The sequence below is a fragment of the Halichoerus grypus genome, chromosome 5, assembly GCF_964656455.1.
Source record: "Halichoerus grypus chromosome 5, mHalGry1.hap1.1, whole genome shotgun sequence".
Classification (NCBI taxonomy): domain Eukaryota; kingdom Metazoa; phylum Chordata; class Mammalia; order Carnivora; family Phocidae; genus Halichoerus; species Halichoerus grypus.
In genome coordinates, this window is record NC_135716.1 from 109,225,747 (window position 1) to 109,495,303 (window position 269,557).

General features: G+C 40.3%; 2 protein-coding genes, 1 non-coding gene and 1 pseudogene across 10 annotated transcripts; 2 read left to right on the plus strand and 2 right to left on the minus strand.

Moving 5' to 3' along the window:
• Nucleotides 1-14,452: 14,452 nt before the first annotated feature.
• On the minus strand, nucleotides 14,453-111,741 carry TLCD4 (TLC domain containing 4). Of its 5 annotated transcripts, XM_078072728.1 has the most exons (8): nucleotides 111,617-111,741; nucleotides 110,942-111,135; nucleotides 63,925-64,090; nucleotides 59,728-59,817; nucleotides 57,712-57,770; nucleotides 55,435-55,529; nucleotides 36,076-36,149; nucleotides 14,453-20,413 (listed from the first exon to the last, which is right to left on the minus strand). In XM_078072728.1, the coding sequence occupies exons 3-8, from the start codon at nucleotides 64,077-64,079 to the stop codon at nucleotides 20,095-20,097; spliced, it is 792 nt and encodes a 263-aa protein (XP_077928854.1). In that variant the 5' UTR covers nucleotides 64,080-64,090; nucleotides 110,942-111,135; nucleotides 111,617-111,741; the 3' UTR covers nucleotides 14,453-20,094. The 5 variants fall into 5 exon arrangements, with proteins under 5 accessions (XP_077928854.1, XP_077928857.1, XP_077928856.1 ...); XM_078072731.1 differs by lacking the exons at nucleotides 110,942-111,135; nucleotides 111,617-111,741 and adding an exon at nucleotides 86,569-86,590; XM_078072730.1 differs by lacking the exons at nucleotides 110,942-111,135; nucleotides 111,617-111,741 and adding an exon at nucleotides 86,482-86,573.
• LOC118554829 (phosphatidylinositol N-acetylglucosaminyltransferase subunit P pseudogene) lies at nucleotides 90,411-92,363 on the plus strand (annotated as a pseudogene).
• Nucleotides 111,742-118,772: 7,031 nt separating the features above from the next.
• On the plus strand, nucleotides 118,773-241,105 carry ALG14 (ALG14 UDP-N-acetylglucosaminyltransferase subunit). 4 transcript variants are annotated; one of them, XM_036122674.2, is made up of 4 exons: nucleotides 118,773-119,039; nucleotides 123,555-123,706; nucleotides 162,969-163,100; nucleotides 227,840-228,778. In XM_036122674.2, the coding sequence occupies exons 1-4, from the start codon at nucleotides 118,904-118,906 to the stop codon at nucleotides 228,068-228,070; spliced, it is 651 nt and encodes a 216-aa protein (XP_035978567.1). In that variant the 5' UTR covers nucleotides 118,773-118,903; the 3' UTR covers nucleotides 228,071-228,778. The 4 variants fall into 4 exon arrangements, with proteins under 4 accessions (XP_035978567.1, XP_035978568.1, XP_035978572.1 ...); XM_036122675.2 differs by lacking the exon at nucleotides 227,840-228,778 and adding an exon at nucleotides 240,708-241,105 and having other exon boundaries at nucleotides 118,775-119,039; XM_036122679.2 differs by lacking the exon at nucleotides 227,840-228,778 and adding an exon at nucleotides 240,703-240,837 and having other exon boundaries at nucleotides 118,784-119,039.
• LOC118554855 (U6 spliceosomal RNA) lies at nucleotides 187,024-187,130 on the minus strand. The gene has a single exon (XR_004926691.1). It is a non-coding gene; the product is annotated as a U6 spliceosomal RNA (small nuclear RNA).
• Nucleotides 241,106-269,557: the final 28,452 nt, after the last annotated feature.

Sequence of the window (269,557 nt, forward strand, 5' to 3'; positions counted from 1 at the left end):
GGACTGGTGTCTCCTGACCCTACCCTGGGCCCTGACTTCTCTTCTTGGGTCTTAGGTCTCAGCTATTCCTCCGCAGCCAGGCATCTCTCTGGCTCACTGGCAACTCTGGCTGCCTAACCCACCTCTGGGAACTGCAGCCCTGCAGAGAGACAGATAAGCTAAAAAATAAAAACAGAAAAAGTAGCTATAACCCTAATGCCCAATCTATGGTCCTACTGTCTTCTATCAGACCAGCGAGGGCATCCCAACACCATCCATCAAACTGCAGGACCAGTCTTCAATGGTGATACCCTGTGGACTCAAAGGCAATAGACTCATCTGATTCAAGTGCTCTCTCCACTTGATGCCTGAAAGAGGACAGACGCACAAATCTCCCCATTCTTGGGTTGAATCTGTACCTGCCATTATTGGAAATTACTGAGGAAGAAAAGTATGGAAACTGCTTACTAGCATGGACTCAATTTATTAAGCAAAACGTGTGGTCCCACATTTGTAAATTTGTGAAGGTCACACCAGTCACACAAGTTTTGCTCTTTCTGCCTAACACGTAAATATTGCCATTTTTGAAGATTTTGTGCTTCACCTAGATAATTCCATCCAATCTGTCACTTTATTATCTCCAAGTTATATTACTCCAAGGGAAAAAAAAAAGGCAATAATACTTTTCTTCTAAAATGTATCGAGAAAAAGAAAAGCACCTCTTGACCTCCAGGAATTGGCCTGGTACTATCAGCTAGGCCTTGGGGCTCTCCTGTTGAACATCAACAATTTTATAGAACCAGCATCAGACAAGGCTGCTTTGTGACCATGATGGGGCAGGACAATAAAAAAAAAAAAAAGGCAACTCCATCATCATCTTTGCACACAGACATAACATAAACATTGTGCAAGCCACAGAAATTAAACATCCTTCTAGCCTGCCTGGTATGAGTGACTGGTGTTTCTTTGCCAATTATAGCCTATCCTCCACCTAGTCTTCTCTCTTTTTAGGTTATATTTATTAAGATACCCAATCATAGAATTACCTGTCTCCCGACAACATCCAATCCTAAGCACAGCCCCACTTCCTCAAAGTCTCCCCAAATCACTTAACACAAGCCCAAATCCTATACTGTGGAGACATCCCACAGTTCCCCATGGTATGCATTCTTCCTTTCTGCCATGAGTACTAAGCCCAATTTGTTCACTCACAAGTATGTTTCTGGTGGTCTTTGGCTGGATGGCATTGGCACTATTTTCTACTATATGTAAGTAAAATACTAAATACATATATATTATTACTTATGTGATTATGTGACTTTAAGAATGATAGGAAGTCACATGAACATCCAATGTACATTGATATGCAGCCAGCATTTACCAACTAATTAAGCACTGCTTTTTATCATTTCACTGTGTTTTTTTAATATTATTTATTACATATTAAAGATTTATACTCACCACTGGATTCTCCTGGTTCTATCCGGACAGAAGGAAGTTTTGGCTTGCTTGTTTTAAAGGAGAGTTCTACATAGGTGTGTGATCATATGTAGCTCAAATACCAGCTCCCTGCCCTACTTAGGAAGCACCAGCTCCTGGGGGACATTTATAGCGTGTAGTACAGGATGGACACAGCACCTCATACAGTGAGAAGACTCAGATGCTGGACTCATCCTGCAGAAGCAGGAGCCCACAGTTTCTCTCAGAGTATTTGTGCTTGTGTTACGTCAACTCCTCTGTTTTCTCCCATCTAGGTAAAGTCTACAGACAACATCTTTGTTTAGGTGGATTGTTTGTGGAAATTGGAGAAGGGCCAAGTTTTGCCTCTGAGTTCATTCCATAAATTGTGGGAAAGTCCTTGGGTTTTCAGAGGCTACAGAATTAGTGATGTGTTTTGGCCTAATTTTATCTAGATCTTGAGAGGAAAAAGAAGCTTTCTGTTGACATCTGGGTTGTACACATAATCTGAAAAATACGTTGAGACTTTTTGAGCTACAGCAGAGAATGGAACTTTTTTTTTAATTTAAATTCAATTAATTAACATATAATGTATTATTTGTTTCCGGGGTTACATTATGGACTATTTGAGGATGGACTGTTCTTTCCAATCCTTGCTACTCAAAGTGGGGATCAAGATACAACAGCATTGGCATGAATCCCTTAGAAGCTTATTAGAAACACGAATTCCAATCAACCCCAGGATCAACCCTACAAAAACCCCAGACCTACTGAATGAGAATCTGCATTTGAATAAAGCTCTTGATTCTTTGTAAGCACAATGAGAAGAACTGAGTCTGGTACTATATCTCACTCATACTTAAAGGAGAGAGAGGACAGAAAGAAGGAAGGCAGGCAATCTTATTTTGAAAGCTCTTATGCTAGGTTATCAGTAAATGAGTATTTGAGATCTTTAAACACGAGGAGATAATAAGGAAAATATTTTTAATTCAAATTCATAAGTGTTATATAGTCCATGAAATGCTCTTTTTGTTTGTTTCATTTGTTCTCTAATAGCTCATATTATTGTCACAAAATTTCTCCCAACTAATAAATAATATTAAAAAAACACAGTGAAGTGATAAAAAGCAGTGCACACTCAAAACTACAAATGAAATCATCTTTTTCTATTACTTACTTAATTTGACATTAAAAATGTTGCCAACTTTGACCTAAAAAATTAAGGGCATCAATATTCTCTTTCTTAGCTATGCAGATCAGCACTGCAGTTTTTACATATTATTTCCCTTTGATTTGTTTATGTTTTTAAGGTGCTATTGTTGTTAATATTCTCCACCGGAGTTGGGCACCAACTTTCATTTTGTTTTGGTGGGAAGTAAGTTGCCAAAAATAAACTATTAAGTCAATATTCACTTTTAATTTTGGATCCCTTAACATTGTGCAATAAAATTATAAGCACCCTTCAAAATTGTTTTCAGGCTTTGGTAAAATTTAAGAAACGCTAGAGGTCACAATGACATTTGATAATGAACCTTCTGCCGAAGTAATCCTGTTGATATAAGTACTTTGAAAGTTCTAAGTGCTGTGCTGGCTCTCATCCTCCTTACCCAAGATAAGAGAATGTTGAAAGTGCTCACACTCCAGCAACCTCAAGAACACAATAAACAGAGAGCACTAGCCTCTGGGATAAAGACTTACTTAAATTTAATTGCACTTCTCCTCAATGTTTGCTGAAGAGCAAGAAGTTCCCCAAGATATTCAACTATTAACTACAATGTTTTTATTTCCAGGAAATAAAAAATTATGTGAGGACCACACACCTTTGAAATAATATTTGTTACAGGAAATTATATTTTTTTCACTGAATCTGTAGGATGTTTATTATTTAAATGTTTGTTATTTAAATCATTTAATTGATAGATCCAGTATTTAAATTTAAATTGTTCAGCATTCTACAAATGAACCCACCAGACTTGTACAGATTACCCTGCCTCAATATTTCGTGTGAAGGGTCTCATTAGTCAGACTCCAGCCTCAGCTTTCCACCAGCATTCTGCTCAAAATAAAGGGGGCCCTGAATAGATACAATTCCAAGCACACCAGAAAGCCTCATTCTTCCACAGAACCATAATTAGGCAATTGTTATTTATCATTAATTTATTAAAGACTTTCCTTCCCTACAATTAAATAATATTTTTAAACACCAGCCTGAAAATAATGTGTTCTGGGGGGAGAGGGAGAGAGAGGTTAAAAAGTACAGCAGAAAGTAAGTGTTTCAAATGTTTTAGAACAAACTTTTAAATCTAATATTCTAAAGCGAGGGAGGGGTGTTGGTTCCCCTTTTGGGTGAATCCAAGAAGGGTCCAGCAAGGGATTTTGCTCATTATTTTCCTTCTAAAAGCTCATATTCTTTATATTAAGCTACTGTTAAAACAACCATTGGGAGCACACATTCATATGGTTTTATCTTAAGTAAACTTTTTATTTATATATAGCATCCAGAAGTTTGTACAAATCACATGAATTTTACCAAATGAACTTACCCATGTAACCAGCACTGAGATCAAGAGACAGAACATTGCCAGAATCCCAGAAGCTTCCATCCTGCCCCCTCCCCATCATTACCCAGCCCCTGTCCCTCTCCAAGGTAACTGTTAACATCATAGATTAGTTTTGCCTGTTTTTGAAATGTATGTAAATGGAATTATATGGTATTAACTCTTTGTATCTGTCTTCTTTCACTCAACAATAACATGAGTTCATGTGATTAACCCATATTATTTCTTGAAATTGTAGTTCATACATTCTCATTGCTGTGTAGTATTCCATTGTGGGAATAGATAGGGAATGGGTTTTCCATTCTAGTATTGATGACATTTGGGTTGTTTCCAGTTTGGGGCTATTATGAATCATGCTGCTACATATATGGTTTCAAAGCCAAAGCAATATAATCAGTTTGAATAAGGAAAAGTTTGTCAGATACTTTCCTTTTCATTATTTTCCTCTAAAAAAATTAAGCTATTGGATTAGATAGAACAGAGTTGAAACTTAGAGGCTAACATTCTATAATCCTACAGTATCTTGCTAATAATTTCTTCTTTTCATAAAAAGTCGTCAGCTTATCAACTGCATTAGTTTCTACTGCTGCCATAACAAATTACCACAAATTTGGTGGCTTAAAGCAACACGAATTTATTCTGTTACAGTTCTGGAGTTGGAAGTCCAGAATGGGTCTTAAGGAGCTAAAATCAAAGCCCTTGGCAAGGCTGCATTCCTTCTGGAGGATCTAGGAGAGACTGTTCCTTCCCTTTTCCAGCCTCTAGAGGCTGCCCATGTTCTTCATCTCACAGCCTCCAACCAGTAATCCCATCCCTCCCATCTGTGCCTCTGGTCACATCTCCTTCCTCTTCTCCTATATAGATCTTCCTCAATTTATGATGAGGTTATCTCCTGATAAGCCCATCATAAATTGAAAATAACATAAGTAAAAAATGCATTAATACACCTAACCTACTGCACATCGTATCTCAGCCTAGCCTACCCTGAACGTGCTCAGAACACCGACATTAGTCTACAGTTGAGTAAAATCATCTCACACAAAGCCTATTTTATAATAAAGTGGTGAATATCTCATGTAATTTATTGAATACTGTACTGAAAGTGAGAAACAGAATGGCTGAAATGGTACAAAATGGTTATAAGTATATCGGTTGTTTACCCTTGTGATCACATGGCTGACTGGGAGCTGGGGCTGCTGCTCCCCAGCATCACAAGAGAGTATCACACTGCATGTCGCTAGCCTGGGAAAAGAGCAAAATTCAGAATTCGAAGCACAGTTTCTACTGGATGCATATTGCTTTCACACCATTGTAAGGTTGAAAAATTGTAAGTTGAACCACTGTGCGTCAAGAACCATCTGTAATATAAGAACTCCTGTGATTACACTGGATGCATCTGCAGAACCCTGTATAATCAAGATCCTCACTCACATCTGCAAAGTTCCTTTTGCTATGTAGAGTAACATTCACAGATTACAGGGATTAGGACATAGACACCTTTGGAGGGCCATTATCAGCCTACCACAACAACCCTCTGAAATTATGTTCAGCTCCCCATTCCCCAGTACACTCTGCTCTTCCCACCTCACTGAAGGAAAGCAGAAATTCAATGTCCTTTTATTCCGTGATCTCAACTCAAAACCATTTATAATGTAAATTCCTGGAGAGTAGAAAGTGACCGGTTCTACTGCTGTTTCTGTACCAACCCAATAATCTCTGATGCTTAGTGGCCATTCAGTGACTATTGGTTGGTTGAATGAGCTCATGAAGGACTATTCCCTACATCCTTACGTCTCCCTGGTAGGTGAGAAGCAGCCATGTTACACGCACGGACCTGGGGATGGGTGCCTGCAGCTCTGGTTTTACCCCATACGCTGGTCTTAACCTCCATTTCCTCATCTGATAAATGAGGTGGCTGGCACAGGTAATATCTAGAGTACCTGGCCACTACTAGCATTCATTTTAAGTGGAAACAATAGTGACGATATACTGTAAAGTGAAAAGGAGAGAACTCAAAATTCTGTAAATGGTATGATTCAAATTGACTGTAAAACTATGTACCATATTAACATAAATGATGATAGAAAGGGAAACTGCGTTTGGGGTATATGGGCACAGTACTATCTTCACAATATTTCAGTCTATTTAAACTGTTAGACGTTTACTTTTTAAAAGTTGTCTGATGGTGAGATTGGATTATAAACTCCTTGAGGGTAAGGACCATGTTCTTCCTCATGTTTACATAAAGCCTAAGACAATGCTTCAACAGAACGACTAGTAAGTGTTGAAGTGTAAGAGAAAGTATTTTTGTGGATTTAAGGTTACTATAGACACAGTATCTAATAGTCATTAGAACCATGAAATAAGCTTTGTTGTATGTAAAGGCCAACTAGGCTTGATGAAATCACTGGTCATCAAGGAATGGGGTCAGGAAGGAGGTTTCAAAGTTTATAGCTTTTTTTTTTTAAAGATTTTATTTTATTTGAGAGAGAGAGAATGAGAGACAGAGAGCATGAGAGGGAGGAGGGTCAGAGGGAGAAGCAGACTCCCTGCTGAGCAGGGAGCCGGATGCGGGCCTCGATCCCGGGACTCCAGGATCATGACCTGAGGCAAAGGCAGTCGCCTAACCAACTGAGCCACCCAGGTGCCCCTAAAGTTTATAGCTTTTAAAGGGGTGTACCAAAATGAAGCATGAAGGAGCCCAGAAATGACACATGTAATTTGGAAAAGCATGTTTAGTTATTATTTTATATTTGAAAAAAATTTTTAATCCTGTACCCAGGATTCTCAATAGGTATGGAGATGAGTGTTGGAGTGTATATGGAGTATATACATCCAAATCTGGGCACATATACAAAACTGATTGAAAAATATAATGTAATCATATGTGTGGGTATTTAAAGTTCGAGAAATAGTGGACTAAATCACTGGGTTTCCCATTAAAATCACCTTATTATTACAAAAATAAAGCTACTCATTAAACATCAATTACCATGAACCTCACTGTCTCCAAATCCACTGATTAGCTCTAAACTGTTTACCTAATTCCAATCCCAAACAATTATCTGTATAAAAGCTTAGGTGAAGACCAGAAAAAAAGTGCATAGAAAAAGTTACCCTAAGGAAACATTAAAAAAAATTAATCACAGTCATTTTTATGTGGCTAGACCATGGATTCCATTTCTTTCCCTTTTAGTTAGCAGGTTTTATTTCCTATGATGAAAATAAAATTAATATTTTTAAAGTATTCTTAAGAGTCTACATAAAAAGATTTTTTGTTCGTTTGTACTTCAAGCAATTAATATTACAAATATTCTATATGCTCATGAACATGTATAATTGGAATTATTCAAAGTGTTTAAAGAAGATTTCTTGATTTCCCCTCCACCCCTCCCATAAAACATATTCCTTCCTTGGTCTTTCCCATCTCAGGATATAAGACCATCCTCCCATTTGTTCAAGCCAAAATCATAGAAAATCATCATTTATCAGGCTCTTTTCCTTACCTCCTCACAAGTCCATCAATAACCACTGTCAGCTCTACTTCTAAAATATACCCTGAATCTGTTCATTTCTCTCCATCTCTACTGTCAGCACGTTAGTCTGAGCCAGCATTTTACAAAAACTGTGAGTTGCAACCCATTGATGAGTTATGAAATCAGTTTAGTGGGTGACAACCAGTATTTCTTCTTTTACGGTGAAATCGAATAGCAAATCTCAGAGTGCATCACTCATGGTTAAGGGGATTGTCTCATGAAATTTTTGTTTATGCATATGTATTTATGTACTGAGTCACCACATAAAATATGTGTCTTCTTGGGTGTTGTGCTAAAAAATGTTTGAAAGCCTGCATGTAAGCCCACATCATTTTCCCCTGGACTGCTTAAAACCTGGAATGCTTATTCTAAGCATGATGAAAAGCCAAAACCTTACAACAACCCAGTGTGATCTGTGCCTGCTTACCTCTCCGACCACATCTTCTCTTTCGCCTCCCCTCACTAACCATTCTCCCATCACAGTGGTTTCCTTTACGTGAAACACACCAAAGTATCTCCACCTTGGGGACTTTGCACCTGCTATTTCCCCGACCTAGCACGCTCATCACAACGCTTGCAGATTCCGCCTGGTCTTAGTGCCAGGGTCATCTCCACAAAGTGGCCCTTCTAAAATGCCTCCAAATCCCCACTATCTTTTCTTTCTTTCCCAGCACTTATTATTACCTGAAATTACCTGGTATATTTCTTTTTTTTTTTTTTTCCAGGCTTGTTTACTGTTGTTCTCCAACGGCTAGAATGTGAGTTCTAGAGAGCAGAGCCTTCCTTGTCTACATTGTTCACTGATGTCCTCCAGAGCCTAAAATAGAGCCTGGCACATAGTAAGTGCTGACTAGATGTTTTTTGATGGCATGATTTACTGTATGTGAAACACTATGCAAGATCTGGAATCAAAGAGGAAAGACATACCCACAGAGTCACTTGACATATATATGCTTTCCTGCTCCTTACCTCGCCCTTCCAGCTCCCTGGGGAGGACTTGACAGTTTTGTTCACCATTTATACCCTCTGCTTGCATGGTACCTGGTACCTAAAGTGTCAATGTTTTTAAAGTGAGGGCGCCTGGGTGGCTCAGTTGCTTAAGCGACTGCCTTCGGCTCAGGTCATGATCCTGGAGTCCCTGGATCGAGTCCCGCATCGGGCTCCCTGCTTGGCAGGGAGTCTGCTTCTCCCTCTGACCCTCCCCCCTCTCATGTGCTCGCTCGCTCTCATTCTCTCTCTCTCAAATAAATAAAAATCTTTAAAAAAAAAAAAAAAAAAAAAAGTGAATGACTGATTCCATGAATTTGTGGTGGCTCCAATTACACAGAGTTGAACGATTTTCCAGCAGGTTTCTGGAGCCTGAGTTAAACATACAAAATGTAGGCATTTGGTTAGATATGGAATAAGGATATTTAAGAGTTGAAGCTAATGTCATGAAAGGGATGGACAGTGGAGAGTAGACTTCTTTTTGGCTTCACATTTTTAATACACAGCTTAGATGCCTTTCTAAAAAGAATGGTCCAAAGTTATAAAAGTTTTTAGTTTAGTCATTTTTAAAGAACAAAATTAATATGCTGGCACATCCATTTTCTCACTCCATTCTTTAGAACATAAATCCCAATTAGCACTTATTTTTACTCATTAGAATGCTAAGGAATCATTCACATTTTCCCCTAGAGCAATGCAGATTTACTTATTACTTTTCTTCATGACATGTTGTCTCAGAGAGTCCATCTACTGACTGTAAAAACCCAGAGTGGATCTTTACTATAGATAACTCCATTATCAGTCAGCCGAAAACCAATAAAGTTACAGGAAACAACTAAGTGTACCACCCAACTAAGTCACAGACAACAAACGTCAGAATAGTTTCCCCATCCCAGTTCATCCTGGCCTTGACTTCGCACAGAGCCCACCAGATAACCCTAGCAGGCCATGTTTAGGGTCACTAAGAACACAGAAATCTTATGGAAAGTCTGATTACCCAGTACTGAGTCAACGGAGGTAATTGACCCATTAGTGGTAGACTGGCTTCTCAAGATAATTGGAGGATTTAGAGTTTTTGTTTTGGTGAGCAAGGAATAAATAACTTACTATTTACATTTTCATTAGTCATCCCCTTTCCTTTCTGATTATATTTTCTTGTGGGAAATAAAGAAAATGGGTTCCATTTTTGAATACCATGATCAAGATGTTTATATCTTTCAAAGGTTAACACTAGGAAGAGTATTAAAAAAATCAACTTGGCTTCAAGTATAGTGGGAAAGTACATCATTAAAACTTTATCTCTTTTCCCGAAGAATCTTGAAGCAGTCAGCAAATATTACACTCAGACTCTTTTGGCTAGGTTCATTGATCGCAAGTGATAACATCTCCTCTTGCAAGTGAGGAAGATGGAGTCATAAACAAGGGGCCTTACTCAAGGGCACATAGTCACAATCAAAGTTAGAATTTAAGCCACCTCCAAAAACTTATGCAACTGAAACCAATATTCTAGAATTGCTAGCTGACAGGAATTTTGCTCATAGCCTGCCATAACCCGGGCTATCCCCCAACCTTGATTCTAATTACTCTTATCATAGAATGATTGAACTTGAAAGAAAAGGGGCCTTCAATTTACCCAGTTGAACTCCTCACCTTACGTGAAAAAACAAATGCCAAGAGGGTGAAAACACTTGCCTACACTGGTCACTAGTAGGTGGTGAGCTGGAACTGGAATCCAGGTTTTCAGACTCCCAGATGAAGTCTTTCCACCATGTTACTCAAAATAACAAAGTCTGTGCAGAAGCCTGAGGAGGGTTGAGCTCCCACTACTTGCCCCAGCCAGTGGGGGTGGCTGAACTAATTTCTTTGAGTGAAAACATAACAGCTTGGCTATGGCCATAGAAGCTTCTCCAGGACAGAAAGTTCTGAGATCCAGGCTCAGTCAAGAATGAATTTATTTATCCTGGTTATTCCAAGAACTCACTTGGCAATCTAGCCAGTGCTTAATAAATATTAACATGATTTGGGGTGCCCAGGTGGCTCAGTCAGTTAAGTGTCTGACTCTTGATTTTCGCTCAGGTCATGATCTCAGGGTCATGAGATCGAGTCTTGCGTCGGGCTCCATGCTCAGCATGGAGTCTGCTTGTCCTTCTCCCTCTGCTCCTCTCCCTGCTCTCTCTGAAATAAAATCTTTAAAAATATATGCAAATTAACATGATTTAATGAATGTATTCTTCTTTACTCTACCTGAACATGTTTTGTTTTTAGTGGAGAAAAAAAAGAATCAATTCTCTTAATATGTGTCTTGAGGATAAAGTAGGTGACAGATCTGTGAGAGGCAAGGGCCTCCAGGCTTGAGGCATAGGAAGTGTAAGGGCATGCAGCTTGGATGCACTGGCTGGAAGTGGAATGGATAGGATGGGGTAAATTCACTGAGAACTTTAAATTTGGTTGAAGTAGTTTAGACTTGGGAGTAGAGTATTCTCAGAATATTCAGAAATTCTGAGCAAGGTTGTGACACATTGAAGATGTGTTTGAAAATGAGTCAGTCAGTAGCATGTGTGACAGATGGGCGGGGAGAAGAGTATGTAGTGGGAGAGACCAATTAGGAGACTATATGGTAGTCCAAGAGAGAACGTTTTAGAGTGCTTCTCCATGTCACCTTCCTAGCAATTCAGACACAGAAATTGGAGACCTAACACATGCATGGCAGCCTCCCTGCACCTGCTCCAGGTTACACGGGCTTCTGCTCTCTGCTTTGAACTTTGCCCCCCTACTCCCACCATCCAATGACCACCTCACCTGGACAGTCATACCCCCTGCAAGGCTGCAGCTTTCTCCGTCTGCAGCAGCCTCCAACTACCGGACCTGCAGCCAGATTCCCTGGAAGGGCCTTATTCTCGGGGCATCATCTCTAGACCTTACCCAAGCTCTTTGACTAGAGAAGGCGGGGCTGACACCATGGGCAGCACTGAGTCATGAGGACAGAGAGCAGACCTGAAAGGGCTGTGGGGAAACTATGGGTCAGTGACAGTCAGGAACCTGGAATACACAGATACAAGGGGTCGAGGCAAGACCGTGGTTCAGAAATGAGCAAAGCAATGGAAGCCACAACAGTGAGGCACTTTGAGACTTTTTCTTTCCCCCAGAATGAATTCTTCACATGGCCGTTATGTTAGAAGTCTACCAGAGGCTCCCTCCGCTCTTCCAACTACTGTTCCTTACCTTTCCTCATTTACAGAAAAACGCCTGAGACCCTGACTTCCCTCTTTCCTCTCATCCACACCGTCCCCTTAAGAGCTGCCACCAGTCATTCTCCAACCTCCCACTGAGTCCTTGGCTCCCCATGTTCTGACATCACTTCCAGTGGCATCTGTCACCTCTCAGTTCCACAGCCTTATTTGTGAGCTATGTTCAGTTTTTCTAAATCCTTCTGGTTCTCCCTTTGCAATATTTAGCAGATCTGGCCCTTTTGTTTTTCTTCCTTGTCCAAGCCACACATCAGGCTTAACCACTTTGCAGTTGCTTGGCCAATTTCTCCATCACTAGCCTATTTCTGTACTCCCATTCATCTGACACTGAGAATCTCCCTCAGATGCCATTCCGATCACATTACTAAGCCTTAAAGCTACACTTGCTCTGTTCTAATTGCTCTGTTTCAAGTTAAAGCTCTTTCTCACAGGATGGGAAAGTTGGAAGGAATGTTGGAGATAGCAAAACTAAGACTCGCAGAGATTAAAATACTTCTTCACAGGTACCTTTGACTCTTGGGCAAACTGCTTTTTTCTAATTTACAATTCAAACAAAACCCTACCCTCTTGTGTCACATCCATTCATACAACCTTTCTGTCCACAGCACAGTATACTTTTATTTATTTTTTAAAGACTTTATTTATTTGACACAGAGAGAGGGAACACAAGCAGGGGGAACAGCAGAGAGAGGGAGAACCAGGCTCCCCGCTGGGCAAGGAGCCCGAACGGGACTCGATTCCAGGATCCTGGGATCATGACCTGAGCCGAAGGCGGACGCTTAACGACTGAGCCACCCAAGCGACTCCACAGTATACTTTTAAAACTGCTCCTTTCATCTTCTAAAACCTCTCATGATGAGCCTGACAACACAAATTATTCCACAAAGCTTCATTGTTGGGCATAGCTGGCTCTTTTGTAACTACAACAGACCAAGACTTGGGGTCTTCTACAGACTCAGGCAGCCTACTAGAATCCCTGCTGCATGGGGGTGCCCCCTCACTCCCGCCTCTGCATGGAGGCATCTGTCAGCAGTGGGTGACGCTGCCAAGATAGACAGATGACAGTCACACACCATACCTGCACATCTACACACACATATATAAAGACAAACACCATGATTTCACTCAAGTGGAATTTAAGAAAGAAAACAAATGGTTACTGGAGGGGAGGTGGGCAGGGGATGGGGAGGGGATGGGTTAAATGGGTGATGGGGATGAAGGAGGACACTTAGGATGAGCACTGGGTGTTTTATGTAAGTGATGAATCACTAAATTCTACACCAGAAACCAATACTGCACTGCATGTTAACTGGAATTTAAACAAAGAACTGAAGAAAAAAAGGCATATATAATGAATGTTTATATTGCATTTTAATAACTTCCTGTAATCTGTACAGGAATTCCATTATATTCATTTTTCGTAAGTTCATGTCACCCAAAATACAATGTTTACCTACATAGCATTTTCTTACTTTGTTTTTCCTAATCTCTGAAGTCTTTTATCTTTTTTCTGTGTCATTCTTCCCAAATTTCTATCTGTCCTTGAACTTTATCCATAGAAATGCAGCCCATCATCGATATTGCCTTCCATTTCTCCCTACAAGTCCCCTTCTTCGAAAGTTCTGCTCAGGTAATTTCTGGAATGGTATAATCAATGATTTGGTGAGATGACAAGACCAGATGTGGCAGAATTTAGCTGGAGGTAGATGAAAAAAGGAAGAGGCTATTTAGCCAATGGGAGAGTCAAGCTCCAAGCCTAGGAGCACTGTGCCATAAGAACAATGGGCTACTCCAGCAGATGTGGTGTGCATAGGCCTTATTTCAAGAGTCCAATTTGTGAGAAGCACCTAGGAACAGATATCAGTTACTAGAATGGGGAAAATTGCAAATTTGCCAACTTGCTTATTTTGTGCATGTTTAAGGACCATTGACAGGGAGAGAACGCAGTTAACTTTGGTAAAGACTAGGAAATAAAGGGTGGCTCATCTTTGAGACAGCCTGAGGTGTGAGAGAGAGCACCCACTTACACTTGCTTAGAGGCGTTCTGAATCCTTGTAATTTTACCTGTGGCCTATCTCCACTAACAGCTGTGGCTGCTATTTTAATTTTGAAATTCAGCTGTTCCTTTGCCAGTCTTGACACAACATTTTAGGCATGTTCTGAAGCATGACTCATGATAAGCTCTCCAAAGGCCAAACCACTTCAGTATTCTATTCAATTAGCTCTCTGCTTTCTGATATACTGGATATTCTCGGACCAAGATGCAAGATTAAGACCATGGGTAATTTGAGAAGGGAAGCATTCCAGCCAAGACATTAGGCAAAACACACTCAAGACCACATGAGAGGCCTAAAGGACATGGGGAAGGAGATTAAAAACATAACTGCCAAAGTTTTACTTAATCTAAAAGAGCCTATTGATTAGATAGCACCATTCCTTCCATCAACAAGCATGACTACAATGTTTGCTATGTCTCCTGGTTTCTTATAAGGCAGAGACCTAAGGGAGGAAAGGGAGGGAAGAGGGTAAACAAGCTCTATAAACATCTTGAAGAATAAATATTAGCTTTAGGATAAATATTAGCTTTAGGATTCAAGAGCTAGGAGAGATGATTTGATTTGAGGAAAGTAATTTTTATCATCTATTCATTAATTGCTGTTAAAGTGTGCACTTTGTAGACTCAAACTTTTGCACTAAATAATTATGATTTTATTAATTTTTTTTTCCACAAAATACAAAGCTTTGCACCACATTAATGTTCTAACACAGGAAAATCTCAAGGTTTTCATTGGGAGGAGGGATGATTTATATATGCAGGATATTGATTTTATACACATTCTTAAAATTAATATTAAATAAAATTTGTCATGACAAAGGAATGCCAACCTTGTAGAACATGCAGATTATTGCTTAGAACTTGCATATACTTTAAACTGACACACATACAAATAAAGAATACAAACATTTTAAAATTTTAAGGGAATTACCTAGAGATATTAATTAATCCCATTCAAATTAAGCACAACCAGACAGCAAAGAATACTAAATTGCTATTTTAATTGTTGATAAATCTGAGTAACACTGATTTATAAATTACCAAGTCTCACATTTTGTAAATAAGACAAAGTTCTTCATTCAGCCTTATGGAAATAAATTAGGAGATGTGTTCTCAAAATGTTAAATGTATTTTGAAAGACTTCCAAAATCTTTATAACAATTACATAGTAAGGTTGTATATTCCCCCCCAGAAATGTGTATATCACTAGAGCTATCACATTTGCTGCAATCTTCAAGTAGCTTTTTCAAATGAAATCTATGTCTAAAAGTTATTATTACAAATTCTAATAATTACCAAAAAACCTCATTAACTCATCCTAGGTACAAGTTACTAAGAGAGTATTATCTACGCAAAAATTCCTTAAGTAAAAAGTAGACATAATTATACTAGAAGCAAACCAAGCAAGAAACAGAAAAATATATAGCATATTTTATTTACAGTTATATTTTTAGGCTTCATTAACCAAGAAGTAGCAAATACCTAAGCACACTTCATTACAGAAAGAATTATGTAAAGATATAAAGAAAAAAATATACAGACGATGATTAACGAGTTTTCAGCCAGAGGTATTGTATTTATATCTTTAAGATTTAGAAATATTTCTCATTGTTTTTGGTCTTAAATATAGGGCCTGATACCGAAACTGTCTACAGTTTGCTGTAGACATTTTCAATGCAAACAAACGGTTTACGGTATAACCAACAAGGGAATCAGTGTAAACATTTTCAATGCAAACAAACCAATCTTTAGCAGCTAGCCTTCAGTTCTTCATTGCTATCCAAAATATCTTCAAATAAAGGTGCAACTTACTACCAAGGCTGGTAGAGGAAGTTTGAGGTCCGGGCTAGAAAAGGATAGGGCTCAAGTCCTTGGGTGTTGCATTCGTAAAACGTGCTGAGTAATCCACTTGCTGGTAAGCTTGTTTTTAAAAGAAACATGACCATAACTAAATTGGCTCAATTAAAGAGCAGGACTCAGGAATGCTGCCACAGACCAGCAGCCCCTCCTCCTAACAGCCTCATAACAGAGCTACCTCAGTTCCTCCTGCTGCCATGGGGTCTAAGGAAGAACACTTAGATAATTTACAGGCCTACAATGAATCCCTAGCTGAAACATAGATAAAGCTCTTACTGCTAAGCCAGTTTAAGAGACTACAGATGTTTCTCAATAAAACCATTACCTTATTAGCCTTGTTTCATCTTGTAACAAGTATTATTAAATACTAAATGGCTTCCGATAGCCTCTTAGCAATTATGGTTTGCTGACCTCTACTTAAACTTACTGCAATGCTTTTTTTTTTCAATGGAAGAACATACTTGAAAACTTTGAAGTTTGCTGCAATAGACCAGAAAGCTTATGGGTATGGGGAAGCCTCAAAAGTTGATGTTGAAAGGTGCTAGCATAAGGGATGGAGGTGCTGGTAAAGTCTTAAGGGCATTAGGAGGATGAGTTGGAAGGGCTGGAAGGATTCAGAGAAAAAGTTCTAGATGAGGGAGGGGCATTATGCCTTTTAAGGGAAAATCAGCCGCAGTGTCTCCAACTCCAGGTCTTGCTGGCTTCTCATTGTTCTCACACATACCCCATGTGCTTCACGTGAAAAGTCCCTTGCAGTAGCTTTAGTGTGCCTGTTGTCAACCAAGCTGTGGTTAAGGCTGGGAGGTTTGTGTGTGCGCCCAGGGTCTCTAGACACAGGAGGGGTCTCACTGCTGTGCTGGTTCGTACGTGCGGAGAAACACTGTGCCACATTTCTGATAAAATTATACGAGTTTGCTTCTTCTGGAACCCAAGACACACAAATACATAGTCTTCCATGAAGTGTAACTGATGATGTCAACAATTACATGGACTTTTCAATTTCAAGCAACAGACTAAACCACTGAAAGCCAATTTGTAGGCATACTTCCATATTGGAGTTAAGAGTAACCTAGAAACTGAAATTTATTCAAACATTTATTTTAATAGTGCCTTTTGGAACATGTTTATTTCCCTTAAAAACTTAACAGAATAAACATGAATATTACAACACTTTCCCCTAGATATCTCCACGACAAGACTGTTTCTAATGCATGATGACAAATGGTGTAACCAACCATAAAGCTGGTCCTTTACAACCGTGAAGAACCATTCTGCAAACACCCAACGCACCTCACAGAGTGTACAATTTAAAAACCGACACTTTAGCAAAAAGTTGAGTTAAATAGATTAAAATTTAGAAAAGAATTTGATTCAAACACCTATAAATGAGGCAGTTTTTAAAACTAGACCTTTACAATAGTACTGCGGCATCCATGGTATGTCAGTCACCCTTAGGAATGGTAAAGACATTATTACTTCTCTAAACATAGCACTAGCCCATGAAACAACACAACTAAACAGTTGGAATAAAGATTGCATCTTAACTTACTATAAGGTATCAACTTATGCAGGAGTTAGTTTCTTTGCACTCATATGTAACTCCATTTTGAGTTTTAAATAAATGCAAACAATACCCACTGGAAAGATTTCAGACACAAGAATGCAAATTGTACAAATTCAAGCTCATAATTTTCAAATTCTCCCAAATAAAATATCAGATGCAGAGTCTATGATCTTGCATGCTATTTAGTTGATTTTCATTCACTTTCAAAATTTTGTAAGAATTTTTATTTTTTAGACTACTACACATTCAAATAACATCTTTATAGTTACAGGTTGTCACTAATCTTTTTCTATAAAAATAGAGTTGCTTAAAAATTTATACCAATTTGCTTTAATTTTCTACAAATATTTTAATAGTTGTTAAATTCAGAATGCCTAATAGAATCATTTAAATTAATCCAGGTAGTCAAAATACTTAATATGAAAAATGTCTAGCAAAAGTTTGTCATTTAATAAATGATAAATTCATCACTGAATAAATGATATGTTATGTCTTTAACTCCTTGTATCTTAGGTAGGTGCATATAATCACAGAACAGTGAAATAGCTCCTATAAAGATCTGACTTAAAGTAGTATGGCAGTTTGTAGTGTCTTTTCCATTTCATGCATGTTGTACAAGGAAATACGTAGCTTCTACTTTTGGATATTGAATGTGGATGTTGAATTAGCTGTCATGCAGTCAGCATAAAATAAGAATTGCTGACTAAGGGATTAATGAACTTTAGTTCAAAGCATTGATATTTTAAACATTTGTTTTGTGAACAGCTATACTAATGAAAATGCTGCCAATGAAAGTAAAAATAAAGTTTTAAGCATGAAATAGCAACTACAAAAACTGAAACTGCTATATGGAAACTCACTAATTAGTGAGTTTTATATTACAATACATTGCAATATATTGCTTTATATTGTCTTCATTTTGATGGTGGGTTTAAAATCTGTGTTCAGAAACTATAGAAATATCCCCAGAGTCAAAAATATTTATTTCAAGTTTTGTTTTTTTTAAAGTAATTTCCAAAATAGTTTTCTAATATAAATGTTTTCCTTTTAAAAATCCAGTTTTCTTGCAAAAGAGCAAGAAAAGAGCAAGATAAAACCATGTGCTTTCCTACCCCCTCTCAACAACCAATATGCACTTAAGTGCCTATGATGTCAAAGGCACTAAATTTGGTAACAAATTATCAATGTAATATTAGCTTTAAAAACAAATACCTATACTTTACATTACTTTAATTAAGTCTTTCAAAAATAAGTGTACCTACTATAAGCCAATCAATTTGATTTTCTCACCGAGTTATTGACTGAGATTTCAATGTAAATGTTCTAAATGTTCTAAATGTTCTAAAACTTATCAGGCTCTCTCTGCATTAGACAGCCAGATCAAATCAAATCAAAGTCTGATCCAGCCAGCCAGCCTCCCTTCACCATCATAACATGGACAATGAAAGTGAGTCATTCTCCTGCCAACTGAGAAACTGAGTGGATTAGATCTTTTGGTTTGGGTTCAATTAAACTCAAGCAGCCGTCACTGATTAAATTTCTTTCTTTCTTAGGTAAGAACAATCATTAAAATCAAGTACTTGAGAAAAATAAATAAAGGCAATAATAGCTAATTATATAATTCTATATTGGGGTTGTAAGAACCAAAGAAAAAGCAAACATATACTTACACATACACAAAAAAACCCAAAACCAAAAAACCGGAGTCACCAGCCATAAATTTATCATCACGTGAGACAAGGATATTAATAATCGGAATACTTGGATTAAATTATCTATTTTTTTTTCCTGTCCTTCAGGAAAGACAGAAATTCAAAGCACTCAAAATGCTGGTTAAGCAAGCATAGGTGTAAACTGTGACTAAAATGTGAATACTGATTTTTTGGAGTTTTGGTCTCATTAAGAAGAGGCCTACGTCATATTAGGAGCATGACAAATATATACTGCATTAACACTTTGGTACTGATGATGTTGGGTTCTGAACTTAGGGGAGGTTTTACAAATAGAAATAATATATTTTTCATGGAAAAAGTGCAAGGGAAACAGAGACAGCAGTGTTAAAGCTTTTTTCTTAATGATTCCTCCTATTAGCCTAAAAATGACCTATTAGTCATCTATAACATGCTTTTAGAAAGAGGAATTCATCTCTTAAGGAGCTCTGTAAGATCTCTTAAGCCTTACTACAAATAAAAAAGCAGTAGTTTGATAAAATGTTAAAAATAGAAATAATAAAGTGATGTCTGAAAAATCTAAAAATTAAAGAAGTATTTTCCATGACTGAACTAATTAAATATTCCCAAAGTAAGCAAAATACTTCATCATTCATAAATGATAGCATATCTAAACAAAAAATACATCATTTCTAATAGCCTAAGAAAAGAACATTTCAACAATTTAGAAATTAAACCCTAAACGGGTATTGACAGCCACAGTAAGAAATGAGTGCAGTACAACAAAGTGTTGAGAGCTATTTACAAATTTAAAAGCAGTTCCCATTCTTTCAGCAAAATTGGTGACATAAAACCAAGTGCAACCAATTAGCATAGTCATCTTTTCACAGAGAAAAATACCAATGCAGGTTAACAGATTTCTGAAAAGATTCACCACTATATTTATAATTTTTTATTTAAACCTTTAAGATTTTATCCATGCTTATAATGCAGAAGAAAATCAGAAATCTTGGAATAAAAACTAAGTTTTAGTTTCTCTTTTCTAAAGGTTAAAAAAAAAAAGCACTGAAACCCTCGATAACAAATATAATTAATAAGAAGTACAAGAACATGCCAAGAATTCATCCTATCAGTAGATATAACATGGACAGTATGGAAGTATGCTTATCAGTAGCCCACCTTTAGTCAAGTTTTCCATTCTGAAGACTACTTTTGGCTTTCTCTTGTCTGAGGAGAGAGATGACTTTGATGCAACCCTTTGTAATTTTGATCATCCACATGACATTCATCCCATCCAAAATAGCACAAGTAAAGATCCAGGAACATTGGATTAAAAATCCAAGCCTTATGTAGGCTTCTGTTCCAATCACGGAATAAATGTAACCATAAAAAGGAGGTATTGAGACAATCCGTACGATGAAGAACACCACTGTCATGAGTATTCCATTGATGACGTTAGCCTTGGAAAACTTAGGATACTTCAGAGCTTCAAAGAACCACCTGGAAAAAATTTTTAAAAGCATCACATTTACTCTGCATCTCCAAAGATTAACCATTTTAAATGTTTTTAGTTTTTAAAATTCAGTGAACATCCTCCTAAGATTTATATAGAGAGGCAAAGGGCCTAGAATAGCCAACACAATACTGAAAAGGAAGAAAGCTGGCAGACTCATACTACCCACTTTCAAGACTTACTTACTATATAAAGCTACAGTATTCAAGACAGCATAGCATTGGTGAAAGAACAAATGATCAAAAGTGTTAGCCCAGAAATAGATCCATACAAATATACTCAACTGATTTTTGACTACAGTGTAAAGGTAATTCAATGGAGAAGGAATAGTTTTCCTAACAAACAGCTAGAACAATTGGATATTCATATGCAGAAAAATGAACCTAGGCAGAGCACATTTTACACAAAAATTAACTCAAAATAAGCCACAGCCTTAAACATAAAATGAAAAACTCTGAAACTTCTAGAAGAAAACATAGGAAAAAATCTGCATGATCTTGGGTTTGGTGATCGTACTTTAGATATAACACCAAAAGCACAACTATAGAAAAAAATAGTTACTAAAAATATTGTTACTAAAATTAAAAACTTACTCTATGAAAGGCACTGTTAAAACAGAATTAAAAAAAAAACAGAATAAAAAGACATCCATGCACTGGGAGAAAATATTTACAAAATACATATAGGATAAAGTACTTGTATCCAAAATATAAAAAGAAGTCTTAAAACTCAATAATAAGGCAACAACCCAATTAAAACATGGGCAAAATACCTTAAATACCTCATCAAAGAAGATATACAAAGGAAAATAAGAATATGATAAGATGTTCAACATCATTTGTCATTAGAAAACTGTAAATTAAAACTATGAGATATATATATACATATATATACATATATATACATATCTATAAAAATGATTAAAATCCAAAATTCTGGCAATACCAATTGCTGGCAAGGATATGGAGCAACAGGAATTCTAAAGCCTTGCTGGTGAGAATAAAATGGTAAAGCCACTTTGGAAAACAATATGGCAGTTATAACACTAAACATATTCATAGCACACAATCCAGCAATCACTCTCCTAGGTATTTTTCCAACTGATTTTAAAATTTGTGTCCACACAAAAAATCGCATGCAAATGTTTACACCAGGTTTACTTATAATTGCAAAAAACTGGAAGCAAGCAAGCAACCAAGATGTTATTCAGTAGGTGAATGGAGGGGGCGCCTGGGTGGCTCAGTTGGTTAACCGTCTGCCTTCAGCTCAGGTCATGAGCTCAGGGTCCTGGGATCGAACCCTATGTTGGGCTCTCTGCTCATCTGGGAGTCTGCTTCTCCCTCTCACTCTTCGTCTGTGCTCTCCCCCGTCTCTCTCAAATAAACAAAATCTTAAAAAAAAAAAAAACTGAATGGATAAGCAAATTGTGGTATATCCACACAATGGAATGCCATTCAGCAATAAAAAGGACGAACTATCAATTTACATAACCACATGGATGAATCTTAAATGCATATTATTAAATGAAAGAAGCCAGTCTGAAAATGCTATCCACATTATGATTCCATTTCTATAACATTCCAGAAAATGCAAAACTATAAAGACAGAAAACAGGTCAGTAGTTGCCAGAGGTTCAGGGAGAGAGGAAAAGGGTAGAGTAAGTGAAGCATAGGAGGTATTTTAGGGTGGTGAAACAATTCCGTATAATATTGTAGTGGTGAATATATGATGTTATGCATTTGTCAAAATCCACAGAACAGCATGAAGAGTGTGTACAAATTTTAAAATGTCAGTTAGGAGATTGGGGGTGCCAGGATGGAATCTAGACTGTGACAGAAGAATCTAACTGCTTTACAAATACATACATAACCTCACTGTAGGAAGTGGAGTAAAAACAGGTGATCTAAGTAACTCTGAAAATGTATGGTAGCTGTAAGACTAAAGACAAAACAAAACTGTACACAGGCACTGTACTCTAGTTGATAAAGTTGTGTGTCATGGAAGAACAGGTTAACAATTCTGAAACCATTATACATATATATATATACACATATATATTGGGATTTAACAAATAAGTACATGTGTTTGATGGTGAAGTGGGGACCAGGTGTCTTACTGTTGGAGTGCAAAGTTACAGACAAGTGAGTGGAAGAGCCTAGATTGATCCATATTATACTGGATTAGAGTTGAAAACATCAGTATGAACTCATTTAGCTTAATACAGATATAAATACGGATGCAGCAGGACTAATTATAGTTAGCTATGTACCCTATGTATACACAGGTTAGTATACTTCCAAGTGGTCACCTGGGAGAGCATAGTAACAATGATGCCCCAGTAGTAATGAGCACACCCAGGGCCTAGATCTTGGTCTCTAATACCATTCTCCAATAAAAGGAACCAGGGCTCCTTGAGACATGGCTGATTCTAGGGCTGGAACAGAGAATATACAATATGAATCTAGCGTATTTTTTACTGCCAGAAAGTAAGGAAGTACTTAAAAAACAAAATGATGAGGTTATATCAAAGGGACACAGAAACCAACTGAAAGAGCTCAATGGCTAAAGTTGTACCGTTTTGAACAAATAATAAATAAATAATGTGGTACTGGATTTAAAACACCTGAAGTATAAAATAAATATCCATGAATCCATAGTAATATAAATGAATGAAGGAATGAGTGATTAGAAAAGATAAATATCCTATGCAGAATAATTACAAATAATTTCTGTAGATACTGCACTCTCAATGAGATAAGGCATAACTTCCCGCTCCTCAAGAGGGGAGCTAAATAATAGTGACTTCCTTCTAGAGTTCAGGATAGAAGGCAGGTGGGATAGAAAGAGTAACTTTAAAATTGAGAAATCTGACAAACCCTACTTCAGCCAGGTGAACAGGAAAACATCAACGGTGATAAGTCATGTTTATAGCAGGGAGGCCTGATACGTTGTCATGAGAATGGCACTTTACTTCTGTAGTCTTCCTCCCAAAACCCCATAACCCGAGTCTAATCATGAGAAAAACATCAGACAAACCCAAAGTGAGAAATACTCCACAAAACACCTGACCAGTACCCAAAAACACCTCAAAAACAACGAAAGTCTGAGAGACCGTCACAACAAAGAGGAGTCTAAGGAGATACAACTAAATGTAATGTGGTATCCTGGATGGGGTCCTGAGACAGAAAAAGGACATTAGGTAAAAATTAAGGAAATCTGAATACAGTACAGACTTGGTTAATAATAACGTATCAATATTTGTTCATGAATTGTGACAAATTTACCCTACTAATGTAAGATATTAATAGGGGAAACTGGGTGTGGGGTGTATAGGGACCTTCTGTATCATCCTTGCAACTTTTCTATGAGTCTAAAATTATTCTCAAAGTTTATTTTTAAAAAGTCCATATTTTCTCTGTTCTTTCTGCTCCTTGAAAAAGATCTTGTTGAATTTTACCTCATTGTTTAGAGATTAAATGGTAAATGTAGTAAAATATATCCATGTATCTGAATATTTAATTTGACTGAATGAGTTATGACTAAGCTAGAAACTGCTTAACCTCAGTAACTAAAACTTAACAGTGAGGAAAACCTTAAAATATTTTACTAAGAGAGATCAAAAGATCAAGTAGGAGTAATTGGTAGGATAAGAGGTGTATTACAATTTATAAGTATATGTAGTGTGAAAAGAGAAAAGCCCAATTATTCAAGTCAATTAAAAGAGAAACTATTTAAAATAGGCAGCAATGGTCAAATTAATAAAATATCACAAACAGGAAAAGTGTCACTGAAGCAGGAAAGTCCAAATCCTTTGTTCTAATCCAGATCTCCTATCCTCCAGTCTTCTCTACTCCAAAGACTTCCCTTGTTAACCTCAGCCATTCATTTCTTAGACTATATGGTGGCCTTGGGATTATCAGAAATGCTATCCCTCAAATGACCAATCGCTTTCTCATCACAACTCTTAGCACCCCATATTTCACTTTACCCAGTTCTACCTAAACCTATTCTTCAACCACCCAACTCTCAAATCCCTCACTATCAGCCTCTAGACCTTGATTACTTCCTTTCCCACCTCCCTGAATTCAGTTAACTTCAGAACACATAATCAGCACCCTCAGGTCTCTTGCCACTTCCCCCATCCCACCCACCCTGCCTGCCTCCAACCTCTTATCACACCAGCTTTCCCAGGCATGTAGTATACATTGCAGGTGCGTGCTGTACTCTGCAACCAGGATGCCTAGGTTCAGAGCCTGCTTCTCTCACTGTTACTGACTTCTACATCTCAGTTTTCTCTCTACAAAACTGGGGACGATGATAGGAACTCCCTTCTGCTATGAAGCTGTTACGACACATAGTAAGAAACTCCCCACTAAGAATTCAAGAAATAATTATTAGTCACCAATACTGAGAGTAAGATAAATGGCAGGGACAACTATAATTTAAAGAGAGCTGCACTTCAGTTGAATTCTCAAATTTCCTTCACGGTCTTAATTACTTAACTCCACACTCCATAAAATTGCTTCCAACCTCTGTCTCACCATTCAAGTTACTTTCCTTCCTCATTCTTTTCTATTTCTCAGTCCCTTCAGAGGAACTGGCCTCTTCCAACTACTGAGATAGTAGAGTCCATCAACCATGAATTCCTCAAACTCTGATCTCAAGGTCTCAAAACTTCTTTTCAGGCACCTTTACCTTCATACTCAGATAAAGAGGTTTCTCTTGCTCTCTCCAACGCTAATTGCTTCCCTGCCCATGATCAGGACCCCACTCCACCTTGTGGGACTTTATCCCATTCCCCTTGCTCCACCTAGATGGATTCTTTCGTCTTTCTCACCAACATGCTCAATTCTTCCTAATCCAAAAATCTCTCCTCTGCTTGTCTTCCTATCACACTTTTTGAAAGAGAAGTCAACAGTATATTCACATTCTTGCTATACTTCACAACCCAGTACAATATGATTACATTCCCCTACAAAAGAAACTGGTCACCAGTGGCTTCCCCATACCCAAGACAGTGGGTTTGTCTTAGCCTTCATTGTAAGTCACCTTTCTATAGCATACAACATTGCCAACCATCATACTTCCATCTCTCCTGACCTCCATGATACTATTTTCCTCTTGGTTCCTTAACTACACTTTCTCAAACTCTACTTCCTCTGCCTGTCTCTTAAATATTTGTGCCTCCCAAGCACCATTCCCTTCTATATGTGCTACCAAGGCCATTTCATCCACTCTCAAGGGCTCAACACCCTAACACAAATCTCTAATTTCAAGTCCTCTCTCAAGGTCTACTTGTAGTTCCAGATTTTTAATTTATTGTTGAACATTTTCACCTCATTTATTGGTGAGAATTTCACAAATTCTCAAGTATGCCCCAAACTCAACATGCCTAAAACCAATACCCTTCTCCTTGCCTAACCACTCCTCCTACCACAGAAAACTGCCTGTTTCTCTTCTGATCCTCCCAATCATTTGTGGGGTTTTTGATAGATGGAAACATTTTTATTTTCATGAATAAACTCCATTTTCATATAAAAATTAAGGAATTTGCACAAGCAAACTTTCACAATAACACTAAGCCAGAGAAAATTGGTTTGTGTAATTAAATGGTTATATTTCAGAGAGCTGGATAAGACTGGAAAGAGCCCAAAGGCCATCTTTTCAATTCAGTTTGTATGTTATTGTGTCATGAGCATCCCAATGTTTGCTTTTTCTTTGCTTAAATCCAGGTCTTTCTGTGGAAAGTGTGTGTGTGTGTGTGTGGTCTGTAGATTTATTTTTAAAACTGAAGTATAATTGACATACCGTGGTATATTAGTTTCAAGTGTACAGCATAGTGGTTCCACATTTGTACACACTGGGAACCGATCATCACAATAAGTCTAGTTAATGTCTATCATCATACAAAGTTGATACAACATTATTGATTGTATTCCCCATGCTGTACCTTACATCCCCACTCATTTTATAACTGGAAATTTATACCTACCAATCCTTCCAAACTTTATCAGTGGCATCACCAATCACTTAGTTATCCAAATCAGAAACTTACAGTCATCCTAGACTATGCCTAAAGTCTGTAACCAAGCCCTATCCATTTCATTTCCTAAAATTCTCCCTTATCCTTCCCTGATTCATTCCATTCCCACTGCTGCCGTTACAGTTTTTGGTTCTCAGTATCTCTTACATCTATGACTACAACAACTCAACTGGTCTCCCCTGACTCAACCTTTCTAGACTTTGCTCTTCTCACAAGTCCTAGACTGTATTTAGTCCAGAATACTTATACTTTGTGTTCTCTAAGCACTTCATGCACTTTCTAAATTTTTGGTTGTGTAGGAAGGTGATTATCTACAAATCCAGACTTAAAGAACTTGTCCTTTGGCTTTACTATGCAATCACCATATTTATCTTCTGCCAATTTTTTCATGTTACCAGTGCCTGGTCTTTAAGCCAGACTCATTCATTCATTCACTCATTTATAATTTTTTAGACAGAGAGAGAGAGCGCGCTCCCGTGTGAGCAAACGGGAGGGGCAGAAAGAGGGAGAGAGAGAATCTCAAGCAGGCTCCATGCCCAGCATGGAGCCTCACTCAGGGCTCGATCTCATGACCCTGAGATCATGACCTGGGCTGAAATCAAAAGTTGGACACTTAACCAACTGAGCCACCCAGGCACCCCAAGCCAGTCTCTTTTAAAAGAAAGAGCTCATATATTAATTCAAGGTGAAATATTTACATAGTTGCTCTTATCTTCCTCTCTCACACCAGAAGGGCCACTTCTTTTGATGGAATCTACTTCTCACCTAATTCAAACACTTTCATTCCAACAAATAAAGGCTAACAGTTTTTGAATATATGTATTGAAGCTGAGAGGGAAAGGGGCAGGAGGAAGAAAGAAGACATGCATGTGGAAAGAAAGGACAGAGGGAAAACTCTTTTACCCACCATCTACAGTTATTACTAAGTCAAGGTATACAAGAAAAGATAGCAAATTGTATGTGTTTATAATCCTCAGCCAACCCCATAGAGAACAATCTGTCTTTGGTCATTTAGCACTTCTTTCTCCCACTGCCCTTCCAAACAAATCTGAACCTTTCAATTATGTCCTGGGAATTAACTGTGCAGAGTGTGGTACTAACTACAAATAGTATAAAAACAAGGTACTATTTGGTATAATTCACATCTGGAAAAAGCAGAAGGGGCTCCTTGCAGGTAGAGAAAGAAAGAAAAAAGTGAGAACCGAGGATGGAAGCAAAAAAATCAATCCCTACACAGCACCTTTGGTGAGTTTTTGGAGTTTGGAGTTGAGGGTCAGAAGTTTGAATGAGCCTTGGGAAAGCTGCAGGGTCCGGGAGATACTGTGAGTTCAAGAGGAGCGAAGAGAATTTTAAGAAGTGTTGCTGTGAGTAACAAACTGGACCTTTGTTGACATCCTTGGAAAAACTCCAATAAGGTTTTGGATGGCTGTACTGATTCTGGGACTCTACACAGAGACTGGGCAGTGAGTTGACCGTAGTTGTATCTTGGTTGCAAATGTCATCCTTTCAGGCATGTAAACATTGGAATTTAATAAATATTAACTCTGAAATTTTACGGATTCAGAAACTTAAATTTAGAAAAGTTGCCTTCTGCCCCAATGTTATTTTGACTCCCCTTCTTCTTCTAAACTATTCCTTCATTATCTACTCTTCCTTATCTTATACTTCCATTCTAGACACTCAACTTTATCGTTTAAATGCCATCTTTTCTCATGGCTTCAAATGTCACCTCTATCTGATCATTTCAAAATTCCTCTCTGTACCTCTTACTACATTTCCACTCAGATGCTCTGTCTGTCCTCTCACCTAACATCTCCAAACCAAACCCACCACTTAACCTCCAGGCTTCCTCTTGTCTCCTCATCTCTTTTCATGGGCCCATTCCTCAAAGGTACAGCAGAGAAGTTATCCTACACTCATCCCTTTTCTCTATCTCTAATTTCTCATCCATTGCCAATTTCACTTTTTCTTCCCTGAAATCTCTATTTTGTCATCTTTTCTCTATCCCCACAGCCTAATTTGGACTCCTATTTATTTTCTGGACTAATGAAATTACACCATTCATGCACATAACTAAGAACTGTCTGCTAACCTTCTAACCCAATCTTTTTCCTCCAGTCTTCCAATCTATCCTACAAATAACCAAAAACTACAATTACTCAGTGCTATTTTCAGAATGACTTCCTCCACTAGACTATATTCTCATTATCCACCAGGTCAAGTTCAGTCAGCTCTCTCTGACACTCAACACCCTCTATGTCTATCTACCCTCCTCCTAGACATATTCTTTGATCCTACAAGTTTGGGTTTCCCTTTCATACAGCATGTTTATTCCACTTTTTAAAAACTTATGTTAATTCCTTCCTCCTTGAATGGAGGCCCTCCCCTCACCATCCATTTCTAAAAACATCCTAAAACATTTTAAGAATATGTCCTGCTTTCTCTGTGAAGGCTTACATGACAAATATCAATCAAAAATAGGTCTTAAAATGTGGTCCATGCACTCCTGAGACTTTTTTGGAGGGTGTACAAGAGAAAATTATTTTTATAATAATATTAAAATATTATCCACTTTGCTTCTTGTGCTGACTTCTACAATGACGGTGCAAAACACTGGTAGATAAAATTACTGTCATCTTAGCACAAATCACAGCAATGGCACAAAATGGTACTAGTGGACATTGTATTCTTTACCGCCACACTTGCAATTAAAAACAAAACAAGGGAGTAAAAAAAAAAAAAGTTACAGAAGGGGGAAAAACTGGTTTCACTTAAGAATGTCCCTGATGAAGACCAGTAATTTCATTGCATCATGACCTCTGAGTACATCTTTTTAATATTCTGTGTGATAAAATGAGAAGTATACATAACACACTTCTGCTTCAAAGTACAACAGCTGTCTGAAGGAAAAAACCCTTGAATGATGATTTGAATTATGAGCTAAACTACATGCCTTTTCCATGGAACACCATTTTTACTTGAAAAAAAACTGAAAAACTATGTTATTTAGACTTGGGTATTTGGCAGGCATTTTCTCAAAAATGAAAAGTGAGTTTGTCACATCGAGAAAAGAAGCTTGTCAGTATTTGTTGCCAGTAACAAAATTTGAACTTTCAAATGAAAATCAGAATTTTGGAAAAATTTTATCTGGAAAAAGACTCTGATAGCCTCCCAATGCTTAGAGACTTTTTAAATAAGATCAGTGGTGATATTAACTAATGTGAGGTTTTTTTAATATTACTAATAAATGTACCAACACTTGGAAGGCCTACATAACTCAGTGGACCAAATAACCAAATGACCAAGGCATGATGTTATACAATTATGCATGGGCAAAAGATTCAAAGCACAGAGAGACCAATGAATTTGAATGTAACTATGTATGGAAAGTTTGCTGATATAATTTCAGATTCTACATTTAACTAACCTTTAAGAAACTACTTCTTGGTATATTTTGGTGTAATGTTAAAGAAGAATATCCTTGAATACTTGAAAAGGCTACTCAAATACTTCTATCTTTTCCTATTACATTATTAACTCTGAGAGGCCGGGGTTTTTTTTCATATGCTTCAACCAAAACAACATTTCACAACAGACTGAAAACAGAGACAGCCTTGAGAATCCAGATAAATACCACCATGCTAGACATTAGGAAGATTTGCAAAAATGTACATCCATGATACTGTTCCCACTACAATTTTTTTCATTTTGGCAACGTAGTAATTTTTCACAAAAAAATACACATTATGTTAATATAAAATATCATTGTTACTATTAAATGAACTAATAAATATTTTTAATGTTGCAGTTTTAATTTCCAATCTGGCAAATATCAATAGATATAAGCCCACAGGAAATAAAAGTTCATTCAGGTCCTCAATAATTTATGAGATCAACAAGTTTGAAAACAGCTGTTTTATACCATTAATACCAGCACTTTTTTCTTTCCCCTTTTCATATAACAACTTGTTTTACTAGCTCATTATTTCATATTTTTAAGTCCTACTTTTTCAAACATAGACGTGACACCAGACACCATACTAGAAGGTCCCGGAAGGCAGACACTGGGACATTTAAGTACTGAGGAGGTATTTAGGAAATACTGAATTAACATATTAAGGAGCATATGTACAAAGTTCTTACAAACTATTTAATTTTAATAGCAATGCATAAATATGTCCTCATGGCAATTAAAGGCATTTAGGCAAGAGAGAAGTTACCACCATTATAAAAAGAAACCTGATACATGGGTATAACTCAGCAGCAGAAATGTAATTGAAGCCCAGGTGTCTAAGCTTTATTTCAGTCTTCTTTTCCTCTGTAACCCACCACATGCATCCCATGTGCCTTCTTAAATTATACAAAGCTTTAAAATAGAGAAAACCTAAAAATATCACAAAGAAAACAATTAACCAACAGAAAACTCTAACAGAGCTTAAGTAGCTGCACTCAATTTTGTTATGATCTCCTTGTTGTTGCATTATACCATTTCTTGTTCACATTCCAACCACACTTCTCCTTTTCTTAATTTACTAAAGATTCAAGGCTTTTAGATACAGGTATAGAATTAAACTATTTCTAACTTTACGAGTTCTCAAAGAGTTTCCAACAAAAACAAACTGAAGTTCCTTTAAGCATCAGACCTAATTTTCTCCTGCTTCAAAATCTCCTATTTTGAATCATATTTAAGAGATGGACATTGCTAGAGCTTAACTGATCACCTCTTGGGGGTCATTTTTTCAAAAAGTAATTAAATGGGTACTATGTGCCAGACAGTGAGTGCTGGACCATGCAAAGTTTAACAAAATTTTGCCCCTGATCTAATGAAACACAGAGATGAGTAAGAAACAGAAAATGAGAGAGAGAGAGAATATTATCATAAAATACACTAATCATAATGGTGTAACTCTACGTCACTATTATGGAAGCACAGGTGAGGGACACCCAACCGGACCTGAGAGAGGTGGGGTTTAGTGATGGAAATAATCCTTAGGCTGAGTCCTGAAGGAGGAGTAAGGAGCCAGGAGACCTTTCCAGCACATGGACAAGCTGGAATGAGAGGAGATTTTTGAGGGGGGAAAATGTGGCAGAAAGAATAACAGATGTAACAGAAAAAGTTCTGTATCCCATTAAAGAGTCCATGTTTTATCCTGTAAGCAGCCAGAGTCACGGAGGGGATTCAACCAGGGGGGCTGCATGTTCATTGTTGTGTTTTAGAGAGATCATCATAGAAGAGAATAATACAGAAGCGAAATAAAAGGGAAACAGGATTGGAGACAGGTAGACAGTCTATCTAGAGCAGGAATCAGCAAACTTCTTCCACAAAGAGCCAGAGAGTGGACATAAGGTAATAGGCTTTGGAAACCGTACAGTCTCTGTCCCAACAAATGGACTCCGCTGTTGTAGTGTAACAGCGGTCATGTGAACAAAGGTGCATAGCTGTGCCCCAATAAAACTTTATTTACAAAAAACAGCAGTGGGTTTGGCCCTTGAGCCTTAGTTTGCCAACCCCCAGTCTAGAACAGCACTGTCCAAAAAAACTTTCTGCAATAATGAAAATGTTCTATAGATGTGCTACCCAATTCAGTAGACTCCAGCCACGTGGGGCTATCCAGCACTTGAAATGTTACAAGTTAGACTGAGGAACTGAATTTTGAATTTAATTTAATCTAATTTAAATGTAAATAATTACATGTGGCTTGTGGTTACCCTATTGGGCAGGACAGGGTTAGAAGCTGGTACAGGGGCCTAGACAAGAGATGATGGGCACTGAGAGCAGAGGTGGAGAGTCAGTGGCCAAGGCAAGAAATATTTAGGAGGTTATCTGGTAGGACCTAATGATGGACCAAATGTAGGTGAGGAAGAAGCACTCAAAGATGATTCCCACATGTGGAGCAGGAGTGACCGAGAGAATGGCTGGGCCACATGCTGAACAAGAGAATACAAAAGACTACAGAGGGAAATATGCTGCATTCTATTTTAGACATGTTGAATTTGTTGTGCCACCTGGGAGGAGAAAACACTTGGCTATCATACAAAGGAGTAGGTAGTATTAAATATGCTCTTTTTAAAGACAAAGCAACTGTAGTACAGGGATGTTAAATAACAGCTCAGGTCAGGGCAAGTTAAGTGGCAAGGGTGAATTACAACTTGAGTTTATCTGGTTTTAAAATTCATGCATGGTCCATTACACAAAAATGAGCAAGTAGGTAGTAGCTGACCTTGAAAGGAGAACTCACCCCAGGGAGAAGCATGGAGATCAGTGGGCCCAGAAGAGAGCCTCAGGGAACACCAGCATTTATAGAACCATGTCTTACCAAGGAGGCTGAGAAAGTATGGTCAGAGACATACAAGGACTGGATGAGTGCAGTGTCATGAAAGCAAAGGGAGCTGGGCCGTACAAGGAGGTGACCAACAGCATCGAGTCCACAGAGAGACACAATGAGATAGGCACCAAAGGGAGTTTGCTGGATTTTGCAACTGGAAGTCACTGGTGACTCTAATGAAACAGTTCCAGCAACAGAAGAGGAAGCCTAATTTTAGTGAGTTAAAGAGCAAAAAAAGATACAATAAAGTAGAGAAAGCAAGTATAAACTACGCGCTTCCAGTGTTCACCGGGTTTTTGCGTGTTGAATATGTACGACATTTAGCACTTCCTGAACATATACCAAATGGCAAGCACCATGCCAGGTGCTTTATATACGTAATCTCATTGAATATTCACAACAAACGGTGAAGCATCATTATCATCATCATCCCTGTTTTATAGCTACGAAACCAGGCTCAGAGACATTAAATAATCTTCCACTCATATACAAGGCTAAGTGGGAGAGCTTGGATTTGAATGCAGGTCGTTTGACTTCAAAGTACATGCTCTTTGCTCTATACTTTCACATTATCAGTCTTTGAGGATTGCAGAATTATTATTTTAAAAATTTAAATGGCCAAGCCCAAGAAACCGATTATCTTCTTGAAGAAATAAGATTACACCATCTGAAATATGGGCAAACAAAATAAGAGTGAATAAGTAAAACTTGGGAAAGAAAAGCTTCAGCAGCAGATCTGTAATCTATTCTCTCCTGTTTTGGGGGTGGAAGGACCACTCTTCCCCTGCCCCCACCACCTTTGGCAAAAAAAAAAAAAAAATCAGGTTAGGGGCACCTGGGTGGCTCAGTCGGTTAAGTGTCTGCCTTCGGCTCAGGTCATGATCCCGGGGTCCTGGGATTGAGCCCCGCAGCGGGCTCCCTGCTCAGCAGGGAATCTGCTTCTCCCTCTGACCCTCTGCCCACTTCGTGCTCTCTCTCTCTTTCACTCTCTTTCTCTCAAATAAATAAATACTTTTTTTTTTTTTAAAGATCAGGCTAATTGCTTGGTGAACATACTAATGACAGATGTCCTGATAAACAGACTAATGGTATTTGTTGCAGGAGAGTCTCATCCATGGAATGCTTTCAGGATATACCTAGTCTAGGACTGCTTATGGCAAACAAACCTAGAATGTATGGATTTATGGGGTCTGACCCCGTGGGGAATGTTACATAAGCTATGTAACTATCTGAGTATCAAATGGAGACGTTCCATAATCAAGAGAGCTCCTTCTATATCTGCAATATGAACTACTCATACTGCTTTAGCCCTCATAGATAACCTTATTCCAGAGTCTGCCCAATGCAAAAAGGACCCAGGGAGCCATTCTGATGGTCCTGAAAATCTCCCTGCTTCGCCAGTGCCTCGTGATTACCTGGATCCTTGGCTTAATATAGGGTACACTCTCTAACCCACGCAAGTCTAATTTGACAGCCCCAATTCTCTGGGTTATCTCTGTACTAAGTCACAAAAGGGCTACATGCAATCATGGGAGCCTCCCCTGGCTTTGGGACTTTGACCGAAGATTTTAAAGATAGGCAAATTTTTCAAAGATGGAAGGGAAATTAAGGATGTGAATAAGGGAAGAAACTCAAGAACCACTCACAGGTGCATGAGACAGTAAGGGTTCAAAACTGACTCTAATGAACAGTAAGAAGTAAGGCTGGAAACACATGGAGCACATTATAGTGAACCTCAAAGTTAGAGAAGAGTCTAAACAGGATGCAGTTTCTGGAAGAAAATAAATAAGGTCCAGAAAGTGGATCACAGGGAGGATTTCTTTGGCAGCACTGTGAAGAAAGGACTGAAGAGAGGGTGAATCTGGAAGGAGGAAAGTCAGTCAGAAGGCTATGGCAGTGGACTGAACTGTGGAGATCCTGAAGGCCCTCACCTAGGACCATGGATATGGAGTGAAAGGAACAGCTAACTTTACACAGGAAAGATATCCAAAAGATATCAGCAGACCTCATTAAATGACAAGGTCTAAGGGTCATACAGCACCATAGTAAATCCATTGGCAAATATGAGCATCTACCTCCCTCCATGAGGTGGAGCTTAATTTCCTTTCTCCCTCACCCCCTTGAGGGTGGGCTATCCTTCGTATCTTGCTTTTAAAGAATAGAGTAAGGAAAAGAAAAAATTTCACAGTGGAGAAACCTGGCAAACACCACCTTAACCGTGTGATGCCAAGTTCACATCCCCAGTGATGTGGACATCAAGTACCTCCTAACATGATGTGATGAGAAGGGCACTTTGCCTCCATGGGATTCCTTCCAAAACCCCAACACCTCCACCTAGTCTTAAGAAAAACAGACAAATCCAGACTGAGGGAAGTTTACAGAATAACTGGACAGTACTTCTTAACACTGTCAAAGTCAGGAAAAACAGGGAAAGACTCAGAAACTGTTACAGACCACAGGAGACTGGGAAGACACGAAACTAAAGCAATGTCGCAATCTGGACTGAGTCCTAGAACAAAAAGAAAACACTAAGGGAAAAACTGATGCAATTCCACAAAGCCTGGAGTTCACTTAACAGTGATGTATAAATGCTGGTTTCTTAAGTTTCAACAAATGGTCCATGTTATCAGCAATAGGGAAAACCAGGTGGAGGAGGATATGGGCGTTCCTATGCTATCTTGGCAACTTTTCTGTAAATCTAAAATTAGAAGACAATTTTTTTTTAAATGAGGGATGAAGGTAATGTCGCTATCAGATTTGGGGAAGAGGATTAAGCTGGTGTCAAGAATGTGAACTGGAGGGGCGCCTGGGTGGCTCAGTCGTTAAGCGTCTGCCTTCGGCTCAGGTCATGATCCCAGGGTCCTGGGATTGAGCCCCGCATCAGGCTTCCTGCTCAGCATGGAGCCTGCTTCTCCCTCTCCCTCTGTCCCTCCACCTGCTTGTTCTCTCTCTCTCTCTCAATCTGTCAAATAAATAAATAAAAAATCTTTAAAAAAAAAAGAAAAAGAATGTGAACTGGACCCAAGATGAACCCAAGTATAACAAAGCATCGCCATCCTTCAAAGAGAGCTCTGTTCAAAAGCTAGGACCACCACTTTCTACCTAGGGGGTCCTGGATAAGTTTCTCTCACCTTCCCAAGGCTTGGTTTCCTCATTTGCACGGATAATAATTCATACCACATATTCTCATTTTTATTTAGTAGATTTAGGATCTTGGGAAAAATTTCCCCAAACTAAAAGGAAACAACACAAGTTTAAAATAATGAGATTAGTCACCTACCGCTGATTCACAAAAGGGCTGGAAAGTTCTGCAAGCAGGCGAAAATTCCCAATGTATGCCAGGACTCCATCCCCCTGGATGATAAACATAAAACACAATGTCAGGGAGGACATGCTTATCAACATTTCCAAATATTAAAGGAACATTCAATAACTTCTCAGCATAAAATAACAATTGATATCAAAACAGACCAAGTCTCCTAGCTGATTTTCTTCTTTATGAGAATTTAGAAATGTCACTAGAATTTTACAATATTTTTAAAAGACAGCATATTGTACACTTATGTTCACCTATAAAAACAGATTTTAAGCAGTTGTCCCATGTTGAACTAATGAATTCGGCAAACAGCCATTGGTAACAGCATTCTCAAATTACTGTAGAAATAATTATCAAAGTAGTGTGAATTTCAGAAGTTGAGGAATTTTATAGCAATTAAATACCTAATAGAAACTCATTTTTATGTCCATTAATAAAAATCTCAAAAGTGTACTTAACATCTTAAATAACAATATGTAAGCCTGTGAGCAGATGCGTATTTGCCAAACGTAACAGCATATGCTAAAACTTATGTATCACATTTGACCTGAAAAATATATTTGTCAATCAGAAGATCCTACAGCTAAAACACGCACTCTCAGGACCTCTCTGAATTTAGAAACATAATGCCTAGTACATTGTATGAATTTAATAATAGGAAAAGTAGAGCAGAGTTAATAAACTCTGAAGAACAAAGAAGTATACATTAGAAAGAAGAACAAAAGTATACATTCCAAAAATATCGTGTAATTTAAAAAGAAATAGTCCTACCTGCCCCCAAAACATTATACATGGAACTTCAGAAACCCTATTCCTACAAGCTATACCATGCTGCCTTCCAAATGGGAACAATATAAAGCAATAAAAAAAAAATGAACTTTTTATTTGAAGATTTTCAGTTCTTCTCCATGGAAATTATTTTAGGGATTAAAAATTCAGAGCTGGTTACACAAATTAGCTTTTCCAAGACTAATCTAGAACTTTTTATAATCTCAAACTCACTGGCCTTAGTGAAACTGAAATGTGTGATGAGGAGGAACGGAAGGAAGAGGGACAAAGGGCAAAGACAATGGGTAAGGTGAGTATTGTGCACAGGGGATGATCAACTTTAAAGTCAGCCAAGACACAGGCACATCACTCCAAAAACACGTGACAACATATGAGAAATAATTACTCACATGTGTTATTACTTTAACAGAGAACTATGAAGAATCGATGTTTATCTGAAATTATGTATTGTTCTGTACTATTTACTTTTCTGTTACAATAAGAGCTTGTTATTTAAACAAACAGTAAGATTAGTTAATAGTGGTAATTAGTAGTAATTAAGAATAGGACAATTTAACAAATAAAATGTGTGAAAACTTATTTATTTATTTATTTAGAGAGGGGGCAAAGGGAAAGTTGGAAGGGGAGGAGCAGAGGGAGAGAGAATCTTAAGCAGGCTCCACACCCAATGCAGAGCCAAGCGAATCACAATCTCAACAACCTGAGATCATGACCTGAGCCAAGATCAAGAGTCAGATGCTTAACCAACTGAGCCACCCAGGTGCCCCAATATTTTTATGTTCTTTTCTGCCCTTTTATTTAACTATTTTTCTGGATATTTAAATTTAGTAGGCTATATTATTGTATATTTTAAGAAACATACGTCTGAGACTTTGTAAAAGGGGAATGTAAATACAATGGGACTAAACAGTTGTTATCCATATTTAATAAAAAATAGGAACATCTTCTTATCCATGATACAGTAGCATATTTTTACTCTTCCAATACTACTTCTCTGAACTGCCTGTAGCCTTTAGGTAAGGTATATATTATGTTTTTGCCTTTTTTTTTTTTCCAGGAATGAACTAGAGTCCAACATAAAATTCACTGGCTTAAAGCTCTGCTCTTAGAAGTCCATATTACTGGTATCAGTCCAACAGGATGACCTCAACCTAAATATTTTAAGAAAGGTGTGAGCTTAAAATACTTAAGATCTTACTTCCTAGCAACAGCAGGCTTTTTAGAGTTACAAGAATTAAGTTCGCAGCTCTCGTGAAAAGGTCCACCCACTTTGAACCTACAGGCTTGTTCTGCTAGACCAGCTATTTGTCTCCAAGGTCCTTTGCATGTATAAATGCATCATATAGACTACCCATTTGTAAAATATCCATCCTTTTTCAACACTCCAAAGCATACTGGATGGAGTTAACAGTTCTAGTAAAGAAAATCCTGTTCAATGTAGCTACTCTTTTCTGGTAACATTTCTGAGTTCAGAAGCAGTCTTATTTCCCCAAAATGAGTCATTATTCCATTGTATGAGTGTTCGTCACAACGTGTACACCACATTAAGCAACTAAGGTTCGGATTGTTCATCCTTTTCTGGCCGCTTTACCAGGTGCCTTAGGACTCACCAGACACTAGAGAAACGGTACATAAATACCCATTTATTTAATGTAATAACTTTTTTGCCTTCTCATCCTCAATTATTTCCAAATTACAGAAGGACACTCTCCTTGCCTCACACTCTAAACATGTGATTGTGCAGCTGGCCATCCTTTGCTAGCAACAATCGTAGCTGTGTTGTAGGCACATGTCTATGGAGGTCATCTCCTTCCATTTGCATAAAGTCAAAACTCTCACTGGTCTTGCAGGTTTTGAGGAAGCTAAAGGTGAGAACTTTCATTACGAAAGCCTCAACATCAGAGGTAAGCAAATCACATCCCTTTTTAGCATTGTACTATGCAAGGTGTGGAAGACGTTTCCCAGGTAGTATCTTTTCATTTTCTTTGGTAAGAAGTTTATAGACTGAATGGAACTTGCCAAGTTTACATTTGCACTGTCTGCCAAATATGCAGACAGACTGAGCAAAATCTAATTCATATATGAACAATACATCAACAATTTTTGTTTTATGTGGTTTCTTTATAATCTTTACAGGAATCAAAAATTCAACTTGAAACTCCATTTTTCAAATCAAAGTACCTAAGAGCTAGGGAAACATCTTTGTGTTGCTGTGATTCCATGCAACACTTGATAGAGTGAAGAAAGTATGATTGTTGGTAAGATCCAACAGAATCAGCTCTCCATGTGTAAGAAGCCAACACATCTGTTATCAAAATTTAACCTTTTTTCACCAACAGGATGTTTTAGTTGCAACCTCTGAATCAGGAAATGTAACTTTCGTCAGTTTCATAGACTGATCAAGGGAAAAAACAAAATGTGTATATCCATGTGATAGGTCTATGTTAATTCAGTGCCTACTATTTTCAACTGAGCGACAATGTCTTTTTGGAAGATGAAAAAGTACAGATGGATTTAGATGCACCTGCCTGTCTCATTCCAGACTTGTGAGACTCACTCTCTGCAGTCTTTTACATCCCCATCTCTACCAGGCCCATATTAGTTTGCTAGAGCTGCCATAACAAAGTACCACAGGCTGGGTGGCTTAAACAACAGAAAGTTACTGTCTTACAGTTCTGGAGGCTAGAAGTCCGAGATCAAGGTGTTGGCAGACCCATGCTCCTTCTGAAGGTTCTAGGAAAGGATCTGCTCCAGGCCTCTCTCCTAGCTTCTTGCAGTTCCTTGGCTTCTGGCAGCCCAACTCCAATCTTCACGTGACATTTTCCCTGTGCGCCTATCTGTGTCCAAATTTCCCCTTTTTATAAGGATTCCAGTCATATTGGATTAAGGACCCATCCTACTCAACTATGACCTCATTTTCACTTAACTAATTACATCTGTATTTACTCTATTTCCAAATAAAGTCACAGTCAGAGGTAGTAAGACTTAGAACCTCAACAAATCAATTTGGGGGCGGAATATAATTCAATCCATAACAATGTCCAATCCCAAATTCTTTTCTGCATATTGTGCAGTATGGTCTGTTTTGGTTATCTAATTCCCTAATGCATGTGTCTTTCTACCCATCTATAATAACATATCATTATATACTAATATATGTAATAATATATATTATACATATTTCCATATATAATAACTATACCCTTCTTTACTGGTAATGATGGAGCATTCTGGTGTTGGTATCATAACTATTCTCATTCTCATTATCTGAACTTCCAATGGACAACGATGACTGTTAATGCTTTGATTACAACATACTTCAGTTGCATCATTCAGCGTAATGTGATAATGAATGATCCATTATTTCTGTGATTTGCAAATCATGGTTGCCATGATTTTTTTGCATCACAGGAAAAGATTTCACAGGATGTGAGATTTTCAGTGGTAAAATGGTAAAACCCGGATGGATTTGGGCAGGCCACTCCCATCTTTGTTTTATTATGAATTTTATTATAATGAATTCCAAATGGCAGGTGAACTTTTTCATTTTAATACATAATCAAAATCACATTCCCAGTGATGAGAAAAGAGGAATGAAAAAAGAGTAAACCTCTCTAACTCATCTAGCACAAAGAAGCACTTTCAAGATAATAGGAAACAAACTGTCTTTCATATTCCAAGTTCCTGGATGTTTCGTGGACTTATTTTTTAATTTTGATGATATGTTTGAAGTTTAGGTGTTTCCAAAGGAAGTGGTTGGAATGTTTCAGTTAAGAAAAGGTCAGAAAAATAAGTAATTGTGTTCAGTTGGAGATCATCCCAGGAAAATTAAAAAGCTGAAATGTCCTGCTTTTCTCTTACCATAGTTAAATTCTGCAGTGAGTAGAGCAAGGGAGAAGAGCTTTGAAAATAGCGTACAGGTAGAACATGACTCTTGGAGAGGCAAAAAATGCAAGGAAAATAGTTACTTTAGTGAGATTCTTACTTGAGGCAGACATACAAAAATCTTAGAAATATTTTTACTAGGACAATCCTCTATTATAATGAATTCATGTATGTAATAAACGTTTACTCTTATTTTTAAAGATAAATTCTCTCATTTATGACATTGCCTTTCCGCCCTCAGTTAAAGACAGCTCTTCTTCCAATCTATTTTTTCTAACAATCTTCTTCTGTTTAGTTGTTTTAAATCTATGGCATTCTAGGTAACTATATCCAATGTTTAGAGGGTATGACAGACCAAACTGCTGTAAAGTATGAATTAATACATTCCAAAGGTCAGCCAAAGTCTTGCTAAATTACTTACTGTACCTTTCAAATAAATCATTTTTCCAAAGATGAGATCCAATACTGAAATTTTTTTTAAGTTTTTGTGATTTCTAAAATATTTTCAAGCGGGCACACCAAAGTCATGCAAAATATTGAAATAATATCATAGCAACAGTTTTACTCTCAAACTTCAAGAAACAATTTTAAATATTTCTCTCTAGTGAACTTTAAAAATACAAAAAAATATGAAATATACTAAGGTTTTGTTTTTTTGTTTTTTGTTTTTTAAGATTTTATTTATTTGACAGATAGAAAGAGAGCACAAGTAGGCAGAGTGGCAGGCAGAGGGAAAGGGAGAAGCAGGCTCTCCGCTGAGCAGGGAGCCGGATGTGGGGCTCGATCCCAGGACCCCAGGATCATGACCTGAGCCGAAGGCAGCCGCTTAACTGACTGAGCCACCCAGGTGCCCCAATATACTAAGGTTTTTTGAGAGTTTAGAAAATTATTTCTTCTAACTCCTTTCAAATTGGTATAAAATTAAAAGTAACTATTAACCAAAGTACCAGGTTAATAGGAGATAAAACCTGACTTTATGATAGTCTTTAAATATTAAAAGTTACTAGTAAAAATTATAAATTTGATATGTTGCTTTCATCTCAATTTAGCCAAAATGCAGTATCACCACACTTTGAAAAGACTTTCTCTTGAGTTTATAAAAATTGGGCACAGCATCCTGGCTTTTCTTATAACCTCTTTAACCTCTTTCCAAAGAAAATGGTTAGTTCTCTCATTTCGAACCCACTGGTTCTCAAAGTGTGGTCCCCAGACTAGCAGCATCAGCATCACCTGGAAATTCACTAGATACGCATATCTCAGGCCCCATCACAGACCTACTGAATCAGAACCCCTGGGGGTCAGATGAGCAACTGAGTTTTAACAGGCCTTCTAAGTGATTCCAATATTCACTAAAGTTAGAGAACCACTGTCCTAGCTTACAAATGACCTACGAATCTCTAAGCCCTTGGGGAAACTACCTCCCTACTTCTCTGAAACTGTAATTAGTGAAGATTTACAAAGCCCCCCATCAGATCCCACAGCATTATGAAGGCAGACCAGCTACATCCCTCTACAAGTATTTCCTGACTCCTTAATCCCCAGCGGGGTGAAGTGTCTCAACAGATCTCTCTGCTTGTCAGGATGCTTACCCCTGCAAATATCTATATTCCTTGTGTCTCTTTTACAGTTCTATCCATAAAGCCTAGTGCAGTGCCTGGCCCATATTTCCCGAGTTGAACCTCACCTGCTCCTCAGTGTGAAGCAAGCAGAATCACCTCCAAAACCAAAATCCTAAGAGTCCTACAAACCTATTTCTGAGTGGGTGAGCACTCTGATGAGAATATTAGTATTCCATTCTAAAAGAAAAGGAGAAAAATATCTAGATTTTAATTTTGTAAAGAGATCAGTAGCAAAGAATTAGAGGTCATCATAAATGTGTTATGATAAAAAGTCTGATATTTAATTTCTAAAACTTGATACATTTACATTAGTGAAGCAAGACAGAAAAAAAGTGGATAGACAAGTAAAAAAAAAAAAAAACAAGAACACCAATTCGGAGAGAATCTTGCACTCCTATGTTCATTGTAGCATTATTTACAACAGCCAAGATATGGAAGCAACCTAAGTGCCCATCAACAGATGAATGGCTAAAGAAGATGTGGTGTATATATACACAATGGAATATTATTCAGCCATAAAAAAAAAAAAATGAAACCTTGCCATATGTGAGAACATGGACAGACTGGACCTAGAGAATTTTATGGTAAGTTAAATGTCAGAGAAAGACGAATACCATATGATTTCACTTATATGTGGAATCTAAAAAAAACAAAACAAATGAACAAGCAAAACAGAACAGAAACAGACCCACAGATACAAAGAACAAACCAATTCATGGTTGCCAGAGGAAAAGGGTATTGGTGAGGGAGGGGGAGGGTGGCAAAACGGGTGAAGGGAGTTAAGAGGTACAAACTTTCGGTTATAAAATAAGTAAGTCATAAAGATGTAATGTACAGCAAGGGGATTAGAGTCAATTATATTGTAATAACTTTATATGGTGACGGATGGTACTAGACTTAACATGGAGATCATTTGGTAATATATAAAAATATAAAATCATGATGATGTAAGCCTGAAACTAATAAGATACTGTATGTCAACTATATTTTAATTAAAAAAAAAAGAGGTAGGAGAATTTGATCTAGCTATGGATCAGAAGGGAAGCAGGTTATCAATGAGCATGCCAGCAAACTAAGGAGCCCTTTATTAACTGCATGACCTTGTGGCTGTTACTGAATTTCTCTAACCCCATTTCCAGATCTCTATAAATACAGTGAATACTTTTTACTAGAGCTGATGTTAGGAGTGTGTGGCTGCCGCCGCCACCTTCCTCATCTTCCCCGTTTTGTGGAACAGTGGAATGACAGGGTTAGAATTAACTGATAGATGGAAGTGTCTAAGAATGCCCTTTGATTATTACCACTGTATCCCGATGCTGATGGCAGAATTTCCATAAATATTTCTTGGCTGGCTGACTGTTAGAATCTTTCAAAACCTTTTTCTATTTGGGGAATTCATTATGATAATTAAGCAATTAATCTGGAGAGGCAGGGATAGTCAGTAAATGATCACAGCCTGGGGCATGGAGGCCAGGATTTGAACCCTAGCTCTCCTGGGTGACTTTGGGCGAAGCTGATCTAAATTTCAGTTTCTCCATTTGTCAAATGGGCATAATACCATCTTTATGACAGAACTGATGTGAGAATAAGATGAGCTATGTACTAATGGCAGCCAAGAAAAATATGAAAACAGAAAAGGCACTCAAAAAGTGAAAAAAATTTGTAGTTAAAGGTGAAATTGAACCTAGTACTTTTTCATACCATGATTAGAAAGATTAATTAAGTTTCAGGACAAGTCCTAAAAGGCCTATTCCTTCCTGTCTATGTATTAGTCTTCAGCTCACTGATACTTGGGTGACTTCACAGGAATGAAGGGCCCAGCTGAGGAAGAGATAAGATGAATGACACATCACCATCACAATTAATGAGGACTGAATGTGGGCTCACTATTGCCATTTCACTATAAAACATAAATTATGTCAACACATCACTCCTCAGAAAGTGGTTAATGTTACTTTCTGTTGCAGAAAAAAATCCAATTTCAAAAGGAAAAGAAATACTTCTAAGGGTTAACTGTTTTATTCACAGAATAGGTTATGCCAACTTTCTACCTCACAACCATACTTCACCCAACCCAAACTTCACTCTGTTCATGACAACTTTATGTTCATTACCATCACAATGTAGGATTGAAATGGCCTCTGAAGATGGCCTACTTCTATTACCCACAGATTTTTTAATCCCATCTACCAAAGCTCTTCCAATTTGCCCTTCAGCCTGGACAACTCCATGGTGAGAAGTGCAGCATCTCCGAAAGCTGCCTTGGGAGCCATCTTGGGATTGCTATTCAAAAGTTCCAGAACTACTGCACCCTCTCTGACTTCCACTCGCCAGTCCTACTTCTCTGATCCTGGCAGTCCAAAATCTCTTCTTCACATGATAACCCTTCAAATATTTAGAGACAGAACATGTCTATCTTCTTTCCAGGTACCATTTCCAATTTGCTCAGAAAATTCTGGTCTACCGTCTTCAGAGTTCCTGAGCCTTATTAACTGCCAGTCTTCAGAAAACAAAAACAAAGAGAACAAACAACAAAAACCAACCAATCTCTTGGTGAAAAGAACCATTTGCACACAATAATCTCTACACAGTAACCAGTTAAATCACATACGCACATACATCTTTTGGAAGGCACAGGATAACCTTCCAAAGAGAATTTTAGCAGAACATATAAATATACCTAAAAATGTACATACCACTTGCCCAGAATTTCCACTCTACAGAATTATTCTTTGAAAATAATTGTGTATGGCACAAATATGAAAAGATATAAGGCTGTTCACTTGATTTATACATAATGGTGAAACTCAGAACAAACACATAACAATAGGGAATTGGTTAAATATGATTATATATCCACATGCCACCAAAAGAGATAATGATCCAACCAGATGGCCTGAGAATGAAAACATTTTCAGAACTTACAAAAGACTTAGAGAATTTACCTCCTTCCCACTCTTCCTTAGGAAATCATTTGAGGTTATGCTGCAATACAATGAATGAGTGAACCAAGAAAGACAGACATGGGATCCAGGAAACAGTGGCCCCACACTAGGAAAGTCATGGCAGGAAGTCCAGGACACTGGGCAGCAGACCTAGAGAGCAATCTGTTCACGCTGCAGTGGAGAATGGAGGGCGCCAAGGGCTGGGAAAAGATGATCGCAGAGATGCAATGCTATCCTCCAGAATATTGAACAACTCAAATGTTAAACGTTAAATGATAAAGGCAAATGTTGCAAGAAAAAAAGGGAGGCATCAGAAACTCTAAGCAAAAATTAGACAGGAAATGTAATCTTGCTTGTGCAGTGAACTCTTTTAATATAATCGTCATAAACATGTATTCATTTTCTCTGTGTAGGATCAACTAGATATAAAGGAAAACTTAATATGATTACGGAGTAAAAGGTAAACAGCTTAAAATCCTGGCAAGACAAAAGTCCAAGTACAAAGGACAGAAATTGAGAAGTGAAGTAGACACAAAAGGAAGAATAGGAGCACTAATATCTTCACCTTAAAAAGTATCAAGAGGTGCTACAGAACCAGAAATAAAAGTTTTCAGAGGAAGTTAGAAACTAAAACTCCTTTCACAACAATGAAAGGAAGAAGGGCAAGGAAATAGAGGTGTGAGCATTAAATTCTTATCTGTCATAGCAAGAAGATAATATTCTCTAACAATGACAAATAAGATGTGGGTGACAGTCTCTGAAGATGGCCAGCACCAATTCCTTCCCTCCCTGTATGTGCACAACGCTCCTCATAGCAGGAGGTGGGCTTTTATTTTCCTCCCCTTGAATCTAGGCTGCCCTAGAAAGCTCACTTGACCACCAGAATACAGTGGAAGTAACATTCTGGGTCCTTCTGAAGCGAGGTCATGAGAAGCCCTGCAGTTTCGTCCTGAGAAGCCCAAGGCACACGGACGGGCCACATATGGGAGCGGTAGGTAGCAACCCTGCTGAGGTCCCAGCAGAGAGGCAGCATCAATTGCCAGCTACTGGAATGAGCCCCTTTCCACCCAGTTGAGCCTTTAGGGGATTGCAGTCCCAACTGCTACCTAACAGCACCCACATGAGAGACCCCACGCAAGAACTGCCCTGCTTTCTTTCCTTTTTTTTTTTTTTAATATCATTAAGAACTCATTGAGTCAATGCGTTTCAATGGCCACAGCAGTTATTCTAATTGATGATCAAAATGTCACATTTTTAGCCAACAGGACAACCTTCATGTTGGTTACTGTGTCCTTTTGACACAACCCCATTAGTCTTTGATAGGTTCCTTGCTTTCTGACATAAGATTACCAGAGTTATTTTGTTGTATGCAATACTTCAATATGTAAAACAAATTTTAAATTTTAGTTTTGACCCCATTTTTGCAATATATAGTCATACACAGAATGCTATTTTTGACTTATGCATACACACATAAGACAAAAATAGAAATACACTCCTAAATGTAAATGGTAATTAAGTAAACATAGTTATCTCTGGGTTGTGGGATTGGGTTTTTTTTTCTTTTTGCTTGTCAATGTTTTCTAATCCTCCAATAAAAATGAATGACCTAATTAGTATTTTTTCAAATGGCCTCTGTTTATGTATTATTTTTCATAGCTTTTTAAATTACAATGTTGCTATAAGGGGCCTTAACCACTGTTTTCCAAATGTATACTTCTGTGGTTCTCTTTCTACCCTTCTGAAGTTCTCCTGTGCCTCTTGTAGAGGATCATCCTTCTGGCCCCTGACCTTGCCCTTGACCACCCTGCCTCCACAAGACAAACCTTAACTTCTAATGGCATATGGGCCCCTCTCCCCTGGGACAGCCATGCTATCGCCACAAACGTCATAGCGTCTAAAAGTTATCTTTCTGCCAGTGTCTCCCATTTCCTTCCATAGTATCACACTCCTCTAGTGCTCTGGGTCATTTTGCCCTCTTCATTCCCTTCATTCTCTGAAATCCAAATTAGTCACCATGCTCTATTGATTACAAAATAGCTTTTAGATTTTTCTTCTTCATTAATATGACCACCACCATAACCACCAAAATTAAATTCTTCATAATCTATCACCTATATTTATTCTGAGAACCTCCTAGAATATATCCTCCCCCATGCAGTATTTTTTCTACATATCATCATCAGCTTTACCTTCCTAATATGCCAATTGTATCAAGTTATAGGCTGGTGAGTTGGAATGTTCATTCCACCAGGTGACCCCATCTGACTCATCCAAATGTACAACCACTACCAGGCGCACACAGACCCCATACCCTGACAACCCAAGTCCTTACTTCCACCCCTGAAGATCTGACCTCTTCTCCTCGGTGATTTTCCTCATGTCTTCCGACCTAGGAAGCTCTCCCCAACTCTTTGCTGCCGACCTAAACATAATTTTTTTTTTTGAGGTTGCGTGTAAGTCCCATCTATCACAAAAGCTTTCTTGGGAAATTCAAAAAAGCACAAATATATATAGGAAAATTTATGTACAACTTATATTCACTGTAAGAATATACATCAAGTATTGTCAGTAGTTATCCCTGAAGAATCAGACCTAGAAAACATTATACTTAACTAAGCATTATATTTCAACAAACTTAGAATTTTGTTTACAAATATCCACATTCAGACACAAAATTAATAGAAATTAACACACTCATTTTTCCATTCCCTAAATTGCTAGAGCATTACTGATTTATCAGTGGGTGATGTATTATTTGCATTTTTCGATAGTTTCCTATGCTTAACTCTTAGCTAGCTAACGGAATCCCACAGGTTCTATCATATCTTCATCCCCTACCCCCACAGCTCCTTAGTTCACAACCACACAGGGGTGTAGAACTATGCTTCAGTCATCTTGCATCTACACTTTCTGCTCCTGTCCATCAATGACTGGCCCCATGTTTAACCCAGTATACCTGTGAGAGCATTAAGCGTGGCACACACTTAGGGGCATAGGTAACCATTAGATAAGCTTTAGGTCATGTGTAATTCCTCATTACCTCATCCCCCACTCTCCTACTCAAAAAAACCTACTGAAATACAAATGAGGTAGATGTTATTAAAGGGAGAGGTGAAAGGTTGAAGTCTACTCTAATATTTTTAGATAAATGAATTACATATTTTGACACTTTACTGTTAGTGAATTTATGACAAAACTCACAACTCACTTCTGGCCAGTATGGGGTTTCCACCTCTACCATCTACCTTTGAGGAGCTTTGCCTATAGTAAAACTCGTACTTGCCTTGGCCTCTACACGACTCTATGAGGGAAAACAAAACAGGATTTGTCTGATCCCTTCTGGAGCTTAAAAGAAAATTCTCCTTTTAGCCAGTGATTATGAAAATCTGGATTTTCTTATCACGGGAAATTTAATTTTCTTCAGCTGAGAGTGGCTAGGGTTAGAGCTTTAGAAGGTAAGGGAGAAGGGTAACTAAAATGATCATGCACATACTCCTGTTAGCATGGTTTTAGATACTGTGCCGCCGTCAATGGCCTGGCGTGGGATGGGCACCCTATCCCACCACCAGGGCTGGAGAGAAGTTCCAGGCATCCGAAACTGGACACCTGTGTAAAAATGTGACTGTGTTCGGCAGTAGCAATAATGAGGTGCTTTTTCATAGGTTATTACACTGACCTGGAGCCTTAACACATTTCCATGGAAACCCTTTTCAGAGTACCATCAATCTAAAAATGAGATTTGGGAACAAAATCCATCCTATATTTAATAACTATTTGCTGAATTTTAATCATTCAAGGCTTTTGATTATTTATTTATAAGGCAATCGAAGGTCTGAGCTAACACACAGGACTGGATTGCCAAATCAGATTCATGTGAAACCGTGATCTTATCTGGTATTAAGCTTTACTAAATGTTCCAAAGATTGAGGCCATCAAATTATTCAGAGGACAAAGAGAGAGGTGGGGGACATCAAAGGCACCTGGTAAGCCAGATCTTCCCTCTGTTGGACAGGCAGCTCTGGCCCAGAAGAAATGAAGGTTCACGAAGTTCCCCACAAAACAGTGAGAGTTTAACTTGTAAAACATCTCCGTCCTCTACCCCCAGAAAGTTGTACAGCCGAGAGGGCATTCTCCAAGGAGGAAGGCCTCACAGCTCCTATGTTCACATTACCATATAATCTTCTCTTTTTAATATTTTATTTATTTATTTGAGAGAGAGAGAGAGAACTTGGAGGGAGAGGCAGAGGGAGAAGCAGGCTCCCCACTGAGCAAGGAGCCTGATGTGGGTCCTGGGATCGACCTGAGCCGAAGGCAGAGGCTTAATGACTGAGCCATCCAGGCGCCCCACGTTACCATATGATCTTTAGCCAGGGATATCTTAAAGGCATTTCAGAGTTAAGGTCTCCTCCTCCTAACAGAGGTCAGTACTCTGTTTACTCAAGGGTCCTGCTGACAAGATTAGACGGGAGTCACCTGCCCTCCTTTCTCACCCTCCCTTTCTTCCAAGAAGCAAACGGATTTGCAGGCCAGCTGCTTTCACCCCTTCCTTCCAGGGTTACTTAAGAACTTGGTGACAGAACTTAGCTTATTCTTACTTACCCATTCCCTAGCTCCCCAGCATTAGAACCAAATCAGATCATTTTAACAAAACAGCTGAATCAACAGAATCTCAGAATAAAACTTCAAAGATACTTTAGTGTAAACTCCTACCCAAAGTTTCTACTTACTATATATCTATTTTCATATCTATCTGATTGAAGATATCTTACGGTAGAACTATTTTAAAAGGCCACTGTTATAATCATCTATTTATTTACTGGGGATGTCTCTTCTGTAAAACAGAAGTCTGACCTTCCTCTCTTTTACTGTCCCCAGAGGTCCCAGTTCAAACACCTGAATTAACCCAGAATAAATCTACTCTTCTTCCATTTAATAGTGCTCTCACATTCCCAAGGGTATTTCCAAACTACCATGTCCTACAATTTATCTTTTGTAGGCTGACCTCTCTGGGTCCTTCAACTGTCACAGGACAATAGCTTCCTAATCTAATCTCCACTGTTATCTGGCAGCCCCTCCCCCACACCAGGCATATGCAAGGTCCGGGACACCAGATAATGAGCTTGGGTGTGGTCTAACCAGGAAAACTGTCATTTTTGTTTGAATTGGATGCTCTGCCTCCCCTAATAGAGTCTAAATTTGAAACCAGCTTTCTTTTAAAGCAGATGTGACATGCTATTGGTACAACTGAAGTTTTGGTCATTTATCACCTCTGGGTCATTCTTCCCTTCTTATACATTGTCACACCTAAATGCAAAACCTAACATTTATCACTGTTAGGTTCCATCTATTTGTTTCAGCCTATTGCTCCAGCCTGAAAATGTAATATATCATCCAGCATATTATTAGGTCTCCTTCCTAGCCTTGTTTCAGTCATTTGACAGGCCTTGTTAAAAAAAAAATGTGGTAAAATATACGTAACATTAAATTTACCCTTTTAACTACTTTTAAGTGTTTAAGTCTCCAAAGTTTTTCATATCCCCAAACTGAAACTCTCACCCATTCAACAGTAACTTTATCTCCTGCACCCAGCCCCTGGTAACTATTCTGTGTCCATGGATTTGAGTATTCCAGCACATCACATAAGGAGGATCATATGGTAAGACTGCTTTTTAAAAAACCTAGTTAAGAACAAAATATTGACTCAGGTACACATGGCAATGCTCTCAGCTGACATCTATTTTATCATCACACATAAGTCCAATATATGAACTGTTTTGTTTTCTGGTATTGAAAGGAAATAGGCTTCAAAAACCAGGCCAGGTTAGAGAGAGAAAGGGAAACAGTTCTAAGATAATCTAACTAGGCAAATCTGAGGGGATGCTCTGTGCCCACAAAAGAGCATGAAGCAGCAACCACAGGGCAAGGAGGGAACAGCTAGCCTTGAACTCCTCTTAAACCAAAACAGAGGAAGGTCTTAAGGAGCCTGGTTATGTTCATCAAATAGGGGGAACAGTCACATGAGGTATTCTATAATAAAAAGTAAATATTAAAGCAAATTCCAAAAATCCAAACACAACATATATTTGTGTGTATGTAGGTCTTTACATGTATGTACACACATATATCACATATTTTTTAAATGGCCACTTAACATTTTTACCACGACTAATCCCTTAATTAGTAGTAAGAGTTACAAGCTAATTGTATAACTGTGGCTGCATATAGATTTAAATAAGTAAGCTATACAAATACTAATAAAACAGTTTTTTTTTTTAATTTTCCTCACCATATTTTCTTTTACTTTTTTTTCAATTAACATATAATGTATTATTTGTTTCAGGCTAATAAAACAATTTCTCAGACTGACTTCTGCCTGTCTATTGCTCATTACAGTATAAGAAAAGTTGACAATGTTTTATTTCAGTAGAAAAAAGGTTAACATGTTATTCCAGTTTTTAAAATATTTTCTTTGATTTAAATATTTAACGTGTTTTATGCATATGTAAATTTAGTGGGGAACAGAAATCACACAGACCTTACTATTGAATCTTGCTTTAGTAAGCTATATTAGGTGGCTATTTTAATACATACCTAGTCAACAAAAGTGTTAAATTTTGGAAATTATCTTTTGAAATGTTGCTCTAACAGCTATGATAGTTACCTAAAATTTTTCTTTAAGACTATCCTAATGGGAGAAAAGGAGGAAATACATTATTTATGTGTAACTGAGAACAGGCAACACTATTCAAGTCATCTTAAAACATTTTAACAGTTTAACACTGTTAATGATAAACTGTTGGTGAGTCATGGCATTTCTTTCATGGCACTTCTGTGGAAATTCTTCTTTAGACTAAAACTAAGACTGATATTTTTCTAATTCTTCTCTCCTGATATACATTACAGCTTTACCTTTTCTGACATAACAAGTCTTTCATTTTTCAATACCACTTCATAAATACTTGCTTGCAAAATGTTTTTAAAATGTAGACACTGGGGTATAACATTAAACAAGAAACAAATTCTCACCCTCAAGGTATCACACTGCGGCTAATTCCCTTAAATAAATACACTGAGAGCCTTGGAAACCAAATTTTCTTCCTCAATTGCAGCTGCATGGTTTAATGATTAGATTCCAGGGTAGTTTAATAATGCAGAGGAGTTGGGGAAAGTATGTATAGTGGTGCTCTTTTCAAGTTCAAAAGTTTTCCAAGTATACTCTAACTTTTATCTAAAGGTGTGATTTGATTGGGGAATGGCGTGATCCACAAGAAACACAGAAAAAAATGAAGGTTACCAAAGAGATCAGAACAGGAGTACAAAAGACAGTGGTTTATCCTTAAAAATAGGATGTTAAAGCATAATTGTATTCTCGTCCCTTATGATAAGAAATTATCCTGTCACATTTCCCCTAATAATTAGTATCCTGACTGAGGGGGGGGAAAGGTGAATACTAGGAAAAAATCTGTAGGATTTTTACCTTTCTATATAGACAGAAGAGAAGATTCCTTAAGCTCTAAGTTACTCTACCAGAGAATTTTAAAACTCCAATAAATATACTGGAGAGAGGTACAAAAATAGTGATCAAGACATTATATAACCTATATATAACCTATTAAATAACCTATATTTAAGAGGATCTTACTTTTCAACTATTCAGTAGAGCATACATTTAAAGCCTACAGATAACTTGTCTCTAAGTTTTAGTTACAATTAGACAATCTTTTGGGGTGTCTGGTTGTCTCAGTCAGAAGAGCATGTGACTCTTGATTTCAGGGTTGTGAGTTCAAGCCCCACATTGGGTGGAGCAATAATTTAAATAAATAAATTAAAAAAAAAAAGAAAACCTTTTAAGAAAAGAGGTTACTATAAACAGCTTAAATAGTTGCATACTTCTCAAGTCAAAATGCTTCCACATACCAGTTCTCATCATGTAAGTGAAGAAATTCATAAAAGTTTATACAAAATAAGAGTAGTTGTTGCTGTTATTATTTTGTTAACCTTACTTAAATTGCACAAAGTGACATGGGAATTTACTGCATGGAACAAAAATTTTTCTATAGTTTAAACAGGAAATGTAAAATCTATAAATGACAAAGGATCACTACATCTATAAGCATTTATTTATTTTCTAATTTTTTTCTGTTTCCCTCTGAATAGATTCACTTTAATCAGATAAATTTACCTCATACCATTCATGTATTTTATACAACAGAACATAGGAAGCCACCAAAAAAGCAATCATCCCCAGAAAACACTGCGGTTGATTTTCTTATCAATAAGGCAAGAGTTAATTTCTTTGCACTTTGATTTTTTTTTTAATAAAGGCATAAAAGTCCAAAGAGAAAACAGTATTCATCCCACATAATTAAATACTCAACCCACCAATCCACACACAGCCAGCCTTTTGCCAAGCCTGGGATTCAGGGGCCGAGCAAGAACAGCAGCTCGTCGTATTCACATTTCCAAATGCACATAAGTGACCTGTTATCGTTCATCGGCTTATATTCTTTTCATAGCACTAATGGTTATTTGTGACGCATGTTCAGAGAACATACTTCTGCACTGCAGCATGATATTAAACTCACATGGGCACCCACACATTCTTCCCAGATTTAATCAGTATTTTGTTAGTCAGCTTTCATGTTTTTTTAAGCAAGTGGTTAGGAAGCAAGTGCTTGTACACCAAAAACTTAAGACCTGTGAAAGGTAAAAGTCTATATTTTATAACGACTTATAATCTATTAAAATCTAAAAAGAAGACAAACAGTAGGAAATGCCAGTAAAAATAGCCTATTGGTTCAGAAAAATAAAGTGATTAATGATACCTTTTGGGTATACATAAGCACTTATTTATAGCATTAAAACCAGCATAGTTTTTTTAAACATTTATATTAATTTATGACTTCATGGGTGATAAAGAGAGATATTTTTATATATCTGATTCTTGCAGAAATAATGCCAAATTGACATCTTATTCACCAGCTATCTGTGTGTGGGTCAATATAAAGTGGAAGAATATTATTAATACACATTTATATTAATTTTTTTAAAAACCCTCCAAATAATCACAGATGTCCAGTAATATAAGGATTTTAGTAATACCAAATAAGAAAAAAAAATCCAGTGGTTATATTTAAGTTTTAAAAAGGAGAAAACATGGAATGGTATACCATACTATTACATAAAATTTATATTATTCTAGGGATACCTGGGTAGCTCAGTCAATTAAGTGGCTGACTCTTGATTTCAGCTCAGGTCATGATCTCAGGGTTGTGAGACTGAGCTGAGCTTGGAGCCTGTTTCTCTCCCTCCCTCCCTGCCCCTCCCCCCTGCTCTCTCTCTCTTGCATGCATGCACACGTGTACACTCTCTCTCTCTAAAAAAAAAAAAAATTTATATTATTCTAGTTTACATATGTCTATTATTTCCAAATATCTATTTGGGGACTGTTGGCATATCTAGGTTGAAAAACAACTGATTGTAGAGAAACCTAACAAACATACAAGGGATATAAAATTGCTAATTTACAAATATATAATGTAGAAAAATAATTTTAGACATAAAACTTAATATGCATTACTGCCTGAGATTTGCTGTGAGTACCCTCTATTAGCTCAGTCTTGGAATTCTGATGAAGTCTCTGAGCAAGACTCCCCCACTGCTCCAGCCTACTTAAATGTAATTACATATATACATGTAAATGCACAAGAATTAAACAGAAAAGAAATATTGTAGTTGGTTATATAAGAACCTATTCCTAGCTCTGGCTGTTAAGTCATAAATGCATCTAGAGAGACAGGCAAATAGCAATAGCTACGTGATCCTAAAGGTTTTAAGTGAAAATTTGAGAAATTGGGGTTATCTGCCTTAAATTTTATGAATCCAAATAGACACACTAATACAAACACACAAGTCATTGTTTTTGTTAATAAACAAGATAACACATCACAACAGTGATCCCTGAAAGCATCTGGAGTTGGTCTTTATAAATTGAGAACTGTAAGTTTCGATTTCTGTTCACCCTTAAGTCATCACTCCCCATCTTGTCTACTTGTCAGGCTACTGTAAATCCTGGCACTCACCAGTACAAAGTGGTATGCATACAGCGCGGTACAATGGTGAATTATAAAATATTTGTCACCAATCACTTTCCAATACAAAATGAGAATCAACAAATCTGAAAGAAGGAAAAATAAGTGAGATATTACATAGGAAGAAGGCTGTACTGTTTTCCCAGTGTATTTAACTTTCCTCCTTAACAACTTGTCACAGTCCATACTAGCCCACTGCACTTTGTTCATACTTCGCTAGTCCAGTTACCCACCTTATTGTAAAGTACCTGCTTCCACACGACTGTTTCCCCCACTCTACTGTGACCTCCCAGGATGAGGACCAGGTGTGGGAATCCAGCACAGTGCCCACCACACAGGTAATATATTGGTTGAAAGTGCAAATGAATAACTTGTTTCCAGGGTTAAATAAAACGGAAATGTTACTGAATAAAAATAATTTTTAAATAAGCTTAAATTACTGATGTTTGTGACTACAACAACTCACACAGATAAAATGGTTGGAGAAAAGGTACAAAATGACCAACTCATTTATAACACAAATTCAACAAACTATATTTAAAAATTAACAAAGGATATGATTAAATATTAATTCAAAATAGCAACAAAAACAAAAACAAGAACTAAAACTATTAAAAAGATATGCAAAGAAAGAGGTCAAGGCCTCAATTTCTCCTTAAGAGATCCTGAAACTAAACACCATGATTCAGAAAATAGTTTCCCTTTACAAAACAGAATGTTTAACAAAACAGAAACTTCTCAAAATGTTAACACAACTATGTTCTCCATGTGAAAGGCAGACATGGAGACAAATGGCTATCATGGATGGAAACCAGGGAAGGATTCAAGGCTTATGGGACTGGAGCTTATATAATATAGGAACCTTCTTTTATATATTAAAAAAATGAAAATTACTGATACAACATTAGATGTGAATATTTATTTTAAAAAAAGTGATCAGATTATAAATTTTAAAGAGAAAACAAACAGTACAAATGTGGAAATCAAGAAAATATAACACTATTAGTAACTGACTGCATGATAGACCTCTCTAGATATATTTTCCCGACGAATTGTGGCTGTACCCTCTTTGGTCACCAATTTCTATGATAATGACCTTGTAATATTTTCCATAGAGAAAATAAAAAGAATTCACTTTTCATTCAGCTTGGTTTAGAAAAGTCGGTTTCAGTTCATAATTCTTATTTTTAAGTGCTTCAGAGTATTATATTATTTGGGGAAACCTTTATCAAGTTTCTTTCATACAAGACTTTCTGGGTGGTGACTACTCTCTGAACGGACAAGGCTCATGAAGCGGTGCGAGAGGTGTACTATAAATTGTGTGTCATCCTTGTCAATGACAGCATTTTGTGCCAAACAAGCAAATCTTTTTCCAATGTATTCACATGATTCACTCTTCTTTTAATTGGGCCATCAAATAATCCAATCACCTATTCACTATTTTAATTTGAAATTTATCTCTTCCTCCTAATGAATTACTGTGTTTTGGTATAATTTAATCTTTTTGTTATAATTCACTTCTTGATGGCAGAAAATTTTCTATTGAGTCCACCACTCATCTTTACCACTTTTGTTTCATATCCCATTATTTTTATTTGTATTTTTCAGCTATTTATTAAATTTAAAAATTATATAATAGGGTTCCCTATATAAAATGTCCAAATCAGGTGTCTGTTCTTTTTCTCTTGTCTTACAGAGACTGTCTAGAATGTCTTTTCAAAAAGTTTAAATGGTATATTCTCACTTAATTTCTCCTTTGTCTCATAGTATAGAAGGCTATTCCAACCCCTTCCCACAGGAGGAGAAATATGACAGAGGGAAACATGGAGTAGAAAGAGTCCATGATCTTAACTGATCATGGCTAAAACAGTTTCCTTTTGTGAACTTTCCCCAAACAATACAAAACTGCAAGCACAGGAACACATTTCAAGGGCCCTTACAAGTGAGAGAAACCTTGATGCTTAAACTTCATTAGCTTCCCAGGAATTCCACCTGAGAGACCCTGTAGACCAAAATATGGACCATTGCTAGTAAAAAAATACCCAGGCCTAACTGAGGCCCCACTCTGCAGCTCTATCGTCAAAGAGAACCAGAGAGCCAACAGGAAAAATGTTTCATGTTCTACCATCACAGCAGGTATTTTTTTCCTCTTATGGGTCCTACAAGTGACTTCTCCAATAAATAAACCAAAAGCATAGACTATGTATTCTTTGTAAAATCCCATGAGTACTTTAAAAAGAAACAGAGAGTGGCCAACATATCACATACCAGAAATGAGGTAGCCAGAAGCAATAGAGATATTCACTTTCACAAGCGATGAATCACCCCTATAAATATTAAAAAAAAAAAAAAAAAAAAGATTCCCTTTTTTTAGCACATGGTTATAAATGACAGCTACATTTTTTTTCCTATTGAGAAATGTAATTAAAATGCTTTCTATAGATTCTTGAATGGTAAATTGTCATTTGTACCAGGCCCTGTGTTAGCTTGAAATACTTCTAACTGCACAAATAATCATAATTTCTTATATTAGCTATAAGTTTTATATAAATAATTTTACCAAAAGATAACTTTTTATAAATGTGTTCTCATATGATTTGTTTGTGAAAGAATTCAAATGAATTTCCAGATGCTGGCTGGCTTTTGTTTTTGTTTGTTTTTGTTTTTTATTCCTTATTCTAAATCAGAGATTCAAATACTCAAGAAATCATCTAGCCTGCCCCTGATCTTAAGGCAATATACTAGATCAGTATCACTTTACTGATGACTGGAGAGATCTGCCTATTGTCACACAACTAGAAAATGGTCACACAGGACAGTTTAATCCTGCTGTTTTGACACCTATATATATCAAGATCCTACAATTTGCCCTAATAATTATCTTTACTCCAAGAAACAAATACGAACTATCAGTCTTGTGTCTGGTTTATAATGTAAACTACTGCTGAAATGAACACAAAATTAAACTGATAACAGCTAAACTGCAAATGGAAAGGTTTAGCAGAAGTTCTGTCTACTTTACAAATTCTGATCTGCAAATATGACCCAGGAAAATTGAACCTGGACTAAACTGCAGCATTAAAGAAAATGTAAAAAGACAAAAAATTATACTATGGGGCGCCTGGGTGGCTCAGTTGTTAAGCGTCTGCCTTGGGCTCGGGTCATGTTCCCAGGGTCCTGGGATCGAGCCCTGCATCGGGCTCCCTGCTCAGCAGGAAGCCTGCTTCTTCTCCCTTTCCCACTCCCCCTGCTTATGTTCCCTCTCTCGCTGTGTCCCTGTCAAATAAATAAATAAAATCTTTAAAAAAAAATTATACTATGTAAAAGTTTGATAAGGACAAAAATTGATCAGTGAATTAAATCTTTGTCATAAAATTTATCTCCCAAAAGAACTGGTTATGTTGACAATCATTACCACAATAAAATTAGGAGAAAAAACTCAGAAACAGTTTAGGTAGATTACATAAAAACCTCATCATGGAATTAACACTAAATTGATTCACTTTGAAAAATACCTTCCCAAAGAAAATTTATCAATACTGGTAGAATTCTGATGGGCATAATTCTGTATTTATTAAAATGATATTGCTGCAAACAGTCAAAAATTAAATTGTCCCACATCCTCCAGAGTCCATATCTACTACATTTATGCAGTGCTTTCGCAAACATACCTCATCTCTCAAACTAAGCTGAACTAAGCCTTCTTGTATAATGCCAGGAAATACAGTTTGCAATATCTCTGCCATTGGAATGACATTTAAAATTTTCAAAGAGTGATCTTGGAAATTATCCTATTATTGCTGAACATCGTTATTATCAGTATTTCAAATCTTCTCATGTGGTACTAACTTCCTCTTACATGGACATCTATAATCCTCATTTTATCTTTGAGATCAAATGATGGGTTAAACACAAGACTGAGTCTTAAGTAGATTATTATCCAACTTGACTATCCTATCTCAATAGTTAACTCATTTTTGCTCAGAACAGTGGTTACAACAACTTGGTTTTACTCACTAACTCAGTATAAATGTTTACATCATCATCATATTCTCCCTGTCTTGGATAACAATTGTGATACTAGTACAAAGTGGCCCTCATTATTTGTATTCAAATATAAAATAAATCCTTTTATTGCACCTTGCTGAAATAAGTCTGAACACAAGCATTTTAATAAAACATGCGCCATCAATATGTTTTCCATTTGAAAGTAAGAAATGTTCTTATTAATAATTAATATCAAAACATCAATCAAATTGACTATATTGAAAAGAAACAGCTTACCAAAGTGGATCAGCCTTTGCAACCTCATCAAAAATCAAAATGTACAGGCCAAAAAGCCCAACCACCAAAGAATGGCATGTAGATCCTACCCTGAAATGAAACAAAATACATACAAAGATTTTAGATTCTTTGCAATGAACTGTAATTCTGTCAAGACATATAACATTTTGAAGAAGTTAAATCTGGAAGCATTTAAATATAGGAATGGAGTACATCTAAGAGTATAATACAAAATTGCCATTTAGAAATCCAAGGGCTATGAGTTTACTTTGGAATTAATAACAAGAAAGATGCCCAGGTCTACAGTTTCCTGCTAGAAAATTGTGGAATCACTTATTGGTTAAAAATTCCAAAGCAGGGGTGCCTGGGGGGCTCATTCAATGCATCCGACTTGATCTCAGCTCAGGTCTTGATCTCAGGGTCGTTGAGTTCAAGCCCCATGTTGCGCTCCACACTGGGCATGGAGCCTAGTTCAAAAAAAAAAGAAAAAAAAAGTTCAAAGCAGAAGTTTATCTGATGATGCAGCTGACAGAGTTCTGTACAGATAGACGGCAACTGGCAAGTCCACTGCCCAGCACCTTGCTCCAAGCCCCATCCCTACCAGCATCACTGCAGCATTAGTTTCCTGCTCCAATCAGTGAGGAATAACTTCCAAATCTACTGACCTTAACCAATTCTAAATCCTTGAATCAGAATTTGAATGGATCGTGAAATGAAAATGTATTGCCTTGGAGATTTCAGTGTTAAATGCACATTCCCATGCATGCTACACTTGGTTCCTGTAACCAATCCATGAGAAAGCTAGAGCAGCTATTATTAGTCTCTTTTTATCATTATTATGAAACCACTTCTAAATAGAAAAATTGAGGACCATGAATTTATACAGAAAATCTATTTTTAAAAGAAATGCTCAAGTGAAAGCAAAATGTTCACGAGATCCAGGCTGAATTTTCTTTTATAGAAGGAATAAGGTTTAGATGAAAAACATCAGTTTCTATGAACATATCTTGCTAATAATTTAATGGATTAACCCAACACCCAAGCTCTACGATATGCTACTTAAAGAAGTCTACATAGGATACAATATCTTTATTCACACAATGAAAAAGTTTATAAGAAATGAAGTTTCTTTTCTCTTCATTAGAATAAAGGATAAAAGGAACAGCAAAATTTTCTTTAGAAATTAATAGGATGTAATAAATTTCTGTCTAAAATATGACCCCAAATCTTTAACAGTGACATATATCAACCAATATGAAGCTTGATATTAGAAAATCTTATTGTAACTTGAAAAATCAATATGCTTGATCTAATAGATGATGTGGGCCTAAATAGATATATCATGTTAAATCAAATCATATTTAAATGATCAAAGATCCTCACTAATTTAAAGGCACTGACAAAGAATACTTTGCAATACCAAAGGAACATTTTAACGTGTGAATAGTTAACCCAATTTATCTGGTTTACAAGTCTGGAATTTTCATGCCAAACATACCTATATTCCAAACATAGCTGTTTAAGGATGTAAGTTCTTTTACGTCAAATAAGACACTCCATCTAAATACTCATACAACCAGCTTTCTATTGCCATTCAAAAAGTCTATGAAAGCAGAAAGTACAACCTCTCACTAACTTGTTTTAGTGTTTAATAAACTTATATCAAAAAGCTTCCCCTTGGAAAAATGAGAACTTTTTGTTCCTGATACTCAGCCCTCAAATTCCCTTTGTGTTGAAATGTTACATGGTAAATGGGAAGGATTACAAGCCCTTAGCTGATGGAAATGGCATATAATTCATGAGAGAAAAGTTAAATCTTATTTGGATCAGGAAAAGCAAATACCGTCTGCTTACATACTCTCCTGCATTAAAAGTCTATACTTTCAGAAACTTCTGTTTAGTAAACATTTCACAGTCTATTCTTTAAAATCAGACTCTTGGCAAAGCAGGGTGTAGATTCCTTACTGTCTAAAATGAAACACCAAAATGCTACCCAAAAGAAAATTTTTTTTTTCCAAAGAAGATTAAAAAGAAATGTTTGTGCTAATAAATAGACAGGGAGATAATGGAAATAATGACCATTGTAGAATAGCAATTTAAAGTTACTGATTTAACCATTTGCAAGTAGTAGGGGTATTACCAATAGAAATTATATAGCCCAAACAGACAAGAGTTAAAAATTAGAGAAGCGGATTTTAAAATTAGGAGTATTTCAACACAATAGGACTTTCTATACCATAGAAAACAAGTGGATATAAGAAAATGTTTTTTAATTGTAAGATAAATAATACCTGTAAGTATGTATTTTTTTTCTGAAAAAGCAACAATTAAGTACAGCAATTTATCACTTATATTTAATTAAACTGTCACTCTCAGGTGTGAATTTTTTGGTGAGTTGTTTTTCCTCCTGTCCTTTTTCTACTGTAGGGCTTAGACCATGCATTGTTCAGAGACTCTTTCCTGATTATTAGTAAGAATTATGTGGGTTGTGTTGATCTGGGTGTTTCAAGACTGGAAGGTGGATTTCAAGACATATACATGTACTTTACTCAAAAAGCAGCAAATCTTTTTTCTTTCTTTACACTCTACCTCACAGCTTAAGTCTCATGTAAACCAAACTGGAGTGGGAACAGGAGTAAATGTGAGAGAGAAACAGAGAGAACTCCATTTGAATAGGGTAATGAATCTTCTATAATCCCAGACTCCTTTTTCAAATAGGAACTCGGGTTTCCCAAATGGTGATTCTGTGCACCACAGAATGGCAGTGATAAGACTGAATAATGCAAAGTATTTTTCAATTTCATTTCATTTCATCTTTGCCTCTATCTCTGTACCGTCCCTATTTCTTTGGCTTGCTGCTCTCCAAGATTCAAATGCCCTTACCTACCCTAACCATGGTGAAAGGGAAACGAAAATAGTTCAAAATTTACTCTCAGAAAATCTGTCTCCCATCCCGCTCCTCGCCTCTTCTTCTCTTTCCCTCTTCTACCTACCTTCATGTTAGAAAGGGTTTTAAAAAATAATGGCTAGTATCTTTTGTATCCCACTTGTGAACAACATCTTTGTACTATTTTTAAGACAAAAAAAAAATCATACTTCTTATTTTTCAAAACTACATGGAGAAATAATTCTCACTTTTTGGGTAAAAGGAGCTACATAGCATGTATGAACCGGAAAAATCAATGTAAGGTGCAAGAGGAAACAACTGAAGTCTTAATCACAATCTGAGTTACAAAGTGGATGCCTACAAACCAGCTTGGCTCAAAGATAAGGGATTTCCTGTCAAATGTGACCATTCTCAAATAAATACTTAGACTCTGGCAGAAGTTAATTCTAAAAGGAAATTGCAATGAAAAATAATTATAGCAATTTTAGAGACCTGCTGAATTCATTTTATAGTTGGCGTTAACTTCAAGTAAGTAACAACAAAAAATATACCCATAGCTGCTCCAATTCACCAGTTTGCAAATGCATGGTGACGTGGGGGCGGAAAGCTCTCAAGCACGTGAAACGGTCATCAGAGTCATTTTGTGTTTGAAATGTTGTGAAAGGTTAATGAGTTGCACACACAAAAAATCTGTAAGCCAACTAATTAAAATTCCCACAGATTTCTATACCCTTATAGGTACTACTCATTTTACATTTTTTTCTTTTGTCTTAAATAAAATCTAAAAAGCAATTTTTACTTTAACAAAAAAAATAGGTTCCGATGGGCTCTGAATTATAATGAAAAGTTCATCAAAAGAGAGATACAGATGTGCTAACCATATACCACACTCTGGTACAGCATTTAACTGCCCCCAGTCTGGCTAAGCCAGCCAACACTATATATAGGCTACTCACAGCCCCAGCTAACATTCACTTCTGCGATCACTTCCAGAGAGCACGTGTTTGTTATCATGAACGTTTCAGAGAAGAATGCAAAACAGGACTCTTCTGCAGTCAGCTGGAGTCTCCTTAACCTTCCATGCTTCCCCAGAAAGTTCAATTTTTCCTAACATCTTTCAATAGAAGACTTTTTATAATTTTCTTGTATGAGATCTATCTACTTACTTTCCTTTCATTCGTAAGGTCAAATAAAAGATCTGACCTTAAATTTTGTTAGATCTTAAATGAAAGATTTTTGGGGAATATTTTAAACAGTTTTATTTCATAAAACTAACTTTTTAAAATCAGTTACATTTTCAGATGCTTTACCTTGAGTTCCATTCAATCTTCTTCTCAAAGCTGAGACTATTAAAACCTGGAGAAACTTTTGCTGAAAACCAGAAACTTATAAAGTAGAAAAGAAGCTGAAAGGTGAGAAAGCTGGTAAAAACAGTGCTGAAGATCAGTTTGGTGTTGGTGTCCATATTTCTTCAACCTGTTAAGAAAAAACAATGGCTTTCAATTGCTTTAAATTCTTCATAAGAAATCTAAATTAATTTTTTTATTTTAAGAGTATGTGCTTATATTTTTAGTAATTTATCTTAATTTAGCACAAATATAAGAATACAAAGAAACTAATAGACCTTTAATTCTTTACCAGCTATTTGTCGTGTATCTTGTATTTGTATTTAAAATAAAAAAGGGAAAACTTATCCTAAATATCTCACTGTTATCAATTTTAGAAGGCAAATTTAACAGCATGATTTTCAAAATTATCTAAGTCTTTGAGTTTAACATTAAGAGGGCATTTCAAGTACTATAACTGAAGGTATTCTTTTAGTAACATTTTTAATTAAACTTAGGAAAAATCACCTGATTTCTCTATGCCTCAACTTCCTCATCTATAAAATGAGTCCATTAGATAATTTCTAGAAACAATTAGGCCAAAATCATTATAAAGCTAAGATTATCTACAATATCAAAACAAAAAATAATTACATTATAAAAACTAACTGTACAGTGAGACAAATGACATTTAAAACAAAATTAAAATCTTAATAAGAATAATACCATCTTAGAAAAGAACCATACCACTGTTGCTGCTTAAATTAGTATTTAACTTTTAAAAAGTATTCTGCAATCCCACACATCCTTGGACCAAAAATCCTCAGTGACTTTGTATCTCTAAAATAAAAGATTTTTATAAAAGAGTTTCAGGTTTTAAGGGTAGAGTTAGCAGAAAGAATAGTAATATGCATATATACACATTCAGAGTATTTTTTCCTATCACTGAACTGAACTTTATTTGGACCCTAAAAATCTTAGGAACATTCAGACCAAAAGAAAGCCACTAAAGCATTTGCTCATATCCAGCAAATACAGCATTTCTAGAAATGGCTCCAGCTTTGATAGAGCTGACCCTCAAATGAAAAGGAAATGAATCGATACATATTTCCAGCTGCCTAATGTGAAGAAATAAAGTCCCCTACTGAAGCCAATTCACTAGAGAAAAGCCAAGTCATTGACTGCACTAGCAATAACCCCACTTCATTCCCTTCCAACCAGGACCTTGTAATAAGAATCAGGCTCCCACAGGGCCCCTTCTGACAGAACTCATGTGTCTGTAATGAGTTCTTTCCCCATTCTTTCTTTCTGGTGTGTGTGCTCAGTAAAAATATTGATATTACAATTCTTCTCCATGAGATTCCATTAACTTTATTGCTCATTTACTTTTTTTTTTAATTCAACATGTGTTTTAGGGTATTAAAAATTTAATTTGTGATCTTTTAGCCTAGGTTTAATATTAACCAATACATAAAAGTTTTGTACATAAATTAAACATCATTATAATTCACTAAGTGAGATGTAAAAGGGAAAATGGTTTTCTAAGATTAAAGCAAATGGGGAACTGGAGGCCAGGTGGGCAGATAAATGAAGAAAATGAAACCAGTAACCAGAAAAGAGTGGAGAGTGTAAACCAAAGGGTTCTGTATGTTCCCTGCTAGTCCTGGAGGGTGGCTGGACATGAGCTACTTACTTACTTTTGTTAAAATTCAACTATATAATGAGCATTTGTTTCATCAATGTTTGCTAAAGTTATATTATAGAACAGTAGGTATCACACAACATTATCCATTTTATGAACTATTAACTAGTACATTAACAAAGAAGCACTCGAACAACTCACCATTAAGAAATTCCTCATTCCTACTGGAAGAACAAACATTATTAAAATGGCTGCACTACCCAAAGCAATCTACCCATTTAATGCAATCCCTATCAAAATACCACCAGCATTTTTCACTGAGCTAGAACAAACAATCCTAAAATTTCTTTGGAACCACAAAAGACCCCGAATAGCCAGAGGAATATTGAAAAAGAAAAGTAAAGCTGGAGGCATCAGGATTCTGGACTTCAAGTTATATTACAAAGCTGTCATCATTAAGACAGTATGATACTGGCACAAAAACAGACACCTAGATCAATGGAACAGAATAGAGAGCCCAGAAATGGACCCACAACTATGTGGTCAACTAATCTTCAACAAAGCTGGAAAGAATATCCAATGGAAAAAGGATAGTCTCCTCAACAAATGGTGTTGGGAATACTGGACCACTTTCTTACACTGTAGACAGAAGTAAATTCAAAATGGAGAAAAGACCTAAACGTGAGACAGGAAACCATCAAAATCCTAGAGGAGAACACAGGCAGCAACCTCTTCAACCTCAGCCACAGCAACTTCTTCCTAGAAACATCGCCAAAGGCAAGGGAAACAAAAGCAATAATGAACTACTGGGACTTCATCAAGATAAAAAGCTTCTGCACAGTGAAAGAAACAATCAACAAAAGTAAAAGGCAGCCTAGGAATGGGAGAAGATACTTGCAAATGACATATCAGATAAAGGGCTAGTATCCAAAATCCATAAAGAACTTATCAAACTCAACACCCAAAAAACAAATAATCCAGTTAAGAAATGGGCAGAAGACATGAATAGACATTTTTCCAAAGAAGACACAGATGGCTAACAGACACATGAAAAGATGCTCAACATCACTCGGCATTAGGGAAATACAAATCAAAACCATGATGAGGTATCACCTCATCCCTATCAGAATGACTAACATTAACAACACAGGAAACAACAGATGTTGGTGAGTATGCAGAGAAAGGGGAACCCTCTTACACTGTTGGTGGGAATACAGACTGGTGCAGCCACTCTGGAAAATAGTATGGAGGTTCCTCAAAAAGTTAAAAACAGAATTACCCTACGACCCAGCAATTACACTACTGAGTTTTTACCCAAACAATACAACGGATACTGATTCAAAGGGGCACATGCTCCGATGTTTACAGCAGCACTATCAACAATAGCCAAATTATGGAAGAGTCCAAATGTCCATCGACTGATGAATGGTTAAAGAAGAGGTGGTACAGACACACACACACACACACACACAATGGAATACCACTCAGGCATCAAAAGAATGAAATCTTGCCATTTGCAACGACCTGGATGGAGCTAGAGTGTATTACGCTAAGCAAAATAAGTCAGTTGGAGAAAGACAAATACCATACGATTTCACTAACACATGGAATTTAGGAAACAAAACAGATGAACACGTGGGAAGGCGGAAAAAAGAGAGAGGGAAGCAAACCATAAGAAACTTTTTTTTTTTAAGATTTTATTTAACTGAGAGAGAGGGAGAAGGAGAGAGAAACAGAGAGAGCACGTGCGCGTGCACAAGCAGGGGGGGAGGGGCGAAGGGAGAGGGAGATGCCGAGCTCAATGTGGAGTTCAATCCCAGGACCCTGAGATGATGACCTGAGCCCAAGGCAGATGCTTAACCAACTGAGCCACCCAGGCACCCCACCATAAGAGACTCAATGACAGAGAAAAAACCCTGGGTTGATGGAGGGATGGGGGTAGGAAACGACTAAATGGGTGATGGGTATTAAGGAGGGAACTTGTGATGAGCACTGGCTGTTACAGGTAAGGGATGAAACACTAAATTCTACTCCTGAAACCAATATTACACTATATGTTAACTAACTAGAATTTAAATAACAATTTGGAAGAAAAAAAGAAGAAATTCCTCATTCCTAAAAAAGCCAGTTTTTGTTAAGTCTTTGTTATACTGGTTATTTTATATTTTTAATAGATATACTTTCACTTAACTGGGGTCTTTAGGGTACATGTTTGAGTCTCCCTTTGCAAAAATGTTTCATTTAAAACTAAAGAGCTCCATATAGTCGAGTTGTGGCTTCTATTAAAGGCTCAACAGACAGAAGCTATAATTAAATTGTTCTACTCCCAGCTTTGCTTCTTATTAAGCAGCTGCTTGCTTCATCAGTCATGCCAAATCAAGGACAAATCCAGTGATTTTTTTTTATATGTATTTCCCCAGAAAACCAAGGCTTCTGGTAGAAAGCAAATGCTCCTCTTCACTGAATCAGGCAAGAAAAGGGGAAAATGGATAAAAACCAAACAATGCTCATTACTGACATAGATTGAGAACCTTGGTGAGTTAGGTGACTATTAAGTAGAAGAATACACCGTAAAGATAGAAAAGTATCATGGTTTGGTTCATGCACCTCTACATGTGGCTGGGATACTACCCTAGGAAGGAACAGCCAGAACAGAAGTGGGAAATATTTCTGTGGCAATTTACAAGGGGAGTGTCTAGACATGAACTTTACAATGTAATTAGCCCATCTTGATTCACACCAAAGAAACTCTTCCAGTGGCCTCCTGAATACAAATGATATTTGAATGTTTTCTCCCAAGACAGTTTCCATAAACTTTAATTCAAGCAGGTTTCTTAGAAGAAAAACATGAAAAGGTTTGAAGTACACCTCTCCACCATTAACTTATAATAACCCTTCTCCGGCAGGACTCCCAGAGGCAGGGCCACTGGAAACAGCACAGCCAGGATGACTCAGCCCTCACTTCAGCCAACAGTTCATCCGACATCTGTCACATGTCCACCAGACAGGCCCTGGGCCAGAACTCAGAATACAAAATGGGGAACATGCTTATAGGCCAGGAGGGAAGCAAAGAAACCGATCACCACCACACAGAGTGCCAAGCTCAGGGTGCTAAGGGGGTATTCCCTGTTTTCAGTGAAATAAACACCCAGCAGAGAGGACACATAAACAAGTGAGGAGATACCAGAAGGTATTCACTGTAAACCAACAGGACATCTTCTCTTCTATTAAAATCCGAAAACCCTTTAATGCTGAAGTGTAAGACTCAGTTCCACCAGCTGAGTCTCGAACTACTGACTTGGGAACACAAAGATTATTCTCATTGCCCATGTTCATTATTTCCTTGTAATACAAGGGCTTCTCTAGGGAGTATATCAGAATTACCAATGCCACCTCAAAACACATACACAACTTCACTCTTTTCCATTCTGACACAACATGAACCACTGCAGAGTGGTTAGCAGTAAAAACATTAACATGAAGAGGAAATGGTCTCGTGGGGTTGTCTTTAAGGGCAGAAAGGAAGGGGAAGCTGGGAGGAACAACTCCTTTTGATTAGCATTCCTTTTCCCATCTTTCGTGAGCTCCCTTTCCTGTTTCCCACACTGATTCCAACACTCACTGGTCTCAAATCTCCGGTTCTCTCTCTCTTATAAGATATGGTTTCTTCCTATTTCACAAAAAAATGGAGGCTGTCAAGCATGAACTCCCTCAGTGTCGCAATGTCTACGACCTCCCCTGCCCCAACACAGAACCTCTTCTTTGCACACTATAGGGTCTGCCTAGGTGTATGCCCCACACCTTCAACATGGCTTAAGTGGTCTGTAACCAAACGTCCCCCAGCATACCAGCCCTGGATGGTCACCTTCCCTCCCAATGGCTCCATGTGGGCATCCTGGAGGCCCCATAGGCTCTACATGACCCGAGCCAAACTTAATTCGAAACCAGTCCTTTCCCCAGGGTTCTATATATCAGAGAATGGTAGTATCATCCACCACACTTCCCCCATCTTCCAGTCTAGAATAGTTCAGTCACTCTGGTCCCTTTCCTATCCCTTATTCCCACAATTAATTGACTGCCAAATCCTGGCAGACTGAAGAATAGCAAATGAAGGATAACTTGATTCCAGGAAAGTTCTGAAAGTTCCTCATGACAGCCTTATGAGTAATATAAACAAATGTGGCTGGAAAACAAAATTAGGTAAATCCAGAGCTAGTTGAAAAACTAGAAGCAGCAATGCAGATCAACGATCTGAAACAGACTTGAGAAATATCTCCTGCTATCCCATAAGGTTCTCTTTTTTGGGTCTGTATTAGTAACATTTTTTAATAAATATTTACATGGTACTCAATCTGCATATAATGCAGAGCTGGGAAAGATAGCTAATATAATGGGTTAACTGGGAAAGATAGCTAATATAATGGGTTAACTGGGAAAGATAGCTAATATAATGGGCTAACAGAATCAGGATTCTAAATTATCTTCATAAGCTGAAATAGTGAGTCCAAATCAGAAAGAAAAAGTATAATAGGAATAAATGTTTTAAAGGCAATACCTAAGTACCTAAGTATAGGATTTAGTATAATAGCTACATAACACACACACACACACACACACACACACACACTGGAAGCTTTGGCATTTTAAGTTACACAAACCAATGAGAGATACTGTAATGAAGATACAAATAACAACAAAAAACCCCACCAAACTTCAGGCTCATTTATAGTCAGCGTAAACGTGTACCTTTGGATCAAGATACTTATCAGTCCCACTTTACTCTGAATTAATCACATGCCATGGGAACAAGATTACTTAGGACTCAAGAGCATTCTTCAAACATCTTCACTGTCATGTGGAAAAGTGGAAGAGGGAACTTATTCTGCATTACTCAAAATGGCACAAATGGGCAAAAATTACAGGGAGGGAAGAGTTCAGCTTAATTTAAGGAAGAACCTTCTAACAATTTAGAAGTGCCCAAGTATCCATCACAGCAGTGGTAAAAGGACATCAAGGGGGTGGACCCGAGTCTTTGAGACCCCCTCAAAGAAAGATTCTGGGATTCTAGGACTGAACTGAACTTTGGTATCTAAGAAGACAATTTTGCATAAAACACTATATAAGCTTCTCAACAGTCTATCATTTAGGTTTTTAAAAAAATCAAAATTACATATGTAGGAAAATATTAAGTACATATAACTCGGTGGGGCATACACAGACTTAGTCGCAGTCTTGAGATTGAACCTTATTCCACCGCTTGCTGTGTGACCTGGGACAGATAACTAAATTTGCCTTACCTAACCTCAGTTCCCTGTAAAACGGAGGTAACAGTACTAACTTGGCATGGCTGTCATGGGGCATAAACCAAATGCTTGTTGGACACTTAGAACAGTACTTGGCATTTGGTGCACATTCAGTTAAGTTTCTGCTTCTACCATCATCCGTCCCCAGCAGCAAGAGGGCATGCAATTTCTGGGTCTGTCACCACTCCAGCCAAGGGCAACAAGACCATTGTCTAGCCACTAAGGCCCCTAACTCATCCCTGTTTACATTAGTCAACACTCACACATGCAGGCAGACCCCAGTGCAGAAACCTATCCTCTACCAGGTGACTATTCCTGTCATGCTTCTAAGTTCCTTCCCAGCAGCCACCTGATCCGGCCCCTCACTTTGTTCCCCCCTCAAACCCTTCCACTAGGCCCCCTGAAGCTGTTACTCTATGCCCAGGAAACAGATCACTACCCTTTGCCTCTCCTCTGTGTGCTCTTAAGACCACCCCCCTCCCCTGCAGCCCTCTCAGGTCATGGCTGCCTGGTCTCCCACACTTTGGAGTCAGGAGGTGGCCCTATGTCCTCTTTGCTCCTCACAGTCTCCTTCAGGCACTACTCCTCTCATCCCCTGCCCCTCGTAAACACCCACCCTGCTATTTAGTTGTACCACCTCTCCCTCTCCTCACTGGTATTATATTCCAACCTCCTGGACATTTCCTCCCAGTCAGAGACTTTGGTCCTGGTTTGCCGATGTCCCCAAGCCCTGATATCATCCCGAGTGACTTCTTATTCTGTCCAAGGCACAGGTTTCCTTAACAACTCAGTCCTCCTTTCTTCATGGGAAATGGCACCTCTTCCATGCCACCTCAACCACTCATGGACCTTTACTGTCCCTTACTCACTGTTTTTCTGCCTCCACAATAACACCTCAAGTATTCTTCTGTTGACCTTTCCTTCAAGTGTGCTCAGTATTACATTTCGAGTCCACTGAATTCTTGGCTCAGTCCCAACCCACTAGCCCTTTCCTGTGTTTTACTTCCCTGTTTAATCAGCTTAGATCCTAGAGCCCATCATTTCAGTAATACTCTTACTAACACCCTACATTCCTTTTCCACTGCCAAGAGCTGGCAAAACTCCAACCCCAGAACTGCTCAACTATTTACTCAGCGATGAGCCCTAAACAATCAGAGCACTGTTGGGAAGTGTCACACACCAGAAGGGATTGGGGCTGGTGAGTGAGAAATGGCAGAGGGATCAGAGGGCCCTCAACACTGTGGGGCACTCCCACCACACTGCCCCAGCTGACCAATCCTCTCACACGCCACCATTCATTTTCCAAGTCATCCCTACTTTTCAAACCTCTAACCAGCCACCCCATTCTCAACAGATAACGCCCACCCGACCTCACAAAAGAATAGAAGCCGACATAGGAAAACACGATCACACTATCAACCGCACAAACTACCTGCATCTTCACCCATCTGTCCTTCCACCTCAGGTCAACCTCTCCAACCCGTGCACTTTGGATCCATCCTTTCTGGCTGCCTTGGGAATCTTCTGCTCCCCATGATCCTTTATTCTCTGCAACTAGATCTTTCTATTGGCTTTTAAACAGGCTCAAGTTCTCAGTAGAAACAAAAATCAACAAATCCACCACCTCTTCTTTAATCCGACAGTTTTCTCGCTTGCCCTCTCTCCCCCTCCCCCCACTCCCTTAAAGGACAAAGTTCTAGAAAGGTGTACCCATACTATCATCATTTCTCATCTCTCTAGATCTTTAGCCCACTCCATTCTTGTCCCCACCTTCATCACTCCCCTGAAATAGCTATCCCTAATGTCAACAATGACTCCTACATTTGGCCTGCATGTTACCTGAACTCTCAGAAACATCAGACACTACTGACCCTTTCTCCTTGTAATATTTCCTTTCCTGTGCTTCCCTAACACCTTACTTCATCCTCAGTCCAGCCACTAAGTAACAGAATTCCCTAAGGTCCAATCCCAGACCCTCTTCTCTCTACTTGTTTCCTGTGTGATTTCATCTATACCTGTGACATCAGTATCGCTTACATGCAGAAGAATCTCAAGTTTAACCTCTCCATCCCAGATGTCTCCTCCAAGCTCCTGATGTGTATAGCCAACTGCCTACTTGTCAGTACCACACAGCATTTCAAAGGCATCTCAAACCAAGCTCATGACCTGACCCCTAAACTTGGTCCTCTTCTAGGTTCTTCATCTCATGGTAGCACTATACCTCCAGATTGGACAGCCTGAACCCAGGAGCCCTCCTTTCATAACTTGCTTTCTGTACATCCCTACTATGCCCCATAATCCAATCCACCAAGTCCTATGGTAGAAGTCCCACTTCTTAAATAGCTTTCAAAAACATCCATTTTTTTCTAGCTTATGACCATCACTTTTCTGGACTGTCTGCAAACCAGAAGACTATCTCCAAACAAACTGGAGGACTCCAGGGGAATCTTCATTAAAAGCTGCCTCTGATCATGTCACCTCCTCACCTACCCCCAACTTAAAACCATCAATGGTTTCCAAGTGCTCTTAACGAGGACTCTACTTTTTCCAGCCTCAACTGTCAGTTACAGCTGCAATTTAAATGAATGTTTCCTTCCCCCAGTGAAATGTGAGCCCCATGAAGGCGGGAAACATGGACATTTTTCCCCTCACCACTGCATCCCCATACCTAACACTGGCCTGCCACATAGCATGTGCTCAATACATGTTTATTAAATAAAATAATAACAGGCATTCATATTCTTACATGGGCTTTCCATTCTGCTAGTATCTCGTCAGCAAGAGGTCCCTCATTTTGCAGTATAGTCAGAATACTGGAAAAAAGAATATTCTAAATTGACAACCCTTGTATTATAGCAGGAAAACATATTTACTTCAAAAGGATCCTCACCTCAAATGTCTAAGAGCAAGGAATACTGACCAATATTATAAAGTGAACTAATACTGAATATGTGTTTTTGTCCATTTGTATTGCTCTAACAAAATACCACAGACTGGGTGGCTTATAAACATCAGAAATTTATTGTTGCCCACAGTTCTGGAAGCTGAAAATCTGAGATCAGGGTACCAGCATGGTTTGGTGAGGGCCTTCTTCCAGGTCATAGACTTCACATGGCAGAAGGGGCAAGACAGCTCAGTGGGGTCTCTTACAAGAGCTCTAATCCCACTCATGAGGGCTCTACCCTCATGACCTAATCACTTCCCAAAGGCCCTACCTGCTGCTACCACCACCTCTGGGGATTAGGATTTCAACATATGAATTTGCAGGGTGGGGTGGGGGGGGGGCGGCGGGACACAAACATTTAGATCATAACAGTAGCATATACGGTTTCTCCATCCCAAACTCCTTATAACAAATAGTATGTGTTCAAAGGTTTCATAATAATTACAATTTGCACTGTATTTTCATACTCTTATCAACTACAGGAATACTTATTTATTGATTTAGCTACATCAGTAGGCCTAACATGTTCCAAGTGTTTTAAAAGTCTCTATTTGCAAACTGAAAGCTATTTATAAATGAACACATGACTGCAGAAGATATCTACCAAACCAAACAAACAAAAACCCTATCAAAAAAGTCATACCTGCACCTCACCCAATCATTCGAGGTTTTGAGGTTTTTTGTTTTTGTTGTTTTTGTTTTTTAAGATTTTACTTATTTGAGAGAGAGCCAGAAAGAGAGGGGGTGGGGGGAGGATCAGAGGCAAAGGGAAAAGCAGGCTCTCCCCTGAGCAGGGAGCCTGATATGGGACTCGATCCCAGGACCCCAGGATCATGACCTGAGCCAAAGGCAGACGCTTAACCGACTGAGCCACCCAGACACCCCCATTCTGGTTTTGTTTGCATTTTCATATGGGTGGTACACTGCAATTATCTGCCTAAATGCTCGTGAAACATCAATAATTAACCAGAGACAATAAAACCCCCCTCAGTAAAGGATAACTATCTCAATACCCACTCTTATCTTTTTATTCATGTGAAAACCATTAAACATCTAATCAAATATGTACAGAGCTCTCAACTAACTACCATTATAGTTTTGGGGTTTTATTGTCATTACTATTATTTTAATTCTGTATTGAGAGCTATATGAAAAAAGTTAGGAAAATTATGCGCAGAAAACATTCCACCTCTTTTCCTTTTCTGAGCATCAAGTCCAAGAACCATTAGCACTAATGTGAAAGTCTACGGGAAGCCAGCTACATAAAAGTCAACTTAACTTCCATAAATCCTCCAATATTCATGGTACTGCTTTTTAAACAGAAGCAATGGGAAAAAAATGGGAGACTAAACCAGGCAAGGCTAAGGAACCCTATATTAATATGATTAAATCACACTCCCTTTCTCACAGATATGATGTTACTTAAGGTTTAAAAAGGAACTGCTCGTGATGATAGCAAAGACTTCTTGTTCCTCCCTGTCACTAAGGGAATCCTTTGTATTTTTCCCATTCCTTCACTCCTTTTTCTTCCAAGAGCATACAACAGAATTCAAGTTAAAGAGACACTGTTTGATTCTGTCTGTTACACACCCTGGCAATGCAATGGACACCTCCCTGAAACAATTCTTTTGGATTACAAATCGTTTTAATGATAATAAAAAATAAAATATTTAAGGTTACATATTCATACATTTCTAACTGGCCTTTATTTTCCCCACCATCCTATGTAATAATTACAATCATGGCATGTATGAACAGGAGGGAGGCTGAAATTCTGTTCCCCAAACTGGTGCTGTTTGAGGAACCCACTCAGTGACTGTGGGGTGCCCCCATCTTGCCACAACTCAGAGAACTGTTGTAACAGCTAATTCATATTGCTATGGATCTCTTTAGTCCAAGATTTCCCTTTTATCTGTCTCCTTACATCCTATGCTAAAAGCCTTCTAGATCTTTCTCTGGTGCCTCTCATCCAGTGTTTTTCAAATGTTCATATCCCAGAGCTTCTCCCTCCCCCTCTCACATGTACACAATACTTTCTCCATATATATTCTTATTCCAACCAGTCAAGAAGATTCTGTAGTCTTCCCTTTTACAGTTTGGTTGTGTGTGTGTGTGTGTGTGTGTGTGTGTGTGTGTGTGTGTGTGTGTGTGTGTGTGTGTATGTGTTGGGGGGGAGCGGGGGAGGGATTGGTATTTTTTCACACAGCCCAGACTCCCCACCAAGACATTCTGGCACAGTGTGTGTGTTGGGGAGGGGGGGGAAGCATTATCCCAGCTCCTTAAGCTCTCCCTGAGAATTCCTGCTCTTTCAAGAAATAATTTCTCTCCTTGGTTTCCCATAGCACTTGATCAGGTCTCCCTTCTATTACAGGTATTTTTAATCAGGATTTTTTTTAGAGATTTTATTTATTTATTTGACAGAGAGAGATGCAGCGAGAGAGGGAACACAAGCAGGGGGAGTGGGAGAGGGAGAAGCAGGCTTCCAGCCCATGCGGGGCTCGATCCCAGGATCTGGGATCATGACCTGAGCCGAAGGCAGACACTTAACAACTGAGCCACCCAGGTGCGCCTTTAATTAGGGTTTTAATAAAACATTTATTCTTATTTTCCTAGCTTATGTTTTATTTACACTTTTTACATGTTCTGGCTACTAACTTAAAAATAAATAAAATGAGGGCGCCTGGGTGGCTCAGTTGGTTAAGCGACTGCCTTTGGCTCAGGTCATGATCCTGGAGTCCCTGGATCGAGTCCCGCATCGGGCTCCCTGCTCGGCAGGGAGTCTGCTACTCCCTCTGACCCTCCCCCCTCTCATGTGCTTGCTCTCTCTCATTCTCTCTCTCTCAAATAAATAAATAAAAAATCTTTAAAAAATAAATAAATAAATAAATAAAATGAAATCTAATACAGTTAATCTGTGCTGTGTCAACTTTTTAAGTTTTTTGTCTTATTTACATTTTTTTATTTCATTTTACATGAAATGACTCTCTGATACGGGATTTGTTTTTATAATGCCTACCAAGAAGTGTGGCTGCAAGGGAATGACGGTGGGAAAAGGCCACCTTCCCCAGCTCTCCCCACTGCTCTGCTGGTTCCTGACCCCCAACACACCGAGAATTCTCCCCTTAGAAATTCAGTCCATTTTCTAGGACCTTAAAGCTCAGAGTACAGAGAGCACATTTTATTTACTTTGTAAACGTTTCCTAGCATCTCACCCCACTTAAAACTTTTATAAAGAAGTCTGTGTTTTGCAAACCTAAGAGCTCCAATGACAGCCACTGAATTTTGGATAAATCAGAATGCCTTAAGCCAGGAGACAATAGTAATTGGAAGATCATACACATATAGTACTTGACACAAATAATAAGCGGTTGGAAGCGTGTACAATTTGAGGGCCCATCTTTAAGGAAATCAACATTTCAAATACAACACACTCCCCAAGCCTTAGAAGAGGTTAGTGAGGGCCCTACAGCTGACGCAGAGGCCAGATGGCACTGTGTCACCTGGGGAATTCGGGAAGAAGAATGAGGTTCTGCAGCCAACCTCTACCCAACCTCCGATGTCCTTACTTCCCTGCAATTCCCTTCCTGGAAGAAGCCTCTTGGCTTGCAACATCTCTTGGCTTTTTGCCAACACTGTGAAATCAAGGAAAAGCTGGACAGAGCAAGATTTTTCCAAATATGTTTTGTTCTTTCTCTAAAGGAATCACTGCCGAGCAAGCTGGGAAATCAGAACCTACGGAGACAAAGGTCCTTCTCACCTTTGAACAGTCAATCCGATTACCTCTGAGAGAGTCCCTGGGATGCAGGGAAGTGCCCGAAGCAGGCTCAAAGTCTGCCTGCCTTCCACGTCTCTCTCTTTTTGCGGGCTCCCCACAGGAACCAGAAACAGCACTGAATAGGTTAAAAGAGCTGAAGAACAATTTAGCAAATTTCTCTCACCTGTTCAGTCTTAAAATGCATTCCATTCAACTAGAGAGAAAGCTAGAATCAAATCCTACTCCCAGGATTTGTCAAGTGGTCATGGGCAAGAAGAACATGACCTTTCTGACTTACAAGTCCTATGAAAGGGGATAAGAAGGCCTCTGCTGCAAGACGGTTGTCCGGCTTGAGTGAGATGAATTAAATGCACCGAACACAGGGCTTGGCACATGCAGCCACTTGTGGTAATTCCCTGCTAGTGCGACATTGCCACGCCTGTCACCCAGAGGTGGAGTCTATGTGTCTGCCCCCAGGAATCTGAGCTGGCCTTGCCACCTGCTGCCAAGGGATGAGTAGAAGAGAGGCTGTGAGGATCCCGGAGCCTCAGTGGGCCTCAGAAGACCTAGCAACATCCTTTTGCTCGCTTGAGTGTTGCTCTAAACCTGAAAGAAACAGGTCTAGTCTACTGGAGCACGAGAGATCACCTAGAGAACGGAGACGCCCAGCGGACAGACAGCACTCAGTACAAGCCACCAGCCACGCCGGAAAGCCCACTCCCATCTTCCAGCCCAGTGCACCCTCCAGCTGCATGCAGCCGTATGAATGAGCCTATCACCAGCAGGGTAACCGCCCAGCTACACACAGAATCCTGAGAAATAATAAATCATTGTTTTAAGCCACTAGGTTTGGGGGTGGTTATTCAGGAGTACATCAACACACCACTCAAAAAAGATTAGCACTTGCTATCACCACCTTTTCCTAACCAAGCAAGGTTACACCCATCTCTCAAATGGTACCAAGTCACAGAGGGATAGGATATTCGGTATCCGAAGCAATGCGATCATTTCCCCCTCCTTTTAACCTATGGCCTAGGGGCCCTGCAGCTTGTCTACACCTCTGATCTGATTGGGAGATACAGTGGCTTAAATGAGAAGAAGCCAAGGAGTTTCTAAATTCTCTCTATGACCTTTCATGCTGTTCCCTAAGGGCCACTTAAAACCCTACCAAGGTACATCGAGAGCGGTTTCTCTTCTCTTCTGATGTCTTCCCGTAAGATTGCCTTTGCCAACTGCACTGTTTCCCAATAAACATGATATTTACCAGCCTGATGATATCTGTTTGACACTTGTCAGGCAGCCAAAAAAATCTGAACACAGTGACATTTTTCCCTGAACTGTTTCTCAGGCTATGAGGTGATGTGCAAAACAATCACATGAGGCTTTGGGTGACCTCAAGGTTAACATTTACTACAAACCTCAAGTTTAAATTCAGGGTAGGTCCTGTAAAAGTACCTCAGCTTGACCCACAGACTTGGGAATAAAGAACTGTTCTGGGACAATGTTCTGAGGTAAGACTTGAGTGAATGTGGCCATGGAAACACAGACCCAGGTGGCTCCTGACATTTGAACTTTCCCAGCTTCACAAAACAAGGCCACACTGCCCCAACCTGTAGATCTCGGAGTCCTGCTGACACTCTCTTATGGTACAACCTGGTAATAACGGAGAGCTCGGAGATGCTCTCAGGATTTCTTGGAATGGTGGCTCGGAGCCTTTCTCACTGGTGGAGCTCATCAATGTGAACACACACCATCCTTCCTGCACGCCCCAACTACAGACTTGTGCATGTGTGTTTTCATTCGTTGCTACAGTTCTGATACATTAATGCCATGTAAACATCCTCACTTCTTGGAGGTGGCTGAGGGGATGGGTGAAATAGGTGGATCGGGGAATTGAGGAGTGCACCTGTCGTGACAAGGGCCAGGTGAAGTATGGAAGTGTTGAATCACTACACTGTACACTTGAAACTAATATGACACTGTATGGTAACTGGAATTTAAATAAAAACTTTAAAAATAAATAAATAAACATCCTCACTTCTTGCTTTGTAAGTTGCAAGCCTAGAAATCCTGGGCAAGTGGGTTCTACTCACAGAAACTCTACTAAAATGATATATTCTGTACTACCTTATAGAAAAAAAAATTGTCTAAGAACAATACCAGATTGCTGTTTTCATCTGTCCTCTTAAAGCTCTCTCTGGATTAAACCCATGAACTTCCCCCTCACCCTAATGACCTTTCACTGAGGACTGCCAAGGCATGATACCCCTGACTAGCACTGAGGAACATGGTATGAAATGGCATCATAAGGCAAGGTCGCTAGGTTTTGCTGTACCACACTGGGGACGTCGTTGAGAATGCTGGCCGTTGCAAATGCAGTGTTCTCTGGCTGAAAATTCAAAGGAGAAATTCCTCTCACCTCCTAGAATCAGGAATAGATGGATTTCTCCAATTTGGTTTCTCTTCGGGACACCTTGAAGCTCGTTCGTGGACTCCTTGCCTCTTCCCTTACTGTTTTGTAATTTGTTATATGCTGGAATGCTTGCAGCCAGAACTTCAAAGTACACTAACCAACCTCAGTCATAACTCCATCTTATTTTCCTTTGGCTTATTTTTCTTTCTCGTCCTAAATTTGCTGTATCTTATCCTACTGTATGCATCTCTGTAAGCCATCCCAAATCACTTTTGCATTCAGGTAGGGTATAAATAAAACTAAAGATACTGTCATCAGCATATATGCCTAGTTCTCCTACTCCAGCTGGTGAGCTCTTGTCAGCGAGGGCTGTGCACCTGCCCCACTATGAAATCCGTACAGTGTCCACTGCTATCCTTTTACTGCTCAATGAATATCTGGGGAAGTAAATGGTAGAATAAGTAAATTTTGATAGTACTATGTTAACTGAATTATAAAATAAGCAGTATAGCTAATGATTTTATCTTTTATTCTCAAAACACAAATGTGTCAAAGGAGGCAGGTACAAGGGTGTTTACTACAACATTGGAAGCAGCTCTCAGGGCCCCTGACGGGAACGATTACACATGCTGGTGCAGTCACAGTATCCGAGGCTACACACACATTTAAACACACAAGACGAGACAGAAGGGCATTCACCCATCACACACTATGGGGTGGAAAAAAAAAAAGAGCAGGCAGTGAAATAATACATTTTTCATAAATACCTAACTGCCTTTTTTGGCATTTGTACAGAAGAAGGGCTATACCCCCAAACTGCTACCTGGCTGTATTTGGGAGTGAAATCAGGGGAAATGGTAGCTGGAGAAAGGGGAAGAGGTGAACTGTCATTCTCTTGAGTATTGGTTGTCTTCATGGTTTTTCCTTATGTTATTTATGACAAGAAAGTTTCACTTTGTAATTAAAAAATAAAAAACACTGAAAAAAACATGTAGCAACTTCAGGTTATAAAGCATTCTTGAATCGTCAAAACGTCTAATGTCTCAAGGGTTTGGTGGGGAGATATTAAGCTGGGATCCTCCAAACAAGCGGCCTTTGTTCCGTGGCAAGGCCTTCCCTCAGAGCAACTTGGCCTCCCTTCCTTAGAGCCTTCATCCTGCCATGGATTCCTCCACAAAGCAGGGAAGAAATTGATGCGTTTAGTGACATACATACAGGTTTTTAAAATATGAAAAGGCAAAAAATCTTTCTCAATCAGAACACAGCTGTAGTCTTTACAAGTCCTTAAAATAGCATATAACAAATTACAAAACATTTAAATTCTTAATTGTCTCAATGTTTTCTTACATGTATTAGAGCAAAACACATTAACTGAGCAAGACTAGTTTGGGGAATTATGTCCCTAAAATGTTAACACTTTAAAGGGGGAGCGTTTAATCGTTCTAAATTTTTTTGTATTTGACTCAATAAATACATAACAAATAGGGAGAAGTTTTCTATGCCTTCAAAATGTACTTTTGGAAGGCTTTTTTTTTTTTTTTAAGCCTAACTGGAGAAAACTAATTGAATTAACTTGACCAAGACAGATTCTCCATGTCCCCAAAATGTAAAAAATCCCAAATCAAAACCAATGTATAAACCCATCAATGAATGGTTATTTCTCAGGTGGCCATGGCAGGATCCGGCGGCCACCAGCACCGCACAGGCCAGGATCCCAACACCGGATTCTACTGGAATGGTCAGGCGGACACCGGTAAGTCCACAGCTCAGAGATAACATCAGAGAAAGCACTAGATATATACAGGACAGCCGAGGAGAAGGAACGTGAAGCACTGAAAACATCTCACCTAAGGTAAGAAAATCAAACAAAGCAAGGATGGGTCAAAGGGCGGATCTGACTAGGCAGAATGTGGATGACAAACACAAGCAAGTAAACAAGCAACCCCAGTGAACTAACACCTGTGCACTCTGCCCTCCACGCTTTGTTGTACGTGCTCACTGGTGACAACGCCAGGTGTATGAGTCAGGTGTTAATTGTTATGAAAAGGCAATCAAAGGCATGCAGATAAACTCTGCCCTTGATTAACTCCAGGGCATGGTTACTAGAAATTAGCTCAAGGATGCTGCCTCTCCTATTTCCCCAAGAAGCTTTTTTGGCGATTCCGAAGACTATGAATAAGGATTCCAGTCTGATGGTGAAACAGACATCTAAGGAAGCTTTGATAATCTAAGCCTTTTACACAGGGTAATGAGAATACGTTTTCAATTCTCTGTAAGACAGCTAATTTCCTAATGAGTTTCATCAGCAATGGGGTTTTGCAACAACACAACCCATCCACTTCTGTAAGAACTTCTCAAAGCTGTAAGGGGAGTTATGAGCCCACACACTGCACTATGAGCCCCTCTGTTCCCCATCCAGCTGATGAAAGTGGGCATGGCCTAAATCCACCAGCCAATGTGTTCTGGACCTACTTGTCCTCTTTAACCTACAGAGAAAAATCTGCTTTAAAGACACTGTTTTCAAATCCAAGTTTACTCCTTCCACGCTTCCTTTTTCCTCAAAGCCAACTATTCTGCTTTGAAGTGAAGAGAACCGGTAGGAGGAAGTGCCCCCTTTGCACCTGTCCATCCAGCTGCCTTCATCAACGTGAGTCCTGCACCCATGTGACCCCAGATGAGTTCCCACACTCCCTCCTGTCCCCACCCACAGGGGTCCAGATTTCCCAATCAATTCTATGTTCCCCTCCAGCATCTCCAACCTGAATGCAACCTGTTTATCTATCCACTAGGCAAATGAGTTCCAAACAGTGGACTCTGATCCACTAACAAATGAGGATTTTTCAGAACACTGAATAGGAACAGAAAGCACAGAAACAGAAACAGAAAACAGAATGCTGTACACAGTAAGGGTACATATTGTTTCATGAAAACGGTTTCAGATGTACTTATACTTGCTTATGTCCTGGGTCATGGTGCAAAAACCCATTTCGTACTGTGTTGTAAAATCCAAAAACGTTTGAAACACTGCTTTACACAAGCCTTTGTCCCCTTAGTCAGACTACCCCCTTGCTCTCGGTCCCACTGCTCCGCAACTCCCTTCCTCATGCTGGCCCAAGCTCTGAACAGACTTCCAGCTGTCTTCTTCACCCGCTGTTCTCACAAAACTTGGCCTTTTACAATGATTCACAAGCTCCTTCTCATGTGTCCAAAGGACTGCCTTCTCCTTGAACAGACTAATGTTTTGAGAAAAGAAAAAATCCTTTGCTATTCCTGCCTTCTTTTCAGGTCTGGGATCTGCTTGCAGAACATCCAACTGTCTCACTATGAATAACAAACCTCAGAGCAGTAGGACTTCTTTGTATACTACCTTTCTTCTCCAACAAGAAAAAACACCACCAGAGTCACTTGCACAATGCCTTAGGTTTTCTCACAAAATTAACCTCGCTTTCCTGATGGAACGCATTCCCTGGTGTCATACATTCGGTGCCTGATACCAGTGCCAGGTAAATACAGCTCACCCGAGTAGTGAGTTAAAGTCTGGTTCCCATCCTCGAGAACAGATGGTTAGCCCACCTCCATATTGCCATCTTCTTCCTCTTGCAAGGCAAAGGGAAGGAGGGAAAGCACAGCAAGGTGGCTGTACACGGTGGTGGCATCCTCTCCTCTCTCAAGGACGAGGGCACAAGCTGTCCAGCACAATTCCACCACCCCCTGCCCCTCGCTTCTGCCCTCCCTTGTCCAACCGCCCACAATTCTCACCCAGACAATTAATTCATTCTCTTCCTCCACAGAAAAACTCGCTTTCTGTATCTTCCTGTAGACTGTTCCGTTTACTTTTTTCAGCCAAAAGGACTATCCTACTTTTTAACCTTCCAAGAGATATCAAAGCTAAACGGAGCCTTCATCTGTAGGATATGGGACATTAATTTGAGAAGAAGGGAGCGGCGAGACTCTGAGGTCTGAAGGCTGCTTCTGCAACCTGCTGGGTTTCCGCTCACACTGGGGATGCCAGCTTTCAGGGTGGGACATAAACACAGGGTGGGCCTCTTTCAGAGCCCCGGGGAGGAGAGAGCTGCCCTGGACTCAGAAGGGCAAGAAACACGTTCCGAGGGAACTAGAGAGAAGGGGAGGTCCTATCTAGGGCACATTCCAGAACTGGCCTGGAAGCTCCACTACTAGTCCCTTTCTGCAACCCAACCCCTGTCCCACTTCCTAGTGGGGAATACAGGGCTCCTTCACTACCTCTCTGGTTGCCCCATTATTAGGCAGGCCCTCCAAACCTCCCAAGTCACCATGTCCTCCTCCCTACTCCTTTGCTGGGAATGCTCTTCATCCACCTAGCACTGAGTTAGGTCTCTGGTAACTCCTGCTCCCAAGGCCTCTGTTTACCTTGGTGATCAAATCAATCTCTCTCTGACGGAGATTTCGGAGAAGGAAGGAAAAGATAGGCCAACTCTTGCAGCCATGCTCCAGGGTCTATTGAGAAGACCCAGCTTCTTTGGGTTAGCTTTGGCCCTTGACCCCTGCCATTCCTAGGCACCTCCAAGTACACAGCTTTAGTTGAGAAGAGCCATGATTCTTTCCAACAAAGTCAGAGGCTTAGAGTTAAAGGAATAGGAACAGAAAGCTCATAGAGTAAACAATTATGACTGCCTGAACCGCTGGATGCCAGGTGCCCAGCTCCAGACAGGTAAAATTTGTACAAGATCACACAGTAAGGATTCCAGCGCTGGACGGAGGTTTTGTGGCAAAAAAATTCGCAGGGGTAGAAAGAAAAGCAGCACTCTGTAAATATATTCTCTGGATCATCTGATGGCACAGGAGGGGGGAGGTGGCAAGTCAGCTAAAGTCCACCGTTCCTGGAGCCATTCTTTCCAATTGTCTAGCATGGCAGGAGTCCACTTTTCTAATTTAGTGCCATCCCTACAATTTAAGGAAAAGATTAACACAGGGGAAAAAAATTCTCTACTTCACACTTAGAGGGGAACTGAGATACTCTGTCACATTACCTTAACTGGCTACATAAAGATGAGCTGCTTTCCAACCTATACCATGTGCTCACACAGCAGTATCTCTCTCAACACACACACAGTCCAAGATCGATTTTTCTCAACTTCATTAACGACTGAGTGAAGATTTTACTAAAATGACAGCTTGTTTCCTGCTTCACACATCAACTCCTAATATCCACACAAACTCTCCCATCTTGTTCCCAAACTGGTATCGGAGTCATTTAAACACTGTCAAAGATCACTCTTTAGGAACAATTTTATAATTTCACATAAAAATGTGTGCTACATTAACACTCCCATGTATATATACAACGGAGAAAAAAAAAAAAAATACTGGCAGCAACAGTGACCCTTTAATGAACTTCGACAACTCAAAGTACTTTCAGAGAGGTTTTCCCACCCTCTTGGGGCTGTAGGAAAATGCGCGCGTTACGGATCCCATTTCATGGCTGGGTAAACCGAGGTTCTCGGTTTAATAAACTTGGTGGGGTTACAATGGTAGAGCTGTAAATAGAGCCCAGTCCCTTTCCCACTAGACCCTTCAGTATGAGGTGGCTAAAAATGGGACGCACTTGAGAACTACAAGGGTGAATAAAAGCGTCTTGTTTTATTTAGTTGGGGGTTGGCCGGAGAGGGCGAGACTTACCCACTTGATGCACCTGATTGTGTACCGGCCCCTAACAAGAAAAGCTTTCCCTGGCTGCCCCACGCACCCACCCCTTTGAGCTGAGACCCGGGAGGCTCCCCGGGCAGACCTAGCAGCACGAATCGCGCACCTGGGGGCGCGAGTGGAACACCGGGCGTACGGGCGGCGCGGGGCCGCGGGCCCCGGGACACAGTCAGCGCCGCAAGCGGCGCAGGAGCCCGCGGGGCCCGGAGGATGCTGCGCGGCCGCACACACCTGCTGCAGCCCGCCCGGGCGCCCCTGGCCGCCTCCCGCGCTCGGGACACCCACCCAGCTCCGGGCGCCGGAGCCCGCGGCCGCGCTAGGCCGGGGGCGGGAAGCCGCGGCGCCCCTGCCCGCGGGCTGTGCTCGGCGGCGCGGGGGAACCGCGGTGCAAAAGCGAGCCCGCCCTTTTCCCCCGAACCCCCTCCAAACAGCGTCACCTGTGCCGGGTCCCGGGGCGACTCGCGCGCGGGCGGCGGCTGCACCGGGCCGGGGAGGGCGGCGGGTGCTTACAGAAGCCTGGTCATCCGGCCCGGCCTGAGGGCTGGCGCCGGCCAGAGTCGCCCCGCGAGATGCTCGGCAGGAGCCAGGGGAGCCGCAGGGCCCCGGGCCGCTTGGAGGAGCGGTCACAGAGACTACAGCTACCGCCGCGGCCGCCGCGCCCGCCCGGACTGCGGGCTCGGGTTACCGCAGAGCGGCTCCTTAAAGGGGCCGCGGCCGCTCGGGCTCCGGCTCCCGCTCCGGCTCGCGGCGGCTGCGACCCGCGGCCAAAGTGGGCGGGGCCCCGAGACCAGCTGTAGGGCCGACCTTCGCGTGCTGGGCCTGGGGTCCCGGAAAGGGCTCAGAAACGGGAACACCCAAGGCGGGCTGCAGTGGGATCCTGGAACAACACACCTCGCCAGGGACAGGGCGTGCGGCTCCTCCGCTTCCCAAAGCAGGGAGCAAAACTAGCAAGTGAGGGGAACGGTCCGAGTCCGCCTCCGCAGCGGCCAGTACCTGGGCTCGCCACGTAACCGAAATTCTTTTCAGATTATGAATTTATATTAACAGAAAGGAGGTAAAAACGCAATTGCAGATTTTTCATGCCACGTCTGACTTGGCCAAAGCCAAGTCCGCCCGGTTCTTGCTAGGGGTTGCAGGTGCAGTCCAAACTGGGTAGGGGGCGTGTGTGAAAGAGGCCGGTTCTCTTGCAGCAGCCTCCTCCGGATCCCTGAAAAACACCCTAGAGTGCACTAGCACTCCACCTACACATAACGCCTGGAACCCCTCTGCTGTCAGGGTGGGGAAACAGGATTTGAATTTTTGGTGCCGGCAGAGAATTCCAAGTCGCCCAATGCACAAAGTTTGCCATTCAACAGTAGCTCTTCTGACCTGCTAAGTACAGCCTCAAAAACCTGCAAATGATCTGCATTAACATGATGGAATTGTTTTGAATAAAACAATGAAGAGGTATAGTTAGGCTGTTACAATTTGCGAAAAGTAATCACAAATACTTTTTTTGGAAAGAGGTGGGTTCTAATGTTAATTAGCAGGCACCACCTTAATAATGTAGGGCAGTTATTTTAAGAAACGCCTATCAGTGGAGCTAATATGTTTTACCTAATATTTACATGCACACAAATACACGTTAGCTAACCGAACCTCCCTGAGGCTCAATTTCTTCACCTATAAAATGGGGATAATAATTCATAGTTACCTCTGGAGACCCCAGTCTTGGCAAATGTACTTCAGACTGACCTAGAAAGACAAAACCTGTTTTACCCTACAGGGACGGCAGCCTGCCTGCAGTCAAGCAGGGTAGAAGATCCTGCAGGCCCCCAGTGCATATCTCCTTTTTGTCCCCAGGGTTCTCAGGAGTGCCCTTTGACCACAACCCGTCCCATCATACTTGCTTCACAGGGTCCTCAACAACTTTGGTTTGCCCCACACCTGCCTTACGCATTCGTGTGCTAGATCATAACGCTGCGGAGGCAGGATGTTTGTGCGTGCTCATCTGTGGGGTAAGCCCTCCGTGTACAGATTGCACATGTCCTCTCGGGACTCTGCCTCAAGGTATCACCTCCAGACCCTCCCCTACGCTTGTCTCCAGTGGCTGATAGTTGCTCTGTTTTTTCCTGATAAATGCACCATCATTATATGTTTAATATGCATATTTTCTTAACACCCACAGCAGCAGCCAAAGCCAAGTAAACCCACAAAAAATCCACTCTATACTCTATGTCCCACTACATTCCTTCATGTCAGGCCTCTGCAAATGCACCACCAAATCTGCAGGATTGTTGCGAGATTATACAGAGCATGTTAAGTGAATACATCAAGGACAAGGCCTGAGATAAGGAAAGGAATTCAGTAAATATTAGAATTTTGAAACTTTTAAACTAATCAAAACTCAATGACCTTAGGAGGTAAAAAACTGTATCAATTGCATATTTTTCTTCAAAATTGTAATGCAGCTTAATTTCTTTAAAAATATTCATTTCATTATTCACATTTAAGTCTCTAATTATTCTTAACTTTGTTTTACCAATTCTCTCTTTCCAAGGACAGTTCCCCCAAATTCCGTTATTTACTGTCTTAAGTTTTTCTGCTTGTTAACTGTGAGGTATCAAAGCTGAACTACACTCCTTATACATTTGTTCACTGAAACAGTTCAGAGAAATGAAAATTATTTCTTTCTTTAAAAAGAGAAAAAATACAAAAATTTTTTGAGGCAAATTTTCCTGATAAAAAAATGTTTTGCATATGCTCAAAACAAGAAATATGGTTTATTGTATTTGTTCCTCTCTATGTAATGTATCTTTTTTCTGTATGTGTGTGTTTTTTTTAATTCCAGTATGATTAACGTACAGTGTTATATTAATTTCAGGTGAGCAATATAGTGCCTCAACAATTATATACATTGCTCATCATGGGTGTACTCTTAATCCCCCTCACCTATTTCACCCATCCTCACACACACACATATACATACACACACCATATCTCCTTTATCCATTCATCTATCGAACATCTGGGTTGTTTCCATAATTTGGCTATTGTAAATAATGCTGCAATAAACGTAAGGGTGCAAGTATCTTTTCAAATTAGTGTTTTCATACTCTTTGGGTAAATACCAGTAGTGGAATTACTGGATCATATGGTAATTCAATTCTTCATTTTTTGAGGCACCTCCATACTATTTTCCACAGTGGCTGCACCAGTTTGCATTCCGACCAACAGTGCACAAAGGTTCCTTTTTCTCAACATCCTTGCCAACACTTGTTTGTTTTTTTGATTTTAGCCATTCAGACAGGTGTGAGATGATATCTCATTGCGGTTTTGATTTGCATTTCTCTGATGGTGAGTGCTGTTGAGCATCTTTTCATATGTCTGTTGGCCATCAGCACGTCTTCTTTGGAGAAATGTCTGTTCATGTCTTCTGCCCTTTTTTTAATGGATTATTTGGTTTTTTGGTGTTGAGATGTATACATTCTTTACATATTTTGGATACTAACCCTTTATTGGATATGTCATTTGCAAGCATTTTCTCCCATTCAGTGGGTTGTCTTTTAGTTTGGTTGACCGTTTCCTTTGCTGTGCAGAAGCTTTTTATTTTGATGTCGTCCCAGTAATTTATTTTTGCTTTTGTTTCCCTTGCCTTAGAAGACATATCTAGAAAAATGTTGCTATAGCCGATGTCAGAGAAATTACTGCCTGTGTTATCTTCTAGGACTTTTTTATAGCTTCAGTTCTCACATTTAGGTCTTCAATCCATTTTGAGCTTATTTTTGTGTATGGTGTAAGAAAGCAGTCCAGTTTCATTCTTTTGCATGTAGCTGTGCAGTTTTCCCAATACCATTTGTTGAAGACAAATTTTCCTGATAAATTTGTTTCCAAAAATTCCTAAACTACTAAATAGAGACAACTGTTTAGAAAACTGAGACCAAAAGCTGCTTCTTTCTAAAATAACAAGATAATTAACACAGAAGTATTTTGGAAAATTGCCTCAATTCTCCACTCTGCTCTGTTAGTGAAGATATAACCAAAATAACACCAAGCATTTTGATCAGAAAGATTTAGTTAAAAATTAATAACCCGTTACTACTTTTTAAATTATTATTGATAGTTTTAATGTATCAAGAATTTGTGAGGGTTTTTTTTGTTGTTTTTTTTTTAGTATTTAAAAGTCCTTTTGGGGTGCCTGGGTGGCTCACTCAGTTAAGCAACTGCCTTTGGCTCAGGTCATGAAGCACCCCCCCTCAATCAAGCTCTCTGCTCAGCAGGGAGCCTACTTCTCCCCCTCCTCTGCCTGCCACTCCCTCTGTTTGTGCTCTCTCCCTGTCAAATAAATAAATAAAAACAATTAAAAATAAAGTCCTTTCATTTGTTTTTCAGAATTTTTCAAGAAAAAACTATTTCAGGATATTACCAATGGCTAGCTCTGGGTGGGTGAGATCCTTATGTCATTTGTGTTCTTTTTGCTTATTTTATGTGACTTTTTCCTATAATACGTATATATTGCTTTTGTGTGCATTTTTATTTTTAATGAAAGTAATACATATAAGTGAATATTCAAATAGTTCATAAAGGCTTATAACAAAAACACCCAAGTCCCATCAGCCCCTTGACCAACTTCCCCCCACCTAGCTTCTAGCTTCGCCCCATGTTCCACATAACCCTACTAGGTTATTTCCTAACAATATGCTTACACCAATGTTTCCTGACTTTCATTTTTAGACATTATTTATTGACTTCTTGTCATGGTATTTGAGGATTTAGCCCTTTCACACGTACCACCATCACCACTTTCCCCTCACCCTTCTTCCTTCTCACACAGCTACATCACTTCTGTTCAAATCAATAATTTGTATTTTTATCATCCTGTCAATGTAAATACAGTGCATTGCTGAATCAAGTAAGGTGCCATGATAGTGCTGCTCTTGAAAATCTCCTGTTGTCCCTGGAGTTAATAATTGCCTTCCTTTTTCACTTACTTTTTTTTTTAATGTATCTAACCCGAATTTTATCCAGATGCTTCAACCTATCTATCAAATGCCCATCGGTATCTTCCAATGCCCAAACATTAGAAATTCACTCTCTTACTTTGCTAAAGCACAGATTTCAGTAGTTTACTCAGAGCGTGTGCATTGAAGGTAAATTTTTTAGCGTGCTTGCATGTCTGAAAATGTCTGTATTCTATTCTCATCCTCCACTGATAATTTCGGTAAGCTGAAGATCATTTTCCCTCAGCATTTTAAAAGCACTGTTCCACTGTCTTTTACTTCCAGTGTTGCCACTGAAATAAATATGCCTAATGCCTTTCTGGTACCCCTTCCTCTGTATCTGGTCTATTCTTCATTCTAGAATCTTCCCATTACCTTTATGTCCGAAATTTCACAATGATGTGCCTTGTGCCTTAGAATGGGCCTTTTTTCTTTGATTGTGCTGGACTCCCAGGGGTGCTTTCAATCTTACCGGCAAATTTTTTCCTTTATTATTTTTTTACTAATTTCCTCCTTCTCATTTTCTATGTTCTCTCTTTGTGAACTCTTGTCAGCAGGATGTTGGGACTTTATTATTCTCCAGATCGATTGTCCTTTTATCCCACTGATTATCTCTACAGCTTTTCTTTTCTTTTTTCTTTTTTTTTTTTTTTTTTAATTTAAGTAGGCTCCACATACCAGCATGGAGCCCAACACAGGGCCAAAATCATGACCCTGAGATTAAGACCTGAGCTGATATCAAGAGTTGGATGCTTAACTGAGCCACCCAGGCACCTCATCTTTTCTATGATCTATTGTCTGAGACAGAGGTTCTCAACTGGGGTGGGGGTGGGAGGTGTTGATTCTCCCCACCCCAGCCATTTGGCAATATCTGCTGATGCTTTTGGTTGTCATCACAGGGAAAGGGGGCATGCATGGGTACTTAGTGAGTAGAGGCCAGGGAGGCTGCTAACCCTGTTACAATGCATAGCCTCCCACAGCAAAGAATTTCTAATCCCAAATGTCAGTCATGCCAAGATTGAGAAATCGTGGACCGGGAGAATTACTTAGCTTTATCTTCCAACCTTGTACTGAAGCTTCTATATCAAACATATTTTTGGCACAGGATGGCAGTGTGCAGTGGTTTAGGCTGGGAAAAAATCTGCAGAGGCAGTGCCCATAGCAAAACGATGAGGCTACAACAGACCCATGATGAAGGGGAGTAAATCACTGACGATGATTCTTTCTTTCCCACAGACTGTCTAAGGCCACAGGGAAAATGGTGGAAAATTCACCATCACCATTGCCAGAAAGAGCTATTTATGGTTTTGTTCTTTTTTTAAGCTCCCAATTTGGCTTCATACTATATCTTGTGTGGGCTTTTATTCCTGAACCTTGCCTAAACTCCTTAGGCTTAACTTATTGGCCTCAAAAATACTGGGTGGTTGCATTGCCTGTCTACCTCCTCATTACCATAGTAATTGGTTATGTACTGTTATTTGGAATAAACATGATGAGTACCTCTCCACTGAACTCCATTCATACAATCATAGATAACTATGCTAAAAATCAACAGCAGAAGAAATATCAAGAAGAGGCCATCCCAGCATTAAGGGATATTCTTATTAGTGAAGTAAACCAAATGTTCTTTCTTGCAGCCGAAGATCTTTACGCCAAAAACTAAACTGTATGTAGACTAACACCAAACACTTACTACAAGTTTTTGATGTAATAATTTTGACCATAGCTATTTTGACAATCTTATTAATAACTGATATTGAAATATAAAAAAGCTGCACTTCTCTTAGATTAAATTCCATTAATCTTATAAATGTTCTCGCATATTAGTTATTAATAGACAGAATAAATAAAATACTGCATTACCATTAAAAAAAAAATCTTTTTTTCCCATTCTCTGATCAGACCTTTTGTTACGGGAACTCTCCATCAAAAGATAAAACTCCTTTCTCCAGAAAAGAAACTTCATACTTCACAGAGGGATTGTGTTAATGGTCGGATGGTCAGTATGACATGCATGAAAGCACAATGGCTGTATGAGGGGCAAGAAGGGACCCAGTGGCCTCCAAGAGCTTTGTAAACAACTGTAGGGCAATTCTTCAGGCTTGTACCTCACTCCTGCCTTCCATGGTACACCGACCACCAAGTGCTAAGGCTCCTCAAAGCACTTTGATTAGCCCTTCTTCCACTTTGTCAAGTCAGTTATCTCTATTCCGTCCAACTTCTGGTTTCCAAAATTTACTGAAATCTCTCATCGACTGTAGACTTTTCTCCTCTTTTCTTTTTCCTTATGGATTATATCTTGTAAACCCCTTTCCACACTACCTACACTACGCGTACCACTTTGCAAAAAATAAGGATAAACAAAATAAGATTTAAATAACAGAAAGGGATCCAATACAGAGAAAGGGAAAGATGTCAATCTATTTTTCTTAAATTTCTAACTTGTTTTTTAATTGTGCCAAAATATCTTCATGAATTTTTTTAAAAATTTTACAGATTAGTAGAAATTGAAATTAACAATCAGTAGCTTATGTTCATAACTTTTTTTCTGTTCTATAATCTTATTTATTCCTTTCTTCTTTTCTTTTTTATTGAAGCATAGTTGACACACAATGTTACATTAGTTTCAGATGTACAACATAGTGATTCAACAACTTTATACATTATGCTGTGCTTATCATAAGTGTAGTTACCATCTGTCACCATACAACACTATTATAATACCTTTGATTATATTCCTTATAATTTTCATTTCATTTTCATTTCATAACATTCATTCAATTCACCTTTCATTGCCATGACTTACTCATTCCATAACTGGAAGCCTGTATCTCCCACTCCCCTTCACCCATTTTGCCCATCCCTCACCTCTGGCAACCATCAGTTTGTTCTCTGTGTTTATGGATCTAGTTTTGCTTTGTTTGGTTGGTTGGTTTTTTAGATTTGACATATTAAGTGAAATCATACGGTATTTGTCTTTATCTGACTTATTTCACTAAGCATAATGCCCTCTAGGTCCCTCCATGTTGTCACAAATGGCAAAATCTCATTCTTTTTTATGACTAAATAATATTCCACATCTTCTTTATCCATTCATTTATCAATGGACACTTAGGTTGCTTCCATATTTTGGTTATTGTAAATAATGCTGCAATAATATATTTATAACTTTTAGACCAGTTTGTTGAATATCCTCCCAGATACTTTTTCATGCATACTTATACATACTTTGATTTTTTTTAAACAATAACAAAAAGGACTAAAACATAGACATTATTTTGTAATTGCTCAGACTATTCCATTCAATGGATGCACCATAGTGTATTTTACCAATCCATTACTGCTAGATATTTATGGACCTTACTGTTGGACCAAATTTTCACTTTTCCAGGTAGAGCAAAGTAGTAATGTCTGACTAGAAATTAATTCTAAGATTCAAAGCTAGTTTAGATTGAATGGGGAAACACTGGAGGGTTCCTGCTCAGGTCAAGAGGAGAACAAGGGAATATATGCTAATATCTCACTGCTAAAACAGTGATACTTGAAGTATCAGTCAAGGGAACTAGTAAAAGAGAGAAAGTAAAAACATAACTACTGGGAAAAAAGATTATACAGTTGTCATTCTTTGTGGATTATATGATTACATACCTAGGAAACCCAAGAAAATCAACTGAGAAAATATATAAACAACAGAAAATTAAGTATGGAAGCAGGATACAAAATTAATTTATGAAAATCTGTGACATATATGTATATGTGTATACGTGTGTGTACATATAAATACATACATATATGCACATGTGTTTATTTGAAACATGAAAAACCCATGTATCATGATAAAAATCAGAATATATTCCTTATCCTAGTTCTAGGAACAAATATGTTTTTTAAAAAATGAAGTTGATAGTTGAATTATTCATAAGTCATTTTCATAGGCCTTATAGAGAAATACAACTTTGGAATTTAGAAATATTCCTTAGTATAAACATCTCCTGCCCCACCGATCCTCTGACAAACATATTCAATTCCAAATCAAATTTCTGTAGTGATGTAAATCTACTACTTTGTTGGTCATATATGTTCACCTGCACTATTCATATGATCTATCCGAAAAATAACTAAAAAGAGAAAAACAAGAGAAATTTTCATGAGAGTATTTTTTAATATACATATTATCTCCCTTATTATGTCCCAATCAAATTGGTCTCTTCATGTCATTATAATGATTGTTCACACAATATAGTATTACTATAATCAATCCACTCCCATACATCTAAATCATGTTCATCACTAACTTAAGTTCCTGTTTTTAGACCCTCCATATACAAAGTTAAAAGCATCAAGAAAATGTATATGCTGCATTCAGATCTCCCACTTAATCTTGAGGTCTGTATTCTTTGCCTTTTGGTAAAAACAACACATTTTTGCCCTCCAGCAAGGAAGTTTTAAAAAATTACCATCTCTTTTCCAAATACTTTTGTTATACTTTACAATATACTAAGAATTTTTTTTTATTTTAAAAAGAAGGCAATCTAGTTTTAATTAAAAAGAAATCATCTTGTGGAAATGTATTTTCCACAAGGAAAGGAATGGTTCTAGTCCCAGATTTTAAAATTCTCATTGGTAGAAAATACAAGGTAAAAAATAATGTTTGAAAGACTGTTACAATTAAATGTCTTCAAACTTTGTCAAATATGTTTCACAACAATATGTGGAGTTTCCCCAAATGCTAACATAATGTCTAAGAACCAAAAAGTAGGAAGAAATGGATTGTGGGGTAAGGAAAATGTTAACTATTAGTACTAATTATATATAACATATTAGAAACTATGATATCAATAACGAAAAGACCATCAGGATGTTTAACTTAATCACTGAATTCTCCCCCTAAAATATAAATCAAGCATTTTGCAAAAATACTATATACACCAAATTGAAATGTCCAAATTTTTTTTAGCATAGCAGTTACTTCTTTTGATGTAAAGAGGAAGGTCGCTTTTCCCCCTAAACATTTAGATATAAGCTGAAGTCTTCAGAATTTGGACGCTTGGCAATGACCAGTTTGCAGATGGACTACTACGTGCAGTGGCTCTCCACGTCCCTGCAAGGCTACATGACCCACCAACAACAGTCACCTCTGACTCCCTTCCTGCCCCACAGAAGCACTCACCGCCCGCATCGTAGCAACCATCACTGCGCTAGGCTCCCCTGCTCCGGCCTCATTCCTGTAACTTCTCATTGACCTCTATTACTATCATTAGTGAGAAAATAATAAATATTGTCTGAATTTAGAAATAAATAAGACCATATGTTCATCCAAAGTCCAGCAGAGTTCTGGACAAGTGCCTCATTATCAAAGCCCAGCACCAAAAGAAAAGGCAACATTATGGTCCATCAGAGTCCAGAGCACAAGTGAGAGTCTCACAACTGTGTTTTGGGAGTTCACTCACTAAAGATACCTGGATTTTCAGTTGCTTGGAGACAGAGTGTCTGTCTTGTGCGTCTTTGCACCTGACACCGCACCCTGCAAAGGTGGCGGGTTCTGCATATATTCTCCTCCCTCACCTATCTTCCCCGCGTTCCTCAGCTTGCTAAGGAAGTCCTTTCAGAATTCAAAGTTCTACAGCTCAGGGAGAGTCGTAACTGATCATCTATATCTACAGAGGGAAAGAGCAAAGGAATGACATACTTCCCCTCACTTTTTATCCTGAGCAATTACCCAAAGGTAATAAAAGGCAATCAAGTGATTTAAAGAACTACTTTGCCTTTCCTTTTAGAGCTCCTACAGAGGAACTGACCTCTGGTTTGCAAAGGAAGTCCTGTACCACATGGCATTTTAAAAACTATCAGGATTTGGCTTTTAAAACAGTTTTATGCACACAGTATTCTACTGGTACAGAAGGAGAAAGTAGTCCCCCGATGTATCAATGTAGAGGTGAGAGGAATTCAATTTCAATTCACTCTGTCTTAACCCAAATTATCAATTCTTTCAACAAAAAACACACACTGTAAGAGCATCACGGGAGACTTTTAAAACAATTGTGTAGGGGCGCCTGGGCAGCTCAGTCATGCTCACACAGTTGTGGGGGTTTGGATTCACAAGAGTAGCATCTGTTAGGAGGAAAGCATGCTCATATCTACAGGGATATTTAGTTGTGCCAGCAAATTGCAGTTGCTTAAACAACTTTCTCCCTCATTCCCTTCCTCCCCTCTTCCTGTCCCTCTCTTCTTCCTTCTCTCTTTCCGTCCTTTCTCTGATTCTTTTTTTTTTTTAAGATTTTTTATTTATTTGTTTGACAGAGAGAGACACAGCGAGAGAGAGAACACAAGCAGGGGGAGTGGGAAAGGGAGAAGCAAGCTTCCCGCGAAGCAGGGAGCCCGATGACGGGCTCAATCCCAGGACGCTGGGATCGTGACCTGAGCAGAAGGCAGACTCTTAATGACTGAGCCACCCAGGCGCCCCCTCTCATTCTTTGATGCAGGTTTTTACTTTATTTCATGTTTTTTAAAGATTTTATTTGGGGTGTCTGGGTGGCTCAATCGTTAAGCCTGGGATTGAGCCCGTCATCGGGCTCCCTGCTTCGCGGGAAGCTTGCTTCTCCCTTTCCCACTCCCCCTGCTTGTGTTCCCTCTCTCGCTGTGTCTCTCTCTGTCAAATAAATAAATAAAATCTTTAAAAAATAAATAAAATAATTGCGTAAATTATGATTGCTAGTTATATAAGAAATTCTTGAGAAATAAGTAACTATAATCAACAGTTAAAAACACCAACTGTTTACATTCAACATTTGTTATATTGATTTGGAAGGTGGAGGGGACAAACAGAGCTAAAGTTCAAAACCACTTGTCTCCTAAACAATGTAGATGTGGGTTTTGTTGTTTTGTTTTGTAGATCTGCCCTTCTTCAGTGTGTAATGACCATTATAACAAGAAAACTAATCATTCTTTGAATTTGGAAATCAATATAAAAATACAAAGCGTTAACTCACTGACATCCTGTCATCACTTCATCATTCTGAACCCAGAACTCAGCCCTTCCACTAGTTTCCATAGAAAATTATCTCCAAGAAGTTCATGATTTCCTCCTCCCCAACTTTACCTAAAATTAAGGAGTTCCTGGGGAGTAGACTGGCCCACCAGCTCTGTGTTCTCTCTCTTCTTCCCTACATGGGAATTGAAGGAGTATCTTCTGTTGCTTAAACTCCTTGGAGTTTCACTGCTTGCCTAAAGTAGCTCTTCCAAACAAATGCAGCACTATCCCTAAAATAAGTCCTGGGAAACACATTCTTCAACTTGATCCCCTTCCTTTGCTCTCATTTTTCAATAAGCTCTTGTATACTCCTAGCCCTTGACCTCTCATCTCTAAGTTTTGATGATTGCTCGCACCCAATAATACATGGGCTTTTCTGCTTTAGTTCTGAGCTCTAAGGTCTGCAATTAACTTTGCTCAGTTCACTTCCACCTGCTCCTTGCAATGACCTCCTCCAATTTGGACCCTATCTCAGCTTTGCCTTATCTCTGTCCTCTCTATTCTCCCAAACACTGACATGCATCTACTATCAACTCAACTTACACAATATCTGTCTAACACTCTCTTTCTTGAGCTCCAGATTTTTATTACCAATATCCTACCTTGTGTTCCAGGTTCATCAAATGCAATAAAATAGAACTCATCATCGCCCTTCCTCCCCATACTCTTTTTTCTCACTTTTCTCAGTCATCATGCCTCTAATCACCAAGCCCAAGAAACCTCCATTTTCCTAGATTCTCCCCACTTGCTTAGTCCTCTGTAACCATGTAGACACCAAATTCTATCAATTCTACTTGCTAAAGATCTTCCATATATTTACCTCCTCTACCCTTCCTCTTTCACTCCCCAAGTTTAGGCCTATATACCTTCCCAGACAATCTCTGATGTCTCTCTGGCATCTTTCCTCTTTGAGCCTTCGTATACCAGGATAATAACTTCTCTTCCCATGTTCTCCCAGTGCTTAGTACCACATGTTTCACACACAACAGAGCCTCAATAAATATTCATTAGTTAGGGAAGAGACTTCAAATCCTTGTGATCTCACATCTTTCCTTTCCTTGGCATTCAGAGATTGCCTCTGTCTCTCCAATCTCATGCTTCTTCGGGATTCTCCTAACTTGCCATTGATTATTTTCTTATTCTTTCACTTTTGGTCAAAGCTTTCTATTATTCTTTATTGCCTATCAAATAAATGAATGGCATGGAAGTCTTCCATTCTAGCTCAAACCTATCTTTCCAGTCTCATGGTTCATATTCTCCCTCTCACATTCTTTGCTCAGTCTAGCTAAATCCAGCCACTAGCCATTCCCCAAACATGCTGTGCATTTTCCTGACTCCTCGCTTTTGCCCATGCTGCTTCCAACACATAGAATGTCTTTTCTTCCCCTCTTTCCCTGTCAAAAGTATTCCTAGTTTTAAGACCCACTTTCTTCATAAAACTTACAGATTCCTCCAGACAGAATTTCTTTCTTCCTCTTCTCTCCTTCTTTAAAACTTAGTTTACGATTTGCTTTGTACAAGTATTTTATTTCTTCTACCAAAAAAGTTGTTCAAAGCAGTGTTTTCAAACCACCTGAAACAGAATAACTGGAGTCTTGTTAAAAAACAAAAACAAAACAAAAACCCTCCCGAATCAGAGTTTCGGAAGGGAGCACTAAGAACCCTGCAACCTGAAAGCAAGTGCCCCAGGAGAGTGCGCAATGAAGCCGGAGACCTTGAAACTGCAGAAATGGGCCTTGACGTCAGTCAGACTGGAAGTTGCATTCCAGTTATGTCTCTGTTAAAAGATAATTCTCAGAAAAAGCTAATAAAACCATGACTCTGATACAGATAGAAAAGAAAAAAAAAGTTAAAGATTTCACTTAACTCATTCAATGAGGTAACCAGGCAGATGTCGTAACCTGTTCAGAAGAGAATCTGAAAGAAACGCATTCATACAGGGTTGTAAAATGGTTCAGACATGATGAAAGGCTACCATAAGATAATCCAGAAGGATGTGCAATAGCTCAAAGACAATGAAAAGAGTCAGATGACCTAGAAGATGTCCTTTAGGCAATGCAGAGTTTTCCACTGAGACGTAAGATTTTTTTCTATACCTCTTGCTAGCTGTGTGACTTTGAGTATGTTACTTAACTTCCCTGAGCCTCAGTTACTTTTTCTTAAAATAAGATTTCATAATTTAAAAAAAAATCTTAAGGCGGATAATACTTACCTAATACTGCTCTTGTGAGAATTAAGTGAGTTAAGGAGCACCAAGCCCTCAGGACAATGTTGACTACATGATACTCGATAAACATGACATAGTAGTACTAGTACCAGTGGTAGTGTTACCACTAGCTAGAAGCTTTTTGGGACCCTTTCTTGTTTCCTAATAAATGTATTCATTCAATCAATCAACCAATGTGCATAAAATACCTATTCGTGCTAGGTTTGGGTGGATAATAAAATAGTCTCTGTCATCAAGGAGTCCAGGCCAGCCAAGGAGATGAGAACCTAGGTCAATAATTACATGGGATACAATAAGTGAAAATAAAAGTATGTGAGCACAATTGACAACATGGCTAACCATGTGTGGAAGGTACAGAATGCTTACAGAAAAGCATTATCAAGGGGAATGTAAGCTGAATCTTGAAGGATGAGTAGGAAATCGCTAAGCACAGTGTGCTAACAAATATTGTGCTAGATCATTACATATGTTAACCTTATTTAACTCACATAAGAGCCATACAATAATAGCTCACTCTAATTGAGTACTTACTATGTGTCAGGTGCTGTTTTAAATAACCATCATTATCTTATTTTATGAAGAAAAAAATCCTGAGGCTTAGAGAAACCAAGTAACTTCCCTAAGATGATATAGTCAGTGAGTGGCAAAGCCATGATTATTGCCAGATAACCTCGTTCCAAAGTGTAGGAAATATCACCTCAATTTACTAATGAAGAATCAAACCTAGAGAGATGATGAGATCTCCTAGAGAAACTGATTAGAAATTGGGTCCCTGGTTTTAAAGGACAGGCAGATGGGAAGGAAAATACTCCAGAAAGAGGGAGAACATACAAAACCCTGGAAGTATGGAGGAGCTTAGCATGGCTCCAGGAACCAGAGATGTTTGGAACTCAATATGCATTTATGGAAACAAAGATAAAGCCCCTGGGGGTGCCTGGGTGGTTCAGTCAGTTAAGTGGCTGCCTTCAGCTCAGCTCATGATCTCAGGGTCCTGAGATCGAGCCCCACATCGGGCTCCCTGCTCAGTGAGGAGTCTGCTTCTCCCTCTCCCTCTGCTGCTCCCCCTGCTTGTGCTCTCTCACTCATTCTCTCTCAAATAAATAAATAAATAAAATAAAATAAAATAAAATAAAATAAAATAGTAAAGCCGCTAAAGTAGGCAGGGACTGTGAGAAAGAAATTATAGCATACTAACTTTTGCAGACCCTGCTCAGGAAGTTATGCAGAAACTATGACAGATTTTAAGCGAAGGAATGAGATCAAAGGTTTAGAAACTGGAGGCAAGGCAAACAGTTATGAGACAGCAAAGACTAGTATTATTGAGATCAAGATTTTTGAACTCCAACAACCTGCCACTTATCATAACCTCAGGAAAGAGAACCTCTTTGAGCCAGAGTCTCCTCATCTGTAAAATGAATATAATAATAGCGTCACCACGAGGCTTAAATGAAAGAAGGTAGGTAAGCACCTGCTAATGTACTCCAGATCTAATAGGCATTCAATAAATGATGGTGGTAGTATTAACAGTTGTTTATTTCTACTTTTGTTGTGATGCAAATATAATGAGACCTAGTTTAGGCCTTTTTGAAGGAAGAACATGTTAAATACATACTCTTTTACCTAGGTTGTTTGATTTGTTCAGACATAGTAGATTGATCCGTTCAGACATAGTAGACTGATATAGACAGCAAAGTCCCAGGAGCACAAAAAGAATCAGATTTCAGGAATGGCGTGAGGTTAAGGGTTCAGTTTATCAAACGTTTCTTGTGTCCCTACCGTGGGTGTCTAACACTGTAGTAAGTGGTACGTATCTAAAAATAGTTAAGACACAATCTCTTTTCACAAGGAGTCATCCGTCTACAATATAGTTATTTTGGATGATGCCTGGCCTCCTCTCTTATTTACAGCCTCACCCTCCCTTAACGTCTGTTATTTACACTACTCTTGTAGAAATGATCTTGGTTTCCCTACCTGGTTACCTGCCCTCCTCCCCGACCTTGGACTACTTCCTTTCCTGGCTACTCCAGCTGGACACGTCAGACTACACCTGTTTGATCCAAACCTATTCTCAGTACCCTGGTTCGAAGACACCTCGCTCCTATAGGGAAGTTAAACCAATTTTCTCAACAGCTGGTGCTAGAATTCTTTTCAGAGGAAAACACCTTGAGGAGTCCTTGTGAGTAGACGGTATGATTGAGGAATGAGGTTAGCAAGAGACAGGATCATAACAGACAAAATGTTCTACTTCAGAAATTCAGCTGGGGGTATGGAAGAAATGGCTAGAGAAGAGAAGAGAAAGAGAAAAAAGACAGAGGAACTTCACTGTATACCTAAAATACCTTTTAAAATGTATAATGCTCTATCTTACTTGCATTTCTTTGACTCCCCTCGTGTCTTCCAAATCTTTAGTAAGCCTTCCATAATCCCCAAGCCCCCACACCTCCCCACAAACACATAGACAATGTGAGAAGGTTGGGCGGGGATGGGTAAGTGAAGAAATCATGGATCCAAGTGCCACGGCTAGAAGACAAAAGGAGCAGAATGAGACAGCACACCCAGAACAACGACACAGCCATAACTGAACCCATCAGTAGGAGCAAGGCCCAAGGTAATGCTAAAATCACAGATATCTGGGAAATTGGCAGAACATACCAGCAGGTACTGTACTTTATTTAAAAGTTGTGTAATAGGGGCTTGAACCAATCTTAACTAGGTAAAAAGCAAAACAGATTATCTCAGCTGGTCATGATTTCTTCAGTGTCATTGATGATTTGGTACCAACTCCATAGGTCTGCCTTTCCAACATACCTACTGCCTTCCTCAAAGGTGGCCACCACTGTCTTACCCAGTTACTGCAACAGTCTCCTTGAGATCAGCATTTTTTTTTTAACTTAATTTATTTATTTAAATAGAACAAGCAGGGCGGGGAGGAAGAGAGAGAGAATGTCCAGCAGGTTCCACGCTCAGCAGAGCCCAACTCGGGGCTCAATCCCAGGACCCCAAGATCATGACATGAGCCAAAATCAAGAGGCGGACACTTGACTGAGCCACCCAGGAGCCCCAGCAGACATTTTCTTAAAGGGCCAGATAGGCAGTTACTCTACTCTGCACTGAAGGCCTGGAAGCAGCTATAGACAGTAAAAATGAATGGGTTTGGTTGTGTTCCAATAAAACTTTTTTACAAAATCAGGTAGGGGACTTTCTATCCTGCCCCTTCTGTTCTCCACATTTTAGAGTACTCTTTCAAAATGTCACTCCTCTGTATAAACACTTGTCTTCCCATTAACCTCAGGATAAAGTCCAAATTCCTTAACAAGGTAAATTTAAATTTCATACCATTATCTCCTCTCTAGCCATTTCTGGCTTCAATTTTCAGCACTACTGAACTGCTTTAAATTCCCCAGGTTCCTGGTTCTCTCTTCCTTCCATGCATCTGCCTATGCTGTTCTTTGGCCTGTAATCTTCCTCTCTTCCCCACTCCACTGATTAGTTGATCCCTACTCATCTAAATTTCAAGTTTCACATTAAGTCTAACTTCCTCCAGGAAGATTTCCCTGATCCCTAAATTCTCACAAAGTGTTGAGTGGCTGGTTTAATTGTCTGAATCTCCTGTTAGTTTGAAGCTCTGTGAGGAAACTGATCTGCCATTCATCATTGTATTCCAAGGTACTCAATAAATAACTGGATTCTTGACTGATCAGGAAAGAAAAGACAAGAACCAACCTAAAAATGAAGGGGGCCCTCAAAGGCTAATTGGTGGCACATAAGCTGAGATTTGTTTGAACTGTTTCTTTTAATCCAAAATCTGCTCCTAAAGCATTTTCTGCTTTGCTCTTGTAGCTTGCAGAGAGGGTTAGGAAATACACATTACATCATCCACACTTTCTGATGCTGGAACCAAAGCCCTGTAGGGTTTCATTTCTACCTTGGTTTCCAAACTTAATCTGTTCACCCTCTCCTTGGCACCTGATCTCTTACCTCACATCCTGTTTCCAGTCTTGTATATGGTGTACCTTATACCTGGTAATTATCCTTGCAGAGAGATACTGGCTTGCCTTTCTAACCAATCCTCACATTTCAGATATCATGTAGGGGGCATATTCTATATGTCAGGCTCATGGGGCTTCCTCTATAAGCCAGGCCTACAGGACTTAATCACTCAATCCTCAGGCTAGCCTCGCAATGATGTTCTCAGAGATTTCCTTTTATTATTTCTACTCTACAGTTGACAAAAGGAAGACTTAAAAGGAGTAAGTAACTTGTGAAAGAAAATGGCAGAGCTGGGACAGAAGGGAGGAAAGTCTGACTGCCAAGCTCGAGTTTCTGAGCTCATACTACTTTACAGTTCCTCTGGGACCACATCTGCTTCCCCCTGTGAGTGCTGTTCCTGCCCAAGCCCTGAAGTCTTCTATGGCGCTCCTGCATGTTTCATCCTGAACCTCACGGACAGTGTGGCTGAATTCAAGTCCGTCAGAATCACTGATACTTCTGGAGCACAGTCACTGTGCTCGGCCCTGTTTATGTATGACCTCATTTAACCTGCACAGACCCTAATATGAAAGATAAGGTTAGCTCTGTTTTATGGAGACGGAAGCAGAGGCACAAAGAGGTAAAATAATGTGTCCAAGGTCACATAATTAGTAATGGGAGAACCTAGGATTTACACCTAGACACTCTGACTCCACAACCCGCATTCCTAGGCAAGAAGAGAATACACAGGTAGGTAAAAGAGAGCTCCTCAGGCCTCATAGGATGACATGAAAATATGGGTGAGGTTGAATGATTCGGGTTTTAATCATCCCGGATAGGAGATCATTAACTAAGGATGTCTCAGTCATTGCTGCCTAAAACAAACTGTCACCAAACTTCATGGCTTAAAACAGTAATCATTTATTAGCTGACAATTCTGTGGGTCAACAATTTGGGCTGGACTTGGCTGAGAAATTCTGCTGGTTTTGCCTGGGCTCACTCATCTGGTGACAGTCAGCTGTGGCAGCTTGGCAGGAGCCTGATGGTCCAAGATGGTTTCTCAAGGGTCAAGGCCAGCTTCATGGGCATGCAACTTGTGCTGAGTTTATTGTTCTGCATTCCTGTCTCCTTAAGAATCTTCTGAGATTCTGAATAATTATGGGAAAGGGAGGCTACTGGGACTTGTACATTCCAAGTCATGCTGGTGGTTGATGTGGATGCCAGCTGGGCATCTTTATCCACATAGCCTCTCATCCTCAAAGAGGCTAGCCCATGTTTCTTCACATGATGACAGGAGCTTTCCAAGACAGTGACAGCAAAGCCTGCAAGGCTTCTTCAGCTCTGGGCTCACAATTCCCACATCATCACTTCTGCTGCATTTTACTGATCAAAGCAAATCACAAAGCAAACCCAGATACTAGGAGGTGGAAATCCAGAGTCCACTCCTTGAGGGGAAGAACAGAAAAGTCACAGTGCAAGAGGGCATGTATGGTGAGGATGGGCCGAGTTTGTGACTATGAATTGCAATCTCTCACAGATTAGGTACATGTTTAAGCAAAAATAACTTCAGTCTCGGACATGTTATGATTAAGATTTCTCCTATGGTCAATCCATGCAAAGGTATCCAATACAGCTGACCCTTGAACAGCATGGGGATTAGGGAGCCATGCAGTCAAAAATCTGCATATAAACTTTGATTCCCCAAAAACTGAACTATTAATAGCCTATTGTTGACTGGAAGCTTTACCAATAACATAAACAGTCGATTAACACGTATTTTGTACGTTATATGTATTATATACTGTATTCTTCTAATAAAGTAAGCTAGAGAAAAGAAAATGTTAAGAAAATTGTGAGGGAGAGAAAATATATTTACAGTACTATACTGTAAAAAAATCTGCATATAAGTGGACCCGTACATATTGTTCAAGGGTTAACTGTATTTGCATAATATAGGTCTAGAACATAAAAGAGAATCCTGGTTGGACATACAAATTTGACAGCTGACAACAGGCAGGTGATAGGTTTCTGAATAAATAAATCAGAACCTCCAGGAAGACTGCATGTATTAAGGCAAAGATAAACAAAGAGGTTCACTCAATCCTTCAGACTACCCAACTGTTTGAGTGCTCTCTTCTTCCCATGTATCTCAACCTCTCTCTCTAAGGGAGAGGGCCGATCCAGTTTCTGTAGCCAGTTCAAAGTCCAGTATCTCTGGGGAAAGTACTTTGGAGACTAGGGTGGCCCACAGTTCTTCTCTATTATGTCTAGATGTGGCTACACATAGTCCAATAATTATAAACTAAAAAGAAATTACTTGATACCCACACTGAACCCAATATGCAATGGTGGAGCAGGAATACAATTAACCACAATAAAAACTTCCATTTCCAAAAGGACAGAATGGGAAACATGCAATGACCAGTAGCCCTTCATAGTTTTCTTTCCAGAAAGAAATTCCTGCCCTGGCCATGGAAGAAATTCCCTGATTAAAATCCCATCTGGATGTGTTTGCTTATACCCATAGTGCCCCTGGGTTTACCACTCTAGGAGGTTCTTCCTTGTCCATTATTCTCCAGGTTCAAAATTTAAGTGAAAATTGGAGTGTATGCTTTCCTGGAAATGGCTTGAGGACACAATGATTTGCTTTTGCAGGTCAGATTTCCGGTTTCTTTAGCAATAAAATTTCCTCAAAATCTTTGCAGGCATCTATGCTATTCATCTCCAGTCTGTTACATGCGACCGAAACTATACCCAAAGTTCTTTTCTGGACCGAGCTTTTAAACCTTCTTATTCTCTAGTTTTTATGCTTTACTCCTTCCTCTTCTCATTGTTTTAATGTCGGCTACTTTGAGGTAAAACTTTAAAAACTAAGTGAGGGTAACACCACTAATCTGACCTTTGCTGCAAGGCTAGATCTTTTTGGCTGAGGAATCTTAATAGGTGGGCGTTTTTCGTATCTGAAAAACAGTCTTCTCCTGTTTGGACCATAGAAACAATTGGATTTTCCAACACTGTGAGGCCCCAATTTTCTATACACTGTATTTTCTTCCATCTTTCCTTGCAAACCCATCATTTCTTATGTGAGCTCATTTCTTTCTTGAAAAACCTTCCTAAACTAGCCAAGGAGCAACAATTACATTCTTATTCTGGTTCTTTCCAAATGCTTCCTCTAAAATTCAGTGATACAAGAAACATGGTCAGTCTTCCAAATTGAGTAGTGAGATTTTTACAGAACATCTTGCAATGGCATTACAAGAATCACCAGTTTTCCAGCCTGCAAGAGCTGTTTCCTCGCTGCCAAGGGTCTGACCACCTAGGTAATGCTATATGTTTTAAGACTTTGTTAGAAGTCCCCCATCTCCAGGTATCAATTTTTGTATTAGAGTAAAGGCTTAACTTGCTGTAATAGAGACCCCAGAAAGCAGTGGAAATGAAAGTAAAGAAGTGAAAAATGAAAATAAAGAAGACAAAAGTGTCTTTCCGTCTCACATAATAGTTGGGCCTAGACTGACAGGACACTCTGTTCTATGAGGTCATTCAGGACCCAGATTCCTTCTATCTTGTTGTCCCCCCACCCCGGGATGTCTTCCTCATCTCCATGGTTACAGATGGTCATAGACACGTCCATGAAGGAGATGACAAGCGGTGCAAGGCAAGCTGTCTTCTTTTACAAACGTAAGGCCAAAGTTGTACTCACCACTTCTAGTTATAGTCCATCAGCAAGAATGTCCCCACAAAATCATAGCTAGCTGTAAAGGAGGACAAGGAGTCTCGGGCTGAGCAAACATGCACCAGAGGGAGGAGAATGGATGTTATGCTGGCAGCCATTCATCTGCCACGAGAAGTAAGAAGAAAAGATTCCCAAGGTTAAGAACCCTCAGAGATACAAAGACCAAAATGGGGTAAATAAGGATTTTGTTTCTTAGAGGGAACAAGAATGGCAGTATGAAAAAAGAATACATGAAAGGGAAAATCCAGCTGGTGGCTACCTAAGTTTCCATTTTATTATTTCTAGCATTTTCTAAATATATTTTTAAAGTTTTTTTTTTTATTATCTTAAAGGAGGTAGAAAGAGAAAAACTTAAAGATAGAAAAATAGTGATGTGAGGAGAATCAGAAGAAAATGGAGTAATGAACATCAATGGAAGAAAAAAAATTTCAATTGCCTGAAAGAAGACGAGAGAGGCCAGAAAAGGAAATGCTCTTTGGACTTGAAAATCTAGAGGTTACTGGTGCATAACTATGGCAGAAGCTAGAATACAGCAAATTAAGGAGTGAAAATGAACAAAGGAGGGCGCCTGGGTGGCTCAGTTGGTTAGGCGACTGCCTTCGGCTCAGGTCATGATCCTGGAGTCCCTGGATCGAGTCCCGCATCGGGCTCCCTGCTCGGCGGGGAGTCTGCTTCTCCCTCTCACCCTCCCCCCTCTCATGTGCTCTCTCTCTCATTCTCTCTCTCTCAAATAAAAAAAAAAAAATCTTAAAAAAAAAAAAGAAAATTAACAAAGGAAAATGAGACAGCAAACACGGACTAGTCTCTTTTAAGAACACTGAATTTTTAGGAAAAAAAAGATAAGGTGGTAACTAGTCATGACAAGCTGCACTTGCAAGTAGACTAAGATGAGAACCAGCCCCCAGGGACCATAGCGGGTTCTGGAGACTAGGGTGGCCCACAGTTTGAGCTGCCCAGCATACATATAATGTGTAACTTGAACAGCTGGAATAGCAGAGCGCTCTGCATGTTAGGCTGGTCAAGTTCTCCCAAAGTTCAGAACTACTCTTGGATATGGTGGTTGCATTCTATAGTCATGGGGTCTTGGGGCCTCCAGAGACAGCGCCTCCACCTACCTCCAGTCTCATAGTCAGAAACTGTCACTTCTACGCGAGATAGACAGCTTGCTCACTGGAGAATCAAGGATCCAAGCTGGGTGTGGAAATGAAGGACACAAAACACCTCAGCACAGCTGGAGTTTGGGCAAACCCCCTCCTTTAGAATATCAATGGAGGGGGGGCAATACATCAGTAAATATGAATGGACAAAAGGGATATGAATCAGCAATAGTAAAACAAACTTTGGGCACTTTTGTTTGGCAGATTAAACTGAAAATATGACTCCCTGCTATCCCAAACCCCCATAAAAAGAGACCCAGAGTTGACAAATTCTAATTAAAGTTGGTGCTGTTTCTTTAAAGTGGCAGAGAAAGTAGCAATCTCTGTTCTGATACTATAAGGCCAAAATTCTTTTAAGAAAAGGATATTTCATGGAGAAAGGATTGGATTGGATTGTCTCTGAGGAAAATAATTGTGTTGTAATGTGTGCTTATATTTTAGATAGCATAGAGATCACTGTGGTGGGAAGAAACAACTATTGGGAGATTTACCTTCACCCTTAGTCATGAGACTTAAGCCCATTATCCTCTGGAGTCCCAAATGACTGAGGGAAATAAAAAAAAAAGAATGCTCATTCAGATGAAGTCTGGCACTGAGATATGGGAAAAGAAACTAAGGGATAAAACATCCTTTGGTGGGAAGTGGTTGAATATTTCTGAAGGATGAGAGGGGCCACTAGACTGAGAGACTAAGAAGAAATGCAACAAAATGGGGAAAAGGCATCTGAAAGTTCCTTTCTTGGGTGGTTTGTTAGGTCTTTTCAGAAAGTTATTGCAGAGCTATATGGTGGTGGTTGACAGGGAAGATTGGCTAAGATAGAGCAAACCTAATGTATCCCATTTATTTGCAAGTTTTATCAGAGGAAGGCTCTGTTGTTTCCTCTTGTAGGAGCAAGTCAGGTCAGCACAAATTCAACCAAGCTCTTAAACACTCAGACACTCTTTGGGTTGGTATATTATAGAGGTATCCTTTATGCATAAGACAATGTCATTCTAGGGCAAGGCCTGTGTCAGTCAATACCTATTCTGTAGTGTTGAGAGGGCCACGCTTCCTCTGCATGCTGAGAGGAACCTCCATATGTTAGGAGTCCACCAAGAATCGGCTGCCTGGCTACCTGCTCAGATGACCACCTCTCAACACTTGAAATAGAACTTTGCTCCGGGCTCACCAGAAGGCTTCATGAAACAGCCCAATTGCATAAAAATAGATTGGGAATGGAAAAACACTCTGGCAAAAGCATAAAGGTGTGGTTGAAGACTGGAGTGCCATTTTCATGTGGTTGGGCTGGTAGTTTAAAGGAGTTATGCTGAGCCAGACTGATGGAGGGTTTTATTGATTTTGCTTTTATTTTTTAATGGGGGAGACTTGAGCATTATAGGCTAAGGATAAAGACACGGCGAAAGTCAGTGGTTAGAGACTCAGGAAAGAGGGGACATAATTGATGGAGGACACTGACCATAAGAGGTTTTGTTTAGTGTATAGCACCTATTCAGAAAGGAAAATTTAGAGATTCTTTTAAATTTCTAAGTTAAGACGCAGGCATTCCACAGTTTCCTAGGTAAATATTCATCAAGTATTACAAAGTAATAAGACTTTCTCAGGTTCATTTAAATTGTCTTTTAACTTACTCCAAAACAAATATAACCAGCAAAGATCCCACTGGAGTACTGGTGTGGAGAAGAGAAGCTTAAGTTTGGGAAACAGCTAAGTCATTTGAGATTTCTATCAAAAATTATTGTTGGTAAATTAACAAGCCTGTTTGTAACAAATTGAGAAGGGATTCACAATAAAGAGGGCACCTAATGTTGATGAAAGATGAACAGGCTATTAAATAAAGCTTGCAGAAGCTGATAAGAAACCAGGTTAGGACGCCTGGGTGGCTCAGTTGTTGAGTATCTGCCTTCAGCTCAGGTCATGATCCCAGGGTCCTGGGATCGAGCCCCGCATCGGGCTCCCTGCTCGGCGGGAAGCCTGCTTCTCCCTTTCCCACTCCCCCTGCTTGTGTCCCCTCTCTCGCTGTGTCTCTCTCTGTCAAATAAATAAATAAAGTCTTTAAAAAAAAAAAAAAAGAAACCAGGTTAGAGGGCACAGCAAGAGTTATTTACCTGCTGTGGTGAAATGTAGTCATATACTATTTACACAACACTTGCAGGAGAAAATAACACTAACCTTTAAGTAGCACATCTGTATATTTCATTCTTCTTATCCTCTTCTTAAGGTATGATGGTTTCTGCAGTAAGTACCTTCCCTAGGTAACATCACCATATTCCTGAGGCCACTAGATGGCCACAGTACATCCACAGGAAGTCCAATCAAAGCAGCAGTAGTGATGAGTTAGCGTGGTAAAGCCTCAACTTCCTCACCTACAAAATGGGGATAATAATAGTACTTAAGTTCATAGGAGGCTGTGAGAGGTGGTTGAGAAAGTTTATGAATGCCTACTGAATGGTAGTCTGCATGTTTTATCACACATGTGAATTTCACAGGAACAATGTATAGTCAGAGAAGAGAGAAGGTATAATCTGTGTGTTTCTACCAAGGACAAAGAGTTCTGTGGCAGCAAAAAAGGATTTGGGAAAGACAGGGTAGAAAGCGCAGATGTACAGTGAGGAAAAGACAGACCTGATAGGTGTGCCAGGCAGAGGCTCTGCAGGGAGGGGGGGTTGGGACGAGAAGAAAATTAATTTGCAAGACTTCAAAGACAAGCAGTGTTTAGTGCAGAAATAGAATTGTTTCTGACTTCATTTATAGGTCTAAAACTGAAAATATGGTAACTGAAAATTAAAGGAGCCATTATGGTTGTGGTTGTCATTAATGAACAGTATGACGTGGCGTGATACTTACCGTGATAGTCTGGGAATGTATTTTTAAATAAGATTTTACTGTCTTGCTAAATTTGGAACTGATAAGGCATTTTGTGTGTGTAGAGGGCTGAAGCTGAATTTATAAACATATCTGGAAAGATATACCTGCGATAAATGAGCATAAAGAGAATAAAATTAATGTATCTAGTTAATTTCACTGCAAATTTATCTTAAGCAAGGCATGAATCAAGAGTTATTATATACAGAGAGACAGACAAACAGACATGCCTATTTAATCTAGTATCCTTTTGGAATGCACTTGGAGAAAAAGCTAGAAAACAGAAAAGCAATTCTTAACTGGAATATGAAAAACCCACTTTTTTTTTTTTTTTTGGTAGGCTTTACACCCAACACGGAGCTTGAACTCACAACACCCTAGATCAAGAGTCATGTGCTCTACCGACTGAGCCAGGCAAGTGCCCCTGAAAACGTCACTTTTTAAAAAATCCTTTGCCTCCTATTTAGCTCTAATTTTATAAAGGAAAAGTCAGTCATAGTAAAGTAGATTTCTATCTTTCTTTCCTTAATATATAGCATAACAGGGGTGCCTGGGTGGCTCAGTTGTTTAGCGTCTGCCTTCGGCTCAGGTCATGATCCCAAGGTCCTGGGATCAAGTCCCACATCGGGCTCCCTGCTCAGCCAGGAGCCTGCTTCTCCCTCTGCAACTCTCCCTGCTTGTGCACGTGCTCTCTCTCATTCTCTCTCTCTGTGTGTCAAATAAATAAACAAAATCTTTAAAAAAATAATATATAGCATAACAGCTGATATAAATATATGATAAATTCTTTTAATGATACTGTGGAAGGGAAGAGTATGAGCTTTTTGGAATCCTGACTGCCAATTCCTGGCTTTCTGACCCAGAGCAAATGACCTCTCTGTACCTTAGTATCTTCATTTGTAAAATGGGATCATTATAATGCCTACCTCATTAGAGTTATTGTGAGAATTAGTTAATTCACGTTCTCAGTGCCTGGCATACAGTAAGCGCACAGGAAATGCCAATTAAATATTAACAATGGCCTTAGCCTTCAAGGGTTAGCATTCAAGGAATCCTAGCAAGTGGCTTCATCCCGGAAAAGGTTGCAACTTAAACATACATTAGTATATTTGACAAGGAAAAAAAGTCTTGTCTATGGATTTGGATTGTACTGGGACAATTTCTGTCACCTATCCTACCACACCTTCCAGAAGATCTTTAATGGTAAGACATACAACCATCAGTCCTGGTGGCCACAGCTCTGTCTATGGCCCAGACTAAGAACTCCCTTCCAGCTTTACCTTGTCACGGGCACACATAATGCTGACCAAAGTGGTGTTCTTGGCTCTGGCAGAAGAGCTTCAGTCTTTATCTGTACTTTACCACCTTCATTAGGACTGAAGATTGTTGACCTCTGCTGAGGAGGGGCCTACATGCCAGGGTCCCTAGTGGCCCATACTCCAAGGCAGCCCATGAAAGCATGGGTTGGGTGATTTTTCTCTAGGAGGCCCTGTTAAGAGGTATGCAATTCACATAGTCAGGCTCATTGTTGAGTCACTGCTTGGGTATTAACTGTTACTGCCTTACCACTGCATCCCAGTACCTAGCCCAGTGAGCTGCACATATTAGGGACTCATAGAACTGAACTGAAATGAATTGAGAGCCTGCGCTCAACCCTATTTACTCCAAGCCCCAGAAGCCTCCCAGATTAGCTATTATCATCCTGATTCTTATCTCCATGGTTACTTTTAAATTCCCCCAATCTGACCCAACTCCCATTCCTCACCACCCTTCAAACCCTTCACGGCATACTTTGGACCTCCTAATCTGTCACCTGCAAACTTCCCTTATATCTTCAACTTCTTTTTGAATGACTTCTCCACTTCCCTGTAGAAGCTGAAGACTTGCTCCTCAATATGTCTCTCAAATGGAGGCCATTTGTTTCTCACACACCCACAGAAGGTGGGGAAACTCTCGATCCACATCACTGCTTCCAAACCATTTCTCCTTCTTTTAAAAACTCTAGCTCCTTTGAAGTTCCTGTCATGCAGTTGGACCACCCCAACAAGATATAGATGGCACACTTATATTAAGTTGAGGATGATTTAATAAAGGGATGATTTACAGAGGTGTGAATGAGGGAAGGAAGGCACAAGGGATAGTGCAGTCACTGAGGGCTAGGAACAGTGGAACTTTCACCCCCCCCTTGGCCTGAAGGAATGAGGAAAGGGAGCTCTGGGGCCCAGGACAGAGAGGTATAGAAGCCATGTTGAAGAGCAGAGTCCTCCCCCTCCCCCCCATTCAGGGACACAGCCTCCCTACATCAGATCTGCTGAGGCTCCCCATTGGCCAAACCCAACCAGAACCAGATAGCAAGGAAACTGATTGAATCCATAGGTTTCAGCTCCCATGGCTGGGTGGGGTGGGGAAGAGTGAATCTTGAGGGACAAATGGAAGATATCCTGCTTATACCCAAAGTTCTTTTTGGTTGCTATCATCTTCCAAACTTTTACTTTTTGTAAAAGGCGAAAGATTTATGCGATCTGAAGAGAAACCAGAGTATCCAAACTTTTACTTTTTGAAAACTTGAGCTCATCTTCCTCTCCACCCCTTAGTGACTTTGGCATTCATGTAGTGGCCCCTGTATCTTTTTCATCCATTCTTATAGTGACACCCTAAAAACTACTATCAGTAATAACACAATATTGACTTCAAGCATCCCACCCTCTGACCACCACCTCTTATCTCTACAGTTCACTGGCTCTAGTTCTTTCATTGCAATTTTTCAACCTTCTTTAGGCTTCCAATCCCCTGACCTTAAACTCTGCCACTATTTCACTCTCCTACCTTTACCCTCCTGTCTTCACTTCCCACTATGTCCAGAGAAAGTTCCATGGACCTTGCTCCCTTAAGAATCTTACCTCGCTAATGTATTCACCTGTCAAAAATCTAACTTTGGTTAAAGCCAACTATCTGCCTTTTCCAGTGGGGAAAAAGACATAAAATTATGCTGAATGGTTTCTCTCTAAATTTGTTATCACATGCTTCAAATGCGCATTCCAAACTGCCCAGAAATCCTACGCCGATCCTGGTGAATATGCCAATTACTTTTCAAGATGATTGTTTCCTAACTTCTTTCTCCTCAAGCCTCTCACACTCTGTACCCCATATCCCCACACCCTCCCCTCATCTATTCACCACCAATTCTGTAAACCTCCCAGCACCTGCATTATATCCCTGCCTTATATCCTGTCACCACGGGATAAGGGTCCCTCCTCCTATCAAAGCCCAACCCCTCCACTTGTGTTGTACATTCCAACCCTCATCTTTTGAAGAACTTTGTTCCTACTCTCTCATTCCCTTTCTCTCCTGTATCAATTTTCCTCCACTGGATCATTTTAAAATTCAAATTAATATGTCCAGTAACTCCCATCTTAAAAAATAAGTTTCCTCAATTCCAAATTCTCCTTCATTTCTCATCTAATTTCTCCATTCCCCTTCAAAGAAAAACTTGAAATAATTGTCTATAGACACTGCTTTTCTTCATCTCCCATTCTCTCTTCTGCCCATTTCCAACTGCCTTCTACAACCACCATTCCATGGAAATGCTGCTCTCACTTAACTCCTCAGTGATGAATTTGTTTTCAAGTCATCTGATTCCCAACTATGAACAGCATGTGACATAGCGGACCACACTCCCATTCTTGAATCATTTTCCTCTCTTGGTTTTTGTGGCCACCACTCTTTCCTGATTTTCCTTCTATCTCCCTGGCTTGCCCTTCTCTATCTTCCTTGCTGGCTAAATCTCCCTTACTAGACCGCCAAATGTTAATGACCCCATATTCTTCTCAATCCTGAGCTGTCCGATAGAGTAGCCACTAGCCACGTGTGTCTATTTAAATTTAAAATAATTTAAATGAAGTAAAATTAAGATTTAGTTCCTAATCGCACTAGCCACATTTCAAGTGCTCAATAGACACATGTAGATAGTGAGCAACATGGCCATAAAACCTTCACATTGTTGCAGAAAGTTCTATTGCACAGGATTGACCTAGACTCCTCCCTAGGTGATCTCACCCAGTCTCGTGGCTTTCAGTACCATGTATACGCTGACTTCTAAATTTATAACTCTAGCTCTGACCCAAGCTTCAGATTTGTACACGAAACTACCTATTTGACATAATCACTTAGATGTCTAACAGGCTAGTCAAACTAACATCCAAAACAGAACACTTCATTTTCATCCTCTCCTCCCCTGTGTCTACCCACAAAAGCTTGTTTCTCTTCCTGTCCATCTATTCTTAGCAAATGACACCATCCAACCAGTTTTGAAGCCAAAACTCTAGGAGCCATCTTGATGCCCAATATCTAAGCCATCAATGAGTCTTAACAACTCTATCCATAAAATGTATCTCAAATCTTCTTTCCAAACCCTCTTCTCTCTCCACTATCATCTTTCTAGTCTAAGTTTCTTGTCTGGGCTATTGTCCTATTCATACGAGATCTCCTGTACCTAAATCTAGCACATAGCAGGTGCTCATTAAATATGTTGAATAAATGAACAAGCACAATCCTACTGAATAGTGCAAAATAATTTTAACTTTTTTAATATTCATGAATAATAGATATTTGCCATAAAAGCTTAGAAAATAGATTTAAGAAGATAATAAAAATCGCTTCCCAGACAGATTACTTACAACTGGCTATGGCTCAATATCATTACTCATTTTGTCAATTATTAATACATTTTTCATGCTCTCACAGCACTATAATTTACTTCCATGCATCTGTAATCTGTGTTGTCAGTGCAATTTAATCCCCAAGAGAAATTTTAGTTGCCGCTTCTTGTCACTCAGCCTTGCCTTTCCTGATTAATCCAGTACAGCTTCTTGACCTCGGATTACCTACACATTTTGTGCCTGTCACAGACCAGTAGACATTTTGTTAGGAGTTCCCAACTTTGTTCCTGTCCCAGCCTGCCACCTAGCTCCTCTCTGCACTCAACTTCCTTGTCAGAAACACTGAACGGTTTGACCCTAGCCTTAATTCAAAATAACTCTACCAATAATTCTAAACAATGTCTGCTCCTCCTCCCTCTTTGATTCACTGCATTTACTGGCAGCCCTAAATGCTTGATCAGCCCCATTCATTCAGCTGCATGCCAATGTGATCAAGAGGATATTTCCTACAGATACAAGCAATTATTGAAGTGAGGCGATGGGGTAAAGGAGAACGCAAGAGTGTCTTCCGAGACCTGCAGTCTAGTAATTATTAATATGCTTGCCATCTGCATTCCCTGTGTCAGGTTACAAAGCCATCTGGGACACAACATTTTCACAGCAATCCAAACACTATTATTTGCCTAACCAACAATCATCTCTCCTCTACCCTCCTCCAACTTCCTTCTCCAAGAGACCTTTGTGGTCAGTACCCACCCTCCACCAAATAACCAGATACAACAGGTAGCTGTATGCCATGCTCCACCCTGCCCCAGCCAGCTTTGAGGTCTCATTCCTTTTATGAATAAGTAAGTGATATAAATATAGCCAGAGAGTGTGAAAGAAAGTCTGTGAGGGGTTCGGGGAAAAAGTTTCCTCACCCTTAAAAAGAAAGACCCAATGACAAGATAATGTCCTTTTTTGGCTCCGGAAATTTCCTCATCTGGATGTAATTTCTGAGACGCTAACATCTTCTTTGAAGTATAAGGGGAGAGTTTTAGGTTGAAGCCATTGCTGGAAATGGCAGAGTGGGCAGATGAAAGAAAACTACATCCTTTGTAATATACTTAAGTTGTTTTTTATACTGTGCCAGAGGCCCTACCCCTGGACTTTGAACTATGTATTTATAAGCCCAGGGGATTCTGATTTCATCAAAATCTGAGGCACTGAATTCTATGCCCACAACTATAAACTTTCTCCACCACTTCCTAGCTAAGAAATCTTAGGCAAACTATATTACTTTTATAGAATCTGTGTCTTTGTCCTTAAAGAGGGAAATAATATTCACCTTTTGGCCTTATTGTGAGGATGTAGGGTTAAGACGATTCGAATGGAAGACTGAATATGGGAAGCGCTATGAGATCCATTAACCAGAAAATGATGCTACCAAGTCCCTAAATGCTTCCCAAACTTGACTGCTGATAGAAACTGACACATTGGTTAAATAACCTGATCCCAGCCCTCTCCTGAGAGACTGCATTTTAAAAGACACATTCTAGGCTCTAGGCAAGTGTGAGAATCAAGTAAGTCTGAACTTAGCAAAAGAATACACAATGTAATACTCCTATGCCAGAGTTAGGATTTCTGGTTTCTAAATCTAGATCTGCCACTATTTCAAGTGAGCAAGTTGTTTCATCTTTCAGGACCTATTTATTCATCTATATACTTGCCCTGTCTAACCTACAGTCTGTACGGGACTGATGGCAAATTACACTTGGGGTGAGGGGACTTCTGTAATCTCAGTATTTTTATATTGCTGCAATGTGGATTACACAGGCAACAGAATATAAGCAAAACTGGGATTAGGGGATGTGTTGGCTTTGTAGTACAATTAACTGAATATTCATTGTAGGACGCTGCCTTCTCTATCCTGCTACCTTGAGTCACTGAGCTTCCACTCCTCTCAGGATCATGGCATAATTGGAGGTGATCACCCTCGGCCACTCTGATCGCACAGATCTGTGAAAATGCCTAGAAAAGTTAAAAACACGAGTGTCGGGAAAGAGATTCTGATGAGGGCCCTAAATTTACTTTTTTGTATTAAGGTAACTTTTACTGGCAAGCACAGTACTGTCTTCATGTTGCAACAGACACTTTTCCCTTGGCATTTAAAAAGGAAGGAAAGAAAAGAAAGAGAAAGAAAAGGAAAAAAGAAAGGAAGGAAGGAAGGAAGGAAGGAAGAAAAAAGGCGATGTATGCTATTGGCCTCAGGTGGAATTCACAAAGTTAGTGGCGCGGGAACACCTCCTAACTTGGGAGCTCCGGAGCCTTTGGGGTGCACAGGTGGCCTGACCTCGTCACGGGTGGAAATCACACTTCTCCTGCGTTTAACTTGCCGAATTTCAGTTTATGCTTGGGAGGCAGCCGCATGGAATCCGGTAGGGAAGCCACCAAAGTCCCCAGAGCCAGCACTTCCGCCTCCCGCCCTGAACTTCTCCTAGCGCGGACAAGCCCCGCCCATCAAGAGGCTCGACACGCCCCGTTTGCGTCCCCGCAGAGCCCGTACTTCTTGAACTTTGACTGCTTCCGAGCGGCGGCGCGGGGGGATAGTACGCATGCGTCGTTTCTTTGCATGGCTAGCGTCCTTATCCTAGCGGCGGCGGGAGCTGCGGTGGCCGCGCTGCTGGCACTGCGGCTGTGGGTAGTGCTCCATTCTCAGGTCCTGGTGCCCCGTCAGTCTCTCAGTCTCTTGGTGGTGGCTGGGTCCGGTAAGTATTGAGGCGGTGACTGTCGAGCCTGGGTCGGTCACTACAAACCCCAGAGTACACCGCGACTCTCTCCTCTAGTCTCCTTAGTACTTTTTGGAGCATTGCATGCTGAGATTTGTAGTTTCTTTGTGTTAACCGGAACCGGTCAGCCCAGGGGCGAAATTCTGGTTTGCTGACGCGGCCCAAGCATCTTTTAAGGACAAATGAGTAACTTACGCTTGTCTGTAATTAAGCTTCCACGTAGCGTGTATTATTCTAACAAATTATTATTGAGCAGAGAGGACGCAGAAGCCTTATGATGCTAACTTACAATTTTCCTGATTAAAAATAGCTGTTTTGCATCCTTAATCTAGGCATTTTGTATTTAGTTTAGGAATCACGAATACTAGATGATAAATGAGGCAAAGTGAATTGTCACATTTATGAATATACAAATCCATGAGGTTAGAAACAATTATCTACTGACCATAGAACAATACACATTTCAGAATATTGTGTCAGCATATGAACAACAAGCTGCCCTATCAGGTAATACAATTTAACAGAGTCTACCAGCTCTGCAGGCCCTCACAATAAGTTCTGACAGAGACAGATATACTGTGTACACTTAGAAATGCTAGGAGATTGTATCCAGTTAGAATAATATTTACGGTATGAGCAAATGTTCTAAACTGATGTTCAAGTATAACTCATTACTTTTTTCAGTTAACATATGTTGAGCCTTCGGGGAATCCAGGCACTGTGCTAAGCTCTGGAAATAACAAAACTGACTACTACTACTACTTGCCACAGAGTGGTGACTAGGTAGTTAAGCAGTGTGAAAGGTACAAGGATACAGCAGTGAATGAAAAGGAGATTATAGAAAAACTAACAGAAAACAAAAAACAAAACAAAATGTGTACTTGTTATAATCTGGGAAGTATAGGCTGCTATGGCAGTCTTCAGGAAGGGCACCGTTTTATCTGAACTTGAGACAGGAAAATTCTTGGAACAAGTGATGTCTAAACTGAGACTTGAAAGATGACCAGGAAAGAACCAAAGAGGCTTTGAGGACTGGGAAGGTGTGAAAAGAAGTTGATAGCGCTTGGAACGGCCAGAGGTGGGAGGGCACTGTTGCTTTGAGTTCCATGTGGCGCGGTAAGCCCAGTGCAGATCCCAAAGGGCGTTGTAAACCATGCTCTATAAAGCTATTGGCACTACTCCACTGCTTTATAGTATGTAGGGGTTAGGACCACAGGCCCTAGATTGACATAATCCTGGAGTTGAATCACATCTTTGCCGCTTACTGACTTGGTGATCTTGGGCAAATTAGTTAACCTCACTGAACTTTCTGTTTCCACCTTGAAAAATATGGGATGAGAAGAGGAGAGATTAAATGTAATATTAAAAGTGTTTAGCAAAGTGCTTGGCATATAATAAGCATTTAATAAATGGTGACTGTTGTTAGTCCTGGTAGCAAAGGATCTTTTAAAATGCTTTTGAGTGGAGAGTGACCCAATTAAATATAAACTTTTTACAAAGATCCTTCAGCCAGCATTGTCAAGAGAATGTTTTGACAAAGACTGAGGCAGGGAAACAAGTAGGAACTTGCGGTTTGAAAGCGGGGGATGAAGGAAGGAAAGGCTCAGGAATGATGTCCAGGTTTCTGTCTTGAACAAATAGATGAATGGATGTTAGAGCCATTCGCTTGACAGTATTAGATTTGGTGGACTGGGAACCAAAATTAAGATTGAGAATTAGTCTGGCAAGTGGTGCCTTTGTCATTCAAACCATTCAGGGTAGGGAGAGGTCAAGGACCTCAAAGAATCTTCCAAGTCAAAGAAAGACTTGTAATCAGACAAATAGTTTAATAGTTCATGGCCAGGATTTTGGAGGAGGGGAAGGCATTTTTCAGTGTTTACCGTGAATACCAAAAAATGTCTAATCTTTAGATTCCATAAAATATGATTAATCAACCACATATTTTCAAAGAACATCAATCAAAATTACTACTTTTCTTTGAAATATCATATGATTTCCTTAGGCAAATTTTAGATTTAATACCAAATGCTCATCTACCCATTCATTCAATTATAGGAGTGCCTACTGTTTTCAAGGCACTGAAGATCAGCAGTAACAAAATGAACAGAAGTCCCTGCCATCATCGTGCTTACCTTCTAGTGGAGCAAGGGTTAGGGGAGACAAAAACAAAAGAAATAAATAGACTGCATATTAAATTATATGGTGATAAATATTATGAGGTAGGGGAAGGAGGTTGCATTTTAGACAGAATTGTAAGGAAAAGCTCCCGGGGGAGATGACAGATACCCAACAACAGCAAGGAGGCCAGAGTGGCTGGAATAGACTTAAGCCAGGTAGAAGCAGAAGAGGTCTATGAGGTAACAAAGTAAGGGGTCAAATTATAAGATGCCTTTTATTGCATGTGAAAAGGGAAGCCAGTGGAGGGTTTTGAGCAGAGGTAAATTGATCAACTCTCTCTAACAGAATCACACTGGGTGCTGTGTTGAGAATAGACTGATGTAGACACTTGAATAGACAAGCGGAGCTGGGGGAGCAGACCAGGAAATCGTGGTCATAATTGATGTGAGGGTGATGTGGCTTGGAGCAGGGTAATAGCAAAGGAGATGTGGTGGGGGGGGGGGAGAGATTGGATTCTAGATATATTTTAAAGTAAAACTGAGAAGATTTTGTTCCCAAAGAATATATCTTAATAAAAGAGTAAAATGGAAGACAAAGCCCATCATTTTAATGACTTTATTCCGTGACAAGGTTAAATCTTTAAAGAATGTATTCAGTAAATGTTTCCTTTAAAAAAAAAGAGAAGACTGTTAAAGCAGGTATAATGAAGTTTTAATTTCAGTGGGAATGTGGATATTATCCTTTTTATCCTTAATTGGTCCAGCTGTGAAAACAAGTACCTACTTTGCAAACCACATTTTCTCAAGGCTAAAAACAAAAATACCAAAATGAGTATAAATCAGATGTGTAAATTACATGCCCAGACAAGAAGATGGGTGACAAGTTATAAAGTATGATTCTAATTCCTCCTCACACATAATCTATGCCAATTTTATTTCTATATCTAATTCCTTCTGGAACCTAGAGAGTAATCCTTCCTTTTCTACTATAAGAAAATATGTGCATTGGCAGAAACCACATGCTTAATTTGTTTGATTATCCTTCTATATGTTCACTGTATTACTACTGAAAGCGCTTTCTAACAACAGTTGTTGGTGGGGGAGAGTTTGGTAGATAGGAGGGACACTGTGACCTGAGGCAAGGAGGAGGTAACAAATAAGATGAATACAAAGAATGTTAAGGACATCAACCTGGCTGAGGCTGAGAGAGTATGAAGTGAAACGAAATGGGTATGATAGGGCTCACAGAAGTTTGATTGCTTTGCTTTAAATGCTATATAGTTAACATGAGAGGTTGATATTCTTTGGGTTTTTTTTTTTCCCGTGGAGGAAACCTCAGTGTACACAGTCGATTTTTAAATTCATAGTTTTGAAATTAGAAGTATTAAAATTTTGGAGATTGTACGGTTTCAAAAATTGAACAATTTTTTGGTGAAGCTGGTAAATATTTGACAACCTGTAGTGTGCTGAGACCTCTCTCAGGAGCTGGGGTTACAGTGCTGAACAGTAGTCTTCCTTAGGAAGCCCCAAGTCCTGCGGGTCAGTGCTCATGCCTCATTGACATTACTTCTCAGCACAGAAACCTTCAGTGACCCAGTGACCGTCTTTCCATTTTCCAGGCTACTTTCCTGATCTGATTTCACCCTCCTTCGCAGTATTCCCACCATTCCCTGAACACACATCTCAGCTCTTGCCATCTCATGTCCTAATAATCCCACTCTTGGCCAGTGGCCTCCCTATTCTTATCTGTCCATTAGCTTTACCTTTCAAGTCCTCTCAGCCTTTACCAGGGATCTCCCTTCCTCTTATAGGGTTGGTCTTTCATAACCATTTGCTTGCCTCACCTCTGCCCCCATTTAAGTTTTTCATGCTGTCTTGCATGACTCTTTAAATGTCTGTGTGTCTTTCCCCTTTTCACCAGGCTTCTTGATAACAGGAGTTGTGTCTTATACTTCTTTGTGCCTTCCTTAACACCTACTGCTAGTGCCAATTTTAGTTTTATAAAGTTATTATCCTCTTCCCCCATATAAAAGTAGTATTTATTCAAGGGCATAGATTATTGTTTCCAAATGTTCCTTTCACCTATTGAGAAATACATAAAACGTAACATTAGTATAACACAGTCAAATAGATATGGCCATTGGGGGTTTCTTTTTTTTAAGTTTTTATTTAAATTCCAGTTAGTTAACACAGTGTAATATTAGTTTCAGGTGTACAATGTAGTGATTGAACACTGTACCATACAACACCAGGTGCTCATAACAACAAGTGCACTCCTTAATCCCCATCACCTATTTCCCCCATCCCCTCACCCACCTCCCCTCTGGTAACCACATTGTGGGTTTCTTAATCTTAGGCCTTCCAATATTTTTTCCAGGTGGGCACACCACTGAGATCCTGAGGCTGCTTGAGAACCTGTCCAATGCTTACTCTCCTAGACATTATATCATTGCTGATACTGATGAAATGAGTGCCCATAAAATAAATTCTTTTGAACTAAATCGAGCTGATAGAGACCCCAGTACCATGGTAAGTGATCATTTATATTTCTAAGAAAGTTAAAAGTTGAATATTGAGTTGAATTATCTCTGGAAACAATCTCGTGGCACCTCAGTGCCCTGCCCACACAGGCAGTCAAATGTTTATTGCTGATGAAATATATTTCCTCTACTACCAAAAGATAAGAATTTCTTTAAACTACATCTTCAAGTGGTAGTTTAGTTTCTTATATTCTCTTTTATTCTTTTAAATAGGGGAAATAGTGTTTCAATTAATTCCAGCTAGGAAAATTTAAACTTACATAAAGCATCTGGTTCATGTGCTTATTGGTTCTTCCCTAAAGTTCTTTATCAATGTATTGCATTTCTTGATGATGTATCTATGACTACTTCTTATTCTTCAAATTGTATTTGAATCTGCCTTTAAAATTAACTTCTCTATCTCTGGTTGCTCACTTCAGTTTAGCATTTTAGTCAGAATTAGGGGTAAAAGAACAAAAGTGAAATGACTTCTTTATCAAGGAAGGAAACTAGAGCTGTCCCTTGGGTAGATTGTCTCCATCCATCCCTCCCTCTGGCACCTGCCCAGCCAAGGAGCGGCAACGGGTAGTTCAGGAGTGGAAGCTGACCCAGCTCAGGCTACTCAGTGTTTCCCTGGGCTTTTTGGACGTGGGGATCCAGAAAATGGAGGCAGTCTTTCTTTGGGGACAAACTCTGTAAAAGATAAAATTTGGGAGCTCCTGGCAGTCATGTTTTCACCTGCCAGGTAAAGATAGACTACAGTTGGAGAAAAGAATGATGTTAATACACAGGAAGAGTAAAATGAGGAACCAGGTGGTAAGACCTGCCTTCAGGAACTCCAGAGGTCCGGCTGCATCTGTGTGGGAAATTCAGATCCACTAATACCGCCACTCTCCTACTCCCCCTCATTTCCTCTCTCACTTCCTCACCTCACCCCACCTCCACACCTTTTTAAAGCCTGTTTCAATTGAGTTGTGGTCAACTGTGTAAACGTGATCCCTAACTACAACACTGTTAGAATGTGTTCTTGGAGATTGCATGTCAAACAGGATCAGAATCTGGCTGTTGTTATTCAGCCAGAACAAAACGCTGTGGTATGTTTTCTCTATGTGGGGGGGTAAGCCAAATGCTTCATTTCTGTTTTGGGAATCTTATGGCCTCTGAAACAAAGTACCACACACTGGGTGATTAAGGGCAGAAATGTATTCTCTCACAGTTTCAGAGGCTAGAAATCTGAAATCAAGGATTCGACTGGGCCGCGTTCTCTCTGAAGACCCTAGGGGAGAATTCTTCCTTGCCTCTTACTAGCTGCTGATGGTTGCCAACACTCCTTGGCTTTCCTTGGCTTAGAGCAGCATCATTTTAAACTCTGCCTCCATTGTCATAGGGCCATTCCTGTGTCTCTGTCTTCACATTCCCTTCTCATAAAGACACCAGTCATTGGATATAGGGCCCAGACACATTCAGTATGACCTCATCTTAACTTGATTCCACCTACAAGACCTTTTTCCAAATAAGGTCACACTGACAGATTCCAGATAGACAGGAATTTTGGGGGGACACTATTCATCCCTGTGTGTGTAACTGATCCTTTTAATAATGTGCAAGACAGATAATACCATACTTATTTTACAAATGAGAAAATGGAGACCCAGAAGTATAAATAAGGTCCACCTGATATGTGGCACTTACCTAAACATGTCTTCTCCAAAACTTTTTCTGCATAGGCCACTCTGCCTCTTCTGTGCATTCTTTTCCAATCCAATAAACTAAGTAAAAAAGAATGCTTTGGGGATTATTCAAGGCATCAGAGACTAAAAATGTCATTGAATCTCTTATCTTAGAGGGTATATTAGAATTGGTGGAGAGGGCGCCTGGGTGGCTCAGTTGGTTAAGCGACTGCCTTCGGCTCAGGTCATGATCCTGGAGTCCCTGGATCGAGTCCCGCATCGGGCTCCCTGCTCGGCAGGGAGTCTGCTTCTCCCTCTGACCCTCCCCCCTCTCATGTGCTCTCTCTCATTCTCTCTCTCTCAAATAAATAAATAAAATCTTAAAAAAAAAAAAAGAATTGGTGGAGAATTTGGAGAATACAGTGGTGACTTTTTACACAAGTGGAATATAGTATTATAATTTAGCAGTTGTAAAGACTACTTAAAAAATATAAAAGTTGAATAATTACAAATTGTTATTGTTTTCAACATAAGGAACAGGTATCTTTTTACCCAATTATTAGCATATATATTCTTCTTTCTGAAGTTGCATCCAATTAGAGGCTACAGTTTTAATTTAGCATACATATTGAGTATTTGCTGAATTTCGTGGTTTAATGGAACATTTGGAAGATTGTTATATACAGGAAGATTGTGGGTTGGTTTTTTTGAGAGGGGGAGGGGCAGAGGGAAAGGGAATCTTTTTTTTTTTAAAGATTTTATTTATTTATTTGACAGAGAGAGACACAGTGAGAAAGGGAACACAAGCAGGGGGAGTGGGAGAGGGAGAGGGAGAAGCAGGCTTCCCACTGAGCGGGGAGCCCGATGTGGGGCTCGATCCCAGAACCCTGGGATCATGATCTGAGCCGAAGGCAGACTTAACGACTGAGCCACCCAGGCGCCCTGGAAGAGAGAAAATCTTTTTTTTTTTTTTTTTTGGAAGAGAGAGAATCTTAAGCAGCCTCCACGCTCAGCGTGGACTTGATCTCAGGGCTCGATCTCAGGACTCTGAGATCATGACCTGAGCCAAAATCAAGAGTTGGACACTTAACCAACTGAGCCACGCAGGGGCCCCTACAGGAAGATTGTTATAGACACTTTAGAACCCTGTAAGTTGGGTGCATTCACTTTATTTTATTTATTTTTTAATTGAAGTTTATCTGACACACAATGTTACACTAGTTTCAGGTGTACAGCATAGTGATATGACAACTCTGTGCATTATGCTGTGCTCACCACAAGTATAGCTCCCATCTGTCACCAGACAACACTATTACAGTATCCTTGACTGTATTCCCTGTGCCAGAACTTTTGATTCCTGTGACCTACATATTCCATAACTGGAAGCCTTACCTCCCATTCCCCTTCACCCATTTTGCCCATCCCTCACGCTCTCTCTGGCAGCAACCAGTTCTCTGCTTTTATGGGTCTGTTTATGCTTTGTTCGTTTGTTTGTTTCTTTTGCTTTTTAGATTCCATTATAAGTGAGATCATATGGTCTTTGTCTTTCTCTGTCTGACATATTTTACTTAACATAATGCCCTCTAGGTCCATACAAGGTTTAATTCACTTTAATCCAAAAGCCAAAGATTTTGAATTTTTAAAGTGCCATTATTTTGTCTTCCTATCAAAGTGGTACCACCAGTGTAGGACTAAGCATCTCTCTTAGACTACTTTCTTCCATCAGTTAATTTACTGGGGCAATGCGACCCTTTTTAGAGAAAGAATACTACCTCATTCCTAAAAAGATCTCTACTCATGAATCTGAAGCTGGGAGGAGTTTCTGCAGAGATGCAGAGAGCCGTTGAGGGTGGTAGCATGAGTTGTCGTTTCTGCTGGCTACACCATATGCTACACTTGGGGGAGAGGCCAGGTGGAGAGACACCTTCCCACCAAGCTTTGCTCAAGGGAGGAATCCACTTACTCTTCTCTTTTTTTCACTATAGCTTAGGGGAGTTGTACCTGCAGCCCCCTAGACAGCTATCCATTATACCTCCCATGGAGCTCACAAGACTGGGGAGAAGGAGTCTCGTTGAAGAAATTGGTAGTGATCAATACATTTGCCGGCAGAGCCCTTATTAGCCAAGAATATTGAACAATCTAGATCTTAATGTCTAGTGCAGTAGCTACCAGCACTGGCTCAACACTATTTATTGAATACTCCTTTTTTCACTGATCTGCAATGCTACCACTGTTATATCAAGTTTCTGTGTATGTAAAGATCTGTATGTGAGCTTTCCTCTTTGTTGACTGGTGTGTTTGTCTATTCCTAATATCAAGCTCCTGTAGTCTTACTCTTCAGAAGTATCTTAGGGGTTCTTTCTTTTTTCCCATGGGTTTTTGAGTTAGCTTTGGCAAGTTCACAAAGAAACATGTTAAAATTTTTATTTGAATTGAATCAATGCATCAGTTTGAGGAGAACTTAAATCTATATAATGGTATCTTCCTATCCAGGGACATTGTCTGTCTCTGCATTATTTAGGTTTCCTTTAATGCTTTTCAGTAACATTTCTAATTTTCTTCACGAGAGACTTGTATATTTTTTGTTGTTTTTATTCTGTGTACCTTGTATTGTCTTATTGTTGTAAGTGATATACCTTTTAATGGGATTTCCTGTGTTACAGTATAGAGAAATATAATTGATTTGAGTATAGTGATCTTATAAGAATCACTTTGCCACATTCTAATTAATTCCAGTAATTTGTACACTTTTATGCTATCTACAAAGATAATATCATCTGCAAATAGTAACAATTATGATTCTTTCTAATCTTTACACCTTTTATTTCTTTTTCTCATTTTGTTTTTAGAACTTGAACAGTAACTAATAGAAGCAGTATAGTGGTCATCTTTATAGTCTTTATGATTTTAAAAATTTGCCAGGAGTTTAATTTTAAATCATATTTGGTTGTTGATTTTTATCAAATGTCTTTTCTTTATCTCAGATGATCATATTGTTTTTTCCATTTTATCTATTTTCGTGGGCAGTTACAAGGTATGAATTGTTGTTGAATTCTTGGAATAAACCTAGTTTGTGCATAGTGAGTTACATTTTAACGCATTGCTGGATTTTGTTTGCAAGTATATTGTTTAGGAATTATTGTATTAATGTTCATGAGTGAGATTGCCCTGTACTTTTCCTTTCTTGTGCTGTTCTTTAGTTTTGGTATCAAGGTTACACTAATCTGATCATATGAGTATACAGCATCTTATTTTGGGAAGGAATTTGTATAAATATGGAGTTACTTTTTAAATTTTATAGAACTTGTTTATAAAAATACCTGGCCCTGTTGTGTTCTTTTTATTATGGTTATAGACTTTTCAGGCTTCCTGTTTGTTCTTAAGTCAGTTTTGCTAAGATATTTTTCTAGGAATATATCTATTTTTTATGAGTTTACAAATGTGTTGGCATAAATATTTTCATAACATTCTCTTGCCCTTTTGTAATCTATGCTATAGTGTTCACATCGTTTACCTTTGTCCATCTCTTTATTTTTACCTTTTGGTGGTTGTTGTGTTTTAGGTGTATCTTTTTTTAAACGACATGTAACACAATTTTTAAAATTCAAAACCAAGAATCATTGTCTTTTAACTAGCATGTTTGGTACATGCACGTTTATTGTGATTATTAATGTATTAGATTTGTTTCTACTATTTTATTTGGCTCTTTTTACTGACCATCATTTTCTTTGAATCTTTTTATCCTCCTTTTCTGTCTTCTGCTTGGATTAAGTGAGCTTTCTTTATCCTCCCTTTTTCCCTTCTCCTGGAATGGGAAATATTCTATTCTCAAAGATGTTATTCTTAAATTGTCTACATGGTTACCTGACTTAAAGTCAAAAATTTAATATCTCCACCCTCCTCCTGAAAAACAAGGCTTTTAGAATATTTTAACTGTAAACACCTCTTCCCATCTTACATATTATTGTTTTGGTTCTACTTTGTTTTTATACCACCCAAATTACTTATTACTATTATTGTTTTACGCAGTCAGTGCTTATTTAGATTTATTTTCTTTGCTTATTCTTGCTATTCCTTTTGGATCCAATGTCTTTCTACCAGAGTATATCTTTTATTCTTCCATGGAAGGTCTATAAGTGATTTATTTTTTCCATGTTTTTTGTTTGCCTGAGAATATGTGTTGGTTTTGACCTTCCTTTGATTGCATTCTACATTTAGAATTCTAGGTTGAATTTTTTTCCTTCATAAATATATATTTAGCATTCATTCATTTATTTAACAAATACTTATTGAATACTTTCTGAATGTTAGTGATATAGTAGCGAATAAAACATACAAGAATCTCTGCCCTGATGGTGCTTACATTCCAATGGGAAGACAATAAACAAGATAATCAAGTAAAATGTATAATGCATTAGTGTTAAATGCTAAGGAGAAAACTAAAGCCAGGGAAGGGAATACAGAATATTGGGGGGGGGGGTGGATAAAGGGAGGCTGCAGTTTTAGGCAAAATGGCCAGAAAAGTGACATATGAACAAATACCTGAGAGGGAAGTGAAAGTATAAAGCCATCTGGGGAAAGAGAATTCTTGGAGAGGAAACAATAACTGCAAAGAAGACCCTGAGGTGGGGCTGTACCTGGCATGTTTTTGAAATAACAGAAGTCAAATTGACCAAAGCAAAGTAAGGGAGGAAGAGCTGAGTACATTATGAGCCCATAGAAGTTAGGGTGAGGATGTTGAGATCAGATTTTTTTTTTTAAGATTTTATTTATTTATTTGTCAGAGAGAGAGAGAGCACAAGCAGGGGGAGCAGCAGGCAGAGGGAGAAGCAGACCCCTCGCTGACAAGGAGCCAGATGCGGTACTCAATCCCAGGACCCTGGGATTATTACCTGAGCTGAAGACAGACGCTTAACCGCCTGAGCCATCCAGGCCTCCCGAGATCAGACTTTTTTTAAGACATTGTGATCCATTTTTAGTCTTAGATTTTTTTCCCCCTTGTGTGAAATGGGGAGCCATTGGGAGGTTTTAGGTAGAGGAGTGATATGATCTGACTTTTATTTATTTATTTTTTACTTTTTCTTTAACTGAAGTATAGTTGACATACAATGTTACATTAGTTTCAGGTGTACAACATAACAATTTGATGAGTTTATACATTAGGCTATGCTCACCGAAGTGTAGCTACCATCTGTCACCATAAAACACAATTGCAATGCCGTTAACTATATTCCCTATGTTGTACCTTTTACTCCTGTGGTTTATTCATTCCATAACTGAAAGCGCGTACCCCCCCTTTACCCCTTTTGCCCATCCTCCTAGCTGCTTTCCCTCTGGCAACCATTAGTTTGTTCTCTGTGTTTATGGGTCTGTTCCTGCTTTTTGTTTGTTCATTTGTTTTGTTTTTTAGATTGTACATATAAGTGAAATCGTATGGTATTTGTCTTTCTCTGTCTGACTTACTTCACTTAACATAATACTCTTTAGGTCCATCCCTCTTATCACAAATGGTAAGATTTTATCCTTTTTTATGGCTGATATTCCATTGTATGTATATGTATATACTACATCATCTTTATCCATTCATCTGTCAGTGAACACTGGGTTGCTTCCATATCTTGGCTATTGTAAATAATGCTGATTGTAAATAATGCTGCAGTAAACATGGGGTGTGTATATCTTTTCAAATTAGTGTTTTTGTTTTCTGGGATAAATACCCAATAGTGGAATTATTGGATCATATGCTATTTCTTTTTTCTTTTTTGTTTTTTTTTTTTAAGATTTTATTTATTTATTTGAGAGAGAGAGAGAGAAAGCACCAGAGAGGAGAGGGTCAGAGGGAGAAGCAGACTCCCCGCTGAGCAGGGAGCCCGATGCGGGACTCTATCCTGGGACTCCAGGATCATGCCCTGAGCCGAAGGCAGATGCTTAACTGACTGAGCTACCCAGGCGCCCCTCATATGGTATTTCTATTTTTAGTATTTTGAGTAATCATCGTACAGTTTTCCACAGTAGCTGCTGCAGTTTGCATTCCCACCAACAGTGCACAAGAGTTCCTTTTTCTCCACATCTTCACCACCTCTTTGTTATTTCTTTTTGATTCAAGCCATTCTGACAGGGGTAAGGAGGTGTCTCATTGTGGATTTGACTCGCATTTCCTTGATGTTGAGCATCTTTTCATGTCCCTGTTGGCTCTCTGCATGTCTTTGGAAAAATGTCTATTCAGGTCCTCTGTCCATTTTTAAGCATATTATATGGGGTTTTGGTGTTGAGTTGTATTAAGTTCTTTATATTTGGGAGATATTAACTCTTCACTGAATATACCATTTGCAGATATCTTCTGTTCAGTAGGTTGCTTTTGTTTTGTTGATGGTTTCCTTTGCTGTGCAAAAGCTTATTATTTTGATGTAATCCCAATAGTTTATTTTTGCTTTTGTTTCCCTTATCTTAGGAAGCATATCTAGAAAAATGTTTCTACAGCCAGTATCCCAGAAATTACTGCATTTTATTCTAGGAGTGTTATGGTTTCATGTCTCACATTTAAGTCTTTAATTCATTGTGAGTTTATTTTTATGTGTGGTGGTAGAAAGTGGTCCAGTTTCATTGTTTTCTATATAGCTGTCCAAGTTTTCCAGCAACATTTATTGAAAAGTCTGTCTTTTCCCCACTGTATATTCTCACCTCCTTTTCATAGATTAACTGACCATATAAGCATGGGTTTATTTTTGGGCTCTATCTTCTGTTACATTGATCTATGAGTCTGTTTTTGTGCCAGTACCATACTTCTTTGATACTACAGCTTTGTAGTATATCTTCAAATCTGGAATTGTGATGCCTCCAGATTTGTTCTTCTTTCTCAAGATTGTTTTGTCTATTTGGGGTGTTTTGTGGTTTCATACAAATTTTAGGATCATTTATTTTAGTTCTGTCAACAATGCTATTGGTATTTTGATGGTGTTGCATTGAATCTTTAGATTGCTTTGGGTAGTATGAACATTTTAACAATATGATTCCAATCCATGATCATGATATGTCTTTCCATTTATTTGTGTTGTCTTCAATTTCTTTCATCAGTGTTTTATAGTTTTCAGAGATCAGATCTTTCACCTCCTTTGTTAAGTTTATTCCTAGGCATTTTATTACTTTTGGTACAGTTTAAATGGAATTGTTTTCTTAATTTCTCTTTCTGCTACTTTGTTAAGTGTATAGAAATGCAACTGACTTCTGTGTATTAGTTTTATGCCCTGCAACTTTACTGAATTCATTTATTCTAATAGTTTTTTGGTGGAGTCTGTAAAATTTTCTATGTATATAGTATCATGCCATCTGCAAATAGTGACAGTTTAACTTCTTTCTTACCAATTTGGATGCCTTTTATTTCTTATTCTTGTCTGATTGCTGTGACTGGGACTTCTAGTACAATGTTGCAAGAAGTGGTGAGAGTGGATATCCTTGTCTTGTTCCTGATCTTAGAGGAAAAGCTCTCAGTTTTTCATCATTGAGTATGATGTTAGCGGTGGGTTTTCATATATGGCCTTTAATATTTTTTTAAGATTTATTTATTTACTTGAGAGAGAATGAGCGAGCAGGGAGAGAGGCAGGGGGAGAGGGAGAGAATCCCAAACAGTCTTCCTGCTGAGCGAGGAGTCTGATGCAGAGCTCGATCCCAGGACCCCGAGATCATGATCTGAGCTGAAATCAAGAGTCAGATGCTTAACTGACTGAGCTACCCAGGTGCCTTTCATATATGGCCTTTATTATGTTGAGGTATGTTTTCTCTAAACCCACTTTGTTGAGAGTTTTTATCATGAATGGATGTTGAATTTTGTCAAATGCTTTCTCTGCATCTGAGATAATCATATGATATTTATCCTTCATCTTGTTGATGTAGTGTATCACATTGATTTATGAATACTGAACCATCGTGTGCCCCCAGAATAAATCCCACTTGATTGTGGTGAATAATCCTTTTAACGTTTTGTTGAATGTGGTTTGCTAATATTTTGCTGAGGATTTTTTGCATCTCTGCTCATCAGGGATATGCACCCATAGTTTTCTTTTTTTGTGGTATCTTTGTCTGGATTTGGTATCAGGGTAATCCTGGCCTCATAGAATGTATATGGAAGCTTTCCTTCCTCTTCTATATTTTGGAATAGTTTAAGGGGAATTTCTATAAATTGATCTGGTCCTGGACTTTTGTTTGTTGGGAGTTTTTCAATTACTGACTTACTTTTGTTACTAGTAATAGGTCTGTTCAGATTTTCTTCCTGTTTCAGCTTTGGATGATTGTCTGTTTCTAGGAATTTATCCATTTCTTCTAGGTTGTCCAATTAGTTGGCATATCATTTTTCATAGTAGTCTCTAATAACCCTTAGTATTTCTGTGGTGTTGGTTGTTACTTCTCCTTTTTTCATTTCTGACTTTATTTATTTGGGTCCTTTTTCTTTTTTACTTGATGAGTCTGGCTAAAGTTTTATCAATTTTGTTTGTCTTTTCACAAGAACCAGCTCTTGGTTTCATTGATCTTTTCTATTGCTTTTTTAAAGTCTTTATTTCATTTATTTCCACTCTGATCTTTTTTTTAAATTTATTTTTATTATGTTAATCACCATACATTACATCATTAGTTTTTGATGTAGTGTTCCATGATTCGTTGTTTGCATATAACACCCAGTGCTCCATTCAATACATGCCCTCCTTAATACCCATCACCGGGCTAACCCATCCCCCCACCTCCCTCCCCTCTAGAACCCTCAGTTTGTTTCTCAGAGTCCATAGTTTCTCATGGTTCATCTCCCCCTCTGATTTCCCCCCCTTCACTTTTCCTTCCTGCTATCTTCTTTTTTTCTTTTTTTTAACATATAATGTATTATTTGTTTCAGAGGTACAGGTCTGTGATTCAACAGTCTTACACAATTCACAGCGCTCACCATAGCACATACCCTCCCCAATGTCTATCACCCAACCACCCTATGCCTCCCACTCCCCACCACTCCAGCAACCCTCAGTTTGTTTTCCTGAGATTAAGAATTCCTCATATCAGTGAGGTCATATGATACATGTCTTTCTCTGATTCACTTATTTTGCTCAGCATAATACCCTCCAGTTCCATCCACGTCGTTGCAAATGGCAAGATTTCATTCCTTTTGATGGCTGCATAATATTCCATTGTATATATATACCACATCTTCTTTATCCATTCATCTGTCGATGGACATCTTGGCTCTTTCCATAGTTTGGCTATTGTGGACATTACTGCTATAAACATTGGGGTGCATGTACCCCTTCGGATCACTACATTTGTGTCTTTGGGGTAAATACCCAGTAGTGCAATTGCTGGGTTGTAGGGTAGCGCTATTTTCAACTTTTTGAGGAACCTCCATACTGTTTTCCAGAGTGGCTGCACCATCTTGCATTCCCACCAACAGTGTAGGAGGGTTCCCCTTTCTCCGCATCCCTGCCAACATCTGTCATTTCCTGACTTGTTAATTTTAGCCATTCTGACTGGTGTGAGGTGGTATCTCACTGAGGTTTTCATTTCGATTTCCCTGATGCCAAGCAATGTTGAGCACTTTTTCTTTTTTTTTTTTTTTAAGATTTTATTTATTTATTTGACACAGAGAGACACAGCGAGAGAGGGAACACAAGCAGGGGGAGTGGGAGAGGGAGAAGCAGGCTTCCCACGGAGCAGGGAAACTGATGCAGGGCTCGATCCCAGGACCTTGAGATCATGACCTGAGCCAAAGGCAGATGCTTAACGACTGAGCCACCCAGGCGCCCCTGTTGAGCACTTTTTCATGTGTCTGTTGGCCATTTGGATGTCTTCTTTGGAAAAATGTCTGTTCATGTCTTCTGCCCATCTCTTGATTAGATCATTTGTTCTTTGGGTGTTGAGTTTGGTAAGTTCTTTATAGATTTTGGATACTAGCCCTTTATCTGATATGTCATTTGCAAATATCTTCTCCCATTCTGTTGGTTGTCTTTTGGTTTTGTTGACTGTTTCTTTTGCTGTGCAAAAGCTTTTTATCTTGATGAAGTCCCCATAGTTCATTTTGCCCTTGCTTCCCTTGCCTTTGGTGATATTTCTAGGAAGAAATTGCTGCGGCTGAGGTCGAAGAGGTTGCTGCCTGTGTTCTTCTTTAGGATTTTGATGGACTCCTGTCTCACAGTTAGGTCTTTCAACCATTTGGAGTCTATTTTTGTGTGTGGTGTAAGGAAATGGTCCAGTTTCATTCTTCCGCATGTGGCTGTCCAATTTTCCCAACACCATTTGTTGAAGAGACTGTCTTTTTTCCATTGGACATTTTCTCCTGCTTTGTCGAAGATTAGTTGACCATAGAGTTGAGGGTCCATTTCTGGGCTGTCTTTCTGTTCCATTGATCTATGTGCCTGTTTTTGTGCCAGTACCATACTGTCTTGATGATGACAGCTTTGTAATAGAGCTGGAAGTCCGGAATTGTGATGCCACCAGCTTTGCTTTTCTTTTCAACATTCCTCTGGCTATTCGGGGTCTTTTCTGGTTCCATACAAATTTTAGGATTATTTGTTCCATTTCTTTGAAAAAAATGGATGGTATTTTGATAGGGATTGCATTGAATGTGTAGATTGCTCTAGGTAACATTGACATCTTCACAATATTTGTTCTTCCAATCCATGAGCATGGAACGTTTTTCCATTTCTTTGTGTCTTCCTCAATTTCTTTCATGAGTATTTTATAGTTTTCTGAGTACAGATTCTTTGCCTCTTTGGTTAGATTTATTCCTGGGTATCTTACGGTTTTGAGTACAATTGTAAATGGAATCGACTCCTTAATTTCTCTTTCTTCTGTCTTGTTGTTGGTGTATAGGAATGCCACTGATTTCTGTGCATTGATTTTATATCCTGCCACTTTACTGAATTCCTGTATGAGTTCTAGCAATTTTGGGGTGGAGTCTTTTGGGTTTTCCACATAAAGTATCATATCATCTGCAAAGAGTGAGAGTTTGACTTCTTCTTTGCTGATTCGGATGCCTTTGATTTCTTTTTGTTGGCTTATTGCTGTGGCTAGGACTTCTAATACTATGTTGAATAGCAGTGGTGATAGTGGACATCCCTGCCGTGTTCCTGACCTTAGGGGAAAAGCTCTCAGTTTTTCCCCATTGAGAATGATATTCACTGTGGGTTTTTCATAGATGGCTTTTATGACATTGAGGTATGTACCCTCTATCCCTGTACTCTGAAAAGTTTTGATCAAGAAAGGATGCTGTACTTTGTCAAATGCTTTTTCTGCATCTCCTGGGAGAGGATCATATGGTTCTTGTTCTTCCTTTTATTAATGTATTGTATCACAGTGATTGATTTGTGGATGTTGAACCAACCTTGCAGCCCAGGGATAAATCCTACTTGGTCATGGTGAATAATCCTTTTAATGTACTGTTGGATCCTATTGGGTAGTATTTTGGTGAGAATTTTTACATCCGTGTTCATCAAGGATACTGGTCTGTAATTCTCCTTTTTGATGGGGTCTTTGTCTAGTTTTGGGATCAAGGTAATGGTGGCCTCATAAAACGAGTTTGGAAGTTTTCCTTCCATTTCTATTTTTTGGAACAGTTTCAGAAGAATAGGTATTAATTCTTCTTGAAATGTTTGGTAGAATTCCCCTGGGAAGCCATCTGGCCCTGGGCTTTTGTTTTTTGGGAGAGTTTTGATGACTGCTTCAATTTCCTTAGTGGTTATAGGTCTGTTCAGGTTTTCTATTTCTTCCTGGTTCAGTTTTGGTAGTTGATACATCTCTAGGAATGCATCCATTTCTTCCAGATTATGTAATTTGCTGTCATATAGTTGCTCATAATATGTTCTTATAAGTGTTTGTATTTCTTTGGTGTTGGTTGTGATCTCTCCTCTTTCATTCATGATTTTATTTATTTGGGTCACTTCTTCTTCTTTTTTTTTTTTTTTTGATAAGTCTGGCCAGGGGGTTATCAATCTTGTTAATTCTTTCAAAGAACCAGCTCCTAGTTTCATTGATCTGTTCTACTGTTCTTTTGGTTTCTATTTCATTGATTTCTGCTCTGATCTTTATTATTTCTCCTCTCCTGCTGGGTTTAGGCTTTATTTGCTGTTCTTTCTCCAGCTCCTTTAGGTGTAGGGTGAGTTTGTGTATTTGAGACCTTTCTTGTTTCTTGAGAAAGGCTTGTATTGCTATAAACTTCCCTCTTAGGACTGCCTTTGCTGTATCCCAAAGATTTTGAACAGTTGTGTTTTCATTTTCATTTGTTTCCATGAATTTTTTTAGTTCTTCTTTAATTTCCTGGTTGACCCATACATTCTTCAGTAGGATGCTTTTTAGCCTCCATGTATTTGAGTTCTTTCCGACTTTCCTCTTGTGAGGAAAAGCACTGTGGTCTGAAAATATGCAGGGAATGATCCCAATCTTTTGGTACCAGTTGAGACCTGATTTGTGACCTAGGATGTGATCTATTCTGGAGAATGTTCCATGGGCACTGGAGAAGAATGTGTATTCTGTTGCTTTGGGATGGAATGTTCTGAATATATCTGTGAAGTCCATTTGGTCCAGTGTGTCATTTAAAGTCTTTATTTCCTTGTTGATCTTTTGCTTAGATGATCTGTCCATTTCAGTGAGGGGGTGTTAAAGTCCCCCACTATTATTGTATTGTTGTCGATGTGTTTCTTTGCTTTTGTTATTAATTGGCTTATATAACTGGCTGCTCCCATGTTAGGGGCATAGATATTTACAATTGTTAGATCTTCTTGTTGGACAGACCATTTAAATATGGTATAGTGTCCTTCCTCATCTCTTATTATAGTCTTTGGTTTAAAATCTAATTTGTCTGGTATAAGGATTGCCACCCCAGCTTTCTTTTGGTGTCCATTAGCATGGTAAATGGTTTTCCACCCCCTCACTTTCAATCTGGGGGTGTCTTTGGGTCTAAAATGAGTCTCTTGCAGACAGCAAATTGATGGGTCTTGTTTTTTAATCCAATCTGATAGCCTGTGTCTTTTGATTGGGGCATTTAGCCCATTTACATTCAGAGTAACTATTGAAAGATATGAATTTAGTGCCATTGTATTGCCTGTAAGGTGACTGTTACTGTATATTGTCTGTGTTCCTTTCTGGTCTATGTTACTTTTAGGCTCTCTCTTTGCTTAGAGGACCCCTTTCAATATTTCTGGTAGGGCTGGTTTCGTGTTTGCAAATTCCTTTAGTTTTTGTTTGTCCTGGAAGCTTTTTATCTCTCCTACTATTTTCAATGACAGCCTAGCTGGATATAGTATTCTTGGCTGCATATTTTTCTCATTTAGTGCTCTGAATATATCATGCCAGTCCTTTCTGGCCTGCCAGATCTCTGTGGATAGGTCTCTGTTGTCAATCTAATGTTTCTACCATTGTAGGTTACATATCTCTTCTCCCGAGCTGCTTTCAGGATTTTCTCTTTTTCTCTGAGACTTGTAAGTTTTACTATTAGATGTTGGGGTGTTGACCTATTTTTATTGATTTTGAGGGGGGTTCTCTGCCTCCTGGATTTTGATGCCTGTTTCCTTTCCCAAATTAGGGAAGTTCTCTGCTATAATTTGCTCCAATATACCTTCTGCCCCTCTCTTTCTTCTTCTTCTGGGATCCCAATTATTCTAATATTGTTTCGTCTTATGGTATCGCTTATCTCTCAAATTCTGCCCTCATGATCCAGTAGTTGTTTATCTCTCTTTTTCTCAGCTTCTTTATTTTCCATCATTTGGTCTTCTATATCACTAATTCTCTCTTCTGCCTCATTTGTCCTAGCAGTTAGAGCCTCCATTTTTGATTGCACCTTATTAATAGCCTTTTTGATTTTGACTTGGTTAGATTTTAGTTCTTTTGTTTCTCCAGAAAGGGTTTCTCTAATATCTTCCATGCTTTTTTCAAGCCCAGCTAGTATCTTTAAAATCGTCGTTCTGAACTCTAGTTCCGACATCTTACTAATATCAGTATTGATTAGGTCCCTGGCAGTAGGTACTGCCTCTTATTCTTTTTTTTGAGGTGATTTTTTCCATCTTGTCATTTTGTCCAGAGGAGAATAGATGAATGAGAGAACAAAATGCTAACAGGGTAACAACGACCCCAGAAAAATATACACTAAACAAATCAGAAGAGACCTGAAACCGGGGGAAAATAAAGGGAAAGAAAGAAAAAAGAAAAAGATAAAAACAAACAAACAAAAAAACAGAATATGATCAAATATGATCAGGCTGGTGCATAGATCAATGCCACACACTAGATTTTGGGCATATTTTGGTCTGTTAGAAGAAAGTGCCTCCCAAAATTTTAAAGAAAGAAAAACTTACATATGTACAAAAGTAAGGGTAAATACGTTGAAGGGATGGAATATGACTGTAAAGATGAAAATTATAAAAGATTTTATAAAAGGAATTGATAAGAAGTTGGTTGAAAAAAGAAAGAAGAGGATTTAAAAAGAAAAGGGAGAGAATGTGATTAGGCGGGAGACTAGAATAAAGCCATACATTAGAGATTTAGGGTATATTTTGGTCTGTTAGAAGAAACTGTATCCCAAAATTTTAAAGAGAGAACAACTTACATATATATACCAAAAATAAGGTTAACTATTATGAAGGAATATGACTCTAAAAATGAAAAATTAAAAGGGATTGATAAGATGTTGGTTGAAAAAGGGAAGAAGAAAAATTCAAAAAAGAAAAGAAAGTTAAAAAAAAATTTAACTTTGAAAGACTAAAGAATCATGGTAAAAAAGCCATGAATTCTATGTGCAGTATTCCCCTAGTGCTGGAGTTCTGCCATTCTCATTGATCGCTAAACTTGGTCTTGGCTGGCTGTTCTTGCTGATCTTCTGGGGGAGTGGCCTGTTGCCATGGTTACCAAATGTCTTTGCCGGAGGCAGAATTGCCCCGCCGTTCCTGGGTCCGGGCTAAGTAATCTGCTGGGGTTTGCTCTCGGGAGCTTTTGTTCCCTGCAAGCTTTCCGATCAGCTTTGGAGGATGACAGTGAAATGGCGGCCTCCCAATCTCCGCCCCGGAGGAGCCGAGAACTCGGGGCCCCATTCCTCAGTGAGCCCCCAGAGAAAAGCAGTCAGTCACTCCCGTCTCGCCAGTCTCCAGCCGCACTCCGTGCTCACCCAGCCTGTGACCAAGTGTTTCTATCTCTGGCATACAACTCTGTGTGGAGTCTCCAAACCCAGCAGATCGCTGCGGTGGGCTCCCATGCTGCTCCTCCTGGGGGAGGAAGGGGGGTGTCTCCCCGGATCTGCCGCTTGTTGGGTCCCTGCTGGAAGAGCAGTGGCCTGACTGTGCTGCAGATCATGGTTTATGGCAACCCTGAGCTGAGAGCCCACTCCTTGGCTCCGTCTCTGCAGCCGGCTTCCCCGCTCCGATACCTGGGAACTCTGCCGCATTCAGGCACCCCCGGTCTTTCTGTGACCCTGAGGGTCCTGAGACCCCACTGTCCCAGATTCCACCCCCTGCTTAGCTCCTGGAGCGACGTCCCTTAGCGGAGCCGACTTCTAAAAGTTCCAATTTTGTGCTCCGCTGCTCTATCAGTTGCCAGAAGCAGCCATTGGAGGCCTCCTCCCCTGCCATCTATCCTCCCGAATATCACCTCGGATTCACTTCTCCTCACGTCCTACCTTCCAGAACGTGGTCACTTTTCTGTTCAGAGAGTTGCTGCTATTCTTTTCTTCGATCTATTCAGTTTGTAGGTGTTCAGAATGGTTTGATCCCTATCTAGCTGAATTCCTGGGACCAGACGAAATTTAGGTCTCCTACTCCTCTGCCATCTTGTTCCTCCCCCTCCACTCTGATCTTTATATAATTTCTTTCCTTTTACTAACTTTGAGTTTTGTTTGTTCTTTTTCTTGTTCCTTTACGTGTAAGGTTTGATTGTTTATTTGAGGTTTTTCTTGTTTCTTGTGGTAGGCCTGTATTGCTATAAATTTCTCTCATAGAATACTTCTCTGTGTCCCAAAGATTTTGGACCACTGTGTTTCCAGTTTCATTTGTCTCCATGTATTTATTTCTTCTTTGACTTCTTCATTGACCCATTGGTTGTTTAGTAGCATGTTGTTTAGGCACCTCTGATTTATATTTTCATAGGATCATTTTGGCTGCTGAATAAACTAAAGAGGAGGACAGAAGCAAGGAAAGGAGTTTGGAGGCCATAGCAGTGATCCTAGGAGAGACCAGTAGGGTTTGGACCACAATGGTAAAAGTGGATATGATGGGAAGTCGTCAGATTCTGGATATATTTTGAGGATAGAGCTAAATTTTATCTGTGTGTGGATGTGGAAAAGAGATGAGGAGTAGAGGATGACATCCAGATTTTGGCCTGAGCTACCAGAAAAATGGAATTGCCATTAATTTAGGCAAAGATTACATGAGAGAGGAGGAGGACTAAGTGTGGGATGTCTGTAAACATACATGTAAAGGTGCTGACTATGCAATTGGATCTGTGAATCTAAAGTTCAGGAAGGAGCTCTTGTCTGGAATGTGAATTTTGGAGTCTTCTGTATTAACTGATGGTACTTAAAACAAGAAGCTGGATGAGATCACCCAGGGACTAAGTATAGTTAGAAATTAGAAGAGGACTAAGAACTGAGCCCCAGAGCACTCTCATTTTCAAATATAGGGAGGTGTTACTGTCATGGTAATATTAGCTGTCAGTTTGTTGTTCCTCTGCGGCCATCCTCCAGAACCCGGGGGTGGGGGGGGCCTCAAACCCCCACCCTGGGTTACTGACACAATTAGTCTTCTTCCCAGACCTCTTTGTCACAAGCTGTCTCTCCTCTTTCATTTTTTTCTTATTCCTGGCAAGTAGGGATTTCCTGTCTTTCTACTTCAGATAAAAGAATATTTTGTTACATTTCTTATAGCATTTTAATCTGTTTATAGGAGGGTTTTCAGGTTAGTTTATATTGCCATCTTGCCAGAACCAAAGTCAAATTAATTTTCTAACTAAAGTCAGAGTTTTAATGTATTCTCTATATTGAGGTCTATTCTGGACTGTTTGTAAAAGTAGCAACCCCCCCACTCACCAGTTTTCTTTTTTTTTTCCCCCCGATAGAACTGAACCAACTGCAATTTCCTAACAATACCTAATACTCTTATGGTTAAAGGCCTTGACTCTCACTCTGTAGTGAAGCAGAAAGTCTGCAATATTTGAAAGCATTAACAGTAATTGCAGTCTGTGCCTGGACAAGGTGTCTCATCCACATTACTCAGAGCACTTTAGGAATAAAAGTTCATCGATTCACACTTGGTTCTGGTGAGAAGCCAAAACCCACATTTGCAACACAGGCCTGCTCTTCCAAAAACATAAAAGACCTTCCCAGAAATCAGGAGATACATATTACCAGTTATTAATCACTTAGATTTACCCAAGTAGCATAGAAATTTTCTGTTGTTTGGTTTATAACTTACTCTGATATGGAATTACTCAATAAATTTCTAAATGTTTTTGCTGGTTTGTAGGAAAAATATTGAAATGCTCATGTTTGTCTGTTTATGCTAGATATAAATATACAGCAGATTTTTAAGCTACATTTTAAATTAATATAATTTTGCTAATTAAATGGTAGAGATGACCTATTTTTGTTGCAGAAACTTCATTTGAATTTCCCCTAATTCCTTTGATTCAGTAAAATTTTTAAAATGGTATTTAAAATCTTAAGGTATGTAATTCATCCTATTTATTACACAGGAATAAAGAGAAATAATTATTTGTGGTGTACTTTTTAACTCTACTATTAGCCTATGTTTCTCTGCATAGTTTAGCGGGGTTTTTTTTTTTTTTATTATGTTAGTCACCATACAATACATCATTAGTTTTTGATGTAGTGTTCCACGATTCATTGTTTTCGTATAACACCCAGTGCTCCATGCAGTACGTGCCCTCCTTAATACCCATCACTGGCCTAATCCATCCGCCCACCCCCCCCCAAAACCCTCAGTTTGTTTCTCAGAGTCCATAGTCTCTCACGGTTCGTCTCTCCCTCCAATTTCCCCCCGCTTCGTTTTTCCCTTCCTTCTCCTAATGTCCTCCATGCTATTCCTTATGTTCCACAAATAAGTGAAACCATATGATAATTGACTTTCTCTGCTTGACTTACTTCATTTAGCATAATCTCCAGTTCCATCCATGTTGATGTAAAAGTTGGGTATTCATCCTTTCTGATGGCTGAGTAATATTCCATTGTATATCTGGACCACATCTTCTTTATCCATTCATCTGTTGAAGGGCATCTCGGCTCTTTCCACAGTTTGGCTATTGCGGACATTGCTGCTATGAACATTGGGGTGCATATGGCCCTTCTTTTCACTACATCTGTGTCTTTGGGGTAAATACCCAGTAGTGCAATTGCTGGGTCATAGGGTAGCTCTATTTTTAAATTTTTGAGGAACCTCCACACTGTTTTCCAAAGTGGCTGTACCAACTTGCATTCCCACCAACAGTGTAAGAGGGTTCCCCTTTCTCCACAACCTCTCCAACATTTGTTGTTTCTTTCCCTGTCCATTTTTGCCTTTCTAACCGGTGTAAGGTGGTATCTCAATGTGGTTTTGATTTGAATTTCCCTGATGGCTAATGATGATGAACATTTTTTCATGTGTCTGTTAGCCATTTGTATGTCTTCTTTGGAGAAGTGTCTGTTCATGTCTTCTGCCCATTTTTTGACTTGATTATTTGTTTTTTGGGTGTTGAGTTTGAGAAGTTCTTCATAGATCTTGGATACCAGCCCTTTGTAGTGTCATTTGCAAATATCTTCTCCCATTCTGTGGGTTGCCTCTTTGTTTTGTTGACTGTTTCCTTTGCTCTGCAGAAGCTTTTTATCTTGATAAGGTCCCAAAAGTTCATTTTCACTTTTGTTTCACTAGCTTTGGAGATGTATCTTGAAAAAAGTTGCTGTGGCTGATGTCAAAGAGGTTACTGCCTACGTTCTCCTCTAGGATTTTGATGGATAGTTTAGCATTTAAAGAGAAACAGGCTTTCCTTGGGAAAAGCACCTCAACCCCACTGGAATAAAGCAACTGAGATTACAAAGATGAAGAGCAAAAGCTAAGCAAAAACACACACACAAACAAGTAAAACAAAAACAAGGAAACAAATGTTTAGCTGTGAAATTACTTATATGAAAAAATATCTTGAAAAGCCTCCTAAAGAAAACGTAATTTCCACCGGGATTAGTTCTAAAGTAAAAAGTAGCTAAAGTAATATCTTTCAGAAAGATTGGATAGTAACTTCTCCAAATAGAACCGATTACCAGAGCTGTGTTATATGAAGGTAAGTGAAAAATCAAACCAGAGCTTTCTTCCTGGAGAGCAGCAGTCTCCACACTGGTCTGTGTTTCAGTGGGGACACCCACCCCTGGGAGACATGGGAGGCTCAGGGCATTGCACTGTGGATTTTGGTTCATCCTTCCATTTGCTTCAGTCTGAGCCTTATCTGTTAACTGCCTTCCTTGACAACCGTTACTTTGTGCAACTTCTGTTAGAACATGACTTAGCCCTTTTAGATCATACCACTAAGGAAAAAAAGCTCAGTGGCACTTGAATAAAACATTTTCAAAACTACATGTAAAAATTACAGAGTAGGCTTTTTTCTTACATAAAATAACCAAAGTTGCTGAAAACTGATTTGAAGCGTTAAAAATTAGAGCCAACTTTACTTCGGGGTCATTTAACTAGATTTCCCTCTACGCTATAAGTAAGCTTATACTGTTTTACCAAGAAAGTCATTGATTTGTTCATTTATTCAAAAAATATTAAATGAGTGCCAATTCTGTATAAGACACTTATATGTGTATATTTCAGCAAATCTTTATTGAATATGTCCCACAATTAACTGTGGCAGGATTGTAAGTGATTATTTTTCTGTTCCTTTACTCTTTTCTTCCCAAATTTTATTTCCTATTTTTTTTTATTTACTAATTTAAAAACTGTGGACAATAAAGAACTTCTTTACTTTATATAAAATAAAAAGTGGGTGTTCCCTGTTCCTATCCTAGTCCCACTCTCTGGAAGTAAACATTGTACCAGCTTGAGTTATACCTGCTGGTATGACCTTTTCCCTCCTTTGTGCATGTACTATAAAAAAAATATTATAAATTACATGTACATATATACACATAAATGGGATGGAGGCAGGGGATGGCTAGTTTATAAATCAAACCCTATATTGTTTTCAGCATTTTTGCATGTAACTCTATACCTTGATAGTTTGCCATGTTGGTACATACCGGTCTACTTTGCACTTTTTAATGATTGCCTAGTAGTTTATAGTATTGATGATGTACCATTTCCCTCTTGTGGTTTTCAGTTTTTCACAGAATACTGCAGTAAACATGTTTATACTTATATACATACACAAATATTCTTATGTGTATTTTACATTAATTAGAAAAACAGTTAAAAAACAAAAAAACCCAAATTAAGTAACTTGCTGATAGTGAAGGGTATGTCAGCCCTTTCCCACTTAGCATTCCGCTAGGTTTTTGATTGAATTCTTGATTTAAAGTAAATGTAATAAACAAAGAGTAGACATATCATGGGGGGTAGAGACAAATATAGATATCCTAAACAGTTGTTGTTCTGATCACTAAATAAAACTTTCTGTGCCCTCTATTCATATTCATAGACATAAATATGACAGGAATAAATACAGAAACATTTTCTGATGCAAAAACTTAGAAAATTTTTCACTTTTCCAGGGTGCCTGGCTGGTTCAGTCATTAGAGCATGTGACTTTTGATCTCAGAGTTGTGGGTTTGAGCCCCATGTTGGGTATGGAGATTACTTAAGAATAAAATCTTTTTTAAAAAAGATTTTCAGTTTTCCCAAATTTATAGTGCAATAGTAGTCAGAACTCTAACGTTTTCCTTCTTTTTTTTTTTTAATAAATCACCTTTGTGCCTGGCAGTTAAGGAATTTACATGTTTCTGTTTTTTTTTAAGATTTTATTTATTTATTTGAAAGAGAGAGAATAAGCATGGAGAGCAGCAGACTGAGGGGAAGGGAGAAGCAGGCTCCCCGCTGAGCAGGGAGACCCTGGGCAGACACTCAATTGACTGAGCCACCCAGGTGCCCCAGTTTTCCTTCCTTTTTTTAAACTTCGTTTATTTAACAATAAATATGTGCTTTCCATTTGGGCCAGGGCTTGTTATAGGCAGTTGGGACACACCCATGAACAAAACATACCAAAAAAAAAAAAAACCTCCTGCCATCATGGAGCTTACTGAACTTGAGCTGGATGAGAAAGACAGTAATACCGGACATAGTGAATACAAAAACCATAAAGCTTCTTAGAAGGTGGTCAGTGCTATAGGAAGATTACACAGAGATGGGGGGATTGGGAGTTCTGACAGGGAGGAAAAAAATTGCATTTGCTCATAGGTCCTTAAAGAAGATGAGGATGCCTGGGAAAAGAGTGTTTCGGGCAGAAGGAATAGTTTCTGGGAAAGCCATCGAGTGGGGGCATTCCTGGATGCTCGGGGAATAGCAGAGAGCCCTGGTGGCTAGAGCCAAGTCAGAGGAGGGAGACACCGGTGAGGAAATGCGAGGGTAGGGCAGGGGGCAGAGTATATAGGGCCTTGTCAGCTATTGTAAGGACTGTGTGTCTTTCTTTGAGGGAAATGGGGAGCTGTTTTAAACAGATCACTCTGATTGCAGTGCTACAAATAGACTGGGGTAAAGGGTGAAACCAAGGAGACCAGTTAGGAGGCTGTCAGAGCAGTCCAAACAAGTAGCGTGGCTTGCACCAGTAGGGATAGGAATAGGGGCAAATGGTTGGACTCTGGATATATTCTGAAAGTAGAGTTAATAGAATTTCCTGACAGATGGGTTACAGGATGTGAAGAAAAGAGAAATCCAGCAGAACTACAAAGCTTTTGGTCTGAGCAATTTTAAGAATGGAGTTGCTGTCACTGACCTTGGAAGTCTAGGTGGAGCATCCCTGTCTCTAAGTGTCTTTATAAATAATATGTCATACCACCCCGACGAATCAACAGCCTCTGCCTTGGCTCGTGGGACCTAGATGCAACCTGGGAGTCAGAGGGAACTACACAGTCCCCTCCCTGCCCTGATTCAAAACCATTTCCTAAGTCCTGTGCCCTTGCACTCTCTCTCCCTTTTTTTTCTCTTTCCTCTCCCCCTCTCCCAAGCAAAAAGGTCCTTTAAATTTTAGAAATGGTCCTGGAGAGTCCTTCCAGGTGCCAGAGGACTTCTGTTACCGTACTCTGCTGCCTCAGCCCCTGTGGGTGTCATCCCCTCCTGCTTCCACCAGGTGGCAGTGCACTGCTGAACATTGCACAGTAGCGCCCTGCATTGCCTCTCGGGGAGGCGCGAGAGGGCTGAGCTTCAGAATGGCGGCTGGAGTGGAGATTTCTAGTATACATTACAGACTAAACTGGCATGGGGAAGATAAGGAGAGGTTGTGTCCTTTCTTTTTTAGAAGCATCATATATCCTTGCTAAGAATGATTTTCCTCCCCTGAGTTGAAAAGGCGTTATATGAATTTAGAGCAGTCTTTCCACCTGGAGTGTTTTTATTTAAAGCACCTTGCTGAGGTTGCAGTACTAGCATTTGTTTCATGAGCTCTTCTTTGTTTGAGATAGGTAGATCAGCTCCTGAAAGCCATGCCTTCCCCAAAGTGAAACCCTTCTTGAAAATCAAAAGTAGATATTGATTGATTAGTTTCTGTGTGCAAAATTTGGACCAAGTGTTATGAGGAACACAAATTAGGAAAGGAAGTGTCCTTTTGCCTCAAGAAACTTTTGATGCAGTTGGAGAGGCATAAGCACAAATACTGGAAACCTTAGGAATTAATTAATAAAAGCATCACTGGGCAGTGCTACCTCTGGAGCCTAGAGGACAGATTGGGGCTAAAAAGAGGCCTCTTGGTTGAAGCCTGCTTATAGACCACTTAGACTCCCAGACCCTCTACCCTATCCTGGCAGAAAACCCAACATTTACCACTGGAGAGGTTGAACTAAAAAAGTTTTGGCTTTGGGAACACCAAGCCAAATTGTGGATGGGGTAGGACAGCATCCTGTGAAGAGGGCTTAAGGAGAGTGTGCAATTACTCCTTGTCCCCCCAATATGCATCACTTAGGTCTCCTCTCCGATCAGTTCCCAGAATGCTACATTTATTTCACCCAGGCAGAAGATTGGAGATTAGTTTTGGGGAAACTGATTTGTTCAGGAGTGTAGAACTATAGATTCTGACACTCAGGATTTCCCCCACTGAAATGGTGGAGTCCTGACTACTTTTATCCTCCCCTTAACAAGCCCCACCCAGGCTACAGAGCTTCCAGTCGGCCTTCTAATGCCTCATTCCTTAATATGAACCACGGTTTCTCAGCATCAACACTACTGACATTTGGGGTCAGGTAAATTGTGTGGGGAGGCTGTCCTCTGCATTATGGGATCTCAGGCAGCATCCCTGGCCTCTACCACTAGATGCCAGTAGCACTTCTCCTTTCCCCACCCCTCACCCCACAGCCTTGGCGACCAAAACTGTCTCCAGACCTTGCCGAATGTCCCTGGGGGAGAAGTCCACCCCCTTCTTGAGAATCACTGGCTTGAACGGGCATCCACAGATTCAGACGTTGGAAGGAAACCTCAAACATAAGGAAAAGCAAAACTAACTAGGGAAGGAACTTTGAGAAAGGAATCAGAGGAAAGGGCAAGTCAAGGAGGGGGAGGAGGACTTACAGGAAAACGGTATCTTCAGGGAAATGAAAGGACTTTTTTTTATATATATATATTTTATTTATTTGGGAGAGAGAGCGAGCACACGAGCGGGGGGAGGGGGAAGGGAGAGGGAGAAGCAGACTCCCTGATGAACAGGGAGCCTGACTCACGGCTACAGCAGGGCTCTGAGATCATGCCCCGAGCCAAAGTCAGACACTTAACCAACTGAGCCACTTGGGCACCCCAGGACAATGTATCTTTAAAGAATGATATCTGTTTTTTAAAAAACCTAGAACTAGAAGGACCCTTGGCTATTAAAATTTTGATTGTAGGAATAAAAAAATCAAAATATTCGGAGATCATATTGAAGAATTCTGGTATAAAGCAGAACAAAAAGGTAAAACCAATAGAGAAAAAATATAATCAAATATATATAATATATATAAAAGATATAATCAAATATAATACAATCAAACTGGATGTTGGAGGACTTCTATCCAGAAAGAACAAGAACACAGGCAAAACTTTAATTACAAAAAAAAAAGATCACCCAAGAAAAATTCCCATAACTGAAAGGACATGGCCTTCAAACTAAAAGACTGTCCCCAGCCCAGTTAAACTGTAGTCATACAAGATGTATCATCATGCAACTTCAGAACTAGTGATAAAGAGAAGATAACCAAAAATTTCCAAAAAGAAAAGGAGTCACACTGGGGTCCAGGTGCCATTCAGAATGATGATTAGAACAGTCCTCAAACCGATTCCCATATGCCTTTTCACAGAGGATGTGCTCCATGAAAACAGGGGGAACCCAAGAGGGAGGAAGACTGTGGTCCTGGAATCTAGGTTTCAGCCCAGAAGACAGATGAAGGGAATTTTCAAGATGGCAGTGAAGGGAGTTCCCATATGAAGACCAGCACATACAGCAGGTCTAGAGAGCAACTGGTTGGGAGTGGAACAAGGGGACAGAGAGCTCCAGAAGGGATGGTGCCAATAAAGAATGGTGATGATGAATTACCTCAGGTGTTTGACCAAACTGAGAGTCTCATAGGGAACATCAAAACTGTGTGTGTGTGTGTGTGTGTGTGTGTGTGTGTGTGTGTGTGTGTACATAAAAAAATACATAGCTTTGATTAAGAAAAAAAGACAGTAAGTGCTTTGAATGCAGGGAAAGGAGAGATCTCAGGGCTCGAGTGTTGGAGTGAGAGGGGAGGTGGCTTCTCCAAAAGGTAGGAGAATATGAAGAGGGGAGGATAGTGTGGGGAAAAGCAAGGAAGTTGGAAAGTGCAGGGCACAATCAGACAAATGGAGGGTGTGTTTTTGAACCAGACAGATTGGGAAAGAAGTTGGTTAAATTGCAAGATAAGAAATTATTTCAATTTTAGAAACCTGAGATCATCTTAGAATGCTTTCGGTTACAGAAAGGATTTAAGTGATCCAGTATTTTTTTAAGGTGGTACAGAGGGTAGAGGGATCATCTCTTGAGTTGTGAATAATGGTTAATGTTTGCTTTTGTCTTTGAACATTTTTCTGTATTTTCTAAGGTTCCAATTAGAAAACAATGAAAGTTATGTTTTAGAAACAAACTGAGAAGAGATAAAAGCCCAGTGGAAATAATAACCTATTGATAGGAAATAATTATTTTCTAAATAACCCAAATACATATCATAAGCACCATTCTTTGGGACAGTTATCTTTACCTTTTTGGAAGCACATTAGTTACTTTAATAAATAGAGATCTTTTGGCTTGTATTCCTTATTCCTTGTATTCCTTATTCCATACATGTGTATGCTAAGCGGCGGTTTGTTGGTTGCAGGGTTTATCAAGCATGACCTCTGAAATTAACATGGCGTGCTTGCATTCAACAACACCTACTATTTTCCACAAGGTGGGGTGCTAACTTCACACAGTGGACTGACACTGCTATAACTTAATGGAAACTTCTAACTCTAATGCATTTGCTAACTCTTTTTCATAATTCCTAAGCAATTCTAACAGAAATACGTTTGGAGGGCGCCTGGGTGGCTCAGTCGTTAAGCGTCTGCCTTCGGCTCAGGTCGTGATCCCAGGGTCCTGGGATCGGGTCCCACATCGGGCTCCCTGCTCTGCGGGAAGCCTGCTTCTCCCTCTCCCACTCCCCCTGCTTGTGTTCCTGCTCTCGCTGTGTCTCTCTCTGTCAAAAAAATAAAATCTTTAAAAAAAAAAAAAAAAAAAAAAGAAATACGTTTGGAAACTATATAGTTGCGATTGTGGAGTTTCATTTCGGTTTGTAAATTAGGTCAGACTCATGACTTACATTTTTAGAGGGTGACTAACATATATAAGCACTTTCCCTCTTTATGGTGGACCTTGATTATATTCAATTATAGGCTTAGATAAAGAATACCTCTAATTTGGTGAAGGCCATTCTAAATAAGTGAAATACCTGAATAAAGAAATGTTTGTAGTTTATTGCAAATAGAGATCCTGATGTAGCTATCTCAGTGAATAAAAGATTATTTTCAAAACACTGTATCAGGTAGAGGTACACATGGTTTTGAAGTATCTTAAGTAGCTTAATCTCTTAAATTCCTTCCTAAATCTTAATTATCCCATTCTCCCTTTCTACAACAAAAGCAAGTCAGGTTAAACTTTCTCTGAATCAGATTCTGAATTGATGGAATTGAAGAAAGTGTGAATAACATACTGTGGTTGTTTCAACCTTCTGGTAATTCGTCCAGTTTCCTTATCCAAGTTAAATTTGTGTGAGATTCTTACAACATGCAAAGCCAGTATCAGTTTAGAATATGGTGCTTCTGTTTCTCCATTTTGAAGCAAAAAAAAAAAGACGTTCTAATAGCCAGTGTTTGAATGTAAACATTTACATAAATGTCATAATTTTTTTAATGTATACTTACGTTATGGGCCGTGACATACAATAATTTTTTGTTGTTGTCATAAATTCAGGATGTGGCCTATTTCCCTTTGTCCTTCCTTTTGCCCAGATGGAGGTTCTTTGGTCCCTTTTAGCCATTAGACTCCAGGAAATAATTGTGGATCTGGTAGTTAGAACGATGCCAGGCACATCATTCCAAGCCATACAAGTAGTGAGGCTGACTATTGTACTTGCAGTTTCAGGATTGACAAAGAGCTGAGCATAGGAAGGAAGTGAAAGTGATGAGTGCAGAGGGATGTTCACTTGTCCTTCAAGAACATGATGGATGCTCAGTTCATGGCAGCTGATGAGGAAGTGCCATGAAGTGACCTATGGGTGAAGAAGCCATAGTTCCAGACTAGGTCCTGCTGATAACCAGCTCTGCCCCCTTGGGTGAGTTAGCCTCTTTGGGCCTCATTCTTTCACTGTGAAGCAGAGACTTGGCTGAGATCAGGGGATCCTCAAAAAGCCACCGTGATCGCCACAACTGGCTCTCAGCTCTGACTCACTAAAGACAAATGAGGCTCTGCTCCAGGCCGTGCCCCTCTAGGACCCACTGGTACCTGCCTAGAATCTTCATTTCCGAACACTGCCTTTTCCTAGATTCCTAGGCTGTCTTGCTCTGTCTACTCACCTGCCAGGTCAACCTATTGCCCCAGTGTTAGGAACAAGCCCCTCTCTGCCCCATTTCAACCGAAAAATTGCCTGTAACATCTCCTAACATTGATTTATTTTGTACTTAGTGTTTTACTGACTCATAAAATTATGCTCAAAACCAGACCGTAGTCAATAATCACGTGCTCTCGGCCTGTTTCCCCTTTCACCATTCACCCCACCTAAAAACCTAAGAATCACCCCAAACTCTCCAGCCTCCTTGAGTCCCTCCTTCCCACCGTTTGCCCTCCCCATTCCTTCACCTTAGTATTGCAAGTGTCCTTTAGGCCTTGGACGTCATTCTCCTGATATATTTCAGGAATCTCCTAAATGATTTCCCTTGTCTGTGAGCCCCACCCCTTCTCTGTTCACTGTCTTCATAACTGGCAGAGTGGTAGTTCCTGAATGCAGATCCTTCACATCACTCTCCCTTTTCGTCATCCTGCAGTGACTCCTCATTGTCTTTAGCTTCAAGTACATACTCCTCGGCATGGCTTTGAAGGCCCTGCCTCTCCAACTCTATTTTCTGCTGCCCTCTGCTGTGCTCCTTGTATACCAAAACATAGTTCCCCAAATATCCCATGCTATTTCATGTGTCACTGCTCTGAACGTGTCTAGAAGACCCTTATCCCCCCTCTCTGCTATGCTTGGTAAATTTCATATCCTTCCAAGTCAGATCAAGTATCTCATCCATAAAGCCTGACTTAGTTTATCAAAGTTTCTTACTTGGTGCTAATGTTATATTTAATAAATATATCTCCTCTTGTATTAATCTCTTTGATTGCGATGACTCGTTTTTCTGTATTGCTCTGCCACACTGTAATGAATTCCTTATGAATGTCTTACCCACCCTTGTGTTTCCAGCCCAGTTCCTATCACCTGGTAGGTGCACTAGAGTATTTAATGAACGAATGAGTCTGTGCTCACAATGAAAAATGCAGCTCTGAAATTCAGTGTTCATCTATGATATTGGTATATTATCTTTTTTTAAAAAAGGAGAACAGTCTTAAATTCATATCATTTTTGTTTTTGTTTGTTCTCTTTAAGTAGGCTCCATGCCTAGCTTGAACTCATGACCCTGAGATCAAGACCTGAGCTGGGATCAAGAGTCAGACGCTTAACTGACTGAGCCACCCAGGTGCCCCAAATTTGGACTGTTTTAAAGCTGAAAGGAAGGGTGTTTCAGCTGCAAGTGTAAAACTAAACCCAAACTGGCTTGAACAATAAAGGGAATTTGTCGACTTATAAAGTGGGAAAAATTCAGTCTTATTTCTGGGCAAGACCTGGACCAGCTGCCCAGGGATTTCAGGAGCCATAGCGTGTCCCTGCTGTGTCTTCTGCAGTGTCAGCTCCATTGGCCTCTCTCCCCGCAGTGCTGCCTCCGCCAGCTCCGTGCTCTCCCCTCGGGGTGGCAAAACCCAGTAGTACCTCCTGGCTTTCTGTCTTTGTTCTAGCCCGTGTGTAGGGAAGACGGTCTCTTATAACATGTAGGAGACCAAGAGAGCGAAGCTTCTTTTTCCCAGAAGCCCCAGCAAATGTCTCCAGTCTCGTGGTCTTCAGTTGGATTATAGTCCCATCTTTCAGCCAATCGCTGTGGCCAGGCATGAGGGTTATTCCCATGTTGCTTAAGCCATCTCAGGCCTACTCTTGGAACTGGAGGTTTGGGGGTGAAGGAGACGGGCTGAAATCCCACCCAAACTGTCTGCCTGAGACGGTGAAAGGGGTGAGTTACCCAAAAGAAAGCTGGTTATTGTTGGCAAAAGGAGGGGAAGAGGACCACTAATCTTCATTAGAAAGGACATTAGAAATTTGGGGGGGGGGGGCAGACTCCCATAATTGTTTTAAGAACAAATGACTTTTTTTATTTCCCTGAAGCCCACACCTCCAAGTAGGGAAGGGCTTCGCAAGGTAAAGTGAGGAGTGGCTGAAAGCCATAGGCAAGCCCAGAGCAGCAGCCTTGCTTGTCAGAGCCAGTTGTAGAATCCTGGTGGCTTGTTGAGGATCCATGATCTTGCCAGGCCTCCTTGTGAGACACTGAGGTCCAGAGAGGTTGACTCATCCAAAGGGGCAGAGCTGGTTCTCGGCAAGACCCAGTCTGGAACCCATGGCTCCCTCACTCCTTCATGGCCCTTCTTCAGCAGCTACCATGAAGTGAGCAACTACCAAGTACTTTAAGGGACATGCACATAAAAACATTTTTGTGCATGCAGTCAATTATGGTCATTTTGATTTCAGAATGATGGAACCATCCAACATATTTTTTTAATATATATTATACTTTGCATTATTAAAAAAATAGTTATGAAAGAAAGCTGAAACCATTTTTGGTTGAATGAAATTTTACCATTTTAGTTTTGTCTTGTTTCCAAGGTTCTGCAATAGTGTGGCATTCATTAAATAATAAACATATTGTACATTTCAGTGTGTGGTAACAGCAAAGAATGACTTCATAGACCACTTCATCTGCTCTGTTGTGGTTTATGATGCCATCTGGATTCTTGGTGGAATTATTTCCATCTAAATCACTATAAACTTCTATTTAGGTTGTCACAGATCTAAAGCCAGATATGTTTGTGGGTTTTAGCAGTGATGTAATTCTGGAAGATACTTTGAAAGTTACAAGTTGTCATATACTATTAGCATTTAACTCAGTGTTTCACATAATTTCAGACAAACTAGAAGCCTGAAAAGTAATCCATTTCTCTCTTATTTTTTTCGTAAGCGTTCTCCCTTTCTTGTCTGTCTTGCCACTATACATTTTGTTATGTGTCAGTCAAGCATGCGTGGGAAACACTGGGAGGCCCTGTGGGTACACACAGTACCGTATAGCACACGGCCTCTGCCCCGTCTTAATTAGAACACTTGGATGGATGGAAAGGATGTCTCACCAACCATATAGGTCTTTTTCTAAGATACGGTGGCAAGAGAATAAGGGAGAGAGAGCATCTCACTTGCATTGCCTTTGATCTCACTGCCAGTGGCGTGCTAGAGACTGGCTCCTGTTGCAGCATCTGCGCGTACTGCAGGGTATACATGCTGAACTGCACAGAAAGAAAGGACTCTACTAAAGCAGACTTTCTAGGAGCATGTAACCCAGTTGGCTACCAGGCAGGAGCGATAGCAAAACAACAGAACTTGGAAAGGTTCAACAGAAAACTCTGAAGATTTCTAAGGCCCTATGTGTTTTGTTTTATTTTTTTTCCTGTTTTGTTTTTTTTTTAATCAAAAAAGCTTGGAGGCAGGAGAGGGAAACATTGGCACCAGTGGCAAGTGGGGTTGGTGTGCGAAACCTACATGCAGAGCAGGGTACAAAGGAGAAAGTGATGGGAGGAGGCAGGGAGCTCTGTTCCCGCAGAGCCTGCAAAAGAGACAAGCTCTGTGGGTGGGAGGCTGTGGATATATATGGGATAGGTGAGCTGAAGAACAGAGAGGGAAAAGAAAATGGGTCCGGTTGGGTATATATAGAAGCAACAGAAAGCAGGGAGCACAGCTCCATAGGAAGCTGGTGCAGCTCATTATGTATTGGGGAAGACAGGCTCCTCAGAAGTGGGGTACAGAGATAGAAGAAGGGCCTTTAGAAGGATGAGTCAGCAGCATGTTTCAGGACACATGAAAGACCTGTTCTACTTCTGTCACCTCGGGGAAATTCAGATTTCTCATCTATGAAGTGGGGAGGTTGGATTAGTTGGTCTCTTGCAGCCCTGAGATTTTATAAGGTGAAGAGTCAGCATCTTCTCCAGCACAGACCACAGTCTGGACATCTAGAAACTACACTGACAGTCACTTATTTGTTCAGCAAGTACTGACTGAGCACCCGTGATGTGTGAAACACCGTTCTACACACTGGGATTACAGCAGTGAACAAGATGAAATCCTTTCCTCTCATGGAGCTTGGTTCTGAACAAAGAGGCAGACAACAGTCAAACACACAAATGAACAAGTTAATTGGAAGTATGAGTAATTGCTGTGAAGATAGTAAAATAAGACAGTGAGGTGGAGGCTGACCGAGTATCAGGGGAAGGGCCAGTGGGGAGCCTGCCTCCTCTCTGAGGAGGTAATGTTTGAGCAACACTTGAGTTGAGCCAATCTGGGGGGCACAGCAGACTGCTCAGAATGAACCAAAAAGACCCTCGGGAAGGAATGAGCTTGATGCATTCACACAGCAGAAAGAAGGCTGGTATGACTGGTGAGTGAACGAGGAATGATTAGAAATTTGGATTTTGTCACAAGCCTTTGGAGAGTTTTAAAGAATGAAAGGGAAGATCTGCTGTACGTTATAATCTCTGACAGTTCTGTAGAGAGTAAAGCGTAGGGGAGCCAAAGGAGAAGCAGAGATGAGTTAGGAGGCTATCGTAGTCACGGAGAGAGATGGTGACAGTCAGACCAGGAGTAGCAGGGACGTAGGGAATAAGTACATAGATGCGGAATATGTGTAGAGGTTTTGAAAGAAGGAAACACCAGAGCAGGTCCCTCCACCCTCCATCCCTGCCAAGCCCAACATAGATTTCATGACCTTCATATATAAGCAGGAAATATATTTATGAGTCTACGGCCATACCACCCTGAACGCACCCGATCTCGTCTGATCTCGGAAGCTAAGCAGGGTCGGGCCTGGTTAGTACTTGGATGGGAGGAAATATATTTATGATAGATTGTACTGTTTATTTGTTGATTTCTGGCTTAGAAATGCAGAATGGCATGTTTTGGTAGCAAAAATGATAGTTCACTTTTGAGTTGTTGTAGAAAAGCCTAGTGAATAGAGGAATACTAGAACAAGTATGCATTTCTTGGCCCCAGTGGAATAGATTCAGAGCCAGTTTAACAGCCCACAGTGTCTGTCAAAGAAAGAACTTTTCCTGGGTGCAGAATCCAGGAAAGACTGACCCCGCTTGGGTTGTGTGGCCATTCCTGAGTCAGATATTGGGTCTGGGGGTGGTGAAGTGATGGCTGAGGCTTCCTTTATGTCCTGCATCCCATTAGTAGGACATGAAAGAGGGTCAGGGACATTTCCCTCAAGGCAAAAGTGTAGACTAACAAAAACAGTTTGTCTGTGAAGATGCCTTTATTTGGATTTCTCAGATGCCACAACTCCTAGGAATGTCTGGCCAAAGGTCATAGCCAGGCCTAAATTGTAGCTCTCTGAAACTCTGTCCCATCCTTTTATCTTCAGAGGAACTTGGGGGGGGGGTTTGTTTGTTTGTTTGTTTGTTTGTTTAAACAAAACTTTGTTTTGTTTAAAACCAAAATATAAGCCTTCTATTAATAATTTTTCCTTGTTGACTTCTTTATGTATTTGATTATTTAATATATAAAGTAATTTAAAATCTCTCAAGATTTTTGCCATGGCCTAGCCTTCAGTGTTTTCTTTAGACAATACAGGACATCACATACCCCAGCACCAGTCTCGGTGTGTCAGGCATAACTAATCTGAGAGCCCTGTTCTTATTAGGTGGCCCCAGGTTCCCATCCACTTGACTACATGCCTCAGAACAGGTATAATACAGAAACTGTGGGCACAGAGTTTTTCAAGCAGTTCTGGGTACAGATGGGATGCTCCACTTGCTCTAACCTAGCAGGATCCCTTCCCTTTTATGCTCAGAGCTCAGAGCCTCGGGGACACTCCTCTCTCATGGATCTGTTTTCTGGGGAGAGGACCCACAGGGCTGAGAAATTTCTTGAGGCCCTTGTGAATGATCAGTTCACAGAAGAGAAGTGTAGGCTATCTACCTAGGACACATTGTTGGGGTGGGGGGGGCATTGGTCTTTGATTCCTTTTCATCCTCCCTCCTGTTTCTCCAAGTCCTTAGAACTTGGTCCCAACTGGCTCTAGCTGTTTATGAGCTAAAATCCCCCCTGCTTTGCATAGGTTTTTTTCCTCTCTAATCCAAGGAATTCCATTCAGTTCAACCCATTTATTGAGTGGCCTCTACAAATAAGGCCCTAAATGTACAATCTGAAAATCACCTTCTTTCTGCCCTTTTATATTCTCCATCTAAATACATCTCAGCTAGGTACCAGGAAGACTGGATTAATTTATGTTAATGTGCGATAAACAACATATTGAATCACTCGTTCAATAAACATTTATTGAGCATCAGGCTGTAAACCAGGTACTCCTAACAAACACCAAGATGGCAGTGATTAAATTTCCTGGCCTCCTCAGGTAAGTTATATTCTAATGGGGGAGACAGATAGTAAATAAGTAAGTATATAATATGCCAGTAGAGTGAGTGGAGTAATTTTAAAACATAAAGCAGACCTGCTAATGGGGGAAGGAAGAGTATGTGTACATGTGGGGGCAGGGGGTATCTTAGAAAGTTTAGTTGGGAAAGGTGCCTCTGGGGAGAACAGACCTGCTGTAGCGGGGGGAATGGGTGGGTAGAGACTTGAATTTAGAGAGAAATCTTTTTGGTAGGATTTCCAGTTACCTGAACTTCTCATCAAAAAATAATAATGTAGGTGTGCCTGGGTGATTTAGTCGGTTAAGCATCTGACTTCAGCTCAGGTCATGATCTCGGGGTCCTGGGATTGAGCCCAGCATTGGGCTCTCTGCTCAACGGGGAGCCTGCTTTTCCCTCTCCCTCTGCCCCCCTCCCTCACCTCATGCATGTGCTCTCTCATGCTCTTTCTCTCTCTCTCTCAAATACATGAATAAAATCTTTTAAAAAATAATAACATAGAGATGGAGATGGAGGGCCTCTCCAGTATGGAGCTGTAGGCTGGACAGCTGCACGGTACGGACTCTCCTGTCCCCTGCCAGTTGGGGTCATGGTTCTGATCCCTTGCCTAGCTCCTCATCACTGCCCTTCCCCAAGCTCGTCATCACCTGACTGTTTCCCTGTTTATCTCACCGGTAGAACTTTCAGCTTGGCTTTCTTCCCAGCTACCACTTACACTCTCATCCTTGATGGTAATGCAGATTCTCCCATCACATTGCTGTGGGCTGTTCTGAATAAACTGCCTTCCCTGTGACTTGGAAGAACCTACTCATTGTCCTGCCCTGTGGGTTACTATATAGTTTATCATTTCACTGGGACACTTCTGAGAACAGAAGGGGCACTGTTAATAATGATGCTGGGCCTACAGGTAGAGACTGGGACTGTCTTCTGCAAACTGTAATTGGTCCCTGTAGATGTGTGGTCATTGTCTCAGTTAGCTCCAGCCACAAGTGGACTGAGACTGCCCACTGCCCGCATTCATCTGGAGGCTGAGGTCAGGCTCCTTGCATGTGTGTCCAAAAGTCAAAACAAAGATCATCACTTGTTGGTCACTAGCCTTGTTTTTTGCTCTCAGGCCTGTTTTTTCTAGTTTCCATCTTGGAGGTCCCTCAGTCTCCACCCCGGGACGCCCCTCCACTGGTTTTCATTCCTCTGCTGGGAATGGACAGAGACTTCCTAAACCTATTTTCTCTGCTTCTTCAAGCTGCTACCTGGGATGAGATGAATACTGTTCTTCTGTGTCCAGGTCTGAGACTGCTGTCTTCAGGCCAGACACCCTTGCAAAACCCCTACCAGGCCTGTGCATTTGCCCCTCTGGAGCAAAGATGGAATCGGAGGAGTTGGGCTTCTAGAGCCAGAGCCGAACTGATTGCCCTTCCAGCCCCTTGGTTCACTAAAAATATCCAGAAATACTGTGCATTGCTTCTTAACGTTCTATGCTAACAGCTTTAAGAGATTCAAGGGATGTGATAAACACCCATGTTTTTTTTGAAGAAAATTTTAAAGATATTGAGATCAGGCCTCAAAATTGGGAAGTAACATCCAAAAAAACTTTTATAATAAGACCCTACTGGGTTATTTTTATCATAATAATAATAGTGACATCTTACTGGATTCAAATGTACTTTGCAGTATATGTTCCATAGTCCCTTATCTGAATTCCCAAAATGTTCTGAAAACTGGGGGGGGGGGGGGGGGGGAGGAAGAAATTTCAAAGTTTGTCAGAAGTTTGACAGCAAAACCTGATGAATTGGCTTGAGTCTTTTTTTTTTAATTGTGTTATGTTATGTTAGTCACCATACATCACATCATTAGTTTTTGATGTAGTGTTCCATGATTCATTGTTTGTGTATAACACCCAGTGCTCCATTCAATATGTGCCCTCTTTAATACCCATCACCAAGCTAGCCCATCCCCCCACTCCCTCCCCTCTAGAACCCTCAGTTTGTTTCTGAGTCTGTAGTCTCTCATGGTTCGTCTCCCCCTCCAATTTCCCCCCCTTCATTTTTCCCTTCCTAGTATCTTTTTTTTTTTTTTTTAAACATATAATGTATTATTTGTTTCAGAGGTACAGGTCTGTGATTCAACAGTCTTACACAATTCACAGCGCTCACCATAGCACATACCCTCCCCAGTGTCTATCACCCAGCCACCCCATGCCTCCCACCCCACACCACTCCAGCAACCCTTAGTTTGTTTCCTGAGATTAAGAATTCCGCATATCAGTGAGATCATATGATACCTGTCTTTCTCTGATTGACTTATTTCGCTCAGCATAATACCCTCCAGTTCCATCCATGTCATTGCAAATGGCAAGCTTTCATTCCTTTTGATGGCTGCATAATAGTCCATTGTATATATATACCACATCTTCTTTATCCATTTATCTGTCGATGGACATCTGGGCTCTTTCCATAATTAGGCTATTTTGGACATTGCTGCTATAAACATCAGGGTACACGTACCCCTTCAGATCCCTACATTTGTATCTTTGGGATAAATACCCAGTAGTGCAGTTGCTGGGTCGTAGGGCAGCTCTATTTTCAACTTTTTGAGGAACCTCCATACTGTTTTCCAGAGTGGCTGCACCATCTTGCATTCCCACCAACAGTGTAGGAGGGTTCCCCTTTCTCCGCATCCCCGCCAACATCTGTCGTTTCCTGACTTGTTAATTTTAGCCATTCTGACTGGTGTGAGGTGGTATCTCATTGAGGTGTTGATTTGGATTTCCCTGATGCCAAGTGATGTTGAGCACTTTTTCATGTGTCTGTTGGCCATTTGGATATCTTCTTTGGAAAAATGTCTGTTCATGTCTTCTGCCCATTTCTTGATTAGATCATTTGTTCTTTAGGTGTTGAGTTTGATAAGTTCTTTATAGATTTTGGATACTAGCCCTTTATCTGATATGTCATTTGCAAATATCTTCTCCCATTCTGTTGATTGTCTTTTGGTTTTGTTGACTGTTTCTTTTGCTGTGCAAAAGCTTTTTATCTTGATGAAGTCCCCATAGTTCATTTTGCCCTTGCTTCCCTTGCCTTTGGCGATATTTCTAGGAAGAGGTTGCTGCTGCTGAGGTCAAAGAGGTTGCTGCCTGTGTTCTTCTTTAGGATTTTGATGGACTCCTGTCTCACATTTAGGTCTTTCAACCATTTGGAGTCTATTTTTGTGTGTGGTGTAAGGAAATGGTCCAGTTTCATTCTTCTGCATGTGGCTGTCCAATTTTCCCAACACCATTTGTTGAAGAGACTGTCTCTTTTCCATTGGACATTCTTTCCTGCTTTGTCGAAGATTAGTTGACCATAGAGTTGAGGGTCCATTTCTGGGCTCTCTATTCTGTTCCATTGATCTATGTGTCTGTTTTTGTGCCAGTACCATACTGTCCTGATGATGACAGCTTTGTAATAGAGCTTGAAGTCCGGAATTGTGATGCCACCAGCTTTGCTTTTCTTTTTCAATATTCCTCTGGCTATTCGGGGTCTTTTCTGGTTCCATACAAATTTTAGGATTCTTTGTTCCATTTCTTTGAAAAAAGTTGATGGTATTTTGATAGGGATTGCATTAAATATGTAGATTGCTCTAGGTAGCATTGATATCTTCACAATATGTTTTCTTCGATCCATGAGCATGGAACGTTTTTCCATTTCTTTGTGTCTTCCTCAATTTCTTTCATGAGTATTTTATAGTTCTCTGAGTACAGATTCTTTGCCTCTGGTTAGATTTATTCCTAGGTATCTTACGGTTTTGGGTTCAACTGTAAATGGGATCGACTCCTTAATTTCTCTTTCTTCTGTCTTGTTGTTGGTGTATAGGAATGCCACTGATTTCTGTGCATTGATTTTATGTCCTGCCACTTTACTGAATTCCTGTATGAGTTCTAGCAGTTTTGGGGTGGAGTCTTTTGGGTTTTCCACATAAAGTATCATATCATCTGCAAAGAGTGAGAGTTTGACTGAAATGGCTTGAGTCTCACAGTCTTTATTTATCCTACTTAGTGTGTATATTCATGTTTTGCTACAAAAATATTACTGTTTGCTTACTTCCCCAGACTTCAACAGTTTTAACTGTTACTGTGTTTACCTTGGGTATCAGTGGCCTAGTTGATTTGGATTTTTACTGTTTCCTTCTAGCTTCCCGAATACTACATTCACCGCATTCCCAGAAGCCGGGAGGTTCAGCAGTCCTGGCTCTCCACGGTGCTCACCACCCTGTACTCCATGTGGGTCTCCTTTCCCTTGACTCACAGAGTAAAACCAGATTTGGTACGTATAACCATCATTAAGGGGAGGACAAGTCACACTCCCGCAGATCCCTTATTACTAATAGGACCATAATGTTTTCTTCACCAGCTACCATGTCTCAGCGTGCCAGATTTTAGACTAGACCTTTCACTAACGTATGCTAAAATTTATCACGCAAATACACTTTGCTGAAAGAGGTGAAATATTCATCTTCCCTTCCTATCTGTAGCTTGAACTCTAAATTCGCCCTCTTCTCCCCCTTCTCTTTGTGGTGATAAAGCCCCAACAGTACACTATCTTTAACCAGTTTGTCTTCCTATTCACCTGTGGTTCCTGAGCCAACATCATGTGCTTATCAACCAGAAGAGAGCCAATTTTTTATTCCTTTTCAGTACTTCTTGTTTTTGTTGAGACTCTCTTACCAGATATGGTATGCAGTGGGATGAATGTTATACACACCTCAAGTTTTTATAGGAAAGTAATACAGAAAATAGAAATATATAAACTTAATTATGACACTGTATTCAACCCTACTTTCCTTATCATCTTAAGTTCTCTAAGGTCTTTAGGATGAAGTTCTGTCATTAAATTCTAAATGCATTTTAGTAGACAATGGAGAACAATAGATACGTTATCATGGTAGTGTACACGGTTCTTAAATACTACTTTCATTCCTATTTTAAGGCAGAATCCATTAATTGGTATAGCCTGAAAGGAAACTCTTTACTTGCTCTCCACATACACAAGTTCTGGCACAGTGGATATTGTTCTTATAAGTAGCTGAACAGAGTGTGTTTAGCTCGATTTTGAGAGATCTCTATGAGTTTGGTCATGCCCTTCGTAAGCTGGGTTACAGTCCAAGTCTCTTCTCTGGATGAGAATTTTATATGAATGTAGTATCTAAATGATACTACATGAGTAGGTTAGATTGTTTTTAAATGATTCAATTTACAAATGGTGAGATGCACAGATCTTTTTTTCCTAAATTTTATTTAAGTAATCTCTATACCCAATGTGGGGCTCGAACTCACAACCCTGAGATAAAGAGTCACATGCTCTCCCAGCTGAGCCAGCCAGGCGCCCAAGAGATGAGCAGATCTTAAATGTATAGTTTGACCGTATCCCTATCAAGATACAGAACAATTCTGTCACCCCAGAAAGTTTTCTCCTGCTTTTTCTTAGTCAACCCCTGGCCCTGAGCAGCCACTTTCTGATTTCTATCACCACAGATAAATTTTGCTTATATTTATCTTTAAATTTTTGACAAAATGAATTTATTTCACAATCTCCCACCACATTTTTAGTGTGTAGATTTAGTTATTTCCCTAAAAGATCATTGTTGCCCAGAAAAGTTTATTTTTTTTAAATTTTTTTTAAAGATTTTATTTATTTGACAGATAGCGAGAGCAGGAACACAAGCAGGGGGAGTGGGAGAGGGAGAAGCAGGCTTCCCGCCAAGCAGGGAGCCCGATGCGGGGCTCGATCCCAGGACCCTGGGATCATGACCTGAGCCAAAGGCGGACGCTTAACGACTGAGCCACCCAGACACCCCAGAAAAGTTTGTTTATTTCTAAAATTCAAAAGACAGAATGGAAAGGAGAAAAAAGGTCTTGACATTTTAAGTAGGAAATTTGGGATTTACATTTACTGCATCACTAGAGGCATGGCCACCGTCACTGGCAACAGCTAGCTTGTGTGTGGTTTAGGACTCTGAAGGGTTAAGGCTCAGAAGGACGGAGTGACTGGTGGATGATGTCTGTCACAGATAGGGGAGCTCTGGTGACTGCCTAGCCAAAGTATTTGATACCCTCATAGTGGAAAGAGTAACCGGTAGGGCGTTAGGACACTTGGTCCCAGGCCCACTTTGGCTTTTATTTCGTTTTAGTCAGTTCCCTTCTGGGTCTCATCCTTTACCTTAAAAAAAGGATTGTACTAGATATCCTCTCAGTTTCCTTCTGGCTTAGTCTAAAATTTTATGAGTGCTATAAATTTGCTCGTAAAAAGTGGAAGAAAAAAAACTATTATGATGTTTCTAAAGGAATAAGAGTGAAAAGGAGTAAGGGGTGTGAAATACTTATTTCCATTTTGAACTGAGTTAGTTAAAAAAAATTATTTCAAACCTGAGCATTATCCAATAAGCTGTTCTGATACAGTTGGCCTCACAAAATGAATTTGCACTTAATGAAGTCCCCTTCTCTTTACAGAGAAAAGTTAATGGTTAAGAGGCCTTTTTTACTACAACATGTATGTAGATCACTCCTGTAGTCATCCTTGGCAGCCCTATTCCTTCTTTACTTGTTAAAAAAAGAAAAAAGAAAAGTGAAAGAAAAATCCACTCATAGAAGGGATGGCAGCATCATACCTTAAATCACTAGAGTTATCTGAACGGCCAGGTGCCTTCCTGCTCTGCTTGAAAGTGTGTGCACCTGAGTCGTCTGCGCCACTCAGCTGTCTCCGTACCTCACTCTGCCACCATAAAATATAAACACAGGCACTTTCCTTATTGTTCCAGAATGAGTGCTGAATAATAGAACATTTTAATGTTTTTCAAATGGAAATTCCATCTGGTATATAAGAGGTACTGTTTATTGAGAACTTACACATGCCAGATGCGGTCCTGAGAGCTCGCATTCCTGCCGTATGAGAGAGGTAGTGCTGCTGTTCACATTTAGTGGATGAGGAAACTGAGGCGCTGAGGCAGGAGGTTTTGCCCAAAGTTCTCACAACCAAAAAATAATGGAGCTAGGACTGGAAGCCAGGCCTTACTGATTCCAAAGCCCAAGGCCTTAACCACAGAACTGTATGCCACCATTTCTGGCTCACACCATGGACGCTGTGTTCATTTATTCAGACCAATTAAAAATCAGTTGATACATTACTTTTTAAAATAAATTACATGAAATATCACTCCCCCTAAATAGTAGTATAAAATGAAAAGAAATCCCAGCAACTCAAGTACCTGCTTTCATAGCAGATTTAACACTGATGTAATTGAATAATAATAGCATATATTTCAAAATTAAATGTCATGTATATTTGTCAAGATATTTTTAAAACAAAATGGATAATAAAAATAGGGAAATAATACCATTAAAGAAGTATAATTACAGAATTCTACAAATGAGATTGACTTGGAAAATAAAAACAAGTTTATATTTACCACCTTCCTGTTACAGAGTGTATATTAAAATTCATTAAAAGTATATATTTCTTGAGTGTATATTAAAATTCATGCTTGTTTCATCCAAGCCAATTATTAAGTGAAAAGCTTATCTTAGAGAAAAGTTTATAATCTCTTTTGGAGACCTCAGTCTAATCTCTATCAATAATTAGAAAGGATGGTTTCTTCTTTTACAATGTCATCAAATACTTTTTGGTGGTTCTAATATTTCACACATCATATTTTTTAGGAAATAGGGTTTTGCCAGGCATCTGTGAATAGACATCATAAGTTCATAAGACTGTTGTTGAGTTTGAAAAGATAATGGAACCAAAAACAGGTCAGTAGTTGCCAGCATCTGGGGATGGGAGAGGGACTGACTACAAAAGGACTTAAAGGAAGTTTTTTGGGGTGAAAAACTGTCCTATATCTTGATCGTAGTGATGGTGGTTAGTTGACTGTATGTGTTTGTCAAAACTCAGACCTGTACACTAAAGAGGATAAGTTTTACTGTATGTAAATCATATCTCAATAAATTTTAATTTTAGAAAAGATGAAATGGATTAAAATACGTATCATTGCCAAAAGCAGCACCTTTGGCTTACGTATGGCATTTCACTATCTTTATAAAAGTGATTTGGTGAGTCATTGCTTACCACTCTTGACACTAATCACCCCAGTGTTTATAAAGCCTAGAGAAGTGGAGCAAACACTTGAATTGAGTTGACAGCATTTGTCTAAAATTTCTGACATAAAATGCGGCACCTTTGTATTAAAAATATGGGTCAAGGAGCATCAATAGTAGCAAAAATGACATTTCATCAAATGAACTGAGATCTCTGGTCATTTCAATCACTTACCGTTTTCTGTTTGTCTCTGTTACCTTGGAAGCAGCAAATCGAGTTAGTCAAATTTGGAATGCTGTATTATGTTTGATTTATAGATGAGTCTGTCCTCAAAGTGGTAGTTTTTAAAAGAATACAGCAAGTGCCTGCTGTGCGCTACTTTTCTGGTTGGATATGTAACAGGCATCTGAAACTTTTTTAGTCCAAAATAGTAGATATTTCCTACTCTTTCCCCATTTTAGCAAATTTGCTCAAGTGAAATCCCCAGGAGACTTCTTTGATTCCTCTTTCCCACACCCTACTTCCTGTGTTCAATAGCACGTCCTACCAGCCATGTCTTTGAAATTTATCACCTGTCTGTTTATTTCTGTCCATCTTCACTGCCACCGTGCCGTCCAGCCCCCCATTGCATGGTCTCCTAACCTGTCTGCGTGTGGAAGGAAGTTCAAGAGCACCTGCAATTTCTTTACCACTTAACAATCAATGTAAATTTTCTAATGTAATTTAGATTCTGTTACTTCACACTTAAAGTCCTCCAGTGGTTTTCTATGCTGTTAAAATAGAGTCCAAACTTAGTGTAGCCTGCGTATTCCAGCCCTGACCTGCTTCTTTGACCTCTTCTCCTCTCTTCCCTTAGTTTACTCTATGCCAGCCACACCTGCTGCCTTAAAACAAAACAAAACAAACAAACAAACAAACAAAAAACCCAGCTGATTAATATCTCAGAGCCTTTGTACTTGCTGTTCTGTGCTTGGGACTCTTTACTCCTGATCTAAACATAACCAGATCCTTTTTGTTCTTTGAGCTCAAATGTTACCTCCTTACAAAGGCCTGACTACTAGCGCTTCTCCAGCTAACGTCCTCATCCCTCTGTCACATTGTCCCGCTTTGTTTTCTTCATAGTACTAATCCCAGTAAAAGTTCTCTTTTTTATGTACTTATTGTCATTCCATAAGAAACCGTGCCTGCCTTGTTCACTGTTAGGAAACGGTGCCTGGCCCATGGTAGCCTCTCAGCACATCTCCTGGGTAAACGTTACAGTCACTGTGCTAGTTACTCAGGGTGCAAACGTAACTGAGACATGGGCCTTGCCCTCAGAGAGCTTATACTCTAGTGGAGGAGACAAATGGGAAAGTAATTGTAATTCAGTATGCCAAGTTCCTTAATGATAGCAAGTGAAAATTGCCATAGGAGTATCAGAAGAGGATGTCCGTGGTTGGTTTGTTCCCAAATATTTGTCGAGGATCTACTCTGTGCCAGGATTTATACTGTGTATGAGGGGCATAAAAGTATGCACAGAGACAGCAGTCTTGCCTATAGCTGGATGGTTATAGTGTGATAAATCCTCTCTGGGGTGTGGGGTAAGGCTTCGGAGTAGAGATGACATTTAAGCAAAGGTGGGTAAGAGAGAATAGAAAAAGGTCATTTTAAGAAGAGTGAATGATTAGTAAGTCAGCTGAGTAAGAGAATTACATAATGTACGTAAAGTTGAAATCTTTAGACTACACCTTTATTAATTGGCATTTTCCATCTAATATTTTATTGTTATTAGAAATTAATAGGACCTGGAACTTAAGAACTCAGGGCAAGTAATAAGTAGTCATTTTTACAAAGCTAAATGTCATAGGTACTGTTAAGATGGCATATTGGACTTTTTTCTTTATAATCCCCACAAACAGACTTTTTTTGTTAAAATCCCAATAGTTAAAGGAAATAACCACTTAACCATTTTATTGATTATAACGTTGATTCATGAGAATGGATCCACCTAAAATTCATATTTTAAAAGTCTTTTAGAAAAATAACATTTATTGAGGGGCGTCTGGGTGGCTTAGTTAAGTGTCTGACTCTTGATCTCAGCTCAGGTCTTGATCTCAGAGTCATGAGTTCAAGCCCCATTTTGGAAAAAAAAAATTATTGAGCTATTCCAATATGTCTGGCACTCTCCTAAGTACTTTACGTGCATTAACTCATTTATTTTTCCTTACAGTCTTCTGACATAGTACTCTCTATATTCATTCCATAGATGAGAAGCCCAAAGTCCAGAGAGGTCTAAGTAACCAAGGTCACAGAGTTAGTCAGTGTAGCTTAACTCTGGTTCTCTTTAGAAATGTATTGGAATTTGCCAGAATTAGCTAACTTGCTCAATTCAGAACTTAACTAGTCTTTTTTTACCATCTGTATTGCAGTAGGCACTGAAGGGGATTAATGCAATATAGCCTATGTCCTTGAGAAGCTTTTATTTAGTTAGCTTCAAGAAAAATAAAGAAACAACAGGTAGACATGAAATAGTAATTCTCCTGGAAAAAAACTGTTTAGATCAGAAATTGTTCTTCCATCTCTGCAGCTACAGCTTGTTCTGCTACTTGAGATTCTTTTTAAAAAACATTTGAACACTTTTTAGCTTTTTTAACATTTTGAAATAATTACAGATCCCAAGAAGTTGCAGAAATAATGCATAGAGGTCATGTACTCTTCACCCAGCTTCCCCTAATGGTGACACATCATATATAACTGTAGTACAGTGTCAAAGCCAGAAAATGTGTCTTAGTACGATACTTTTAACCAGACTACAGACCTTACTCACTTTTCACTGTTTTTTATATACATTCATGTGTGGTTGTAGGTGTGTAGTTCTCTGCTACTTTATTCGTGTATTTATTTGTGTAATCACCACCAAAATCAAGATTCAAAACTGCTCTGTCACTGCAAAAGAACTCCCCGGTGCTTCCCCCATCCCTGTCTCCTGGCAGCCACTGATCTGTTTTCCATCTATACAGTTTGTCATTTCAAAAATGTTCTATAAATAGAATCAAACGGTGTGAAACCTTTTGAGATAGACCTTTTTTGCTAAATGTAATGGTCTTGAGATTTATGCATTTTTTTTGCATGTATCGGTAATTCCTTTTTATTGCTGAATAGAATTCCATTGTACAGATGTACCACAGTTTGCTTAGCCATTCATGCACTGAAGGACATTTGAATTGTTTTCAGTTTTCTGCTGCTATAAATAAAGCTCTTATGAACATTTATGTACAGGTTTTTGTGTGGGTATTAAGTTTTCATTTCTGTAGGCAATTGCTCACAAACGAGATTGCTGGGTCTGATAGAAGGTTCAAGTAAAATTTTGTAAGAAATTGCCAAACTGTTTTCCATAGTGGCTATTGCCATTTTACGTCTTACTAGCAGTGTATGAGAGATCCAGTTTCTCTGCATTCTTTCTGGGTTTTGATATCACTATTTCATAAGTGTGTAGTGATATGCCATTGTGGTTTTAATTTGTATTTTCCTAGTTGCTAGCATGATGTTGAATATCTTTTCATGTGCTTGTCATTAATATCCCCTCTTCACTGAGAGGGCTGTTCATGTCTTTTTGTCCATTTTCTAACTGAATTGCTTGTTTTACTTTTGAGTTTTGAGAGTTCTTGTCTCTATTCTAGATATAAGGCTTTTGTGCAATATTGTGGTTTACAAATATTTTCTTCCAGGTCATAGCTTCTCTTTTCATCTTCCTAACAGGGACTTTCACAGAGCAGAAGTTTTTATTTTGATGAAGTCTCATTTATCAGTTTTTTATTTTGGTTGTCACATCTAAGAACTCAGGTGAAGAGTTCTAGATTCCACCTAGCCCTAGATTCCAAAGACTTCCTCATGTTTTTTTCCAAAAGTTTTACAGTTTCATGTTTTACTTTTGAATCCATAGATCATTTTGAATCAAATTTTGTATAAAATATAAGGTTTAGATGAAGGCTCATTTTCCAATAGATGTCCAGCATAATCTGTTTAAAAAAAAAAAATTCCTTTCTCCATGGAATTGCTTTTGCCTCTTTGTCAAAAATCAGTTGGGATTTTTTTTTAAAAAATCAGTTTGGTGTGTTTATGGTTATCTGTTCTCTGTTTCATTGATCTCTGTGTCTGTCCCTCTGCCAGTACCACACTGTTATGAATGATAGAGCTGTATGTAATAAGTCTTAACTTAAAGTCAAATGATTTCTTCCACTTTATTCTTTTTTAAAATCGTTTTAGCTATTCTAGTTCCTTTGCCTTTCTATATAAATCTTGAAATAAGCTTGTCTATATGTACAACAAAATTTTGCTGGGATTTTGACAGGAATTACATTATTTGTATAAATTAGTTTTGGAGAAATTGACATCTCTACTATATTGAGTCTTCCAGTCCATAGCCATGGTATGTCTCTCCATTTAATTTAGGTCTTCTTTTATTTCTTTCATGTAATTTTCAGTATATAGACCATGTACAATTTTTTTAAAATTGGTAACTTGGTATTTAACTTTTTTGGAATTATTGTAAATTATAAATGGTATTATGTTTTTAATTTTGGTTTCTACATGTTTGTTGCTTACCTGTAGAAATACAACTGATCTTTGTTTTTTATCTCATATCCTGTGATCTTGCTGAACTCACTTATTAAATCCTAGGAATTTTTAAAATAGATATCCTGGGACTTTCTAGACAATCACATATTCTGCAAATAGGGAAAGTTTTTCCTTTCCAGCCTTTTCTTGCCTTATTGCACTGGCTAGGATTTCTAGTAATATATTGAATGAGAAGTGGTGAGAACAGCCATCTTTGTCTTGATCCAGGTTTTAGGAGAAACGCATTCACTCTTTAACTACTAAGGATGATGTTAACAGCTTTAGGATCCGTAGTTATATCCTCTCTTTCTTTCTTGATATTGGCAAAGTCTGTCTTCTCTCTTTCTCTTTTTACATTTGTCATTCTTGCTAAAGATTTATCAGTTTTGTTGATCTTTTTAAAGAGTCCTCTCTGGGGTGCCTGGGTGGCTCAATTGGTTAAGCATGATCCCAGGGTCCTGGGATCGAGCCCCACATCTGGCTCCCTGCTCAGTGGAAGCCTGCTTCTCCCTTACCCTCTCCCTCTGCCCGCTCATGCTCTCTCTTGTTCACTCTCTCTCAAATAAATAAATAAAATCTTTAAAAAAAGTAAAGAATCAGCTCTGTTTCATTTATTTTCTCTGCTCTTTATTATTTCCTTTCTTCTGGTTGCTTTGGGTTCATTTTGTTCTTCTTTTGGTTTCTTAAGGTAGGGGCTTACATTATTGATATAAGACCTTTCCTCTTTTCTAATATAAGCATATAGTGCTACTAATTTTTCTTTCAGCAGTGTTTTAGGTTCATCCTACAAATGTGGATATGTTGCATTTTCGTTTTATTTGGTTCCAAGTATTTTTTTATGTCCTTTGAGACTTCTTCTTTGACCCATGGATTTAGAGTGCTTTGCTTAATTTCTAAGTATTGGGAGATTTTTTTTTCCTATTGTCCTTCTGTTACTGATTTCTAGTTTGATCCCATTGTGGTCAAGAAACATGCTCTGTTTTTAAATATGTCGAGGTTTGTTTTATGATCCAGGATACAGTCTATCTTGGTGAGCATTCCATGGGCACTTGAAGAGAATGTGTATTCTACTGTTGTGTGGAGTGTTCTGGAACTGTCTATTACATGCTGTTGGTGGACGATGTGATTGAGTTCTTCTATATCTTTGCTGATTTTCTATTTAATATGTCTACTGATAGCCATGGGAGGCATGGAACACTTTGTTGGCCCTTCTAAAACCATGGCTAAATAGTCCCATTGATCCTGGCCCTTCATAATCTGATTTATGCCTTTTTCCCTTAGTATAATAGACCTGTTGATCTCTCAGTAATATGAACTCCTTGTAGTTCACTGTTTGCATCTTGAAACCCAAAGATTTCTTCACTATTGTGTCTTTAGTTACTCCTAAAGGTAGGAGTCTTTGAATCAGTCTTTGAGTGAGTAGACTGACCTCATGCTTTCTTGAAAATATACTCCTGAAGAGAAATTAGTTTGTTTCAAGGAGAAGAAGAGGAAGTTGAATTTGAGAGATTGCTAATCATTAAGCTACAGTAAGAGGACTGCTTATGTTGGGGGAAAAGATCTGTACAGTTCTCAAGGGCAAGGGCTGTGTATTTTTGTGTTTCCCATGGTCCCTTCCTAGAAGAGTACCTTCCACATATTTGTGGAATGACTTAAAAATAAATGAATGAATACTGGGTGATGTGAGTCATCACAAAAACAAAGACGCCCACTCCCTAAACTGGTACTCTTCTCAGGCTTTATTGAGAGTCTGAAAAACCAGAAGGGTTTCCCGAGTCCGCAGTGTTTGATTACTGGCTTTATGCCAACCTAGCTGTTGTTAAATGAAATACTCAAGGAAAGAGCTCTGCCTACAAAAATGAAACCTAATTTAATTTTTAATCAAGTAAAAAATAAATTTCAGATTCTACATGTATAACAAATTGGAAAGAAATGGACCATTTCAGCCTAATACTCTGCTCTTTGCCTGAAGCTGAAGCTGGTTTAATTCACCATGACAAATTTAGATGTATTTATTACATGTACCCTCATGCTTTGTATGAAAGAAGACCATTATTTTACTTAGTCATTTTTTTCACATGTTCCATACCCAGTTTGAGCTGTGAAATGTCTTAAGTTCAGTAGCAAATTGATGACATAGAGAGTGGGTTATTGTCCATAAGTGGGATACTGTGATTTTTTTCATTAGATATTTTCTGTGGTGAGCCACAAACTGGACGGTACTGAGATTATCACTGTTTGCATAGTATATAAAATTTTTATTAGCCTATTGATTGACGTGTGTTTGAAACATTAGGAAGAGTCAACTACCTTCTTGTTGATATGCCAGAATTCTTACAGAAACTTTCTTTTTCCCCTGAATTGCTGTTAGTTTGATTCTCTTCGTATAATGACCTTCCTCTGGTATTATATTTTTTGGTAATCAAAAACCTTTATAACATGTTCAAAGGAAACCTAGCTGGACAAAGGAAAGTCAGCTGACCCAAGATGCCTATCTATAAATGGAGTTAAATGAGAATAAGATTTTTCCAACCAAGTCAAATAAGAAATGATTAGACTACAATTGTCTACTGCTTCATGTTTTCCAGGATTAATGAAATCATACTTGGGAGACATTTGTTTAAATTTGTCCGGTTCCTGTACCTCAGTTAACCAGTCCCCTGTAACACATTAAAATAATGCCAGTGTTCCTTTTACCCAGCTTGTATTTCTCCTCAGTACATGCATTGTAAACTTAGCAACATTCATAAAGATAGAGAAGAACCAACTGGATATCGTACGTGCATTTAGCAAGTCTGATGATGGCCAGAGTCCACTGTGAGAAGTGATGCCATGTGAAAATCCTCCCACATATCTGGTTTCTTATGACTGACAGGCTGCCTTTCCCAGCTGCATGGGGAAATTACCAGCTGTACCACTGACACATTGGCCGGGTGACAACCCGTAGCTGCTTCCATCCACAAATGAGGTATTTAATTTAAACGTTATGACTTCTGTTTCACATTTTGAGTGACCTCAGAACAAAATCTGGGTCAGAGTTAGCCTGTGTATAATCAGAGATTGCTTTGAGTTGTTTTTATTTTTCTCCACTTTGGAGGACTCTCCAGAGCTTGAAAATAATTTTTCTTTCCTTTCTAAATTGATCCTTTTTCCACTTGGCAAACATTCCGTTTTTCCTCTCTGCAGAAGCCAGCGTGGCTTTGCCTACCGGTCGTCTCTCTCATTTCACTTTGCCTGCGTCACTGTCTGAGTTGTCCCTGTTCCAGCCCATCACAGGCACATGGGAGCTCTGGGCCTGGTGGGGCCTCTTCCTTTCGCGGTGAAGGCTAGTGTGTTTTCCTAAGGATAACAATGTGACTACGGTGAAAACAAAAATGAACGTTGAAGGAAAAAGAATTCAGTTGTGAGGGGATGAGAAAGGGAAGCGCGACGAAAACAAAGCTGTTTCCAAAGAAAGGACGCATGTGTGGTCAGAGGCGGTGCACTTGGAGAGCCCTGGCCTTGTGGGAAAGGGCGGTGGTAGGCGCTGGCGGCTAAGTGAGCACAGAGGGGTGGGATAAAGAGAAAGCAAATCTTTGAAATGATCTTCAATTAAATATGTGATTCCTAGAGCCAGTCCCAGTTTCACAGCCTCTCAAGGGCCTATGTTAAAGTTTCAAATGAATCTGGATAGCTCTATTTTTATAGCGTCTGAGAATCAATAAAGTGCCGTTTTTGGTTAGCATTTTAAAAATCTCCCTTTGGTCTGAGGGTAAAAGGAAAAGAAGGGAACACAGAGAACACAAATAACTGAGCATGGGATGTGAGTGCTCAGGTCAAGTGCACTCATTACAGATTTGGAGATGGCTAGAACCAGAGCTGGTATGGAAGCAGCTTGGAGAGTTTTTGGAAATAAATGCAGACCGTGAACTCCTTGAGCAAAGGTAAGGTGTGTTACTCATCTTGGCAATCCAGCACCTAGTAAAGAGAAGTTGTGGAGGAGGGATATAGGAAGGAAGGAGGCAGGGAAACTATTAAAACTTAGTGATGACTTCTTAGAGCTTACTTAAGTGGGATGGAAAAAATAAAATGAAAAAAAAAAAAAGGCATTGCAGAGCTCCTCCTTGGTTAACTCTTGCACCCACTGAATTAATCCCTGGAATTCATCTAAGGATTTTTTGATAGTGTGTTTCTGAAGTGTTAAATGTTGCCTTTGTCAAAGAAAGCGAAAGGAAATGGCAGGTTTCTCATTCATCTTAAGCAGAATACTGTTGCTTTACTTTATTTTTTTTATTGAGATGAAATTCACACAACATAAAATTAACCATTTTAAAGTGTACAACTCAGTGGCATTGAGTACATTCACAGTGTTGTACAACCACCACCTATGTTAGGTTCCAAAACATTTTCACGAACAGTTGCTTTACTTTAATGCCTGAGTGTCTTGAAACCACTTAGGGCTTTTTTCTTTATAAGAGAAAGAGAGAGAGAGAGAGAGACATACATGTATACATATCTAGTCAGTGTTTTGTAACAGCCTCTGGAGACTAAATGCCATCTTCTTCATAGTCTGTCTTTTGGATTTCTCGTTTCCCTCCCCACGAGTCAGTGGGTAAAACTGTACCTATTTAGGCTAGCATTTCCTCTTTGGCAGTTGCTTTTTGGTGATTTCTTTTTCTCCTGGCCTCCTGGTATAATCCTTATTTTTTGTAGCATGAATACAGTGAAACCACCTGGTCATGGATTTCTTTTTCTTCTTTTTTTTAAAGATTTATTTATTTGAGAGAGAGCGAGCACGGGGGTGGGGGGAGGGGCAGAGGGAGAGGGAGAGAGAGAATCTCAAGTAGACTCCTGCTGAGTGCGGAGCCCGACTTTGGGCCCCATCTCACGACCCTGAGATCATGACCAGAGCCAAAATCAAGAGTCGGATGCTCAACCAACTCAGCCACCCAGGCACCCCTGGAGTTCTTTTTCTGGTGTTAGACGTGTATGAAGTTAAATCAGCTGTAGAAAACTTATTACTTCTCTACATGGAGCATGAGATTTAAGATCCTACTTACACCGGGACAGCATTTTATAGGAGATGTAAGCCACGTGCTTCCCGCCTTCCATGGAGCCTTTTTCACAGGGTCATAAGAACAAACTCTGATTTTCTCTAAGGCACGGTGGCAAATAATTATAAAATTATTCTTCAAAAGGACCTTCCAAACAGGGTTGAGGAAACTATGATTATCCTAAGTTTACTGGGGGAATGAGTAAACACCTTACAGATTTCAAACGTGGCTTACAGAGAAAGATATTTTAGCATTATTGTTTAGAGGAGTGGAAAGGGTTGGATTCCAAACAGGTTAGAGAGCTTGCACTGATATTGCACACTCTTAAAAATAGCAAGAAGTTCCCTGCTGATAAGACCTTTGAATTACAGAAAGAACATGTTGTGACTGATCATTCCTTTTTAAGAAATGTGAATACTTGATTTATAAGTTTCATATGTTTATGATGTCAAAATTTCCATATTCTGTCATAAAAAATGAAATCTGCAGTGGGATCAGCTGTAGAATTGCAAAGGGCAGCAAATTCCATTTGTTAGGAGAATACCGTTTTACGTTCTTGGTCTTCCTGATTTCACACTTAAGCCATTTATACAAATCTTTGACAAAGCAATTTTTAAAAAATATTTACTGCTGACAGTTTGTGAAAACAAGTTTGCTCTTATGGGCCAAATAATTGCTTTTCTGTAAAGACAGGTGTCACATGCTCAGATCAATTGTGTCCACATCTTCAGAGCTCCAGATGCTGTTTATCAAAAGATTTGCTTACACAATACAGGATTTTGTAGATAGTCTTGTTAGTGGAGGCGGCACCCAGCGCTCAGGAGACTGGATCTGGTGCTGTTTCATTATTCCTAAGCCAACTGTCCTGTTTGAGCTTTTTAAGGAGCCATGATTCACCGCTGTGAAGTCACATGGGAAGAAAAAATTCCTCACTTCTCCCTGCCAAAGGAAGACAGAATTGGGGTGGGATGGGCGCTAGGAGTCGGTGGAGGTATAGAGTTCCCTCCTGTCTGTGGGAGCTGGGCGGGGCCTCTATGTGGCCAACTGCCAATCTTCAGCTCACACAAGAAGAGTTCCCTATTTTTTTTTATAGGTTTCATCAAGAACTCCCCCTGACTATTTGTTTTACATTTTTTCTTTAAATTTCCATATTACTGTTTTCTCTGGTCTGCATTCATTTGTCATACCTTAGTTGTGGTATGGGAGAAAAAATGCCATATTGGGAATCAGGAGATTTGGGTTTTACTCTCAGCTTTGTCAATAATTAGGTGTGTGACTTGAAGCTAATCAGTCAGCCTCTCTGAGCTTAGCTTCTCCTCCTATCAGATGGGAATGATATGAAGAATAGTAGAAGGAGCACAGATGTGTCAGGTCTACTTGCTTTTAAACAGGCCACTCTCTCCGCCAGGAAGGTGATTTCCCTACCATTCAAAACCACTAACTCCTGTTCGCCTCCTGCCAGGATGACTTAACGTTCCTTGCACTTCCTGCACCTCATAGGGTCATAGAGTGGAAGCCCAAAACATGTTCTTAAAATTAGGGTGGTTACATAGCTCTTAGAGTCTGTCTGGGGTTCTTCATGGTTTATTTAAGGAACACTTATCACTTATATACATGCATCCGAAAGCTCGGTTACACACCTCCCATCCTGTCCTACCCAATAGCCTTCTCTCTTCTGTCTCTTTTCATACCTTGACCATTCTTTCTTTCTTCTTCTCACTCATTCACACCCCCAACCTCCCATTGGGATCATCTTCCCCTTGACATCCTCCCCTACCTTGCTTTCTTTACGGAGACCCTAGGGTTTGGCCTCTTAACCTCCACTCTTGGGCAGCTACCTTGATCAGCTTCTATTGCAGAAACTATTCTTTTCCCTCGGGTCTATTGAGAAATAGAACTCAGTTTTAATTTTTGACAATTCTCTCCATTTTTTTTCTGTCCCTGGACCTGGCACACTCACCTTTGTTGTAAGGGCTTTCTTGCTGTTGGCTATAGGAAGCAGATAGATGTTGACAAAAAATATAAGCATTATGGGGGGCACCTGGCTGGCTCACGCAGTAGAGCATGTGATTCTCAGTCTCAGGGCTGTGAGTTCGAAGCCCACGTTGGGGATATACGTTACTTAAAAAAAAATTTTTTTTTAATTATAAGCAGTATGGGAGTTAGATACGTAAGAGCTTATGGATTACTGATGGACTTCATTCAAATATGAATTGGATAAGGTCTTTCTGAGTGCCTTTTCTTTGTCTACTTCAGTGAACCCTTTTTTTATTTCTAAGACAAGCACTCCTCAGGCCTCCTGACTTTTCTATCAGCTAATTCTGAAGCAGACTGATGTTCCTTGGGCCACATGTGGATACAAACATGTTTTTTCTTATTCATATAGTTAGTTGGTCAGTATTTGGACCATGTAGTTAATCAGTGTATTTCAGATTGCACAAAAAACCCATATGTCTGGCTCTTTTTGAAATATTGGAGGGGAGGATATTAGCCAGAGCTCAGTAGTGACTTCCCATCCAGGATACGTGCTCTCTCTGGTCTCTTACCACTGTTTCACTTAGGTGGGTTCCATCAGTGGACCACGTTTGTGTCCACCCTTCACACTTTTTTCTGAGGACCTTTATGGGTGGTAGCAGTGGGAAGGGGTGACTTGTCGATCTCATACACATCATGGAGGACTAGATGCAGGCCATATAAGCGAAGACAGTAGGCTTATTGTGCACAGTAACAGGGCAAACCTGCTATCCCTGAGCCCTTCCTATTTAGAGTCCTGGAGCCGCCACTGCTGGTGTGGAAGAGTAGTTAATACTTACTAGATTACTTATTATCTTTGTGGATCTCTAGATACAAAGATCGATGTGGATCCTCATATTTCCCTTCCTCAGTCACAGTAAGTCATCCCCTGGTGGAGAATCCACTTGTACACCTTGAACCATAAACATATACAGATAATACCTTAGCAATAATTTAATCTCACATGCTTTACTTATTTTTAATTTTTAAACTTTTTTTAGAGAGAGCGAGAATGGGGGCAGGAGGGTAGAGCAGAGGAAGAGGGAGAGAGAGAGAAGGCTCCACACTCAAGCACGGAGCCCGATGCACGGCTTGATTCCCTGACCCAGAGATCATGACCTGAGCCAAAATCAAGAGTCAGCTGCCACTCAACCAGCTGAGCCACCGAGGCACCCCCTCCCCCCCCCCACTGTCTTTTAAAAGCTTAGATTAAATAGAGTCAAGAGGGGGAATGCCTTGTCCAGAGTCTTGGGATTAATAGCAAAGCATGAACAAGAAAAACCAGTTCTTCTCACTCCCAGCTCCAGGCTCAGCTCTAGGCCACACTACAAATGAAATAGATTTCTCTGCCCTCTAAGGGTAACCAAGTATATACTCTTTACAGGGAACAGAGGAAATGGGCTTGGACAGCACACAGACTGGGGTTCAGAATCTAGGTCTGCCATTCTGATATTTGGGCAAGCTTAAGTAAGTTGTTTAATCTCCATAAACTTCCTTTTCTTCATCTGTAGAAGAGGGACCATAATGCCTACTTCATGGTCTATGTGAACAAAACTAGGATGTGCAGAAGGGGCTTCCGTGGTAGGTTCATAGGTCTTCCTCCGCCCCCTTTGTCACTAGGTTAAATATTCTCTTCCAAAAATTGAGAGGCTAACAAAGAGTTAATATTTTTAAATTTAAGCCAAGGAATGTCTGCACATTGCCCAGCTTGGATGATGTGGTATGCTTAACTGTTTTCATGTTGATTTTCATGCCACAGTGAGCCCCTTCAGGCATGAAAACAACCAAGGATTATTTGCTTCTCTGTTCTTTCTTTTTTGGCTCTCTTGTTGTATTTTCATCACAGTCTCCAGCCCTTCCAAAAGCAGTCTGTCAGGATTTACCAGTGAATCTCAGCTTTCTTCTGCTCGGCCACCATTCAAGGGCATCCTAAATCTGCCCCTCTCAAAGAGGAGCTCATTGGCATGGGCCCGATTCTCAGTTACATAACTCATTTCCTCATTTTCTAGAAGCTTCTTCTGAGCTTTGCTTTGCACTGTCATTCCATCCAGATCTTTCCCTTCTGTGAACTCCTCTTCAACTTCTTTTTTTTTTTTTAAGATTTTATTTATTTATTTGACAGAGAGACACAGCGAGAGAGAGAACACAAGCAGGGGCAGAGGGAGAGGGAGAAGCAGGCTTCCCACAGAGCAGGGAGCCCAGTGCAGGGCTTGATCCCAGGACCCTGGGATCATGACCTGAGCTGAAGGCAGACGCTTAACGACTGAGCCACCCAGGCGCCCCACTCCTCTTCAGCTTCTAAGTTAGCATTTAATTGTTCTCTAGTCATCGTAGCTCCATTACTTTTCTCCTTCCCCAGATTAGATTGTGAGCAATTTAAGGTCCAAAAACAGTCTTCTGGCTTTATCATGACCCACTATGGAGTTTAGCAATGTGTCAGGTGCTTAGCGAGGTCTTTGATTAATAACTGGCTTGTAGGGAACTGGAACACACCATGACAGAAATTAGCAGCTCCTGATCCCAGCTCCCACTGGAACACTGCACTGTCTTCCTCCTTGGTCAGCTAAATATCTCCTCCTTAACTACCACCCTCTTGTCCCTCTTGATCCCACTGAAGGCGAATGGAATTCAGGGGCCCCTTGAACTGCTTCCTGGCTCATCTTTATTAGTGGGACTCCCTCCCTACTAGCCAGGTATGCCATGTCCTCTTACTTATCAGAGAGCACAGGACCTTGGACCTCCCCTCCTCTAAGAGTGCCATGGCAAGTTCAAAACCACTCAGTTCCCTTCAGATTGAAAAGGATTAGGAAACATAACCAAGCCTTAGGAACTCAGGTCTTCCTTCATTGCCATTCTGCCAAAACGCCCACTTGATTCTTAAGGAAAATGTTATTCATTGAATCATTTTTTATTTTTTAAGAGGATCTGCAACCATCTATGTCAGATTGCTTGCTTTTGCCATTTCCTTAGATCACAAGACCTAGATATCAGAGCAGGATTTTACTGATCATAATCTGAATGCCTATCCTTTGAAGTTATTTATTTCTGAATTTGTTACTATTTTTTAAAGTTATTATTATTTACAAATGGTTATAATTATTTGTAATTAAATTATTCACAAATTTGTTACTATGTTTCATTGAATAACTGTGGTGAGCTGGGCACTGTGGATGGTGGAGATGACTATGAAACATGGATGGCATTTATGTTCAGAGGAGTATAGAATCTAGGAGATGGGACACCTGGGTGACTAAGTTGGTTAAGCGTCCAACTCTTGGATTCGGCTCAGGTCATGATCTCATGGGTCGTGGGATTGAGCCACATTTTGGGTTCCGTACTCAGTGGGGAGTCTGCTTCCCCCTCTTCCTCTCCCTCTGCCCCTGCCCCTGCGTGCGTGCACGTTTTCTCTCTCTTTCTCAAATAAATAATAAATCTTTTTTTTAAACAATTCTTTTTTTTTTTTTAAGATTTTATTTATTTATTTGACAGAGAGAGACACAGCGAGAGAGGGAACACAAGCAGGGGGAGTGGGAGAGGGAGGAGCAGGCTCTCTGCTGAGCAGGGAGCCCGATGCGGGGCTTGATCCCAGGACCCTGGGACCATGACCTGAGCCGAAGGCAGATGCTTAACCAACTGAGCCACCCAGGCGCCTCATAAATAAATAAATCTAAAAAAAAAAAAAGAATCTAGGAGACAGGCATGGCCCCAAGTCCAAGGCTAGGAAGGAGGGATCATGTGGACTGGGAACGGAACTGACTTGCCTCACGGTTCAAGCCAGAAACACCAGTGTGATTATTTGGAGGTATTTTAAATCCTTGGCCCTCTTTTGGAGGTGAGAGCAGGTTAATGAGCCATTATCCCATTATTCCCAGCTGCACAGACTACATAGTAAAGAATATGGCATGAGGTTCAGGATGTCTGTCAGAATGATTCCACAAGGCAGGAGTATCGAATATACTTCAAAGAACCCAGAACAAATAGCCCTTTAGGTCAGTTTTTAAATCAATAGCAGATCAGGCACTACAAGAGGAAGCCTGTTTCCCAGCCAAACAGTGAACAATCCAAAAAGTCCAGGCTCCCACAGTCTCTGGGGAGTAATTAGAACTTGTTCAGTAATCAGCTAATTTGGATTTCTGAGAATGATTCTAAACACAAAATGATAAAAGTTGGGTAAAGTAAACCATTGCTTTCTAATCGAATCACATAATTCAATTAGAGAATCATAAAGTTAGAAGTGCTGGAGGGTATTTTTGGTGGGGTTTTTTTTGTTTTTTTAAGGAAAAGTTATTTAAAAGCAATGCTATTAAAATAAAAACGACTCCCGGCTAAAAATATACGGTAAAACATTTATCTCACTAGGGACCTGAAAAAAGTTAAGTATCCAAGTTGGAGTCTAGCCCTCATTAGAGTAATAAATTAGTTTTGGAACTCTGAAGTCATTATTTGATTTCTTTTGTCTGCATAGCCAGTTCAGATTTGGCGGGATTGTTTGCCTTATTTGTTGGCAAAACACTAAACATCCAGGTTGGTTGCTGTGTTTTTATTATAAAGCACAGGAAAATTACTTTCATCAGAAGAAATGAAGGGTTAGGATAAATTGTGAGTAAACAAGAGTTTGGGTCAAGTTCAAAACGGCCTCTATTTATCCTACACTGGAAAAATGAGACAATTCTATATTTACATTTAGCAACCCTAATACTTGTAATGAACGGGAAAGATTCTTCTGTATTGTTTGCTTAATTTTGTTTTGTTGTTTAATCAACAATACAGACACAAGAAAGGGTTGAACGATATCTTACCAGATGATACTTTTTCCTGTAATATCATTTTTGATCTTTAACTTTCCTTCCAACTTTAAGAGTTTTTGATTCTTTTTTTTTTAAGATTTTATTTATTTATTTGACGGAGAGAGAGAAAGAAAGCGAGCACAAGCAGGGGGAGCGGGAGAGGGAGATGTAGGCTCTCCGCTGAGCAGGACCCTGGGATCATGACCTGACGCGAAGGCAGATGCTTAACCGACCGAGCCACCCAGGTGCCCCAAGAGTCTCTGGTTCTTGATTCTAAAGTGATGTACTAGGAAATTCCACCAAAGAAGGGCTGCTTGGAACAGGCCCAGCTGGCGCTGGAGCATAGATGTTCTCAAGAGGGGAACCCGGTATGTGATGATATAGTATGTGACTAACTTACAGAATATTGCCTGACTAGAGGTCCCTCAGAACTTTCCCTAACTCTGCTAATACACCCTCGGGGACCACCAAATCTGGCATTTGCATGTCTTAGTAACAAATATGGAGAACTAATTATTATTTAATGAGCAGCAAATTCTTACTGAGCTCTCCTACAATAACCTGGTAGCTTACTCTAATAGGAGAAAATGACTATAAAATAGTTCATAAAAGTTTAGTTCCAACTCCACTTCTGATTGAGTTTGATGGTATTATTTCCCTAAACTAGAGATTTGGGGTTACCATGACATTCACCAAAAGATCCAAATCACATTTACGTGAAAGTTCATATGATGAAACAATAATGAAATTAAGTTGGGTTAAATGTTTTCATTATTTTTTATTTTTATCACTTTGATTCATTAAAAGTGAAGACTGAAACAATAATCAAATTTAGTTTGAATTTCAATGATAAGGGATGATAGAGAATCTTAATCCTGTTTTATACGGAAGTAATGGGGATCTGTAAGTTACTAGGCTAATTTAGATGCCTGCACCATCCCTCATTCTTTCCTGAGTTGGTTTTCTGATTATTGTGTGGCCAGATCAGCACACAGTAATCTAAATATATGGTCAAAACAATTCCTCTGACTTTATTCAGTTTCTTTGTTTATATAATGAAGAATTTTGCTTGTTTTTATTTCTGCTAGGCCCTGTTGGAATTTGAATCCTATCTTCCAAATTTGTACAACTTTTCACTAACTATGGAATGATATTCTGATATTTTTTCCCTTCCAGTCAGCAAGAACTTCCTTTTCTTTGTAGAACTCAGAATAGCAAAAAGAACTAACTCATCCTTGTGGTATTTCTAAATCCATAATCTACAAATGAGTAGCTAATGGCTACCTTAGCTAATAGATAGCTAATAGAAATACCAGGAAACTAGCTTGTTTCTTTCTCTCATGTTTTTAAATAGATTTCATTTTTTAGAGTAGTTTCAGGTTTATAGCAAAATTCAGCAGGAGGCACAGAAATTTCCCATGTACCCTCTGCCCCCACCGGGCATAGCCTCTCTCATTATCAGTGTCCCCCACCAGAATGGTACATTTGTTACAACTGATGAACCTACACTGATAAATCATTATCACCCACAGTCCATAGTTTACATTATCTTTCACTCTTGGTGTTGTACATTCTGTAGGTTTTGACAAGTGTATAATGACATGTATCTAGCATTTTAATGTCATACAGGATGGTTTCACTGCCTTAAACATCTGTGCTCTGCATATTTATACTTAGTATGTACCCATTCTTATGGGTTGTTTTATTTGCATTTCCCTAATGACATATGATGTGGAACATCTTTTCATATCCTTATTTGCCATCTATCTGTCTTTTTTGATGAAGTGTCTGTTAAGATCTTTGGTCCATTTGTTCTTTAAAAAAAAAAAAGATTGATTTATTTATTTATTTGGCGGGGGGACAGCACTAGCAGGAGGGGCAGAGGAAGAGGGAGAGAGAATCTCAAACAGACTCCACTGAGCGTGGAGCCTAATGCAGGGCTTGATCCCAGGACCCTGAGATCATGACATGAGCTGAAACCAAGAGTCGGATGCTTAACCGACTGCACCACACAGGCACCCCTGGTCCATTTCTTAATTGGTTTGTTCATTTTCTTATTGTTGAGTTTTAAAAGTTTTTTGTATATTTTGGATACCAGTCCTTTACCAGGTATGTTTTTTGTAAATATTTTTTCCCAGTCTCTGGCTTCTCTTTTCATTCTCTTGACAATGTCTTTTGAAGAACAGAAATTTTTTATTTTATTGAAGTCCAGCTTATCAGTTATTTCTTTCATGGATCATACCTTTGTTGTTATCTCTAAAAAGTCACCAGCAAACCCAAGGTCACCTGGATTTTCTCCTATGTTATCTTCTAGGAATTTCATAGTTTTGCATTTTAAATTTAGGTCTATAATACATTTTGAGTTAGTTTTTATGAAGAGTGTAAGATCTGTATCAAGATTCATTTTTTTGCATGTGGATATCCAGTTGTTGAAAAAACTATCTTTGCTCCATTGTGTTCCTTTTGCTCTTTTGTCAGATATCAATTGACCCTATTTATGTGGCTATATTTCTGGCTCTCTGTTCTGTTCTTTTAATCTATGTGTCTATTCTTTCACCAATATCACACTGTCTTGATTACTATAGTTTTATAGTAACTCTTGAAGTTGGGTAGTGTTAGTCCTCCAACTTTGTTCTTCTTCAAGATTGTGATGGCTATTCTGTATCTTTTGCCTCTCTATTTAAACTTTAAAATCGATTTGTTGATATCCATAAAATAATTTGCTGGGATTTTGACTGGGATTTCCTTGAATCTGTAGACCAAATTGGGAAGAAATGACATCTTGACAATATCAAGTTTTCCTATCCATGAAGATGGAATATCTCTCCATTTATTTTATTCTTTGATTTTGTTCATCAAAATTTTATAGTTTTCTTCATATAGACAGGTCTGTACATATTTTGTTAGATTTATACCTAAGTATTTCATTGTTTAGGGTGCTGATATAAATGGTAATGTGTTTTTAATTTCAAATGTCAGTTGTTCAGTAGGAAAGTGATTGACTCTTGTGTATTAACCTTATATTCTGTAACCTTGCTATGATCACTTATTCTAGGAATTTTTTGGTCAGTTCTTTCAGATATTCTACCTAGATGATCATGCCATCTGCAAAGACAGTTTTTTATTTCTTCCCTCTTAATCAGTACACCTTTTATTTCCTTATCTTATTACATTGGCTAGGACTTCTAGTACAGTGTTGAAATGGAGTAATGAAAGGGGACATCCCTGCCTTGTTCCTGATCTTAGTGGGAAGACTTCTAGTTTCTCACCATTAAGTATGCTAGCTGTAGGTTTTCTGTAGATATTTTTTATCAAATTGAGGAAGTTCTTATCCCTACTTTACCAAGAGCTTTTATCATGAATGGGTGTTGGATTTTGTCAAATGCTTTTTCTCCATCTATCCACATGATCATGTGATATTTCTTCTTTAGCCTGTTAATATGATACATTACATCATTTGGTTTTCAAATGTTAGAGAGCCTTGCATGCATGGGATAAATCCCACTCGATTATGATGTATTGTCATTTTTAAACATTGTTAGATTTGATTTGCTAATATTTTATTGAGGACTTTTGCATCTCTCTTGATGAGAGATATTGGTCTATAGTTTTCTTGTAATGTCTTTGGTTTTAGTATAAGGGTAATTCTGGTATCATAGAATGAGTTAGGAAGTATTCCTTCTACTTCTGTCCTCTGAAAGAGATTGCAGAGAATTGGTATAATTTCTTAAAAATATGGTATAATTCATGAATTTCCATGTCATCCTTGCAGAGGGGCCATACTAATCTTCTCTGTATCATTCCAGTTCTGGTGTATGTGCTGTCAAAGCGAGCAGTTTCTCTTTTAAGGGAAAAAAAAAATGCATTTTCAACAATGAAAATGCTCTGAATTTCCCAATACTACTTTCCACTTTTTTGGGTACAACTTCACTGTGTGTATCAATGATAAAGATGGCTGCATTTCAACTTTATACTTTAGTGAATGGAATATATATGTACTACAACCAAGATATCGCTTAGGAGAGGGGGTGGGGATGATTGAGGACAAGTCTAGGCTGAGTCCTATGTTTCTGATTTGGGTAAATGAGTGAAATGATCTTAAGGGAAAGGCTCTCAGCTTTTCCCCATTGAGGATGATATTCACTGTGGGTTTTTCATAGATGGATTTTATGAACTTGAGGAATGTTCCCTCTATCCCTATACTCTGAAGAGTTTTAATCAGGAAAAACTGCATCAGTTGAGAGGACCATATGGTTCTTCTCTTTCTCTTATTAATGTGTTCTATCACATTGATTGATTTGCAAATGTTCAACCACCCTTGCATCCCGGGGATAAATCCTGCTTGGTTGTGGTGGATGATCCTTTTAATGTATTGTTGGATCCTATTAGCTAGGATTTTGTTGAGAATTTTGGAATCCATAAAGGAAACAGTCAATAAAACAAAGAGGCAACCCACAGAATGGGAGAAGATACTTGCAAATGACACTACAGATAAAGGGCTGGTATCCAAGATCTATAAAGAACTTCTCAAATTCAACACCTAAAAAACGAATGAGTCAAAAAATGGGCAGAAGACATGAATGGACACTTCTCCAAAGAAGACATACAAATGGCTAACAGACACATGAAAAAATGTTCATCATCATTAGCCATCAGGGAAATTCAAATCAAAACCACATTGAGATACCATCTTACACCAGTCAGAATGGCAAAAATTGACAAGGCAAGAAACAACAAATGTTGGAGAGGTTGTGGAGAAAGGGGAACCCTCTTACACTGTTGGTGGGAATGCAAGTTGGTACAGCCACTTTGGAAAAGTGTGGAGGTTTCTCAACAAATTAAAAATAGAGCTACCCTTTGACCCAGCAATTGCACTCCTGGGTATTTACCCCAAAGACACAGATGTAGTGAAAAGAAGGGCCATATGCACCCCAATGTTCATAGTAGCAATGTCTGCAATAGCCAAACTGTGGAAAGAGCCGAGATGCCCTTCAACAGATGAATGGATAAAGAAGATGTGGTCCATCTATACAATGGAATATTACTCAGCCATCAGAAAGGATGAATACCCAACTTTTACATCAACATGGATGGGACTGGAGAAGATTATGCTAAGTGAAATAAGTCAAGCAGAGAAAATCAATTATCATATGGTTTCACTTATCTGTGGGACATAAGGAATAGCATGGAGGACATTAGGAGAAGGAAGGGAAAAAGGAAGGGGGGGAAATCAGAGGAGGAGATGAACCATGAGAGACTATGGACTCCAAGAAACAAACAGGGTTTTAGAAGGGAGAGGGGAGGGGGGATTGGTTAGCCTGGTGATGGGTATTAAAGAGGGCATGTACTGCATGGAGCACTGGGTGTTATATGCAAACAATGAATCGTGGATCACCACATCAAAAACTAATGATGTATTGTATGGTGACTAACATAACATAATAAAATAAAATTTTAAAAAAAATGAGTGAAATGAAGGTTTAGCTTTAGATACATGCTGAATTTCTGCCGCCTTTGGAAGTGGGGACATCCCAACGGGCCAGTGGCTGTACTGTCAAAGCACAGAGAACAATCTGGATTAAAACATTGATTTGGCAACAGTTGAAGGGGATGGTTATCTAAGAAGATATTTAGGAAAGCTTTCCTATGTAAAGTCCATTCAAGAAGATAGAGTTAAAAGCGTTGGGAGGATGGATCTAGGAGGAAGAAATGTAAGGCCAGGATGGCAGTGAGGGTGCAAGAGAGAATTGGTTATTAGAGGCACTAACTACAAGATTACTGTCTTTTTTCCTCTTTGTGAATGTTGAAGGCTCATTCAAAGTTAAGACTTATAACTTCAAGTTTATTATTACTATTTCTGATTATCTGGCTTAATAATTTCAGATGCCCATTAAAGTCCAGAGACTATAGTGTATAGCTTTTTATTTTGGAATCATTTAAAATTTACACTAAAGTTGCAAAAATAGTAGAGACTTCCTATATATCATTTCATCCAGCTTCCACTAGTGTTAGCACCTTTTGTAACCATAGTACAGTTATCACAACCAGGATATTAACAGCGGTACAGTACTATTAACTGAATTACAGTCTTTATTTGGATTTTACCAGTTTTTTCACCATTGTCCTTTTTTTGTTCCAGATCCAACCCAGGATCCTACACTGCAGTTAGTTATCAGAGCTCCTTCGTCCTCTACTTTATGACATTTCTTCAGTCTTTTCTTGTCTTTCATAACCTTTACACTTTAGAAAGGTACTAATCAATTATTTTGCACACAAAAGAGGCTACTGTAGTATGTATCCTGGGATTCATTCTTACACTATTTAGGAATGAAAGTTTTAGGTTTTCTAAAGACTATTTCATGTTTGTGAAGATCCTGATGTTTACATACAGCTGCAATTATTGTGATGTCTTACTTCCGTGGGGATCTGTAGTTATTTGCAAATTCCTGTTCCCTCCTTTACTACAAGGAAATGATGTATCTTCTGTCCTATTTAGTACAGCAGTCTCTCTGTCTCCAGTAATGATATGTGAAGGATCAGGTGAGGAATAACTTAGTGCCTATACAGTTCCTAAGTTAATACATTTTTACTTTATAAGTCATTTTGAAAGCCTTATACAGGTTCCTCAAAATGTTAATCATAGAATTACTATATGATCCACCCAATTTCACTCCTGGGTATACCCAAAATAATTGATAGCAGGGGCTTAACCAGGTATTTGTACACCAGTGTTCATAGCACAGTAGCCAAAAGGTGAAACAACCCAAGTGTCTGTCAACAAGTAAATGGATACCAAAATGTGGTAGATACATATAATAGACTATTATTCAGCCATAAAGGGGAATGAAATTCTAATATATGCTACAATATCTATAAACCTTGAAAATGTTGTGCTAAATGACATAAGCCAGACAAAAAGGAAAAATATTGTATAATTACAGTTATAATTCCAATATAATTCAGTTATGTAATTCTAATAGGCAAATTCATAGAGACAGAAAGTAGAATAGCACTTACCTGGGGCTGGAGGAGGGGAAAAGGGGAGTTAGTGTTTAATGACTGCAGAGGGGTTTTTTTTTGTTTTTTGGTATGATAAAAAAATTCTGGAAATGGTAAGTAGTGATGGTTGCACAACATTGTAAATGTACTTAATGCCACTGAATTGTACACTTAAAAATGGTTAAAAGGGTAAATTCTATGTTATATATATTTTACCACAATTTTTAAAAAGCCTTAAATAACCATAACTTTCCTGCCCCCCCCATTTGTTGGATTATTTTAATCCAATATATATTTTTTTCATATTTCACAGATTAGATTTTTCCTGAGAAACCTTAAATAGAATTATTATAGTAAAGCTGACATTATAAAAATTGTATTTCATCTATCATTAGAAATTTGAAAAAGTGTTATCTCCAATTTATTTGAATGTAAGATAAATTCTGGTACTGGTGATTAATTAGATGAAGATCAGTAATATTAGAAACATAAGCTTATTCTGACTAGAAGTTCAGTTTACTTGTTGGCTTGGGTTTCATGATGACCATTCTTACAAAGTTTAGTTTCTGAGTGATCTACCTGTAGAACATACCACTTCTGTTCATCAACCTCATGCCAGTATGCCTCACATTCTCCAGAAGTAAAGAGTGAGATACATGCTTAACTGCAGGGACTAGGGACATGCAGATTAATGAGCTTCAGATTTGTCACACAGTTTGCTAGCTTGTTGAGTGTCATGAATTCCATCAGAATAACATGGGAGAGGGAAGAAGTAATTTCTCAAAAGAAGGGAATGCTGGGTAAAACAAAGATGTCTACCATATCAGGTCAGTTCATTAATTCATTAAATGAATATTTATTGAGCATCTGTTATGTGCTAAGCACTGTTCTAAGGGCTTGGGATACATCAGGTAACAGACAGATGTCCCTGCTCTCGTAGTTTATCTTCAAGCTGGTCTGGCCAGCTGCAAAAGCTTGTTGGAACTTGAGCAGCCAATAGAAGTGACATAAAGTGCTTAGACATCTGAAGTTAATCTGTCCCTTATTTCTTGGTCAGTCACTTGAGGCCATTGCATTAATGGTGGATAGCAAGCTAGTGTTTGTGCCCTAGTGATGTCTTTGTAGAGTTCTGCTGTGGCTTCCAAAGTTTCAGACCAGTGGATGGTGTCACTGTGGTTCAAGAGTCTCTAGCATCTAGAATGGAGAGATGAACTGGCACTGTTTCAGCCCCAGGACACAGCATGTTGGCAAGAGCCAGTCAAGTTATTTCAGGGTTTCAGTCTTGGACCAAAATGGGATGAAAAATCTGGAGCCTAGATGGAATTATCCATACAGTGGGACTCAAGCAGAGGTTCATTGGATACACAGGAATGCAGGGGCTTTCCACACACACATCAGATCTATGCTTAAGGGAGAAATACTAACTCCAGTTTATGGGCCAAGCCCCTGGAAAGGGTGGCATACCTGCCAGTCTTGGTTAGATTGACTTGGGACATGGGCAGGCCCAGTCTGTTAAGAGAAAAATGTCTTCAGACAAGAAATGACTGTAGAATGGCAGTAAGCACACACTGTCAGCAAACAAAAATAATTGTGAGTGTCTATTAACCAGACCCACATTTTCATTTAATCCTCAAAACAAAAACAAAGGAAAAAAAGGCAGTGAGATCAGAACTGTAGTTGCAAGTATTAAAAATTCAGATTTACCTTGCTTAAACAAACAAAAAATTTCAATATTGGCAATACAGTGATGATTAAGACAGATCCTCCCCTGCTCCCTTCTCCATCCTAATCTCACTGTGTGGAGTGATAACGCTTTCCCCTTTTGGGGATATTAGGAGATTGTTTCAGTTCTGGAAATCACATTTAGTTCTAGGCACCACACTTTTAAAAGGCCACTGACAAATTGGAACATGTTCAGAGGAAAATGACCCAGATGATGAGGGAATATGAAACCAAGTTATATGAGAAACAGTTGGAGGAAGTAGGGAGATTTTAGCTTGAAGAAGAGAAGATTAACCAGAGAGTATTACAGAGACCACAGTTTTTAGATTCTGGAAAAGATACTACACAGGCTAGGGATTTATCATTCTCTACCTACTGGAGCCTCCCAGAACAAGGGCCACTGTGGAGAAGATAAAGGAAGAACATCAAAAAGAACTTGATAAAAATCAAGGGCCATGCCAAAAGAAATGGACCTCATTGGAGGCGTATCCCAAGGCCCACATCTCTGGAGTTATTCTAACAGAGGATGTCAGTCAGTGCCTGCTCACATTGTACTTCCTCCATGGGTCTTTTCAGATCCCCCACGGCTAGTAATATGTCTTTCCCTTGTTCTCCCTTTGTACTTTTACCTCTCTGAGGTGCTTCCATGATTTGCCTTGTATTTTAGTTCCATTTATATGTGTCTATCTCTCACTAGTGATTCTCAACCCTTTCAACATAATGTATCCTTTATATAACAAATACTTTATAATATGCCCTTTCCTATCCTGAACTGCAACTCAGAGTTAATATAACCCTCCTCTGCATCACAGAATTCCAAAAATGCAATATAATGCCCTAGTTGTAATACAAAGGAGAAATAAAAAGAAAGTAATTAATAATCACATTACATGTTTTACAGTATCTCCAGGCATGACCACACGAGAAGACACAATCAGGTAGATAGATTAGAATGTGGAGTCACCATGATTAGGACAGCCATAATGCAGACTGATGCAGGTGCATTGTATTGGTAAGTCAAAAACTGTGTGGCTTTGCTGCCTGTCATGTAATTATCTTTATTCTTGTTTTTTTTTTAATTTATACCTTTTTTATTTTAAAATATATATAACAGGAGCACCTGGGTGGCTCGGTCGTTCAAGCCTCTGACTTTAGCTCAGGTCATGATCTCAGGGTCCTGGAATTGAGCCCCACGTCAGGCTCCCCACTCAGTGGGGAGTCTGCTTCTCCCTCTCCCTCTGCCCATCCCCCTGCTTGTGTGCTCTCTGTCTCTCTCTCAAATAAAATCTTTAAATATATATATTGTATATATATATAACATATATATATGTTAAAATTGACCATTCTAACTATTTTTAAGTAGACAGTTCTGTGGCATTTAAGTACATTCCCATTGTGGTACAACCATCGCCGCTCCCCATCTCCAGAACTTTTTCAACTCCCCCAATTCATGATGTAATTTTCCTAAGTAGTGAACAGCTAGCTCTTGGTAAAGGTCCAAACAAAACAAAGTATAGTCTTTGCTCAGTTCCCATGGTAGTTCTATTTGGGAACATTCAATGTGTATATGAAACATGCAAAAAATGTTTTTTATCTTTCTATGTGAAAGAGAATTAGGTTCTAAGCTCAAATAATTATAAGTGGAATATCACCTATATGGACATCCAGTGGGACACAGGATAGTGCTTTGCTGTCTTAAACAGTCCCAAATATTACAGAATGTCTGTATCCATGGCCCTTGTCCACTAAGCGCAAATAACATCCCCCCACCCCTGTCATTGTCACAACCAGAAATGATCCTATTAGTTTCCCAATACATTGTCACCATTAAGAACCAGACTATACAGTACATAAACTCCAGGAAGGCAAGACCCAGTTTTGTTCTCTTATAACCTCCTTAGTACCTGCTACAAAAGCACTCTGTTTGTTAAAGTTGAGAATGCCGTAGAGAGGATGCTCAGATATCCTTCAGGTTGTCTCTTAACTCAGCTTTTCTAAAACTGAACTAAGGTGTCATCTTCCTTTTCTCTACCCCCACTCCCAGCCTGTCTTACCTCCATCATTGTTAGTCTTTACAACAATCTGAAGCGTTAGCAACTGTGGACTCCCCTCCCTCACTGCACACATCCAGCTGGTCACCAGATCTTTTCACCTCTGTCTTTCGTCCCTGGCCTCTATTTCCCCTGCTCCAGCCTCCTTTTATGTCTTCACCCAGGCTATTGTAATAGCCTTGTTTCCCACCCGCATACTCTCCCCGCTTCAAATACACACTCTGGGCACTCCACACACACGCCAAGCCCTCCATGCTTTTGTAGTATAGCTTCCTGTGCCTAGAGCAGTGTTACCTTTTTTACCTAGAAAACTCCACCTCGTGCATCAAGACCTGGCTTAAATGTCTCCTCCTCAGCTCCCAGACCGAAGACAGAATTACTCAGTCTGTTTCTCTGTTCATATCTTTGTTGTGGCATTTCTTGCATTAAACTTTATTTGTCCACATGCCCGTGGTCTCTGCCAGACTGAGTTCCTTGAGTAGAAGTTAATTGCTCAGGCTTTGGAGACAATGGCTAGAGTTTGAAGGTCACGTGATTTAACAGTTCCGTGGTCCTGGGCAAAGCCCTTGATCTCTTGAAGCCCCCCCCCCCCCAGTTTTCTTATCTGTAAAATGGGGATAATGTGGGGCACCTGGGTGGCTCAGTTGGTTGGGCAGCTGGAGTCCCGGGATCGAGTCCCGCGTCGGGCTCCCTGCTCAGCGGGGAGTCTGCTTCTCCCTCTGACCCTCCCCCGTCTCATGCTCTCTCTCTCTCATTCTCTCTCTCTCAAATAAATAAATAAAATCTTTAAAAAAAAATGGGGATAATGTAATGCTTATAATATATTTAAGATAAAGCTTGAAATGTTAATAACCGTTATCACTGGCTTTGTATCTGTCCAGCATCCCCAAGTAAGCATAATAGAGAAGATGCTTACCAGCTGTTTGGAATGAAGGAAAAAAAGAACTGCTGCTATTGTCAAATTCTAGATTTTATTATTTAGTCACAAAAGCGAATGTTCTCTTTGGCAGTTCTAGCCAATTTTGTCATGAATAAATTTAACCTTGGAAAATATTTTTTTGAAAGTGTTCTATCTTCCTCTCTTTTTTAGGTGCATTAAAAAGTATTCATTCTGAACAGTAATGTACAAACTCTTGGGCTTGTCAAGTCGTGCCCACTGTGGAAAACTATGTGCCTAGAAACTCACATGTTTGGGATTTTGACTTCTGTCTTCCAACATGTGAAGTGCAGGGAATGTCGGCTTCCCCTTACTAATCTGGGATGGTGAAGTGGCGAGTGCCACTGGTTTGGTGAGCTGAGCTCAGTAACTCACCTTCAGTTAAAAATATATAGTTTTATTCAGCTTATGGCTCAATTGTTTCCTTGCTTTAAAAAGCCTTTCTTTTATATGTCTCAAGTGCTGCTTGCAATATAAAACTAAATCCTAAATTTTAAAAACTTCCATCGCTAATACTCTGCTAAATGTTTAAAGCCTGACATTTAATCTGCGTGAACTGAAGCTCTCTGATTTCACTGTTTGCGGCTAGTAAATGTCAGTCTAAACATTGTTGCTTTCACTCACACTTAAGCCTTTCATCTGCAGTGGGGGCAGTGTGTCAGAGAATTCTTTGTGTGCCACTCTAGCAAGGGGGAAAAAAAAAGACTCAGCCCAGCCTTTAAACAGAGTGAAAAAAACTGCTTGGAAGGCAAAGACGACCCTGTTTTTATATGGTGTTTGTGAACGCACAATCCTGACTTCTACCAGATACTCTTAAAAAGGAACTATATTAGCTCGGTCTGAACAGGGTCCCCGCTGAGTTCATACACAGTTGCCAGCCAGACAGCTCCCCACTCTTTTGTGACTGGAGGGGGATGGAAGGGCAGGGGGAAAGGGGTAGGAGATGTTGTCATTACTTTACTTCACTTTTGCCTGCAGGAGGAATCTTGTCATCTTCTGGCTCCCCAAACTATTTTCAACCTGGGTATTTTATTTCTTAGTTCCTGAAGGCTACTGGCACGCAGATCAGCTCTCACTTTTCATCATCTTGACATGAAATGGAAAATCAGTTTGTGGCTATTTTCATAGCCAGTGATTTACTCCTGTTCTTTTATCTGTCTCCCCTTTATGTTCTTTGTTTGGACATATTTTATTTCCCATGTCTGCAGCCTTTTGTTCTGCTGGGATCTCTATGGCCGTTCTTCCTTCGCCTGCCTCCTCCCTGGCCCCCAGCTCCCTGCCCCTTTTGTGCGCTTGTTGCTTCCTGCTCAGCTGCGCGCCTTTCCCCTCTCTCTCTGTTGCATGCCCTGCAGGTGCCACCTTCACCACTTCTCCGTATCTTCCAGGTCCCTCATCTTTGTGTGCCCACAGGGCTCAATCAGTAGTGGCCCATGCTATAGCCAGCAGCAGGCAGACATGCTGAACTCATCCCTAACCACTGTTGTGGACAGATAGATGATCAGCTAAATTCTTAGGCGTACATGGGTGTTTACGGTGGCTGATGCCACTGCTTCCAGTTTCCTGGCAGCCGTATGGAAGCATGAATTGAAACCTGGAAATAGAACGTTCTACAAGAAGCACTAGAGTGGAATTTTAGGAAACCATGGGCTTTTCCATCAGACATAGATTCACGTTTCTATTCTGTTGCTTATTAGCTTTGTGGCCTTGGACAAATTCATTCATTCATTTAACAAATATTTATTGAGTGCCTATTATGTGCCTTGTGTTTAGCTTTTAGGAAACCAGTTAATGGCCCTCTCTCTTCCCCTTTTATGTTTACAACCAATTGAGAAATACGACATAGGAAGGAAAATATTAGCTTTATCGAGTGATAAAAGCCAGATTGGAGGATTTGGCTTTTCTATGTGGCTGCTATGGGTTTACTAAATCTTCTCCCCTGAATTAGACTGTGGGCTTGCCTCTCTCCTCTACTCAGCACACAACCCAGGGTAAAGGATAGGTATGGAAGATGGACAGGCTAGAAGAAAGAGAGTGAAAAAGCCCATGGGCCTGCCAGGGCCAAGCATCCTGAGTCTGTTCTAAATTCACCGACCAGGCAAGCCACTCCTCCTGTTCAGGGAAGGGTTGGGTGAAAAGACAGAAAAAGACACTTCGCTCTTCCCTCCAGGGAGACAGGAGGGGTGCATTTTCCCCCTTAACTGTGAGCATTACACTTCATTAGTGATTACCATAGTAAGCAAAATAAATCTTGCTGGTCTGTTTCTTCACCTGTAAAATACAGATAATCATACCTATCTCTTATTGTGGCTATGGAGACTAAAATGAAATGTTACTATTTACAAATAATCTGAGGACCCGTTAACCGTCTTTCTTTGGTCAGGACCAGCCTGAAGTAGAATTGGTCATACAGGGGTCTGATTTGTCTTTGTTGCTCCCTCTCTCTTCTCTTTCTGAGCCATAATTTGGTCATTTTTTTCCCCTTCTCATTCCTGTTTTAAAAAAATAAGTGGGAATACTGGTCCTCAAGCTTTTGATTTCCAGTAAGCACACTGCCAAATCTTTTCTAATCCTGGCTTATGTGTTAAAAAAAAAAAAAAAAAACCTCATTAATGTGGACAAAGAAAGCATTTGGAACTATTAAGTCTACTTTAGCACTACAAAACTGGCTGTACCTGCAGGGTCACTAAAGGACAATATGTGGCTACAAACAGGTATTATTCCATGGAAAGTATGTGCCTTGATTCCTCATGTTTATTGTTGTTATATTAACTTGAGCGATGCTCATGAGTTTCAATATTACTGTAGAAAATAATCCAGGTGAGCCCTTAAACCATGATGAGGAAGGAAAACAATACAGATAGGGAGTTTTAGGAAAGAACTTTTAGGGTGTTTGGACTTTATGTTGGGGGCAGCAGGAAGCCCTTGATGATAAGTGATAACACGATCAGGTTTGTATTTGAGGAAAAAGTCTCATGTATTTGAGGAAAAAGTCTCGTGGCCACACTGTGGAGAGTGGAGTGGAGGAGGAGGTGAGCCTGGAAAAGCAGGTAGGAGGCTCTGAGGGAACCAGGTGAGAGGCTCATCCCAGGTAGTGGAGATCAAGGGCAGTGCCAGATTGAAGAGGCTTTAGAAATAGAATTGGCAGGGTTTGGGTGAGAAGGGGGACAGAGAAAGATATCCGACACTGTTTTTTAAAGTTAAAATAAAAAGGGAGCACCTGGGTGGCTCAGTCGGTTAAGCATCTGCCTTTGCCTCAGGGTCCTGGGATTGCGCCCTTCATCGGCTCCCTGCTCAGCGGGCAGTCTGCTTCTCCTTCTGCCCCTCCCCACTGCTCGTGTTCACTCGAGAATGCTCTCTCTTTCAAATAAATAAATAAAATCTTTTAAAATATACATATATAAAGTTAAAAAGATTTCAAATGGTAGTGCTGCCACAGGCCCTTCCCCAACAGATTAGAGGGTTAGCATGGGGAATCCAGCCTGGGAAGACAGTTAGAGCCAAAAGAGAGATGGAGTTGGCCAATAAGAGGGGGTGGACCACTTCCCCAAGAGAGAGCTGGAGAGGGAACCCCCTGGCAGGTCAAAGCTGCAGGGTATAGTATAACACAGGGATTTGCCTTCCACTGACTGCAAAGAGGAAAAAAAGGAGGAAAAGGGAAGACAGAAAAAAAGTAAGTCACTGTGTTAGGAACATTTTGGGGCCACATACTTTCTAGAATGTGAGGAGGTCATAGACTCTCCTGCCTCATACACAATTATGTCTAAACAGTTTTTTCAAAAAACAGATATAACAAAAGTACTTAATCAGATACTTAGCTAGATGTTATATGTATTGTGGACTGTATCTTTATTTTATTGGTTTTTTTTTTTTAATTGCATTCTTCTTTTGCCTTAAATTGCCTAGGTTAGAAAGAATTCAGGCCCTGGGACAGGCTCTCTCCTTGTAGTCTGTTTTTATAGGATGCTACAAGAACTTGTGGATTTTAAAACAAAGATCTAAAAACTGTGAATAAGAAAAGATCAATGAATACTCTTGCAAAGTGGAAGGAGAAGGAGAGGGGAATGATTTTATGGCATTAGAACAGTCGGTGATGTTCTTCTCTCACCCTTTGCTATCTATAGATTGTCTAAAGGTTGTTACTGATTGAACATAATAGCACCCCCTGGCCCTCGTAGCAGAGCACTATTGGGCAGATCAATGGTGAACACACACTTTAAGTTTTATAAGCGATTACATAAGGCAATGAAAAAAATATTTCCTCTGTTTAAAGACTAAAACTTTTCTGTTCGTTTCATAGTATCGGAGTGGATAGTTTTTATTTTTTATTTTTTTAAAGATTTTATTTCTTTATTTGACAGAGAGAGAGAGCACAAGCAGGGGGAGTGGCAGGCAGAGGGAGAGAGAGAAGCAGGCTCCCTGCAGAGCAAGGGAAGCCCGATGTGGCACTCGATCCCAGGACCCCAGGATCATGACCTGAGCCGAAGGCAGTCGCTTAACCAACTGAGCCACCCAGGCGCCCTAGAGTGGATAGTTTTTAACTAATGACATGTTATCAAAAGTTTTTGTTTTTCTTTGTAGAGGCAATGTACAAAGCCATTGTTGTTTTTTGGGTTTGTTTTGTTTTGTTTTTTGAGGCATTTTGTGATGTTAAACCACCCACCACCACTGGAGACCCAATAGTGAATCAGCAGTCTCTGCCAGCCCCCGCAAGACTTTTTTTGTGCACCCATTCTGTGCAAAGTACGCGAAAGGAGCTGAATGCAGTACCGCATTTGTAGACTGTAGACTCCCCGATGGTTCGCTCATCTTCCCAGGCACCCCCCCACCCTGCCAAGAAAAATGCCAGGCATCATTATAATTCCTTATCCATGTTAACTCACTCAATCCTTACAGTAACCCTACGATTTAGTTACCTGCCATTTTCAAGCCCCATTTTGTGGCTAAGAAAATTGGGGCATAAGGAAGAAAATTGATTTTCCCCAAGGTTTGACGGCTACTAAGTGGCAGAGATAGGATTCAAACCCAAATAGTTCGAAACTGCAGCATCCGCGCTGTAATCATTGTACTGTGCTATCCGCTCTCCTCAGGACGTTACTGTTGAATTTGTAAAAAAATTTCCTAGTAACGACATACAGGTGAGACAGCCCAGAGTGATGGGCTAGTGGTAGCTATTAGAACTACAACAGGGATTTTAACACACTCGATCATAATTAACATCAGATTTAAAGTTAGCGTCTGTCACGTGTGTGAGTGCCTTGCTCCAGTTCTCTCGAAATCCCCTTGCCAGCATCTTCCCCAACAAAAAATTACCCTGGGTTTGTTTTTGGACCCAGCGCTCTGTTGGAAAGGCTCAAACCACAGTGAGCTGGCAGGGGAGGCCGAATGGGCTGGACAGGCAGCGGGGGCAGGGGTCAGGAACAACAATGAAGGAGCGACATTGAAGGCTGTGCGACGCTTACTCTCCCTGGAAACGCTCAGTCAGACTCAGGAAGTGTGATTTAATCCTGGCGAAAAGAATTCTGTTTTATACCCTAGAATGGACCTCTCACAGAATTTTATTTTCAGTCTTGCCCTGGGAAGCTTTAGCAGGAAAGAATTTGGTGTATGTTACTTGTCCTCTTCACCGGACTGCACAAAATAAGGGTTTATTCTGCTGCCAGCCCACCTCCTTTTCCCTAACAAAGCTCTTGATAGAGGACCTGAGAACCTGCTGCCCCAACGGAAGATGCCTGGGCTGGGGCCCAGCAGTGCCCTCAGCAGGGTTTTGGGAGAGGAGGAAAGACCCTTAATGAAGTCAAAAGAGCCACTGTTGATCTTGAAAGAACATCAGCCATACAGATGACATGAGGATTCTTTTCCCCCTTCGGCTCTAAGGCTCATCTTTTGGTATTTGTTGTGAGACAACCCAAGGCAGAAAGACTAAGAAAAATAATAGCAACTATGCGTAAGAGACTTGCTGAGTTCTAAGTGCCTTGCAGACCTTACCTCACTTATTCCTTACCATAACGCTACATGGAAAGCACTACTTGGATTCCCCTTTTACAGATGGTGCAACTGAGGCACAGAGAGGTGAAATAATTAGCACAATTCACACAGATAGGAAGTGGCAGAGCCAGGATTCACTCCCAGGCAGTGTGGCTCTAGAGTCCATGCTCTCCCCTGGAGTCATGCCCTTTCCCTGGACAGTCAGTTGCTCAGATGCTCCATCTTGTTCACAATTAGAAACTATTGTTGCAAAAAACAGGGGTTCCATATTTGAGTTAGAAAGCCTGGAGGTTGGGTATTCTCTCCGTAGTAGTTGAGAATCTCTCCTTTAACAAAATTTGGCTTTTGGTCAGGTAGGGTGTTTCTCCGATTACCTGCTAGATTAAAACCTATTATTGCCCCTGCCCTTAAGATGCAGAGCCCCACCCCCGACGCCCTGCTTGTCTAGCCCTCCCCTCCTCAAAGACCCAGGTTGTCATGCCAGAAAGTGTGCGGCAAACCATTCCCCCATGTCTGCAGAGATGCTTCTTTAGCGTGGGTGAGATGGGGCACCTGGGTAGTTACGATGACTTTGAGTGGCAGAGGATATGCAGCCTTGCCACCTGCTGCCTCCCTATTAATTAATGTCCCTTTCTGTCCTCTCACACCTCAAGTGCCTTCTCTGTATCCTGTCCTTATTCTCAGAATGCTGTCAACTAATCCTTTTTAGAGCATTAACCGACAATTAAGGAGCTAAGTTCTAGTCCTTTAAGATAGGTCTCCCCAGACTACTTGATTTCTAAGAGTCTAGCCAAAAGAGTTCTGTCAGCTCTCTCTGCTGGTAGGAACCTCAAGCTCACTGAAAAGCTCCTCCAGATGAGTTCAGCTGGGCTCCTGCCCCCAAAGTGGTTTTGCAGGGTGAGAGAGAGAATGGCCTTTGAAGGATCACCGGTAGCCACATCTCCTCTCCCTTAGCACACACAGATCCCTTTTGCAGTAATAAGTAAATGTAGATGGGGTGCCAGTCCTCTTTCTGTAGTGTAGACCAGAGGTTTACAAGCTATAGTTTCCAGCAGAATGTGGGAGCTCGTTTAAAATGCATAGACCTGGACTCTGGGCCCAGAGATACTGCTTTAGAAAGAATACTTGGGGCCAGAGCCCCTGGGTGAATGTGATGTGGAAGGCTGAGAAATACTAGCATAGAGTCACTTCTCTCCTTGCTGGTTGAAAGGGAACTGGGATAAACTCATTGCTTCTCTCAGTTCCTGCCAAAGTAGCTGTCTTCTGAGTCTCTAATAGGAGAGAGTCATACTTAACAAAATTCAGCTGAAGGTTGAAGGCAATAAAAACCTCAAAAAACACGCTGATTTTGACAAGCAATGTCATTCTGCTTCTGCACGTTACTGATGGGGTCAGGTGCACCACTGCTAGGATTTTGATGAATGTGTGGTGGACCACTAAAGGGCAATAACTTGTGAACACCTGAACGCACAGAGTGAAGCGCATGTTCTTTGGAGACTTTGACAGCTTATTCAAGGTGTGGAATCTAAGCTTGGCTGCAGAGTACCATGTTTAACCACAACAAGGTACTACAACTACTTACTGCATCTCAATTTGTTGAATAGGATCCTTTGCCTTTGTTTCATTGTCTGAGTGTCTCTCTTTTACACACACACACAACCAGAATCTCATAAACAAGTGCTTCTATATATCCCTTTGACTCAGAATTAAGGAATCAGATAATCCTCTATAAAAATTCATAAACATTTTTTTATACAGGCATAGCTTAAAGATATTATGGATTTGGTTCCAGACCACAGCAATAAAGCAAATGTCACAATAAAGCAAGTGAAATGAATTCCTTTGGTTTCCCAGTGCATATAAAAGTTATGTTTACACTATACTGTAGTGTACTAAGTGCAATAGCATTATGTCTAAAAAACTGCCCATACCTTAATTTAAATATACTTTATTGCTAAAAGATGCTAACCATCATCAGAGCTTTTAGTGAGTTGTAATCTTTTTGCTGGTGGAGGGTTTTGCCTCGACGTTGATGGTTGCTGACTGATCAGGGTGGTGGCTGCTGAAGGTTGGGGTTGTTGTGACAATTTTTTTTTTTTTTAATCATTCGAGAGAGAGAGAGCACGCTTGAGCAGGGGAGTAGCAGAGGCAGAGGTATAAGCAGAGTCCGTGCTGAGCATGGAGCCCGATGCAGGGCACGATCTCACAGCCCTGAGATCATGACCTGCGCTAAAATCAAGAGTTGGACACTTAACCGACTAAGCCATCCAAGTGCCCTTTGACAGTTTCTTAAAATAAGACAACAGCGAAGTTTGCCACCTTGGTTGATGGTTCCTTTCATGAACGATTTCTCTGTAGCATGTGATGCTGTTTGATAGCATTTTACCCACAGTAGAACTTCTTTCACAATTGGAGTCAGTCCTCTCAAACCCCGCTGCTTTATCAACTAAGTGTATGTCATGTTCTAAATCCTCTGTTATCATTTCAACAGTCGTCATGGCATCTTTTTTTTTTTTTTTTTAAGATTTTATTTATTTATTTGACAGAGAGAGACATAGCGAGAGAGGGAACACAAGCAGGGGGAGTGGGAGAGGGAGAAGCAGACTTTCTGCTGAGCAAGGAGCCCGGTGCAGGGCTCGGTCCTGGGATCATGACCTGAGCCGAAGGCAGCCGCTTAACCGACTGAGCCACCCAGGCACCCCTCGTCATAGCATCTTCACCAGCAGTAGATTCCATCTCAGGACACCACTGTCTTTGCTCAAACATGAGAAGCAGCTCCTCAGCTGTGAAAGTCCGATCATGAGATCGCAGCCGTCCAGTCACATGTTCAGGCTCCCCTGCTGCTTCTAGTCCTCTCGCTGTTTCCACCGCATCTGCAGTTCCTGCCTCCAGTGGAGTCCTGAGCCCCCCAAGTCACCCATGAGGGCTGCAATCAACTTCTTCCAGACTCCTGTTCATGTTGATATTGTCACCTCTTCCCATGAATACAAGTGTTCCTAATGGCACGTAGGATGGTAAATCCTTTCCAGAAGGTTTTCGATGGACTTCACCCAGATCCATCAGAGGAATCACTATCTGTGGCAACTATTGCCTTATGAAATGTGTTTCTTAAATAAGAACACTTAAAAGTCAGAACTACCACTTGATCCAGGGGCTGCAGAATGGATGCTGTGTTAGCATGAAAACAACAGTCATCTTGTACATCTCCATCAGAGCTCTTGGGTGACCAGGTACATTGTCAATGAGCGGTCATATTTTGAAAAGAATCTTTTTTTCTGAGCAGGAGCTCTCAATAGTGGGCTTAAAATATTCAGTACATTACGTTGTAAACAGATGTGCTGTCATCCAGGCTTTGTTGTTCCATTTCTAGAGCACAGGCAGAGTAGGTTTAGCATAATTCTTAAGGGCCCTAAGGTTTTCAGAATGGTAAGTGAACATTGGCTTTGACTTCAAGTAGCAAGCAACATTAACACCCAACAAGAGAGTCAGCCTGTCCTTTGAAGCCTTGAAGCCAGGCATTGACTTCTTTCTAGCTATAAAAATCCTAGATGACATCTTCCAATAGAAGGCTGCTTTGTCTACATTGAAAATCTTGTTTAGTGTAGCCACCTTCATGACTTACTTTAGCTAGATCTTCTGGATCACTTGCTGCAGCTTCTGTATCAGCATTTGATGTTTCACCTTGCACTTTTATGTTATAGAGATGGCTTCTTCCCTTAAATCTCATGAAACAGCTTCCGCTAGAATTGAATTGCTTCTCTCGGTTCCTACCAATGTTCCTGCTTTTGAGTGTATAATAGGAAAGAGTTATTAGTGTAGGCTTTGGCTTAAGGGAATGTTGTAGCTAGTTTGATCTTCTATCCAGACCACTACAACTTTCTCCATAACAGCAACAAGGCTGTTTTGCTCCCTTATCATTTGTGTGTTCACTGGAGTAGCACCTTTAATTTTCTTCAAGAACTTTTCCTTTGCATTCACAACTTGGCTGACTGTTCAGCAACTTTTGGCCTGTCTTGCCTTTCAACATGCCTTCCTCACTAAGCTTAATCATTTGTAGCTTTTGATATAAAGTGAGAGATGTGAGACTCTTCCTTTCACTTGACTACTTAGAGGCTCTGATAGGGTTATTAATTGGCTTAATTTCAATATCATAATGTCTCAGGGAACAGGGAGGCCCGAGGAAAGGGAGAGAGATGAGGGCAATGGCCGGTTGGAAGAGCAGTCAGAACACACAGATTTATCAATTAAGTTTGCCATTTTATATGGGTGCAGTTTGTGGCTCCGCAAAACAATGACAATAGTAACCATCATGATCATTGATCACAGATCACCATAACAGAAATAATAATAATGAAAAAGTTTAAAACATTGCAAGAATTACCAAATGTGACACAGAGACCTGAAGTGAGCAAGTCCTGTTGGAAAACCAGCAATGATAGACTTGCTCCATACAGGGTTGCCACAGACCTTCAATTGGTTGAAAACAAAAGCAAAAACAAAAACCACAGTATCTGAGGAACACAATAAAGCAAAGTGCAATAAAACAAGATATGCATGTACCGCCAAAATAATCTGGGCATAAATTATCTAAGGAAAACTGCTGACTAGTTTTCATTTCAGCAAGATAGATATTTTATTCATAGCTACATGGGGAAAAAATTAGAGAAGGATCATGAAGAAAATATCACTTATCTAGTTAAGAGGGGGCCTTGATAAAAGTCAGGAATTATATAATTGCTCTGATCAAGCCAGTTCTTCCTGTTTAGAAAGGATACTCCCTTCTCTTATAAAAATGTTTGCCATTTTTCTTTTTTAATCTGCTGAAAAGCTTTCCTAATCCATCCTAGTCCAGTGGCATGTTACAGTCTGCCACTAATTTCTCTATTAAAGCTATAAAATATTAGTAACAATTGCCAGAATTTCACCTTCAGTTAAACTCCCTGCATCATATCTGCCCTGGAGCCAACCTTGCCTTTAGCCACTTCCAGCTAACGCCACATCTGGTTGACAGGTGTAGGACAGTGCCAGACCAAGATGGTGGACAGGAGAACTCCAAGCTTGTCTTCGAAAAGCTGGGTTTGAGTCTCGGCCGTGTGATCTTACAAAGGTTATTTGAGTTCTCTGTGCCTTAGTTTTCTTGTCCAGAACATGAGGATAACAGCACCCACCTCAAGGTGAGGGCGATTATAAGGTTTAAGTGAGGTAATTACGCAAAATGCCACGCAGGCTCTGTGTCTGGCAATAGTAGGTGCCTGTAAAGATCAAGGTCTTGCCCTTCTTCCTCAGGTGACAGGGAGAGGATTGAACTAAATGGCTCCCAGAGGCTGCATACAGCGCTAGCAATCTTGCTTCTGGAAGAGCAACTGAGTATAGGGCGTGGGGAAAGCAAAAGGAAAAAAATACTGAATTAGTACAATTCAGAGATCTCTGTAAAATCATTTCAGACAGTTGAAAATATAATGAAAACAAAAAAAATACCAAGAAGGCAAGAAATGTCACCTTGACCAGGAAAACTGAAAGATTCAATTTCCACAACTGCTTCCAGGAAGGGTTAGGAAAACAATGTTTGGTTAGCCTGACAATGATCTAATAACGATACAAAGCAGGCGTGGCTTAACCAGACAAAAAAAAAAAAAAAAAATCCAAGTTTAAATTTTATGTATTTACTTTTTTTTTTTTTTAAAGATTTTATTTATTTATTTGACAGAGAGAGAGTACACGAGCAGGGGGAACAGGAGAGGGACAAGCAGACTCCCCATGGAGCAGGGAAGCCTGAAACGGGGCTCAATCCCAGGACCCTGGGATCATGACGTGAGCCGACGGCAGACGCTTAACCAACTGAGCCACCCAGGTTCCCCTGTATTTACTTTTTTTATGATGGAAGATCAGGGAAAGGCAGTGAAATGCCAACCCAGTGTGTCCCCTGACAACCGCTGAGTTCCTTCACCTACCCTGCACTTACAGTGGGAGGGTTGGCTGTCAGCATGTACGGAGTGCCAAACCGTGTGGAGCCTTCGTCTGTAGGACCTTACTAACATGCACTGAAACTATAGTTGAGTGTCCCTGAGTTGTGGAGGAGACACTGGAGCCTGATGTCAGCGTGTCTCTGCCACCTGTTTAGCTAGCATCCCTGTTGCTGAGCCCAAACCCGACAAATCAGGAAGGTCACCAGAAGGTTGGGAAGTCTAGTTTCCCATACAAAGGGAAAATAGCCAACTCCTGTTTTGAAATGAACAAGCTCAGGCTTATTCATCATGTTATCAGGCTTGTTGACCGTGTTGCGGCCCTCAGCTTTCACGGCCACTTGGCCACACAGGCCGAGAGGTACACTGCTGGGGCTCTGCAGACCCAGAGCAGGGACACTCAAGAATCCTTCAGTCATCTACCATCTGTGCAAATCCAGAAAATACCAGTGCTGGTCATCCGGCTCCTTCCATCATTTTTTTACACAGGCGTCACTTGGAGTAGAGCAGGCAGGGCAAAAAGTACGACTGGAAAATAAAGAGACCAGAATGGATGGTTGGGTTACTCTTACAAGGTATCCTCTGAAGGGTAGGATAAATCATGCCAGGTCAGTGCTATGCCTGTGACAGAGAAGAGCCGTATGAGCCCTCCTAAGAGTTTGAAAAATGCCACAATTACACTACTTGACCTTTGGATGGATTATAGTACTAGCTGCCATTTACTGGATTTTCACCATGGGCCAAGCACTATGTTAGATGCTTTACGTGTATTATCTTATTTAATCTTCACAGTAACACTATTACGTAGATGCTGTTTTCCTCATGTTCTGTTTGTTTCTGGTTGATTACTCTTCCTCACCCCTAACATTCTCTGCCTCACCACTACAAACTCCCAAGAAGGAGAATACATTACAGCTTATTATTCGCCTCCCCATAAGGACATCAGACTAGGGTCATCTGGCCCTGCGTGTCTTTGTTTCCAGTAGGTACCACTAGAAGTCAAACCCCTGAGACAGAGTTTAACAGCTCTGTTAAATTATAATCTGTCTCAAGCACCAACCCCTCCCCAAACCCCAAACCTTTTCATTGGCCCTCGGTAACTTACAGTCAGTCCACAAAATCTGCCTCATCTTTCCTGCCTCTTGCTCTAACTGATGTCTGATTCACTCGGAAGACCATACCACTTCATCAGATATTTGCTCACAGATCCCCTCCTCCCACATCTTCCTTGACCTCCATATCTCCTATTTCCTTATCCTGCTTTATGTTATATATTTATATGTGCATCTGTTATTTTCTGTCTGCCCACTGGAATGTACACTGTGTGAGGGCACAGACTTCTGTTCACTAGTACATCTCTAATACCCAGAACAGTACCTGGCATATTATCTTTGCTCAATAAATATTTGTTGAATGAAGTAATCCATAAATGAGGAAACTAAGCCATGGAATGGATGAGCAGTTTGTCCCTGGTCACAGTGCTGTGACACAGCCAGCCCAGGTCTGTGTGATTGCAAATCCCTGGCCCATAAGCGCCATATTGTCCAGCTTCTTGATGGATCATGTGAATGCAGTATGAGCAAGAATATTCTGGCTGAACTGGAGTAATCAGTGTTGAGGTGTCAGTATAGGGAACTAAATCAATTGGGCAGGATCCTACAGGCCAAAGTGTACAGCTCTTTTTTTTATTATTACATTGTGCAGTATTGTGATTTAGAAGAAAAGTGTGTATTTGGTCATTCAGGTGATCAAAATATATTTCTCATGTATATTTGGTCTTCACCCACAGTTCCTGACTCAAAGCTCCTCTATAACACTTGGAATTTCCTAAGTGATAGGAGCAGTAAAGGTTTTGGGTTTGTTTGGGTTTTTTGTTGGTTTTTTTTTGGAAAGCCCCTAAGATACAGGCTGGTTGCCAATGTAGCCAACTATGTGATTAGAGGGTTTGAATTTTCAGTCCCAGCCTCCAGGGAGGGGAGAGGACCTGGAGGTTCGATCAGTTGCCAGTGGCCAATGATTTAATCAATCATGTCTGTGTAATGAAACTTCCATAAAAACCCAAGAAGACAGGGCTCAGAGAGCTTCTGGGTTAGTGAACACATGGAGATTTGAGGAGAATGGTAAACTCTGAGAGGGCCTGGAAGCCCGGCATGCCCTTTCCCCATACCTTCCCTGTGTATCTCCTCATTCGGCTGTTGATCCATATCCTTTAACATCCTTTGTAATAAATCCATAATCTAGTGAATAAATGGATTTTTCTGGGTTCCATGAGCCCAGCATTCTAGCAAATTAATTGAACCCAAGCAGGGGATCAAGGGATTTACAGCCACTGAGTCAGAAGTACTGGTAACAACATAGAGTTGCTGTTGGTATCCTGAGTTCAAGTAGGTGTTTGGAGACTCCAGTTTGTAGCCTGTCAGTCAGAAGCACAAATAACATCCTGGGCTTGTGACTGGCGTCTGAAGTAGAGGAAGGTTTTGTGGGACTGAGCCTTTTATCCATGGAATCTGATTCTGATTCTGTCTCTAAGTAGTGTCAGAATAGAGTTAAATTGTAGGACACCCAGCTGGTGTCTGGATCATTGGTGGTGTGGGGAAGCATACACACACTCACACATACACACACACACACACACTCACACACACATTGGAACTGGGTCCAGGAACTTAATTTACATTAGGAACAGTTTTTTTGCGTTGTCACCAAGCCAGATACAAGTAACTGATCATTTGAGGAGCCAGCAATAAAATCAGTATCCTTACAACATGAGCACATTAGCCTACATAAAAACAATTTATAATTTACTTACCTTTTTGATATGGTTTAAAAGAAGATGAAAGCTATACCTGGTTCAAGAGAAGTAGGGAAGTATCCAGGTGGACCGTGGCATGTTCTTGCAGCAAAGCATCGAATGCCTATGTAGAACATGGAAGGAAAGTTGCAATAGAATTGGAAAAGTAGACCTCAAAATGCTATTTACACAATGATGACGACTCTGAAAATTCTGTGTTAGCAATAGAATTTTAAGAGACCTTAGGTTCATAAATAGCCGGTGATTCTAGTGTTTAGGATTTTATTTGGTTATTTCATGTTGTTTTTGATATTTAGATGTTTCTGTTTAACTGTTAATACTCAGATGATTAAATATACATAAAAAAGAAGAAATACAGTGTACCATATTGTGAGCCAAGGAATACGTCATCCCATCTGCTCCACATCCTTTTCCTTCCTGCTGTCCACCTCCACTGCTCGCGGACACTCGGCGCTGCCTTTCCTCAGGCTTCACCCCAGCCTTCTGGTGCTCTGACGGTAACTTCTACCTGTACAGACCACCTGCTCTCCAACTGGATTTTCTTCCTCACTCCCTTGATTATTCTGGGATGCTTCTCTTTCCAGTTTTCTGAGCTGTTCTCTCACTTATCTTACCCTCCTCCTCTCTGGATGAGGCCTTGCACCTATCCTTCCCATACTGGAGTGCTTGCTCCTGGCCCTTCTTAAGGCGTCATCCTCATCTGTGTTACACTGTGTCTGCTTCCTGGGCTCACGGTTTAGCTCTCTGAGCCTGCCTGAGCAAATCCTATGCCTGTTCTGACATTATCCACTCCTCCTCTAACTCTGCATTTGCTACTCTCAAAGCCTTTGTTCTTCCCATACCAGTCTGGGTTCTTGGTAACAAACCATAAGAGTTTACTCTGGCTGATTGAAACAGGAAAAGAATTTAGTGAAAGGCTATTGAGAACTACAGTTTTGTGATTTGTAAGAAATATATATTTGGTCATCTGAATGACCATATATATTTCTCTTACATATTTGGTCTTAGTCCAAGGTTCCCGGCTCAAGGCTCCTAAAACCCTTGGAATTTCCTGTGATAGGGCAATGAATGAGTCTTTTGTTATATTAATGAAGGTGACTTTTGGGTCCTGGTTGCCAGGAGGACCAACCCTGTGATTAGAGGGTTGGAATTTTCAAGTTCCCCCCACCTCCACATCTCAGAGGAGGGAAGAGAGGGCACTGGAGGTTAAATCAGCCAGTGGCCTGTGACTTAGTCAGTCATGACCATGTAATGAAGTCTCCATCAAAGCCCAAAGGACTAGGTTCAGAGAACTTCTGGGTTGGTGAACACTTGGGAGATTGGGGAGAGTGGCATGCCATACCTCACCCTATGAATCTCTTCATCTGGCTGTTTATTCATATCCTTTATCATATCCTTTAATAAATTGGTGAGTATAATTGTTTCCCTGAGTCCTGCAGGCTGCTCTAGCAAATTAAAAGAATGTAAGGAGGAGGTTGTTCTAACTTCCAGTCTATAGCCTGTCGGTCAGAAGCACAGGTAACAGCCTGGGGCTTGTGACTGGTGTCTGAAGTAGGGGGTGAGAGATAGTCTTGTAGGACTGAACCTTTAACCTGTGGAATCTGGTACTATCTCTGGATAGATGATGTCAAGATTGAGTTGAATTCTCAGTTAGACTGCTGGTATCTGAGAACTGCTTGATGTTGTGTATAGGGAACCTGCCCCCCCCACACACACACACACACATACAAACACTTTGGAATTGGGTTTGGAACCTTAAAAGAAGAGCTCTCAGGATTATCGAGAAAGCTAATACAGTGGGATTAGAAAACATGGAGGGACAAGGTAGGAGCTGAGCAGCTAGGACCATGGCCAAAATTCCATGGCCGTAGAGCTGGTCTTGGAGGACACTGCCGCCATCACCGCTAGACAGAACACGGCAACTGTCACCACTAGGTTTGGACAGGAGACTCTTCCAATGGCACCTTTGCCACAAGAACAGTTTCTCCTCCAGAGTTGCTTTTCTATACCGCTAGCCCCTGGTCAGATCCAGGCAGAAACATCTGGCCGGGTCACTGGCCCATCCACTAGCTGCAAAGCAGACCTAGAAAGGAGTCTCACTTGTGGTATGAGAGGTGGGCTCTGCTTGCTGCCGCAGTTCAATGAGAAATCGCTCAAACAGATTCTAGGCAGGAGTAGAACCAAAACACCGCATGGCCCATTCCCAGTTCATGACCGTTGTTTTATTAAACTTTCTACAACTTCCTTAAGTCCTTGAAGCTGTTTCTTCTAACCTCTCACTCAGCAAGAACTCTGGAACATAGTTCAGTGCAAAATTAAAACCTTAGGAGTCAAGATTTATATACAAAGATGTTCAAACAGCATGATTTAGAACAGAAAAAAAAGGAGTCTGTCTAAATTTCTACCAATAAGGGAAGAGTTAATTGAATTATGAGATATCCATAGAATTAAGTATATGCATAGGTCATTAAAAATCATGGATTTTTTAAAAAAACTTTTTATAACACTCAAAACTATAGCTAAACAGAACTTTACAATGTTTATATACAAGCTCTCACAATTATGTGTGTGCACATATGATCCTATTTTATAGTAAAATATATAAATGTTTATATAAAGACATTCTTTGAAAGAGAATGTTAACAGATTGATGAGATTGGAAGGATTACTCTTTTTCTTTATGCTTTTTGTAGTTTTCACATTGAGCTGAAAATTATTACAGTATTTAGAAGAAAATCGGCTGGGGGCAAACTTCGGGTGCCATCATTTTTATCCCTTGTCATGTCCTCAAAAAGTACAGTTTTTCCCAAACCAACCTCAAACTAAACACTCTGAATTCTAACTCTTTTCTCCTGGAGTAAGTTCCTCCCTCCCCACCAGTGTGTTCCCACTGCTCTTTATGTTCACATATAGATCATTGGTTCCTGCTTACCTCACCCGACTCTACTGGAGCTCTCCTTCCCCTCGGGTGCACTCTTCCTCTGCCCTGTATTTTAGCCCAAAAATTTGCTGAAATAGCCATCTCTGAGGTTTCCATTACTCTTCTCTTGGCCAAATCTGAGGATCTCTATCTTTGGAGCTTTGGTGACCACAAGAAACATTGATTCATTATGTTTGGCGTACTTTTGGGCACAGGCTAAGTCAGATGACCTTGTAGGTTTTTCTTATTTTTCTAAAATAAGAAGGTGCATTCTTAAGCACCTCATCTGATTTTGCTTCCTGTTCAGCCTTACATCCAAGCTGTTTTTCTCCCTGTGTCTCCGGACTGTTCCTACACCTCACTGTTCGGTCCCTTCCACATCTCCCCATTCATTGTCTAGATAGTAAAGCCAATATCCTATAAACAGAAGTGTTAATTCTGAAACCTGTGACCTCCACAGAGACTACCTGTCTGAGCCTGCTCAGCTTTGACAGTGGGCTCCAGTTCTCCAGCTTTATCCATGGCCCTAGAAGCTCCGCAGAACCTTCCCTGCAGCTCTGTTCCTGTGGTTCATGAGCTCTCTCCAGCCTCTGCCTCCACCAGCAAGAGGCTGTTTGAAAGTCTAGCTTTCAGGCCGGTACCTCAAGAGTTGGACTCTGCCTCTCTGTCCATTCCCTGCAATTGCGGCCCTGGTCAGACTCTCCATCTGGCTTTCAGTCTCTCCTTCACACATTCCCTATTGGCTCACTCAACTTCATGGTCTCTTACCTTCAAACCAATCCAGGACCCCAAAGGTCCTGGCCCATATTCTGTGTATGGGGTTCCTACTAGGCTGGGAGTTGGGTTCAGACTACCCAGGTTAACTACATCTCTTCATACCTGCTGATGTTGTGTTTCAGCCAACGGGACTTGACCTGTCCCAAATCTACAGAACAACAATCCTCTTGTAACTGTTGATCCTTGATCCGGCTCATCCACCCTCATGACTCATATTTATATTAGCCCTGACCTCTTTGTTCTCTAGACCTATAAGTTGTATTATTCTTAGTACATCTCTTGGATTTTCTACTCTCAGAGAAGTTTATTTATTGATCTGTTAAATCATCTTGCAGGCACATACTGAACACCTACCAGTTGGCACTGCAAATAGTCAGAGGCTAGTCAGGGAGTTAGACAAAATAAAGGGCTATGTCAGTTAGTATACTTTTTATTACTAGTGACAGAATTCCTGATTCATACTGCTTAAGCAAAAGTGGAATGTATTCCCTCACATACCTGGCAAGTCTAGGGATAGATCTGGTTTCCTTCAGGCACAGCTGGATTCATGGATTGTAAATGCTACCTTTGGGACCTGGCCTGTCTTCATCTCTCAGCTCTGCTCTGTTCTACTTTGTGATGGCTTCATTCTCATGGCAGCAAGATAAATGTTAATGGTGCCAGGCCTACATCCTCCTAGGTCCCAGTATAGCAGAAAAGGCACTGCTCTCTCAGCAGCCCCAACAAATGTCCCACTATATCTTGTGATTTCTCACTGGATTAGGTGCTCTTCCCTGAACAAGTGACTTTTGTCAGAGAAATTCGGTGCCCTGACTATTCAGACTGGAGTCATAGGTCCTCTCCTTATACTTGAATATGGAGTCTACCCCAGCACTTAAGTTGAGAGAGAGATACAGTGGTTCCCCTGGAGAAAAGGCAAATGGATGTGGGACGGTTGGGTTTTTTTGGTTTTGGGGTTTTGGGGGGGCTGGTTTTTTAAAAGCTGTCAGTTACAGCCATTATGTTTATGAGGAGTGCATATGATAGAGTTACAAACAGAGTGGAGTGTAGCAAATAGAACATTGGACTCCATATACAATAGGCAAAGAAGGATTCCCTCCTTTACCCCTCACTCCTTCCTTTGAGCAAAATTTAGTGAGTGTCTTTTTTGTTCCAGGTGCAGAATATAGATTGTCCTAGACGTTGACCCTGCCCATAAGGAGTTTACAAGGTAGTGAGGAGGAGAGAGAATAAAAGCAAGGCCCCCACATTGATTGAGAATGTCCATTTTAAGAAACAAAAATATGAAGAGTGTTCTGTGTTTTTTATAAAACTACAAGGACAGTGCCAACCGTTGTATTATTTAACATTGTCTAACATCTTTTTTACTTAATTCTGTTTTGTTCAATGCTTGGAATAAGTCTTTCTGATCTGCTTCATTAAATAGTGGAAACTCCATGATCCACAATTTTTTAATTTTTTTGCCTAGGCTTCTGTAAAACTCAGAGTTAAAACCTGTGGTTAATTAAAAATAGCTTTCCTTAGCCTAAGTTTTCCTGGAAACTAATTTGCCCTTTTTAAAAATACTTGATATATAGTTTTGTAGTTTTATCGTACCTAGGACTTTTGTGGTAAGGCTTCAAAATAGAGATATGACAGAGATAAACAAATGAATACCTTTAACTTTTACTTTTATCTTAACAGTCTCTGCTTCTGATCTATAGCAGGTTGCTAATACATCTCCCACCAATGCCAGTCATTTCCCTGCGTGTAATACAGACATTTCTATCAGAGTATTCACAGTTTGTGTATACAGATAGTGAGATGAACACATGTGGATATGTACATTTTTTAAAGGCAACCAACATGAAAATATTTTTGTGACATTGAAGACCCAACAAGTAATGTTTACATTATTTTTTACCTGTAGGTTTTATTTTATTCTATACAATAGAAAAAAAGAGAAAAGCAACAAATAATCCAGGGTTTAGGGAATACATTCATGCAGTGGTTCTCCACTGGAGACATTTGGCAATGTCTGGAGACATTCTTAATTGTCTTGACTACTGGAATCTTGTGGGTAGAGGCCAGGGATGCTATTAGATATCCTACAATGTGCAGGACAGGCCACCACAATGAAAAATTATCCGGTCCAAAATGTCAATAATGCCACTATTGAGAAACCTTGCATTAATAGGATTTTTAGAATTCTAAACCCTGAAAGGATTCAGAACAATCTTGTAATTTAGGCATAAGACAACACTAGAGGCAAATTAAAGTCATAGAATTAAAAAAAAAAGAATCGTGGAGCTGACAGGGACGGTCATTTAGTCCAGTCTCCCTTTGCATATGGTAACTGAGTCACAGGAGAAAAAGTGACTGAAGCAATAGAACTCCTCCACTCCTGGGGCGCCTGAGTGGCTCAGTCAGTTAAGCGTCCAACTCATGATTTCTGCTCAGGTCATGATCTCAGGGTCATGAGATCGAGCCCCGCATCAGGCTCCATGCTCAGCAGGGAGTCTGCTCCAGATTCTCTCTCTCTCTCTTTCCCCCTCTGCCCCTCCCCACTGTGCGCTCACGCTCTCTCTCTCTCTGTCTCTCTCTAGCTCTCTCTCGAATAAATATGTAAATCTTTAAAAAATAATTAACAAAAAAAACTCCTCCACTCCTAAACATGTGATAAGGCAACTTCCCCAATCTCTCTGTGCCTCAGTTTTCTATTCTACAAAAGGGACAATAAAACTTGCCTCAAATGATTGCTGTGAGGAGTAATTGAAATAATGCATAGGAAATGTTTAGTTCCGTTCCTGGCCACAGTGAGTTGTTGATAAAAAGTGGTGGTAAGAGCCGAGGTGGTGACTGTCATTACTGTTGTTGCCCCAGCTGGTTGAACCCTGTTCCCGACTCTCAGTCCCATTTCCTTTCTGTTGCACTGCCTTGAAAGGTTATAGGGGCAACTCAATAGGGACTAAAGAAGACTAGTCTGAAAAAGAGCTTAGTAGCTGGTAATTCAAGAAAAACTGAACAAAAATTCTTCAGAGAGATAGGGGATTAAATTGTAGGTGGACACTTAAAGGAAGGCACAAAAAAGATTGGTTCCCACCTGAAACAGGCTACCTTCTCTCTTCCCAAAGTTCTGTGAATGATGTGCCAGGTGGTCATAGGGATCAGATAACCTTTATCAAACCCTTAGAGCCCTGGCCATGTCTTACAGCCCTGACAGGATGTCTGTCCATCGGGGAGAATCTGAAATGCCAAGATGGTCAGGCATTGTATCTGGGGACCCTTTCAACTCTAAGATTTTTCTGATGTCTGATAAGTTTTGTGGACTTTGTGCTGGAAAGATCATGTGCCATTGTAGATAATGCCCAACGGGCATACATACACAACCACAAATCTCCTGTTTTATCATTTGTGGAATTTAAAAAAAATGTGTTATTAGGGGCATCTGGGTGGCTTAGTCGGTTAGGCGTCCGACTTTTGATCTCAGCTCAGGTCTTGATCTCAGGGTCGTGAGTTCAAGCCCCAGGTCGGGTTCCATGCTAGGTATGGAACCTACTTAAAAAAAAATGCTTTGTTAGGTTTTACTAATTCAGTTGATCAGTACGAGCATATGATTAAGATGTTTCTGCAAATACTTTTTTCTCTGAAAGTAATAATAAATTACCTTACCAACAATTCTGTGAAATAGGTTTCCTCTCATTTTCTTAAAAGACTTTTAAAAATTTTTTGCAGTTGCTCTAGGAGTCGGTTTTTTATTTCTCTTGTTATTTTTGCCAACTAAATTGTTTTTAACCAGTGGCTCTCTATAAAAATTAGCAGAATTCAAAAGCATTAAACTCTCTGGACCACAAGCACAGATTAAATTTTCTGGAGGAAAAAATCTCATTCATTTAGTAGCCTTCTCTCAAATATCCCATTTGTTGAATTGAACTCCTGAAATGATTCTATACCCCACAAAGACACTCTACATAGACATTTTCTCCTACATCTTACATGTCAGTGCTCCAACTGTTCTAAAGATTATTTTAAAAAATCAACAAGCACAAGTTGATACATGAGAAAACAACTACTCATAGCTGACTTTATCTGTCTTCTATGTTTTTGTGTGACATTCAAGATCCACAGAACATCTGGAGAAAAGCAGCACACACACGTCCAGTGAATGCAGGCTGAGCACCGGGCACTGTGCTAGACACAGGGCATGCCACCCAGGCCCAGAGAAGTTAAGCTGTTTGCCCCAAGCCACACAGTTGATAAACAGGAGAGCCAGCAACACAGCCCTGCCTGGCCCCTGAGTGCATGGGTTTTTGCTGCATACTAGATCTTTACAAGGAATAACTCAAGGCTTAGAAAAATAAAAAATCTCCCATAAGATGTGATTGGAATTTTTTCATTTTAGATGCCTCATTTAGATGTTATGTTAATTTGACCTTCAATTTTTTTTTTTTTAAGGTGTTGTGTAATGGACCAGGAACATGTGTTCCTATCTGCATATCTGCCCTTCTCCTTGGGATACTAGGAATAAAGAAAGTGATCATTGTCTATGTTGAAAGCATCTGCCGAGTAGAACACTTATCCCTGTCCGGAAGGATTCTGTTTCACCTCTCTGATTACTTCATTGTTCAATGGCCGGCTCTTAAGGAGAAGTATCCCAAGTCTGTGTATCTTGGGCGAATTGTTTGACGAATGACAACTTCTCTAGAATTTTGCAGTCAACCATATTTATTGTAATCGGGGTAGGAAAAAACCATGTTTATCATAAAGGCTTCTGAAGGTCCTGAGAATTATTGGTGGTGAAGAGTAAAAAATGTGTAAATAATCCAGTAAGGAAACTGAAGGTGCTCTTATAAAAAAAACATTAAGGGGCGCCTGGGTGGCTCAGTTGGTTAAGCGTCAGACTCAGGTCATGATCTCAGGGTCATGAGATCGAGCCCCATGTCAGGCTCCCCGCTCAGCATGGAGTCAGCTTGAGATTGTCTCTTTCTCCCCCTCTGCCCCTCCCCCCACACTTGTGCTCTCTCTCTCTCTCAAATAAATAAAATCTTTTTAAAAAATTAAATTAAAAATAAAAATGAAACAAACATTAATAAACCATTAAGTATTTATGCCTCTGTGTACCAAATTTCTTTTCTTTTGTATCACTACCTGCAGGTTATCTTCTGACTTGTTTTAGTAATTTTTTCCTACAGCTAAATATATTAGTATGATTACTAACATTTCCTGTTCTGCAGCTCTTTTTTTTTTTTTTTTTTTACAATATTCTGCATTGTAAAAAGAAAAGAAAGATATTTCTTAGTTTTTGTTCAGATACAGCAGGCTCTGTTTCCTGTGTGGAAGCAGTGAAGTCCCTGGTGAATCCTTTTAGCATAAAGGAAGCAGTCATATGACATGGGCTTCATGACAAGTTGCACTCCACAGGCTTCCAGAACTGTGAGCATAAACCAGTATCTTTTTTTGTTCTTCAGTTTTGCTTTGTGAGTCATTGCCCTCAATCCAGAAGATCTTTTGAAATCCCTTGTTGAATCGTTAAAATAAATTAAAAGGTGATTCTGTTTTTCTGGAACCCAAACTCTCAAATTCACAATGGCATGGCTGTCGTCATCCCTGGCATTTTGAGATGGTTAGGCTCGGTGGAGTGTATTTTTACTAAACATTTATGTGAGGGCTTGCTATGTGCCAGGTATTCTTCTAATCACTTTTCAAATCTTAACTCACAGAATCCTAATAACAGCTCGGTGAGGTCGGGACTGTTATCATCTCCCTTTTACAGATGACCAGTAAGTGGCAAAGCCGAGATTCCAGCCGCGGCAGCCTGGCTGGAGGGCGAAGCCCGTTTCCCGGGCGAGCGGCCTGTGCCATCACACACGGACGCACACTCAGGAGGGCCCTGCACTTGCTTTCATACTCTGCTCTCACGGATTTCTTAATGGATGTGGAACGAGGGACCCATTCCCCACAAATTATTTCGTTGGTCCTGCTTGAGAATCGGTGCCACCCTGCCGAGTACCAGCAGTACAGCCCCGACGGCCGGGCCGGGCCGGGCCGGGCGGCTCCTCATCGCACGGGAGTCCCGTCCCCTCCCGCTAAGCTCTGTCCTTTAACAGCGAGACGTGTCGTAGCGTTTGAGGTGTTCCTTTACTCCACTTAAATCTGTTTCGGAAGTATGATGTACATCTCATAAATGGTAAGAAATTAATGACGAGACGGAGTGTCCGTGAAAATGCATGAATACCTGAGAGGTTGTACAGTGAGCATGCTGAGGCCGATCTCGCTTTTATCGCTCTTTGGGCAAATCTTCTCTGGAAAAAGTAGGCACATCTGTCACCAGGACATTTTCCTAGGTGTTTGGCTGAGAAGACTCTTGGAATAGGGAAACTATGTTGCTGTCTGGTTCGGTGGCCTTGGGACAGCCAGGAGGTAGTTCGTCGTGTGCTTTGACTTTAATCATCGAACGTCAGGTGCTGCGCCTGCTTCGTTGACGGCAAGGTCTGGAATGTCAGATGAAATAAGCCTCTACTTCTCTAGAGAGAAAGTGATTTTTTTTAGGGATGAGAGCATGTACATTTTTTCACCTTTGAGTTTTGTTCTGCTCTGCCCTTTGTTCCTAAGTGGCACTGGGTCCATAGTTGACGCATGAAATTGCACTGTGTTCAGTCCCAGTTCCGTCCACGCCTGTCTGCACGCCGGCACGGCTTGCCCCAGCCCCCACAGGTGATCCTGCTGCCGAGGCTCCTGTCGGGCCAGAGCACGCGAGGCTTAGGCCACGGAGAGTTCTTAGAAAAGATGCCATCATTTTTTCCAGAAATGTATGTCCCAGATGTTTTGCAGAGCCTTAACTTAGACAGTGGTTAGCCTGGAATGTCAGAGGGAAAAAAATCTCATGTGTGTTATATCACTAAAAATTTAGGACTATCTTCCCGGATTGCGACTGCTGCGCACACATTCAGAGTAAGGTTTGCTCGGTTCCAGATTATTTGGTAAACAAGCGCCTGCTCTGCTCTGTGTTGTTATGGCTAATTCAGGTCCTCAAGGTCACATTAGCAAAGGGGCACAGCTTGAAAAACATCGTGCTCTAGTCTCAACTCAAACTGAAGATCAGTGGCTAGCTTGTCCTTTTGCATTGCTCTTGAAACACTCCGGAATGCAGCTCTTACTGGAAGAGACTGTTCACGAAAAATTAATTGCATCAGTCTTTAAATGAGAGACAAGGAAACCACACATCCTGCCCACACCTACTTCCCTGGAAGATTTTTATCTACAGTTCAGTTGTCCTAAAGGGTTTCAGCAGCTTGCCAGGCTGAAAGTCTAACTATTTCAAATAGGACATCCAAAAGTCATCGCGGGAAGCTTTAGCCAGGAACTTAGAGTGCTGTGAAGCCATGTCAACAAGAGGAATGTTGTACAATTTTAGACTGAATAGCAAGAAGTCCTTGCTAGAAAGGAGATGACCCTAGCTTTCCCGTATAAAAGCAACTTGAAACGTGTTTATTTGGCCTTCCAAAGTGAGATTCAAACTGAGAAATGTACTACCCCCTTACTGTGCAGTTCCTTAGATTGAATCAGTGCTTTATTTCTTCTGAAAAGCCCCATCTCACCAAAAGGAGTTTGACAGCAATGTCTTAAGCCTCTTTTATCCACAGGAAGACATCATCGTGAGTGTTAAAGTAGATTGTCCTTCTCCATACAGCTCACTCCATATAGTGGGGCCACGTGGAGTTTCTTCCCCATGATTTCAGCTCTGTCCAGCAATGAGCAGACACCCAGATTTTCTTGTCTGCCCTGAACTTTCTTCTGCTCAGCCTGCCACTCTAGTGCTCTAAAAACAGATTGTCTACACTTATGTTCTTCCTGCCGACTCACTTTAAACATGGATTTGACATAGCTCCCCCTTTTTCCCTTCTAGAGTATTTAACTGACACTAGCCTCTCTCTCAAGCAACAAACTTTGGAATAATTGTTTTGTACTCTCTTTCCTTAATCCATATAGAATTGGTTTCTCTCCCCTTATTTTTAGTATCCCCAGAATTTTCCCTTGTCTTTCCATCCTCTTCTCTCCTTGTCATCTGAATTCACCTATTGATTCTGCCTTTGAACCAGTTCACACTCAGCCTTTCCTCTTCAGTCCCATGGTCACAACCTAAGCTAACTCTTCAACATAAATTCCTTGTTTTATTAGCACATTTGTTGAGGAACTGAGGCATAGGGAGATTAAGTATCTTATCCAAGATTTTATAACTAGAAAGTGGCAGAGCCGGGATTTGAACAAAGGCACTCCAGCTCCAACCAGACTTACCTTAACAGCTAGGTTAGGTTTAAAAAAAAAAAAAAAAAAGTGCCAGGAATGGGGATGAACGGGACGCTGTGATGGAGAAGAAGGTGCTGGGTGCTCTAGAAAGGGATATCAGGAAAGGCCTCTCTAAGAAGGATGTTTTAGCTGAAATCTGAAGGATAAGCCTGAATATTTGTCCTCCTCCTTCCACTTCCCTTCCCAGCTTACATTTCACCTCCACTACAAACTCTTCCCCATCTCCCTCAGCCTTGTTTCAGCAACTTCTTCTCTAAACACCTCGGTGACATAGCCACCCATACCTAAGGTTAGCACTGAGCTACAGACCATCATATTGCAATACCTTGTGCTTAGAAACACCTGTAGAGGGAAGAAATGAATGCTTCTGATCATTGTTTCTTTATGTTCACCTTACATCGGGGATTATACCTCATACTTTCATGACCTTGCTCCACTCTTGGTCACACCTGCCACAGTTCTAGACCAAATGTAGGCATTGACTACACATATAAATTCTCATACATTCAGACTTTGTCTAGGCCTACTTAGTTACAGCTCATCTAGACCAACGTTCTCAAACTTTTTGGTCTCAGGACCTCATTACACTCTTGAAAATTATCGAAGACCCCACAAACTTTTGTTTATGGTGGCTATATTTGTCACTATTTACCACATTAGAAATTAAGACAGGGAAACTTTTTAAACACAATAATACACTGGACACATATCATTAGCCATCAGAGCAATGGTATTCTTACACATCATGAAGCATCTAGAAAACTATAAGATCATGAGAGAATGAGAAGGAAAAAGGGAAATGACATCTTTGCATTATTATGGAAAATAGCTTTGACCTCATGGACCCCTGAAAAGGTCTTGAGGACCCCCCAGAGGCCCCTGGGCTATATTTGGAGAACTGCTGCTCTACATAATGGTGCATCAATAACTTCATTTCTATCAGCCTTTAAACAGTCAATGATCTATGTACTAGTTTTCTATTGCTGTGTAACAAATAGCCACAAATTCAGTGGCTTCAGAAAACAGCTGTTCTCTCACTATTCTATAGGTTAGAAATCCAGGCAGGGCATGACTGCTTCTCTGCTCAGGGTCTCACAAGGCTCTAATCAAGGAGACAGCCACAGCTGGGTTCAGATCTGGAACAGACTCTGGACCTTCTTCCAAACTTGTTCAGGTCATTGCTGGCAGAATTCAGTTCCTTGCAGTTGTAGGACTCGTGGTGACCTGTTCCTTAAAGGCCAGTGAGAGTCTCTACTGCTGCTTGTCTCTTTTAAGGCACTGATGTGACTGGGTCAGGTACACATAGGATAATCTTCCTTTTAATTAACTCAAAATCAATTGATGAGGGACTATAATTACATCTGCAAAGTCCCTTTTGCTGTATTAATGTCACATAATCAGGGGAGTGATAGCCCATGATATTCACAGGCCCCACCAATACTTGGGGATTATAAAGGTGTGGATGCGACAGGGTAGAATATTGGTAGCCATCGAGAATTCTGCCAACCACAATCTGCCAGAGGTGTTTTGTTTTGGCAGGGGGGAAATGTTTTTCAAATCTTTCACTTAGACTACAAACTCCTACCTTAGTGTCCAAGTTTTGTAATTTTTTTTTAATACAGGAAATGCACGTCTTCCAAACTGCATCACTTTTCCAGCAAGTCCTTCTGTGCTTGGTTTGTTTACCTGTCAAATAGGCATAATGATGGTCCCTCCTTACAGACTTGTGTGCACTAAACTAAGATGGTACATGTACCCCCTTTAGCACAGAGCCTGGCACATAAGAAGCCCTGAGTAACTCTGTGTCTCCAAGTAAGCACGTGACTTCCATGGTATGTAAGTGGCCTGAAGGAAGGTGTCCTTAAACTAAATGCAGCAACCATTTCCCACCCTCTAGGATAGCTATCATAAAAAGTTGTCTTAAAAGAAAAGAACAAGGGTTTCCAAGGATGTGGAGAAATTGAAACCCTCATACATTGCTCTCATACGTAGGTAGGTTCGGCAGCTGTGGACACCAGTTTCGCAGTTCCTTAAAAAGTTAAACATAAAGTTACTGTATGGCCCAGCAATTCCACTCTTAGGTATATACCCCAGAGAATTGAAAACACACGTTCACACAAAAACTTGTACGCAAATGTTCATACTGGCATTACGTAATAGACAAAAAGCAGAAACAACCCAAAGGTCCACTGAGCAATGAATGGATTAACAAAAAATGTGGTATATCCATACAACGGAACATGACTTGGTCACAGAAAGGAATGACATGATACAACATGGGTAAATGAACCTTGGAAGCATGCTCAGTGGAAGAAGCCAGTCACAAAAGACCACACATCATATGATTCCCTTTATACGAAATGTCCAGAATAGGCAAATCCATAGACAGAAAATAGAGCTACTGTTGCCAGAGGCTGTGGAAGGGGCCATGGAGGTGACTCCTAACGGAGGTGGGATTTCTTTTCGGGGTGATGAAAATGTTGTGGGATTAGATAGTGCTTGTGGTTGTACAACTCTATACCAAACGACTGAACTGTATGTACACTTTACATGGGTGAATTTTATGGTATGTGAATTATTTCTCCACAAAAATGGTTTCTCCATCATCAATAGTAAAGGAATCTATCCATATATATTTGTGGGTGAATATATAGATGGAAAAAGGCGAAACAGCAAACTAAGCACAGCCGCCAGGAAGCTGCTACAGGGAATGTGCTTGTTTATTGTGATTCTACCTCTGCCCACGGCCAGAGACGAAACAAAGACTGAAGGTGCCTGGGACAAAGCATGGCTTTGGGGAAGAGCTGAGTAAGAACTGGATGAAATAGCCTAGTGAGGGGGCCTGGAGGAAGAAGATGGTCTCAGCATGAAAACTCCTTCCCCGACCTCCTCACTAGAGACGCCTCATGACACGGCCTCACCCCAGCAAAGAGCCAAGACGACTGAGTCATTTGTATTGTCCACAGTTGGCCATACACATGCCTTCTGCAGGAGGACCTTGACTTCTCCATCAAGAGGTAGAGTCCGGTGGCTCACCCCTTGAATCTAACTAAACTGGCCTGAGGGGCTTGTCGGACCACTAGAATGCAGCAAGAGTGGGAAGTGATGTTCTGACTTGGTCTCTTGAATGTCCTCTCAGTACCCAGCCACCATGCTTCGAGAAGCCCAAGCCACACGCAGAGACCATGTGTGGGTGTTCTGGTTCCCGGACGTATCTGAGTACAGACTTTGAGTCGTCTCGATCCAGGGTGCTAGACGTGTGAGGAGAGAAGCCTCCCAACGATTCCAGTGCTGCCATTCTCAGCACTCCCTGCCTTTCTAGTCCTCCTGGCTGAGGCTCAGGCACTATGCCTTGTGAATTTCTGGCCCACAGAGTCCCTGAACAAGATGAAATGGCTGCTATTTTCTGCCACTAAGTTCTGGGGGAATTTGTGACAAAACAACAGGTAATTAGAACAGTAACCTTTCAGAAGGAGCTAGTCTCTCCAAAGCTTGGTTACTTTGGCTTAATATTGGAGAGGAAACGATTTCTCGCCCCTAAGGCAAAAGGAAGAAAACATCTTTCTACACCATGGGTAGGAAAAGGCTTTTTTTCTCCTTGCTCCTTGGCCTGCATGTAGCAGTGAAACAGAAACCAATGGATTCTTTTAAATCTTTTAACCATATGCAGATGAATAAGCAAATGGTTGGACTTGGTTCCTAATCTCTGTCCTTTCCTGAATAACTTTTTTTTTCCACTCTAATAAACTTTAGCATTTAAACAGAAGTCATGTGTCACATATATGACGATTAACAGCAAGAATGTAGAAAATGAGATAGCTGCTGAGCATGAAAACTTAATTAATAGCCAAGCCATTCAACCGAAAATCAGAACAGTGTTTCTGGCAGGGAAATGTGAAGTCTTTTTTTTCTAACTTGGAATTCTTTTTTTGTTTTTTTTCACTCTCAGTCTTTTCTAAGATCGTGATTTAAAATTCAGTGACTGCGCAGAGAACTTTTTTAAGTTCTCAGTTGAACTCCACTGATTGAAGTGCAATAATCTTTCAATGACATGAGCAGGGCCACCCTCCCCATCCCTGGGTCCCCCGGGGGAATTGCCAAAGCCCAGAATACACAAACCAAGACTCATGGAGGAACAAAATGGCAGGAAAGCTGAACAACAGCAAGGGGGATGAAAGAGTTTGGAACGACAGGCTTCTCTCTCACAAAAAGGGAAAAGAAGTTTCATTCTTAAAAAAAGGGGGGGTGGCGGGAGAAAACAAGACCTTTATGGTAATACCATATACAGAGTTGGCAGAAATTCGGCAAAGAATAAAAAGTATCCAAAATGTTCCCTTACTCAGTTCCCGCCTGAGGCTCCATTTTCAAGCTGATTTGCCCTGAATTCTCTGGACGTGGAACCGTGCAAGGCTTCTAGAAGGGCCCAAGTGTTGGTCTCTTGACTCACCAGCCGAACAAGCTGAATCCGAATTGGCCAGATAGAGAGCTTTAATGTTCACCAAAATCGTAGAGAAAACAAGTTATTTATGGATGAAATGATAGAAGGTCTGAGGTTTGATTCAAAACCCATTGCCGGAGTGGGGAAGGCAGGGGAGTTTATGGATGAAACAGGATTGGCCAGACATAATCACTGTGGAAGCTGGGGACAGCGGGTGCACAGGGCCTCGTACACCAGGCTCATCATATTGTTGCCTCTACTTTCCTATATGTTTGAGCATTTCCATAATTAAAAGTTGTGGGGTGCCTGGCGGGCTCAGTCAGAGGGGCGTGAGACTATTGATCTTGGGGTTATGCGTTCAAGCCCCACGTTGGGTGTCTAGATTACTTAGATAAAAATAAACCTTTAAAAACAGTTTTAAAAACAGAAATCAATTTTTAGTGAGAGTGAGCAATCTTCAGATGCTAAAACGTCAAAGAATATATTATGGATAAAATGAAGCAAACTAGGTTTTACAATGAGAACAAGAAAGGAAATTTGAAAATTACTTTTATTTCATGTTTAACTCATGAAAAGAAATTCAGTCAGCCTGTAAATCTGATTCCTGAACCAGAATAGGTTTTTCTGACTTAAAATATTCACTTCGGGGCCTTTCAATACACTGCTATGGAGTATAAAATGTCACCTTCTTCTTTATCCATATGCTTCTCATTGTTCAGTAAATATTTGAGGTGTTCCAGCACCAACATGGAGAACCATTCACAGGAGGCCTAGGAGCGCTGACTCCCACTGAAGGTGCCCCTTTCTCCAAGGACACACTCCCTGCCCCTTTTCAGAAAATCACCACAGCACCAGTCACCTCTGTGGACCTTGAACATTAAAGGTGGTTCTGACCCCACATCTTCACGTTGCTGAAGAGAATGCATTGCCAAGCAGAGAGGGGAAAGGCAGCTGGATGGTAAGAGCCTCAGGTCCAGGTTCTATATGTGCTTAACAGTGGTTAATTTTAATATTTCTGTGTTTCCTCGCCACATCAAATAAAGGACTTGGACGAGATCATGCTTGAGTTCTCTTCCCATAACAGTATGGCCGCCACAATCGTAGCGTCCTTCGTTTATGGAGTGCTAGCAACATGCCACGTGCTGTACTAAGCCCGGGTCGGGCACTGACCCAGTTAATCCTCAGATCCAGGCCACAGAGGCCCCACACTCTAGAGACCCCTCCACGGCCCACTTCCCTCCTTGTGGGGCCAGGATGATGCAAGCACCCGGAGCCCACACTCCCTTTCTAGAGGAAAGGGCCCTCCGTAGGACCGCAACCTCACCTGCCTCAGTGGCCCAAGCCTCCTTCTCGGGCTTGCATGGGCCTCTTCCTCAGTTACACCCTCCCAAGGTCGGCTTACTGGCCAGTGAGGGGTGAGAGGGAGGGAGTGTGGAAGGATCAGGACCTGCAGGTTGGGGTGTGGATGCTCTCCACAAAGCTCCTCATGGTGTGAGACGGGACCAAGTCGAAAGAGGAGGGAGATGTGGGCTGGGGGTGCTTCGTTTATGCTCGGCTGAGGTCCTATAAATGTTAGGGGTGGGCCTAATGAGGTACGTACCCATTATTATTATTACTACTATTATTATGATTATTTTATTACATCTATTTTATAGAGACCAAACCCGAGACGCAGAAGCTGGAGTAATTTGCCCTCAGTGGCACAGCTGGTTAGTGGCCGGGCCAAGGCTTGGGTTGCTACCCCTCTGATTCCACGCTCCTCCCTTTCATGCTGCCACCCAACAAAACCGCAGAATCCGCCCACCCCAGGGCTCTCAGAAGACAGGGGGGGTCCAGAGAAGCTTTGGGCCACCAGTGGAGTGGCTCTTCGACAACATCTTACGTAATCGGTGCCGACAGAGAAGGTAGCAGAGAGCAGTGGTGGCAAAGCCTCCCCCGAAAACAATTACCATGGGAAGTTGATTCAACAGAAAAATATTTGATACAAGAGTATGACAGTTAATCCTAGGATTTCACTTTTTGTTCTGAACTTCTGACCTACAGCTGCTGGTGCAGCCACGGAATATCAAGAAGGTAACCGAACTAGATTTTCACCCTGTCCAACAAGCATGTGGCCAATCAAATAAGTCGGTCTTTGTTGACTTCCTTTAAACTCTAAAGCCAGGAAATCACTTCTAATATGTGAAGACCCCCACCTTCCCTTCAAGGACATCCTGAGGCACAGAAATAAAATTTAAACAAACATCCTTTCAATTACTCTTCATAATGAAACATCCAGCAAATTCTAGGTAATTTGAAAAAGCAAATTTCTGAACAAAGCTCTAAAGATATTCCTAGAGTGTTTTTAGAATGCATAATTTGATGTACTTAATACCAAGCACTCGATGTAGTTCTGTTTGGGTACTAACCACAAATACCTGAAGTCAGTAATAATAATAGTAGCTAACAGTGTTGAGTGCTTATTATGTGCCGGGCATGATTCTTCATCTTCCACGTGGTCTCCCTCGCCTGACCCTCATGACGGCCACCTGAAGAAGTTCAGGGTATAGCTTCTTTACAGACAAGGAACAGAGAACCAAGAGCATATACACAAAGGGCTTTATCAAAGTACCATGTGTAATAGAAAAAAAAAATCAGAAACCATCTTAATTGAATAAATTATATGTCCAGACAGGGGACTAGTGTGCAGTCATTAAAAAAATCATATTGTTGAGGAATATTTAACGGCATAGAAAAATGCTGAAAATGTTATATTAAGTTTTTTGAAATCACGGAAACAAGTATATATTATGAGCACAGTCTGAAACTCTATGTAAATAGATGCAAAGTTTTAAAAGGGCTACAAATATATAAAAGGTTTAAGATGGATTCTCTCTTAGTTAAGGAGTTACATATAAAGTTTATTCTGTGATTTTTTTAAATTCTATTTTGATTATGAATAACAGAATGAAAGAAAAGAGGGTTTTTTAAAAATGACTGGATTTTTGTGAACCATTGGCTCAGGGAGTAGAAAAAAGGAAACCATAGTATGTCCACAGAAATCCCATGCTGGCAAATGTAACAGATAATAATAGAAATAACTACTTACTAAACATGTGTCTCAGACTTCCTGTTGTACATGCAGCTTTCGCAACATCTCACTTGATCCTGCAAAGGCACTGAGAGGGAGGAGGCTTAGCTCCCATTTTTCAGATGATGAAAATAAAGCTCTGAGAGGCTGTGGCTTTTCCAAGGCTGCACAGCTGGTAACATGGTCAAAGCAGGGCTAGAATCTGGGGATATTCAGTCCCAGTGCAGCATCTGTGAACACAGGCCCAGTGTGTGGGCAGCCAGAAATGTGTTGTCCTGATCGCATTCTGACTTATTCAACATGAAATTGAATAAGTATGGCAGCCGACTAAGCCCCATGCCAGTTTATGGAAAGGCCAGTGAAATAGGGATCTGGAGATCTGAGTTCCAGTCTTGGATCTGCCATTAATTAGGTCCGTGGGCAAATCCTTTGACCTCTCTGTTCATCTAGATCCAACACAAATGTAATTGAGCATCTTAGGCTCAGCGCCTGTCCTGGAGGTCAGTTGCCTGCATTGTCACATGCCAAAACCCCCTAATACTCTTCCAGAAGATTTGAATGGCAGTGTTCATTTCTACTGAACACGAGGGGGAGGAGGGTTGCATCACATATCGCCAGCAAAACATTCCTTCCGTTTCCTTTAAACAATTCCTTTCCCCCCCAAATTCCCTCTTCCCTTACCAGCTGCCCAAATTCTCTTTTTCTGTTTCTTTCTCCCTGTAAAACAAAAACAAAACAAAAAATCTTTTCACCCCTTCTTTTTCTGAGCCACACTCCTCAAGATTTCTCCCTATTCCAAGTCTATTTTCATTTAACAAATATTTATGACATGATTGGTGTCTCCCAGGACTGTTCCTGGTGCTGGAGGATATGGTAGTGGACTTTACATCCCATCCTTTCTTGCATAGAATAATCCCACCTGGTCTCAGCTTCTGTTTGCATCTAGCGAAAGACAGCGTAGGGGGATGGGGGGAGTGGGGATAGGGAGTATTTTAATTACTAATCATTTTTTTAGTGTTACATATAAAACAAGAGGTGAGGACTTATTGTTCTTAGAGAACACCCTGCCTCCTTTTTGTTTTTTTTAATGATTCTATGATTTCATTAAAGTAAATTCATCATACCTTCCTTACTTACCTGGTAAGACTGCCAGGAACATTGTAAGCAAAGTACCAGGCCAATTTTCCCAAGAGATTTTATTGGCTCCATAAAGCCAACCTTAGTTCCTTAAAGCTGTCTGATCATATCTGAGTCCATACATGTCTCTCTCAAACATGACATTCCAGTCAATGTCTTGGCAATATAACCAATGCTTCCAGTGTCCTGTTATAAGGAGAACAACTTCTTGGGGCACCTGGATGGCTCAGTCGTTAAGCGTCTGCCTTCGGCTCAGGTCATGATCCCAGGGTCCTGGGATCGAGCCCCACATCGGGCTCCCTGCTCAGTGGGAGGCCTGCTTCTCCCTCTCCCACTCCCCCCGCTTGTGTTCCTGCTCTATCTCTCTCACTGTCAAATAAATAAATAAAATCTTAAAACAGAAAAAAGAACAAATTCTTATCAAACCCATATAAATAGCTTTATTGCCATGAAAATACAAGAATACTCAGAGTTTCCAAATTCTAGGGGGATGAAGTGGGGAGAAAAAGATATATGTGTCATATTTGTTCACAAAGGTATATTTTACCAAATTGCTCTAAGGCAGAGTTAGCTTAAGAGAAAAGAGGAAAAGTTTTCCTTAAATCTGGGAGAACAAAACATTTTTAAAATCAGCAATGTTTCAAATAAAGGCAAAAAAAATTATAATTATCCTCCTCAATTCATTCAGTCCCACTTAATTACCTCTTATAGCTTAAATCCAGTTTTTCTATTAGTTCTGGAAATTCTTACCCAGTTCAGTTTGATGATCTTAAAGTTACCAGAAACCTATATTCTAGAGTACTTGTCAGAGTCTTTTCCATGAGCCTCTCTGAAGATGAAATATATTCGCAAAAGTATCAGAGTAAAACAATAACCATCTATAAATGACCAGACTTAAAAATGTCCATGGTTAAAGATCTGATGAGAGTTCATTACAATGCAATTGATGAGGAAATTTGGTTATTTTTATGCCATGCAACATTTTAAGATAATAACTAAAATTATGACTGATAGTATTATACTAGGACATATCAGAATTTTAGGAATTTTATATAATTTCTGAACACTTATATTAATAACATTCACCCATATAATATAACCTAGGAAGGCTTATCACCACTGATTTGGCAATGCTTCCCATGTAATTTAAAATAACAAATAAGGCTAATCAGTGTAACATCTCTCTTTTAATTAGGAGAGAGAACAAATCCTTTGATTTGTCCCAGGAACCCTCTGGAAATTCCCAAAGTTTGTTTGAGGTCAAATAGACTCCGTCTAGAATCTGATTTGGGGAAATTTTGTTAAGAATATCAAAGAGGTTTTAAAACACTTGGTCAGATAGGATCATAGGTCACTGTGAAAACATGCTTAGTTATCCATTTAACCATGGTGATAATTAAAGACTTCTCAAGCAAATACCAGAAGTTAAATTGTTGTAAGTAAAACTGAGCTCTTTTAATAAAGAAGACTCAGTTGCTGTTGTTGTTGTTGTTGTTGTTGTTGTTGTTGTTGTTGATGATGATTTAAGTAATCAGAGACCTGAACATTAAAACATAAAATATTTGCTTTCTAGGCAGATTACTTAAAAGGTAAGGAGAAACCTTTTACAATCCCTTATCAGGAGCAAATTGGAAGTCCAAGCAAACTTTGTCCTTCTAACACCTGAAAGAAAACTAAGTTCTAGTGTTACATAAGTACACTATTGCTATTAAAGCTTTCTTTTAAAACCCTTATAACAAATCCATTCAGTTTCATTCAGTATGATCACACATTAAATTCCTTTCCCAAGATCCTTTTTTTCACAAACCTCCTACAACTTTCTATGTCCATTTTAGTTTGTCCCCTGTCATCTTTCCCACTCAGAAATAATAAATTTTACTTTAGGACAACTACTTTCTTTTCCCTCAACAAAAAATTGCATCTCCATTACCCATACCTTTTCTCTCCAAAAAAACATATATCCTACATTCCTTGCATACAGAATTGTTTCCCTTAGTATTTCAAGTAACTTTAATTATATTAATTAGACTTCTTAATCCTAAGAAACCTTACTTTCTAGTGAAAACTAAAAAGTAAGCAATTGTGAACTGTTATACCAGCATTCCTTAGATTGGCAAATTTATGAATGTTTCATAATTTCTAGAAACGTGCATTTCCTTATAGCAGAGTTTTTAAATGCGGCACAAGACATGTTTACTAATCAATCCAAATATCCTTAGTTCCTTTGTAATAAGAGGTCAAAAGTAGGTAAACTGGGACTTGTTTAGCAATTAGTGTTTCCATATTTTTTTTTTTTTTTGGAAATGCTCCAGACATTCAATGAATTCCCATCATCTAGTTTAACTTAGATGGTGGAAGTTGCCAAAGAGATTTGGAAAACTATTTAAGCAAACATACCATAAAATAATCATTGCAAAAAAGTGCACCTAAAGACTCATCTCATTTACATGTATTCAGTTCATTTATTCCTAACAATTATGCTTAGATTACTCCTCAAGATTTCATGAGACATTAGTTAGTCATCATCTTAAGTTATTTTTCTTGCGAACAAATTCTTGTAACAGAGATAACATGAGCTTCTTTGACTTTTAGAAAACCTAGGTAAAATAAAAGTATTCTACTTAATGCCAATAACTCTGAAAGTATAATGCGTGTCTGTATCGATTAAACCAACAAACTTAAACTTTTTCTTTTTTAAGATTTTGTATTTATTTACTTGACACAGAGAGAGAGACAGCTAGAGAGGGAACACAAGCTGGGGGAGCGGGAGAGAGAGAAGGAGAAGGGAGAAGCAGGCTCCTGGCTGAGCAGGGAGCCAGATGCAGGGCTCGATCCCAGGACCTGGGATCACGACCTGAGCCGAAGGCAGACGCCCAACAGCTGAGCCACCCAGGCGCCCCAAACTACATTTTCTTTACCAAAAATTATCCTGGATAATGTGAACTTGAAAAACATTTGGGTTAGGGGCGCCTGGGTGGCTCAGTCGGTTAAGCATCTGCCTTTGCCCAGGTCATGATCCCAGAGTCCTGGGATCGAGCCCCGCATCGGGCTCCCTGCTCCACGGGAAGCCTGCTTCTCCCTCTCCCACTCCCCCTGCTTGTGTTCCCTCTCTCGCTGTGTCTCTCTGTCAAATAAATAAATAAAATCTTTAAAAAAAAGAAAAAGAAAAACATTTGGGTTAGTTTCTATTATATTTCTGAGACTTAGAAATACTTAATTCAAAAGTACTTATTTTTAAGCCAATTAAACAGAGCTCTTTTACAAATTAATTTTGGCAATACCATTCAGAGGTAGAAGAGTAACCGTATCTCGAATGCACACACCTAGACATACATAACAGCCAAACACAGCTATCTTACATTTTAAAATTTTAGCCATGAATCGGGTATAACAGTATAAAACTCGCTAGTTTATAAATAATGATTAGAATAAGTTAAGTTTATCCATTCAGATGACTAAAGCTTTTTACTATTTGTGAAGAAGACTTTAAGATTTGTATTCATCCTTGAGAAGTAATCTCAAGGAGGCTGTAGTCTATAGAGTTTGGGTAAGAGAGCCTGCCCAGCCATCTATATTTTAAAAAGGACTCTTTCCTCTCCTCCCCGCCCAGTCTCCAGTGAGTTTTAGTTACCTCCTAGGGTGTTTCAAAGACATGGTAAGATTTACATCTTCAAGGCACAGAGAAATGCAAGTTTTCTTCTAGGAATTTAGATATATTTCTCCATTACCAGAAGTCTAGGGTAATTGCTACCTAGTTTTTTTTCTTCTTAAGTATAGGACAATTGTATTTCCAAAATGATTTTTGCAGTATCTATGGATGTCTGAAGGCTAATAGGAAAGGATCTAAATAGATTTTTGAGTTGCTTTCAGAGTTAGGCTTTTGTTTTTCTAAAGAGTTAAGTTGTAAATCAATAATTCTTGGGGTGCCTGGCTGGTTCAGCCAGTCAAGCATGTGACTCTTCTATCTCTGGGTCGTGAGTGTGAGCTCCACATTGGATGTAGAGATTACTTAAATAAATAAATCTTTTTTAAAAAATCAATAATTCTTTTTTTAATTTAATTTAATTTTTTATTTTATTCATTTTATTTTTAAATAATCTCTACACCCGATGTGGGACTCATGACCCCAAGATCGAGAGAGGCATGCTCCACTGAGCCAGCCAGGTGCCCTAAGAATTATTGATTTTGAACCCTTTTTTAAATTTGCATTCCTGCAAACTATCTTCAAAGAATTGCATAACTTTTTTCATTAAAACACTTAGAGGTTAATTAGCCCACTCAACCGTACTGTTTTGAATTTTCCTTTTTATATCAGGGAGAAAATTTCCAACTAAGATAGAAATCAAAGGATTTCAATGTTCTGCTGTCCAGGGGACATGAATTCTTTGGGTGGGGGCCTCGAATATATCCACAAAGGATATTGCATAGGAGGACCTGACGCTTGCTGAGCCTGATTATAGAACCCAGCAAAATGAGCCTTATTGTCCAGCCCAGGCACTTTTGGATTTATTTCCTGGCTTCTAGCATTTACACGAGTAACCTGTAGACCATGGGCCCAGATACTAGGTTGAGTGTTCTCCGTATATCTAGTAGGGAAAAGGAAGTTAAAATAAGCAGCTTGGTGTTTAAGGGATTTTCTGGGGAAGGTGGAGGAGTTTGGGGAGTTAACTTCCTTGCTGAGGAGAGAGGACCAGATTTTAAGAAGGGCAATTTACATGGAGTGTGGACTTTAATTTTGTTCTGTTTAATTTCTGCTCTTTCATCTAGTTAAAGGAGGCCCCAGGGCTAGCCATTCTGCTTCTTAGTGTCCACCTTTTAATTTGGTCTTTCCATAGGTACTAATGAAACAATTGTTTAGGGTCAATGCTCTCTAAAAACTTTTTCAAATACAGAAGTTCTTCAAATTCAAAAGGTCCACTGACTGGCCATTGACAAGTAGAATCTATTCATCCCATTAGCCACTAAAACCAACAAACCTGTTTTGGCTTCACCAGGATGCAAGAGGTATCCCTGAAGGAGAGTGCAAAAGATGCAGTCCACACAAGATCCAGAAAGGTCACTCCTGGCATAAGCCTAAGAAAGCAAAGACCTCCGTTGTCACAAGTAGTAAGAATTGTATAGTGAGGTCTCTCACAGAAAAACTAATCTGGGTCACAGGGCAAGTGCTACTGGAATGGGACTTTTCCAGAACTAACAAGACAATGAAGGTTGAGGTGACAGAGGCCCCTTATGGACCGGGACCCCTTAGCACTCCCCTGAGATCTGGCACAGTCTACAAAGAGAAGGCTGCCTGTGACTTTGTGTCTTGGAATTCCAGTCTATTCAAATGGCCACCAGATGCACACCAGTATGTACACCTTCCAGATGCTGCAGGCCAGAGGGAATATTCTTAGTGGTCATAAAGCCAAACTCTCAGGACATAGAAGAAGACAAAGGAAAAACTCATCAGACCCATGGTTTTTCCCTTTATGACAAACAACACAAAAGACAGAGACAAAAGAAAACAATGACCATCTCTGGGAGAAAGAGGATCGATAGAAAACGAGAGTACTCGTTACCAAATCTTCACCAGAGTCGCTCTACACAAAGAAAGAAATCCACAGGTATTTTCTCCTGTCAGTCTAAATTTTAAAAAAGGACTCTCACCACTCTCACTTCCAGCAGACCCCTCAGACAGAAGTCCAGGAGACTGACACGATAGGAATTCCCAGCTTCTGTCAGTGCTTGTCAGAATTCCCAAGATCTCAGCGGCAGCAGCCCCGGGGCAAGCCCTGTCCAGCTAGTGAAATCTCCTGGCTGCCTCACCAACACTGTAGGGGAAAAAATAAGTTTCCATCTACCTTTCTAGATTCTTGGCTGAGACACACCCTGTAATAAAAGATTAACAGGAAAAAAATAAATTTAATTTAATTTAGTATGTACATGGGCCCCAAAATTATGACACCCAAAGTAGGGACCAAAGCAGGCAGCTTTTATACCTTTCAGACAAAGAATACATTTATAAAGAACTAACAGGACAAAGGACGCCTCTACCCTCCAGGTGCTGGGAGGGTACCGTTCACATAGGGACTTTATTTCTTGCTTTCAGGGGGACAGGGAGGGTCAGAGTGCCCCTCTTGCACTTGCTGTTTCCCAAGTAACTTTAATTCAAAATACTCAACATGCCACAGTGACACACCTTGGGGTGGCCTGCCCTGAACCCCATCAATAGTGTCTCCTTCAGTCACCGATCATAATAGCAAGGCTTTTCTGAGTATTCACAGTGCCCCTGAGCACTAATTACCTTACATTGACCTTCCACAATCCAGTGAACTGTAGGTACTATTATCCCACTCCTTTCCTCAGCGAGGATATTGAGGTGTAGAGACTTCCAGTGACTTGCCTAAAGTCAGACAGCCGCTTTAGCGGCTCCAGGATTCAAACCCAGACCTGTCTGACTCTAGATGCTGTGCTTTTTGCCTCTGTGCTGACCGCACCATCTCCCCACTCCTGGTCTTCCCTTCCCCAAAGCGTGGTATCTCCGGGACCACTGACATGGTATTAGACTCTATGTTCCTGTTCCATTTTGGCCATGTCTTCTTTCTTAGTCTGTCCAAGTTACTGTGACAGAAATACCATCGAATGGGTGGCTGATCAACAACAGAAATTTCCTTCTCACACTTCTGGAGTCTGGAGAGTCCAGCATCAAGGCACTGGCTGACTCAGCGTCTGGTATGAACTACTTCCTGGTTCACAGACGGCTTTTGCATTCACCTCTCATGGAGGAAGGGGCAGGAACGCTCTCTGGGGTTTCTTTTATAAGAGCACTAACCCCATTCATGAGGGCTCCACCCTCATGACCTCATCACCTCCCAAAGGCCTTTCTTTGCCGGAAAAAGCTCCATTCGTTACGCCGTTTAGAGAAGTGACTTGTCTGCCTCTCAACGTGTTTTAAAATCATGGGCTTAATAAAGCCACTCCAGACCCCTTATGTGGAATCTCTTTTCTCTTTCTCTCTGGTTTTCTTTTTATGTACTCCGTGTTTCAAATTATTACTACAACCTCCCATCTGTGACAAAATTTTTTTTAAAACAGTTTTCTTAGAAGACTGCCTTTCTCTGTCAATGAGTGACAACTCCTGGAGGGATTCATAAAGAGCCAGGATAGGTTTTTATTTCTATCCTAAAAACAATGGGGTAAGTAACGTGTCTTTGGTGAGCCGCCAGCACATTCTTCATACCAGCATTGGCTAAAGTGATCTGGAGCTTCTTTTTTCCTCTTTTTTTTTTTAATTTTATTTATTTGAGAGAGAGAGAGAGAGCGCACATGAGTGGGGGGAGGGGCAGAGGAAGAGGGAGAGAGAGAGAGAGAGAGAGAGAGAGAGAGACAAGCAGACTCCCCACTGAGCGCAGAGCCCAACCCAGGGCTTGATCCCAGGACCCCAAGATCATGACCTGAGCCAAAGTCAGACACTTAACTGACTGAGCCACCCAGGCGCCCCTGATCTGGCACTTCTAACTCGATATTAATAGAGACAGTTCTGATTTAGTGTCAGGGTTTTTATGGGTTTATTGTTTCTTCTATTGTCTAACAACGTTTTAGAGGTGAATGTCCACATAATTAAAGTATCTGAGGGCTACCATGTGAGTCCTGGCTTACAAAGGGTGCTGAATGTATAGATTTAAGGCAGTGTGTGTTAAAAGGCATATTCCAGTTATGAAAGGAAACGAGTCCGTTACACAATGGAAGGATTTCCTTACTTTTTCCTCTGCTGTTTCAGAGGGGGGTACAATGGTCTAAAACTCAGATTTGTTTAACCAAACCTGTTGACTTTTCATAAATTTACTGGGCTATAAATGGGAGTTAATCTGCACCATACACAAATTATGTATTAAATAGTTTGGAAAACTAAGGATCTGGCTTACCACTATTACCTACATAAAGTACCTGGAAATCTTAGATATAATATTTTAAATATTTTTCCCCAATGACTAGGCCAAGGATTCTTAAACTGGGGTGCATGGAAAGGTTTGGAAATTGGGGGATTTATCTATGCATTTTCTGGAAAGATAGTCCATAACTTTCATTAGAATCTTGGTAACCCCTTCCCCACCACCCCAAAAAAGGATACAAAACTTACACTTAAAATTGATTTTACAAATTTTTTTCAATCTGAGGCTTGAAATTTAATGAAAAAACAAACAACCTTATCTCCTTTCCTTCTGTGCCTGTTCACTCACCCCACACCTCCCAAAATGAATGGTATGTGTGTGTGGGGGCGGGCAGTGCAAAGCCTTCTCTTAGGACGGCAGGCTGCAAGAGAAAAAGATAGAAAAAAAATTTTAAATAGTGGTAGAAATTTTCTTTTTTTACAGAACCCTGCCTTGAATTTTTTAATTTTTAATTTTTTTAAATCCTCTCCTGAGTTTCTTGACTATTCTTATCATCGTTACTGTAAATTCTTTTGTGGATGACTGTAACGCACTAGATTCTATTTTAGCTAGCAGAGCCGACACAGCAGATTTATGTCCTGTTATAAATTAAGTGATGTGATGACATATGCTTAGTGGTTAGACTGACATGCAAAATAAATCAAATGTAATCATTTGAATATAAGTTTGAGAGATAAAATAAACCATTTTGGGGTTGAAACCAAAGACAGAACCATAGGAGTAGCGGTTTGCCAAGGCACAAACAAGCTAATTCTGCTTGCAGTCAGCAAAAGAAAAATAATTTCAATTGGATATTTTATTTTTCTTTTCCTATTAGTACCATACCTCTTTTCTCTGTGAGGAAACAACTCAAAGAGGTGAAAAAACTTGCCTACAGTCCTACAGCTGGTAGGTGGCGGAACTGAGATTTCAAACCTACGGATGTGTGATCCCAAAACTCATTGGACACACTGTTGGGTAGGATTGTGCTTTATTCACCTTTGAAGAGCTGACAGGTGCCAGCACATTGCTATACACATAGCAGGTACTCAGTAAATGCTTTTGAAAACGAATGAATGAATAAATGATACATCTGGTGAGAAGAAAGCATAAGGACTTCTTAACGTTTTGTTCCGATGTTTTGTTCACCTCTTATCTGGGGGGCGGGGTGGGGATCAATATACACAACCTAAAATTCAGCAACCCAGAAATTCATCAAGTTTCCCTGTCCTCTGACAGGCAGCTGAGCAGAGTGGTTTAATACCAGAACATCAGGGCTCTGGGCCCAGGCTGCCTGGGTTTAACTTTTTTTTTTTTTAATTGAAATATAGTCGATATATAATATATATTAGTTCCAGGTGTACAACACAGTGATTCGACAGAGAGACGTAACAAAATGCTCACCACACTAAGTGTTGTCACCGTACAAGGTTATCACAATACTATTGACCGGATTCCCTGGGCCATACTTTTCATCCCTGTGACTGAGTTGTTTCCTAACTGCGAGTTTGTACCCTCTCCATTCCCTTCAGCAACTTAGCCCATCCCCCTACCCCCGTCCCTGCCTGGGTTTAACTTTGTCTCTGCCATTCCCCGTCACCCTGGGCAAGTTATGAGCTTCTTTGTGCCTCAGTTGTTTCATTGGTAAGGTGGGGATTCTAGTTGTGACTTCTTTATAGGGTTGTTTTGGAGATAAAGGAAGTTAATAGATGTAAAACACATTGTAAAACACAGTAAACACTCAATAAAGAGCTTTATTAACTTAAATACGTTTCTTCATAGCCCTTGTAAAACCCTTACCATCCTCTTGCAGTAAAGCCTTTCCAAAAAGTGCTTCATACCAGAGTTATGTTTGTGTTCTTTTCCTGGAGTTTCCTGAGTGTGCGCTGTGTTGACATCACATTATTAATATCTTCTGCTGCCTGTGCTAAGTTTTCAGCACGGCCCCAGATACCCCCGGGGTTTGCTGCACTTCAGTGTACCTCCAAGCATGATAACAGGAACTGAAATGGCACAAACTGAAAGCAAAATAGAAAAATTCAGCCAAGAAACGCTTGGCGACTTTTCCCCTTGCTGTGTAGTAAAAAAAAAGGTAAAACCTATGCAGGCGGGCATGTTGTACGGGGCTGTTTTGGTTTGATTTTCCAAAGATCAGTACAGAGTTTTCGTTGCTTCATTGCGCAGACAACTACTGAGTGTTTACTGTGGTGTGCCCTGATTCCCTATATACATCTGGTGTCCATCTAGCCTGGATTTTCCAGAACAATCCTCATTTTAAATGTCTTTGGCCTCTTTTCATGGAAATAAATTAACAAGGCAGGGGGAGAAAAGGCTTTGTCAGAACTTCTGGCTAGAGTTTTGCTTCATATTTACGTTCAGCTGTGTTTCTGCTTGCCCCAAGCTTAGGAGCCGCGGAGTAAAGACGTATCCACAAGTCCCGGGGAGCTGCTGGAGCCAGGTGAAGGGACTTGCCGGCGCATCTCCTCTGTTGCCCCTTTGGAGGAAGAGATTCAAATATTAAAATTTTCTTCTCTAATTCTGGTTGTTTCTTTGGGGCTGGCAATACTGGAAAGTAACTTTTTATATTATATAGTCTTATAATGTTGCTTTTTAAATTTTTTTACAATGAGAGGCATTCCTGTGATAAGCAGAAAAGAAAGTTTTTTAAACTATTGACTGAGGGGCGCCTGGGTGGCTCAGTCAGCTGAGCATCCAACTCTTGATTTCGGCTCAAGTCATGGGACCAAGCCCTGTGCTGGGCTCCACGTTCGGCGGGGAGTCAGCTTGAGATTCTTTCCCAATGCTCCTACCCCCTGCTCTCTCTCTCTCTCAAATAGATAAATAAGTCTTAAAAAAAAAATAAACTATTGACTTATTACCACAAAGAAAGTGAACATTCTATTTCTAGGCAGCCAGCTAATAAGGAGGGGCACACTGCAAGAAGCCCGAAACCATACACCCTAGGAGGACAAGGATCATCTGCTTTTCTCATCTTTGTATTCCCACAGAGGAACGCTTGATAAATATCTGCAGAGGAATGAACAAAGGCCTCTTTAATATTCTCCTCAACATCTTTGCTTGCCCAAATAAGAAGACCAAACACTGTAGGTCACCTTAAATGTGCCCAAAGTTGTATGTGACACGCACAAAATATAGAAATAGAAATCTATATCTATACCTGTATCCATCTGGATTTACCCGCAGACTAAGTATTATTTTCTTTTTTTTTTTATAAGAGACCAGTGTTTATTTTATTTTATTTATTTATTTATTTATTTAAAGATTTTATTTATTTGACAGAGAGACACAGCGAGAGCAGGAACACAAGCAGGGGGAGTCGGAGAGGGAGAAGCAGGCTTCCCGCCGAGCAGAGAGCCCGATGATGCAGGGCTCGATCCCAGGACCCTGGGACCATGACCTGAGCAGAAGGCAGACGCTTAACGACTGAGCCACCCAGGCGCCCCTAAGTATTATTTTCTTGATCGAAAGATTCACCAGATCCTTATATATAGCAAAGCCCTGTAGGTTTAAAGTCGAATTTGATTTTCTTCATTTTTCCTATGAAAGAGTGGAGTCGATGAAAAGCACTTTGGTCAAACAACAGCCCTGGGTTCGAATTCAACTTCTACCTCTGACCTATGGTGTGTCCAGGCTTTCTGGGTCTGCGTCCTTTCCACTGTGAAATGAGAAAACTTGCAAATGTTTAGGGTTCGGCATTAAAGCGCCTGGTATGGTGCCTGGAGCATGGGTATAAATGGTACCTGCTGTCTTTGTTGTTGTTTACCAAAGCTTTGGGGAACATCCAGTACAGGAATCCAAGTATAATCCCAACAATAACCGCAAATCCCAAAATGCATCAGAGAGGCTCACGATTAATTGGTATGAAAAAAGAACGCTTTCCGTGCCTAGTCCCAGCCCAGTGGTATAAATGCGTAGACCCGCAGCATTTCACGCTTGGCGTTCTGAGAGTACAGAGGCCTCCCTCACTTCCTTGTTTATGTGACGGGAGGAGGGGAAATCCCACCCTCCTCCAGCCCTTCTGAGGCCCACACAGCGAAAAATAAAGCAGCAGTTAAATTCGGGAACGAGAGCTGGAAAACCGGGAGGTTGGAACTGTAGGCTAGCCAGAGGAATAATTAAAGCTTCAGTTCAACAAAAGTACCTAAACTTCAGTGTAAACCATTCTGTCTGATAAATAAACCAAGAGCTGCGCCATATGGTGAGGTAGGAAGTCTCCCTTTGAGTGCCCCCTTCCTCTCTGAGGCATGAGGGGGCGCCGGAGGGACTGACAGGCCGGTGGGCTGAAAGCCTAGACATCCCCCCAACGTGGCCAAGCAGGGAGATTTGCTCCAGATTCATGGTTCCAACCCCCACTGAGCTTCAGGAACCAGGGACGGGGGGGGGGGGGGGGGGGGGGGGGGGGGGGGGGAAGAGGAAGGGGGAAGGAGGCAAGCGACAGGTGGGTTTCTTGCTCCAGAATGTGGTCTCCAGCAGATCTGGTTATATGGGTACCAGCCAAAAGCTACGTCTGCGGGGCGAGCTTCCCTGTGGCCTGGTGGTGCGGTGGCTCTGGCCCCTTGTGAAGACCTTTAGCAAGTCAACAAGTGAACAAACCTCCTCCTCATACCACCCCTGCCATGATCTTCTAGAATTGGGGCAAGACCTTTGGGCAGTGGATAAGGGGCCACAGGCTACTGGGCACGCTCACCTCGACCCCACACATCAGAAGATCTCCATGTCCCTTCTGTCCTTGGAGTGAGTGTGTAATGCATTAAAGTTCCGTCAGAGAGACAGAGTGGCTTTCAAGGGAGGAAACCCAGAGAACTGACCCCCTTGTCCCAAGCCAATGAGGTGTTCAGATGCTTCAGACAAGAAAAGTACAGAGGGACACAGGGCCCAAGTAGGAGAGCACTATCCTTGAAGCGTGAGTGCACAAGCGTGCACACACAAGCACACAGTATATGTAGGGAGTTTACTGAGATTTATGAGACTACAACTTGTACTTGTCTGAATTTTTTATAATTACCTAATACAGTGTTATATCCATAGTAGATGCTTGACTGATATTTGTTGAATAAATGAATATATACCTGTTGAAATAAAGAGCCCGGGGTGGTTGAGAGTGAGCTTCACAGAAGAGGTAGTAAATTACCTAGGTCATGATGGGGCATTGACCAGAATGTGGGTTATAGTGAATTTTCAGTGTTATCTACTATACAGCTTGTAGTAGTCAATCGATATTAAAAAACCAATACCAATTCCCTTCTGCTTCCATCTTATACAATATGATGGGAGGGAAGGGAGACCACTTAACTTTTGACGGATCTTTTTGCTGCTGAAGGTAAGGGTGTTGTTTCCTGAGGACCAGATGTATAGCTGTCCTGTTTTCAGTCCTGTTTTTCTGCTCTGCTTACATGCTTCTTAAAAAGAACCAAGACGGGCGCCTGGGTGGCTCAGATGGTTAAGCGTCTGCCTTCGGCTCAGGTCATGATCCCAGGATCCCGGGATCGAGTCCCGCATCGGGGAGCCTGCTTCTCCCTCTGCCTCTCTCTCTCTCTCTCTCTCTCTCTCTCTGTCTCTTACGAATAAATAAATAAAATCTTTAAAAAAAAAAAAAAGAACCAAGACACAAAAGCCCTACTGGTGAACAGCAGGGGTCACGAGCTCTTACTCTAAGAGCCTCTCATGGCCAGAAATACCCACTGCGTGGTTCTGTCAAAGATGAACACACAGGGCAGGCTCCTTGGTGATAACGTTCCCTGTGCCTGATTCTAGGCAGAGAGATCAATTGTTTATTAAAACTCGGGTAACTAGATCTTTTTGCTGCTGAAGGTAAGGATGTTGTTTCCTGAGGACTAGATGTATAGCTGTCCTATTTTCAATCCTGTTTTTCTGCTCTGTGAACATGATGAATCACAGTGTGATGATGATAGTGTATTCTTTTTTAAGATTTTATTTATTTATTTGACAGAGAGAGACACAGTGAGAGAGGGAACACAAGCAGGGGGAGTGGGAGAGGGAGAAGCAGGCTTCCCGCCGAGCAGGGAGCCTGATGTGGGGCTCGATCCCAGGACCCTGGGATCATGACCTGAGCCGAAGGCAGATGCTTAACGACTGAACCACCCAGGTGCCCCTCCAGTGCTTTTTCAAATATTGTGTCTTTGTAGAACATTTCATGTGTTCAGCATATTTTGAAAATAACATGTCTTCCTTTACCAGATCAGGAACAGCCGCTGAGTGAAGACAGGGGGAAGAGAAATATGCCATTTCTGCAAGTGTTAGTGGCTATTCTCAACATATCTTGGTGTAACTTAAGGGAATACTAGCCGCTTGTAATGGTTCATTTTATGTGTCGACCTGGCTGGGCCGTGGTACCCAGATGTGTGGTCAAGCATTATTCTGGATGTTTCTGTAAGGGTATTTTGGATGAGATTAACATTTAAATTGGTTGGTTTTATGTAAAGCGCATTGCCATCCATGATGTGGATGGGTCTCATCCAGTCAGCTGAAGACCTGAATAGAGTAAAGATCTGACCTTCTCTGAGCAAGAGGGAATCCTGCCAGCAGATGGCTTTTGGACTTGAACTGCAACATCAGCTCTTCCTGGGTCTCTAGCCTGCTGGCCCACCCTACAGATTTTGGATTTGCCATCTACCATAATCACATGAGTCAATTCCTTAAAACAAATCTCTTGATAGATTAGATAGATAGATGATAGATAGATAGGTAGATAGATAGATAGATAGATAGATAGGCATATCCTGTTGATTCTCTTTTTTTCTGGAGAACCCTCATTAATACACTGCTATAACAAATAATCCTGCACATTTCAGTGGCTGCACACAAAATTAATGTCTTGCTCAAGGAGCAGCCCAATGCCAAGGTCCCTGGTATTTCACCCTGTGGTGATTCAGGGACCCAGGCTTCTTCCATCTTAGGAGCCATTATCCTCCAGACCCTCCAAGTCCTCTCTGCCTAGCCAGCAGAAAGGAAAGTGAGAGGAGAGAGGAGCATCTGCTTCTCAACCACTTTGGCCAGATGGGACACACATCATTTCCACTCACTCTGCATTGCTGGGAACTAGTCACATGACTCCAAGGAGACTGATGGTGGGACTGGGAAGTGTGGTGCTTGACTGGGAAGCTACTTGCCAACAACTGTCCACTGTAGTAAAGGAAGAAGGACTTTGGTAACTACCGCAGTCTTCATGAACACTCACTTTCTTATCTCTGTATTTAGGACTTAGTCCACCTCAACTGTCATTCCTTTTGTGTTTTCTTTGGTGAATTTGTTTCTTTCTGACATGACAGAGAGGCTCTACTGTCATTTTCTGAGTGATTAGCCTCATATCATTAGACCTTCACAGATTTTAAATCCACCTCAACTGTCATTCCTTTTGTGTTTTCTTTGGTGAATTTGTTTCTTTCTGACATGACAGAGAGGCTCTACTGTCATTTTCTGAGTGATTAGCCTCATATCATTAGACCTTCACAGATTTTAAATCTAATAAGGAAAACAAGGTTACCACAAATTTAAAAGGTTAAATAATAATAGAAGGCAGTGTTTATTATATGTGTCAGGAGCAGGACAGATGGGAAGTACAATGAGTGTTCAGAAAAGGGAAAGAATTCTTGAGTTGTTATGTCCAGAGAAAGCATTTAGGGAAGTGAACTTGAACTGAGCCATTACATATGAGTGGGATTTCAATAAGCAGAAGGGAATGGGGAGAACATTCCAAGGAGGGTGAATAGGAGGCATGAGCAAAAAAACAGAGGCAGGAATGAGAAAGTCATTTTTGAGGAATAGTCAATAAACCAATCTAACTGGAGAGAATACAGGGGAGAACATTGGCTTAAAAGGGGGGGGGGTAAATTAAACCTAGGTTCTGTTTGAAGTTGATTAAAGTAATATATAAATACTGGATATCCTGGGACCCCAGCATGGCTCATTGGTTAAGCATCTGTCTTCAGCTCAGGTCATGATCCCAGGGTCCTGAGATCGAGCCCCACATAGGGCTCCCCACTCAGGAGCCTGCTTCTCCCTCTCCCTCTGCTGCTCCCCCTGCTTAAGCTCTCTCTCTCTCTGACAAACAAACAAACAAAGAAATGCTGGAGATCCTTGGAAGAGTGTTGGAAGAATGGCACAGAAGTTTGCAGGACGGCTTGGAGGGAAGCACACAGAGGCAGGAGCCCAGAACCTTCATGACCCTTGATGATATAATCTTGTGGTTGCCCTTGTGTTAGGTCAGAACTGTTTTAATTGCGTGTGAAAGAAGTGCAATTTTAGGGGCGCCTGGGTAGCTCAGTCGTTAAGCATCTACCTTTGGCTCAGGTCATGATCCCAGGGTCCTGGGATCGAGCCCCACATCGGGCTCCCTGGTCGGCAGGAAGCCTGCTTCTCCCTCTCCTTCTACTGCTCCCCCTGCTTGTGTTCCCTCTCTTGCTCTCTCTGTCAAATAAATAAATAAAATCTTTAAAAAAATAAAGAAGTGCACTTTATCAGGCTTAAGCAAAAAGAGAATGTCTTGGTTTATGGAAAAGGGTGATCTAGGCTGCCTCTGTTTCAAGCATGGCTGGACTCCAGGAGCAAAAGCGCATCATTAGAGTTCGCTCTGCCCATCCCTCGGCACTACATGACTCTGTGTGCAACCCTTTCCTGTATGAGGGACAACATGGTATTGGCAGCTCCAGCCTCACCTCCTTGGCAAGCCCGGCAAAAAGAGACAGCTTCCTAGATCGTGCCTATGGGGAAGTCCCGGGACGGATGCTTCTTGCCCAGGTTTGAGTCATATATGCATCCTGGAGCCTACCCTGTGGACAGAGGGGTGGATTCTTCTGGCCAGTGCTGGGCCATGTGCCCCCTGCAAGGGAGAATAAAGGTATTTGGGGGAGGGTATGGTAAGGCTAACCTGCCCCATCTGAAATAGCAGAATGAGTTTTCTTTTTAAATTAATTTATTTATTTGAGAGGGGAAGAGGGAGAGAGACAGAGAGAGTGCGCGAGTGAGCAGGAGCAGGGGGGAAGGGCAGAGGGAGAAGCAGACTCCCCGCTGAGCCTGGAGCCCAAAGCAGGGCCTGCGCTCATGACCTGAGCTGAAGGCAGATGCTTAACCCACTGAGCCACCCAGGTGCCCCCAGCAGAATGGATTTACCATGAGAAAGAGAATTTATTATCAGAAGTAGGAAAAGAGTGCAGTTCACTACAATATCCAGTTTTTTTGCATTAGGCTTTCCTTTAAAAAAAATTTTTTTTTAAGTTTCTCATTAAACAAGTGAATATTTGAGTGCCTTTTCATTGGCTGGATCATGTTTTACTAATATCTTACATCTCATCTCCCTATATCACCTGTGCTAGTACAAAGCATATAGTAAACACTCAGCTTTGTCTCTGAATTCTACTCCGGAATATCTTGCGCTCAACCCTCCATCCACACTCCCCATCCTGGTCCTGTGGACAATGCCCTCGGGCTTCTTCCCTGGCATCTTGAAACAAACCCCCTGCTGGGCTTCCTGCCTCTAATCTCATTTAAGTCCAGTCAGAGAAAGGTATCATAAGACCTCACTGATCTGAGGAATTCTTAATCTCAGGAAACAAACTGAGGGTTGCTGGAGTGGTGGGGGTGGGAGGGATGGGGTGGCTGGGTGATAGACATTGGGGAGGGTATGTGTTATGGTGAGCGCTCTGAACTGTGTAACACTGATGAACTTTCTAATCCATCATGTACAAACCAGCAGAGTCTTCTTCCTAAAACACAGGTCAGACCGTGATGGATTTTGACAGGGAACAAAACTCCATAATCCTTAATATGGGGATGTATTTAATGCACAGACATTCCTCCCCTCCCTGTATTACAGCCCTTTGCAACGTGACTTCGCTCTTCTCCTCTTGAGGCATGGAGTCTGTTTTCCTGCCTCCTTGAATCCAGGTTGGCCTTGTGATTTGGTTTGACAAACGAAATGCAGCAGATGGGACATGAGGGTTCTGAAGCTTAGGCAGCTTCTGCTTGGCTGGTTTGGAGGGTTGCCCCAAGACTCTGATGTAAGGAAGCCAGTCTGGGCCAGTGGAGGGTAAGAAGCCAGGTGGGGAAGAACTGGGGCTTTCTAGCCAATAGCCAACACCCGGCACCAACGGCCAGACTTCAGAGTGAGGCCTCTTGGACCTCCCAGCCCGCTAATTCTCTGGCTGTATGCAGACACATTAATAAGCCCAGGAAAAACAATAGCGGGATACCCAGCCAAACCAGAGTATCATGAGAAATAATAAATCATTGTTGTTTTAAACCATTAAGTCTGAGGGCAGTTTGTTTTGCAGCAATTGGATAACCGAAACAGGTAGAATCAATAGGATTTGTTTGAAGGTGAGGAAGAAGACTAGAATGACTCCCATTCATTGAGGTTTTAGGAAATAATGAGTTCATGTGAGGGGGTCATGAGCACTGGGAGCCTTCGGGATATTCCAGTAAGGATGTCCAATAGGTAGTAAGTATGTGGATCTGGGGCGGCCTGGATTGCGTCATCGGTGTCAGTAGTGGGGAGTGGATTAAATTACCCAGGGCGACCCAGTGGACAAGAGGAGCCAGAAGCCAAAGGTCAGAAGCGAAAGCCTTGGGGAACACTAACATTTAAAGATGGGCAGAGGAAAGAAAGCCAGAAGAGGAGATAGATTTGCAACACAGTTAAAAAGGGATAGAGTGTTTTGTACTTTGCTTTTATTCTTTACTTCTTTCAGGTTGGTCAAAAAGGAAAAAAAGAGAAGTAGAGGAAGCCAAGAAGCTACCTGGGATGGTAGTGTAAGGATGTCCTGATGACCTAATCAGTCATTCTCGGGATGCAAACCACCCTTGCACACGCAGCAGGTCAGTGGTGAGATGCTGCCCCATTGCATGCCGGGGCACAGGTGAGATGCTTAGCTCAGTGGCATGGCAAACTGTGGGGGGGGGTGGAGGGGGAGCTCCTTTAACCAACTTTGCCACCCAAACCCTTTTACCCAGACAGAGATGTGAGAAAACCCAAACCAATTCAGAGAAATATAGACAGACTAGGCAGTCCAGTCAATGAGGGAGAGCGAGAGATGTAGGCAGAGATGCAGTCACAGAGGGACATGCATCAAAATCTACAGAACACAGGCACAGCAAGGACAGAGACAAAGATACAAGAAAATAGCAGAGGGGTGTTTCTCGAACTGTCCTACCTCTCCTTCAACTTTGTACCTCTCTCAGATCCAATACCACTATAGCTTTATGAATACTGTCCTGTGGGATACTTGATTATTCCATTTATATTTCAGGATATGTAAGTATACATTACGTATTTATGCCAGAGTCAGAAACTCCCCATCCAAAACACCACTGTAACAGTTTAAATTAACAGAGCCACTGATACTCTTTACAATATGTGGGGTATGTGTGTGGGTGCTTAGTAATCAGATCCTATCCCCAAAACAAGCTCCACTATCTCGGATTTGGTCTCCTCATTTTACAAATTTTTTGACATTTTCTTTAAGACTGCAGCACTGTTTACAACTCCCTGCCTCTTAACCTAAGATTCATCTTAACAAACATACACTGAGTACCCGCACTGTGTGAGGTTCTGTAGGACACACACAGATGTAGGCAGTGGTGTTCTGGTAGACCAGCACTCCAGAAAAAAAAAGAGATCTGATTTATAGCATTTGTCAATTTTTGCAGTATAAACACTCCTACACGGCTGATTTCAGGCTACCGGTGGTTTAACAGCTGACTTACAAAAATCCTGAATACTTAGCTTCTCCGGGACAAACATTTAAGAATAAGTTGCCAGATGGAGGAAATCTGAGGTGCCCCAGACAACAGCCAGTGTCAACTGTCAGCTGTGTGTGGGAAACTGTGTTGGTCCAGACAGTCAGCGGGCTGTCCTGACAAAGTGTGCCCAGGCAAGACCAGCACAAGAACCTCCCAGACAAGCCAAAGAATCATGAGGAATTTGAAGCTGTTTATTAAGCCACTAAGTTTGGGGATGGTTTGTTACATAGCAGTAGCTGACTAATACACATGAATTACAGCCTGTGCGGGGAAGGGCTGCTCAGTAGGGAAGCAGGAGCCGTTTTCAGCCTGCCTTCGTTTGGCATCACAGTCCTAATCACAGGCTCTCTGGGCAATTTTGATCTTTCTTTTTGCAGGGAGCAAGACTTCCTGCCTGCCTGGTGCTGAACATAAACATTGGCACCTCTGATGCTCTTGGCCCTTTGAATATGCTGCCCAGTCGAATTTTTAATTGGACTGAACAAAGCAAAGGTCCATATATATAAGCAGTTGTTTTAGGAAAATGTTTTATTGAAAATCCAGGACTGATGATTTCCTGAAGTAAGGGGAATTGGAACTGCCATGAGCAAGACCACCCAAAGGCAGACAGAGCATTTAATAACACCCTTCTCGTTTTATTGTCTCTTCTGGGTACTGACTTTTCTTATCTGTCCCACCATGTGTAACAGACTTTGACCAACTACAACTGATTTGTTAAATATTGACTTGAGAGAGTAGCAAAGATCCAGGACTCATTTATTCCTGTACATTCCTAAAGCTAGTATTCTGTGTGGGGCTTACGCTCTGTTTCTGCACACGTTTGCATAGCAGACCCCAGCCCCTCGAAGGGACTTTCTCTTACTAAAGACTTCCAAAGGCAAGATCTGTCCCCTTGGCCTGTGTATCATTATCATATGGGAAACACGGGTAACTCCAAAGTATCAGGAACCACTGAACCAATGAAAAAACATTACCTCAAATATTCAGTTTCCTAAAGAAAAGAAAGAAAATGCTGATCACAGAAGTCAAGATAGTGTTTCCTCCCAGGAGGAGGGAGAGGCTTGATTAGGGAGAGACAGAGAGAGAAAGCTTCCAGTAATGTTCTATGCCTTACCTGGGCAGTGGGGTCCCATGGCATTTGCTTCGTAATAATTGTATTTTAAGTATTCATGTAATGTTTATACTCTTTTGTGGATGTAGGTTTTATTTCACAATAAGAAAAATAATTAGGCGTGCCTGGATGGCTCAGTCAGTAGAGCGTGCGACTCTTGGTCTTGGGGTCATGAGTTCAAGCCCCACGTTAGGTATAAAGATTACTAAAAATAAAATAAAATCTTTAAAAAGATCAGTTTAATAGTAATGCATTTTGGGGGCACCTGGTTGGCTCAGTCGGTTAAGTGTCTGCCTTCGGCTCAGGTCATGATCCCAGGGTCCTGGGATCGAGTTCCGTATCGGCCTCCCTGCTCCTCGGGGAGCCTGCTTCTCCCTCTGCCTGCCGCTGCCCCTGCTTGTGCGTGCTCTCTCTATCAAATAAATAAATAAAATCTTTAAAAATAAATAAATAAATAAATGTAATGCATTTTGTGTTCTTATTTTTTTATTGTATCACCTGAGAACTTGTGAGAAATGAAGAATGTGGACGCCCCCCCCCAGACTTACTAAGCCTACTGATCCCCATATGCACATTAATGATTAAGAAGCACTGTCCAAGATTAAAAGACCGTAAGTCACTAGTCCTGAGGTATTGGGAAAGTCACCTTATCCTTGCCTTAGTTTCTCATCTGCGAAATGGGCGTACTACAGATCTGGCCTCCCTTCCAGGCTGCTGTGAGGAGAGTATGAGAAGGTACACCCGAAAGCACTTTGAAAAGACAGTAAAGCACCCTCTAAATGTTAGGGCCTGTTATCATCTTGGGATAGAGCCCCGATTCCAAAGAGGCAAACAATGATCACTCCCTTAAATTTCATATTTTCTGGAATCTTTTTCAACTGATTCTGCTTTGTCAAAACTTGCTTTCCTCCCTGCCCTGAGGGTATCACCAGCTTTGTGACCAGATGCAAGGTCCTCCGTGCCCTTCGCAGCACCTCTAGGGCAGAGAGCCTTCTTTCCAAAGGCACTGGGGTCACCAACAAGACTCTGACAAATCGAATCCTGTCATATGACAGCAGTGTTCTGGGCTCAGCTGGGCAGAAGTAGAGCTACAGAGGGATCGTGAACATGAGGTAGGCAGGCCTCAGACATACTCCCGATTGCTCATGGCTCTCGCTTTAAAAAAAAAAAAGCAGTACTCCTGTGCTCTGCACATGGGTAAGACTCAAAAAGTAATGATAACTATGTGCATGATTTCATAAGATATTAAACCTTCCAAGCTTCGAAAAATACTGAACCAGTTCACAAAAGGCCAAATGGACAGATAAAGTGCTTATTGGTGTGACTGGCCCAGGTTTCTTGCATTAGGTTCCTTCTGCTGAGTTTCAAGAGGTAACGCATTGGTATTTAAAGATGCAATACATAACTGCTAGATATTCACTTGTTATTAATTATTCATTTGTTTCAACACATCTTTGAAAGCCAGCCTGCCCCAGGTTCTGTACCTGGTTGTGTTTGTGTTCTACCAGCACGACATGGAGAGGTACAGATGTGTGTGTGTATATGTGGAGGGTTTCTGATGACCACATTAGAAGAAAGGAAAACAAGAAAGAAAAAGAAAGTGTGTGGTGAAATTTTTATTTTTTTTAAAGATTTTATTTATTTGTCAGAGAGGGAGAGCTAGAGACCACAAGCAGGGGGAGTGGGAGGAGGGAGAAGCAGGCTTCCCGCTGAGCAGGGAGCCCGATAAGGGACTCGATCCCAGGACCCTGGGATCGTGACCTGAGCCGAAGGCAGATGCTTAACCAACTGAGCCACCCAGGAGCCCCAAGATTTTTTTTTTTACTTAATCTCTACACCCCACGTGGCGCTCGAACTCACAACTCAGAGATCAAGAGTCACGCAATCTTCCAACTGTGCCAACCAGGCACCCCTAATTACACAATGATTAATGAACGGAACTAGGGGCACCTAGCTGGCTCAGTCAGTGGACCATGTGACTCTTGATCTCAGTGTTCAAGCCCCACGTTGGGTGTAGAGATTACTTAAAACTAAAATCTTTCAGGAAAATTAATAAAATAAAGGGACTAGACATCAACTTGGAAAAAAGCCATCAAACTTATTAATGTCCTTATCATGACTATTGGTAGTCTACAGATGGCGTTTGTGCAGAAAAGAATTAACATAGCAAGGCTGAACTGTGAGCCACGAAGAGGCCTGCTTGCAAGGTTGGCTCTTGGCAGGTGTCTGGGAACTTAAGCTTTGAGAAAGTTCCCACCCTTAACTGATAAGAGTGGCTCGCTGTGCCTAAACTGTTTATCCAAACAACGTGATTTATGCTGAACACCTGTTTTCCTTCTGCTGAGCCCGGCACAGACCCTGAGGCTGGGCTCTCAGAGGCTCTCTCTTCATCTGGGTGTATGCCAGGCGGAGACTGCCTCCGTGACCAGCCTCCAGACAAAACCCTGGCCACCGAGTCTCCAATGGGCAACATTTTTATGTGTGCTCTCACGTGGAGAATTCATTGCTGGGAGGATTAGTATGTCCTGTGTGGCTCCACGGGGAGAGGACCCTTGGAAGCTTGCGCCTGGTTTTCCCCAGCCTTCACCCATATGCTTCTTCCCTTTGCTGGCTGCTTGGTATCCTTTGGCTTTAATAAAGCAGAGCCTTGAATACAATGGGATGCCGAGTTGTGTGAGGTCTTCTCGGGAATCACTGAACCTGGAGGTGGTCTTGGGGACCTCCCAACATAGCGCTAAACTAGGTGCCTCTGAATGAAAAACAGGTTTTGGGAAAATACCACAGCACTATCTAATGTAATGTCAGTAAATGAACACACCGTTTCATAAAAAGCCTCAGAAACATAGGATCTGGAAAAAAAAAGGTTCCTGAAGAAGTTAAGGATAAGAATGCTGCCAAGCAGCGTAATGTCCTCAATGACCGTTCCCTGAAATTAGGAGCTGTTCGGAACCTCTCGGCACTCTAAAGGCTTACTGCAGTGTTTAGAGGAAAGCACAAAGTGGAAAGTGCTGTCATTTACAATTTTTAGATCACTGAGCTTTAAAAGCCCTCTTGCTCCACTCATAACCATTCTTCCCCAGTGGACTTGATTTCATTCCCACTATTAATGAGGCTAATTTCGATATTCATTCGCAAATCCTGTGTGTTTGAAGAGTAAAATGTTTGAATGTATCCTGTTACAGAGATTTCTAGACTAATTGCTTTAGCATCAGTTTGAAACATACTTATTCAACAAGAATTAATTGAATACCTTCTATATGCCAGGCAGACTTGTAAAATTCTTGGGTATAACCTGAATCCTGCTGTTCTCATTATGATTACCGCAGAATGCAGCTTACAGGCCCTTGTTAGGCAAGCCTCTCAAAATCCCTTGCTTCATTTTTCTCTTAAAGATGATCAACAAAAGCATGGATTTGGGGTATGTTGTTATGCTGGGCTTTGGATCAAATGAACTAGTCAAGTGTATTGTTTTCCATCCCTTTGATGAAATGCAGATTTTCCATTAAAGAAGCAAATCCTCCATTTAAAAAGCACTTAATAGAATGGTACTTCTTTCCAGCTGGTAAAATTTAGAACACCGAAAACAGTTTCATGTAAGACTCTTCTCCAAGTTCAGGGTAGAGCGGTTTCATTTGAGGGTGAGCTGGAGGCCCTGGTATTTAACGCACACATCACGAGAGCATTTGTCCTGCACAGGGGGGAGGGACCCCTCTAGTCCTGGTTTACATAACAGTGGGTGAAGATCTTTGTTGCGTTATTGTTGTGGAGCACGGCCCCTCCCTCGGAGCGCTGCCAGATTTCAGGGAAGGGCCGGGGCCAAAACTGTTAGTATTTTCCTCTTTAAGTCTCAAATCGAGACACTCTCTGATCCTCCTGCAGGCCCAACCTTTCTGTTCTTTGAAGTAATTTGGAAGTCTACAGACTATAACAGGTAAAACTAATGGAGACGGATAGTAAATGCACCCAGCTGCAAAAGGGTACGTTAAGTTCAATCAGGATTTATCCACAGAGCATTGGCACCGTGGAAACCCTGAGCTGGAAACAAAAATGTGGCCCTTGCCTTCAAGGAGCGCGTCATCAGGTTGATGGTCTCCGGCAAGGCTCTTTCGTGTCAAGGAAGAGAGGCCCCCTGGGCTCGCTTATGCAAAGCCAAGGATTTATGATAAGCAAGGGCGAGCAAGCTGCTGGGAGTTAGTAAGAGAATGAAACCAAGAAGTGGGTGCCAACTGAAAGCAGCGGGGTTCTCCTTGTCTCGAGGGTCCCAAGTGTCTCACTGCTGCTTTTTCTCATGGTCTCTATTTCTCGTTGACTTGCTAGTGACCAGCTAGCTGTGGGAGCTTGAAACCAGCTAAGATTGCTCATTATTCTCCCCTTCTATGAGGATAGACTTTTAGCTGGACGCAAGGCTACCCAGCCAAAGGCCACCCTTCCAAGCCTCCCTTGCTGCAAATTGTAGCCGTTTATTAGGCTCTGGCCAATGCGATACGGAAGGAAGTGATATGTACAACGTCAGGGTATGATCTTCAATGGAAAGGAGTGAGCTCCTCTCTCCTTCCTTTTCCCTCCATCCTGCCTAGGCGTGGATAAGGATGGCAGGAGATGAAGCCATTGCCTTTGACCCGGAAATGAAAGCTGCCAGTAGAGGCTGTTGGAGGCGTAAGGCAGGAGCTTGGGTCCATGGAACTCCATGGAACCATCATATTAGTGAGGGACTCTTACATGAAAGGAAAACATGCTTCTATCTCATTTAAGCTGGGGTTATATTGGGTCTTTACTTTTTTTTTTTTTTAAGATTTATTATTTATTTGAGAGAGAGAGAGAGCACAAGCAGGGGGAGGGACAAAAGGAGAGGGAAAGAATCTCAAGCAGACTCTGCAGAGCGCAGAGCCCAATGCAGGGCTCGGTCCCAGGACCCTGAGACCACGACCTGAGCTGAAATCAAGAGTCAGACACTTACCCGACTGAACCACCCAGGTTCCCCGTATTGGTTCTTTATTAAAGAAGCTGGAACCTGTAACCTAAGTAATAAACCTGCTGTGTCTGCTTTTCTACCTATAAAATGGAACATGCTCACCTTACAGCTTCTACATTTGTAAGACTTAAGTTAAAGTGACTGACCTAGAATCAAATACCCAGGCAAGAGAATCGATCACCCCATCTGGGTCTTCTAGTCAGCTAAGCTGTCCGGGGAGAGTCAAGGAATCCACGGCTCGCAGCTGGGGCTCAGCCTGTGGGAGGGGTGAAGTGAGAGGGGTCTTCAGAGGAGGGCTGTCTACTTTATTGACCTTAGCTTCTGTCCTGAGACTAACCATTCCTAGAGACATGTATGTATTATTTTAGAAATAAATAATTCATAACAGGTCAAAGCAAAGTAGACGCATTAAGTAGATTACTGAGTGAGAAGGAAATCTTCGAAATTGGAAGAACAACCAACACCACTCTCCTAATTAATAAAGTCTCCTGTGGATGTGAGGTGGACTGGCCAGCTATGGGGTGACCTCGTCCTCCCACACACATCTTCCGTGGCTGCTTGTTCTGCCGAAGAGGATGACAGCCCTAAATAAGAAGAAAGACTCTCGGGTCATGCATAGTCAAGGAGCTATGTTCTCCTGCTGGACCCCCAAACCACACATAATTCACATGGGAAGTTTTGGGTAGATAAGGGGGTGTTTTAGCTGGAAGCAAGGAATGTCAGACTGAAGAGCAGCACTTTTAGGGTATTGGTGGGTCCCCTGGGAAATGAAATGATAGTAATAAAGAATGCTTTTCCCAATGAGGGTGGAGGATTCTGTGCGTTCATCCTCTTGTCTCTTCCCCCCATGCTCTCTGCCCTTGCAGCCGGCGACCAGCAGGAGGGTGTGATAGTTCAGAGGATGCGCTCTGGGCCCCTGCTAAGTCCCCTGGCAGGCACCCCCTCCAGGCCAGTTTCTCTGATTTCTCCTATAGAAGGACTATGACAGTACTGTCACAGGGTTATGTGAGGACTTACAGAGGTAATATGTAGGAAGTGCTCAAAACAGTGCCTGGCACAGACTCAGTGCTGTGCATGTTAACTATCACTATTAATTAAACTTCTAATAATCATTATTATTCTTTCATTAAGCAAATGCTTATGAAGCCCCTGCTTGGCTCCGAGAGGAAGAGACCCAGCCGAGGTAAGTAACGTGCCCAAAGTCTCACAACTGAGAAGTATTGGTGCTGGTTTGGACCAGATGGGTCTAGTTCCAAAAAGGGGGAAGTCGGGGGGGGGGGGTGCTCTGAGGGGAATTCTTATCAATTTCAACACATACCCTCCCTTCTTTCTTTTTTTCCTTGCTTTTAATATGGACATCATAGATGTAGAAGAATTAGTCTCTAAATTTCAGGAGCACACAGTCCAGTGAAAAGAGAGACTAGACCATTATAATATAGTGCTATCATGTCTATGACAGAGGTCAAAAACGAAAAGGCATAGGAACCCAGAGTGGGTGCTTAACCAGACTCCGAGGAGCAGGGAAGGCTTCCTGGAGGAGGTGATTAATGAGCCTAGTAGGCTAAAGCCTCGTAAAGCAGAAGACGACATATGGAAAAGGCTTTATCTGGACACAACTGTTTTCCTAAATTACTAAAAGCAGGTCATTGCCTAGAACACAGAATGTGAAGGTGAAACACAGGCTTGGAGAGCATTTTTTGGTTGTTTGGGGTGTGTGTGTGTGTGTGTGTGTTATTATCCAGGCTGGTTATTACTGAGACATTCCATGTGAAAAGGACTTTGTAAACTCCAAGAGGTTTGGAGTTGATCCTGGAAGCACAGGTGAGTCCTACAGTTGCTGGAAAAAGTAACTGGATGCACTGCTGTCCTTGGGCACCTGGGTTTTGGTTAAATCAAAGATAGAAGGACAAATGTCTTGACTTTTTCTGAATCAGTTCAGAGAGTAAAACACAAGCAGGGAAAGCCATGACTTTGAAGTTGTGGGCTTTGTCTTGCTGACTCCTGTCTCTCCAAAGTCTAGGACAGAACTTGGCACACAGCAAACACCCAACACACATTGGTTGAATGAATGAATGAGTTGGATGAAAAGATGTGTATTTTAAGAGCACCCTTTGCCAACCTTCATTTATCCTTTGTGGGTTGATGCTGACTAGAACAGTATTTTTGGCTTGCATCTGAAGGAGCTGACAAATTATTAAGTTATATATTAACCAGTCTTTTGGTTATATATATGACTCAGCAGTTCTGAGGAGCTAACACTGCATTTTTTTTTTAATTGAAGTATAATTGACTACACTGCAACTTTAACTCATAAATAGTTAAGTGTGGCCACCTGTTTGACACTCAGAACTCGGCTACGAACCAGTAAGGAACAGATCCATAACATGACCCCTGTCCCATGGAGGTAAGATGTCATAGGAAGATGGGGATAACATATGAAGAGGATCAGAATATGCCACCCCAAAATATGTAGCTTTGGCATAAGAATTATTTTGAGGTGAAGGCAATTAAGAAACAGCAGACGTGGGAGGAACCCTCTGTCCTCCCCTCTTCTGCCTAAAATCGGGGCACAATTTCCCTTTGTGAAATTCTCCCCCCTCCTCTCTTCTGTACCAGGAAGGGAAGAGCGATTCTTAATCCCTGGAGAATCTTATCACTGGAGTTTGCATAACAAACCTTACTAAAATAACCCTTATCTCCATTCATTTCCCTCATATATTTACCTTCCCACAATATAACACCCCTAGAAGCCAAAATCTTTTAACTTCCCGCCTTGTCCCTTCTCCACAATTTATTGCCCCTGGTTAAAATGGTATAGAAGTTCTCAAGCCCAACCTCGTTCTTTGGGTTTTCACTTCTCCTCTGGGAAGCTCCCATGTGCATGCAGATAAATCTGTGCTGTTAATCTGTCTTTTGTTGGTTTAATTTACAGTCATCATTTACAAAACCCAAGAGGTTAGAGGAAAAGTTTTTTTCCTCCCCTGCACATGCATGATAGGAGGGTGATCACTACCAAGGCTAATTGCGTGATAATGATGAATGGTGCTTTAACTCACAGGTACCAAGATAAGAATATGTGAATAAATGGAGTGTAAGATAAATAATTGAGGGTTAGGTTTTAATAAAGTAAGTGCAATTTCCCCTTGGGAACATATGTTTAAAAAGTAATAATATAGGGGCGCCTGGATGGCTCAGTCAGTTGAGCCTCTGCCTTTGGCTCAGGTCATGATCCCAGGGTCCTGGGATTGAGCCCCACATCAGGCTCCCTGCTCAGTGGGGAACCTGCTTCTCCCTCTCCCTCTGCCCCTCCCCCCTGCTTGTGCGCGCTCTCTCTCTCTCTCTCTCTCTGTGTCAAATAAATAAATAAAATCTTTTAAAAAAAGTAATATACAGTTGACCCTTGAACAACATGGGTTTGAACTGTGTGGGTCCCTTATATGCAGATTTTTTACAGTGCAGGACTATAAGAGAAAATGTATTTTCTCTTCCTTATGATTTTCTTAATAACATTTTCTTTTCTCTCATTTGTTTTATTGTAAGAATACAGTATATAAAAACATATAAAAATGTGCTGTTTATGTCAACAGTAGGCTAATTATTAGTTAAGGTTCTGGGGAGTCAAAAGTTATACATGGGTTTTAGAGCATGGGGGTGAGGTAGGGGGCCAGAGTTCCTAACCCCTGCATTATTCAAGGGTCAACTGTCAAAGAAATTTCATGTCACCATGTGAGGAAAATATTTTTGTTTCATTTCTCCTATATGACTTATGGCAGGCAGGAGTAAAACCAAGCAACTCAAAGGCAAATTTTAACAGCTGAAATGGATTTTTTTTTTTGTATTGGGAATAATGCCTATAAATCCTATCCATACCTTCTTCATGCTGAAAGTAAAGTGTACTTACATCACTTTACAGAGCAGTTTCCTTGAAAACTTTTTGCAAAAAGACTAGGTGAGGCCAAAATGTTTTTTAAACTTGTGATCATGATCCAAGCATTTTAAAGTGCAAAACTGGAGAAAGAAATGGAAACTAGTAGAGTAGCCAATTTGAAACACACACAAAAAAGAGTGGACAAATTTTTTCCTACTGTGTCGACCACATTCCTCCCCTAAGTAGTAAGGATTTTACTTGAACAAGCATAATAACATAATAGGTGCTTATTTATTTAGAATGGCTGGAAAATGAGTCCACGTACTTAATTTCATTTTTTGGATGAGTTATCAGATACACCACTCAAGAATTTTTTTTTTAAAGATTTTATTTATTTATTTGACAGAGAGAGAGATAGCGAGAGCAAGAACACAAGCAGGGGGAGTGGGAGAGGGAGAAACAGGCTTCCCGCCGAGCAGGGAGCCCGATGTGGGACTCGATCCCGGGACCCTGGGATCATGACCTGAGCTGAAGGCAGACGCTTAACGACTGAGCCACCCAGGTGCGCAAGAATTTTTATTTTTAAGTCACCTCAATACTTAACTTATCTGGGCTTATTTTAATCTTTCTTTAATTCAGAAAACAAGCACAGAAGGATTTTTCAAGACCTTACTCCTTCAAGGCCGAACTCCTCAGTAGCCTTCAATATCTTGCTTGATCTGGCCTGTGTGGGGCAGGCTAAATCGGTAAAGGGGATTAAGAGGTACAAGGTTGGAGTTATAAAATAAATAAACTATGGGGATGCAATGTACAGCACAGGGAATATAGTCAAGTACATTGTAATAACCTTGTATCATGACAGATGGTAACTAGGGTTAGTGTGGGCATCATTTCAAAATGTATAAAAACATCAAATCACTATGATGTGCACCTGAAATTAATAGGCTATTGTATGTCAATTATACTTGAATTTAAAAAAAATTTAACTTATAGAAACAGAAAGTAGATTAATGGTTACCAGGGGTTAAGGAGGTAGAGGAGATAGGAAGATGTTGGTCAAAGGGTATAAACTTCCAATTATAAGATGAGTAAGTTCCAGGGATCTAATGTACAGCATGGTGACTACAATTAACAATAGTGTATCGTATACTCGAAAGCTGCTCTGAGAGTAAAACTTAAATGTTCTCACCACCACCACCACCAATAAAAATGGTAATTATGTGAGGTGAGGGATGTTAATTAACCTCATTTCACAATAGATAAGTGTATCAAAAAAACATGTTGGCCACTTTAAATGTATACAGTGTTACATGTCAATTATATCTCAACAAAGCTGGAAAAAAGCTGGAGGAAAGGGAAGAAAAAAATGCTTTCTACAAAATCCTTTCTGTTAGAAGCTTTATGTATTGAGTGGCTACTGTGTATTAAATGTGGGGATACAATGTTGAAGGGAAAGGGCTCCTGCCCTTCTGGAGTTTATAATCTAATGAAAACTGAAAGAAAACTTTGGTTAGTTTAGTTTTCTGTTTACTATATTAATGCTTTTAACATTATTGAACAAAATGCCTATTTCCCAGATGTCTTCAAAAGCTAAACACATTTATTTCAAGGAACAGGTGCTGAGCAACTTTCAGCATAATCTGGAAGTACTCTCCTTTGTCAGAACGGTGCTACGTGCTGAAATTTAGACAATTAGATCCTTAGAAAATGATTCCCACTGCCTCCTAGAGTGAAAAGAGGTTGCATTTCAACAGGAAACCCTGGCCTTTACATTTTGGAGTAAACAAGTTTACAAAGGAATTAAACTGCATTAGTATTTTGATACCATCTTAAATTACCTGCGATTTTTGATAAGCAACAAAGACTGGAATGTGACTCTGGAACGTGAGTCGTTCTGTACTTCGACATGGTTGCTGAGCTGAGTTTCGGGATGTTAATCCTACTCCCTACAAGCAGAAGCTTTTAAACCACATCCTTATCAAAATCAAGAGCACAAGTTGTTATAAAGAAGCTAAAATTAAGCAGCTGTATTTGATAGAGGTGAAAGGCAGTGAGATCCCGAACCTTTCTGATCCCTTTTCCCCTTGAGAATTAATGAAAGGAGTAGGATCCTTTCGCAGAAAAATGTAGATGAGCACAATACACACACAAAAAAATCATTGTATGAAAGTCCTGTGAAGGTTATGAACGCCTGACTGGGGCCTCTCCCGTCTTCCTAAACTCCTTCTCCAGACTGCCAAGTTCTATGGCAGCTGGTGAAGCGTTCGTGTGATTTTTGTGCTCCACACTGCCAACAATCAGCAGTTTCTCTGATCCGGAATGACAATAGATAAAATGACTAGGATATTGCCGATTGCTTCAAGTAGGAATGAGGCAAGATAAAGGTAAAAGGAGACAGAAGGCAGAGAGAGAATGAGTGATACATGAACGAATATGGGAATGAAGAGAAGGAAGAAAGAGATAAAGAGAAGGGGACGTGGAGGCAGGAGGTGGGTGATGGGGACAGGTGGCCGGCCCTCGCTTCCGAAAGTCCAGAAGAAGCCCTTGCCTCCCTCAGCTCCTGTGAGCCCCCATGACTCAATGAACTCTCATCTCTCCAGCTCTCCTGGCCCCCTGGTTCCTTCGTACCCCTGTGGATTCCCCCTGCTTCTCTCAGCCCAGCTGCCTGCGTGTTAAGGACTGCCCCGCTTCTCTGCTTCCTTCCACCATGGATGGGCTTTCTACCCCAGCTGCCTCCATTGCTTCACCAGCTCCTCCCTTTCTTGCCCAATAATTAGATTTCTACTCGACCTGTGTCCTGAGGCTTCTCAATGAGGACCATTGTGAAAAGTAAAATGGTCTTTTTTTTTTTTAAGTAGGCTTCACTCCCAATGTAGGGCTTGAACTCAGGACTCAGAGATCAAGAGTTGCATGCTCTACTGACTGAGCCAACCAGACGTCCCTAAAATGACCTTTCTTATCTTCATTTTATGTAGTTACTCACTTTTCCCCTTAAAACTCTCTTCTATAGGGAAGAATAATAAAGATTTGCTTTGGGGTGCCTGGCTGGCTCAGTTGGTAGAGCATGCAACTCTTAGTCTTGGGGTTGTGAGTTTAAGTCCCATGTTGGATGTAGAGATTACTTAAAAAATAGATAAGTAAATAAAACCAGGGGTGCCTGAGTGGCTCAACTGGTTAAACGTCCGACTCTTGATTTCGGCTCAAATCATGATCTCAGGGTCGTGAGATGGAGCCCCAAGTTGGGCTCCAGGCTGGGTGTGGAGCCTCCCTAAGATTTTCTCTCTCCCTCTGCCCAACCCCACTGCCCACGCCCCCACTCCTGCACACTTAGGTGTGTTCTCTAAATAAATAAATAAATAGAACCATATTATCAGTAAACTTAAAAAATAAATAAATCTTTAAAAAAACCCCAACTCTCTTCTATGTTGTTTTCTGAGTTCATTTTAGTGATTTTCTTTGTACTTAGTTATGTCATTTGCTCCACCTCTTTTTTTTCCCTCCAAATCTAAGCCACCCAGAGCTGAGCTCTCTCTTTTCTATATACATGCCATCCCTGAGGAAACTATGGATTATAATGGCGTAGCATAGTGTGGTAAGAAAAACGTGGATTTCAGAGGCAGAAAAAAAAATTCTGGTTCTAGTATCACTGCTGTGCGACCTTGAACAAGATACCAACCTCTCTGAGCCTGTTTCTTCCATCTGAAAAAAAACTGAGGACTGTCATATCTCCCTGGAATTTTGTGAGGATTAAATGGGATAACATTTGTAAGAAAGTGCTTGTCACGGTCTTTCATTGAGCAAACGTGTTGACCAGCAGCTATAGGCTGGACTCAATATAACATACTGAGGAATGAAGCAATCAATGGGACACAGTTTCTACCCTAAATATACTCACAATCTGGGACAGACATTGGCATGTAAACACATTAATTGAATACACTGTGTCAGGAGCAACAATAAGAACATTTATGAAATAGAAAGGTGACACAAGAAAAGGGGACGAATAAACCTATTGGAGGCAAGGAAGCCTTTTGGGAAAAGGTGAAATTTGAGTTGGATTTTGAAGAATAAATTTTTTTTTAAAGATTTTCTTTGAAGGATAAATGTTAACAAATAGAAGCAGAGAGAACCGCTTATGTAGACACACCTAAGTGTGAAATAGCCCAGACTATTCAGGCTGGAGAGGTATAGAGAGGCCAGATAATAGGATGGTAATAATAATGGCAGTGACATCCAATTGTTGAGCGATTACTCTGTGCCAAGAACTGCCACATAATTAAGCACTTTGCATACATGATTTCTTGAAATCCTCCTTACAGCCAGCCTGTGAGTAGAGAGCTTGGCTTGGCCCTGGGGCCAAATGAAGAGCCACTAGACTTTTAAGTAGGGTAGCTACCATACTACTTTCTGCCTCTATGAATTTGACTACTCTACGTACCTCAGAAAGTGGAACCATATAGTATTTGTCCTTTTGTGACTGGCTTATTTTACTGAGCATAAGGTCTTCAAGGTTCGTCCATGTTGTAACCTGAGTCAGAATCTCCTTCCTTTTCAAGGCTGAATACTATTCCACCATATGTTGAAGAGCAGCAGATTTTACCACCTCAAAATGTATCTCTTTGTGGCATAAGGATTATTTTGAACTAAAACCATTCAAAACCCAGCGGATTCAGGAAAAAGCTCTTTACCTCCCCTTCAACTGCCTAAGTTTATGTTGGAAAGGGGGCCTATACCAGGAAGAGAACTATTACCAGAGATAACTTTTTACCTGAAAAACTTATCTCTGTAACAGGGTAACATTTGTTTTCCAAACATATCCTCTGCCTTCCTGTGAATGGCCTTTCTTCCCTTTGTCTCCCCAGATCCTTACCTTTTTCCTTAGCTCCATGATATATAAACCTCAATTGAGTCTTCAGATCTTTATGGGGCTCCCACATGTATGCAGTTAAGTTTGCTTTTCTCTGTTAATCTGTCTTATATCAATTAAATTATTAGACCAGTTGAAGAACCTAGCAGGGAAGTAGGGAAAATTTTTCTACCCCTTCAATGTACGTAGCACATTTTGATCATCCATTCATTCACTGATGGACACTTGGGTAGCTGCCACCTTTTGGCTGTGGTGAATAGTGCTGCCGTGAACCCGACGGCCCCAGCATCTCTACACCATGCTACCTCCAAGTGTTTGGGGTACATACTCAGGAGTGGGATTCCTGATTCGTATGGTAGTTCTATCTGTAATTCATTTTTTTCTTTGTCTTTTCTTTTATTGTTTTCAGAAAATCCATGCTATAAGAAATCAGTTTTGGAGATGAATCTGGGAGAGGAAGGCTGAGGTCGGAATGTCATTCCCTGGCCACAGATGAGGAGAACCTCAATTTCAGGCTGTCGAGAAGGGAAGGAGAAGAAAAGGTAGGCAACTGATGAGAACTTGATGCCTAACTGGCTGTCAGGGAAGGGGGCAGTGGCATTCTGAATGACTTCCTTATAGGGTCTCTCCAGATTTGGGGGAGCTGGAGTTTAGACAATTTTAGGTGTCATCTTTGAGAAAAAGAATAAAAAACAATGGATAAAAAATTAAGTGCAGGGCTCTGACAGGTGTCCTGGGAAGCGAGGGGGCCCTTCTAACGTATACCTGAGAAGAGCATGTGCAGGGGGCATCACGTTTATTTGGCCTTCCAACATCAATTTCCTCCCGTTTTCCTGTGGGGTTGTGCATCTCCCCTCTCTCAGCTCTTGTGCTGCGGGGGGAACCGCCTCCTCGCCTCGCACTGCATCTCAGACACCTGGCCCAGACCTGTCAGTCAGAGCTTTCCTCCCGAGGCTGAGTGATTGTGGCCCAGAGGGGGGTCGTTGACCCACACCAGGCCAAGAAGACTCAGTTCTAGCACTTTTGTTGGAACCATTGGGAAATGGTTCACTTTTTTGTCATGCTCTCTTTTGCGTCGTGGCTGCTGAGAGGTTAGGATGCAAGCCTGGATCTTCTGGTGGTAAATTTGACATCAAGGGGGAAGAGAGTCAACAGAAGAGGTATGTGGTGACACTGGCTTGTGATCCCTGTGACTGGGTCCCTGAATCCAGTCATGCCTAAAGTTCTATCTTCTCCAGACTTTTCTGTCACATAAGCCAATTAAGCCCATTTTTTTTTTTCGTCTAAGTCAGTTTGAGTTAGTTTTCTGTCTAACCAAAATATTCGACTTCCATATTTGTCACTTGAAACCCGTGACTGTGCCTAGGGAGCAAGCACTTTGACAGGCCTGCCCCATGCCTGCCTCTGGTGTGGAAGGAGGTGGCTATGGGACTGACAGATTCACAGCATCATGGGGACTGAGTGGTAGGCACTCCTCAAAAGGGCATGCAGTGCAGCCAAAAAAAAAAAGAGCGGATGTACCTTGCAAGAGTGATTTCAGATTCTTGAGGGATCTAGGAAGTTGATTTTTGAGAAATCCTAAAGCAGGCCTGGTTTCAAATCCCAATTCTGCTCTCCATTAGCATTTGACTTTGGCCAAGTTGTATATCCTTTCTCACTGAATCTTAGTTTCTGATTGTGAATGGGAATAGATAATATTTACCATTACAGGGTTATTGTGAGTGATATCTATAAGTGAGGTGACCATATAATTTATCAACTAAACAGGGACACTTTTGAGAGTGAAAAGGAAAACTATTCAGGAGACTTACCAGGATTGTGTGAGACAAAAAATATTAGTAGTACCATGTTTCACTCTCAAAAGCATCCCTATTTGGGTAATAAATTATACAATCTCACTGCGCATAATACATCTCTAATGGTGCTTAGCACAGAGTAGGTGCTGAAGTCTTAGCCTCCTGTGACCCTTCTAGGGTCCCCTCTGCCTTTAATAAAACTGTTCTCTGTAATTCTCCTGCATTGTGGATTTATAGGATGTATCCTCCAAAACATTTGTTACTATTGTCCTGGTGGCAAGATACGTGACAATATGATCCACAGATTTGTATCTGTGAAAGCATCTTTTCTTACAACTCCCCAGCAACTGCTTAAAATAGGAATTTGGAAAGGTAGCATTGACCTCTTTAAGAGCCTTTATTTCAGTTCAAAGTGTTCTGCATGTTAAAGGCGTTTCCAGCTAAAATACTTAGGATTGTTGGGACACACCCTGGAGGCTATTTTGAAATGTGAAATTTTACTTAAACTTGAGCATTTGCTGACACATCCTATTGGTAGAAGTTGGTCAGGATTTTCTAAATCTAGCCTGGCAGGGAAAAATTAAAGAAAACACAAAATATGGGCAGAAGACTGAACAAACACTTGGCGAAAAAGATACATAGATGACAAGCACATTAATTTATTTAATTTTATTTAATTAAAATTAAAACTACAATGAGATACCACTTCACACCTATTAGAATGGCTAAACTTAAAAAGATTGATCACACCAAGTGCTGGTGAGGATATAGAGGAACCGGAACTCTTATATACTGCTGATGGGAAATGCAAAATGGTACAATCACTCTGGAAAAATTTAGCAATTTGTTAAAAAATTAAATAGGTACCTCTCATATGATCCAGCCATTCCACTCATATTTATCCATGAGAAACAAAAGCATAGGTCCATAAAAGACTTGCACGTGAATGTTCATACAGCTTTATTTGCAAGAGTGAAAAACTGGAAACTCAAATATTCAATAAGGGAATGGATATATACACTGTGCTATAGCCTTACCATAGAACACTACTCAGCAGTAAAAAGAGATGAACTATTGATATATGCTACAACATGGATGAATTTCAGAGTGATTTTGCTGAGTGAAAGAAGCCAGTTAAAATGGAATACACAACGTATGGTTCCATTTACGTAAAATTCTAGGAAACACACACTACATGTAGAGACAGAAAGCCTATCAGTGGTTGCTTGGTCAGGTAGGGTAGCAAAGAAGAGAAAGAGGGAAGGGTTACAAAAAATCCACTTTGAAGTAGATAGTGGCATTAAGTATACTTACAATGTTTTGTGACTATCATTGCTATCCATTTCCAGAGCTTTTTCATCATTCCAAACTACAACTCTGTACCTATTAAACAATAACGCCCATTAAACAAAACTCACCTTTATGTCTGTAAGTTTGTCATGACAAAATTTAACATAGTTCTTGAACGTTCTATAAGGAATGAACTTCAAGTAGATTAAAATGATTGTGACTGTATGTTTTCCATCTCCACTGTACCTCAAATCTGGCCACCACTTCTCACACTCAAAAGAAAAGTGGGTGAGGTTTTGTGGATGACACATGGCTACTATCACACTACTGGAAAAACAGCCCAAACCGCTTGTCTCGCTAATTGTGGGTCAATTGTGTCATTTGTGTGGGAAGAATGACCTAATTATCATTACTGCCTCCTGTCTAAATTAGCAAATCACATATAAATCATTCACTTTCCTCCCTATTAGCCTCCCCTATCTTCCCACCCCCCACCCCCAGTCATTCCAAAGTCCATAGCCGTTTTCTGCATTTTCTCTTAAAGTTGCCTTATTCATTCCTGTTCCAGGATGGCTCAACTGCGGTAAGATGTTTGGCTTCTCTCCTCCCGATTCCATGATCTCTTCTGGCACAGTAGCTGGGGTTTGGTAAACAAAACTCTTCTACTAGGATCTCAGGGGTGGAAACATGTCCTAGGTGTGCCCAGGAAAGTGATGACAAGAGGTGAAGTTTTGCAGATGGGCAGACCTTGGCCTGGATACTTAGGTCTCTGAGTTTCATTTTTCTCATCTCTCCAACAGATATGATGTCCACCTACTAGCTGTTCCTAGGGGTGAATGAGATAATGTTTGGAAGACGCCTGGTACAGTGCTAGGAGCTCAGGCGAATGATCAAAGTTATGCTCCCTTCCTCCTATGTACGAAATTACTTGGAGATCGGAGGAAAGAAAGTGGTGGGTAGGAAGCAGAACCATGGAAGAATGGAGGCCGCTTCTGGCCCAAAGGAGGATACTTATCTCTATTCAAAGGTCTCCAATCAAAGAGTCCTCTAGATTAAAAATAAAATTTAAAAAGTAGAGCAACAGCCACCTGGGTGTTTGGACTAGCTGAACTCCGGATACAGATGCTTGTAAAAAGGAGCCGTGCGAATCCAGAAAAGGACTTGAAATGCCCCAGGCTTTGCCATGGCACAGTCCCCAGTTTTTTCCTCACTGCGTTTAGAGGTTTAAAGACAGGGTGAGCTCAAATTTGGCCAAAAGCCTTGGCTGTTCCCGCGGCGGCAGCGGGGTAGAGGTCAGACCAACAGGTGTGGGAGGCTGCGAGGTAGGGAGGAAGGAGCAGGTGTCGAAGGACCCCCCCTTTCTCTGGCACAGGGGCTCCGAGGCTGCTCGTGGTGTTCCCAGCAGCGGGTGGAGGAGCCCTGCCCCGTATCAGAGTCGCTGTGGGCCGGGAGCCGGGGAAAAGACCCGGGTGGGCTTCCCTCCCTCCGCCAGCCCCGAGGGCGGCGGCGGCGGATGCCTGGAAGTTGACGTGCATTCTGGGCCGCTGGGAAGCCCCCAAGCGCCCGACGCCGGG

What these genes read in the sequence shown, in the direction of transcription:
- TLCD4 (XM_078072728.1), bottom strand. Translation starts at nt 64,079, where the DNA reads ATGGACACCAACACCAAACTGATCTTCAGCACTGTTTTTACCAGCTTT. An exon ending in AAGATTGAATGGAACTCAAG is followed by an intron (nt 59,818 to 63,924) that starts GTAAAGCATCTG and finishes GTTTCATTTCAG; the next exon opens with GGTAGGATCTACATGCCATT. An exon ending in ATGCATACCACTTTGTACTG is followed by an intron (nt 36,150 to 55,434) that starts GTGAGTGCCAGG and finishes TTTATCATCCAG; the next exon opens with GGGGATGGAGTCCTGGCATA.
- ALG14 (XM_036122674.2), top strand. Translation starts at nt 118,904, where the DNA reads ATGGCTAGCGTCCTTATCCTAGCGGCGGCGGGAGCTGCGGTGGCCGCG. An exon ending in CTTGGTGGTGGCTGGGTCCG is followed by an intron (nt 119,040 to 123,554) that starts GTAAGTATTGAG and finishes TATTTTTTCCAG; the next exon opens with GTGGGCACACCACTGAGATC. An exon ending in ATAGAGACCCCAGTACCATG is followed by an intron (nt 123,707 to 162,968) that starts GTAAGTGATCAT and finishes GTTTCCTTCTAG; the next exon opens with CTTCCCGAATACTACATTCA.